The sequence below is a fragment of the Numida meleagris genome, chromosome 2 (genome assembly GCF_002078875.1).
Source record: "Numida meleagris isolate 19003 breed g44 Domestic line chromosome 2, NumMel1.0, whole genome shotgun sequence".
In the NCBI taxonomy this organism is placed as follows: domain Eukaryota; kingdom Metazoa; phylum Chordata; class Aves; order Galliformes; family Numididae; genus Numida; species Numida meleagris.
The window spans coordinates 100,640,408-100,888,019 of NC_034410.1; the positions used below are offsets into that span (position 1 = coordinate 100,640,408).

General features: G+C 41.0%; 4 protein-coding genes and 1 long non-coding RNA gene across 11 annotated transcripts; 3 read left to right on the top strand and 2 right to left on the bottom strand.

The window, feature by feature from the left end:
* Nucleotides 2,758-99,466, top strand: COLEC12 (collectin subfamily member 12). Of its 2 annotated transcripts, XM_021386038.1 has the most exons (10): nt 2,758-2,905; nt 14,051-14,101; nt 80,189-80,311; nt 87,532-87,630; nt 90,157-91,203; nt 92,615-93,103; nt 93,543-93,679; nt 94,474-94,583; nt 96,251-96,396; nt 97,808-99,466. In XM_021386038.1, the coding sequence occupies exons 1-10, from the start codon at nt 2,899-2,901 to the stop codon at nt 97,825-97,827; spliced, it is 2,229 nt and encodes a 742-aa protein (XP_021241713.1). In that variant the 5' UTR covers nt 2,758-2,898; the 3' UTR covers nt 97,828-99,466. The 2 variants fall into 2 exon arrangements, with proteins under 2 accessions (XP_021241713.1, XP_021241715.1); XM_021386040.1 differs by lacking the exons at nt 2,758-2,905; nt 14,051-14,101 and adding an exon at nt 21,574-21,660.
* Nucleotides 57,768-63,388, top strand: LOC110393313. Its single transcript, XR_002434950.1, has 3 exons — nt 57,768-57,947; nt 60,150-60,253; nt 62,805-63,388. It is a non-coding gene; the product is annotated as an uncharacterized LOC110393313 (long non-coding RNA).
* THOC1 (THO complex 1) lies at nt 116,438-142,653 on the top strand. Of its 4 annotated transcripts, XM_021386653.1 has the most exons (23): nt 116,439-116,713; nt 116,981-117,054; nt 117,149-117,209; nt 118,385-118,451; nt 119,340-119,458; nt 120,550-120,598; nt 121,113-121,208; nt 121,465-121,547; nt 121,900-121,973; nt 122,540-122,648; nt 123,896-124,027; nt 125,349-125,449; nt 126,671-126,737; nt 126,938-126,988; nt 127,568-127,638; nt 128,493-128,516; nt 128,958-129,053; nt 129,328-129,393; nt 131,911-131,994; nt 132,220-132,367; nt 133,832-133,910; nt 135,829-136,151; nt 141,820-142,653. In XM_021386653.1, exons 1-22 carry the CDS (start codon nt 116,621-116,623, stop codon nt 136,122-136,124), a joined length of 2,040 nt encoding a protein of 679 aa, XP_021242328.1. In that variant the 5' UTR covers nt 116,439-116,620; the 3' UTR covers nt 136,125-136,151; nt 141,820-142,653. The 4 variants fall into 4 exon arrangements, with proteins under 4 accessions (XP_021242329.1, XP_021242328.1, XP_021242330.1 ...); XM_021386652.1 differs by lacking the exon at nt 141,820-142,653 and having other exon boundaries at nt 116,440-116,713; nt 135,829-136,246; XM_021386654.1 differs by lacking the exons at nt 128,493-128,516; nt 141,820-142,653 and having other exon boundaries at nt 116,438-116,713; nt 135,829-136,246.
* Nucleotides 137,283-155,018, bottom strand: USP14 (ubiquitin specific peptidase 14). Of its 2 annotated transcripts, none has more exons than XM_021386656.1 (16): nt 154,809-155,016; nt 152,956-153,101; nt 152,327-152,359; nt 150,738-150,842; nt 149,094-149,197; nt 147,472-147,530; nt 145,449-145,579; nt 145,069-145,149; nt 144,215-144,294; nt 142,790-142,904; nt 141,537-141,602; nt 141,115-141,207; nt 140,135-140,263; nt 138,876-138,936; nt 138,127-138,234; nt 137,283-138,003 (listed from the first exon to the last, which is right to left on the bottom strand). In XM_021386656.1, the coding sequence occupies exons 1-16, from the start codon at nt 154,822-154,824 to the stop codon at nt 137,852-137,854; spliced, it is 1,479 nt and encodes a 492-aa protein (XP_021242331.1). In that variant the 5' UTR covers nt 154,825-155,016; the 3' UTR covers nt 137,283-137,851. The 2 variants fall into 2 exon arrangements, with proteins under 2 accessions (XP_021242331.1, XP_021242332.1); XM_021386657.1 differs by having other exon boundaries at nt 137,862-138,003; nt 138,127-138,196; nt 154,809-155,018.
* Nucleotides 159,987-243,289, bottom strand: ROCK1 (Rho associated coiled-coil containing protein kinase 1). Of its 2 annotated transcripts, none has more exons than XM_021386114.1 (33): nt 242,374-243,288; nt 214,350-214,431; nt 210,959-211,059; nt 209,964-210,101; nt 208,565-208,740; nt 205,617-205,701; nt 203,803-203,947; nt 203,374-203,512; nt 202,071-202,162; nt 201,698-201,857; nt 199,037-199,103; nt 195,016-195,104; nt 193,414-193,462; nt 192,729-192,864; nt 192,283-192,374; nt 191,904-192,150; nt 190,090-190,196; nt 188,848-188,998; nt 187,769-187,929; nt 187,331-187,515; nt 186,613-186,682; nt 185,223-185,317; nt 184,484-184,649; nt 182,889-182,982; nt 181,381-181,469; nt 180,573-180,761; nt 179,940-180,105; nt 172,814-172,884; nt 167,841-167,929; nt 166,326-166,404; nt 165,946-166,207; nt 165,174-165,381; nt 159,987-161,498 (listed from the first exon to the last, which is right to left on the bottom strand). In XM_021386114.1, the coding sequence occupies exons 1-33, from the start codon at nt 242,464-242,466 to the stop codon at nt 161,495-161,497; spliced, it is 4,077 nt and encodes a 1,358-aa protein (XP_021241789.1). In that variant the 5' UTR covers nt 242,467-243,288; the 3' UTR covers nt 159,987-161,494. The 2 variants fall into 2 exon arrangements, with proteins under 2 accessions (XP_021241789.1, XP_021241790.1); XM_021386115.1 differs by lacking the exon at nt 159,987-161,498 and adding an exon at nt 161,508-163,341 and having other exon boundaries at nt 242,374-243,289.

Sequence of the window (247,612 nt, forward strand, 5' to 3'; positions counted from 1 at the left end):
GCCGCCATGCTTTCCATTTTGATAAAGGAATTTGAGAATTAGTTTCGAGATTTTCAAAAAATATATCAATTTTTTTTGGTAGATTTGCAACTCCATTTTCATGCTACATAAATACATTGCCTGTGTATTTTCAAATGGAATGTACAGAGTTGCAATCAAACATTGAACATTGAAAAATGTGACCACGTCTCTCTACTAGACTTCTATAAGCCCTCTCTTACCAGAGAGAAATACCACTCACTTCACAGCCACGCCTCACTCATGTCACCACTTTTTGGCAGTACGTACATTTGTGAACAACTTGTCAAGGGTGAAGCACAGGAAGAGTAAAATTCCATCAAAAATCTGACAAACACCTTGAGAGCTCACTGCAAATGGTAGCCAGTGCCATCGAATCAGAGTGATGCGTTAGTTCCAAAAAACAAGGTCAAATATCCTTTTTGTTGCCCTCTTTTTTTTGTTTTAATAATAATAATAAACATAAAAAAGAAGTTCTATTACTTATAAACATTAACTATCTTACATATTTTAAATGTGGCCCAAGACAATTCCTCTTCATTCAGTGCAGCCCAGGCAAGCCAAGAGGTTGGACACCCATGGAGTAGAGGAAAGATCTGACACACAAACAACAGCAAAATGTGTCAAAGAAACAATGAAAAGAATAGAACAGTTCACTAGTTTTCTGAATTTATTTATTAACACAGATTTACAAAATTGTATTAGTAGAAGATCATCAGCTATTTAAATATGTAAAGGATATATAAGAATTCTGATGTGGAATACAAGTTATATGACTAAAAGAGAATATAGAGGCATCTTTTAGAAATATGAAGTCTCTCGCTATCTCCACAATTTATTAAATGTTTTTAAAATCACAAGAATCGAGGTTAGGTTCGGGGCCTAATTATTAATCATACTTTTTTATGGATTCTAAATGTTCATTATTTTTCTTTAAACAAATAAGGAGCATGTTTCCCTCAGATACAGCAATTCCTAAGTCACAGACCCATAGGTCTCCAAACTGGTTGCTACCCTTCAGTTCACTAAGGTTACTCTCTGAAGAGTTGAAAGAGTTATCAGCAACTCCTTCTGGTGAATTTTCTAAATTCCTTCCCACTCCTGCTCCTTGTGCATTTTGTGATACCACAGTTTTTGTTAATTCTTTCTTTCTTAGTGTTCCTTCAGCACTGTGCTCTCAAATAGAAGTAGTTTTCCTTTGGAATAATGGGGTTTCATTATTGTTTTTCATTCAGCCCATGATAATTAATGGAAAGATTTCTTCGTGGAAACATACCCATGGGCTTTGGATAAGAGTCAGGATAGTTTTTTTTAGATTGGGAAACTAAACAATATCAATTCTTCAAAATGAAAACTGTAAGCTGACTTAGGATCCAAAATGAATGGTAGAACTGACCAAATATTAATCGGTCCTACAAACATTGTGAGTGCTGTTGGTTTAATCCAACACTCTATTGCAGGACTTCCTTAATTACCTGATGACTGTACTCAGATTTAACGGTTTTATTCATGATTTGCAACAAAAATGGAGATTCCAGTCAACTACCAGAGTGTCAATGAAAAGCTGAGTCACATCTCTTTGATACCTGAGCCCAGCTTTAAAGTCGCAAATAACTCCTGCAGCTGGTGTGCAGGCATCTTTGGTGGTACTAAGCTGGAAGAGAATGAGTATTGCTTCTGAGACAGCAAAACTTGCTCAAGAGGTTGCCAAAGCAATCAGAAAGAAATGAAGGAATTTTGATTTCTAAATCCTGGCTTTAATTTTTGTTTTACGCTGGTTACTTTTGATGAATTTACTCCTCCATTCCTTGCTCAGGAGAGACCCTACCTGATAGGTTTTATACTGCTTTTTGACCAGGTGTTAAAGCAATGCTGCGGTATCACACCACAACTCTGCTGGGACGCTGTGATCCCATCAGAGCCACAGAATGGCTGGAAAGACCGTATAGCACGATCCCTTCTTTCAGCATGGCCCCATGCAGCAGGCTGGGTTACCTCCAGCTGCACCGCAGAGGCCAGATCGCGCGCGTCTCCTTTCTGCAGTGGGAAAGCCTCTCTGGCGCCTGCACTGCTTTGCTCATCCCCAGAACGAAGCGGTGTACGGTGCACGAGCTCCGCTTCATCAGCACTGATGTTAGTGCTTGGAGCGGGATCACAAATCCATATCGCTGCCTTTAATCGCCAAACTAAGAGCAGGTTTGCGGCAAATCCCTGTGCGCCTTTCAAGAAAACGGGAGCCTGGAAACACTCCATTATTCCTGGCAACATCCAGAACGAGAGAAATAAAAGACAACCAGCCTGCACATCCCTCATCCCACAAATATTTACACAAATTCTTCAGGCCACGCACTGAGCGCGATCCCATTGAATCCAGGAGGACTCTTTGGGGCTGAGCGCCGCACGTCCCAGCTGATGGGTACGCACCCGCGGTTCGGGATTTCTCACTTGGGTACCAGCGAGGTGCTCGGACACTCAGGAGGCCAAAACCCCGTGTGCCTGCCACACGGGCAGGGAGGTCAGGGAGGGACACCGCATCCCATCCAGGATGCCCGCTCATCACCGACGGGGGGCCGGCGAACCCCACCCCGTGCCACCGCCATCCCGGCCTCCGGCGGGGCCCCGAGCCCGCCCCCACGGCCCGGCCCCGGCCGCGGCCCCTTCCCCGGGGCGGAGGGAGGGAGGCGGGGCCGGGCCGCTGCTCGGCGGGGCCGGGCCGGGCCGCTCGGGGCTGGCGGCGAGAGGAGCCGCGGCGGGCGGCAGCGGCAAGCGGCAGGGGCAGCGGCAGCGGGCAGGGCGCGGCCGGCCCCGGCATGGCCCGGTAGTAGGCAGCCAGCCCCCGCCGCGCCCCGTGCGTCCTATGCGAGCCGCCCCGGCGCCAAGATGAAAGGTAGGGACGGGAGCGGGGCGAGCGCTTCGCCGCCGGCACACGTGCAGCGGGCACCGGCGGCGGGCAGGGCAGCGCGGGCAAAGCAGCGCAGCGCGGGGCGGGCAGGGCGCATCCCCGGCTCCGCGCCGGGCAGGGCGGCAGCGCCGGAGCGGGTCCCGCCGTCCCCCCGCGCCGTCCCGTTGCGCCGGCTCTCGGCACCCACTCTGCGTTCCCCCCATCCCCGTCTCCTCTGTCCCGAGGACGAGTCTTGGAGTTCTCCCCCAGTGGTTTGTTTATTCCTTGCCAGCGCTGTGCGATGTTCGCGGTGTTGCTTCTAGACATCTGGCAGTGATTAGGTGCCAGCGGAGGCTTAGCTGGCTTGTGAAATGTATCTGGCATATTGCTCCTCAGCATCCACCGACTGGAAAATATTTGGGCTTTGCTTTGCATCTGTTAAAGCTGAAACTTTGTTTCTTTTCCTCTTTCTCTCGGTTTTCTCTCTCCCTGTCTTCTCCTTGGGTGAAACTCCCCTTCTGCCGGCTGACCCCATCCCAACAAGCTGTCTCTGAGATCATGCCGTTTCAAAGTCATATAAGCAGATTGCCAAGTCGATGTGAGATATGTTGGGGGGCTGCAAGAAAGCCTCTGTTTAGGAAATCGATAGCCTTGCAGTGAGAGGCAGACCCATACGCACGAGGGAGCAGATACAATGGAAACATCAAAGGACGTTATGGAAAGCGTAGGAAGTATTGGGTGTTTGCAAGAGTCGGGTCTTGGTTTTCTTCAGAGACAAAAATACACTTGAAGGGTGGAAGGGAAAAAGCACATATGAAAATTGCTTTTGGGCAGCGGTGTGGCTGTGCTTGGATTGCAGGGGCTGGTGCCAGATGCCAGATGCCAGTAAACACCGCGACACTGACACGGAGTTTCCAGGGCCGGGGACACTGAGTGATGCGATACTGACTCGCTTTGTCTGAAGGGAGGAAAGGTTTTGGGGGATTCTGGTTCTGGTTCCAGTGCCTGAAGGGGGCCTACAGGAAAGCTGGGGAGGGACTTTTTATAAGGGCAGGTAGCGACAGGATGAGGGGAAATGGCTTTAAACTGGAAGAGGGAAGATTTAGACTAGATGTTAGGAAGAAATCCTTTACTGTGAGGGTAGTGAGACACTGGAACAGGTTGCCCAGTGAGGCTGTGAATGCCCCCTCCCTGGAAGCATTCAGGGCCAGGCTGGATGGGGCTGTGAGCAACCTGGTCTAGAGGGAGGTGTCCCTGCCTATAGCAGGGGGTTGGAACTAAGTGATCTTAAAGGTCCCTTCCAACCCAAACCATTCCATGGGAAAAAAAAAAAAAAAAAAAAAAAGATTTCTATTCTGTGGTTCCGCAAGCCCACCCACACTATTTGAGTTACTGCTGGCGTTGTGACATAATCTCCCCACAGGGCCCTGCAATGTATTAAATATAATATATTTATAGTGTACTTATAGGCTATTCATGCCAAAAGCTTTGTCATCAGCTTGTCACTACTGGCTTAAGTGTCATGGCAGGAACAAACCAAAGCAATGAGAGCCCAATAATGTCAAGCCATGGGTATTACCACCGTAGCCTTGCTTTGGGACTGGGGCTGTGCTGTTGTGTGGGGCAGGCGGGATGCCGAGGGCAGAGCACAGCAGTAACATGGTGGGGCAGCCACGCACTGCGCTGCATGGCACCTGGAACCAGGCATTGAGCCCACTGACACCAACAGGTGCTTTGCTGTAGCAATAGGTGGGTACAAGACGTGAGGGGGGCTGGAACTAAATGATCGTTGAGGTGCCTTCCGACCCAAGCCATTCTGTGAGTCTATGATTCTATGATTACTGCCTCCTTCCACTCTGCTGTGCTTTGCTGAGTGGAGAAGTGGCACTTGGAGGGCCATGAGCACTCACTGTGCTCACAGCTTGGCAGGGGAGATGCTCTGTTCTGCTTGCCAGCCCCTGCCATCACCTTCCCCAAGAGCAACCACAGCCATCTCATTTCTACCTCCCCCAGAAATCAGTTCTAAAACATGTAAAGAACCCCTAAATGACGGTGCTAATAACTGGAGAAGTCTTCCAGCCTATCATCAAGTGCCATTGCCTGTATCATGGAAGCTGTAGAGCCAAAGCAAACTTTGACTCTGTGTCTTTTTTTCCTGGTGCATATTTGTTTTTTCTTTACAGTTTCTCTTTAAACTTGATAGGGGTGATAAGTGGAGGACCTTAGAAGTCAGCGCCGTGACACATTTTTCTCAATAGCAAAACGATCTGTTGATTGCAGCTGTCTCTGCATCTACCCTCTCTGGAGGATGGAGGAATATCTAAATAATTACATCACTGAGTATCTGTACGGAATAAATTATATTTTCCACTGCTGGTGTTTGTAACATGCTATGCTTTGGATCTGTAAAATAAATGGAAGTTTATATTTAATGTGCTTGCAGTTGGATTTGCAGCAAACTATACCGAGCTCACAAACTTCACGATACTTTTAAGTAATAATTCATGTAATTTTCAAAGGGCCTCAGCTGGTTCAGGGTTACATGTATCTGTATCAAACAATAAGTTTTCTTCTAAGTTTTAGTTATGTATTGGGACATGAAACATTGTTTGTTGCCTGGGAAACAAATGAAAACAGCTTCCCCACAGTTAACACCACATGGTCAAAACATCGGCCTAAGTTAAGAGAGAGGAACGTGTTGTTAAAACTTTTCTATCTATCTGTGATACCTTTTGTGATGATCATTTTAAGCCATATCTGTAACTGGTGCAGTCATGGCTGCTGTGGTTTTGCTGTTTGCAGTGTGGCTTCTGTTTGGACAACGACCGAACACCGATGCCCTGGATCGGGCACTGCCACAGCCCGAGTGGTTCTGTAGGACAGTGGCTCTGGGGCAGCAGAGGAGCTCTGGATCCTTCCATGGATCCTCCTCCTCCCCTGATCTCTTCCTCCCGCCCCAGTGGTGGTGGTGCTGGGAGAGTGATGCTCACGGTGGAGGAAAAGTCAGCTGTGCTGTAACAGGAGGGAGCATCTGGCAGAATGCCCTGTCCTGTGCAGTGCCTCTCACATAATAATAATAATTATTATTATTAATAATTATCACCTCAGCATTTTAACTTAGAGCCCAGATGCAATCTGCAAGTGAAGCTTCCAGCTTCAAAACCTGAATGTGCAGGCACCATTCAGTTGCTCTTTCACAAGAAGCCTTGTAATAAATGGTCTGTTTATATGGTGTCCGCCTCCTTGGCAGATTTTGTCTTTCCCTTGAACCATTTTGATGCCACTGCTATGTTTATAGAATAAAGTTAATTCGCTAATGGTGGAGAAATGTGTCTCTCTCCCTCTGTAATCTTGCTGTGCACAAAATCAGATGAGTGGTTGTCTGCAAAAAGGCCTTCCCAGGATAGAAACAACAGTTTCAAACAACCCAGCCCAAAGCATTTTGCAGGAGCCAGACAGCATCTGAAAACCAAGGATGGGAAGCGGAGTGATCCAGTAACCTTCACTCAGTGCAGTTATAGCACAGCTCGTATGAATATAGTGACATAAACATGAAACATATGCAAAGCTCCGAGTGGTGTGTGTTGGACATGTCACAGGACCCTACCGCAGAAGTTCAAAGGCATGAGCGCCTATAATAAATGTGTGATACAACGCAGAGCAAATCCCAGGCAGTGCTACTCTACAGCCGGCATATCCCGGACTGGCTGGTAGCAATGGGGGATTTTAAACATATGTATGAGGGAGATGATCATGCAGGTGTGTGTCAGAGGATATTCTCCTTAACGCCAAAGAGGAAAGAAAGCAGAGTTTTAGGAGCTGTGAAAATAAGAGGGAAATCTGTTATTGCACAGATAGAGCTATTACTCTGCAGGTGTGGCTGTTGAGCAGAAGTAGCAAGTAAGCTATTTGGTGCAGGGTTATTACTGATAAGAAGTAGTAACCATGCATCTTGACTTTCCCTGTTCTGCTTTTCCTGGCCACACAGGACCCAGCAGCACGAACTGGGCGGTGTGAGGAAGGCTCTTCCTTCTGCTGCTTTGAAGAACAGGAATTTATTCTGGATGGGTCTCGCTACAGCTGAGAGCTGAACAGAGCCCCTTTTTGTCATGATCACTTAATGTGTCATTGAGATCCGTGCTCAAAGGCCGTTGTACTCACAAGTCCAAACACTTCTGTTGGCTTGGCTGGCAGGGAGGGAGGGAAACACGGTCCTGCACAGGAGTACAGCTGGTATGGGCTGGTGGGGCTAAGCCAGAGTCAAAGAAAAAGACAGTGCAAGAAATGTCAGGGATGAAGGCAATTCAGCACTGCGAAGGATGTGTGCCCAGTTATCTCCAGCTGCACAAAACACTTCTTATCCTGAGGTTCTCTTGTGTCAAAACAGAGATATCCCCTGTGGAAAGCAAAATAAAGACACCTTTTAGCAGGCACTGAAGGTGAACATGATCCCCCTAATAGTGTGAGTGTGGTCTGTGCATGTGAGGGATCGGGGCAAGATGAATTGTATTTGGAATCTGACTGCTTCCACCTAATGCTGCAATCCCTTTTGGAGCATAAATTTGAGGTGAAGACTGGGATGTCGCTAGGAAACAAAGTGGATGACTTATGGGAGGCAATATAGGAGTGTAGTGTTCAGGAATGCTGCGCTGTTTATTGCTGTTGTTAATTGCCTCCTCTAACATGCGGACAGAGAGGCAAGATTTTTCAGCGCACTAATGAGAACAGATCTGTTTGCCCTTAAATCATTACGCTGAAATATGATATGATTTAAACCTTTAACTTCTAAGGTCGACCCTCTGCACCGCGCAGCTGGTGCTGGCCCCAGCGCTGCAGCCTTGCTCTGAGGCTGTGCAGGTTTTGTTCAAGAAACACCGCTGTCTGCTCTTGTCATTTCATCCCCAAAATCAAAACTAGAGCTTCTTAATCTTCAGTCTCTTTTTGAGCATTCTCTCCATTTTTGGGCTGTAGGAGTGGGGCTGTAGACCAGGACCTTAACACTGAAAACCCATTTGTCATGACTGTTTTTTTTGGTATGTTTTATGCATGTGTTAACTGATGAGAGACACAATCCTACTCTTGGATTATAAGTCTCATGAGAGAATCGATGACCTGGGACTTTACCCCTTTCTTTCTTGTGATACTGAAAGCAGACCAATTCCTGGTTCTGAAGGACAAGGATAGGGAGAAGCCTCAGTTTCTGCCTGGATCTAGGCTAAGACAACATGCCACAGGATGCTGGGGGATGTGAGGAGGTGGACTTTCTTCTAGAGCTGCTAGTGATGAGGCAAAGGACTGCATGGAAAAGCTGCACTCAGAGCAGCCACAGTGACATGTTGGCTGGGGACTGTGTCAGTAGGGAAGGGTTTTCAGCATGGGGTGTGTTCTTACGAGGGAGGGCTTGTCAAAGCAGAAGCAAAGAAAGACATGGATATGGAAAAGATTTGTATGGAAAAAGTGAGTGGAGAAAGTCGGGGAAGGAAAGTGAAATGAAGCATCTGTGAAGACAGAGGGGTCAAGCAGTTAGTGCAAGCAGGAGACTGTCCAGAGTAACAGCCATGAAAATCAGTGGAAACCAATTAGACTGATGAAGTCATCAACATCTAAGGCTGCAGCTGCTCACTATGCTTCTGCTGGCTCAGTTTCACCACTAGGTCAGCACTTTGAAAGTAGACCCTCTTAATAGTGACAAGAAACACATATAAATCTGGTCACTCCTCAGAAAGCTTTTGTAATCTGAGATGAGAAAGATATTGGTGCTCACTGTTCTCTTCTGTCTGAATAGTTGATAATATTACAGAAATCTCACAAGTGGACAAGTTTTGTCTTTTGGAGAGAGGGCTGATGTGGAGAGGGCAGCCTTGGGACACCTCGGACAGTTCCTCCCAGAGGCACCCATCTGCATCAATGCTGGTTTATGGGTTCATGAGAGGGTTACCATCATTTTTGACTAATGGGCACACTGTCTTTCCAAATGATTAAAAAATAATAATAAAATGTGTTCTTGGTAATATTATGAGGGCTGCTGCAAAAGCAATACCTCCTGTCTTATGATGTTGGCCCACAACGTCAGAGGTGGATGCTGGTGGTATGGCAGTAGAGGTTGAACCTTCCCAATATCCCATTACATTTTGTTGCCGTGTGACAGATGGCAGCAGAGGGGCAGTGTGACAGAATGGCATCTAACACGGAAGTGCATATGAAGCAAAAGCGTGTCACTGAGGCACCTACTGACATTCATCAGCACTTGCTGAATGTTTTATGGAGTCCAGCCAGTGGATGTGAGCAGTGTGAGGGGTGGGTGATGCATTTCAGCAGCTGTGAAATAATGGATCACCACTGCTGGTACATATTTTTATGAGCACAGCATGCAGACTCTTGTTCATAGCTGGCAAAAATGCAGTAATGTTAAAATGTTAAAAAATAATGTTTCGTAGGAGAGAATTTGCTCTATCAAATAATGTTATTGTACTCTTTGTATCTGTTGTTGTTTCCATGGGAAAAAAAAAATAAGAGGCATTACTTTTACATCAACCTACATATAATTAATTTTACAGAGTAGTGCTGAGATACAACCATATAGGTCCCATTAAACTGGTGGGAAATGCAGGCCCTTAATGATTAAAGCTCTTGGAGAACACTTATTATGTAGAGATTTATTTTAAAGGAAACTCTAATACTGGATGTCATTGTTGCTGCAAATTACTGTTATAGTCCCAAGTTCCCAGTGTGGTACTTAGGAGTAAATTCTAATGTGCTGTAAATCCAGTTTTCAGGGGGCTATAAATTAGTACCTAAAATCTGAGGTGAAACTTGGCATGACGATTTTCAGCCCAGATGCCTCTCTCTCCTGAACTGTATTTCCACAGTTTGAAATTTTGTGCAGAACGTTTGTACCTTTCCTTAATTGAAGACTTCAAACAAATATTACTTTTTAAACCCATGTTTCCCACATGGAAAATTACTAGGAATGGTTGGATACTATGTGTCTGTAGCCAGCATATGACCCAGCATCTTTACGGTTCTGAGGTCTACTTTGCTTCGTTAGTTCATTATACTGAAATGACCAAGTAGGGTGTACTGTTAAAAGATGATAACTGGACATGTGCATTAGTAGCTTTCTGATACACCTCCCATATGCCAACAACAACACCCATTAAAGGGAAGGGATAAAATGGAAACAGTTGCCCTGTTCCAGAGAAGGAACCGAGTAGTGCAGTGGTTATAGCCCTGTGAAGTCTGAGGGCAGATTTAGCATCCTTGTTGGCTCTAGGCCAGCTCTCTCTTACTTGACCTCAGTACAGATTCCAAAGTGGCCCGTGATTAATTTATTTAAGATTTAAGAACAAGAACCAGAAATTATATGGTTCTACTCAACATATTTTTGCTTTGCCCCTAGCAAATTAATCAAATGAGAACCCAATTTGTTTTAGATTAAATGAATTCCCTCTGTTCACTGAGATAATCCCCAGTTGAACCTCCTTCCACTCCCTTGAAGCATTGTACTGTAACTTATTTAACTCTACAACTGTATTTATTAGAGGTGTTGCAGTAATAATTTATAACTGGAAGGCAAGCAGAATTTGGCATTTCTAATCAGTGGGGTGGAGATATTGCCAAAATATCAGAGCTTTTGCTTTGTGCTAACTCCTTAAAATATTTGATGTACTCCTGCTAAGCTACAGATAGCCGTTTGCTGTTACCGTCAGCAGTTTGCTGCGAGCTCTGAGTGCTGATCTGCTGTTGGCCTCCAAGGGGACTCTTGTAAACCTGATGCAACAGGTCTCCAATAGTCCTTCTCCTGCGCAGTTAAATACAGTCAGTTGTACATGTATTTTGCTCAGAGTTCACTTTTATTAACGGACCTTCAATCTGCCAGAGCTCAGTAGAAGTCAATGGAATAAGAAATTGCATTTTAACCAGCTCTTCTCTTTTCTTTGTCTTTCTTATTCTAGATTCTCTCTCTTTCAGCTGACAGCTCTGTAGAACAGCCTATAACTAAGCTAGGGTTAGTCTTTGCAGCACTAAGGAGTAAATTCTCCTACTGAGGATGTAAAAAAGGATTCTGCTTTGTTATCTGCTTCAAGGAGAGTACACTCTTTGGGTTTTGCACCTAGGAAAATATTCCTTGCCTCTATGTAAGTATATGCTTATGTAGCAGAAATACTGCATTCATTCCAATTGTCTTTGGAACCAAGGGCTGAATTTAAACTGAAGTAAAATATTTCAAACTTACAGCTTTCACAACATCAAACAAAGCTCTCTTATAGCAGTTGCAGCCACCTTCAACTGTATGGGCAGCACTGCCGTAAAAAATCATATATTTTTTTCTTAGAGTCAGCCTCAGATGCTCAAAAGTCATGTATTTCTTCCACTCTGATTTTTGATACTGCCTTTAAAACCATGAGGCATAAAAACATCCTGGAGGTTTTCTTACTATTTACTTTCCTAATTGGTGTGTATTTTTTTAACCTTTGTAATTTATCACAGATCACGTTTTCTCTAGAAACCTACATATTCCCTTTTCAATGAAAGATTAGGTTCTCCTGTATTTCCCTGATTCAAAGATATCACAGAGCTTTGAGATTTCTGTACACCTTGAACAAAACGAGAAGGTTTTCAGCACTGGAACTTGTGGCAGAGATCTGAGCATGAGTATTTGTCAGCTCCAGTCGGCGCAGTGCTGCGAGGAGCAGGCTGGGGCAAACTGCTTTGCCTCGGGACTTACATTTATGGGCTTGTTTGCCAGCTTTATTTTTAATATTTCAAACATAGGTTTCTCATGAAGAACCAGTAAAACTTTCAACACCTCCTAGTCTCTTTTTTTCCAAAGGATGCAGCACTGCTTATTTCTGAAAACTTAGAATAATCTCATTTTATTCATTTCTGCCTCCCATCTTTATTTCCCTTAAACTTGTTACATTGCAGTTAATATTATTAAAGATTATTTATATTACATTTGAAATATGTAAACATTGCATTTGTAAAATATAATTTGGGCAAAGGCCTAATGGCGGTTGTGACTGAAAGACCTCTGAGCTTAGTCTGTTAAGTAATTCTGATAGACTTCCCCTAAACTACTTTGTTGCCTGTTTCTAGACCAGCCCCTGGGATTAAAGTAGGTCTTATCTGATGCTTTAGATTTTAGAAACAGGAGGTCAGCTCACTTGCTGACAAAACTGGCCTTGCCCATCCCCACTTCATTTCAAATGCCACCATTGCTCTTCAAAATGAGATTTATTTAGAAAAACTGATCCCTAGCAGGCATGTAACGTTGAAAGTATTAAGAAGTATGTGTGAGGGCCCAAGATGGTGGGCAGAGAGAAGGTGAGCCCTTGGCGTGAGGGGTGATGGGGGCCCTAGGGTGGAGGTGGATAGGCCTTGGAGATGTGGTGCAGGGTTAGGCCACAGGGCTTCAGCACAGCCTGGCTGCACAAGGCAGATATGGATCAGGTAAGGCAGGTTGTACTCCCAAGAAACAGGAGGCAATTGTGTTAGCAAGAGAAGGCAGGAAGCTGAGGGCTCTGGTACTGATAACTTTTCTGTGCAGCTTTTATCTTTTGTGCAAGAGGGGAAGACTTTTCCAGAGTAATTTACTGCTGGCATGAGAGGTTTGGCTGTTGACTCTTTGTGGTCACGTGGTTTGTTAGTACTTGTCGTTTTCTTGTCAAGTGTCATTGTCTTCAGATAATATCTGGTACAATGGTGAGGTATTCTTTGTTTTGATTTTTTGATTCTTGCTGCCTTCAAAATCAGGAACTGGTTCTTACATTTCTTAAATGCACAACTGAAACGAGGGTGAAGATAGACAGGAGTGCCTCTGGCAGTGAGCAAAACGTGTAATACCTGGTGAAGAATACAAGTTTTGAGTTGTTTTGTCAAAAGTGCTGTCTGAGCAAAGGGTGAAGTTCTGCAAAAATGACGCATTTCAGGGACTTCCATACTGCATCAGGCAACATGTTCCTCAGACCTCAGCGGGTGGCAATTCAGAAGGTGCAGGTGAGATTTATTCCTGCTCATACACCCAAACGATTTAGACTTTGCTGAGCCTGGATGAGGACAATATCTTTCCTTCACTTTTGAGTCCATCCTCTCATGGCCATGCTGTGTCCCACATCATCTGCAGCACCAGCCCAGTCTCATGATGCCAGCAGCTTGTTCATACACAATAAGGCTGTGGATACCAAAGGGCTACCCAAGCCCAGACTCACTCCTATTATATGTGCTTATCTGTTTGGAACTACTTTTTCATTGCAGGTCATTAAATGTTCCATTCTGGTGAATTCCTTGGCTGGCCTCTGAGCTTCTGTTTCTTTCTGCCCTTGTGCTGGGGGAAGATCTGGATGGGATCTTTGCAAGTGAGGAGTCTTTCTTGGCACCCAGTGCTGCAAGGGTGGTGCGAGGGCTCAGCAAGCTGAGGCTCCACAGGGTGAAGCATCTGTGCTCAATGTGATGCAGACTTCTGCCGTGCCTCTACTGCAATGCAAGCAAAAGCACAAGAGCAGGCATATTTTTTAGGGTAGGGGTTGCTGTCAGACCCTGGTGTTTTCTATATGGTAGGCTGGCAGCTCTTGGGAAATGATGCTCTACGTGCTGACTTTAAAAGAGCCTGGAGGCTTCCCCAGTACCTGAAATGGTGTGTGCAGAAGAGGAAACGATCTCCTCTGTTTCCTTCTAGAAATCAGGAAGCAGGAGTTTTGCAGTGGGGCTGTACTGCTCTTCCTGGGAGCCAGTCTGGGTAAAACCTGGTTCCAGCAGCAGGCAGGGCTCTTGCCTTCCCCCATCTCAGCAGAAGGAAGGGCTGGTAGTAGGAGGCTGAAAAAAAAAAAAAAAAAAAAAAAGAAGAAGTAGTGAGTGCATTTCTTCTGCTGATGCCAGCCTTTTCTTTTGAGTAATTGCTGCTGGAAGGAAGTAGAAAGAAATTAAGCTTCTGACAAAATAAATTTGTTATTACTAGCATTTTGCTGCTTGCTGGCTGAAAATGAGAACAAAGGAGCTGAAATGTTTTTTGTCATCTGTTTGCATTTGTCAGTTCAGTGTCCCACTGTTAATCGGGTCTTTGGGTAAAGCTAATACACCTGTAACAAATTCTTCCCATATTTTTCCAGTGGTAGTAGTAACCTGGTGCTGTGTCTTTCTTTCTGTCTCCAGACGATTTTGCAGAAGAGGAGGAGGTGCAGTCCTTTGGCTACAAGAGGTTTGGTAAGTGGCAGCAGGTCTTTCACCTCTCTGTTGCTGAGTGCTTATCTTAAGAAAAGCAGCTGCTATTAAAGCCTCCTTTGCTGGCCTGGCAGCATGAAAACATGTAGGTACAGTCCCATCAACCCATTCAGTCTAATGTCTGGCCAGCAGCAGGTGTGATAAGAAGTCATCAGATTAATTACTGGATCTTTGCATGAAGCAGCGTTATGAAAACCAAGCCCACACTTCAATACATGAGTGTGCCAGATATAAAAAAAGGGTCCACGCCTCTGAAACTTGTTCTGCCCCTGCTGTGCTCTTCATAGACCCTAAATGATGTATAACATGGTCAGTTGTGGTCATGTGGGACCTCCTTCAGCCTCTCCAAAGTTAGAACAGCTGAGCCAGGAACAATTCTGTGAGCTCCTCTCAAAAAAAAAAAAGGAGCAAAAGCTTATGGGATGCTTGTGTTCTGATGTCAAAAAGCAGTCCTGGTGACAAAAATCCCTTACCACAGCTTTATCTGCTCCTGATCTGGGATGTGGTGATAGCTTCAAAACCTGGTTAAACTCTCCTGTGTGGTGTTCGAGACTTGAGTGTGTTCTTGTACTTCTGTATACATAGGAGAGCTCTTGCTTGTGTTTACTCTTGAATGAACCCAAAGGGTTGACTGAATACCTTGCAATGTAACCTTTTATAAACCACACCTTAAGCTAAGAATTCCAAATAGATAAATTCTTAAAACCATATTGGTCGCTTATTTTCTTTTTTTGATGGTGGTTCATTGAAAATGACGTCATGTGAAAGAAGTAGTGCCGTGCATCTCTGAACAGGGGTCAGCAGCCCTTGAGGCTGGAACAAGAGTCACTTTCAATGACTCCACTTGGCAAATGAATAGGAAAAGCAGGCTGAATTAAAAAGAAAAAATAAAAATGTCAAAAATTCACCCCAAAAGAAGCAGGGGGAGGCACGCTCGTGGCAGTAGGAGACACAGTGGCTGGGAGGTGGGATCACATTCGCATGACCTCTTCTACCCCCTGAACTGCTGCACCGCTCCCTGCTGTTGAGCTTTATTTTGGGTAGGTCAGCCAACCACAGAGCCAGCATCTGTGGCTTGGAAAGTCCTGCCTTAAGGCTGCACGTAGGTTTGTTCTGCTTTTTGTTTTTTTCCTCTGGCCTGGGCCCTGGAATAGCAAAAAAAAAAAAAAAAATCTCAAGAACTGGGAAGAAATTCTAACTTTTCTGCACTTTTCCAGGAGTGCTTGTGCTTGTGTCGTGTTTGTAAGAGCAGAGGGGAAGAGGAGGAGATAAGCAGAGTGGCAGGGGCAGGAGAAGGATGCCAACATTTGTGGAAGTCCCTACAGGGCACAACCAGCTGTTTCTTCTTCTTCAGAAAGACTGCCTTAATGTGTTCCCATTTCTACAGTGACCACAGCATCTCTAGGTAGCCTCTGAGCAACATCACAACCTTCAGAAGCATTGGCTCCTCCATTCAGGAAGGTGATGTGGACATCTTTTAAAAACCCTAAGTCCTCTGGCCAGCCAAATTGGTACTTCCAGTGAAGCACCACAGGTGCAAAAATACAGCCAAGTAGTTCAGGACCCATAGGAAATGTTATACTTGTTGTCCCAGCTTGTGTTCCTTCTTGGTCTTGCCTCCTCACTGATAGTAGCAGGTTAAATTGTGAGCATTTGGATAATGAAATTAAGGATGAAAAGATAAAGAAGAAAATAAACATACTATTATTATTGGTAGTAAAGAGAAAGAATGAAATACTCCTTTTACATCACTGGGAGATTTTACATATGGCAATAAGGGACATGGTTTAGTGATGGGACTCAGTAGGTCATATTGATGGTTGGACTTGAAGGTCTTTTCCCACCTATGTGATTCCATGATTCTGTGGTTCTATGGCAGCGTGATTGGAGAAGCCCAAGGCACGAACCAACCTTTGTTATACAAGCCCTTGATAAAATATAAAAGGGCAACTTGGATGGAGCCTATCCTGTCTGCAGGCTGGTGCTGTGGAAATCTCAGCACTTCCTGTGTACAACTGCTGGAGCAGGCAGCAGTAACAGCAGTAGTTGGTTGGTTGGTTCAGGAGCTATAGTGTAAGAGCAGCTGTGTGAATATTTTGTGACCAGAGTAGTCCCTGTGTGCCCTGCTCACATGACACAGGATAGAAGGACCATGACTCAGGTGCCTTCAGCTCCATATTTTGGAAAGAGGAAGCCTTGTTTGGAGCAAAATGTGCTCCGAGAGGGAGATGGCTAAACCACAACTGCTTCGTAAAGAACACGTATTGCGATGAATCACTGCTGGCGGCTGGGAACATGTGTTGGTCAGCACTTGGCTCACAAATCCTTGACTGACTACTTTCCTAGAGTTCAGCTGGGGAGTTTATTATTAGCTGTCTTGTTGCTGGAGCCTGCTATTTGCTTCAAGAAAGCAAGAGATCTGCTAAAGGGTGGAAGGCACTCCCGGGCAATTCTCGTTTTGGAGAAGAAGTATTTGAAAAGAAGACTGAGCAGTCGCCATCCTGCCAGCGTGCACTGCTCCCCTTTTTCTTGAACATTTCTCTCCTTCCTCTTCAGATAAGCTAACTTCAGGGAATGTATTGTGCTACTCTTTAGTCCACTAAACTCTAACTGGTTATATTAATCCAAACACACTGACCATATCACAGTAACATTTAAAAATACTCAGCACAGATGCAGACAGGAAGGTCCACACCAGCATGTGTTTGCTTTTGAGTGTAGGACAAATTCACCGCAGGGGGTCAGGGAGGCTGAGGAAGACGCTCTTTCCAGCTGGCTGGTGCCGTTTGCTTCTTCTCAATGGGTGCTCCAGATGTGCAGGGATGCTGCCAGAAGGGCGCTGTCTGGTGTCTCAGCTGCCCATGGCTCTGGGTTGCGGTGGTGAGAACATGATGAAGCATGTTTCTTATTGCCGTTACTTCATCATCAGTCACTGCCAGGCTGCTTTGATCTGCTCCATATAATAAGCTGTGCCCATCCATCAATTTTCTTCTACCAGATTGTCATCAATGTTAACCCTTTCCTCTGGCAATGCTTTTGGATTGTATATCCCCCACTCCCTCTTCGGGAAAGAAGGAATGAGAGGTCAAAACTTGCTTTTCAGAATTACAGCATTTTTGAGATGCTAAATCTCAGTCTTGAGAGCTCAAACTAATTTCTAAATCACAGAATCATAGAATAATAGAATCATTTGAGTTGGAAGGGACCCTTAAAGGCCATCTAGTCCAACTCCCCTACAATGAACAGGGACACCTACAGACGCATCAGGTTGCTCAGAGCCCTGTCCAGCCTGACCTTGAGTGCCTCCAAGGACAGGGCATCCATCACCTCTCTGGGCAACCTGTTCCAGTGCCTCATTACATTTAACATAAAAAACTTTTCCCTTCTATCCAGTCTAAATCTCCCCTCTTTTAGTTTGAAACTGTTTCCCCTTGTCATATCACAACAGACCCTACTGAAGAGTCTGTCCCTTTTGTTCTTATAGCCCCCTTTTAGATACTGAAAGGCTGCTATCAGATCTCTCTGGAGCCTTCTCTTCCCCAGTATGAGCAGCCTGGTAGATATTAGGATAAGATCTGTTTACGGCGAGGTTTTGACTCTCTTCTCTGGCTCTGGACATCAATGAAGGCAAAGGAATTAAAGGAAACTAATGGACTTTGAGATAGCAGGTCTGATCTGCTCAACTTGTGGCATTCCCAGGCAGTAGATACATAGAGGATTGCAAATTTTGATTCTTTATGTTAATGCTTTAGAACTTAAAGCCTCCACTTAAAAGAGCAACTAGTGTACAAATTTCAATGTGAAGTTACTTAGTGAATAGTTTGAAGCTTTATCACAGCATGAAATAACAGGAAAAAAAAAGGGAGTGGTCTTTGAACTGACATGAAGTCCAGTTTTAATGTTTCTGAAAGCAGGCTTCCAAGAAAAGAGCTGAAAGCCCTGCTGATAATGAGAAACCTCAGAAGGAATAAAAAGATAGGGCTAGTACACTGCAGATAAGCAGAAGACTAAACAGTTTGTGTGAGATAAGAACGCTTTCTTTGCCCTCAAGAAACACAGCCAGAGTTGGAGGCTATCAGCCTGTCCTCCATAGTAGGGCCCAGCTTGTCCCCTGTACTCCAGACCATGAGCCAGGATCCTTCACCTCCCATGAGGTATGCAAGACATGACTAAGTCACGATGTCCATTCTGCACAGCAACAGTAACTTAGCTCCTGAGCATCATTCCAGTTCTAAGAATTAATTCTAGGTATTTCTAGGCCAGAAATGGACAAATCGTCTTGCCAAACAATAATGATATCTGCTACACTAGAAAGAGTTGGGAAAAAATGCCACTGGTTTTAAATCATTCTTGGAAAATATGACTTTTTTTTTTTTGCTGATGATTTGCTTAGGGGCAGCTGAACTTGATCCATGTCATAACTGTTTTCTCACTTTACATTGTTTTGAATATTTTACGCAGAGAGAAGCTATATATCACTTGGTGTGTGTATATACAGGTGTATATATATACCTTTGGTAGAATACAACTGGAGAATTTTAGGAGTTTAACTTGATAAAAGCCTTAGCAATAGTTTTCAGAAAAAAAAGAATGAAAACTTTGATATAGAAGACTTTTAGAAAGAGCTTAATATGATATATTTTCCTACCTATAAGTAACAATTTAAACATGATCACGGTAATCATTTTTAATACTCGTGGACTGGATTTTTGTGATACTTCAGGAATAGCTTTAACTGATTAACATTGCGCAGAAAGCGTAACTTCAGCCTTTATTCCTGGATAAACCCAGGCCATTGTTCACATCTCTAATAACAAACATGGAAAAATGCCTGGGATCAGCTTGATGGTGAGCTATATCCACACAAACTTTAAGCCTCTAAGGAAAAAAAAAATAAATAAAAATCTAATCTTAAGGAATTTGTCAACTTTTCTTTATGGTTTGTAAATGACCAGCAAGGGATTTCAGGTGCCACAAGCCACATAGCTCTCTGGGCATTCTTTCACATGCGTGCTTGCGACATGCAATAGTACAGCTCAGTAATAAGTCAGGAGTCACTGTTACTCACAAAGCCAGAGGAAAGTCTGGCACATTGCTTCCAGGCTGGTGATCTTGCTGCATTTATTGGATGGGGATTTTGTCTGTGTGTGTCCTGGGGTAATTAAACCTACACTGCATGGTAGCGTCAGTGTGTCTGTTCATTATAGGCCAAGAAGTGCCACTTGGAGGTGCCCCTTCCACTGCAATGGCCAGCGGGGTGAAAGGGGACATGCAGGTGAGCCCAGTGTGGTCAGCTTGTCCTGGGGCTGGGGCCTCGGGGGCACACACTGGGAGCTGCATGTGCATGCAAGAGTTCCTTTGTTCTTCTTTTCTTTTCCAGGGTACATCCAGAGTACTGGGGCCACTATCTGGGAATTGAGCTCTTGATAAAAAATTAAGAGGAACATGTGCGAGGAGCTGCAGTCAAGGTGCCTGCATGCTTCTGGTTTTGTCCTCACTCTGTCAGCAGCTTCTGGATTATCACTGATACCTTCCATCTGAAGATTTAAAACTGCCAAATCTTTCGATGCTGGTAAAGATGGAAAATAGTTGAGGCACCCTGACCGATCCATCAGCATCAGACAGTAATGGCACGATCCAAGAAACTGACAGAGCTGTGTGTTCCATGCCAACATAGCCCAGAGATGTCAGAGCTGTTGGGGTTGATGGGCTTGGGGCTGCCTCTCTCCAATCTCATCTGCTGTGCCTGCATACAGGCCCCATAAGGAGGCCTCTTAGCAGTGGGTGACCGGAGTCATTCCAGCTGTTTGCTGGTCTGCAGGCAATCTATTTTTTATTAGTTACGTTTTTTTTGGTTTTTTTTCAATTCAAGTACGATTAAAATTCATGATATGTTTCTTCCTACATTGCATCTGCGTGCCTGGAAGCATACCTTCTCGATCAATCTCTGTCTTTCAGAGATGTGTTGAAAGGTGGCATGGTCACCACTACGTGTAAAGTTTGCCCTCTGTTTTTCATTAGGGTTGTAAAACAGGTGTGTGGGCTGACTAGAGTGTTATATTTACAAATGGAATGAAAAATATTTGCTGCGCTGTAAGCAACACCTGGGGATTTTGTATTCATTTCCCTGTAAACTAGCTGGACAAATAATGAAGCACTTCGCTTCAGGTTGCTGCCAGAACACCTAGGCTGCATGTTGGGTTGTTCTGCATCATAAGCCATTACCTGTGAGAGAGATTAATGCATTAGAATGAAACTAAGAATTGTGTTTTCAGTACTTGATGCTGTTTCCATGGAAAGGAGCACAGGAAAACTGTGGAAGAAGTGAAAATTTAAGATAAGAAGCTATCCCAAGATGGAAGGAGAAGATAAAATAGTTAGAGATACCTGGTAGTGGGCTCTCCCAGTGCTGCTGTTGTAGCATTACTGATGTCCCTGGTGAACCCTTCCTGAGCTTTATCCAAAGCAGAGCTCTGCCTCTGCAGCCAGCATCTGCCATACGCTGCTCTTTACAGCCTGCTGTAAGCTATAAAGCTGCAAGTGCTCAGATGTGTCTGACTGATCCCCGACTATTCTCTGTCTGCTTCTGTCATCCCACACCAGAAAGTTGCTGCGCTGTGCTTACTGCTGGCGACACAGTTTTGGAAGAGGCACATTGGTGCACAGTGAGGCAGAGGATGCCTTTTCTTTTGGGGGATTTTCCTCAAACCATCCAGGCAGCCTGCCATTGGTGTTAATGGACATCCCAAGAGTGACATCCCGCACCCAGATCTGCAGGCTGTTTGAAGCAGTGCTGCTGCCATCACTCTGACAGCAATTTATGAGCAGCAAGCATGCTAACACCAAAGAGAGAGATGTTTTAATTAGCGAACAAATAGTTGGTACAACTCAACTTGACAAATGTGTTGCTAGACAGGTGCACTGCCTGATGCAACAAGCCCCAAGCTGTCAGATTAGGAACAAAGGTGTCACAGCATTATCACAGAATCACATAATGGCTTAGGCTGTCACCCACCAGCTCAGCTGCCCAGAGCCCCATCCAACCCGGCCTTGAGCACCTCCAGGGATGGGGCATCACAGCTTCTCACCACCCTCTGAGTAAAGAATTTCCTGCTAGCACCTGAAACCTCCCCACTTTTATTTTAAATTCATTTCCCCTTGTACTATCACGATCAGATGGTGTTAAGAAGTTGGTCTCCCTTCTGATTATAAGCTCCTTATATAAGTACTGGAAGGCCGCAATGCGGTCTCCTGGGAGCCTTCTATTCTCCCAGCTGAACAAGTCCAACTCCCTCCACCTTTAATCACAGGAGAGGTGCTCCAGCTCTCTGATCATCTTTGTGGCCTTCTTCTGGATCTGCTCCAACAGCTCCACGTTCTCCCTGTGGTGAGGGCCCCAGGCCTGGACACAGTATTCCAAATGGGGCGTCACAAGGGCAGAGTCATCTAGTATTACATCAAGCTTCTCCTAGATCCAGACCTGATGGTCTCTGCCCTCTCCCACTCTCGACAGCCCCATCCCTGCCAACATCTTGGAACTGGTGAGACCACCAAAGTAGTGCATTGCGTTGTTGTACTTACCCAATTTTGTGATGATTTTCAGGGAGAAAATTTTAGGTGTGAGGATTGACTGCCATGTGAAATCTGAATTTAGGGCTCAGCATGGATTTCATTTTGCCTGTTTTTAGGGAGCTTATAAAATGGCAGTAGCAAGGAGAGGCAAATGCTTTGTGAAGGGATGATGATGCTGAATGGAGAGCTTCATGTTCCCAGTCACTTTGAGTCACTCAACAGGTCTTCAAGTTTCCAGATTGTATGGGGAAAGCACATAAATGCTTAGGGAAATGAACCTGTGACAGCTAAAGGGTATAGTGCAAATAAGGAATTACAAAATATTTTGCCATTCAGAGAGGTGTAGACAGGCTCAGGCAGTGAGCACAGGTGAACCTCATGAGGTTCAACAAAGCCAAGTGCAAGGTCTTGCACTTGGGTCATGGCAACCCCCACTATCAGTACAAGCTGGGGAGTGTAAGGATGGATCACAGCCCTTCTGAAAAGGACCTGGGGTTAAAGGTGGATGGAAAGCTGGACACGAGCCAGCAATGTGCTCTCACAGCCCAGAAAGACAAGCATATCCTGGGCTGCATCAAAAGAAGCGTGGCCAGCAGGGCAAGGGAGGTGATCCTCCCCCTCTGCTCTGCACTGGTGAGGCCTCACCTGGAGTACTGCATCCAGATGTGGAGGCCTCAGTCCAGGAGAGATGTGGTCCTGTTGGAGCGCCAGAGGAGGGCCACAAAAATGATCCAAGGGATGGCACATCTCTCCTATGAAGATAGGCTGAGAGAGCTGGGGCTGTCCAGCCTGGAGAAGGATCCAGGGAGATCTGATAGCGGCCTTTCAGTATCTAAAAGGTGGCTATAAGAACAAAAGAGACAGACTCTTCAGCAGGGTCTGTTGTGATATGACAAAGGGAAACAGTTTCAAACTAAAAGAGGGGAGATTTAGACTGGATAGAAGGGAAAAGTTTTTTATGTTAAATGTAATGAGGCACTGGAACAGGTTGCCCAGAGAGGTGATGGATGCCCTGTCCTTGGAGGCACTCAAGGTCAGGCTGGACAGGGCTCTGAGCAACCTGATGCGTCTGTAGGTGTCCCTGTTCACTGCAGGGGAGTTGGACTAGATGGCCTTTAAGGGTCCCTTCCAGCCAAGCAATTCTGTGATTCTATAATTCTGTGATTCTATTTTAGGCTGTTTTTGCCTATTGCAGACACTGACAAGGGGCAGCATGTTGCTTCACTAAACTAAAATTAAACCAAACTGCAGCACAACAGTTTAGCCAAAGGAAAGCTGGAATAAAATTTTATCCAGTCTCAATTAATCTTCTGCATATGGCTAAACCTAGGCAGAGCAGGAGGAGAGCCCAGACTTTTCCACTGATTCTGCTTCAGCTGGGGTGGAGTGGGCGGGTTAGGGGTCTGGGAAAAGGTGGGTGGCCCGGGAGCATGAGCGGGAAAGGGCTTCGTGGACACCTGGAGCTGATGGGGCTGTGCATTATGCAACAGGGAGCTTGGAGGTTTGTGTCCTGCAGACGCTCTTTGGCTCAGTTAGGAATGTATCTAGAAAATGCACCCTGCCAGCACAAGGGATGGGTGCCTCACATAAATAAAGTGTGCATGTGTTTTCCGGGCTGCAGCTAGTGGCTGCTAATGGAGGCAGCTGGAAGTTTTGTGGGCAACAGAGTACAGGACCCAAGGGATCCACTTTTCAGCCCAGCTCATTGGGAGGTTTGCATTAGTGGGCCTGTGCAGATGTTCAGTGTGTTGGTAGCCATTCCATAATGCCATAAAAAGGCAGGCAGGTAGGCTTTGTTTTAAGGATACCAGGGCACTAGGATACCATAAAATCACAGAATGGCTTAGGTTGGGAGGGGCCTTAAAGCCCACACAGTCCCACCCCCCTTCCGTGGGCAGGGCTGCCCCCACCAGCTCAGCTGCCCAGGGCCCCATCCAACCTGGCCTTGAGCACCTCCAGGGATGGGGCACCACAGCTTTTCTGGGCAGCTGTGCTAGTGCCTCACCAGTGCCCTCTGAGTGAAGAATTTCTTCCTAACATCTAAGCTATGCTTAACAAGGCTTCACTGCATATGTTTCAAAACAAGAAATTTTAAAATTTTGGAAAACACTAATCGATTTTCTTGATGTAACATATTTCTGTGTTAGCGTGGTTTTGGCCAGGAACATGGAAAATTCCACCCAGTTTTATATTCTGAATTTGCCCAGGAATAGGCATGCAAGCTTTTTCTTGCCAGACTTGTAAGGTCATTGGAGCCTACTCAGTCGTGTCCAAAGGCAGAAAAAACACTGTCCTTGTATATTTTATTAAGAGGCTAGGGCATGATTTCAGAGCATCTGTGTGTGTAGGGAAAACCACTAACTGGAAGATTTTCTACATATATTTCTGCTTTATTGTATAGAGGAGAACAATCTGATTACAAAAACAAACAAACAACAACAACAAAAAAAAACACCAACCATAGAGCCAAGGAATTTTTCCTTTCTCATTCTACTCTAGAAGTTAATTGCTTCAGATGGAAATATGGCACATAATGCCCAGCGTAACTGATGGTTTCATTGTAAGTCTGGCCTGTAGGATTTGAATTTAGAGTGGGAGAGTTCTTGTCCCTAATTAACATTTTGCACAATCTGAAGCCAGAGTAATTTGAATCCGTTCTGTGAAGTTTCAACGCAGCATCTGTGCACAGCTAAATTCACTTCTCCCCAGCAATGATTGCATACCGCTGTTTGTTTATATTTCAGTGTATGTGCTCATTTTCATTTAAATACATCCAATGTGAATTTGGGTCAGTGTGTTGGACTACCTAACAGCTTGACTTCAAATATACAAAACCCAGACGTGTGGACATTTAGGTAATCCTCTAGGTTCCATCTTGAAATCCAAGTGTGTTCCTGGATGTGCTATTCCCAAGTTCAGGAAAGCCAAAAACCTGTGAGTTTGGTTCTGCTTCTCACCCTGTTCCAAGACCCCAGTCGAGAGTTCAGAAGTCATCTTGTTACCCCGAACACTGACACTGTGTATACACTTTCCTAAAACAGGCCATCCAATCATTGCTCCATAACTTGTCTCCTTAGGAACACAGGTTTCTGCTTGATGGATGATACTACGTGCTTAACCTCTTTCACAGATTTAGAAAATGACCACATGCATATTTCAGCACTAAGCGAAGTTTCTTTATTAAATGTACTGGACAATACTCAGCATGGCTCACTTCTAAGGGGAAGCAAACAAAGCAACATCTGGTTCTCCTGCTTATTGCAGAGTATGTGAAAGAGCTTTCCAAAAACTCTAAAACTGGTGCATTTTTTAAAATAGTTTAGTTTAGCTAAAATTAGGAGAAAGCTTTAAGGTGTATGTGAGGGGCTGAACCAATCCAAATACTGGAGGAAGCAGAGGAGGAACAGATGTGTCCATGTGGGTCATCAAGGAGAATTAAAGTATACAAAGTATTTTTCAGAGGTCCTTAATTCAGCCCCTCTTTGCTCCATCCCTGCTGGATTTTCCCCTGTCACCGATCAGCCTTTCTGCAGGTTCCAGAATGGCACATGGCACCTCCTCAGTGGAAGATCACTTTGTTTTCTGTGGTGTTCACAGCTCATGTTTTAGGGACATGGGCTAGTGGGCACGGTGGGAATGGGCAGATGGTTGGACTAGATGATCTTAGTGGTCTTTTCCAACCCTAATGATTCTATGATGATCTGATTTGGGGGGGTGCAGCTCTGCAGTGCCATATGGAAACCACACATTCTGCTGTATCTTTCCCAGTGACAGCAGGAGTAAGGCAGAGGTGAATCCCATCCTTCTGCTCTACTCATGGTATGGAATAGGTCAGCACAAGGTAAAAAGCAGATCTCAGCCCCAGGCTCACTACTGAGCCCCCTAAGGCAGGGAAATGTGGTAGCTGGAGGAAAACCTGCCAGTGTCAGAGTGCAGCCTGTAAAAACTGTAAGCTTCAGAGCTGGCCTGTTGCTGCAGCTTTGCATCCTGGCCCCTGAACAGCTCATATTTGTGGCAAGTGGCTTTGGGGAATGTGGAATTGTGGGGCTGTGTTTTTGTTCTCAGCCATCTATGCAAGAGCTTAGCATGAGTGGTTCTGTGATTTAGTAGTGAGAAATGGAGCTGTGTTCTCCACAACAAACCCTTCCTATTGCACTTGAACAGCAGTTGAATCTCATATCTCCAATGGAAAGAGAACTCCTCATTTATTGCACATGCATGAAACCAGATGCCCTAATAAAAACCCCACAAAATAACCATAAGAGCTACAAGAACGTGTATTTGTCCAGCGGATGATCAAGGTGGTCTAGAAGAGAATGAGGAGAAGTCTCTTTGCAAAAGGAAGTAGAAGAGCTGACAGTGAAATTAGAAGTCATTTTATGTCAAAGCAGGATTTACGTCACTGTAGTTCTCTTGATTTTGAGCTTGCTGGTTGCGCTGATGTGGCACTATAATTTAATCACTTTATTTTCTTTTTCTCCCTTCTGGGAGGTTTCTAAAACACTCTTTTAGAAAGAAAAATAAATAATCTCTAATGTCTTTTCAGTTGTTCTTCTGGGAAGACTTGTGGTGAGTTAAAAGAAAATAGTCAGTGAAGCTGTGAATGGGAGACGTTTCCAGGGTGGGTGTGTTTGAGGTTTGTTTGGGTTTTTATAATACTCTACTCCTATGTCTTTTTTTTTTTTTAATAGTTTTCAGATGCTTTTAATACAGTGGAAATGGGATTAAGAAACTGCTCCAAATTCCACTAGTGATGGGAGCTTTGTGGAGTGATGTGTTGTAGGACCAGCTCCACCATTGCACATAATGCCCTGAGGACAGTTCTGTGGGAGAGGAGCTGGGATCCTGGTCTGGTCCTGCAGCCTTTGCTTGGGCAAATACACAGCAAAGAGTTTTTGCAGTCACTTTTCTCTCTTTTTGCTTACAGATCCATACCTAAAGCGGATTTGTAACCTCTTAGCTTTTGTGGGCACACTGTTGTTGGTACTGGAGTTAGTGAAGCCGAATGAGGTTAGCATGGGTCTTTCTCCTGCCTGTGCTGAAGTGCAATGCTGAGAGCAGCACAGAATGGAGGGAGGTGCTGCAATGCACGTGAGATGCTCTGGGGTTGCAGCTTCCACCATGAGGGTTAATCTACTGTTTTGTGGAGGCTTCTCAGCACAGTTCCTATCACTAAGGAAAAATTTCTTCTCTGAAAGAATGGGGAGGCACTGGCACAGGCTGCCCAGGGAGGTGGTGGAGTCACTGTCCCCGGAGGTGTTCAAGAAAAAGGTAGATGGGGCACTGATGGACGTGGTTAGTGGGCATGGTGGGGATGGGCTGGTGGTTGGATTGGATGATCTTAGAGGTCTTTCCAACCTCAATGATTCTGTGATTCTAAGCCTGTTCACAGAAGGCAGTGCAAAGCCCTGCTCCGATAACTCCCATGCTGCTGGGAGTTGCTTTTATTTTCTATGCAGCATGGGGTAGGCAGACTGTAGTATGGGGTTAAAACATCTGTAGTTTGGAAACCAGTGGTGTCCCGTCCTGGGAGAAGGCATGAAGCTGGGCAGTGCTGACCTGTTTCCTGCCCTTATTATGATTTCTGTGCTACAACTGAATCTTGGCCAGAGCCAGTGTGGATGGGCACCATCCCGACACAGCTGTGTCAGCAGGGCAAGGGCCACCACTGCTCACATCTGTATGGCCAGCTGCCCAAATCCCAGTGGAGAGCTTGCTGATTGACAGGTCGTGCCAGGCAGTACTGCCTGCCCAGGTGCATCAGCAGTGCTGCTCTGCTGCCCTCCGCCCTTTCTCCCTATTGCCACAGCTTGCAAGGGCCACAAAATCTCATCCTCTCCTGTTTGTTTTTCCTTCTTCCCTGTGATTCTGATGTGCGCTGGGCCTGCTGTCGGGCCGGTGTTTGATCTTATCCATGCGCGGGCTGTGTGTTTTTCAAAGCACTTCACTGCCAGAGCTGACCACTACTAAGGGAGAGGAAAAGCAGTCAGCAAACTTCCTCACTTACAAGTGTGCTGCTTTAAAGCTCTGCAGATCACGTTGCTTGTTTTTCAAACCAGCTCACAAAGATGTTGCCAACAGATTTCCAGTAAACATGACATTTAAGTGAAAGTGGCTTCTTAGAAATATTTAAACAGTGGCCTATGGAAAGTTTTGGTGAAAAACCAGGGGGGAGGATCTGTAATCTATATGCAGCTCTTCCTGGAGTAGATGCGATACCCAAAGCCTTCTTTTTAGGTTGTGGCTTGTTAAGAGGATTTTGCATTTTCCACACAGATTTGAAGTAGTGATTATGCAGTTCAGATGTATGCAGAGAAATGGTTCTTTTGGGGAGTTCTGCATCAAAATCTTTTTGAAATTCATGGGAGCTGTCTATAACACATTTTTCTCATAATAACCTTAAACAGCTTTTAGGAATCTGAGTGGAGAATCTTCTGACTAGTTCTCACGAGTTACATGCTTAGCTCACAGGTAGATCTGCTGTAAACAGGTTGTCAGCAGTTTACGGGCAGGTTCGGCCCGGTTCCGTGACGAATGGGGCGGGGGACCCATGGACCCACGCCCCGGAAAAGGGAAAAAGGCAAAAGGGTAGGGAGATGGCCCTAAAAACAAAACAGCAGCAACGATCTGAGGAGAAACAAACTAATTTACTAAATAAGGTACTGGAATGCAAAATAACACAATATAAATACAATATAATTACAATTTAAGCTGATAAATCCAATACAGTGAGAGAGAGTGTCCAAAACTAAGGTAGGCCTTACTCTAATACTGACAGTGAGACGGGTGGGGAGCGAGATGCTGCTGGGACAAGAGACAGGACAAGAAGAAGAAGGGATGTCTTGTGATATGCGAACAGTTTTATCTTTCCCTCTGACTGGAAAACGGTAATAGGGCAGCAAAGTCCTCTGGGGAATGTAGTTGTTCTTCTGTTCTGAGAACCAGGTACATACACTACATGATGTTATGATGTGGAATACCAATAACCAAAAATCATAAAACCATGACACACATGTAGCTCCATTTTCTGAAGTTGTGTGGCCCCCACTGGTGTCTAAGTGTGAAATGATTTGGCTGGATTTGATGCAGGGAGTTAAATGATGCTCATGCAGCCAGCTTAAAGGTTTAAATAAAAGCATTGTTTTAAATCACAGTTCCTTTTAATGCATAAAATGGCCCTGAAGACTTCTAAAGGAGAGGCTGGATCAGGCCCTGGGCAACCTGGTCTAGCTGTGGTATCCCTGTTCATTGCAGAGGAGTTGGACTAGAAGATCTTTAAAGGTCCCTTCCAACTATAAGGATTCTATGATTCTATGATTCTGTGATTCTATGACTCAATATATTGTCACTGTATTTAGTGAGTTGGAGTCAGGCTCTCAGTGAACAGGACTTATTTCTTCTGTGATGGCACATGCTGTGCAACCCAATAACACCTGTCAAAGGTGCCTCCCGCAGAAAGTTAGCAATTAATCATGGTTTAAGATCTTAAATACCCTTGTGGACCTCTACCTGGGCATGACAGAGCACTGGCACAGGTTGCCCAGAGGCCTTGGGGATCTTCAGAAGCCACCTGGACATGGGCCTGGGCACCCTGCTCTGAGTGGCCCTGCTGGAGTGGGAGTGGTCCAGAGGGACACAGAATGCCCTGCCTGCCTCAGCCATTCTGAGATTTTAATTTTGCATCCTTCTATTTTGTTATACATATTATAAAAATGAGGATAGCTTACATTATTATGATAATATATCTGGCAAATAACATAGGGTTCTCTCTCCTCACTCCCAGTTGAGGAGCATGATATAAATACATAAACAAGATTTTGCAAAGACTGGCGCAGTCAAAGTATTATTGCATCTCACTGTGAACGTTTTATAGTTTTGCAATAGTAAAGTTAATCCCACTGGGGTGTTTGGCATAAGGTTAGAGTAGGAATTACTAAAAATAAATAATATTTTGTTTAAAATCCAGTTCCTGATCTTCTCATTAAGCGATAGTAATAAGAGAGTCTGTGTTCCTTTATTTACCTAATAATTTGGTATTTACTATAAGGTGATTCAGATGGACACTTCTACATCCTCACTGTTGTATTAATAATTTTAAATGAATAAAGGAGATGTTGAATGTGGTCCCAGATGACTGAGGATGATAAAATGGCCAACAGTTCAACTTGATTTTAGGATAGTTTATGCATCAAAGCAATATCCAAATATCCCTATTTGATAATATATATTATCCCACTGATATTTTCTAATGCTTTTATTGGGGAAAAACATAGAATCACAGAATGGCTTGGGTTGGAAGGGACCTTAAAGCCCACCCAATTCCCACCCCAACTGTTCCAAATGCAGTTTGTTGATGCATTTACGTAACCATCCCTCTGCATCATGTACACATGCCTGCTCAGCCTGTGACCTGGGACAGCACCATCCATGTGGACAGGCTGCATACACCCAAATGTGGGGTTTCTCTTGTGAGACTACCTGGAATGCTGCCCAAAACACAGAGGTAAAAATGAAGAGCTGAGCAAAGCAGGAACGCTACCCCTTGCTTTTAACACAAAATATGATAATGAGCATCAGCAGCATCATGATCTCATTGGGATCTCATGTTGCCAGCCATTCACTATATGGCATTTCCATCACAACCACTGGGACTATACTGGGGAGAGATCATAGGAGAGAGCACCTGCTTTGTTCCCGTTGCTGCTCGTTGCAGGATCGGCAGGGTCTGGGCTAATCAGAACTGACAGCAATTAGAAATAATTGAGGTAGCCCTTCTAACTCAGCAATTTTCCTGTAGCTTTTAATAAGGAGAAATCAGAAGGAAAAACAAATGCTGTTGTTTGCTGAGCTCTCACGAGCTGTTTCTGGTTGTCTCAGGATTCGACAACTCATTAGATGGAGAACTGGCAGTGTTTGGACTGAGTAACACCAGTTTTCCGCATGTCTTTATAATGACATTTTTGTTTACATTCTTTCAACATGTGGAATGTTAATTTTTCAGTATTTTTTTTTTCTTGGTACAGGGCTCTTGGGTTATTTTGAGTCCAAACTTGTTTTCCTCCATTATGTAAGAAGTCGAGGTAATAGGAAGTGTGATATGCTTTTCTCTTGTGATACTGCAACTAAGGGAACCGCTGGCCAAGCAAGGTCCTAGTCATAGACCTCTGGTCATGAAAAATCACTGGCTTTGGAAAACATGGTAATAATAAGATTATTTTACTTTTCTTTTGTTTTTGAATATTATCTGTGTTTAGCATGGTGAGGTCAAATAAATACCATGTAGGCTGCAAAGGGGAAACATGTTTGTGGTGGTGACAGCCCTGGCGGCCTCACCTGCAGCCTATGCACTGGGCGGTCTCCACTGGGATTGTGTCTGACATACCAAGCCCATGAGCAGTGGCCCATGGCTGCCAATGAAAAGAAAAAATGTCTACAGAAATATTTCTGTCTTATCCCCCTGTCCCAAAATGTGTTGCCTTTTATTTTTTCTTCCCATTTATTTTGGCCTAAATTCAAGAACCCAGATCATGGATTGCAAATGGGGAGATGTGGCAAAGAAGGATCCATGTCAACTGCTCATCCTGCTACTCATGCAGGAGAAACCCCTCGTGCCCACCTGGGCAGGAGATACTCTTGCCACCCCATACCCCTCATATTCATGTGTACCTGAGAATGTGTATCTTCAATAGTTTCTCTATGAAGAGAACAACTGAAACAGTAAATTCTCTGCCATGTTGTCCTGTAAATTCAAGATTCTTTTTACAATCAAGCCATTCTATCATTGCTTAGTGTCAATGATAAGCTATGGTGGAGAGCAGACTCACAGAATCATAGAATCATTAAGGTTGGAAAAGACCACTAAGATCATCTAGTCCAACCATCCATACATCACCTACCATGCCCACCAACCCATGTCCCACAGTGCCACAAAGGGGAAAATTGCTTGGAAAGTTGTACTTGTAAATGCATAAGCTTTTTCAGATAAAAGGAGGAGGTGGATGCTGATAAATTCTTCTTGTTTACCTGTTTCCCCTAGAAGATTTGCATTTTTCACTTCCTTGAAATCACAGCTTCCAGAATAAAGGCTTATAGCCTCATGCCTTCATTGAGCACCTCAGGCTAACTCAGATATTATTTTGCAGTCTATATACTTTCAGTCTGTCTGTAAACAAAATACATATGTATATATCACATCACATAGAAGAAGCAAATAGAATGAAAGGTCTTTATCTGTGTTTACCTACAACTTTGAAAATCCTTTCTCTAAATACAGTTTTCATGTTTAAATAATAAACTGTTGTGTTCTTCTTTCTTATGTACCACCTTCTTCACCCAGATGTTGACATACATTATTTCTGTCATCTATGCAGAAGCACTTGTCTTCAAGTTTTATTTTCCAAAACCTGACTAAACTAGGCACGTGGCTCCCTGTAACGCTGGGAAAATCAGAGAGTCTCCAAGGCTGCTGACATCCTTATATATTAAAAAACAAAAAAAAAGCAAAACAAAACAAAAAACACGAGGAAAGCTTTAACTGGAAATAAATCGTTGGTTAAAAGAAAATCTGTGCCCAAAACCAAATCACGTAGCCACAATGGCACACATCATCCAAGCAACTGGAGCACTCCAGCTGGATCTGTAGTCTCAGTGTTTGGGTACCTTTCTGGATATATGTACATCTTTCACGTCAGAACCTTTGCCATTGAGGGCATCATCCCTTCACTGGTTGCAAATGTCACCAGTGCTCTGCACAAATGTGTAAGGAGCTTTGCACTGGCAAAACATGAAATAACTTGCCCCTTGTCTGGGCTCCCTTGACTCAGAGACCAGCCTCAGTACAAAAGGATGAAGATTCACAGCTTCATACTGGTTATTACAATTGACTTTTTTTTTTGTAGGTCACCACTTTTAGCAGTGAATTCAGGAGCTTAGTGAAAGACTGGGTGCAAAACACATTCTTTTCTATTTTCAGCATCGTTAATATTTGTGATGAAGTTTCTAAGCACAAGCTACTTCTACCACTTAGGTCTCATTTTAGAGGTTAAATATAGCAAATGTGATTTCATTGCATTAGGCTGAATTTCATCTTGAATTCCAACACTATGCATTTGTTTCTATAGGGAAATGCTGCTATTCAAAGAGAATGCAGTGTTGACATACTGCTCCAATACTAGATGCTGTCAAAATCTTTGACCCCTTTGTCCTAGAGAAAACTGTGGTTATTTAACTTTTTTTTGTTGATGCCCCAAATAAAGACATGATTTGCCCCCTCCTCCCTTGCCAACAAGTTGCAGAAAGGTTCATCTTGGAAAAGCCAAGAATGCTTCATTTTGAAGTCTTCACTTGAATTGAAATCTTCAGAATTCCTGAACTACTAAGTTATTCCACATTCTGCTTTAGTATTAAACTGTTTCTTTATTTCATGGGAAAAATTAGATAACGTATGTCTCCTTTTTCACCATGAGGATGGGCTCTTCAGCCAGAGATGCATGGAGTCTCACTCACAGTGATTTATTTAGAAATCCTGACCAATTTTCCCCTTTTCACTGCCTAAAAATAAATACATTTAAATGGAGTGAGCCAGTTTTCAGTTTAATAGAATGTTTTGATGCTTGTTAATTGCATCCAGAATCTAAACATGTACAGGTTATTACAGCTTTCCTAAAAGAAGGTCTGAAAATGTTTGTAAAGGTAAATCTTTCAAAACAGCACTGCCTTATTCCATAGACATAATATTCTAGAGCAAATTTCCACTGGGTTTAATTTTCAAAAGAGGTGTCACATTCTTCACTGTGGTTGAATCAGTGGTGTAGTGCTCTAAAAATATTAGACTGCTGAAACTATATATTTCATATGTACAGTGAAACTGAAAAGTGACTGAAACACTTCATGCTTGCAGAGAACAACTGTTCCTTTTCCAGTGTCTATATGTTGCTGTTGCTGTTACTAACGGTGCAGGAATAGAGGACAAAAGGGTGCAGTGCGTTCTCAGGCAGTATTTTGTGAGCATCCGAGATTTCAGGAGAGCCGCCCCACAGAATGACTGACTCTGGCCTGAATAAGTAGTAAATAAGTGAGTTTTTCTGTTAGCTCTCAAAGACAGTGGCTCCCAGTGGCAGGACAGGAGGCAATGGGCACAACTGGAGCACAGCAGGTTCCCTCTGACCATCAGGAAGCACTTTGTTACTGCACAAGTGACGGAGCACTGGCACGGGCTGGCGGGAGTCTGTGGGGTCTCCTCCTTGGGGACCTTCAGAAGCTGCCTGGAGATGGGCCTGGGCTCAATGCTTTGGGTGGCCCTGCTGGAGGAGGGAGGGATGGGCCAGAGGGACACAGAGGACCCTGCCTGCCTCAGTCATTCTGTGATTCTATTATATGTCCATCTATCCTGTTTTCTACAAACATTATTGTGAACAGACAACTGTTTCTAGATCTGTTTGTAAACATCTAGTAAACAGACGGTTGAAGTATTATCCTATCAAATTCATAAAGGGTTTTTTCACATGTTGAGGTTCTGTTTCATGTAATGCATCTACATCTATCGGCATAGGCCAAGGATGGTCTTTATGTGTCGGTCATCTTCATCTCATATAAACATCATAATCTGGAACCCATACAGGGATATTCACCTGAGAGGCTGCTGGTCATTACATTTCTTTATTTAGGCACTTCTGAGAGCACCAGAGGATAACGTGAATCTGTTGTGCACAGTCAAAAATTCTCTGCAAGAATACACGGTAGAGTTCAAAGTATATTTTTTGGTTGTATCCAAGTTATGCCTTGTAAAATAAATAACTCTCTAGAATTATTTAGAGAGTTAGACCATTTTCATTAAAAAATAAGCAAAATGATATTCTTCCTGACAAAAAAACCCCATGGTATTCAATTACATCTTTGTCTGGGGATGGTGTAGGAAGGCAAAGGTGCCTGCTGAACCTGATGAAAGTCTTCCTTAGATTATTCAGGCAGCCAAGTCCATCAGCTCTGCTGAGTTTTTATCTGAATTGAGTTGAATGTGATAGAGCCAGGGATAGTAAAACATGCTTCTATACGATGCATAGTTTATTGCACTGACATCGGCAGTTTCTTGAAGGCTTGCAGCCCATCCTGCTGGATATTTGTAGGTGAATGCTGACCGGGTTTGCTTTCTCTAAGTGGCTACTGTAAAAGATTCAGCTCCAAAAAGGGAGGTCAGCATTGCAGACACCATGGCCTTGTATGGAACAGCCAGGAACTGGCTGAAAATATGTGAGCTACAGCATTACAGCTGATGTCTTGTGCACCCCAGCTCCCAAAACACACCATGTGAACAGGATGTGTATGCTGCTTTTTCTGGAGAGGTCTGGAAGGAGTTCTTCTGACCTACTGTGTTTCTCTCCAAAACCTTCTGGACAACTCACAGGAGCTAGCAAGCGGCCAGGGGGTTGAGGTATTAAGTTGCAAGGAGGGTTTTTATGAGTCAGTTTAGGATGTGCTCACTGTTGAGGGCTAATGAAGTTTAGCTGTCTTTGAATAAGCATGCAGTAGTAAAGGAGGGGCTGGCTTCCCTGTGAATCACTCTGGATGGGATGGTGTAGCTTTTCAGAGGACAAGAGCTATCCTGGGCTGACTGGGGCCGCTTGGGCCTGTGCACCATTTTCTGCCAGCACATGTGCTGCAGGCTGGTAGTGGTGGGGAAGAAACCTCCATACCCAACATGAGCACTCGCAGCTCGCTCTCAACTCTCACTCCCATCTCCTTACCAAGCTACAGTAAGCTTTTTTTTTGTGGAAACTCCCAGCACCAGTGCTCCTTGCATGACCCTGTGATGACTCCCTCTATTCTTGAGGGACAATACTGAGACATTAAGCCTGTGGGCCAGTTTCACATAAATTAAAGCCCTGGCACCTTCCCATGGGAGGGAGTTGAGATTGTGCCATTCCTTCTTCTATTCAGAGCACTTTTGGGGCAGTCCTCACAATTCTGGAATTTGCACAGCTGTACAAATCTTATATCCCAGGCAGCACTCAGCACAGGAACCTGTTCTTCCATCCATGGTCTCCCTCTCCCAAGATGAAATACCAACAGGGTGGGGGGGGCCCTGGAGCCATGCTTCTGGGTCTGCCCCTTTCTTTGTGACTGTGAAGGGTTGGTTAGACCAAAACCTCAGGAGATGTTCAGCAGACATGTTTCTTGAGAGACATCAGACACATCTCCTGGGAGTGCTGACCCCTCACACCGCCAAACTGTGGAAATGGCACTTGGTCTTTCTCAAAATTTAACTTGTCCAGTCTTGAGCTTTTTTGCCCATTAAATACTTTTCATTGTGGCTAAATGAATTAAGGAGGCACTGATGTAAGAGAATTTTGTGTCCTGGATCGTCCATTAACTATTGCTAACACGTGAGCTGCAGGCTTTTTCCACTTTGCCTCTGTCTTTACAAAGCTATCTGCACAAGATTAAATAGCCTTCCCCAGGATGCAAGAAATGGGATGAAGGAAACGGTCTTTTGGAAGAAGGATATTGCTGTGTGGAAAGACATGTTAACCTGGGCACTGAAATAAATTCTGGATTCTTGAAAATGTTTTGCAGAGGCCATCCCGAAGCCCATGTAGCTTTAGTAATCCATGATCTCTTCCAGCTGTTAGTATGAGCACCACAGCATAATAATCACCTCAGCGTGCATTACTCATTCCCCATTTTATGGTATGTCTCTTTACTTATTAGATCATTGACAGAGAGAACAAGCCATCCGTTGAAGGAGACCTGGATGTAATTATGCATAGTTCAACTGGATTCTATTTGTGCTAAACAGCAAAAGATGTTATATGTAACGCAAGTTAGTAAGCTACATGGAGGAGTATAGCAGAGTCAGGAAGACAAGTAGTGACGCTCAGCAGAAACTGCTGCTTAGAGATGCAGTCCTGATGACATATTAGCCGTGATGCATGTTAGCCACGGGTCATTAATTTTGGCTTAAAATTCTCTCCAGAAATGAGAAACCCTGAGGTTACACAGGAGGAGTTGACTAATGCAACTAAAACCCAGCCTACCTTGAGAGAACAGCAGGTTTTTGCTGTCTGCACTGAGCATATGTCCAGATCTGTGAAGACAGTAAACATTTCAGGCTGGTGCCTCTGCTTTGTCACGGGAATGGGTGTGAAATTCCTTGGGAATCCTCTGGCCCTCTGTAACAAAATAGCAAGAGGCCAGCCAGACTGCTATCGGCAGTCCCCAGCACAGACATACCATGTGGTGCAAGGCAGGGACGTGCAAATACACTTCCATTAGTACCACAACACTCAGGTGCAGGGCTGCTCAATCCCCGTGGAAGGGCCCAAGCAGGCTAATTAATCCCCAGCCCTGCAAAGCACCTACACTGTTTTCTGACTAACTTGCATCCACTGTGCTGTTTGCACTCGGGCTCAGATCACTAATAGATTTAAGGGATCAGCTTTCTGCTCTGCTAGATGCTAATCCTGCAAATACAGCTATGCTCAAGTACTTAATTTTGGACAGCTTTCCTCTTAGCACTTGGAGACCTATAAATATATAAATGGAAAAGCTAGGGAAAAAATCCCTCAGAAGTGAAACACTTGATTTCCCACTTAATGTTCTTGATATCAGTGTAATACTGTCAGCCAACTGTAGAACTGTTAGTCCGTCATGAAAATGACAAAAAGAATACAATTCTCAGTCAGTTGTACAGGCTTTCCGTGTCAGTATGGCTGCTGCAAGAAGCTTCCTGATTTTTTAATAAACGTAAAATAGCTCTGGAGTTTGGTTGGTGCCTCAAGTGTTCCAACACAGAGAAACACCACAAAAGTGAGGGCCAACAGGCAAACGTACTGAATGCAACAATGATGAAAATAATGCTAGCAGAATTACAGAAATATCATTATTATGTTATTATTATTTCATCAGAGGCCATTATCCTACATTTTTCCTTTCAGAACTAGATTTCAAAGCCCATGAAAGGATTTTCTTTACCCAGTCATACTTCAGGAAAAGTCATTCGCACGGCATATACTTGCAGAGGAAGATGCTCAGTTACATCCTGCACATCCGTTTGACCTATTAAAGACATCTGAAACAAAGATGTTTGCTAACCACTCCTCTTGTATTAGAGAAATTACTCTGTCTCCAGCACAGATCTTCTGGTTTCTCAGTATCATGCCATAGAGAACTGCATATTCATCAGCGAGGTGAGGAGAGATGAAGAGTTTTTATGAAAATATTTTTATCAATAGCAGTAAGAATTCACTGCTCATCTCCCGACGATCGCTGATCTTTCCAACAAGGGAAATACGCTATCATCCAATTAGTATAGAAGGAGATACTAAAACCCTGAGGCAGGGAATCTGGTTGCAGTCATAGCAGATCAGTGATCCTGAGGAACCTGGGAAACAGTCAGAAAATTATTTAAGCTCTCATATGGGGCAGGAGGAGAGTCAGGACATCTTGGTGGTATTCTAGCTCTAGTAGGAATGCCTGCATCATGTTGGGAAAGTCACTTAATCTCCAACTGGAAAGGCAAGGAGGAGAAAACACTTTATCACCTTCACGTGGTAACAAAAGCAGACCACAGAGCTCAGGAGATAGCAAGGGAGCTGAAGACAAATTAAGGCCAGAGAAGGGGATCTAGTTAACTTGCCTAAGACGTCACATGCTTTTATTCAAATGTATTTCAGATCTGTGACCCCAGAATAAAACAAAAAACGCATTTAACAAACATTTTGTACCCCAAGAGACATACCAGAAATTTTATGATGCTTGTTGAAAGCTTAGCGTTACTTCAGGAAATTCTTCAATTGCAGCAATGGTGGGGAATGACATTGTTAGGGAAGTTTATAGGTATTTCTAAATCTCGTAAAATCCTTGGATGAAAAGTTGCATAGCAGTACAAATGACCTTTTCTATAAGTTATCTTTAAGTAACTATATGACTGCTTTGCACTGCGGCTAAGAAATTTTATAGGACTGAACATAATATACAGATCTTCTCACTGCATGATCTTAAGTAAAACTCCCCAGAACACCCTAGGCCCCAGAGCAGTTTCTCAGTTGAGCTTTAACTACATGATACAAAACAAAGTATTTTAATTAAATATATAACAGCTTCTTTAGAATGCATCTGTTCTGCTCAGGAAGAAGCAAAATTACTTCTGACAGGTTATTGAAGATACCAGGTGAAGTATTTGTGGGCAGGCTAATAATCATATACAGGAAGAAGAGGGGAATTCACCCCCCTGGAGGAGGGTCTCTCTAGCTAGACAGAACCCCTTCTCAGGAAGCAGCCTAGTCACAAGAGATGCTCTCCCTTCAGTGGCTGGCCCCTATATGAGCCGAGCATGGCTCCACCCTGGGCCCACCCCTTCTGGGCATGTGGGGAGCACAGATGCAAATAATTTGCCTGTGCTCCCTGGGCCAGGCACATGCCTTCACCAGGTGCTCCATCAGCAGCTCAAGCCCTGACCTAACAGTTCTGTACAACATCCATTAGGAATTCCTTTCTCTTCCTGATCTGGTATTCAGTCCATAAACTCAGTCCAGTGTCTCAGCTGATAGCACATTCAGAAGTCACACCAGCATTCAAGATGAGTTGCATTAATCCAGAACTGGTAGAAATTCAAGCTCTGTTGTGTTTCAGTAAGGAGAAGTCAAATCTCAATTTTAGATCAAATTTGACTTTGTGATCTTGATTGTGAAGTGGTTTCATATCTGAGACAGACTTGTAGTTTGCAGATAGTTCAAACCTTAAGATGTTAATTTTTCTGAAGAGGTTTCTGCCATTCAAAATAAGGGACAATATTTTGTTATGTTTAAACAAGAACCTGATTTATTTGTCCGTGTACCAACCTCTCTGGTTTTCTCTGGTAGTTGTGTTTGTCTGAGGTGAAGGATTTTTTTCAACTGCAGGAATTGAACATTGCCCGGTTTGCGTTTTGTTTTTAAATGAAACTGCAAAAGAATTACACATTCTGTCCTGACTGAAAAAGTCATTAAAGAAATCACCTGAGAGAAGTTTGCTATTATTTTCAGAAAGTCTGTGCTGTTATTTTCAGGTAAGACATTAGACTGTAGGAAATAAATACACACCTCCCAGGCCCTATATTTGAAAGACATCATCTAGATTGTATGCCCATCTGTGAAAAGACAGACATTTGGACTCACAGATTTTGTCCTGTACCTGTGCATTACTTCAGTTGCGGATTGAGATGACTGGTGGTCCACTAAGACATTCTGCTTGGTTTCTGAGATACGTCCTAGTAGGCAGGTGCTTGTGGGGCATGAGTTAGGAGCAGCTCTCAGCTGGCATTGGTATCTGCTGACCACCACAAAATTACATTCACATATGCTTTATCAATAATATTTTTATGCAGAACTTTTGGTAACAGTAGAAGTTGTATATCTTCCTGCTTACTGCAATGCCGAGTTTTTAATACACCACTCTCCCTCACAGACACCAAGCACCACAGGGGTTTAGAAAGGCTGCTGAGTTCAGTGGGGTCAGGCAGGCTTTTCTGAACCATACGCTCACTGTAGCTATTGGAGAGGCAAAAATAAAGTTTGGCAACTGACCTCTGAGATCATCAGTTTCTGCTGTTCCCCAGTGTATGGGAACTGCTGAGTCATGGCCTGAACCACTGATTGAGCACCTGGAGGAAAGACCCAGTCAGCCCTGGGTGCACAGGTGAAGGCAATTCACTGTGTGACCTGTGACCAGAAGGGGTGGAGCCAGGTTTTTAGGCCTCATTGAAGAGCTGCCACTGCAGAAGGATCTCTTGCTGGAGATCCCTTCTTTGGGGAGCTTTTCCTCAAAGATTTTTCAGAATCTTCTGATACAAGTGAACAATCTATTTCCCTTCCTTTGTAGCACCTTGCTATTGTGCTGGTCCTTCCACCTCTTTTGTAACGCCTTTTCATTGTGTTGGTCTTTCCAATTGCTACACCCAGCCTCTGGGATAGCTGGAGCTTCTGCATCTGTAAGGTGAAGATGGTCTTGGCCTTCGGTCTCAAAATTGGGAAATAACCCCCCAGCCTGATGTAGAATCATAGAATCATTAAGGTTGGAAAAGACCTTTACGATGACCTAGCCCAACTGTCCACCTACCGCCAATACTGCCCACTAAGCCATGTCTTTCAGTACCACATTTACATGTTTCTTGAACACAAGTGTATACTAGCAGTAGTATAAAAAAGCTATCACTTGAGGCAGAAAAGAAAATGAGACTCGTCTGCTGCTGGTTGCTGAGAGAAAGAAGAGTAAAATCTGTCTTTAGACTGGCAAGGATGCAGTCCAAGCTCCTTGGCTCCCCTTTGACAAGGGCAGTCCCTCTGTTTGTTAGCATGCATGACTCTCCTTGAGCTTGGAGAAATGAAGAGAAACTTTGGAGGAGCACTTAATCAGATGCTTGATGAGCCCCATTTCTCATTTTTTTGAGATCAAGATCTTAGCATTTCATGAATTGCTGAAAAAATTCCATACTGACATTCAGCCAGGGTGGTCATAGAAAGGCAACTTGGCTTGAATGGCTGTTGTAATTCCTAAAATTGCATTGAACACCCTGTGCTACTGTGGGAGAAGTAACTTTTGAAACAATGCAGTTCTTTCGTGGTCATGTAACCTGGGCAGTCTGTGCTGCAAGATGCTTCGGAAGCTGCGCTTCTGCAGGAGAGGACCCTGCGCTCTGCTGAGGGTTGGAGCTGCAGTTAGCTAAATGGTAATGTCATTGCATGCGATGCCAGCAGTGAGCTGAAGTTCTCTGTTGTCTTCTTTGAACTGAGGACCCCAGAGCAGAGTTTCTTGGTTACACAATAAAATAATAAAAATGCTAGTTTAAATTTCAAATTAGTAAAGGACTATTTTTGGCTTTCTCAGAGACAACATCTGTAAATAATCAGGCAGAAGCCTTTCCATAAAACAACACAGAAAAACCTCAAAGAGCATTTAGATTTTGCAACATTTAAACAAGATTTTTAACCCATGAGGAAGCCAAAATCAACACAATGCTTCCTGCACATAAAAGCATGGAATTTCTTAGCAGTGTGGGGGCAATAAATGACTATCACATTTCCCTCCTTTCTAAAAACCAAATATTTTTCAATGGAAATAGTAATATTGATGGAAAAAGAAAAGAGGACGGTGAGTTATGTAAGAATTGATTTAAGCTCTGAACCCCCATACACTGCAGTCTGGAGGCTAATTAAAGAAAAACTCAGGCTCCTCCGTTTTACTTTAATTGTCCTCCAAGCTCAAGAGATCAAATATGCTAGCTGAGATCCTTCTTGTAATCATCCAGATTCATGACCCAAGTTCAAGTTCATTCCTGCTGGTTCCAGCCAAGTCCATCTATAATGCAAACAAAAGAAGGGAATAATATACTCTTAATTATGTTCTCTACAAAGACAGGGGAACATGATGACTAACAGCTATACATATATATTCTCCTAGCAATCTCTGACCACAACGTTTGCCCACAGCGTGTGTGAAATCAGAAATCTGCCTGTAGCCAAGTACATATGGATGGGTTATTTGCTAAGGAAAAATGTAAACATTGTCCAGTGTAAAAAAAAAAAACAAAAACAAAAAATTAAAAAAAACATATAAATATGCTTTATGTAAGATGCTGATACCTTGATTTCCTGTTTTTTGCAGGAAGAGTGCAGTTGGCTTAAGGGGTACTGAATCAGGCTCTTGTGCATTAGAGTAGAAAACCGTTCATGAAGGAAGGACTGGCTACATTTCTGGTCATTAGGTTGACCTGATTGAAACACATAGATTTCCAAGTTGTGGATAAATGAACATGTAAATATGATATTCAGGGGTTCTAGCAGTGCAGACAAACAGAACTGGGAAATATTATGATTTAATACAGCTTCGTGAGCAAGCTGTGTGGTTCCATGAACCACCCCTGGTTTGTGAACCACTGCTGGAGAAGGGCTGAATTAAGCATTTATTTCAGCTGTGTGAAACTCTGGGTAAAGAGGTAAAAATCACAGTCTTGCAATTCCTGTTTACCAGTCTGGTTAGTTTTTAGCTCTAGTTCATAAGTTGTCATTTAGACTGACTAATTGTCTCACTTCCCACAAGCAGCGGATTTGTGTCTTTTCCCGGATGAGGCACAGTTATGAGAAGTTGTATAGTAAAAGAGACAAGCTAATGGCATGGCCAAACCTCACCTAAATCTGTTTTTCTCTACTAAACGACTTACTCATTTTGATATTCCAAGAGATGCCAAGGCAATTTCAAAAAACCTAGTGTTTTGCTTCATCAGCAGCTTTCAGGGGAAAAAAAAAATTGATGTCTCTCCAACATAGGAAAAGATTGTCACAGACATACTGAGTTTAACAAAGTACACCCATTGTAATAAACTCCCATAGCTTGCCGTCACACATCAGAACTGGTGGGACCTGGGCGCCTGGCATGGCCATAGCTCCCTGCAGAGCCATGTTCTTGGCCACCTCCTGCTTTGTGGCTCCTCCAGGCAGGTAGGTAGCACTGGAGGCACAGTGCCCCTTCTCAGCCCATGGGTGGTCTCTGGAGCTGAGCACAGATGTTTCCAAAGTGACAAGAGGCATCTAAGCTGGTTTGTCTCTTTGGAAATCCCGATGGACTAGTTGGGTCTACCACAACACGAAAAATGCTTTGATTAAATCACAAGATGAATGGAGGCTTCATCTTCTGGGACTGGGGAGGCTTTACTCTGTCCCATAGTAAGAATTTTCTTTTTCATACCTTTTTAACTCTGACAAAGTTAGAAGGACTGCAGATTGGCACACTGTCATCACGGCACCACATGGAAACTAAAAGTTTGTGCTGTAATCACCTTCTAAATGTAGTTTTCTCTCCAAACCAATCTCAGCTGCCATCAGAAGAACAAAAGGCCAGACAGGAGTCTGTTATCATGAAACTAGAAGATTCGCAAGAATGAAAGTGTACATCATACCCTATATGTTGTCTGCACATTAGTTTGTTTACTGGTTAATGTAAGTTGTGGCTTTTTGCATTTTTCTTTGACTATAGCACTTAGGATTTAAGGAATATATGCCATCGGTAGGAAGGATATCAAACAGGAATTTGCACAGGAGTTAAGTCTCAAAGTAGGGCAAAACTGCAGCTCTTCAACATGGAATAAGAAATTATCACCTGCAGTATGGGTGATGGACGTGGTTAATACAAATGTCTTTGGTAGACAATTACTGAGGTTGTATAAACCAGTGAGAATAGATTTTTAGCACCAAAGCTGAGGACATAAAAAGCAGACATATTTCTCTATTGTGTGACCACAACTGTCTTCTGCTGCTACATTTTCATACAGGCACTCAAAATTTTTCACAATAGATGCAGAGCCCATTCAAGTCACAACTTACAGAAAGTCAAGGTAGGAACAGAGTTAATGTAATCTTGTAGCTTAAAAAAAAGTTAACAATATCCATACTATTCAGGTATTAGGAAACATTTTCTACTGTCTTAATTCAGCAGTTAGTAAGTGCAGCATGGTAGACAGGGAAGTAAAGTGTACAGTATGGTTTTGAGTTTTTTGTTCCTATCTCATCCATTCAGATTCTTCATACCATGTGGGTAGCGAACAGATGTATTACATTACACTACATTAAATCCTGTGGAGGCAATAGTCTTAAGTGCTGCGTCAAATATTTATAATGTGGAATTATTTTAGGACAGGAGCCAAGTGCAATATGGCATCCTTCATAGCGTCTCTCTTGTTTTTCTAAGAGCCGGAAGCTTAGCTACTGCCTTGCAATCATGCTTCTCTAACCATCAACATCTCTTTTCATTTGTCACCATCTGAATATGTTTTAATTATTATCATTTACTAGTGCCTCTATTGTTTCATAAGCTTTCTCTCTTAAGCTGGGAAGAGCCAAGTTTTCAGGAGCCTCCTTCTAGCCCGACCACTCAACTGAGTGTACAAGACCTCACTTTCTCGTGCCTGTAAGGCGCATCATGGAGCACACATAACACCTCCATGCACTCTAGCAAGCCCATGGCTTGTGTCATGTCAATGGTATGGGCTGTGTGCAGGGTGACACACACCATAGCCCTGGCCACAGTGCAGTTCTTCAGCTACTTTAAGAGCTTCTGGCCCAGGGGTGAGAGTGCAGGATGGGTGGCCCAAGAGAGACAGGTCAGAGCAAATAAGCTTGGCACACAGCCAGCTTGGTGTGCTGCAGGGAGGCTATGTGATGGCTTTTCAAGACTGTATTCTCTTTCATGTGTGAGACAATAATTTCAACAGCAAAAGTATTTCCACCATTAAATCTACTTTATCTGCATAATGTTGTGCTTTGAGGTGTCATCTTGTTTTTCTTTTACTTTGTAAAAATGAAGCTCCTAACCATAGCAGCCTATCCTGAAAACATTCAAAATATCTGCAGCTATTTTTTCGTTAGAAAATTGGCATGCTAAAGGAGTTTGTTCATCTACAGCCATGTGTCTTCTATTTATGAGTCTATTTAAATGCCAAACTTCTGCATGCTTTTTTCACCTCCTTTTGACTTCCAAGCTTAGCCAAAACACCTTTTTATGGAATTAATTTACATGTCAAGTTCATCCTTAAAAATTCTTTACTCAAAAATATTGGCAATATTTTTGTTCTTTACGCAAATGTATTTGTATCTGAATGCTTTTGTATCTCACTTATCTGTAGGACTCACTACATAATTGAATTTGATTGTTTTAATAGTTTACTGACATAGTTTCTCACTTCCCAGCTTTGCAGTTTGACATTCAACAGGAGAACATCCTTGTTTGTAGACGACTTTCTGAAGACTTTGAATATACTTTTGTCATGCAGATGAAAGTTTTGGAACATCATCTGTGCCTGCAGTAATTCATGGGGCGTGAGTTTGGTTGAGGACAGAGTTTGTTGCAGTGTTTCAGTTTGTGGAGCCAGTGGAGCTGCGCAGCTGGCCTAGGCTGGGCTCAAGCAGCTATGAGGTGAGGGTGCACCCCAGGTAGGTCCCCCAGGCCCAGATGCTCAGGATTAGGTGCTGATCAGCATGCTCCACAGCCTTCACATAGAGCGTACAGCAGGTCCACAGATTGTCCAAAAGCTTGTGCAGGGCCAAGCGCAGCCTGCCTTGCTCATACACAGTTTTCTTTGCCATAAAGATACAGCCTTGTGTAACCTAAGCTACACAGGACTGGTTTGTCTCCCTGTTACCTCCTCTTTGTGGTTAGGTATTTGAATATTTAGCATATTGGCAGATGCATGAGAGCTTGCAGGTCAGAGCTGCCAGAACAAGAACATTGCCCTTCATAGTGTGTTGCCTGAGCCTGATGGACAGATTGATCTTTCTTTGTGTGTGTGGCTGATGGAGGATGCCCACACATTTCCACCGGGTTGTAGTCAGTCACCTTGGTCTCACAAGGGGCTTCATAAAAAGGACCGTTATGTGTCACTAGAAGAAGGCATTTACACTGCTCAGCATTGGTACAACTGCTGTTGAAATACAGGGCACTTGCTCTCCAGGGAAGATGCAGTCAGATGGAGAACATGCAGAGCTGAGTGAAGAGATAAGTTTTGTTTTCTGTGACAAACATTTGCCCTCTGTTAGCCATTTTCTTACCAGCACCAGTTCTTACCTCTGCAGAAGAGGACATGCATTCATTTCAATGCTGTCAATCTACTGGACATTTTTCTCTACATTTAAGAATGTGGAGAATGTATGCAACTGCATAGTGGGGTTTTACTGATTTTTGCTTGCCTTAGAGCTGATTTCCAAACTCAAATCAACACCTTCTTTATTCTCATGCTTAGCGTGGTATGAAGAAGGGCAGCTATGAGCAGTATGTAGCAGGGAAAATGAGGACAGCCTCCAAGTTTCTCTCTCAGGGCCCTCTTCCAATATTTCCAATCCCAAATCCTAATGTGAAAATACCGTAATTCTTATCATAGTGTCTTGACAACCTTAATCCTTTCTGCTGGCACAGGCTGTAACTCAAATGCTTCAACCCTTTTCTCCTGTTTGAAAATGTCTCCAAGGAAAATGGAAACTACTATCTGCTGTTACTTTAAAAAAAGCAATTGAAACATAAATATCTTGCTGCAGAAATCCAAGTCAGTCTGTTTCTTTAGCTTCCCAAATTCAGCATGGCATTTTCTCATTCTATAAGAAACATGGCCTGAGGTTTCCAGTTCCTCTGGGTGGGCTCATGAGCCAGTGAAATGGAGGGGTAGTTCCTACCAAATGTGGCTCAGGCTTGTGTAGCAGCTCATAAGTAGTCATTTGCATAACCTCTCCAGTGTCTGAGGGAAAGACTGTCAGGCAACACTTCTGGCATGTCAGGGCCATCTTAGCACGTCTGATCTGAAGGACCACCACCAGGGTGAGCCTCATCTCCTTCCACTGATGTGACCCACATACCATCTGAGATGGGGAATGATAATTTCAATCAAGTCAAAATGAAGATGACTACAAGTCGAGGCCATTCAATCTCTGAGCCTTTTATCAGCTAAACTCCTATGTGATATTCTTGAAACTATCTAAGTGTGCAGGTCTCATCAAGACATACAACACTCAGGCCGTCAGTCTGGTTTTCCTTTGCAGTCCTTCCGGCACAAAAGTAATTGAGAGCAGGTCTAATACAGTGTATCTGTAGCTTCCATAAACCTCTTTTAGGCCTGTTAGATTCCTGCTTTCACACAAGGTCTGTGAGAATGGCAATGTAAAACAACTTTGGGAAAAGAACAGAAAGTGTAGAGAATATATTTTGCATTGACAATTTGACCAGATGATCCTGAAGAAAAGTTTACATTTCTAATTCATGCTTACCTTCAGTGTAGTATGGTGATGTTTTTTGATGCTTCTTTGCTTTCAGGAGGATTAAGTTGTTAAGGGACTTTTGAAAGTCGTGGAAGATAAGTATCTGCATCTTTAGATATTATAAGTTCTTTTAAGATGTTATACCTGCATGACTTGCTCTGAGGCCTAATGGAAGCCAATGGAAGGACATTCCAAGTCAATATGATGGCTCCTGGGCTCATTTTCCTAAGCTGCCCTACCCCACAATATGTGAGGTACAACAGACCAATGAGGAAAATTTTAAAATTTTACTGCAGCAAATGACATTGTGAAAATTGTCTCATTTGTCAATACTCCCTTAAGCGATCTGGAATTTCCAGGGGCACTTGGAAGAGGCATTACAGTCCCTGAGTATCTGGAACTGCTTTCGTGTTATGCTTGTTGTTAAATGCTATTCCTCTCCATCTCCCAGCAGGCTTGGAAGAGGGAATTCTGTTAGTTAGGCCTTTTGAGGGTTTATCCACTGCCTTGTCAATGCCTGTTATGGCGAACTAATTAGCTGCATTCTTTACATAGCTCCTCAATATTTGTTTATGGTTGTTCATTTGGATTTTTTTCTGGTTCACTTTAGTTTTAAAGAGTTGTTGGATGCTCTGTTATGTTGTGGCATGTGTTATCCCTGAAGTCCATTTATTGCCTAATATTTTTCTGAAGTGATTATTTTCGAAAGCATTCAGGCTTGGTATATCTGTGAAGGACTTAAATCATTCACATCCAAGTATGATGACAAATATAATATCTGAGTTGGAGATTTGTACTTTAGTCTTTTGGCATTAGTTGTTTGCTGACCACACATTGCTTGAAGTGGTAAATGGTAGCTGTTGTCTTGCCAGTTTATGGCCTCATCTCCTTTTCTCTATGTCTAGGAAGACAGTTTTGTTCCCAATGTATGAAAAACAATTTTGTGTATTCATTTTTCTGTCCAAGTGATATTTGCACTGTCACAGAGGTTCTCACTAGAATGAATAGTAATTTGTTTTTGTGATGTGAATGCTACTTAGATAATTGCACATTGGCTGGGCTGTCACTTAAAAGAGCAGGGCTATCAGCAAAATGTAGCTTACTGTTGATAAATGCTGCTATAACTGCATTGTAGACCACCACGCTTTTCTTTACAATAGCACAGTGCAAGTCAACTAATAGAGATGGGTATGGGGACAATGCTCTGGAAAGTCCCAAGTATAGGCCCCAAGTTGCTATTGTTATGAGGAAGAGAATCTGGGAAGAAAAAGAGAAAGCCATAGAGATAAGAAATTGATAAGTAGGAGACGGTAAAAGGTAATTCTCTTTTCTGAATTGAGTTTTAAAAATTTGGGGTCACGCTGTCAGAGAACAAATCTGCTACAATTCTTCTGTGAAATGATTAGGGGCAAAACCATGGTAATAGCATCAGGGAATTGTGAAAATTGTCTCTACTTCTTTGGAAATTTTCAAAATTCGATGGACTGGTGAATTCAGACTATAAAAGTCTTTGGAATTTTTCTAGACTTTTTTTTTTGTAATCATGGGCAAAAATATCCCAAGAATATATGAGCTGGGAACTTTCAAACTTATTCAGAACGATGACACCTATAATTAGCTTCCTTTATGTGGAGAGGCTAACAAGCAAATGTTTTCCCACTCAGTTTCCACAAACAAGGGTTTGCATTTTACTACCAAAATGAAAAGTCGATAAACCCTGTCAACAAATACAGAAACTTGCCTGGTTCAAAGTTAAAAATCAACTTTATTCTCATGGGCTGAGCACATCGGAGAACAGCCATGCTTTCTGCTTCACTTCTCAGCTGTTGGCTCTGAGGAGCCAAAGAAATTGAAGAACATGGAGGAGCTTCTCCTTGATAAGCTGGTGGTGTGCTGGTCCATTGTAGTTTCTCTGAGGTGTTGGATGTGTCCTAGCACTGGCCTTGGGAAAGTTAGGGAGACCATGCACCCTTAAGGGAGTGCCCTGTGTTCCTGCACAAACTCATCAAAACATTTGGTACAACTAATAACAAGCATTGTATTGGATGTGAGGAGAAGAAGGTAAAATTATAGCCAAGTCCACCTTAGGATCAGTGTATGATAATGCCTGCCTTCTGCAGACCTGATTGTATTGTTCATCTTAAGATGGGACTGAAATATCATAATGAACATTATTTAAAGAGAAACAGTTAAAGTAGGAGGGAACTCAAATGGAGATTCTTCTTCTTCATTTGAAAGAACTTATTTTGAATATGGTCCAAATGACAAAATCAGATTCATTTTCTGGTACTTTCTGTCAGTTGATTTTACCTCTTTTTGACAGCTGTATCTCTATGCAAATGTCAAATTTGGATTTCTTACGGAGCCTTGAATTTGAAATAATTCAAACCTCATCTGAAACTCTTTTTCCAAGTGTCAGATTCTCTGTATATATATGAAGTGCAAGGCTTTTTATTACATGAAAATGATTGAAAAAAAAATTTTCTTAACTGAAGACTGGCTGAGTAATGTTTAACATACTTAATTCTAAACAGTCCATTCTGTGTGTGATTATAACATGCTTTGCTTTTGCAAAAAAAGTGAGCAATTCTTTACTGTAATGTTATAATGCCAATACATCTTTCTCATGAGTCTTCAACATTATATGTTGCCAGTAAGAGTGTTAAAAAAGATCCAGGTGTACAATGTGCCTACATGTTTGTGTGTACAACATACACATGAAACATAGACTAATGTCACACAAGTGTATGAAGTAGCATCACATGGAGTTCTAGGTTTATCTTTTGCCACAATTATGTTGTTTAAGATGATGTTAGGCTTCCAATCATATTTTGCATGTGTTACACTGAGAAACAATGAGAGCTTTCCAAAATAGTTTAGATGCTTTATAATTATTTTAGCAGCTGTGGTTTCAGTTACCTTTAATTAGTTCCCCCTACAGCTCTAAATAAAGAGAGGCTTCTGTTAAATGCAGTTACTTTCTTCCGCAGATGGTGTGGTAAAGTATGGCTACCCATAAAAGGAGGCTACTGAGCGTTACAAGGCAAACTCGGGGGCTTTGAGCAAATGTAATTATTAATTTAGGACCATTTCTACATGGATTATTCACAATTTCCAGTAATCACAGCTTCACACCAGAATGGTCAGCCCTAGGTTTTATGCCAGCTGACACTGCTGGGACAGTTAGCTTAGCTCATTTCAGAGATGGTGAGACAACCCTCCACCATGGAAGCAAATGGTGTTTTGACACCCTGTATTTTTCCTAAATCATTTATTTGGTTCACTGACCCTGACATTCCTAGAGTGTGTGGCTCTGTCTCTGAGAACACATGTTAAGCAGATGAAAAATCATCCTATAGAGTATTTCTCTTGTGTGTAGGACAAATTGTCAGACCCTGATGTATATAGCCAATATAGTTTTAAAATGCTTTGGATGGAAACTGTAAGGCCACATTGTTTCCATGGGTTGCAATGGCACATGCCAGCTGGCAGCCATAGGAGCAAATGTAGGCACTGCTTCTTTACAATAAAGATTTCATATAATCATTTCTTGTAGTATCCTTCAAAGGAATCAAGTCTGTTGACTGTGATTTTTTTTCTGTCAGATATAAACAAGACCAACATGAGACACAACAAAGGTTGATGAGAACACAACCTGCATTTTAAAAGTTAAATTTTTCAATTTTATTTTTTAGTTTAGAAGGATCAGACCACTTTGATAAATATATCTGACTCTTATTACTCCTGACTGACTGCACATCAGTAAAGGAGTATCTATCACATAATTATCAATTCACATCACTGAGCAATACTAGGTAGATCCAGCCAGGAATTCGCTGAAGGTTGAATTATAAGAATACATAAATATTTCAATTAAAATATTATCATTCTCTAGGAAGATGCAGATGTGGGATGAGTATTCCTGTTAGGTGTATAGTGCTGAGCACAACCACGGCAGCTCATGGGGGCACATCCTAAAGAAATTTTTGTATCGCATTAGCAGCATCAGTGTTATTTTGCTAATAAAAATAATCACTGTCAACAGGAAACTAATCGTTTTGGTGGTTACAGCTCTCAGCGTGCTTGAGTGAGAAACTTGACCAGAACGGGTAAGAGTCCTATGAATTCTCTGGTTTTCCCAAAGAGACTGACTGTGTTATAGTCCTTTGGCATCCATAAAAGTGAAATGCAGAGAAACAGCAGGATGGTGCCAGAGTCGTGACTTTATTCCTTGAGCTTCAGCCAGGAAGGCACTGTAGGATTTAGTGCAGTAGGTCTCAGTAGGCAGAGGAGCTCTGCTGGCTTCTTTCCGTCATTTCTGGATCATTTAATTAATTAAAGAATCATTTCTGTTGCAATCACAAACGTTCCAGTTTGCACTATTACCCAGGGTCAGAACTTGCCTGACCTCTCTGGCAGAGGAAGAGAAGAGTAAGGAAATCGGAAAAAAAAGGAGTAAGTAAATCACTTCAAGGAAGCTTTGTTTCCTTTACTCTCAAACTCAGAAGAGCAGAAAAGGCTGAATTGAAGGAAAAAAGGGCTAAGACTGAGGCTGATTAAGAGAGGTCCAGCTTGGAGAAAAGGCAAAGAATGAAACAAGTAAGACAGAGAAAAATAAACTACATTAAGAGAGAGCTTGGATGAGAGAGTCGGCTTGCAGCCAGGAGGGAGCAGCTGCGGCAGGAAGGCCCGGATCCCATTGAAACTGAAAAGGGGCCATCTCTCTGCTGGAATGAAAGGGGAACAAAAAATAATTCACCTTTAAAGACACAGAAATGGGGTTTGAGGTGAGGGGAAGGGCAGAGAGGAATGAAAACTCGTGAATGAGATATTTTTTCTAAGAGCAATGCGATGACTGTTAAAATCCTTCCAAAGAGCTATGTGATGGTGCAGATAAATCAGAGTGGCCAGAACGGATACGCCATTCTGAGCAGTTTCACGTTGCATTAGGACTTTTGAATAATGCTGAACATCAAGCAAATTTCCTCATTTTTACCAGGGGAGATGAGGCAGATGACATACCGTACTGATGACATCATGCCTCACTCCAGATGTGAACAAAGAGGGAAGAAAGTGTAAGATGGATATTTTACCACAAACCAGAGCAGTTCTCAATATTGAGGTGCAACATGAGGTTGCAAATCTCGGCACGTCATGGTTCAACAAAATAAAGGACAAAAAGAAGCAAGGTGAAACCCTGGGCAATCCTGAGAGAAAAACTTATGTTCAGGCAGCAGGGAACATACATCTTGAGTTAAATACTTACACCTTCGGTACAAGAAAGACAGTCGACTGGAGCGATTTGAGCAGAGGGCCATCAGGATGGTGAGGGGCCTGTAAGGAGAGGCAGTGGAACCAGGGCTGATTCAGCCTAGAGACAAGATGGCGTTGGGGGTTCCTAACAGCAGCCCTCGTGCCTGCAGGGAGGTTATGCAGAAGAAGGAGCTGCGCTCTTCCCATTGGTGCATGGTGGTAGGAGGAGGGATAACGGGAATGAGCTTAAACAAAAGAAGTTCAGACAGGATACAAGAAGAAACAATTTCACTCCAAAGACAGGCAGTGGCACAGGTTGCGTAAGGATGACATACAGTCTCCAACCTTGGAAGTTTTCAAGAATCAGCTAGGTAAAGCCCTGAGCAACCCAGTCTGATCTCATGGCTAGCCCTGCTTGGAGCAGGGTGCTGAGCCAGAGATGACCTGACAACCCAAATGATGCTGTGTTACATTTTTGAGTGATGTTTGAAGATAGCTGTCAACGGTTTACGGGCGTTCAGCCCGGTTCCGTGACGAAGGGGACGGGGGATCCACGGGTCCACGCCCCGGGAAAAGGGAAAAGGGAAAAAGGGTAAGGAGATGGCCCTGAGAGCAAAGAACAGTGGCAACAATCTGAAGAGAAACAAACTAATTTACTAAATAAAATATCGGAATGCAAAACAACACACTATAATACAATATAATTACAATTTAAGCTGATAAATCCAATACAGAGAGAGAGAATGTCCCAAAATCAAGGTAGGCCTTACTCTACTACCGACGATAAGACGGCTGGAGAGTGAGGTGCTGCCAAGATGAGAGACAGGCGGAAAAAGGGACGAGGTCTCGTGATCTGCAAGTTTTTATACTGCGAGCTTTTATCTTTTCCTTCCGGCTGGAAAATGGTAACAGAGGAGCAAAGTACCGTGGGGACTGTAGTAGTCCTTCTCTTCTGAGAGCCAGGTATATCCACTACATGATGTTATGATGTGGAATACCAATAACCAAAAATCACAAAACCATGACAATAGCTTAAGAGAAATAAACTGTGACAGATGATTTCATGTGGAATTGACGAGAAGGAATTTCTGCTCCTACTAAGAAGCTACACTTCTTAGTAAGGAACTAATTAAATTAGATGCTAATACAGCTATTCAGCCAAAACTTTATGTCGAGATAAGAGGAGGACTGAAAGAATATGTTAAACAACCTGTTTCCCGTGGTTTCTCTCCTTTTTGTTCTACTTTCTTTCCTTTCCACTTTACGAAAATTGGACTTTTTGAAGGGTTCTACAGTAAAACAACAAAACGAAAAAGCCCATTTCATTCTGGGAAGGAGGGAAAATAATTCATACAGTTGTTTTATTTTTCACTCCCTTTTCTTGATATCAGAATTTTTGTTTTTCATGATGGTAGATGTTAATTAATAATGAACTGGTGTGAATCTCTTGGTAGTGGGGTCATCGTCTTTGACTAAGTAATTTATCTTGTGTGCCTGATACTACAAGATCTCACAACTGTACCAGAAATAATTGTTTCTTAGCAGTGCATGCTTTGTCCCAAGATTTATACTGACAAACTATGCAAAGACAGTCTGAAGTTTTACAGTATTGTAATGCACATTAAAACTCTCCTATTAACTATAACATTAGGTTAAAGAATGACCACCATTTTAGCTATTTGAATCTTTTGCAACATTTTCCCAAACTCCCAAGTACTATTGTAAACAAACAAACAAAGCCACAGGAATGACTACAATTAGGCAGTATAAACAGGCTGCACCCAGATCAAAACAGTCATGGTTGCATTCTTATGCAAAAGAAGTTGGTTTGTTGTCCCAAAGACCCTACCCTTGCTTATTTATGTTTGTCTTTCCATTATGGTGTTTACTGCAAGGATCTGCAGTTAGATGCACTGGAGGTTAGAGCAAAGCCCTGAGGGGCTGTTTCTCAGCTGTGGCTCTCCAGAGTCTGGCCCATCTTCCAGATAACCATTCCCTGGTACATACCTTCCACTTTTTAAGGCTTTGAGGGGTAGTGCAGAACAATCATACCTGTGCCCCTGCTCAGCCTGGTGGCTTCTCTGAGTTGCATCCTGATTTCCCAAGGCGAGCAATGTACTCATGGCCTGAGTTATGCATCACCCGTTCCTGCTTGGTGCAATGATGCACAACACTGAGAGCCCACCCCAGATAGCCAGCTCTGCAGAGATAGTGGTTTGCATTTCATCCTTGCCTGTCAGAGGTCCAGCAAGGAGAGATGGTGGGATGATGAGGTCTTTGCAGGAAAGACAAGGAAGACTCTGGGTTAAAGAAGGAGCATGAGAGGTGTAGAGAGGGCAGGAGCAGTGAGGTCAGCTCTAAAAGTCTTGAGATTCGCTATATGGAGCAGTGTACCCAAAAGTGAGATGCTGCCTCGTTTTTGTGTGGATCAAGCCCTCAGTTTTCCATCGCAAGCGAGCTAGCATAAAGACAGCAGCTTCCATGTGTCTCAGCCAGTCTAGATTAATGTGATGTTGAACATGAGAGATGCGAATCTGTACAGTGTGTTGAGTTGTTCTGACATGTTGCCTGCGGTGAGCAATTCCTAGCAAGTGGGAAGCCACAGTGTGTGGCAGCTGTTGCCTATGAGTGATCTTCAGGGGTAGCTCCAAGCTTGACTGCATTGTAGTAGTTCTGTCCTGAAGAAAGATTAAGTTATTAAGTAGAAAGCGTTGATTAACTGTGGCAGAGCCCAGGCGTGAAGAAGAGGTTGCAAAAAGTCTTCAGTGATTTTTTAATGATGCAAACACTCTGTGGGGATGTAACCAGCAGGGTGGTGCCACATCCAAATCATGAGCATCTTATGCAGGATAAGTATGAAATTCTTCAACAGAAGTAGAAACAAACCCTTCCAGTCCATCACTGTCTTTCTCTCTTGTTTGTCAGTCAGGTGCCCTTCTAAAGTTTCATTCTAGGTCAAGCTGAACTTCAGCAAAAAGCCAGAAAGTGGGAAACTAAGAAAACCATACTGCACTGCTTTACTGATGAGAGATTTGACAAAGACATTTTGCCTCTGAGTAATGCAGCAGCCCCGTAGCACTTGCCAAACTAGACCATTGGCACTAGGATGGGCAAAATAAACTGCATACACAACTATAATTTCTAATTTGATTTCTGCAAAGTCTGTGCCATCAAACCAGTGTGGAATGTTAACTAAGCTTTTACTATTAATTCACATGGCAAAACAAATATTTTGTATATTGTTATTGTCTCTAGATGAAGCTTTTTTTAATCTAATCCCAAGTTTTCATAGTTTTCTATAGATAAAGCCAGAAATGTTAACTGTAGTCAAGTGTTTTACACTAGCTTGGTAATAGGAACATGAGAATTTGGGCACAGTTAGACTTAGCTCTGGTTTTGACCTATCTGTACCCAAGTGCTTTCTCTATAAACTCTTCCAGTTGTCTGTGTTATGCTTTGGAGAACATACTTCTTGTGAGAGGATATATAAACATCCCCCCCACAGTGTGAAATGAGGCGGCATGCAGGCCGTGTGGTTGAAGTTGTCAGCTACAGATATTTCTCGACATGAAGAAATGGAAATCTCAGTGATATTCAGCTGTTTTCAATCTGCTGAAGTATTTGGTTTTTTTTTAATCCAAATTCTTTTAGGTTTTTGGTTAAATTAAAATGATGACGGACACCTTATAACTTCTCTATTGAATTTATAGTGGATGTTTCTCTCTGTAATTGCTACATCACTCAGATATGCTATACTAAGCAGCTACAGACAAGTTCTTGTGTGCTTGCTGTAAGTCTTGGAGACTGGCAATGTAGGTCCTTTCAGTCTATACCCCCTCACTGAAAGCTGTGAGAGCTACACCACCTCACCCTGATGCTGTTCCGTTTTCAGAAGATTCTCTAGTAGAACAAGACAAAGAGGCAGTCTTAGTGTTCTCAATGTTTCTTGATGATTCTTAAAATCTTGCTGAGACTTATGAAGAACTTTGACGTGTTAAAATGCTCTTGGATTAAAAAAAAGCCAGAGGTAGATCACTATCAAAGGTAATGATTACACAGTTAAAAACATAAGGATTTAACTTACATTTCAAACTCATAAAAAATGGTATGTGTGGCCAGCCATGCACAGATTTTCAAGAGAGTTAAGAAACATAATATGAAGAGATTTCCCCTCTTTGTGCAAGGAGAAACCAATATCCTTAGACTTTTGCTCCAGAATGGCAATAGCCTGGATTCAGTGCTGGGAATTTTCTCTTTGGTATAAGGAGCAGTTGCAAGTTGAGTACTGGCTGTAAGATCAGACCTCTAAATGGCTCTTCTGAGCATCAGAAATACCGCGTGAAGCTGCTGACTGCACCGTTATCACATCACCTGAGCGGGTCATGAGGCTGTATCAGTGGAAAGTTTGCCCTGTACCAAAACTTGTGTCCCACAACAAGTTGGCTCGTTTTGAGCATCCCATGGTGATGTAGTTGTTTTCCTTGTGCAGAGGAAGGCTCTGGCTATCTGAGCTCAAAAGGCCTGGAGTAGTGTTTTCTGAGAAGCAGTCTTCGGTCTCAAGAGGACATCTTGTCCTTCCACAGTACTAATCATTCAGCATTTTTCATTTCTGGATACAAATGCTGTTGCACAAGAACACTGGCATCTCTTCCTGGCTCCTCACTGCTTTTCACTATGCATCACAGTCGTAAAATGCCTCAGCTTTGAAGCTGGAAAGTGAAAGCCTTTTCATTCTCCTGGATAAGAGCAACCACATGAGGACCTAACTTGCTTTAATTCACATGCAACACGCTTCATATGTCTAATTGATTTATCTTAACTTTCCCACATGTCTCCACATAGGCATGCCTCAGTGCGTGCGGCTTGAAAGGAGGGAGTACAGCCTTACAGCTGAAAAGCTGGTGGTAAGTAATTAAACCTAGCAGCAGCAAGAACTCCTGAGACAAAATCTTTGGCAGTTTTCTACACCATGTAGTGAGCTTGGGTCACCAAGGGCCTGTAAATAGCATCATAATGACTGGTTCCTCAGCAGGGATAAACATGTGCTTTGAGTTTTCTAAATGATTCAGAGGCATGCTGTGAGATAACTACTGATAACAAGCAGATGTGAAGTTTGCTTTTCAAGACAAGGAGGCAGAGGGGGAAAGTCAAGTTGATTTTTGGCTTATGGTCTTCTCAGAAAGCCTGATATTTGAAGATCATTGAAGCTTGGAACTCAGTCTTACCTAATGAAGGTAATGTTTCAGTTCTTGTGAGGGCTAGTGAGATAATGCAGACAAAACTTCCTGAGTGTTTGTACCTGAGGGCAAGACTAGGACCTATTTTACAAGATTAGGAATGCTGTATAATTTCTAAGTGCATCTTACATTATGCCAGTGTCTTCATGAAGGCTTTCTCAGAAGTTGTATATGCAGAAGTTTTGTTTTTAATGATACCTAAGCATTGAAGGATGTGTTTTGTCACACCAGGCAGCAGGACCCAAACCTGCTGCCCAGTAGGAGCAACATGTCCATACTGGTGTGGCAGTGGTGCTCAGCTGCATTTAATGCTGTCATGCTGTGAGCCCAGGGCTGGGTGGGTGTTAGTTTGGGGCTCCCAGTACTGTGTTTTGCATTAGCAGGATGGACATGTGAGCAGTCCTGTAGGATGGCATGTTTGCCCAGTCTTGGAGGAAGCCTGTTACAGCCTCCCAAGGCAAAGGCTCTTACCAGCAGATCACCTGCTCTTTCTCAGGGAGATCTGAAGTTTTGCTAATAATGTACAGGTGGAGTAAAAGAAAGAAATAGCTTTTTTGGGGCATTATTTAAAAAGCCAAAGTACGTGTCGATATTTCTCTCAGTAGAAAGGATTCCTGGCAAACTGAAAACGGGGATAAAAGCTGTTACGGTGTTCAAGCAGAGAGTGGACCGCTCACTAAGTAAAGAGTCATTTATCCACAGTGACTTTTCTGAAATGCCCTGGAATAGTGTTGGGATGGATTTTTAAATAAGCAGTTTTGCATGTATTGTTGAGGATTTCCCTTTTAAGTGGCACAACCTGATGCCTTATGGCACATTTAAAAAAGCAAATCATAAGAACTTCCCTAAAATAGCAAAGGAAAAGTCTCCTCTTGCCTGTTTTTGTAGGGAGGGTTTAGAAATGAAAAGATGTCACGGAACCATATTGAGGCTCATCAGTTGCATTATACCCGTATGTGTCTGCCTCTTCAGTTCCTGCTTTGTCCTAGGTTTCCCATCAGGATTGCTCTTACCTGTAGGGTATGGGTTTCCTGCCCAGCAATGCCTGCCTGTGTACAGTGATTTGAATGCTGAACTTTGCAGTGCCCTCATGAGATACACTGCCTGCACAGGAGCTTTAAATGCACAAATGGGAGAAGCAAAATACAGTATTAATAGTTTCCTTTCTGATCTCCTTCTTCCCAAAGAAGAACCTAATATGGCTCAAGCAACCTCATGGAGTCTTTTGCACAAATGTCCACGTGGCATCTGTACATTCACTGTTTGCATTTGAGTCCATTTCCTATAAGCATCACAGATGTTGTGAGATATTCTTTTCAGCCTCTCTATCTAGACAGTGACTCATTTTTATAATCATATAGTTTCTTGCAATTAACTTCAAGAGCTTTGAGTTCTTTAAAAATGCATCAGCTTATAACTTTACAACTGGAGGGGACCATTATGCCCATGTCATCTGACCTTTTGCATAATACAAGGCAGAGTAATTGCTGAATGATGCCTATAAATTTTTTTTCTGGGTGCAAGGCATGACTTTTAAAAGACATCCAGTCTTAATTTTAAAACTTCATGTAACAGAATCTATTAAATGTCTTTTCCACTGCTTCCTGTCATTAATCATCTTATTTGATAGAAGTCATCAGCTTGAGTCTGCTAGGAACATATTTAGTGTCTTCCCCCCACATCTGCTGCTCTTGTGACTTCATTTACTAGAAAGCCCTTTATTGTTAGAAGGGGTTTTGTCTATGAGCAAAACATGAATGTCAGCTTAGCCTTGTCTTTGATTAAACATGTAAAATGAGATTCTTCAGCCCTTCATTTAAGGCAGCTTTGTATCATCTTTTCTCCTGTACTGTCCAAGCCATTGCTGCATTTTGGGTTTTCAATGAGTGGGTGCAAAAATGATGTATGTTATTCCAGTAGCATCACCAGCCACAATTATGCCACATATCTAAATCTTGTTTATACGCCCAGCTGTTGCCTTTGTTCTCTCTTCAGGTAGGTTTCCCACTGCCAGGCTCTGGTGGTTACCCACACTGCCTCATCCTGTTGCTGAAACAGTCACCTCCCTCTCCAATATGACTGGGCGTTTGGTTTTTACGTTTAGTTAGAAATATTAAAACAAAAAAACAAACAAACAAACAAAAAACTCCAACACAATAACAGCCAAGCTGTTTGTTCCACAACCCAATTGCTTTGCAGATCTGATTCACCTGTATTTTCCTAAGCTGCATCCTCTGGTGAAGCTTTCAGCCCCGACCCCCAGGCTGTGGTGAGCCCTGCTAAGTATCCACGGCAGCTGTCAGGTATTTTACACTGCACAGACATACTCTCTGCTTCCTCACAAGTCCTGCTAGTGACTATATTGCCGTTTGAAGGGATGTGGTGCTGAAAATTGGTTTTGCATCAGGCTGTTTCTGGCTCAGCACCTCTTTGATGTGTCCTCTGTCAGCGACCAGGTGGGCTGCCAGTTTAGCACAAAAGCCTTTCTGAAATGGATAGCGAGTTTATCAGTGGAATGATTACTGTCTTTTGATATAACATCAGCATCTGTCACAGATGTCTTACATGACATGAGCACTGGGTCTGTGATTTTGGGAATGCAGGTATTCCTCTGAGTCTTTGTTGAAGTGGTGTTACCATGGAAATGGATGGATTATTTGTATCCTATTCTTCTGGTGCTGGGGGGGATTTTAGAGGGTTCAGGGTTTTTGTTTGTTTGGGATTTTTCTACAAATTTTGTTCTGCAATATTTCTAAGGCCCTCACTGTCAAAACTCCAGGTGGAGAAGCTTTAATTCTGTGTTCATCAAGTCATTCATAATATACTTGAGGTTGCACTGCTCAAACTGGAACATTCCAACCTGACAAGAGAGGTCCTGCACATAGATGTATGTGAGACAAGAGAAGGCCCTCACTGTCAAGACTCAATGTACGTTACACGAGAGTATGTATGTGTATGACACAAGAGAAGGCCAGGCCACTGACGTGTGCAGTGCAGCCACTGTGTCTCGATGGCACCAGTGGGCTTCTGCAGAGGAGTATAGAGCAGGAGGCAGTAGAGCAGGGCTGGGGCTCAGTGCTCAAGGACCTGGTGTGGGAGGCAGAAGGCAGGCTCAGCTCCCCACTGCATGTCAGCAGTATTTCAAGGGAATCATAGCATCGTTAAGAGTAGAAAAGATCTCTAAGATTGTCTAGTCCAAACCATCCACCTGCCACCAATACTGCCACTAAACCATGTTCCTAATTACTAAATCTACCCTTTCCTTAAACGCTCCCAGGGACAGTGACTCCACCACCTTCCTGGGCAGTCTGTTCCAGTGCCTCACCGCTCTTTCTGAAAAGAAATTCTTCCTAATACCAAACCTGAACTTCCCCTGGCACAACTAAAGGCCATTCTCTTTTGTCCTATTGCTGTTATCTGGGAGCAGAGGCCAATCCCCACCATGCTACAACTTCCTTTCATCAATAAAGATGTTGAGCAGAATAGGCCCCAATACCAACCCCTGGGGAACACCAGTCATGACCAGTTGGATTTAATTCCATTTGCCACCACTCTCTGGGCCTGGCTGTCCAGCCAATTTTCTACCCAGCAAAAACTGTACTTGTCCAAGCCATGGAAGTGACGGGGTGTGGGAAGAGAGACTTGAGGATTCAGAAGGTGGCTATAAACAGACCTCTGGAGTGAGCAGTAGGTCCACTTATGCGTTACAGAGATGGAGAATCAAAGGCAAAGAGTGGAGACGTAGCAGAGGAATGTGGGAAATGTGAAAGAGTCAGATGGAGGAAAGGGAGGTAGCAGCAGCCACAGGGCTCTGCTGGAGGAGGTCAGAAAACAATGTAAAGAATCTGGTGTCAAGGGGATTTTAATCATGGAGTCAAGAGGTGGCCAACCTAGGGTCCACAAGTTTAGAAGAAAGAATGCGGAGAAAGCTCATTGCAGAAACTTCTAAAGAAAGAACCTGTAAGACTTAATGACAGCTTCAGCCTGAGTTAAAAATCTCTGATTTTTTCATAAACCAGCAAGGAATGAACTGTTGATACGCTCCACTTTGAAATGACATGGAAAATTAACACATTGTTGTGGATGCCTATAGGAAGGATTTCTGGCAGTTTTGATCTCACATTGCACAAAGCTTTAGCTGTCACACACAGAGCCCAAATTCTTGAGCAGAGGAGAAACATCCTGGAGAAGCAGGCAGGATGCCAAGAGAAGTGTTGTGTGATATCTAGCCTTATTTATGTTTGTACAGGGGGAATTAGCTGTGCATCAGGTATTGTCAGTGAGGTGTTGGAAGCCTGCAGAGCTCTCAGAATGTTTATCAGGGGAAAGATACAGATGTGTGAAGAAGACTGAAGATAACTCAGTAAATAATGAGTTTTCACACCATGTGTGAGCCACCACACCACATGGAAGTCACTCAATTTTTCCTTCATCTGGCTTATATTCAAAGCCTGGTTACAAAGGACTAAATTACCCCAGTCTTGTTGCCATTTCCCCAGTACTTAGCAAACTCGCTGGCATAGAAGAGAGGCCTCAGACTGGGACACCAGGGAAGCTGGGTAAGGATGGAGGCATGTGAGTTGGGATCACACAATTCCTCAGTCTTCATAAATGCTCACTTGACTAAATGATATACTGTTAACTATGCAGCATTCTGAATGCAGTTCATTTGATAAAGTTCTTAAGTGAGCCTTCATCTTTTTCTCATGTACAACATGCATAAAGAGGGAGTAATTCAGATACAGAAGGTGTTACAGCCTTGTGCAGTGATCAAGCAGAGAGGCCCTACTTTGCATTAATTTCTCCTAATTATGTTATTCCTTATGGCCCAGACTGTGTCTTGTGTATTTTCAGAGTCACCAGTGGTATTTATGGAAGCACTGCCTTGGCATGGAAGCACTAACGGCTAAAGAAAGATTTGGTCCAGAAAGAGAGAAGCTGATTGCAAGCCTTCTTTGCTTTTCAAGTCCTTCTGGATATTCCAGAAGATAATCTCAAAACACGTAACCAGAGCTACTGGACAAGGCCTCTACAGTTTTTTTCAAAAAGAAATATCTTAAATAGTTCAGGTGCTGTTCAGTTTTCAGTTTTACCAGTTTAGATCTGGAGTTAGAACATTTGAGTGATTCTGGATTTGCATCGATGTGGAAGAGTTAAGAATTTGGTTCAGAAGGAACAGTTTGCACAAAAAGGCAGCAAATTCTATGGAAAACCTGTGATTATGGCTTAGCTTGGTGTATTTCTGCTGTAGAGTGGCCAGATCTTTTAAAATCTACCTGCTGAGGGTCTGTTTTTGTTCCTCTGCTATTTGGCGAGGACAGTGGGACAGTCTGTATTTCAAGGTCAAAGGTGTAAATAAAGAAAAATGCACTTAAAATTTGTCTAACAAATGTGGCAGGATTCTGTAGATCTAGTCAATGCAGCATATTTTAGGGCTGAAGATTGGGTTATGCTTAAAATCTAAATTTGGGGCAACGTTTTTGTAACTAAAGGATTTTCTAAATTTTCTAAAAGTTTAGAACAAATAATTTCTTCTGTCTTCAAGTTCTGCAGTTGTTGAATCATAGATTTTTCCCATGTATTCAGTGTCTGTCCCAAGCATGTAGTTTTCTTTTTCTAGAGCTGTCGTTTCATTGTGTCTACTCAGCCAAAATCAGGAAGTCCAGTCCCTTTTTGATTGACAAAAATGAATAGGGAAGTGGAATTAGTCCACATCCTTAAAAATGGGAGCCTTGGCTCTTAAGAAACTTGCTAAAATAGTAGTAATAGAACAGATTTCAAAAGTGCTGAACCACCAACAATTTCAGTTAAGCGCCTACTCATGTAGTTAAACTGTTTCTTTGATGAAAGATCTCAATTTCAATAGGAATTGCCAGGTAATTTTTAAATGTAATCTCTTTCTTAAGTAATTCCCATGAACCTGAAAGTGCTTTATATTCTCATGGCACATAATGCATGTAGATGCCAATATTGAAGAAATGCTTGCTCTGCTGACTAGCACATCAGAAGCAGAGGAAGATATGTTTGAAAAACTGCGGTGATAGCAGAGCTAGAAAACCCACTAATTTCCACTTTCTCCTCATTTTTACTAACAAATGTTTTGTGCTAGGTATTCTGAAATGCTGCATTACAAAACATCTTGAAGTAGTCTTTTCACTTGAAAGTCACAATACTATAACTGTGTAATCAAACAATTGCAGATTTAGGGACAAACTCTACAGATTTTGGAGTGTCTACACCTGCAAGCGAGCTGGCACATCTGCAAGGTCATCTGAATACCAGACTTGATTTACAGTACAGAAAATTATCCTAATTCATTATACTAACCTTTCAGAACTGAGTTTCTGCTTGCAGAAGCTGCTAAACAAATTCAATCTGTTTAAATAAATGTACGTGCACCAAAAAGAGTGCTGATCAGGCAAAGTGAAAATGCAAATTTTAGAAGCAGTGTGTTTTCCAGCATTCTTTGTCCCTTACAACTGAAAGATGGACCATCCTTTTTTTTTGTTGTTTGTCTGTTTTTGAAAAAGGTGAAAGTGAGTGGGCAGCAACTGGCAATTTTGGTCTGAATTTGACTTCACTAATGTAAGAAAGTAAAGTAGATTAGTCTGTGACTTAGCTTAGATGGAGTAAATCAGCGGGAACTGGCACTGAATCCAAACAGTAAGAGTTAATGAAAGGCAATGTTTTCTACTTTGTAAGGTTGCCAGGTACAGTTCAGATAAGTCAAGAAGATGCAAGCCCTCAGTCTGTCTTTTTGCAACACAATTAAGAGCCCTTGTTGAAAGGCACCTTCAGTTCTACTACAACATTTTATCTATCAATAGGTGTCAGGCAAACTATACAATCCGTTAGTCTGCAGGGGGCAGCCAGCTTTCCATGTTCTGCTGCCTACTAGGCAAAGAAGCTGCAAAAAAATAGCGATGCATCTACAGACTGCTGAAAAACTCAGCTGGAAGGTGAACTCCTTGACTGTGGTGAATACAGTGGCTAAAGAAAGTTGCAGCTCACAGGGAGGCAAGTTTCTTGGCTGTGTAAGGTGCACTAAGAATGTGGTACACAGTGAAAAGCTGACAAGAAACCTCTTCAGTCTGTTCTCCTTACAAGCTGAGGGAGCCATCCCAACAGATGCGGATAAAGAAAGTCTTGCAGCTGAACAGGCTTTAATGCTTAAGCCTCCTTGCACAGTTACCCAGTACTTCTCAAGAGCTTCCAGTACTTGATCTGTTAGATCCTTCTTTCTACCTTTTTGGTAGTAATCAAATTATCCTGAAAGGCAGCATTTACCTTTGTTGCTGTAACTAAGGGGTGCGATTTGAACAGAAACTGTGCACAAGGAGGAGACTGTGCAGACTGGCTGAATCTCAGTAGTTTTTCATGAATGTCAGTCTTAAATAGTAGTACTTCAGTAAGTAATTTCACAGAGTTAGCACTTCCCAGTTTTTTAGAGGATGCTACTGTTTCCCAACCTGATCCTAAATCCTTACTTCTTATACTGTGACTTTTAGTAGGTACCAGCATTATCAGCAATTGATTTGTGTACTCATGGTGTGTGTGCTGTAGTACTATAATCTTTTCTAGTACTGTATTAATTGACCGAAACATTGCTTTTCCCTCCTAATTTTCCATATATTTTGAGTGCACTTCAAAGAAGCTGCACTTCAACAAAGAGAGCTTCCCACCAGAATTTGGTGAGCAGTGTTGAAGAAGCTCCTACAGAGTCAGCTTTAGGACTTTGATCCAGTACATTTATTAAAATAAAATTAGAAAAAGGAAAGGGCCAAGATCAGAATGGTATCTTTTCATCTGCAAGTAAGTGACACATACCTGCCATGGTTTGCAGCTCTCCAGATGCCTGCATGCTGGGAGACCCTTGCTGAAAAGGGCCAGGTCGCTCACTGCAGAGGGTGTCCACTCTCAGGGAAAAACAACAGAGTGAATGTGTTTAGCTAACAGGATGAAAGATATCTCACCAAAGCTCTCAGCATTTTCTGGCAGTATCCCAGGGCCATGATTCAACATAATGGACTGTCTCTGAGCAGTTTCTCCCATTGTATTAATACAAATGGGTTTTAATTACCCTCCAGCCTTTATTCCTTTTGATTCGCGTTATTTTGTTCCTTGAACAAACAGACTTACCACATGCTTTATAAGAAAAAAATTGCTATAGTGTTCCAACATGCAGAGCTATGCTGACCCTTACCATCTGTATACAGCGCCATGAAACATCTGAGAGGGTTATCTGCTCACTCTCTGTTTTCATTCTGGGCTCAGCTGGATCTGAAAGGCACATCCTCCTCAGGGCAGTGAGACACTTCGTTAGCACTGCAGATTTTCTCCTAAATACATATGCAGCAGGACAGAGAAGAGACACACCTTTTTCCATGTGTAGAGACTGGAGCCAAAACACTTAACTGCTCTGACCTCTGTGCGATAGGCCGTAGTCATATCCAGTTACTCCTGTACTAACTCCAATGACTTGTTTTTTGGCTAAAGCATATCTTTTAAATGAGGAGTCAAGCTTGATCTAAAGACATTAAAATAAGGGAATCCCCCATGATGGTAATTTGTTCCAGTTGTAATCACCTCCACTGCGGGAATTTTCGCTTCATTTCCAACAGGCATCTTTCTTCTTTCTACCTCCAGCTTGTAGCCAGGGACTCATGTTAGAATCATAGAATCATTAAGTTTGGAAAAGACCTCTAAGATCATTTAGTCCAATTGTCCACTTACCGCCAATGTTGCCCACTAAGCCTTGTTCCTTAGTATCACATCTACACATTTCTTGAATACCTCCAGGACAGTGATTCCACCACCACACCGCGCAGCCCATTCCAATTCCTGACCACCCTTTTGGAGTTGTTTCCTAATATTCAACCTGAACCTCCCCGGAACAACTTGAGGCCATTCCCTGACATTTGCAATCTCTATCCTATAGATGTAGGAATTGAAGGCAGCCCCCTCCCACATGTGCTGCCTCGAAGCTAGCAGCCTTGGAGGCCTTTGGCCACTGACTCCAGCAGACGATTTCTCATGGTCTTTGCCTGACCAGCCTGGCCCAGAGACACAAGGTTGTCCAGGCTGTGGGTGTTGTCTCCAGCCACAACAATGGGTGAGACATTTGGGGTCCCTGTGACAAGCTGGGTATCTGCACCATGTTTTCCAAGGCCTGTCGGGCTTCCAGCTCCTTGCACCAAGCTGGATCATCTCTCTTTGCCCTAAAATCATGGTGGAAACTCTTTGGTAGCTTCCTTGTCATCTCACCCATGTTATCCTTCTTGGAGCCGCTGCTCTCCTAGCACAGCACACAGTTTTATTCTTTTTGTTCCCACCATATTCTTAGCGGAGTTAGCAGTCATTTTCTGTAAGTGGTCCCAGCTTATACTGCGATTCATCTTGCTTGAATGGCTGCCCTGCATGCCTCATTAGTTAAGCGTTAAGTTTTGTGGTCCTTTGGAAACCTTACAAAGATTGTGTCCACAGCTGAAAAAGGCCCAAGAAGGATCTCCCACAAAGCTGGATGCCGTTTTCAGACAGCACAAAATATTATGGAGCAGCTAAGCAGTTTAGTAACTAATGAAATAGTGATTAAAAATAAAGTGCTCTTCTGTCCTCTGGCTTCTGTCCATGTACAGCAAAATTTTGACCTGAATTTGCTCATGCACCTTGGCAAAAGACCTAGAGGAAATTTCCATAAGTGCCTTTAACTTTTTCTTAATAGAGCTCTCAATAAAAGAAGGAGTGAAAGAGAGAAGAACCTGTGTAACAAATCAACCCGGAGAAGAGAAGGCTCTGGGGAGACCTGTTAGCAGCCTTTCAGTATCTAAAGGGGGGCTATAAGAAGGAAGGGGACAGACTCTTTAGCAGGGTCTGTTGTGACAGGACAAGTGGAAATGGTTTCAAACAGAAAGAGGGGAGATTTAGACTGGATGCAAGGAAGAAGTTTTTTACAATAAGGGTGGTGAGGAACTAGAACAGTTTGCCCAGAGAGGTTGTGGATGCGTAACAAACAAAATATATCTTTCATCAGATTCATCCTAATGGTTCTGGTCATGCTGAAAGCTCTGATTTTCACAGTTTTGTTTGTGATGTGAGTCTTTAGCTATAGTTCATGGCTTTCAACATTTCCTGCTCTGCTTTTCAGGAGCATACAGTTAAGCCATGGAAAAGATCATGCTAGGCTGAAACTTGACATACAAGGAACCAGCCAAGAAATAAATGTTCGAAGTCAAATAAAACTGCTGAGAAACAGGTATTTTTTGAAAATATTTTTAAAATGTGAAAATTATTTTTCAGCCTATTATTTAGAAGACTTCGAACAGTACAGGGACTTAGTGCCTGTGGACTCTGAAAACGCAAGGGAGAGTTATTTTGCAACTCATTAGACTTTCTTTAAATAAGTTATAGTGCTATGTGTTATTTTTTTTAATCCAAACTTTCCACCGAGCTGCCAGTTTGGCTGCTTTCCTGCTCTTCTTCTTCTATGCTTTTAGTCTGGCATGGAAGAAAAGCCATTTCCAGCTCCTTGGTTTGAGTGATGCACCTGCAGTTGTGTGCAAGTCTGTGGAAGCCAGAGAGGTTACACTTGTGTGACTGAAACTGAGGAAGAATGAGAGTGTTTAGTGCAGTGATCTACTGAAAACATTTGACACTTGCATTGGGCAAATAAATTGTAGTGTGTCCACAACTATGTTGAAAGGCAATGGGTCAAGGGTGCAATGTATTTCTCTGTTGGAGTTCCAAAGAGCAGCTGCAGAGTATGGCATAAATAACAGCAGATATTGACTTGTTTTGAAGTGAAAAAGTAGGATATATTGACCCTGAAGTTAAATATTGACTCCAAATTTGTTTCAGTCATTTTTTGCTTGAAGCAACATAAATCTTGGAGTTAGGCGAAAAATAAGAGTTGAAAAACAAATTCAGGCTTGACAGTTGTGTGCGGTTCTATTAACATTCTGAGTCACCTTTTTCTGTCGCCTTTTACAATAAGTATCAAAAGGGACCATTTTCCTTGTGTTTTCAAGTGGTATAACATCTAAAAATAAGGAAACTTTTAATGTAGATATTTAGGTTTGCAGTCTAAAAGACTTTGGCACCAGCTTCAGGAAGAATAACTTTTCAAAATTAAAAAAAAAATGTACATGTATCATCAAAGTTCACTCAGGTCCGTTCTTCCCTCTTGCCTGTACTGTTTCCCTCCAAAGCAAGCGTTATTTTCTATTAAGATTGCTTTCACTGAGAACCAAGTTAAGATTTAGGGTTTTCATTGCTTTTTTTTTTCCCTTTGATTTATAGAATTGTACCTTTCTTGAGAACTTCTAATAACATATTTGCAAATTGAGGGAAAAAAACCAACAAGTCTCACGCGCAATTTCTGGTCTAAAATATTTTCTTCCAAATTCCCGCATGTAGCAGTAGATTTGTGTTATGCCTTTTGTCTTCTAATTAAAATACCATTAAAGCACATAAAGCTTGTAGCAAAATCTACTTTCTTTCTTTATTCTTCAGAATAAGAAAACTGTTACGTTCAATTTAAGACTCGTAGCAGTGAGCTTGAAACACCCAGTTAATGCTTGAGAATTCCATCTGCAGATGTGGGAGCCACTGGATCCATGACCTCAAAGCAGACCCCTCCCCTGAGTGCTGTTCTGGAGCCAGAGACCCTTAAATTCCCTGGCTCCATTAAAAACCGTTTGCAAATACTTGGCTTTCTGTAAAGTGAGTTCATAAAGTACTCATCAAAGGATTGTAGATTTCTCTCTATGCAAGTTCAGCAAGGGGTATGTGTTTCAGGAAGGTTATTATCATTACTGCAGGTATTATTATTTCTATTATTATTGTTACTGTAGCAACACAACTAGTGGTTTGTTAGGAGTGGTCTAAGAAATTGGGTGGTTGTTACAAGGCAGGTTGTTATAAGCCTTTTAAAGGATTTGTCAACTTTCATATTTCCATATTTTCAGTAGTTTTCATCTATTTAATGTGATGATTGTACTGACAGTAGGAAGGCAATAGATAGGTACTGCGTAGGTAGGTAGTGTGTTACTTGTCCTCCTGGCCAGCTGCTTATCTTATCTATGACTACTGTGCTCTGGATGCCATTCAGCATAGCTTTTCCTCACTTGCCATGAGCAGATTTAATTAATCTGTTTCCAGTGTTTGTCAAGACAGTATGTATTTGCTTATTTATTAGGAGGGAAAACAGGAATTGCATTTATTGGTCACAATTCTATCTTTGTGCAGAAAGTTGTAGTAATTTATGGAATAAATTTTCTTCTCTAGATACAGATGAACACTAAGCAGGGGGAAATCATGGCAACTGTCATGGTATTAGGTGGAAATACTCCATTTATCAGGGCTGTTGCTCCTGACATTGCGCAGCACATTGGCACAACTGTGTGAAAATGTTCCGATTGCTTGAGGAATGCACACTTAGTCTGCTTTTTATCCAGGAAATTGGATGCTGATGAGATGTGTATGAGTCAGGATGTGGGGAGAGCTCAGGAGCTGGAGAAACTGCAGGACATGGAGAAGACAGGAGGAGCAGAGAAAGGGAGAAGAGAATGACAACACTGAAAGGTGGTAACTGCAGTGGGTCACTGTCCTTTGTTTTAGCCCAGAAATCTAGCTTAACAGAGGAAGAAGCCTCTATTGAAAAGATAACATTCAGGAGAAGGAAGTGGAGACTGAGGTTGTTTGCAGGAGGTTGTTTAGGTCAGAGATGGAAACAGGATTTATTGTCCCTGCTTCCAGGCCTGCAATATTTCTGAAGAAAAAGCTATACCTTCAGTGGCTTTATAAGAGCAGCGAGGTGAAAAATAAATCCTACCCCTGTCAGCCCCATGCCTTTGGAGGTGATTTAATGCGGTGTTCTTGATTCTCCTTGTGGCACCATTCCAGAGAAGCACTGTTTGTACCTAGACATAATTTCTCTCCTGTAGTTGAACATGTAGCCACAAGAGATGAAGAATGAATTTACAGTCAGTGGAGTTGTGTCTGCAAACTGTGTTCAACACAGTGCCTACAGGCATCCTTTCTTCCCCACTCAGCAATGGTACCTCAGCCAGGCAGCCTTGGTGTTCTCATGGAAAAGGTCAGTCACAAGTGGCTATTTACATTCACAGCCATAATTAAATAAACAAGTGGAGCATGTCTCCATGTGTCTATGCCTCTCTAGATGTGCTGTGTTTTTTGCACCCACTTTCCTCCATGAGTGTTCTTCCTCATGGCCTCTGTTTTTGAGACCCAATCCAATCACTTGATCAAATTCCAAATAGGGAAATCCAGCACTGATAGAAACACCTTCGCCTCCTTTTTTATCTGAAAGTAAGTCTTCTAAATTTCCTCAGATAGACTTTTCAGCTGGAAAGAGGCAATTCTTGTATTAGAGGATGCTTCCTAATGAAAGCAAAAGAAGCCTACCAATAGGCCCAGCAAAGGGTGGATAAAGGTCTGCATCTCAACTTGAGTCATCAAATCTTTATTAACTTTCTTCAACTCTCTTAATGTCAGTTGTTCATCACAACATTCCAGCTGGGAAGTGTAACAAGGCCTGTAGATACAGATATTTGTGAATTTTAATGATAACTAATCACAATCTTTATAACTTTCTCAAACTTTTGCTTTCCCACATTAAGTTGGAAATACTTGCTCACAGCACACAGGTAATTATTTTTCCATCCTGAAAACCTCATCAAAAGTAGCACTCTGTATTTTTCCATAATGGAAAAAGAGAAATACTTTTTTGACATCAAATACAGTTGAAACTTTATTTTGTTCTGCCCCACTAGGTAATGGAGGTGAGGAAAAAAAAAACATGATGAATGAGAAGGACATCCAGTGGGCTTCTTCCAACACAGTGAAAACTGGTTTAGATTCATATTTGTTGCAAGAATTTGAAAGCACACTTTGCAGAGACATGTGGAATTTTATAATGTACTTAAGTGAACAACCTGCTACGACAGCATTAGAAATGCAAGTGTGCACACTTAGATGCTTCCTCAGAACAGATGTGTATTCCGTTTGACTTGTGCTGCCACATAAAGGGTTTAATTTTTGTAGATAGCCAAAATAGTATATGTGGCAGCATCAGTGAAGCGCTTCTTTGGTCTGTAAAAAAGTGATCCAACCTATCACATTTTAGCATTGTCCTCAAAATGATGTTAAAAGTTGCAGAAGAAGTTAATAAAACCAGTGGTGGAAGCTCCCTGCAAAGAGAATGGGTTTCACACCTGTGCCCTGGCTGACCTCACCATTTCCCCAGTGAGTCCTTCTGCAGTGCAGGTGTCACTGCTGGCAGTACTGGGACAAACCACATTTACAGCCTCAACCAAGACCGTGATGCCCTCTTAAAGAATTGCACTGTAGAGCCACAAATCACGGAGTTATTATTTTTTCTACCTACCAGTTAATGTAACATCTTTACTAGGTCACTAATGCCGAAGTACTGCATTGTAAAAATATAGAATATTAGGGAAAATATATACTTAGTCTATTACCTTTTTCCTCCTTCAAGCCTAATGTAATTTGAATTAAAGCTGAATATGTGCATTAATCATCAAATTATATCACCTTAATTAGGAGCTACATTTCACAAAGTAGCTTGATTTTTTAAGAACAGAGGGACAAAGAAGAAGTGGCATTATTTCACCATCTAGCTAAATGCCTTAGATCTTAAGGACAGATCCCTTCTGTGACTTTGCTATGGCTTTGTTCAGTGTAGTTTTAATTAACTCATTTAATGAAATATCCTCAGATTTTCTTAGGAGGTGTTGCACAAACCAAAGATCTGTCTTTGATCTCCCTCTAGATCTGGCTGAACATCTTCTTGCGAGTCAATCTCAGATTCTCCTGTTTGGGCTATAATTGGAGAAAGGCTTTTTTTCTGTGATGTATTGTGACTGTTTTGCCTGTCAATGAACAGGTCTTTAATTCATACATGATTTTTATTGTCTTTTAACTGGTCTAGTTTTTCTATCATCTTCTGAACTGCTTAATTAGATCTCTGGGTTTAGTTCCAGAGACATGCACTGAGTGATCCCCCTCTTGACTTTCATTAACTGAGGGCAGACGCATCTCTCTAGTTCCAGACAGTAGTTTAAAAGCAGGAGTACTTACTGTTTTTTTTTTGTTCTGGTTTGAGTTAAGCTCTAGACATATCTTTAAATCTAATGGTCGATGGGATGTCGGACCCTCTGGTAGTGTGATATCCTTATACCACACTGCTATGGCTGAACCTGAAACTACTGCAGATCTGTGATTTCTGTTAAAAGCAACCATTCTAGTTCTTCAGTTCTGCTCATATTTGCATAACATACAGTTCAGATACTCAGCAGTCTTTGCTCATCCTGTGTTGTGGCTGGGCTTTTTGTATCCTTTCAATTAAGATATTTGGTGTTTAATCACAGTAGGACATTGTTTGGTAATAGTATATAATTAAATGGTGATGGTTGTTGAAGTGTATAATTAGGATTTTTGACAATTCATTGTGAATCTCTGGTCTGCTGTGAAGAAGAACAAAGCCAGAGAGAAAATGCTGGCTGGGTTATATAAATAAGTGAGAGATGATGGTCGGGCTGAAAATGAGGGTTCTTCCCTCCTATAATGAAAGGCTTTGTGTACATTACGTAGAATATAGTATTTCTTAGGCTGAAAGCTTTCCAGAGATAATAGCACTGGTCCTCTGAGACTCTTCATTATGTCAGATGTAGAATTATGGATTTATGGGAAGCGGACGCTGCCTCTAACAGACTCAGTCTAGTAGAGGAAACTCTTCCTCTCCTGCCTGAAGAATTTCAGGCTGCAATCTGCATACTGTCACTGGTGAGGGTTTTCTGAGGTGTCCAAGAGGAGAACTCCCCCACATTTCCAGTGAAATACGCTGGTTTTTTTTGGACAAAATGCCTCCTCGTGTCTGCCTCCAGCTTCAGGGGACAAGGGACATGGTGAACCCTGCTGGTCTCAGCCCAAGCATCCCTCTCCCAGCAGTGACAATGGCTTTCAAGGGGCAGGATTATGAAAACCTTGTCAGTGATGGATTCTTCTGTTGTTTTCCGACTTCAGCCTTACAGAATGACTTATTTTCATTTTTAAGAGTCTAAGAATATGCTGTTCTCCTAAAATGCAAGCTGAAAATCTCTCATCACTATATAGCTGCAAGAAAGGAGCATCCAGGTGAAAAAGACAATCCCCCAGTGTGCAGCTCTTTCAAGGCATAATTTCCCATACACAGAGCGGGCTTTGGGGTGTGCTTTTTTCCTCTCCAGAGGTCCTTCAGACAAGCTGTCAGCTGTGTGACGGGGAGATCAGGTTGTTCAGGACCCTGCAGAAACCTGTGAGGACAGAGTGGTTTGGGGTTGGTCTGTTTATTTATTAATTTATGAAGAAAGAGGCACTGTGTCTTGCAGTGTTTACGTGAAATATCGAGTGCCTTGCTGCCATGTTTCATGATTTTCCACCTGGTGCAGGAAAGCTGGCACAAGCGAGGTGAGTACATAACCACCGCTTAGATTTCAGGCTTAGTTGCTTTGATTGCTTCCTTGTAAATAACCAGAAACTTTTCCAAAATAAACAAAGCTTGCATTTAAAAAAAAAAAAAAAAAAAAAAAAAAACAGAAGCAAAACTACTGAACTCCAGAACTAATGACAACATGTTTGTGCTGAGGACTTTTACCAATGGCAGAGTAAAAACCTGAGCGTGGAGTTAAGCAGGCTGCCCCCACCTCCTTAGCCAGAAGCCAGCATTGCATCCCCTGACCTAGCAGGACCATTGCCATCACCACGTCTGTGGATGCTGAAGAAAGGCTGGTACCCAGGGCCCCAGCCAGGGCTGAGCATGAACCACTCTGAGTTTTTGCCATTTATAACCATTATAAAGAATGATTGCTTTCTGAGGTAGCTCAGTCATACGGAGCCATCAACTCATCAGTTTTGCTGACTGCAGCTAAGCCATTCATGGAGGATCACAGGAATTGTTTCCGTGAGGGGTGGGTTAATAATCTACAAAACCACATAGAAAAAAAATGCAAAAACTTCGGTTTTGTGGCTGGCTGGATCCAGTAATCTCAAAGCTGCATGAGGTGTGTTTTTGGCAACGATGTGTCTGTTTTGATTTGAGTGTGCTTTTTGTGTCGGTACAAGAGCTTCTTTTTAAAATACATATACACATGTGTGTGTATGTATATGAACACACATATATATGTATGTATATGTGTTCACTCATGCATGCTAGAATTTGAAAATTCTCATGGTCCTCTAAGACAGGTTTAGTTTTCTATTGCCTAATCATGCTAATTTTACATATATATGCACACATACATATACATACATACATTTTGCACTTGGGTGTGTGTATTTCAGCACTTACAGATGTTTTTTTAAGGGGTTTAGTTATTTAAGTCTAGAGATAGGTTCCTCATGGGATCACCTGCTTTTGCTGGTGAGCTTGGCACCCACTGGGAGGCTCTTACGTGATTCAGTACTTCTCAGGATTTGATTCCTACCTACATGTTGTATTTGCTCAATAGTTTTTTCAGGCCCCTTTAAATATAGCTACTAGATCTATTGCTCATCAGTTTCAAAAACATTATCCTGGAAAAATGTGTCATTTGAAGGATGCAAACCAGACTTGTTGTCTTCCTTCCGAACTGCAAGGGATGTTATCTCTTCACAATGAATCATGCTGGGGAGAACCCCTCCTAACTAATGTACGCATTTTTGTTTCCTGCACTTCATTTCTTCAGTCATCAGCACAGTTTTTATCGGGGTTACAAAAGGAACCTTGCATCTTTGTCAAAACTGATCTGCTAGTAGAAATATGGTGGGGCCACCTAAGATCCGGCAGTGAGAGCCAGGAAAAGGACACAGAGAAAAATACTTCTAAAAGAATTATTCAGCAAGAAAATATGTGCGCATATCATCCTCAAGTGTTAAAAGACATGCTCTTGACACGCAGTATCGTTGAGAAGTTAGGCATTTTGTAAGGTAGCTGCTCTGTGTCAAAGAGCAAAGATCTCCCCTTAAAAAGCACAGAACAAAAAAAAAAAAAAAAAGAAAAAAAGGAAAAAAAAAAAAAGAAAGAAAAAGCAGCCCCTCCTCCAGCAAAACCTCTGCTTATCTGGAGCACAAAAGGCATCTGCAGATGTCTACCCCCTGCATGAGAACAAAGTCTTCAGCCGCTGGAATGCGATGCTATAAAAACAAATACTACAAAGCCTGGTAACAGGGGGATGTCTCACTTGCATATTTTTTTGTGACCATCTTAGTTTGCAGAGAAGGGAGTCCCCAAAGCAAGTAAGCCAGCAGGATCTCTTTGTACTGGGTCGCTGTCTGTTTGGCCAGATGTCTTCCCAACAGGGAGATAGAAAAACCAGAGCTCTTATTTTAATAAGTCGGGAAAGGGAATGGAAAAAAAGCATGTGTCCAGCAAAACGAGGCACATCGTGTCCCATCTGATTTTTATTAAACGTTGATCAAATCCATGGTGAGAAATGCACATCATGCGGAAGTGACCTTGGCTCCCTGGTTTTTGAAGTTAGTGACAAATGTCTGGGAGCAGACCAGCATTAAAACCATGTGTATAGGACACTGAGAGGAGCATGCTACACTAGGAGCAACAACAACAAACCGAGAAGAACAGACTGGAGCTGAGAACTCTCAGCTTTGCAGGTTTTACTACATATGTTGTAGCAATGGAATGGGCATGTAGGGTTTTTCTCTGTACATTTTACTATAAGGCGTGCTGGATGAGATGTAAACTGGAAGAGTATAACATTATGTGTGAGCCATGAAAGCAAGCAGTCATGTGAGTAAAACTGTGATCGATTCTTGGAAGTAGAAGTTTTGTTTAAGTAAAGCCCAGGCATTTGACTGTGAGCTTTTGTGGTAAGCCTGTATACTTTTGTGCCAACCTGATGGGTTTTGTGTAATCACAGTGAGCATCTGAAATCATCTCCCGTCTGTTCTTGTGAAGTACTTTGGCTATCATGTTTTTCAGACCAACCCTTCAATAAAGAGCATGGACTAGATGTTTCTCCTCTATCAAAACAGTCTTTGGGACAGGTCATAAAACAGAGAGCAGGGAAGAACAACAGGGCAAGTTGAAGCCAGAGAGAGGAGTTGAAGCTTGGAGAGGTTATAGACCACTGATTACATTATAATTCATCCCTATAAAGAGAGGGCTGTATTCCTGGCTTTTAGCTTTGCTCATAGCCTCTATTGATGAACTGCACAAAAAGACATCAAAATGAGTCTTCTAAATCTTTCCTTCAAAGTACCTCTGTCTTTAGTAATTTTTTTTATGCTTAGTAAGCTAGAAAGCCAGCTGGTACTAGCAGAGTTAAGGGCTATGTATTTGCAATAAAGAGCACATTTCATGATTCTGAAAGACTTTACTGTGTCCATCTCCAGTGAAAGGAGAACAACAGAGTCTGTTAGCTCTCCCTGGTGTTTCACTGCAGCCGTGGACCTGGGACACACTCTGTGAGGGTGCTGGGTGTTTGGCGACAGTCAAATGCAGGTTTAAGCTGACAGACAAGAAGCACCAGGAGGCAATGCTATGCACAGCTCCAGCCCAGATTAGTTAATGCAATCGCTCTTTTCTGTGTGATCGTGTTAGTACGCTATGTTTATGTTATTGATACCAGCAGTGCTGGATTGTTGAGGGATGGAAAGCTCTGGCTTTTGTTCGGGTGTTCTGACGTCTGTTTGAAATATGCTGAAAGTAAAAGTTCTTAAAGCCAAAGTGCTGTTTTATTGAATCAGCGATAGAGAGGACTGAGACAAGTGAAACAAGATCTTTGTGATGTACTGGAGCATACATGTTACACGATGCTGGACTGCAGTACATTCAATGATATCAGCAGCATTTCAGCTCATTGCACAACCCAGGAAGTTGGAGTACAGTGACAGAAAGCAGTTCATGTCATAAAATGAGCAATCTTAATACGAGACTCCAATCAAGTCATACTTTTCTATGTGCAGTCGCTGTCAAATGTTTTGTTTATACTGCTGCCTTTCTCTAGGCTTTGTACCTCTGCAGTCTATCAGTCTTCCCAGCTATGGATTTGATCCTGCTTCCATTAACATTAAAATAGTGGGGAGCAAGCTTTCTGTTATCTGTACAGCTTAGAAGGTGAAAGTGATATGCTTTGTGCCCCAGACTTCCCGTGTTTTTTTGGTATGTGGAATGTTCAAAGTCTTAGAGTTCTAGAGCCTAAGTTTTCAACTCTTCTGAGGAGGAAGCTTATGTTCAGCACACAGTACAGAGCCCTCAGTGAGTCCATTAATACCAGCTAGCAGCAGCAAAATGGTGCTCCAGACACTACGAGCTTCCACTGTGAAATAATTCAAGTCTCCAAACAAATACTGCAAAACTTCAGAAAATTGCTCTTTCCTCCTTCAGCTTTTTCAGCATGCAGAACTTCCCCACTTGTAAACTCCTTGCAGCTGTCAACCAGAGAAAGAAAACCAACCTACATACCAGGATCCAGAAGCAAACTTGGCTATCAGATTATGAACTCTTCACTTTTGTGGTGTGGGTGTTACTGGTCTTCCAAGTCCAAGCGCCAATAAACAGGCTCTCCAGATGCCCACCTCTATACCAGCTCCTTTCCTTTCACTTCCAGGGCTTACACTTGCAAATCTTTGTCTTCTTTTCCCTTGCTGTTCCTGAAAAAAGAACTGGTTGTTCCCAACGGATCTCATGCCTAAACATAAAGTAACCCAAATCTATGGCATCATATGCATCATGTGGCGATAGGCATCACAGCAGAAAAGTCTAGGGAACATTAAGACAGTGTAATGTTGAAAGAAGGTTGACCTGTTGACCTGTGAGAGAGACATTTCTGCCTTGTGCATAGCTAGTATATGTGCTAGCCATAAACTTTGTATAAATCCTCTTCCTGAGTTGCTCCAGTTTGGTAATCCCTCCTTCTCGTACAATGGGCCTGAGGAAGTCGCTAGACTGCAGTTCTTTGAGAGAGAAATACAGTTGACTTAATGTGCTGCATCGGTCACCAGGCCTTGGTGACCCCAGGGGAAGAGGCCTGTGTTTTTCTCTTATAAAATAAAAACGAAAAACGACTCTACAGAAGGTCATGAGCTGGGAAAAGTAAAATCAGCTGTGGGCTAGGACTCAGGGGAAATACAAGTTACTCATAAAAAGATACAGAGCAAGTCTTGATTAGTTAAGTAATCTGGTACATAGAATTTATTAGAGCTTAAAGCTTTCCTGTGGGACTCCCCTAATAGTACACAAATACAGTAAAATATCAAAGAAGTGCATATTTTGTCAGACACTGAAGGCTGCATTTATCCTGACCTACTAATGCAAATCGGAAGGAGGGGTAAATCCAGCCCATTCGGTTCAGTGCAGTGGCCCAGTTTGCATATTTTTACATGATCACTTTTCTCCTGAATTTCTTTGCATCTTAGTCAACACTTCCAACACTCTCAAGCTGTTCCTGAGGAGCACATCAAGAAAAGAGGAGTATTGGTTTCATAACAAAGACATCAAAACATTCTGCAAAAAAGCTTGAATTAAAAATAATAAGGGTTTGTTTTCTGTTATTGAGGCCCTTTGTCTTAAGCGTGTCTACAAGGGAAAGTTCACCAGCATTTTTCTGCTGGTGTGTATCTGCCACTAGCTTTACTAGCACTGCAGCCCTTGTTCTGTTTGGAAATGGTGCTCTCCAAATCAAAAATTAAAAAATCTCTCATTGTGGAAAGAAAGTGTTCACACAGTAGGCATTTGTGTTAATGCTTGCAAGGCAGGTTCCATCCTCCTATCACACTTTCATGATGTTATTTTATTTCTGTATTTTCTTTCTGCTGGTGCAATTACTGTTGCCTCTTGCCTCTGTAGGTTGCCTGAGAAAGAGCTGCTGTGGCATAATGCCTGACAGAGGATATACTGATAAATATCTGACTTCCAAAGCTCACCACAGACTTTGTAGCAGAGTAAGAAAATGGTCCTGTCTCCCAGGAAAGCCTCCATTTTTCCAGCGAAGCAGAACCTTCTTCTCTTCCACAGCCTAAAACCCCAAAGGGACTGTATCAATAAGCTGATGCTTTAAGCACAGTGGAGACTATCCTGGCAGAACAGGCAGAGAGGCACCCATTTCTCATCTGATTATGTAAATATTTCGTTTGTTAGAACATGGAGGAAAGGAAACGTGGAGATGAAACCAGCAATGTGTCCTTTGTCCTTGTTTTAAAATTCTTCATCTCTTCTTTTGCAGGTATTCAGGAGGGGACTCAATGTACCAAGTGTAAAAATAACTGGGCACTGAAGTTTTCCATCATCTTATTATACATTTTATGTGCCCTGTTAACAATTACTGTAGCCATTCTGGGATACAAAGGTAAGTATGTGTCATGTGCAACATTCCTCTTTCAGTCCAGCATCCAAGGGGATGTCTGTGTATTACAAAGGCAATTTATCACGTTTTCATCTTGAATATGAATACTTTTGTCAGTGTTGTTTGTGGTACACATATAGCAACAAAACCTCAGGTTTCACTTCCAAGCAGTTATGGAGTTTTGAAATTAGATTAGAAATTTGAAAAGGAGAAAAAAGTTAAAACGAAATGATTTTTTTCCACTGTGAAAGGGTACTAACTGGAAGACTCAAAGCTCTGCAATATGTTAAGCCATGATTTCATTGAGCCCTTTCACATATCAACACCCTTCCAAAATAAATGTCTTTCTTAATGGGAGAGATAGGAATAGTCTTAATAAGATAATTATTATATCTATCACAGGAAAAAAAGTGTGGAATCAATATTGCTTTGAAATACATGGAAGAAAGACTGAACTAGGAGGTGCCAGTTTATTGAGTTATCTACAATTATTTTGATGAACAAAGATGCTTAGAAGCTTTCAAATATTCTGGCAGTTGGGCAACCCAGTAATGGAGGAAGTTTCATTTTTGTGAATCCACAGGAGGGTATATTGGAAAGTACAGCTTAAAATTCCCATACCTAATGGATACTAATTAAGTGTAGCCATTTAGGTATTGTTATGAATAAATGAATGATGTATGACGTATGAAATAAATGGGATGTGAGGTTCTAGTAAGATAATGAAAATGAATAATGTTATTCTGAGCATTATAGTAGAACACTGCAGCATCTTGTGGAGAAAAACAGCCAAGCTTTAAAATATCTATTTGAGCACAGCTTTCAGTTGTAGCTTCATAAACCCTCCAAGAAGCTGAGTAAATCTTCATGTGATTAGCATGCAGTGCATCCTGTGCCACCAACAGCTGTGCTAGTAGCAGAACTGACATCATCTCTGGTCCTTTGCCACTGAAAAAAAAAGGAAATTGTAGAAATAGAAAGGGATAAATACTTACTTGAGAGGATTCACTAGAGTTTTAAGTAGGAAGAAAATTAAAACTGCTTGCTTTAGATGGAAAATTTAACAAGGGAGAAGAGAGAATGGGAAGGGTATTCTATCAGAATAGAGATACTCTTTTTTCACTATAAAGCAGGCAGAATATCGTAAATTAAAAACAACTGTGAAAAAAAAAAGCCGTACATACATACTTACTCAGATGTTCTCCTGAAGAATGTGTAAGTGGTTTCTGAAAGTAAGATGTGGAGAAAAAAAGACTTTGCAGGATTCTTGATCTACAAAGATGTTTGGTTATACTGACTAGGGGAGGACAAACTTAGGCCTTTTGCAGGTATAAATCTGCAGATGTCTGCTTATGATGAGTAAGGATGTGATCTTTCCGGGCTACAACCCAGACTCTTAATGCCTGAGATTTAGTAGAATTTTCCTCAAGAGCTTTTTATTACATGGTTGTCAGTTCTGGGGCTTACCAGAAGAATCAGACCTCACTTAGCATCAGAAAGAGCACATCAAGTTGGAGGGACCACTGCTCTGTATCTTGCTTTGGCAAACATTTGCTTGTATATGTGCAGGAAGCAATAGCAATAAGGAAACTGTCCAAAATATCTTTTTGGGAGTTTCTCTTCCTCATTTCAGTCCACAGTTTTCCAGCTTCATTCTCTATGGGCCTCCAGCACAGTCTCTTCCCCAAGCTTCACTCCCATCTTGAGGCCCCTTCTTTCCTATACTCAGTTCTAAACCTGTACTTGCGCTGACCAGTCACTGCTGCCTGAGGAGGGACTAGCCTTTCTGTCACATCCATATTTATCCAGGGTAGGGGCAAAAGAATTTCCTTGCCCACAGAAATTGGGAAAAAATGCGCATCTTCACTGACCTTAAGACATCTTGGTGATGGCTTCACCTGAATTCCAAGCGAAAGAGATACACATTGGAGAAAAGTCCTTTTTGGTCCAAGGTATCTTCTCGGTAACTCCACGCAGTAAGTGGTCATATGCCAAGTAGTAATTTCACCCTTCGTACCCTGCGGTTTAAGAGCTTTGCCTCCTCAGTGCCTAAAGAGCTAATTTGCTGGGAAAATTTGCAATTGAACATACCCCCAGCTGATGGTACATATTCAAAGGAATTGCTGCAATATTTTTCTTAGTGGAGAAGGAATTAGGCCTTAAAGGAAAAACAAAATTTAAAATAAAATTTTATAAAGCTCTTGAACTCTCCCCTCTGCATCAGAGTTTGGCTTGTCTTTTTTATTGCAATATTACACTGAAAGAAGGAATTCTGCTGGCATCAGGGATTCTTTCAGTCTCTTAGCTAAGTTTCCATTAAATTTGCCTCCCACGCTTATGTTTATAAAGCCCAAAACTACTTTTAAAACTTTCATTTCCTACCTAGTATTTAGATATCCTTTGTGATTTAAAACGTTAAAACTACTAATCAGTGAATTAAATATGGCAGGCAAAAAAACAACTCAATGGGAGGCAAAGTCAACACAGAACAAACCTCTAAATTGGTGGTAAAAATTACAAAGTAGGTCGGAGAAACCTGAAACCAAAACATGAATTAAATATCCAGGTCGTGAAGGAATAACAAGCTGAGTTTACTACTAGTTTGCTTTTGGAATAAATATGAAATGGTTGTTTAAAAACATTAATAAAGCAAATTGTGATTTTAAAACATGCTTTCTTAAATAAAATGCAAAAATACAAAGCTATAGAATTTCTGGCACTGGGCAGTGCCAAATTAGCCTGTATAAGGGGAATGATCATTCTGCAGCTCTCCGTTAAGGGAAGCTCATGCTCTCAGTTTGAACTTCTGATAGTTCTCAGTTGCTGATCAGTCCTTGTTTTATATATTCTTGAATAATGACCACCATGACTTTCATCTGCTTGCTTTTCCCGTCTCCCAGCTTTTCCCTGCCGTTACCCAAGACCAACACACCATGGTGAGAAGGCACATTTTCTCCCTGCTTCTTGACTGAGGCTGAAACAGAGAGTAGGTCATGTACAGACACTCCTCACTGTTCTGGTCAACAACCACTTGACCATTTGCCTTCTTTTGAAGGACCTTTACTAAATTTTTCACAGTGACCTTGTCAGAAATTTAAGATCACAATGCAGAGATATCTCGCCAAGCTGAGAGTTAAGATGAACCTGTCTGAAAGCAAGCTCAGGGCACAGACAGACTTTGCATTTTTTGAGAGCGGGAGTCTGTTGGAAGCAGCAGAATGACCTTCATAGGGAACATCAGGGTCAGTCTGCCTCTTTAGCCTTGGCCTTTCTGCCTTTCTCCACACTTCACACTGCTGTGAAGGGAAACAGAGCAAATATTCCTGTGAGGGGATTCAGAGCAAAAATCAAGGAAATGTTTTGCCTGATAAAACTAATTCTGCAGTTGACATCAGTTTATCTGAGTAAGACATCAGCAGTTTAGTATCATATGGACAAAACCACTACCTTGTGTATTTGAAAGCAGCATGCTCTTTCCAGCCTCCCTAAACCAGCATCTTCTTGCTAAGTATCATGTCAGCCCCTCCTGGTCCAGGGCTGCACCACAGAACTAAATGCTGCTACTTTGTGTAGGAGACAAGCTGCTGGGGACTGGAAGACCTCTTAGGAGTGACCACACTCAGCAAGTTTTATGATGATACGAAGCCGGGAAGAGTGGCTGCCACACCAGAAGTCTGTGCTGCCATTCAGCAAGACCTGGAGAGACTAGAGAGTTGGGCGGAGAAGAACCTTATGAGGTTCATCTAGGGCAAGTGCAGAATCCTACACCTGAGGAGGAATAACCACATGCATCAGCACAGGGTGGTGGCTGACCTGCTGGAAAGGAACTCTGCAGTGGAGGTCTTGGGTGTGCTGATGGGCAACAAGTTGACCATGAGCCGGCAGTGTGCCCTTGTGACCAAGAAGGCCAATGGTGTCCTGGGGCGCACTGACAAGAACGTGGTCAGCAGATCGATGGAGGTGATCCTCCTCCTTTGCTCTGCCCTGCTGAGGCCACATCTGGAGCACTGTGTCCAGTTCTGGACTCCTCAGTTCAAGAAAGACAGGGATCTACTGGAGGGAGCCCAGTGGAGGGCTCCAAAGATGATGAGGGGCCTGGACCATCTCCCATATAGGGAAAGGCTGAGAGACCTGGGGCTGTTCAGCCTGGGGAAAAGAAGACTGAGAGAAGATCTTATCACTGCTTATAAGTATCTAATGGGTGGGACTCACATAGATGGGGCCAGGCTCTTTCCTGGTGCCCAGCAACAGAACAAGGGGCAATGGGCACAAACTGGAACACAGGAAGTTCCATACGAACATGAGGAAAAGCTTTCTTTGAGGTGACAGAGCACTGGATACAGGCTGCCCAGAGAGGTTGTGGAGTCTCCTTCTCTAGAGGTATTCAAAACCTGCCTGGATGCCTTCCTGTGCAACCTGCTGTAGGGAACCTTCTTTAGCAGAGGGTTGGACTGCATGATCTACAGAGGTCCCTTCCAGTCCTTACAATTCTGTGATTCTGTGATTTGCCATCCTTCAGACACAGCACAGGCATGGTCTTCCCTGCATACTACAGCCAGTTGTCGATAATACCAGTAAAGCCTCTGATTAAACTGCTGCTTCAAAAAATGTTTGGAGTGTTCTACATGAATATTCATAGCTACAGACCTCCTTCAGTCTTTTTAGTATGGGCTTTTTTTTTTGTTTTGGTTTTTTTTTTTGGAGTTTATGGTAATGAAAATACCATATGTTGTTGTATCTGCAATTCCATCCAATCTCAGCAGCTGCCAGTACAGGCTACTACATATTGATACTATTCTATTATTTTCAATTGCTTTAAACTCTTCAGGGGAATACTGTAATATTGGTTTCCAGTATTAGATTTCATTCACTCAACATTCTTGCTGTTACAGAGCAGCATAAAGCCTGAGGTTTACAAACTTTAGATCTGAAATACAGACTGTCATTCACTCAAACTGCAAAAGGAATAAGCTATGTTTTCCTTTCATTATTGTTAATATATATTCATTTTCCAACTCCAAGTGTACTGCATAACTGGAGCAAGCAGGTGAATATTATGCAGAATTTGTGTTAACATAGATGATGTGACATTGCTAGGCAAAGGTTCAGCAAAAACACTTGGAGTGGGCCTGCTTTTTAAATCCAGATGCTTTTGCTGGGTACTTTCTAAGGGCCCGGAGTGAGGCATGTCCTTCATGGTGATTATTCGTAAACAAAGCAGAGCGTCGTGGAATGAACAAGGAACTGCCTAGAGCTGGCCAGAAAGAAATACCAAGTATGGTCCCCATGCTCACTGTGTGTGATGCATAGATGTATACATGCATCAGTAGAGTATGAGAAGTTATAGAAGGACCTGGGCTGGTCTGGGCTCCATCCTGGAAGACAATCAGTGAGAACTAACTGAGGATCAGCTTGGCTTCATTTGGGAAAAAATGGTGTACAACATTTTGACAGGTACCGTTAGCAGGCAGAAGAACCAGTGAATATTAGTGTTATACTTGGGTAGAAAATCCTTTCTAAAGCAAGCAGTATTGAGTAATGGTCCCCCTGAAAGAACAAATCCATTCTTGTAGCTGGGGTCATTATTGTAGCCTGGCTTTTAGCAAGCCAGCTGCCATCATCCCAAATACTGAAATCTGTACTCTGACTCTATCTTTACACACTCATTAGAGCCTCTTTTTTATTGCACTGTTAGCAGTTAGAAGGGAGCAGGAAGATGATTCACACAAGGGTGTCCAGTCACTTTGTAAATCTTGAGAATTCTGCTGTTGCAACTCCACTCGCCTCAGTGTAGTCACATCAGAGATAATTTTGGTCTGTTGTTTATCAGCTGGATTTTTGGAAAGCATTAAAACCTTTCTGTGTATCTGTGGCACCCACAGACAGAAAAACAAGAGCAAAAGTTACTGAAGAAGGAGCACCTGGTGGACTGCATTTCAAAGGTCTGGTTGTGATTGCTCAAAATAGCAAAATATCCCCTAAATTTCCACTCCTAGTAAAAAGACAATTCTTTACATAGCAATGACTTCTATGAGGCTACTTTGTGGCTGCAGATTATCTCACAGACAGAAAGAGTTGGTTGGTATCTTCAACCCAGCAAAGGCCTAGAGAGTTGGGTTTCCTTTCTAAAGGGATGGGAAACACATTATTTCTTCTGTCTGAATAGGAGACTGGCAGAATGCCTCTTGAAGCCTCTCCCAGAGTTCATGCAGATCTATTCTGCTCCCAGTGCAACCTGAGGACCAAATAATCAGGTGAGGAGAAGAAATTTCTGCCCCTGGTTGCGGTTTGAATGCCAAGGGTGTTCAAGTAGATTTGCCATGGAAGCTGAAGACAGTTCCTCACCTTGCAAACATTTCCCTGGTTGTTTCATCAAGTACAGACTTCTGTCACTAGAAGCCACTCCAGGCTCTTTATTTGTTGCTTTTTCCATTTCCATGCCAACTCAATCAAATCACCAAATTGTCTCAGTGACAAGAAAATGACTCAGACATTACCAAATAAAAAGTACATCAGAGGAAGCCATAAAGCTGCACTTGCTGACTGGCTGCCATTTCAATCTTAACAAGTCAGAATAATTTTGAGAATGTTTTGAGTGATCTCTACCCTTATTAACACATTTAAATGTTGATTTCAGAAATGTTGATTTCTGAAGTGTTTAATATGTGCATCTTCAAACTGCTGTGTCAGACCAGAGCTTGCTAGCCAGGAGACATTTTTTTAATGATTAAAAGGCTAAGGGGAAAAAAAGAGAAGAAAAAAAAAGGTCTCTTCAAGGACAAATGGCTCAGTGGATCATGGCAAAATAAAAGGAAGTCTTCTCTCACATGTATGAGCCGTATGAGCTTTTAGCAACAGTCTACCACAAAGCACTGCACTTGTAGCATGGAAGTACTGTGAAAAGACAAGGACTTGGTTCATGAGGAAAACTCACAAAGAGGGATTTCTTTATTCATAAGGGAGGTTGCTTCTGAGTAAAGAAATGTGTGGGAACTGTTGGCAGAGTGAAGAACTGGAAGTGTGCTGGGCACCACCAGCAGATGGGAGTTCATCCTGCCATCGTTTCGCAGTACAACAGGAGAGTGTAGTGGCAAGCAAGGCAGATTTAATGCTTTTTGTCAAGTTTGATGCTAGTAGTGTTCTTTTGGTTTGTTTTGTAGTTTACTAGACTTCATAATTTCACTTTTTCTTCTTTCTATAACATACTGTTTTCTTTTCCCTAGTTGTAGAAAAAATGGATAATGTGACAGGTGGCCTGGAAACATCCCATAGAAGATATACAGAAAAGCTCACAGAGGTGGAGAGTGATCTGAAGAAATTAGGTAATCTGCATGCAAGCAAAGCCCCTTTTTATTATGACTTTTCGGTGTTCTCCTGGAAGATAGTGGCCAGAAATTTGTCTGAAAACTGTCTGTCTCTGACAAGATACAGCACTTCTATTTCAATTTCTCGAGTACTTGGGAAAACACTTGTTAAGGCTGTCTCTACCTGGGACAGCATTTTAAGCATACTTTAATATTTACGGTTCCTGCTACAGTCACTCTGAAATTATTTATACTTAAATGAGCACTTAAAAGTTGTCCTCAGGAGTCTTACTCTGAGTTACAGATGTAAAATATAGCAGAAGCTCTTCCACAAAACAAGAGATTCTACATAAAATAAATATAATAAATATCTGTCACCTAACCATCTTGATGCCATTGTAGTAACTTAATGTTCAAAACCGATGGCCATTATAAGGGATGCAAAGATTATCAGCAGTTCAGGACTGTCATGTCTGAGGCAAGTTGATAACTTCCATAGAATGTTTCTTAATCATCTCAGAGAATATAAAACACAAGGTTATTATGAGTTCAGGTCTCCCAAGTGTTGTCACAGTTCTCAATTATCAAGAAAATAGAAAAAAAAATCACAGGTAAGGATTCCCAACTCACTCTGTTTACATTTCTACCTTTCGTCCTTGTCTGGAAAGGCAGTAAAACTGTTTATTATCAGCTTATAGATACATAGATTTAGAGTTTATGCAATTAGTTTTTATTTAAGTATAAAAATGTGCATACGTGCATGTGCTTCTTAAAATATATTTTGTTTCACTTCACAAACGATGCATTGAGATTTGTATTTCTTTGGAAAGGGACTAGCTTGCAGTTTGATCATAAATGTTTACAGCTTTTTTCCACTAAAAAAAACAAGCTGTATTCTGAAGTATTTGCACACTGCATTTAGTTCAACAACATGGGATAATTCAGTGGCAAGTGCTTATGCTGATACATATGTAGGCATAAATGCTACACCTTAAAGCACATGCAATCTTTCATGTTACTCTGCTGATTAAATTGATCACAGCTTGGAGCACCTTTGATTTGGTTCATGCCCACATATTTTTACACACTACTGGGTGGATGGCCAATGGGATGCTCAGACCATCAGTTCCCATTTAAATGGACTTGCCATGGAGGAAGTTAAAAAGTTACAGGGCAGTGTGTGTGAGAGGAGTAAAGGTAAGAGAATTGTTGTAGGGTTAGAGGGATACCAGCATGTGGTAAGTGAAAGACAGGCCTTCAGGGATTAGCTTTTTTGAACTTGAAAGTTGTCAGAACTCTGTGAGGAACACAATATAATTTGAGCTATAGCTGAGAGGTAAACATACAGACAGCTGAGAAGGTCCTGAAGTGAGAGAAATGCTGGGGAGAGGAACTGTGCTCAGGACGGTGTCCATCTACGGAATGTTCCATAAACACTTCGGGCTGAAGTTTCTTTCTCAAATCACCCTTGCTGATTGCCATCATGACTCATTCAAACACATCAGAAGAAAGCTCCCTACAGAGCCATATTCAGTATAGCTTATGAAAACCATCCTACCCTCTCTTTGAGTCATCTGAAGTGATGGACTTCAGGCTGCATAATTCACAAACATAGTTATACTTTGATGGGACAAAAACATATGGACTGTGTATAGCACAGGGAAGCGATTGAGGTCAAGAAAGGGAATCTTCCCTCAAAGTGAGTGTTGACTGCTTACTTCTTCAGTTTCTTTGTCCTGGATGATGAACTGTGCAGCCTCAAAAGCTTAACTACATTCAAACAAGGTCTCAGAAGTATACTGTAGAGCAGTGCAAGCAAAAGCTGAGATGTTCCTTGATGGTTATGGTTTTGCTTTCCTGGAACTCAGAACATGAGGAAACAATAACAGCAAAAGAAATGTCATTAGAAGCAACAGTGGTATGTTCAAGAGAAAAAAAGAATTATATCCTGTCATGTCTAGAATAGCCTGATGGCAAAGCTTTTCTCTTTACCCAGATTGTTTTAAAATAGGTATTTTAACCATTTTAAAACTAGAACCAAGATTTAAAAGCACAGAACTGTTTGTACTAAATCACAATGAAGATCTTCTACCTGCCAGAAACAGGAGGAAGAAAATATGAACTGCTAGAATCTACTTCTGAGCTTTCAGCAAAAGCCAGCTGTAGCTTCAAAGCATAAACTTTCTGTTACCTTTTCAGTATTTTGAATACTTTTTACCATTCAGTTTTCATTCAAAATAGAAGCACTACTTGACAGTGTATATTTATCATAGTTTCTAATGGTAGGTTTTCCTATATATGACAACAGAATCACCATTTTGTTCTCCTTAGCAAGATATAAAGTCTTCATCTTTCAGATTTCTACTCTGTCTGCGAACAAAATTTTACTTAGTGATTTCTCGTCTGGAAAATATATTGAAGAAATTCTATTGACAAAACATTTTGACAGCCATACTGTACTTAAAATATACTGTAATTTTTTATGGTGTGTTTTAAAAAACCTCATGTTAAACTCTTCCATTAATATTTTTGTCGGTACAACAGATGACCAAGCTGGACAAAAAGCCTTGAATACTAACACTGAACTGTCTAGCTTCAGATCTGACATTCTGGCTCTTCGTCAGCAGCTTCATGACATTGCAGAGAAAACTACCAGAAACAAAGATACACTGGAGAAGCTCCAAGAATCTGGAAATGTACTAGATGATAGACAGAGCCAAATGAGAAGTGCCTTAGATAGTAACTCTTTCATGATCATCAGTGTCAATAAGACTCTTCAGGCATATACTGGCTATATAAACAATCTTCAACAAGACACAAGTAATATCCAAACAAATTTGCAAAACCAAGTGCATTCTCATAACGTGGTCATCATGAACCTTAACAACTTAAACTTGACACAAATACAGCAAAGAAATCTTATCAGTGTCCTTCAGAAGTCTATGGAAGATACAAGTTTGGCTATTCTAAGAATCAAGAATGACTTTCAAAACCTGCAGCAGGTTGTCCTTCAAGCCCGGAAGGACACTGATTGGCTTAAGGAAAAAGTACAAAATTTACAGACTTTGGCTGCCAACAACTCAGCTTTGGCAAAAGCTAATAATGATACACTTGAAGACATGAACAATCAGCTCAGTTCCTTCAGTGGGCAAATGGAGAATATCACCACAATTGCCCAAGCCAACGAACAAAATCTGAAGGATCTCCAGGAACAGCATAAAGAATACGAAAACAGAACTTCTGCCAAATTCAACCAGCTAGAAGAAAGGTTCCAGGTCTTTGAGACTGATATAGTCAATATAATTAGCAACATCAGCTACACTGCTCATCATCTACGAACATTGACTAGCAATCTCAATGAGGTCAGGACAACTTGTACAGACACCTTAAGTAAACATTCAGATGAGCTGATTTTTATGAACAGCACACTAGCCAATATTCGTTTAGACTCTGCATCACTCAAGATGCAACAGGATTTGATGAGGTCAAGGTTAGATGTTGAAGTTGCCAATTTGTCAGTAATCATGGAAGAAATGAAGCTGGTAGATTCCAAACATGGCCAGCTCATCAAGAACTTCACTATCCTACAAGGTATGTAGATTCTCTAGTAAAGCCCGTAATGAATTGTGATGAATTCCTATTTGCCATACTTTATTTCTGTGTGAGTTAGTGCATGCTGGTACACAGTTCTGGGGTTTTCCATTATATAATCCTAAACTTTGGAAATGTAAATGTAGCTTGAATTTTCCTTATTAATTTTCTTATGTCTTCTTTACATACCTAGAATGGGGATGTTATGAAAGAAGGTTCTGACTTAGCAGATTTTATCCTGAGTGACTGCCTGGATCTGCTTTTGATTTAGTTTCTAAAATAAGTTAGTGAAGGTGTGGAACCTCAAGAAACCAATCCCTGCTAAGGAGGAAATGGCTAAAAAATATATGTTGGACTATTCCCAGAAAGGTCCACCCTAACTGAAAAACAAGTTACTATTTTACTTTAAGCCAGTTGCTAGTCCGCCAGAATACATCCTACTTTTGCTTAGTTTTTAATCCTGGAATATTTTATTTTCTCCAGGAATAAATAGCATCAAGTTTAGGAGGCTTCTCCCAGTCACATGAAAAGAACGCTCATATTGCCAACCTGATGGGAACCAGCCAGGGCCTAAAACTCTAATCACAAGTAAAACTTAAATGTTCCAAATAGACTAAGTCTGAATTAGAGCCAAGATTACAAGTCAGTAACCTTAAGCTTTTTTATTTCACACAGACCTAAATCACTCTAGCTAAGTAATTTATGTCTGAAGGAGTTTAAATGATGTTGAAAAAAATATATGTAGGCAAAATATTTGATCACCCATGATCAAATACTTTGAATCCAAAATTATTTTGCTGTTTATGTATGGAAAACTGCCTCAGCATTACTATTTCCTATCATGTGTATTGTTCTGTTTCCTGTTATAACCTACTAGCTAGTGAATGTAACTGGCCTTTCCCATTGTTGGCCTATTGCACATTGTCCATCTTTTTTGTCTCTTTGACAACCCATTATTGACAGAATAAGAAACAGCATTGCAGGAAGAGCAGTCCAGTAGACTAAGAGAGGAGAGATGTTGCTGGAAAGAAAAGGAAGTGTAGCAGAATGGGAGAATGGGCACATCAACGTGCAGTACTGCATGCGTATCCAGCACAGAGCATGTCTTGTTGGGCACCTCGACTGGTCACCTGTGGCATCATAGTACTGTCCAGTTCATAGGACAAGGTGCATCAGATGATTTTCTGCTGAATTTTATATTTCATGGACGCTCAGAAAAGAGAAATGATGTGTAGAGCCTGAGAAGCAGACCTACTTTTACAAGCACAACTGCAAGTAGCTGTTAGCCTGGTTTTCACAGTGCTGCATATCCAGTGTCACTGGTCTGAGCTATATTTAAAGAAGGACCCCAGGTGGGCTTTTTGTTTGTTTTCTGTCTGTATTCCTACTTTGAATGCTTACATTGTTTCAGGCCCTCCTGGTCCAAGGGGACCTAAAGGTGACAGAGGTCCTCAAGGTCCTCTTGGCCCTGCTGGCCTAAAAGGACAAAAAGGAGAGAAAGGAGAGCCTGGACCACCAGGACCTGCAGGTGAAAAGGGCCCACCTGGGCCAACTGGGCCACCAGGAGAAAAAGGAGGGAAAGGCTCAAGAGGATCACCAGGCTCCAAAGGTCAGAGAGGTTCTCCTGGCAAAACAGGTCTTCCTGGACCAAGTGGAGACCCAGGCCCACCAGGGCCACAAGGCAAAGATGGACCACAAGGCCCACAAGGCCCACCAGGATTTCAAGGCCTGCAAGGAACTGTGGGAGAGCCAGGCGTACCAGGACCTCGAGGACTACCTGGGCTACCTGGAGTCCCTGGACTGCCTGGTCCAAAGGGCCCACCTGGCCCACCAGGGCCACCAGGTCCAGGGATGCCAATGGCACTACAGAGCGAACCTACATCGGTGCCTGAAGCTAACGGTAAGCTATCAAAACGTGTGCATCTTTTGCTGAGATACAAATATACCTAGTGAAGGGTGTTCACCAGAGTTACTGGTTCACATAACCTCTGCTACATCTCAGTCTCTGAGATTCATAATAAAGATCCCTGTCAAGTGAAGCTATACCTCTCGGTCTTCCTACTCAGGATCTGAAACTAATTCCATTTATTGTTTACAGCTACAGAAAAATCCTAAGTTGTCTGAGGAATAAATTGTCCCCTTGGCCTCAAAGTTTAACCTTGATTTCACAGTCAGGATTTTTGTAAATAAATTCTTAAAATGTATCTAAATATGTTAAATGGCAGTGCATTGTAGATAGGCGAGGGATACTCCACTGACTATTGGCCCTATGCAGAAAGCTACTGTTGGCTCATTGATTTATGAGTAGTTGGTTTCATGCAAAAAAATTCACATCATAGGTTGTTCTCCTCATTGGAAGAACTATACAGAAAAATGCTACTACTTTTCAATTGAAAGAGAAATCTTTGAAGAGGCAAAGCTATTCTGTGAAGAGAAGGCATCACGCTTGGTTATCATAAACAACAAAGAAGAACAGGTAACTAGCTTTTCTTTCTGTTTTTCAAGGAGGGAGTCTGAGCTTATTTAACTTGTGGAAGCCACAAGGCAAGTGGGAAGCTGCGAGCATCATGAATTCATATAGTGAAAGTACACACAGTGGTTGATTTACTCCAGTTAGCATTCTGTCCACCTTCTTCTGCTCAGCAGTTATTCCTTGTGAGAAGCATCTCGCCTTGAAGGTGTGGTCACAGAGCACAGGAAGAATGGTCAGAATTGGAGGAGTTTTGAACCTCTGAAGACACAATCCAGTATGCTTTGCATATAATCCAAAATGTGGACTTTTTTGCAGTGTTGAAAATAATTTATTTTTAAATTTGTTTTAATATATGCAACCTAAGACTACTGTGACCCACAGATATTTTTAATATAACTATAAATCTAGCTGTACTTTTAGTACTGTTCAACATAATTACTCAGTGGCTATGTGGCAGTGGGAACATCAAGATGCAAGTGCTTCCTATCTGTTGGTGGTTTTTTGGTGTGGGGTTTTTTTTTCCCATTTGTATCTAAAAGATGTTAGCTGTGACTTTATGTCCACCTTACTTTGATGACTAGCTCTCTCTGCCTAACCTGCAGTTAGTACTATGCATTCTAGGCAGGGTGTCGCAAGGCAAACTCGTGAAACCTGTCTTCAGCTTTAAAAAGTTTCTCCAGGCATTCCTATTCTGATAGCAAAGATGTTCTTGAAGACATGAATAGAGCATTAATTCAGAGCTTAATAGCTCCAAAGACTGTGTTTTCTTGTTATGGACTAAGATCTTTCTTCCACAGCAATGGATAAAGAGGCAGATTTCGGGGAAAGGCAGCTTCTGGATTGGACTTACAGATTCAGAGAAGGAAAATGAATGGAGATGGCTGGATGGATCCTTACCACTTTACACGTATGTAAATAAAAACAATAGCATTTATTTTCAGCAGATTCTACCATTCTTGCCAACACTTCTATAAACAGCATCTAGAAATTATCCCATGGATCCAGAGGTTTGTAGATGCCAATGAAATAATTCTTTACTGAGGTTGCTGTTGAACTTTTTTTCCTCCTCTCCCTTCTCTGTGCACACAGCTTTATTTCCTTGCCAGAAGGAAAGCTGAACATTGAATGAAAGAATCACGTAACTACACAGCAAAGCATTCCTTGCCAAAACATTTCCTCCTGACTTTTATTACAAAGTTGAGATGGAAAGCACGGACAGTTTTTCTGTCTTGGTTTGAATTTTCCTTATTTGCATTACAAGTGGCTATAAATAGAGGGTTCTTTCTGATAAAAAAATGGCCAGTCTTTAGATGAAGTCCAAATCCAAGTGGAAAGCATTAAACATAAGGAAAATGCTTGAAACAAGGGTGTCCAAGCTTTGGCCAGCCAAGAACTGAATTGGCAGCTCTCCAGGAATTGTAGGGCTACACCTAATTTGTCCTAAATGGAGCAGATTTCAACCACCCAAATTTTTAATACTGAAGAGTTTACAGAGCTGAGCATGCTGTGCTCCAGAAAAAGTCTCAGTCAGTCACTTGTTACAAAATAATCAGCTGTGATCTCATTGGTGCTCATTTTAATGGAAAACATGGAAAAAAATCAGATGCATTTCAAATGAGCCATAATATTTTTCCCTTTTTCTCCTTCCCTGCTTTCATTTTTCTTCCTCTTTATGGCAGCACTGTGCCCGAGTCCTGCTCCAGCCACTGCTTTCAATAGATTTCCACCACACCATGGGTTTAGGTGCCCTGTAATAACCTCAGAGCTGTCAGTTTCTTATTTTTGAAGTATTTCATTACCCAGAGAACCATGTGTCCTCCCAGGTGCCTGCTCAGATGCTCCGTGTCAGACAGGCATATTTTCTATCTGACTGTGGCTCATATCAGCCAGCAGTCACAAGCTCTGGTCAACAACCTGTTCCTTCAGGAAAACTGAGCTTTTAAGCCTCAAGGCTGGAAGTGTTTCTCACTTGTTAAACAAAAACAGGATGAGGAAACACTTGCTGCAAGCCCTCCACTTACTGCGTTAACTGTCACCACTAAGACTACTGATCTCAAAATATATGTAGATATATACTTTGTACATTCTTTATAAGCCCAAAATTTCACCTTCTGTTGAAACACTGATCTGTAAAATAGATAAACCCTTGCTGTGCCTCCCAAGAGGTCCATCTCGGTGAAGTCACTGACCAAGTCACCACACTGCCATCCTTTCCAGCAGTGTGAGCTGCCGGCTCCTTGCAGTACCGTCTGCTGGCAGGAATGAAGCGTGCACACTGTGCAGGTTCAGAATGATGCACATGGAGCGCTCCCGCTGTATGTGCATGTACATTCAGAAACTAAAATAAAGTTCATCGGTCTAATTTTAGGTCTTGGAGTCTTGGCAGCCTGAGGCCGAATAGATTCCCTTCTTTGTTATACATCTGTTTTCCATTTTCAGCAAGAGTCATGTTTGTCTCAACGTGTATTTCCCTTTCAGAACAGATCTCATGATGTTTTTGTTAATTTTTTGTGGTTGAAAAACTGTCATGTGTGCCGTGTTATGCAATAATATCTATTGCTTTTTTGTTGAAAGAAACTGGAAAACCGGGCAACCTGATAACTGGAGTCATGGGCACGGGCCAGGAGAAGATTGTGCTGGGTTAATCTACGCTGGGTTCTGGAATGACTTCTACTGTGAAGATGTTAACAATTTCATTTGTGAAAAAGACATGGATAAAGGTAAGCAAGGCAGTTTATTTGATTATTTCACTCTACATGTGGCAGGTGAAATTCAAGTACACTTTGTACAGATAGAATCACAGAATCATTTGAGTTGGAAGGAACCCTTAAAGGTCATCTGATCTGATCCAACTCCCCTGCAATGACCAGGGACACCTACAGCTACGTCAGGTTGCTCAGAGCCTCCTCCAGCCTGACCTCGAGTGTCTCCAGGGATGGAGCATCCACCACTTCTCTGGGCAACCTGTTCCAGTGCCTCACCACCCTTATGGTAAAAAACTTTTTCCTTATATCCAGTCTAAATCTAGGTAATGGGTAGGCAGTGAGGAGATGAGCCAGGCATAACATTGGTTGCAGTGGCAGTGCTAATACCCTACATGATGTGGATGCTGGATTGATCACTCTCTGGAAAAGCAGCCTTCAGACTGACTGCAGGCATTGCGTACTCTGCATCTTGGCCACTTGTAGCATGCCTAAAATTTCAGACACGATTTGGCACATGTGCTCCAGACCCTGGCCACACTGCAAGCTGTTTTTATAAATTCAGTGGCCAAGCAGGTGGGAAAATTGGCCTTTAGGCTGGCTCAGGGACCAGCCTTCAAAAAACAAACAGACTGTTCTGAGAGTTTGTGCAACAGGAAGCACTTGGTGACTGCTAAGAAGGCATTAAAATTCCCACAAGGATTGATGCCAGGAGATGTCCTGTTGGGCTGAGGAGCCAGGTCCCCATGCCACAAGCAACTGCTCTGCTGCAAATAATGGCCAATGCAGTGGAGGGCTTGTAAATGGCCAGTGTGGCCAAACAGTCACCCAGGCAGTTGCCATAGGGCTTCTCTTTCTAGATACATCGGCAGAGTGCAGAGTGGTTTGCGTGGCTTCTTGGAACCCAGCCCCACCATCACAGAGTGAGGCAGTAATGGTGTTCAGGGCCTTGTTCCACCTAAATGTTAACACCTACGTACAACCTGGTGTGACATTGCTTTGCTGAGAGTGCCCAGCTGCTCCAGTTGCAAATATGTAGGCTGAATTTCAGCAAAGGCAGATGGATATGTCACTAGAGCCAAAAATACTTCCCATCCACAAAAACATCCCCCTACAGCAAAACAAAACAAAGTGCTGAACAAGCTTTGTGTGTGTGTAATACTGTTTGGGTGTCCAGAGTGAAGGACTATATGCAAGTAACAACACAGCGTGTCCTCCTTTCCCTGCATACATTTGTTATTTTAGAAAAGCATAATGGTTTACAAATATTTATCCTCCAGGACTTACAGAATCTGAATATGAGTCCAGTTAGAGTTTTAACATACCTTGATCTCAGTAAGTTTTCTTTTTAGAAATGTGTTTAATTCTCACAAGCTTTTTATGTGATGTTTTTCTTTTTCTGTTTTTATTTTATTCTCTCATACTGTAGGGCAAATATTTGGAGCGTAACAGGCTGTGACTTTACAGATACCTACATGTTGTGAAAATTCACTTCAAGAAAAAGAAAATCCTAGGGGAGAGCAACATGGCCTACAAAAAAAAATTGAAAAGAAAGAAAAAAAAATCAAAACCAAAAGCAAGCACTGAAAACTGGTTACATTGCATAAGGGAATTCAGCAGCAACTCTTCTTCAGCATCCAATTGTTTGAGGCCTTTCACCCCACAGCATCAGGAAATACCATTGGACTAATTCTGCTATAGATTTTCTTCCCCACCAGTAACCACAGACATCAGCAACTTGCGCCTTCTGAAAAAAGACATTCTCTCAATCTGAGTAAGACTGTTGGTCAGTCATCTATAGAAAAAACATATAAAGCAACTGTGTAAACAGGATGTTTCGTTTGCTAAAATCCCAAATGTAGGAAAATTATACAGATACACAAATATATAGATTTTATATAAATATATATATATAGTCCAACTCTTATCAATAATATGGAATATACTTTTAAGAGCTTTTAAAACTTTGTATTTTTGTACAAAATATTTGCTTTTTACAATTGTTCTCTTTTTTAGTGACTTTTTTTTTACAAATATAGTGCACAGGGGCCAAAGAAAACAATAAAGGTACTAATAATTCACTAAGGTTTGCTACCAGGCCTAGCTCAGCTATAGAGAAGTATTTTTCCAGTTAGAAATATTTGTACTTTCCCAGATGATTTGCTCTGGTTAAATAACTTTTAAAGCAAATTTTAGGTAGTGTTTTCCTTATTTTACGCAATCTAGTCTGTGTGTGTAACAATGAAGTTGACTAAGGACTAGACACTCATTGTAGCTCTGATCTCAGCCGTGTTCCATCAGGGTACTCTGCAAGGACCATGCTAATAAAAGTTTTTCCTTCCTTCCTTCTTCCGTGCCTTCCTGCCTGCCTTCCAGCCTTCTTCCTCTGGTGAGGAAATGCCTCAGAACTTGAACTGTTTTCATTCCTTCTCCCTGTTTGTGAGGAATCCTGCCCTAATAGGTGCTGCCCACATTGCCCAGAGGAAGGATTTTACGAAAACAGAAACAAAAGAGCTGCACTTGCAGAAATAAGTTTCTTTTCAAGATAGATTTCAACATTTGGTAAAAAAAAAACATGCCGTACTCAGAAAGTCTAATCAACTTGCATTTCTCCAAAGTACTTTGTAAATTGATCTCTCTGTTTTCTTGGACCAGTACTTCTCTTCCAAACAAACTGGAAAATAAAATAAGCTACAAAACAGAAAGCAGTGTGGCTAAGTGAGATGATATCATCAACCAGACAGCTTCCTCCACAGTCCCTTGAGCCATTGTCTAGGCAGCAGTGCTGCTTATCAGGAATTTAAACAATTAGCAACCTGTTGAAGCTCGTTAGCACAACCCCTGGTTTTGGTTCACGGTTTTTATACTCTTCATATGGCCACACGGTATATCACAAGGGAAGCTGTTTTGGCTTCTTCTGAAGAAGAGTTGTTTTTCCTTTGCCTTCTGACCTGCCATTTGCCTTGGCCGAATGTAGATAAGTTTGTTGAAATACTCCAGCTCTGTTGGAAGGAGACATGGTTTTGTACTTCAGATTTTCAAATATTGCTCCTAAGAACATCCAATTAAAGACTGCTGCTTTCCTGAATCCCACACTCCCTCCAGTGTTCATTCTTTGAGGGGTGGGGGAGGGAGGGAGAGATACTTTAACTTACGTATAGAAAATACAGAAAATGTTGCGTTTGGGAACCTGTTCTGTGGCACGTACTAGATGTGAGACAGGAACAAAAGGAAAATTGCACATATTTAATTGAAAGTGAAAGGTCTGTGTACTGCAGCCACATAGACTGTGTGTCACCATCTTGGAGGCAGTGCTTCTCTTGAGACACACTGCATTTCCAAGACTTTCTTTTGGCTTTTTCATCAGGTTTCGAATACAACATGGTTCTACCATGCACCCTGTCTTGTTGCACCTAGGGGCTGTGTGTGGATGCATGCTGTAGTCTTCACATATATATTACACAATGTTTTGTTTTAACAAGATAGTGTTAAGCTGCTATTTTTGGATAATGAGGTACAATACTATTATTTTGAAGGAACCATGGTGAATGAAGCCTTGCAGTGCCAGACTGAGTTAGAGAAGCACTGTTATCTGTCTGGCATATTTTGATAAATTAAGCCCGTTCTGAATGTCTACTCAGTTAAATGAAGCTCTTTATGATTTTTAGTGATGTGATGATCGTGTGTCAACACAAGAAGCTCATGAAAAGCCTCTGTGTATGCCCCAGACACACTCTTTGCTCACCCTAATATCATTTTTCTCTTCCTTCAGCAGTAGGGGTGATGCTACATTTCAGGTTGAGATAATCCAAGACTCACTTAGTGCCCTCCATTCCCTCAACAGAGGTTTTCTGTCCAGTGATGAGAAACAGCTACAGCTACACTTATGCCTGCATAAGTGTATTAAGCCACAGATATGACTGTTCATCAGCAAGAGCTGCTTAGCTTATTGAAATCTGGCATAGCAGCTATGCTAAATCAAGCATGGAAATAACCATTGAACTAGGACAGTTTAAAGATGCAACATTTTTATAAATGAAATACTTATTTCAAGGTGATTTTCAATGCTGGGTTGTAATTCTTGTTCTAATTAACCACCTTTAACTGAGTAACAAAGTGTGTCTGGTCTAAACTCTCTGTTCATGTATTTGAAGCGAAGACCATAGCTGTTAGACAAAGCTGCCTGGAGATGGATGCTGCATTTGCATGCCTAGTGTGTTCAGTCATCCTTAAAATCTGGCTTCAATAGCCAGGCGAGCTGAGACAGACAACGTTCCAACCCAGTATTCCTTCAAGAAGGAAATGGAGATGTCAAATGGCCACAGAGAAGGAAATAGCTGGGAGAACTGCGAGGGTATTAGGACGGCTCAAAGACCTGTCACAGAAAGAAGAGATTGGCAAGGATGCAAGCAGGACACTAGAAAGGGCCAAAAAATTGTCAAGAAAGCCAGAGCTGCCACATGGGTTCTGGAAAACATCCTTGTTAAATCTGCTCTCTGTATGGTTTGAGTGACAGCACAGGTTGCATGGAAAGTTCTAAGTGATAGGAAATTATTTTGTCCCAGCTAGAGTTTTGGCTTTCCTTCTTATGCACAAGTAGTGTAACTTGGCATACTGAGTTCACATTTCCATCATTCTTTTTTCTTGGTTTATATCAAATTAAATGCAAGTTTCTATCCCCTGGCAAGCATGCAGGGAGGGGAGAGAAAGGCAGAGAGGGTGCAAAGTCATTGTGATTTACATCAGTGCTGGATTTCTTAAATCCATGTCTGACTCATGTAATTAATTTATTTTGAATCATCTTCAGCTGATTAGAGTTTATAAATCTCAAACTTTCATCCCCTGTGATGTCTATAAATAATACTTGAGTTGTTCCAATAAAGGAAGCACTAAGCAGAGATGTAGTTGTTTACTTGTGCATGTTTGTGTAACCAAGAGACATGTGGAGATCAGTGTCTACAGACAACCAGAAACATTCGTAGGCATTGAGAATAATTTTTTATTTTAATTAAATAAAATTTTAATTAAAGCCTTTTCACTTACACCATCCTAGTGCCAAGCATGGCTGTGGCTATCTTATCTCTTAATTGCAGTTTTAGTTCATTACTCTTGCAGTGTGCTAGATGCTAGAAACTTGGTTTTAAAGGCCGGAGCTGAGCAAGACAAAATACAACTGAGGTCCCTCTTGCAGTTCCCCATCTTGATGGAAGAATGCAAAGCACCTCAGACAGGCCTCTACGTGAATGATGCCTTGACCTCAGCCATAGAACCATAGGACCACAGAATGGCTTGGGTTGGAAGGAGGAGTTTGTGTGCTCCCATACATGAGCAGCTCACTCCAAATGTGATGGTGAGGGACTGGCAGCGGGACACAGCTCTCCTCACCTGGCACTGCCTCCAGCTTGGGGCATTGAACAGCCCAGGTGGGAAAGGACCTCTAAAGATCACCAGGTCCATCCTTTGGTGGGGAATGGAGGCCTAGGTGAGGTCATCTAGCTGCCTGTCCAACTGTGTCTTGAAGACCTCCAGTGATGGGGACTCCACCACATCCCTGGGGAGGTTGCTCCAGTGACTGGTGGTTCTGATTGCAAGAAAATTCTTTCTTGTATCAAGAACAAACCTCTCCTGTTGAAATTCATACTCTCCGTGTAGCTCCTTGGGAAAAGAGAGCCTCCAAGCTCTTCATACTGAAAGTACATGATGGGGTCAGCCCTGAGCCTTCACAGAATTAGAATCCTAGTTCTCCCATGGCCTGAGATGAGGAGGTAGCTACACAACTTTCAGTGCATACTCATGTTCACTCAAAGTTAATTCAGATATCTATAGGCAGAAAAGCAACGTGCCTTATGGAAAATACCTCTGTTCTCCAGAAGCCAGGCCTTCCTCAACCCAGAGTCTATTTGTTCGTTCACCATTTCCACCTCACTTTTTCCATGCTGTTTAAAAAAAAATAATAAAAAAAAACTTGGCAAAAATATTTTTAAAAGTTCTCATGTGTTTCCTTTCTTAAGATGGAATACGTTTGTTTTTTTCTTTCCATCTGGCTCAGAGTTGAAAAAAAACATTCTTTGATTTCTTTTTCAAAATAAACTCTGTGTAGTGCTCCAAAATTTGTGTAGAGATTTTTTTTCTTTTTTTAATACCAGAACAATAAGAGCGAATCACCAGGCAAATAATGCTCTTCTTAGAGAATATTTTACATGTGGTTAGGATTTGCTTAGCCAAAGGGCTTCCCAGAGGCATGGAAGTATTGCCACCCCCACTTTGTGACTGGGGAAAAAAGCATTTTCAAGTGTATGATTCATTTTGATGTCCGAGTTTGGGGCATCTGTTTTCACATGTTAGAGAGGTGATTTATAGAGGTGATTTCCTCCAATAATACTGACATTTGTGTAGAGCTCATTCATGCACCTCAGTTTGAGAGGAAGGGGTTCTTTTCAATGCTAAATTAAAGAGAGAGGTGTCTCCCCCACATCACCATGCATATGGTGTGGATTTGGAAAGCAGACCTCAGTGTGATCACAGCAGAGCAGCATCAGCCCAGCAGAGAGCTGTGTCTTGTAGGGATAAGAAGTAACAAATGACTTGGAATTACCAGGAGACCCCTTGATCATGGGAAAGCAGGTTAAAGGGCTGCTGAGACTTCTGCGGCCCAGTATAAGTAAGTCATCCAGAAAATGTGACAAGCCCTATTTTAAAACTAATTAGGGTTTTCTACCCCTTTAATATTTCTGGCTGCTCTTCAAAAACTTTATTAAGAACCTTCTTTTAATAACCAGTGTGAAAACAATTATGTCCAGTTTAGACACATTTGTTCCTGTAGCAGTGTTGTCCCTTAGCTTAAATCACTTCTCTCCAGGGACTGCCATGCAATTGTAGTGGTCAGTCTGGAGCCATTCATCCTGGATGCAGCGAGGAGTGGCTGGGAACAAACATGTCCCTCTGACGAACCGGGGAGCCCCAGTGACACGGCCTGGCGCTGGTTCCAGACCCACGAGGGACTCTCTGAGAACACACCATGCCTCTCATTGAACGGTGAAAGCTTTCATGCCCTTAATACTGCTAGAGAGCAACAAAATGGGAACAGGGGATGGCTTTCTGCTGAATGGGAGTAGAGTAGAAGGTGCTTGGGTTTTTATGAGGCAGTGCCACATTTTATAAAGAAATTAATCTGTAAGTTTGAGCTTCAGTACACTTACTCTGGTTTTACACCAGAATTTATCTTCAGGTCAGACTCTGGCCCCTGATCTTCAAGAGATGAAAATCCCCAATTCAGAATCACAGAATCATGGAATCACCAAGGTGGGAAAAGATCTCTAAGATCATCCAGTCCAACAGTCCACTTATCACCAACAGTTCCCACTAAACCATGTCCCTCCGTACAACATCTAAATGTTTCTTGAACACCTCCATGGACAGTGATTCCACCACCTCCCTGGACAGCCCATTCCAGCTCCTGACCTCTCTCTCAGAGAAGAACTACTTCCAAACATCCAACCTGAATCTCCCCTGGTGCAACTTCAGGCAATTCCCTCTCGTCCTATTGCTAGTTACATGGGAGAGGAGGCCAACCTCCACCTCGTCACAGCCTCCTTTCAGGTAGTTGCAGAAAGCCCTTATGGTCTCCCCTGAGCCTCTTCTTCTCCAGACTGAACAATCCCAGTTCCCTCAGCCGCTCCCCATAAGACTTGTACTTCAGTCCCCTCACCAGCTTCGTTGCCCTTCTCTGAACACACTCCAGGGCCTCAATGTCTTTCTTGCAGTGAGAAGCCCAAAACTGAACACAGTGCTCAAGGTGCAGCCTCACCAGGGCTGAGTACAGAGGGATGATCACTTCCCTGCTCCTGCTGGCAACACTATTTCTGATACAAGCCAGGATGCCATTGGCCTTCTTGGCCACCTAAGAAGTTAACTTGTGATTTCTCCTGGTTACATTTTCTAGTCTATCTGTCTTGCTGAGGCACAAATCCAAGGCTCAGACATCCACGTGCTTCCGGGTAGTGGGGATTGCTTCCAAACTCCCTACAGTTGCAGCCACGCTCTCGCCAGCCTTGCCAGAGGTCCTGATGGTGGAAGCTGCATGTCTGAAATGTGACTTTGGAAGATGTCTGTTTGGGAATCTCTCTCATTCAGAAGTCTGGGCATATTGCAAAGATGACATTTCCGTAATTCCAGCTCTATTATCCACATTCATATAAAACAGATGATGAATTATTTTTTTCTGAATGGTAGCAATGTATTTTTGTCCACTCTTTTTCTAATGTCAGAATAAAAGTCTGGAGGTGGAAATTGGACAAAACGTTGTTTGGCACTGCAGAATCCTACTGTAGCAAGCAAATAATGTTCCTGGATTAATGCCTGTGAGAACGGCTTGAACTGAGATTTCAACAGCAGATAGCTTAGTGCTATCTGCTCATGGAAGAAAACTTAGTGCAGGTACAGATGTATTGCTGGTCCGTCTTCTGAGGGGCACGGGCAGCCCTGCAGTGTTCCAAAGCTAAAGAGGGTAGAGTTGAAGACAGAAAGGGACCAGAGAAGAAGAGAAAGGGACAGACAGAAAAGAGAAGAGAAATAGGTAGAGAATGACTGAGGAGTAAAATGAACTTTGATGTTCTCATCGTGGTTTCTAGTAAGATCAACCACAGAGGAGCTCTCTTCTCAGAAACAAAGTAAGAGGCCATTGTCATGGTTCTCATAATTCCCACTCTCAGCTGGGAAAAGAATATACGCTTGACTTGTGAGAGCAGCATGCTGGAGCCTGAAGTCATGTCCGACTTTCCCAGCACAAACAAAAATTCCTGGTGGCTCCAAGTCTCCAGGGAGCTGGGTTTGGGTTTTTTGGTTTGGTGGTTGGTTGTTTTTTTTTTCCTACACGTCCTTTCCCTCCTACACAAGTTTGGAAACACAGAATATTTTCTAGTTTTCCAGCTGTATTAGAAGCACAGAGCTAGACTTTGGAAGAAAGATTAAAGCAAGAATATGCAGCAGTCTCCAAGCAACAAAACAATGTGTGCTCTGGGAAATAGGTCCACAATAGTATTTGGACTCAGAACTCCAATTTTAGTACCAAATTCTCATTGGTGTTTGCATTTGATCAGGTGCACTTTATGAACAGTCAAATATGCATCTTTAATAATAGCAATAAACAGCAGCAAAAATGTACAGATGTTGAAAAAGATAAATTACTGAAACAAAAAGAAAGTAGTTTGAAAAACAGATGATTGTTGAATTTGAAAATCAAGGACAGTTCAAGCAGAAATATCCAAGAGATTTTCATGGGTAGGAATTTTAAGGGTGGCATTTTTAAATGAGTGATCTATCAGTGAGTGATCACCAGCTTTTCCCAATTTTTAATTTTAAGGGGCAGAATGTGGTGCCCTCAAGGGACTCTCAGTAGTCATCAGGTGGTGATTTCAAGCAAAAAGCTAATTTCAAAGGCTAACTGGACCTCTGCATCCCATTTTTATCCAGCATAGCTATATTAGGAGTAGAAAGGTGATCAAAAGGCCTGACTAGAACTTTTTACTAACTGAAACCAACTCTCTCATTCTGTATGTTGTGCAATGTTAAATAAGGGAGAAAACATTTCAAACATAGTTTCACTCCAGTGTCATTGGGAGCACTTTATTTATTTAGCAGACATCACCACAAGGTATCCTGGTCTGCATCCATCTCCTGGCATTTTACATATGAGAGAAGTCTAAAAATAAAATAAAACAAGAAATAACACAGGCAGAACAGCTGTTGTTCTATCCAGACAAAGCTCTGTATGAAAGCCATTATGATGGAGCAGACTCTGCAATTGAAAATCCATTTGCATTTTCAAGTCTGATTCCAACTGTAAATCTCTGGTTATATTTACAACAGATTAAAAGACTCTGGCCCCACTACACTTCTCCCTGGCAAGAGGAAAACCACCTGCACAGCATCAGTCATTGCTTCAACTCTGTAGGTGCACATTTTTCAATGACAAGGTGGTATATTTTTTCATTTCCCATCTCTTCGTTTTCACATGTAGTAAAACCATGTGCACTGCATTTTCCCCAGCCCTGTGGTAGCTGGCAGTCTGGCTAAGGAGACTGATGTGTGTTTTGATTTGCTCCTTTCCCTCAGTTTGATGGACTACTGCACTATTTCCTTTGTTACAGAATTTACAGAATCCCTTCAAACACAGTCTCTAGAGTTCCTATTTATGGGAGTGAACTAGATTGAGCCTCATTCTGTAATGCTATCATGGAAGCCTTCCCTGTATAACAATCCACCACAGAAACAGTCTATTTTAATTCCCAATTTATCAGAATTTTTTACTGAATTAAACAGTATTTTGCTACTACTTGAGCCTTGGCAGAGATACATGCCAATCAATACAATACCATCAATTTTCTGGATGAGAGCCTGATGCGGTAAACTTTATGTAAACTTGTGTTTGGCTTTAAACATATCTCTGGTCCTGTAGATCGCTGTCTAAATGACTCCATCTTATTTTCGCTTTCTATTCACTTCAGATGCTGATGATATTTGCAGCAAGTATTCCTGCAAGAACACCTGAAAGTGGCCTTGAGAAAGTCAGCTGAAAGACGGACTAGAAATAAAAACACCCAGAAAATCCTACTAGTTCACCAGATATTTGTAATCAACTGACTCAAAAGATCTTTTGCCTCATTTACCAAACAGATAGTAACTGACTAAAGAAATTATTTGCTTTTCCTCAAATAAGGTAATGAATGGCAAGGAATGAAGAGCCTAAGCAGGCAAACTGAAGTTTGGGCTGTATTTAGTCAACAGATAGCTGGGAATCTTCAAGTGAATAGCTTGATAAGTTATTACTGTTCCCTTGGGCGCCACAGAGAAATCACTTGCATGTGAAATTTAAGTAGATAAATCATATATAACGGGAAAATATGTGACTGACAGAAGGCTCAAGTCAGATTTTAGTTTTTGTCGTGGACATTTTATCTTTGAGTTAGATACTACAGTGTTATCTGAGCATCACTGTTGCTGTGAACCACAGAGACACACCACTTAACTAATCCTACTTTAAAGAAATTAGAGAAACATATTTTTCACTTTATTCAGTGGAATTGCTCACATGTCAGCTCTTTGCTAGTTTTTCTCTACATAACAGTTTCCCCATTTTCTTCTACTACCTGCCTCACTGTGAAGTGAGAAAAAAACAAGTTGAACCCAAGGATAAAATATGTCACAAAGTCATTTAAATTGGCAGTTAGAGTCAAGAGCAAGCAAAGAAATTCAAACTACTTGCCCTAATTTTGTGCATTTTCCCCCTTGTCCTCCCTCCCCCTACTTTTGTACATTTTAACTTCCTCATCTCCCAGGAGCAAGGGGAGTTCTTTCAGGTGCTAGCAAATGCTCCCTTTCAGCTGCTTACTCAGCTCCCAGCTGCAGTGAAGCATAGAATTGTCCAGGAATGTTTCTTTGGCACTACCAGCAGAGTTCAAATGGTGTTTAAATGTTTGCTGGTTTGAGAGCTTCAGGCTCTTACCTAGGGGCTTTCACTTTTCAGCTTCCTCAGTATGTTTCCAAGTTAAGCAAAAAACCTAGTAGAGTTCATAGTATTGACAGTGACCTAGCAAAACCTTGTTTCTGAATAGCTTTTAGGTATCTGCTGCTATAGCACAAGCTCAAACAACAGGTATAAAATCCAAAAACGTAGCTCAGTGGCTCAGAGTTTATAATGCCACTATGCAAATACCCTCATTTTAATTACACAATTGTCAAATTCCTCAATAACAACAAATCCTGTGGTTGGTAACCATGCTATAGTAGAATTGTTGGAGAATTTGCGTCATCATGAGGAAAAATTCAGTGAATTCAATACCTAATGTTGTGAAGAAATTGAAATTCTGAGTAATATGGTAATGAATACAGAAAGAATCAAACTTGTGAGAGAGTTTGGGAAACCCTTTAAGCAAGGAGAGGAATCACAATGACTCTCCAAGTACTACAGAGCTAGATATATCTCTCTTTACCTGCAGCTTGCTATCAGTTTTCCTAAGAAATTCTCTATTTATCTCAAGACCATGACCAAGACTCAGAAGAAGTGAGTAACAATCAGTTTTTGTTTTTTTTTTAATTCTGTAGGAAGCATCTAAAGCAACCAGCGATCTGGAAAAGAGGCAGATATGATAGTATCTTGAGCAACTCAACTTAGCTGCTATTCCGAAGCTGCAGCCTGAAGGAAGGGTAGGTGTGTGCAATGAATGGAAATTGTCCATCCCTTGGAAAGGCCTTGGGTTGCATCACCACTGTGGATTGCACCACTGCAGTAATACTTGTTCTTTTAGGCCTGTCACATCTCCCTACATCTAAACAGTTCACCTTGGTGAAGGTAAGAAAACAATGTGAGAATGCACACACTGTGGGCCCATGAGAAAGAGTAAGTAGCTTTAGGTTTGCTACCATTTTTGGTGTTTAAGGACAGTAGGTTTCCATGAGCTTTCTCTGTGTGGCATGTAAGGCTGCCTGGAAAAAGACTTTGCAAGCACTTTGAGATTACTGATGAAAGTGAAAACGCTGTCCTGATTCTAAGTTTGTTCAGACACTCCTTTATTGAACAGGCTATACTCCCAAATGCACTCCAGACTTCAGTAGGTGAACTGTGCTTTAGTAGCTGGTTAGACAGTTGCATTCAGGCGGTGCAACTGACATTTCATGGAGAGGCTTATTGATGTTGCAGGGATTTTTAAGTGATTGGATACTCTAAAGCAATAAGAGTGACTAATTTCCCTTTCAGTGAATCCACATATGCTCAGCTTTCATGTTTTGAAAGGCAGCCAAAGCAGCATTCCTTCAGGCTTTAAGTTGATATAAATAAAGTGTAACAGAGAGCCCCAACAGCAAAGTTTATCAACTATACATCTCTTATTAGAATTTACACATGGCTGGATTTTTCACTTTGTCTTCAACTGGCTCTTAGACAATGTCATCAGCTGCCATAAGCTGGCAGTTTCCAGCTACGAGGGTGAAATGAGACCTCCATGCACAGACATTCTAGAATGACATTTGGACAGCAGCAGGCTGAGGTGATGTGCTGCTCCACAAAGTGCAAGGTACTATACAAACTTCTGTTTCAGCACGGAGACTTTATGGTCTTTGCAATACAAAAAGCAAAAAATATGGTAGAAAGGGACACTGTAGTGAAGTAAGCCATTAGATGTAACACACACAGTTTGATCATTCCCCTTCTGGTCTTCCCTATGGAGTTTTTAGTGTAGCTTAATAAAATTGTTTGCTATAGACCTTACTTATTTTAACATATTTATCCAAATCTCATTACAATTTTTTAATATCGTGGGTTTTTTTTCCATTCTTTCTTCTCTTCATTCTTCACTGGGGTAAGTCTTCACACATGAGCAGTACATAGTGATGATGCAGAATTCAAGCAAGAGTATCCCTTCTCAACGGTAGAGGGAAGGGATTGATTGGCCTGCTCTGCTCTACACTGGTGCGATCTCACCTCAAGTATTATGCGCAGTTTTGGGCACAATATAAGGAGGGCATAAAACTATTAGAGAGCATCTAAAGGAGGTGAAGAGGATGAAGGGTGTGGAGGGCAAGGTGTATCAGGAACATCTGAGGTCCCCAGGTTTGTTCAGCCCGGAGCAGAAGAGGCTGGGGGGAGGCATCATGGTGTCCTACAGCTCCTCAATGGGAGTGGAGGGGCAGGGCTGAGCTCTGCTCTCTCTGACAGCGACAGGGCCCGAGGGAATGGCGTGGAGCTGTGTCAGGGGAGGGGCAGCTGGGAGTTAGGGAAAGGTTCTGCACCAGAGGGCAGTGGGCATAGAACAGGCTGCCCAGGGCAGTGGGCATGATCCCAAGCAGGCGGAGTTCAAGGAGCATTGGACAATGTTCTCAGTCATAGGGTCTGGATATTTGGGTGGTCCTGCGTGGAGCCAGGAGCTGGACTTGATCATCCTTGTGGGTCTCTTCCAACTCGGGGTATTCTGTTTCTATTCTGTCCTTTGCTGAAGCAAGGGAGAGAAGCAACAGCTTACGAAGAGCAACAGCTTCTTCTGATCTCAAGACTTTTCCCAGATAGTTTGTCTTGGTTTGGGGAGGTTTTTGGATGAATTCCTGCCCTAAACCCTGAGAAAATCTTTTTTGCAGTGTATTTCTGTAGTTTGAACTACAGTGGCTGATTCCTTCTTTTTCTTTAGCTTATGCATGTGAGAGGTTATTTGGACTGGACTGAACTCTGGTTAAGGACCATTTCCTCATTAAGCAGGCTCCCCAAGGACATAGTTATTGGGCTACCAAAGGACAAACATTTTGCAGTGCAGCATGATGGAATTCTTCTATTTCTGGTTTGTAATAAGATACCTTCTCACTGCCTTTAGCTTCTTCTCTATTCCTTCAAGGGTTTCTTTCCCCTTTCATTACCTGGGCCAAGCTCTTCCTCCAGACCTTCAAGACTCTGACTCTGCCTCCTTACGTCTTAACTCCCACTTTCTTCCTCAGAGACTGTCTGGGATTCTCACTTTCCTGTCTTCTTCCATCCCCACTCAGAGCCCGTATTGCCAAGCTTTGTTCTCTCACAACAAATTCATTCTCAAAGAAAAGTCCATTTGTAAAATCTTACAATCAGTGTTAGTTGCTTATCTCTCCCACATTTTGTTTTGTTTTTAATGTTTGTGTTTGAACTAGACTTCTGGCTGTTTGGGGGCAGAGCTGTATTTTACCCAAATATTAACAAGGAAGGCTAAAAAGAAGATGACAAGGAGGAAGGAAAGAGTTTTAGTAGTCCAGTCTGCAGGAACTGAATCAGCAAAAATCGTATGATTTTTCAGCTACATAATCACAAAACAATGTGGTATTTCAAATTCGTACCAACAGCAAATGTACAAGAAGTAACCTCAGGCACTTGTGGAATAGAAACATAGGTAAGTGGCCCAGAAAGTATCTTCCAGCATTCTTTCATAACAAAGGCTGAAATTATGAGGCACTTGTGATTAAAATTAAAGAGGTCCATATCGGAGAATGCTAAAAATGGGAGGCATTTTGCAAGGAAGTCCTAGATAAAACTGTCAAGCTAGTCCAAGTTTTCTGCTCAACTCACAGTAGTTTTATTAGGTTATAATCCAAAAGATTATATTGACTGTGGGAAGGAGCTGTTGATACTGTGATTATTGTGAATAGCAGCCAGATGTGTGACATTGTGCTTCTGAAAAAGGCCAGATTTCTGCAGTAACAGTGACACAGAGATATAAAGTTTAGTAAATTCTTTTGGCAATGAAAACGACATGTTCTCCGCATTGAGATATAACAAGCAATACACAGTAACCACTTTCAGAAAGTGAGACTTGGAATATGCAGATGATGATAAATTAGCCAAATTCAAAGGATATTTTTAAAGATAGCAAATAATACTATTTGAAAATATTTAATGGACTTTTATTTATTCAAAATAGTAATATTTATGTAAAAGTATGTTAATAATTATGATAATGAAAATAATAAAATAATAAAGTTTTAGAAACATGTCCTCTCACAAAAAAAAATTCCCAATGAGAACAATTTTTTCTCTCTTTTCCTACCTTACCATGCAGAAGCAATGACAAACAAGAGTCCTTCAATTACGGCTTTTTTTGCAAATATCTAGTTACAGTGAGCTGTCTGTTCATCACCTTCAGATAGAATAGCACAGTTTAGTTGGGTCAGTGTTGATGCAGATGATAGACTCTAGTTTTGGGCAGAATCCACCCACAAGCATCTTTGCTGCTTCAAGAACACCTCTCCATGATCCCAGCGTCTACTGACTCCCATTTTTATTCTACTGCAAGGTCAAAACTCTGGTCTTGATCATTAAGGTCATTAATAGGCCAGAGTCATTTCCATTTGGGACCATATTCCATCTACAACCAGAGCGGCAGTATTGTAGTACAACTGTTCTATTAAGTCCCATGTCCCAGATGAAAGACAAGAATAGAAAATCAGCCATTTTCAGTAAAACAGAAGATGTGTCTTTGGACTAGACTTCTATCTAAGTCCAAGTAAATTAAGCCTTTCTAGGTACCCTAAACAAATTATTTGAACAATGCCATCAAAATTTATTGGTGAAGAATTTCTGTTGTAATGAGCATGATAGAATGGAATCATATGGAATATATTCCCCAGCAATTTATCCAGGAAACTGAGTAGAAAAACAGAAAGTATTAAATGCAGCAGAATATTATAATGAGATTTAACATATATAAAACTTGTATGCACACTCTGGATGAAATTATTATATACTAATAAAAGGTAGAATTCACTGCTAAACTCTTTTTAAAAATGTAACTTAAATTTTCCCGAGGGGCTTCTTTTTGTGGCAGTCTAGTTTCTCACTCATCCGTCCATGCACTGTTAATTGCATCTCACAGTCTGTAACAAACAAAAGTGGCTGGACAGGATGCCACCTAAAAACTAAGTACCGAATGTCGTATAGCTTGTGCTTTGGTGTACATAAAGATGAAAGGCTCTGTCTTGTGCAACATCTCATTACTGGTTCAGAAATACTAAGTAAGCTACTTAACCTAGGCTAATAAGGCAATTTACCCACTTTTCAGGCCAGTCCAGGGAAGGAAAAGCATGGAATAGAAGAGCCCTTTGAGCACAAGGGAGGGCAACCAAGGAAGGAGAGCAAAGCACCAAACACTAGTGCCATCAGAGACAGAGGCTTCAGAGGCTCTGTTCCACAAGAATGTTAGCAGAATTTAAAATGAAAACTCAGCTTGGTCTTGGGAAGGATTTTATCCAAAAAGAAAGCATCTGGTTTAGGTGAAGCTTTTTGTAATTCAAACTACACATCCTACTGACATAAGGTAATACAATCTCTGTTGCATCAGTTGCCCTCAGAGCACAGCAATGTTCCAAGATACTGGTTTTGTTAATTGCTCTCATCCATCTGGACTTTCAGCTGGCTATAGTTTTTAATTCTGGGCTGAAAACTGATTTAGTTTGCACTACCCTTAAAGAAAGCAATATTAACTATTTTCTTCCCCTCTTACCTTCTCACCTAGCATATACTAGAAATCAGACTGATCAATGCTGTACTTTTCTAACATATTGTTAGTCAATGTAGGACATTGACTTCCCTTCACATTTTCATTTGTTACCACACTCCACTGAGTTTCTGATCCCTAAAGCAGAGCAATTTTGTCTGACAGTCCAGTTCATTGTTTGGCATCCCATGCCAACCTCATGAAGTTCAGTAAGGCCAAGTGCAAGGTCCTGCACCTGGGTTGGGGCAATCTCAAGCACAAATACAGGCTAGGCGGAGAATGGCTTGAGAGCAGCCCTGAGAAGGATTTGGGAGTATCAGTTGATGAAAGACTCAACATGAGCCGGCAATGTGTGCTTGCAGCCCAGAAGGCCAACTGTACCTTGGGTTGCATCAAGAGAAGCGTAACCAGAAGGTCGAGGGAGGTGATTCTGCCCCTCTACTGTGTTCTCGTGAGACCCCACCTGGAGTACTGCATCTAGTTCTGGGGCCCCCAACACAAGAAGGACATTGAGCTGTTGGAGAGGGTCCAGAGGAGGGCCACAAAGACTATAATAGGAATGGAGCACCTCCCCTAGGAGAACAGGCTGAGAGGGCTAGGGCTCTTCAGCCCAGAGATTAGAAAGATCTGGAGGGACGTTATAGCAGCCTTCCACTACCGGAAGGGGACCTACAGGAAAGCTGGAGAGGAACTTTTTATAAGGGCATGTAGCAACAGGACGAGAAATGGTTTTAAACTGGAAGAGGGTAGATTTAGACTAGATATTAGGAAGAAATTCTTTACTGTGAGGATGGTAAGACACTGGAACAGGTTGCCCAGCAAGGTTGTGGATGCCCCATTCCTGGAAGCATTCAAGGCCAGGCTGGATGGGACTTTGAGCAACCTGGTCTAGAGGGAGGTGTCCCTGCCTATAGCAGGGGGGTTGGAACTAAATGATCTTAAAGGTCCCTTCCAACCCAAACCATTCTATGATTCTACGATCCATGCGTAAATACCTGAAGATGAATTAAAGCCTGTTGTTCAGTTTGCACTGTGGCAAAGCCAAGAGGCAAGCAGAAACATCATGCTGCTGGCTTTGCTGCAGGAGGAGTAGTCTCTGTCAGTGGTGCACAGCAACTGCTGGGATGCTAACACCTTCATTTACTGCAACCAACTTGCTGGATGCACTTGTCGATATACCAACATTGGTAGTAACAGCTCAGCACTGATGCCGAGATTTATGGGAAAGTGACAAACAGCATCCTAAACAGAGGAAAAACAGAGGCTATTAAGTCACAACGGTATCATTTTTTCTTCCTGTTAATATGTTCTACCCCAGAAAAATAATATATATATATATACGCATATATATGTTTTCTTCTACGTTGCACTCACTAACAAGTTGTATTGCGTTGCTTTTCAGTGTGCTGACAGCCTGTTCTGTTCACATATAACATCAGTCCTGGCCTAAGGAATATTTGTATTCCAAAAAAGACTCAATTTACATTGGCAGTATTTCCTTAGGGCACTTGTAATTGTCTTTTTACTGTCTTTGTAAAAGTTTAAATGCTTTGTTTTATCTTCTTTGGAGAGCTCTGCTCTGTTCTTTCATACAGCTCTGGAGGGGGATGATGACACTAGAACAATCTCAAACAATTTCTTCGGTGCAGTGCTTTATTCATCTGATAATATCCTTTAATTTATCAAAGTAAGAGATGAGAAATAGTGAAAAGACCTCACAGAGAGCTGAACAAACTTTCTTCCATGCCTGAATGGGTGATTTTCAGCATGCCTCACAGTGTATGCAGGTGACACATTCAAAATGGTAACTCACGCCTATTTTCAGTGTTATGAAGCCCCTTTCTCCCATGGTTTGAAACGAAATGGCACGGCTCTGGCACACTCTGCATTTTTCAGGCGGTGCCAAACGATGATTTCGTCACTAGACAAGGACCGACCTGGGGCTGGCAGTGCCACTGCGCCTGCTGCCTGGGCGAACACTTCCCTCTGCCGGCAGGAACACTCACCAGCACACAGTAAAACGCTTTCGCTGTTCCTCGAGCACTTGTACTCGGCACGTGTGAGGCCGCACCTTGAGTACTGTGTGCAGTTTTATCCCCTCATTACAAGAAAGATATTGAGGCTCTGGAGCGCGTCCAGAGAAGGTGTGAGGGGTCTGGAGCACAAGTCTTAGGGGGAGCGGCTGACGGAGCTGGGATGGTTCAGTTTGGAGGAGAGAAGGCTCAGGGGAGACCTTATCACTCTCTAATACTTCCAGAGAGGAGGTTGTGGGGAGGTGGGGGTCGGCCTCTTCTGCTGTGTAACAGCGATAGGACGAGAGGGAATGGCCTCAATTTGTGTAAGGGGATTTTCAGGTTGGACATTAGGAGAAATTTCTTCTTAGAAAGAGTTGTTGGGCGCTGGCACAGGCTGCCCAGAGAGGTGGTGGAGTCACTGTCCATAGAAGTGTTCAAGAAACGTGTGGATGTGGCACTGAGGGACATGGCCCCTGGGCCTGGTGGGGGTGGGGGTTGGACTAGATGACCTTAGCGGTCTCTTCCGACCTTAATGATTCTATGATTGTTAATATTTACTTTTTCTAATAATAGTAGATGTAATTCATTATGGCTAATAAAATATTATTAGTAATTATTTGCCTTTTCCTATAGGAACAGGATTGGATGTTTAGTTTTTCTTCCCTATGCCACAGGAATTGGGCAGCCCTGGTGATATGGATTATAAAAATGGTAAGTGACTAGTAAAGAGGGAAAGCTGTGAGGAGGAAAAAGAACAAATGAAGAGGTGTGCTTCAGTGCAGTGCAGACCAATTCAGTATGAAAACTGACCACACAAAAAAAAGAAAGGACGAATTCGCGTAACCCAACTGGCACCAGCGCTCTCGCTCAGAACGCGGCCACGGGAAACGATCGTACATAGAAACGAAGCTCCTAGCGCGACAAGACGGCCCGCAGCGCGACATGGCTCATCAGCGCTCGGCCCGCCGCGCCCGCCCACCCTGCCCGCACGAAGTCGCGCATGCGCGCAGCCGAGAGCGACGCGCCGGCCCCGCTCGGCCGCGGGGGCCCTCGGAGCCACGGCGGCGGCGGCGACGGCGGCGGCGGCAGCAGCCCTCCTGGGGCCTTACACCCGCGTGGCGCTCTCACGGTGCCCGGAGGGAGGCGCCCCCCTGCGACGGAGCTCCGCCCGCTGCCCGCCCGCGGAGGCGGGAAGAAAAGGGCGCGCCGCGCAGCCAGGACGGCGCTATGGCGTCATCAGCGCGCGTCGTGGAGCGCCGCTCGGCCGGAGCGATGTCGCCGCCGCTTTTCAGCCTGCCCGAGGCGCGGCACCGCTTCACGGTGAGCCCGGCGGGAGGGCGGCGGTTCTTCTCTGCGGCGTCCGCTCGGAGCCGGGCCGCGCCGGTGTGGCGCTCGGCCCTTCGCTGCCTCTGCCCGCGCCGGGGTCGGGCCCGGTTCCGGGCCGCCGTGAAGGGAGAGCTGTGTGAGAAGCGATGTGCGGCCGCGCGTTCCCCAGACGGAGGAAGGAGGCGATCCCTCAGAGCAGCGTTGGCGGCCTCCTAGTTTTGTGCTGGGTTTGGTAACTTCTGTTTGTTTGCGTCTCGATAGATCTCCACCAGAGAAGCTCTGCACCACAAAACCCTCAAACCGCTGTTGAACGCCTTTAATCAGATTCCCGGGAGGTGAGTGGCTATCGCTCTCTGTTCGGGTCGGTGTTGGTGATCTTGTTCCCGGTAGTCTGTGCTGTTAACTGATGGGAGGCGTTTGTGTTTGCAGTGAAAATGAAAAGAAGTGTACCCTGGATCAAGCTTTCAGAGTTATTGTGGAAGAGGAAATAGTAAGTACTAGAGCTTATCTGCTGATGTAAAACAAACTTGCATCTCCAGGTTCACAGAGTCGTAGGGGCTGGAAGGGACCTCTGGAGATCATTCAGTCCATCCCCCAGCTAAAGCAGTGCTCTGTCACCATCACGGTCAAGTTCTTCCTCGTGTTCACGTGGGACTTCCTGTGTTGTAGTTTGTGCCCATTGCCCCTTGTTCTGTTGCTGGGCACCACCAAAAAGAGCCTGGCCCTATCTCCGTGACTCCCATTCATTAGAAATTTTTAAGTAGTGATAAGATGCTGCTTTAGCCTTCTCTCCTCCAGGCTGAACAGCCCCAGATCTCTCAGCCTTTCCTCCTAAGGGAGATGCTCCAGGCCTGTTGTCATCTTTGTCGCCCTCTGCTGGGCTCTCTTTAGAAATTCCCTGTCTTTCTTGAACTGAGGAGCCCAGAGCTGGACACAGTGCTCCAGATGTGGCCTGAGCAGAGCGGGAGGATCACCTCCCTCCACCTGCTGGCCACGCTCTTGTCAGTGCACCCCAGGATCTCACCGGCCTCCTTGGCCACAAGGGCACACTGCTGGCTCAGGTTCAAAAAAAATTAACACGCGTTAATTGAGCAGCTTCATATAGGATCAGGAAATACTGCTTATTAAAAACATGAATGATATGGAAGTTATATGATTAAGATTGAACATGGACGACTAAGGGAGACCATCCCCAGTGCCATCCTGTGCTGAGAGATGTTGGCGTGGCCTTTTCCAGCAGTTCTTTGTAACGCTCATGGAATTCTGCCTAGAATTCAAACCACAGTTCATTATTCTAAATCAGGAGTGGGGTGGATTGGGCCACCTGTTTGTAGCGTGTAACAAAGCTGCTAGACAGTGGGTGAGGGGGGTAAACAAGTGTTTTTGCTGTTATTACTTGATTGTAGGTAGAATGTGGGATGCTTACATTCCGAGGTGAATGGCTCAGTCTGCAGAATAAGTGTGGCAGGGACGGAAGTGATCAAGAAATGTTGTGCATTCAGTACAATCTCTGTATACATAACTGATGCGTCTGGCTTTCTAGACCAAAAATTTGGGAACTTAATGTATATGCTATAGCTGTGCCAGCTTGGAAAGAAGAATTCTGATGTCATTAAGTGTGTTGGTGTCTGAATAGAAAAGTTTAATGCTGCTCCTTTTGTTTAGATAAACAAAGCTCCGTGTGAAAACCTGCTGGCAATTATTTCTCTTGCTATTAATGGAGTCACTGAAGGTGAGCGTTTTTTTTTCTCTAATCTGTTGACAGTTTTAGGGGCCGCTGGGTTGCTTTTAATGTTAATTCCTTGATTTTGATAAGTTGTGTTCAGCAGTTGTCTTTGATAATACGTGGTCCTTAAGCTAGCGGTTAAATCCATTTCCTGAAAGGGGTGAAATGTAATGTAATTGAATTTGGTTATATGCATGACATTTGAGGCAGAACCTTTATTTCAGTTCTGCTGACTCTCTGGCCTCATCTCTCATGTACTGACCTGTCAGTACACAAATGTTTATAGATGGTCATTGAATCTGTTTTGATAGCTTTGTGTGTATGTCGGAAACCATCGTGCTAATCTCTTCCAAAATCCCTTGCACCTTTGCATTTGTTCATTTGTTCACGTTACCTATCAAATACTCATTTGGTTTATTAAGTATAGCTCAACTACGTACACGTTTCATCAATTGTAGAACGAAGCGGCCTCTGATTGTGGTGAATGCAGGCATTACCAAGGTACAGGCGTGAGCATACAGACTTGGAGCGCTGCTTCAGCAGTGCTTAGCTTGAGAAAAAGATTCTCAGACATCTTAGATGCGTGCGTGAGAACAAACTGTGGATTTAGAAGTCTAAACGAGTTCACCCACAGTCTGCAATGAGATGCTGAAAACTTTTGAGATTTTGAAAATAGATACTGTTTATTATCTGTTATACATCAGTGCAAAGCTCCCACCTGCATACGTATACATAGAAAAATAGCTTCAGAGCAAGTTCGTACTCGAGCCCAAGCTTTTTGTTAAGCATTGTAGGAACTTTTCTTCCTTCTGAACATAATGTCCATCAAATGGTATGCGTTTTATAGCATTTCTGTTCAGATCTGCTGAGCAAAATATTCCCTGTCCCTCATAGGTATCTGCACTGCATCAACACCTTTTGTGCTCCTGGGAGATGTTCTGGATTGCTTACCTTTGGATCAGTGTGATAAAATTTTCACTTTTGTGGAGAAGAATGTTGCTACGTGGAAATCAGTAGGTGTTTTTCCATATTATGATGTTACACCAAAGCTTTTGCGTACCTGAAACATTTTTAGAGGGAGACTTTAATCGTCTTTGCGTCCATTTATGTTAAAATAGTAGCGTTAAGCATTTTATGTCTTGAGGCTTATAAATGTCAGATGACAGAAGTCAGAAAAGTAATAATAATAAAAGAGATTATAATTTTGATGGTTCTGTTTCCAACTCCTTTCTCGCTCGTCTGTGGCTTGTGTCACTTGCAGAAAGTGAAAAATGAACTTGAGATACGCAGTTTCTATGAATGCCTTCCCTTGACTTACGCAGCTGCTTCCTCACAGCTGCAGGAGATTGCTACCTCTTCAACTTGCAGGGGAAGAAGTCTTGGGCATTTATTTAATGAATTTTCCAGAACAAGACTGGAGCAGTTGTGAATATGTTGCCCTGAAATACTTGTGCTCTTGAACAAGCTGAGTTTTAAGGCTTGTGTGAGGGTTCTGCGTTCTTGCTGTGCAGTTGTGCTGTGGCAGGAGAAGAGCTGTGGTGACAGGCTGCTCAGCTTCTTGTGCTGCGGGCACTGTTAATTGGAGAGGGAATCCAGGCTCAGGCAGAAGTCCTAGCCTGCCTGTGTTCCTTGACCACTTCCATAGGCATGCAGGCTGTTGTATTTCAGATAACATTATCCTCCCCAATATACTCACAAACTGTATCTTATCATTATTTAAAGTACCTCCTATTTTCTTTCTCCCACTGCCAAATTACTACTGCCATGAACGCTCAAGATCTTTTATGCAGTGCTCTTCATATATGCATAGAAATAATGCATGAAAGAATAAAAGCAATGAGTGTAAAAACTAGTGTGTTTGAGGAGAAACAAGTGGATCCTACTCTTGCAATTCATTGTCACGTGTGCAGTTTTTGTTGTTTGGTTGTGGTTTTGGGTTTGTTTTATATAGAGACTGAAATGCAACATTTAAATGCATGCTTTCTTGAGATTGGTGGGACTGTTTATGTTGGCCTTACAAACTCATGGCTTGTATCTGAATTAAAATCTGCTCCAGAAAGTTTTGCTGTCTCTTGCTGACCTAAATACCTTCTCTTTGTTTCAGAACATGTTTTATTCTGCAGGGAAAAACTACTTGCTACGAATGTGCAATGGTGAGTTTTAGTTTTTTGTGGATGATAGTGGAGAACTACAGAACTCCCTGAGAGTGAGTTCAGTAATGTAATCTACACACAAATTTGTTCAGTAATAATGAAGGTAAAAGGCACTCATCTGAGCAGTTGTTCATGAATGTTGTCAATTAATGTAAAAGTCATTCTGACCTGAGGGAAATCTCAGGTGGGGATTCTCATCAGTGGAGACAGTTACAGAAGAACATCAGATAAATATTTATTCTTCAGCAAAGACAAGGCCTGTATCAGAGGAAATACACGAGCAGAATTTGTTTGAACTAATCTTTCTTCACTACTGTAGGAATTTGCAGAATAGCTGGAATGCATTTAGGAAAACTGTGGCTAATCTGAGGAAGTTAGCAATACTTAAATTTACAAATCTTAGCTTCTTTTCATTAGTGAAGTGGGACATGTAATTAACAAGTCTGATGTTCTATCGTGTGAGAAATTGGAAGCGGGACACATAGTAATATTCTTTACTTTTTACAATATTTAGACCTTCTAAGGAGATTGTCCAAATCACAAAACACAGTTTTTTGTGGAAGAATTCAACTGTTCTTGGCTAGGTTGTTTCCGCTGTCTGAAAAGTCAGGTGAGTACTTAGTCTTTGTCATATGATAAGCCTATCATAGCTGCAGACCAAATCCAGTTGGCGAAAATGGCTTTGCATTTGTATTTTTTCCTGTCTCTACCCTTAGTACTGTAAGTGGCTTTCATTTGTTGTCATTTCAGACACACGTTATGAATGGTCTTTCTGAGAATTCAGTAAAAGTATCTCACAGCCAACCAACTGAAAGAACAGACTTAAAAATTCACAGCTTCTAAAATTGAGCCTCTGTTTTCTACAGGACTTAACTTGCAGAGTCAGTTTAACCTGGAAAATGTGACTGTTTTCAATACCAATGAACATGAGAGCACTCTAGGGCAGAAGGTGAGAGTTCCTACATCATTTTTTACTCGCTCTGCAGAAAGCAGTTCTGTGATCATGTAAGTTTGTTTGCATAGAAATATACTACTCTGCATAGTATTCAGAACTGTATGCTTCTAATTTAGTTGTTCCTCTTCCAGACCAAGCTGCTGATTCTCAAAATGGGCATGTTTTTTTGGTACAGTAAGCTGTGCAGACTTTGAGGGGGAAAGATGTTGATTGGAACTGTTTCTTACAATAAGTTTTCCCTACAGCCTACAGAGGAGAGAGATTTCCCTGCAACCTTTTTTCTGTGGAAAATACATACAAATTATAGTGGCACTTATATTGAGTTGTAATTATCTTTTCCTGTTAGCACTCAGAGGAGAGAGATGAAGGGATGGATGTAGAAGAAGGTGAAATGGGAGATGATGAAGCACCAACAAGTTGGTGAGTTCATAGCAATTCTGAAAGTTGAAACAGTTTTATGAAGTGAAAGGAAAGAGTTCTTATTTCTTGTCCTCCTTAGATACAAACGAGCAGTGTTTCCATTTCTTTAAGTGGGAATTGCCTGGGGTTGGAAAAAAACCTACATGCTTTTTGCAACTGTTACATACTCTAAGTGGTGTTCTTTTACAGTGAACCTTGGCAAAACTTGTTCTGGTAAAATGCGTTCAGAGATAATGAGTAAACCCTGTATATGCTTTTAGAAAACAAGACTGTGCTTCTCTTCATTCCCCAGATGGTGTAAAACACCTAAGATGACTTTTGCTTCCCTGTTTGTGCTTTTTTTTTTTGTGAAAAAGTAACAGTAGTCTGCATGGAAGGTTCTCTTAGGGACAAATCTGGAATTACAGACTTCTCCTTAAGGACTTGATATTGACTTCATTATTTCACTTACAAAATGAACAGTATTTTCTAGGATTGTACGTTCCTGAGTGGACTTGAATTTAATATAATGTTTTCAGTATAGATTTTCATTACCATTGGGATTTTTTTGTTGGTTTTTTTTCCAGTTCCATTCCGATAGATTATAACCTGTATAGAAAATTCTGGTCGCTTCAAGATTACTTTAGAAATCCTGTGCAGTGCTATGAGAAGGTCTCATGGAAAACTTTCCTTAAGGTAATCCATCTGCATGCTTTCAACCGCACAGCCTAAGTGAAAATCACTGTTTATGTGATTGAAAGTGAGCATAATAGCAGAAGTTAGTGGAAATGATAGTGCATAAGGAAGTAAGTGCGTTTTGCTGGGTTCTAAAGTGAGCCTTGGACAGTAAACAGCATATTGAGATGCAGAGTAAATCCTCTAATAAAACTTTCATAAGTCAATTACAGAAGCACTTGGTATGCAGTAATGCCAGAAGGGCCTTTTTTTGTGTGTGTGTGATTAAGTTGCAAAAAGCAGAAATTCTTTTGTCTCATAAGAAAAATAACTCTACCTCATCCCAAGTCTTAACATTTGAATATTGATTACTTTTGAATATTAATCCCACTGGAATCCTAAAACTGACAAGATTCTAATGAAACAGATCTCTATAGAAGCAATGACCTGAAGGTCCCCTTCAGCCAGCTGTTTCAGTTTTGCTTACGATGAAGACTGAGGATGGTTTATTGCAAAGATAACATATTTCTTCACGCTTGGTCAGTCAGTTTCCATTTAATAGTAAGAAGCTCAATTTTTTTTCTTTTTCTCCTAATCTTCATTCTCTGTATTCTGGATATTGGATATTGCTAGCAGTACTTTCCTTCACAATGGACAAACAGTCTCACATTCACACTTTATCACAATTACTACAATGAACAAACATAAACATTCCCACATTTTATCACAATCCCTCCTTTTTCTTTATCCCTACTCATTTTGTTCATTGAATCGCTGAAGTGCCCTTCTACTTAGAGCGAATTAGAGGTAACATCTGCACAGACATCCTAATATAAATCTGGTTAATAAAGTCTACCTTCTCAGCTTTAACAAAAAAAACCAAAATAACAAAAAAACCATGATTGAGAGAATGAAGGTAAGGTTCATGTCTTTCACATGACTTTTATTGACAGATTTTCTTCAGTTTTGAGGCTCTGAATTGATTTTAAGCGCAGGAGTGCAAACTTAACTCTAACTTATTTACCTTTGTGTATATTCTGAACATCTTTAATGGTGTTTGGATATAAGCACTATCATCATGTAAACCTTTTTTTCTTTGTAACGTCTATCAAGAAAGCATTTGTGCATTGTTTGCAGCCCATACGTTTTAAAGGTGTTATTTTGGCAGTCTTATAGCAGGTTTGCAAATGATTTTATTTGCTCGGTGCTATGACTGCTATAATTTCCTAATGAAATTCTTTTTCGTCTGGTGAATGACCATTTTACAGTACTCAGAAGAAGTTTTGGCTGTTTTCAAAAGTTACAAATTGGATGACACGCAGGCTTCCCGAAAGAAGCTGGAGGAGCTGAAAACAGGTGGAGAACACGTGTACTTTGCCAAGTTCCTGACTAGTGAGAAGGTACGGCGTCTCTTTGCTCCCAGTCAAGCTGGGTGAGCTTGAAGGGAACCTGGAGAGACAATCTAGTTCAACCTCCCTGCTCACAGCTCTCAGCTGGAGCAGGTTTTGATCTGTGCCGTGTCTAGCTGGGTCATAAAGGTCTCCACAGTTTCTCAGGGGATCTCGTTGCGTTATTTCACCGCATTGTTAATTAAGGTAAATTTCTTCTGGGTTTTTCAAATTAATTTTATTTTCTCTGTGGATTCCCTCTCTTAGTTTATGAGTCGGGGACTAATGTTTCTGGAATAAGAGTCTGCAGTAAAGCTCTTATTTATGTATTGCATTTGAGGTGCTTTGTTGCCTTTTAAAAAAAGGATGTTGAAAGAAGGTGAATATTTTAAGAGCTGAGTGGTGATTTTAATTGCCTTTACTATTACATTTTCTAAACTTGACCCATGATGCGTTAACTATTTCCTGCCTCTTAAGAGTCTTCTTTAAAACTCCTTTGAAAAAGATATTGAGAGTTTTGAACTCTGTCAGAGGTAACTCGAAAATACAACACAACCAGATTTAATCCTAAAATGCTTGTCTTTGTTTTGGAATAATTTGGAGCTTTAACTTCTACACACGTATATTAGTAGATGACAGAAAGCAAGTTTCAGTGCAAAGTGAGTTTTCTCTTTCTGGAATAGAAAAGAGGAAAAGAGGCTCATAAGCCTTTGGCTTGTGTTTTATCATAACATAGTATAGAACCGGTGGCTTAATAAGCACATAAGTCAAAGGTCTTCAAGGAAAAGGAACCTTCTGTGTTCTCTTTGTATGAGCTATCAAGTTGCAGGCCCATGGGGCAGAAACAAAGGGTGTGTCAGTGTGCAGATGATGATGAGTGAACCCTTTGGTGGTAGCCAAGTCTTTATGTTGTAGCCAGTAGTTCACAGGAAAAGGAAGCAAGCTCTCCTTAAGCTACTGAAAACACGGAATATTTGTTTTTCTGAATTCTTGTTCATTTCAAGGTGGTCGATACATTAGGTAGAATAGGCAGTGTAAAATGATTTTCAAAAGATTTAGGAATATGCTGTCTATTTTACGAGCAGTTCCTCAAGGTTCTAAGAAGCTGATTAAAAGCTTTGCTAACTGGCTTTCCTAAATTGTGGTAGGTGACAGTTGCACTGATCTTAGTACTTCGTGGAGCGCTGTCTTTAAAGTACAGGGGAAACTGAATAGTTTTTATTGGGAAAACAGTCCCCGTCTGACTTCCCTGAAAATCTTTGTTGGATTTTTGCATTTTTTTTTCAGTTATGCATGTCTTTAAAATATGTGTAATTCTTCTGTTTTTGTCCAGCTGATGGATTTGCAGCTGAGTGACAGCAACTTCCGCCGTCACATCTTGTTGCAGTATCTAATACTGTTTCAGTATCTGAAGGGACAGGTCAAATTTAAAAGGTAATACGGAAATATTTGTGTTTTGAGATGGGGGAGCTAAGATGGGGTCTCAGAAAAGCAGAAATCACCAGGGCTTTTTAAGGTGACTGTTAACCACGAGATTCTTTGGTACCAGTAAGCTATTAGGTAGTAGTGCAAGCTGCTTACAGGTTCAAAATGGGTGCCATATGTATAACCAGCTCTGCAGTCTTCATGTGACGTTGGTTACTGACTTGTTTTTTCCTAATGCACTGCAGAATTCTGTCTAAAATAGCAATAATAATAATTATTGCTTTTATAAGCTGGCAGCTCAGAACAAAGCCCTGTGGTTTTTCTACTCCATACTCTAATGGATGCTGAAGAAAAAAGTGCCTGTTGGTTCGTGCTGTGTGCCATTGGCCATATGTGTGCATAAAGATGAACGCTGAAGGAAGTTGTCTTTCACCTGTGATACACTGCCCTTTAGAAACAGATCTCAGAGAACTCTGCCAACTAGATCAGTCTCACTGTTTTATAAATTATTTACAAACGCAAGCCAGTGGTGGAGAAGGAATAGGATTCAGGTGTCCTGAATTGCAGTTGGGTGCAGTAGAGGTGATAGTTGGTCATTTCAGTGACGACTCATTAAACAGGGCATTAAAGGACTCACTTGTCAGCAATCAAGGATAATGCGATACGTAAATGGCATAGTGTAACACTTGTTGCAGGTGTTGTAAGATAATACAAATTATTCCCTTCCTTAAAAAAGATGATTTTCTTAAAAAGGAATCCTATTAACAAAGGGAAACTAGTTCTATAGGCCTTTCTCATGTTACTGGTTTAGCAATCATCATGTTTGTATTCGCCATTTAAGGTACCTAGAGCTTTGTAAAAATCTGGTTTGCTTTGAAAGCATGTAAATGGCATGGATTATTCTTGAATCAAAATCATCTGATGTTCAGTTAGTTTAAAAAAAATCCATCTAGGAAACGAAATGAGCCATATCCTAGATGTTGTATTTATCTCTCTGTATTGCTTTCACTTTCACTTACTAATCGTTACCATCAGTCACACAAATTGACTTTTTTTGCATGAACTTAAACCTGTCAGTACAAGCCCCTCTAATGAACTCCACAAACCAAAAGGTGGTGAGCTCATGGGACTAGATTTTAGCATATTCAAAAGCCTTTCTTCAGCACCGCCCCCCCCCCCATACACCTCTCAGGAAGGATCTGGTGTAAATGGTTTATATTTTTTTTCCAGTTCAAACTATGTTCTAACAGATGAGCAGTCTCTTTGGATTGAAGATACTACAAAAGCAGTTTACCAGGTTGGTGCACTAGGTACTTCTATAAAAATTTGCATGGACAAAGTAATTACCTCATGTAATATTGTGTCAATGACCCTTAAGGCAAAAAAACACCATTTTCTTTGTTTCGTTGTTTTTGTTTTTTCCTAAGTATTCTGCTACAAATAGCAATGTAATCAGTTAACTCTTTTTTTTTTTTTTTTTTCCCCTCCCAACTGCAGCTTCTTTCAGAAAATCCTCCAGATGGGGAAAGATTCTCAAAAATGGTAGAGGTCAGTGCTTTGGTGCATGTCTGAACCTAACTGTCTAGCAGGTGTAAGGAGTGAAAAGGCTGTAGTGGTTTAAACTGGCTTTTGGTACACAGGTGTAATGTCTGGGAGACTTTTATCTCACTAAAGATGATCTCATCGCATCTTTCTATTTTGTAGCCACATTTTCCCTATGTTTTCATTAATGTGCACTTCTTTCTCCTGGGGAGAAATGGAAATGAGTATTGTACGTGCTTGTATACACGCGTGAGGTGCTGATGGGATCTTTACAAAAAGGAATGCTATATGTCCAAAGACATGGGAATAAGACACAAGTTGAATTTTTTTTTTAACTTCTTGTTTTCTCTTTTTTCTTCTACTTCGGCTACATCTGTTTGTCCACAGAAGAAAGCCTTTTCCGTAGTCATTGAAGAGTGGAAGTGCACTATTTTTGAATAAATGAAAGTAGCTGATTATACTGTCAGTTGTGACCGAAGTACACTGAATCAGTTTTTCCTTTAGTTATAATAGCTAAATTAAAACTCGTGGGTCCAAACTTTGAGGTAATCGTGATCCTAATAACGTGGAATATTCTTTCTCCAGCATATATTAAATACTGAAGAAAACTGGAACTCGTGGAAAAACGAAGGCTGCCCGAGCTTTGTGAAAGAAAGGTACCTCTCTTGCTAAGTAGAAACTTGCTGCTTACTTGAAATGGTGGCTCAGCTGTAGAGTATTTATCCACAGTGTCTATGAACCTTGGATGTTTTTATAGTTGGGTGTCCATTCTGTGTGTGCAGAATGCTCTTAGATGTCTGTCAAAAGTCGTAAGGCTTCATTATGCAAGTGAAGAGTCTGGCATATGCGGGTCTCAGGAAAGCATTCCTCACTATCTCGTGGCAGCATTTTGTTCTCTCAGTACCGAGGGTCCAGTGACTGGGGAGACTGGATCGTGTTCTCTCCCTTCCTGCTTTTGGCAGGCACTAGGATGAACGAGTTAATGCCTGACTTGTACAAATACCAGCATGGATTGCCTCTACGGGAGCTGCTGGCACTATGGCTTTAATAGGGTTGCAAACCTGGAATTTGCGTTACAGTTTTCCTCTTATATACCTTTATTGATTAGGTTTTCCACTTAGTGCTGATTACTTAGCTGAAAGGAAACTATGGTTAGGTGGCTATAGCCATCAAAAGGTTTCCTGTGTAGTTAGTTACTAGCTAGTGCCAAAAGAACTTAGTCTCTGTATGTCTACTTAACTGTTTTGAGTTGGTGACCGAAACATTTCCTTTACATCCCTATTCATTGCACCCACTGCCCCTTTCTGGTGAGGAGCAGCCTGGTCACTACTTCTTTGCAAATTTCCTTTTGTGGAGGGATCGGGTAGAGCCATCTCCTCCTGACTTCAGCCATTTGCAAAAACAGGGCGGGGGGTGGTGAGAAAAGAGAAGTTGCTATTGGAGGGGGGAGGGAAGAAAAGTAAAGTTTTGAAATTTGACTTATTTATAAATGTTCTGTCTCCTTCTTTAGATCTCAGCCAGAGTTTCAGCTTGGGTAGGTCTTACCCTAACCTCAGTGATTTGGGATCTCCATTCTCTGATCCCATGAAATCAGGTGCAGCTGGGGAAGGAGAACTTGCAATCATAGTGCAGATGATCCCAGCAGCAGGGTAGATCACACTTAGTATGTGCTGCTGAAGTAAATGTGATTTGTTTCTTTCTCTGTATCGGGACTCTGACAAGCCTTTACTTTTGTGAGTTAACTGATTTTGGTGTATGGCCAATCTCTGTCCTTACCCCTGCTTTATGTTGTCCTTCCTCCTTCCCCCTCTCTCTTTCCACCCTGGTAATCCCCATCCTTCTGATTACTTTCATTGTGATTTAACTTGAAGCTATTTGAAATGAAATAACGTAATTTTCTTTTCTTAAATATTACTGGCTTGGTTTTAAAGAGCACCTTTTTTTTTTAATTTTTTTCAATTTTCTTTTGCTGTAGGCCTCCTGATTCTAAGCCAATGAGGCCTGCAAGAAAGAGGCCAGCTCCAGAGGACTTCTTAGGAAAAGGACCAAACAAAAAAATCCTCATGGGGAAGTACGTTGGTTGTTTTTTTCTTTACTCTTATTTTGTTTTGGTGTGTTTTATTCTGTTTCTTTTTTTTTCTTGGAGGATTTCTGTGGTGTCTCTTCTGCTAATTCCTAGAGGTGTTTGTAATACAAACCTTCTATCGTGTGCTTCGGTGTAAAGGCTGTGGGATGAGAGTTTCTGTGGCGCTGTTTTGTGTGTCTTTCTTTGGTGACCAATGGAATGGGGAATGATAGAATGATGAATGTGGAGTTTAATATGTGTCTGTGTTTCACTTTTTCAGTGAGGAACTGACCCGACTTTGGAATTTATGTCCTGATAACATGGAAGCTTGTAAATCTGAGAGCAGGTAGGTGAGAAATGGCACACCATTGTCTAAAGCTAACCTCCAGCCCTTGGGTAGATATACAAAATTATTATTATTTCAAAGCTACATAAGGAAAGTGTTTCAGATATACATAGCATGCCACTTCACTGTATGTTCTGAGAGAAACTGCTTGTATGCATCTGTCTTGAAATCTTCCTACAGAACATTAGTTTTCTTGACTAACGTTTATGTTGTCAGTAATTTTCATTGCTTAGTAAAAATCTGAGCTGAAAAAAACAGGTGGAAAATCTCATTTTTATAGCAGGTGATTGTATAATTAAGCACCTTACAGGAGAAAGGAAGGTTGCCACGTCTGACTCTAACAAAAATAGCAGATTTTGAGGTAGGCATGTGCTTTGAGCAATACCAGATAAGATGAAATCAGTTAGCACGCATCGTTTCAACACGCATCACATCTACTAGTGGTGCAGGTGTAGCAAAATGCAATTATTGGTTATCCTTTCTGCATGCACAATTGTAGGAAATACTGAAAATATCCGTTTCTACATAACTGTCTACTTGTTAGAGAGCACATAATTCCCTTTTGTGGTGATGTGGAAGTTTGGGAACCGTCCCATTTCTTTTCCAAAGAGGGCTTTGGTGGTAGCATCTGAAAAGGCTGTGGGTGCCTGTGGAGAGATGCTAGCTGGCAGGCATCCTGAGCACAGGAACTGCTTCTCCAGAGGGTGGGAGTTTTGCTGAGAAAGCACCTTCCCTTCTTGATAAGATATGCAGCTCAGAGACTGAAGGTGGAGTTGAGCTTGGAACCTAAACTTCTGAATCCTTGTGTATGAAGACAAGGGAGGAAAACAAAGCGAAACAACAACAAAACCACGCACAAATGCATGCTGTGGTCAACAGGAAAGAACAAGTTCCAAGGAGTCTGGATTCAGTTCCAAGTTTTGTTATAGGCTCTGTGACTTTACATTGTCAAGACACTGTAGCTTTTTGCTTTGGCTCCTCTTGTCTTCATCAAAATGGCATAGTACTGCTTTACTTGCCTTCCTTTTAGATAGCTGTTCTTGGTATAAAATCTGTGTTTTAAGTTTCTTCATAGTGCCAAATACGGTAGGATTCAAATCATTTGGGTTTTTGAGGTGCTAGCTTTGGTTCCAGTAGTCAGTAGTACCCTTAAGCATGCCAGTGCTCTTTCTTCTCCCTTTTGTTTTTCTGTTCTTCCCTGACCACTCTCACGGAAATGTTTCTTCATTTCTGGGGATTTTTTTGGTTAGGATTTCTTTTTTTCAGCTCCTTATGCTTACATGGAATTTCCTGTTCCCTAGGCCTCCCCTTGCATGTCAGATGTTCCCATCTGTGCACAGCTTTTTGTGTGGGCCAGCATCTCTTGTACTGGTGAGCCCAGAACTGGACCCAGCGCTCCAGATGCATATCAGCAGTGCTGAACAGAAGGGAAGCATCACCTCCCCTGGCCTGTTGGCAGCCTGAGGTGCTGCCACCCTTCTTGGCCAGAAGCTCGTGCTACAGGCTCACATTTACTTTCCAAAAAACCTTTTCTGCAGAGCTGCTTTCCAGCTGGGCATCCCGCAGCATGTCCTGGTGCCCGGGGTTGTTCCTCTCCAGAGGCAGGGCTTTGTATTTCCCTTTATTGATCTTCATGAGGTTCCTGTCAGCCGGTCCTGCCAGCCTGTCAAGGTCCTTCTGAGTACAGCGCGGTGACCATAAATAACTGAAATTGGGTAGAGAGAGTATTTCAGCTTTCTCTGGTTGCAAGTGAAACTGGAGTGACTGCATGATTATTAGGGGAGGAGTCCATGCTCGCTTATCCCATCCTATCAAATCACACAAAATGAAGCAGCCATTTGAGATTCCTGAGTATCTGTGAGCTGTGCATGTGAGAGCACGTCTCAAATAAAGCCAGCCAGTTGTTACAGATGCTTTTACCAAAGTCTGTTTGCTGGAAGTCATGTCTTGTCCTGTATTCCTTTGTCATCAAACGTGCTTTAAGATATCGGTGTGAAGGGAGATTGTAAGCAGGACAGAGACCGACTTTTTACAGAGGTAGATAGTGGGGAGGGCAAGGGGGGATGACTTTAAAAGAGGGGAGATTTAGGTGAGATGTTAGGAAGAAATTCTTCACTCAGGAGGGCAGTGAAGTGCTGGCACAGCTGCCCAGAGAAGCTGTGGTGCCCCATCCCTGGAGGTGCTCAAGGCCAGGTTGGATGGGGCCCTGGGCAGCTGAGCTGGTGGGGGGCAGCCCTGCCCACAGCAGGGTGATGCTGGATGGGCTTTAAGGTCTCTTTCAGCCCAAACCACTGAGCAATTGTATGATATGATTCACCCTTCTATATGGCAAAAGGGCTAAATACAAATAATGGGCAGTGCTAGTGACTGCTGATACCTAACCAACTCTTTGCTTACTTGCAGTTTTTGAATTTGAGGGACTTTTTTTTTCTTTCTGTTTCTGCGGACAAGTGTGAGGTGTTTATGAAGAAACTGAAATACGCAAGTAATAGTAAGCTCCATGTTTTGTTTTTTTAGGGAATATATGCCAACACTGGAAGAATTCTTTGAAGAAGCCATTGAACAAGCAGATCCTGAAAACATGGTTGAAAATAAGTACAAGTACGTGAGCCTCTGTTTTGTTTCACTTCGTTTTCGTGTCTGTCGTGTTTGGATTGCTAAAGAAAACAACAGTACTCTCTGTAGTACTTTATATCTTTGTCAGAATCTACTGATGCGCAAGTCTGCACAGGTTTGGACAGAACAATTATTATTAGGAAATTAGTCAGATCTTTCTGTCTTTTACATGTGACAGACTGTTACCAGCTGGATTTGTGCTCATTGCAGGGCTGTGAACAATTCTAACTATGGATGGAGAGCGCTAAGACTACTGGCACGCAGAAGCCCGCATTTCTTCCAGCCAACAAATCAGCAGTTCAAGAGCTTACCAGAATATCTAGAAAACATGGTAATCAAATTAGCCAAGGAGTTGCCTGTAAGTGGTATTATCCTATAATAATAATAAATGAATTAATTTGACTTCCTGCTTGTCTCTTTCTGCAGTCCATTTGGTACGTGGGGAAAAACACAAGAAAAATGTTTGCACGTTAAAGGAAAAATTGCAGGGAAAATTGGTTTAATCTATGAGGATAACATTAAGTTTCAGATGACATTGACTAACAAATCAACTGCTGAGCTCTGCCTTCTGTTCTGTGAACAAACAGCTGTGGCAATCCAAGCATTTCTGCACCCATTGCAAAGTTGCTAGACAGGAATGTGTTTGTGCTGGGCTGCTTGGGCTCAGTGTCGCGGTGCAAACGGCTGCCGTGGAGGATACGAGCTGTGTTACAGCTCCCAGTGTGAGTAGCTGTGGTCACTGGGGCAGCTGCCTGCAGCGAAGGGCAGAGGATGCAGCCGAGGATAGTGTGGGAGATGGCTGTAACAAAGCTTACCCAGAGGTATTCTGGCTGCCCCCTGGCTTTTCATATATGTAAAGAAAAGTAGAACTGGTGGAGCTGTAAACCCAAAGGCATTGTCTCTTTGCATGTTCAACAGTACAGGTTTGAGGCAAGGGCCCTTAGGGTTCCTTCATGTTTCTCTGTATGCAGTGGTAAGGGAGGCTAACGCTGGGGAGGGGGACGTTTCTAAGCCTTTGAGTTAGCACAACTGAGCTATTCTTTATGGGTATGAACCTATGGTTCCATACGTGAGACCTTCCTTGTCTGCAAAGTAAAATGACAGAGTTGTAATGGTTGGTTTGTTATTCATAGCTTTCTTGCTTGTTTGGCCATCAGAGCTAACTGGATGCTAAAAGTGATTTTGGAAAAAGTACTGGGAAGGGAGAGCTGTTAAGCAGACACTTGATGCAGCGTTTCTGATGCTCCTCCTGTCATGTAGCAGGTGTTACGGCAGGGAACAAATACATGGATAAGGCCTGTGACTGAAATGTAGAAAACAGGAACCTTTTGTTCATCTTGTCCGATCTATAGCTTACTCAGAGAGTGAGAAATCTGCTGTTTGCTTATGTGTTTGCCACCTGTAATTGTCTGCTGGGGACTTTGACAGTACCGAGAACTCGAGGAACTCTCTCTTAAGAGAGGAAGGAATTAAGTTTCCTGGTAGTGTAGGCTTAAAGAAGGTTCTGGGATTTGAAGTTCTGGCTTGTTTGTTTGCTTTAAAGAAAGTAAAAAAGCAATAGATGCTATGCCCTAGTTGTAGTTGGTACAGAAAGAACCGGAGAGAATCCCATGAAGTCAGTGGGACCTTTGTTAGGTTTTTTTTATTAATAAATGTTGTATTATCACTGCTGGATCCAAAGGGCTGTGGGAGAGTTTTAGTCCTCATTGTGGGATCGTGTCAGATTTTGCGTTCTAACACACGTGCCAGGCACCACCATAGAGCTGTAAAAATTTCTTTAAACACGAAATTCATCCAATGATGTTTAGTTCTCTCATTGTAGCCTCCTTCTGAAGAAATAAAAACAGGCGAAGATGAAGATGAGGAAGATAATGATGCTTTATTAAAGGAAAACAATGAAAGTAAGATTTGCATGTTCTTAGTATTTTCACAGTTCTCTTGATGCATAGAGTAGAAGCTGTGTTGAAATGGTAGTTTCTTCTGAGGGTTACCACTCTTGGTTGCCCTGGCACTCCTCACGTGTGCCCACATTCATACCAAAAACCGTGGCCTCCTCAGCTCACGCAGCTGCAACTCCCCTCGGTCTCGTGCTCAGCAGTGCTGACAGTGTCCGACTTCTCCAAGTGGGAGAGGTGTATTTGTTAGGGGCCTGTTCTGCCGTTTGTGCTGCAAGGTGTATGCTTACAGAATTGCTGGGCAGTTGTAGCTGAAAGGTCCGTGCTGCTGTGTACAAACCTCCCCGAGCGTTCCTCTGCACCTTTCCTCTTCTTTCTGCCCTTTAGATGCCATGGGTGAGGGCCTCCCTAGAGCTGGGTATGTAGCTATGAGACTTTGAGAAACAGATCTATTCCTCTTCAACTTCTCTTTATTATCTTTACTTCATCTTCATTTGAAATACCTTAAAGGCAAAAACATCTCTGACGGAGGAGACAGGAACCTTCCTGGCAGATGTCATCTCTTGTTCCTCTCCATGAGCCAGCCCCTTCCTTTTTGCCTCTTGCCCATAACCTTGGTCATGCTCTCACGTTTCCTCCTATCTCCCGTGTCTGTGAACTGCCTTCCTCCATCCTCATTCACACCTTCATCTCGTAGCACCTTCCCCCTTGTGCTCTGTACCCCTGTCCATGAGCTCTTGTCCCCGGCGCAGGCAGGAGGGGTGTGCAGGGTGGGGAGCTCCCACCCGAGGGCCTCAGGATTTGGTTGAGAGATTTTTGTTGCTGGAGAGCTGCCGGCGGGCCCGCGTGCATCTCGCTTCTGTTGCCTCCTCCATCAGCCCCTCACCTCTTCATTTCCAGTCTCCATGCTGCTAGTGGAGTTCTCTTGAATCTCGCGCTGCCTGAATCCCCCTTCTGGGTTTCACTGTGTTGAATTTACATCTCTCTTTAAATGTTGTCTTAAAGCGAAGACTGCGGTGTGCATGGCGTGTTTAGAACTAATGGAAGTGATCTGGATGCTTGTTGTTCTTCTGTCACTCGTGCTCCTCGGTTCTTTCCCCTGAGTGTAGTGGGCTTAGCTCAGATCAGTGGGTGTAGCACTGCGAGGAGCTGGAACTCAGTCCATGCTTGCTCACTGGGTGTCACGAGGGTGAGCTGCTCATGAACATCGGGAATATGCTGACTCCCTGTGCGTAAATAATTCAGGCATGACGTGGTTTTTCTTGGAAAGCGCGTGAAATAACCGTCAGTGGCAAACCATAGGTTATAACCCACGATGAGCTGTAGATTTGTAACCTGCTCCTGTGCTCGCTTGGCTTCTCGGCAGAGCAGGGAGTCGGGATTGTTGCTGTGGTGCCAGAATGAGAGAAGTCCTTCAAGGACTGACTGCACATTGAAGCTCAGCCCCTGTTCATGCCCTGTCCCCACTCTGCTCTGAGGCTCCTTAGCTGCTCTTCACGAATCAACGCAACGTTGGCTGGGTTAAGTCTGTAAAGTGACTAAAAGTGTGAAAGACAGTCAGCTGCTGAACTAAGTTCACTGTGCTGTGCCGCTGCAGCTGCCTCACGTACTGCCAACTGCAGGCTCCCTGCTTTCACTTGGCAGAGGCAGCTCTGACGTACGTGAGGCTTGAGCAGTTCTCTCAGTCAAGCAGGCACCGCTTCAATGCGATGACTAATAAGGGATGTTCTGCTTGAAACCCAAGTGATACAGCTGTACAGAGCCAGAGCCACCGAGGGGCTCGTAAATGCTCACTGTTGAGGTTTTCAGAGTGTTGGTGACTAAGTCAGAGGTTCCAAGTGGGGCAGCTGAGGGAGGGATAGCAGCATCTGCTTGAGGCACTCCCTGAGTCTCGCTGTGATTCTTTTGTTTTCTTTTGCTCCAGGTCCGGAGTCGCAACGGGACAAACCCTTGACAGGGGAACAAATGGAGGCATTCGCCATCAGGCTGGGGGAGCACTGGAGGGCTTTGGCCCCCTACTTGGAAATGAAGGATTCCGATATCCGTCAGATCGAGGCGGATAGCGAAGACGTGAAGATGAGAGCCAAGCAGCTGCTGGTTGCCTGGCAGGACCAGGAGGGTGCGCACGCCACACCCGAGCACCTGATCGCCGCGCTGAGCAAAGCGGGGCTGGGGGACCTTGCCGAGAGCCTGACCAACGACACCGACAGCGGCAGCTAGCGTGCTGCCTCCCTGCTTCCTCGTGAGGTAAGGGTGAGACCGTTGGTGCTAGGAGCGGGTCTTTGATAGGTATCTTATGTCAAAAAAAAAAAAAAACAATAAACCCTTTTTGTAATACTGTTCAGTTTCCCCCCGTTTCTGAGAGAATAATTATTCGTCCTTTGCATGCTTCATCAGAGATAGGGGAAATGGAAAAAGGGGGCTGGAAACTGGCACGGCAGCGTGGGGTTGCTCAGAGGAGGGTTCAAGAGGAATGACTCCTACATCCTCATGGGGGTGGTGGCAGCTGTAGAGCACGCTGCTATACCTGCTGGCAAATGAGTCAGTGAGGAAATGGGGCTGGGTGGGAGACCTGAGGCACTGAGTCCATCCTCGGAGATGCTGCAGGCTTTGTTCGGCCTGGAGGGTTCTGCCTCTATAGGAACTCCCTCATGGTGTGAACTGGGACAGAAAAATTCCTCATTTGTGAGGCAGCAATGTGTTCTGGACCAGGGAGCAGCTTGTCGGATGGTACCAGCTGTTCCTGGAGCTGTGTTTGTTCTTTAAAAAAAAATAAAATCAAGTGTTTTGTGCGTTACGTTGTAGCCTGCTACAGCTTTGGTGCCTGTTGTAGCATCACTACTCTCAGTGAAGTAACTCCAATGGCTATTTGGAAAACAGCTTATTGGAACATCTCTCTGTGGAATAGGTAGTAACACCTGTGAATTCCCCTGCTGTTCAGTAGCTGAAGTGATGCAGCCACCTTGACAGGGGGAAAGCTGGGGCTAAGGAAGGCCCCAAGGGCTGGTGAATGAAGCAGCTGTGTTTGGTGCTTTATTACCAATTCCTGCAGCATGAACTGTCATCTCAGTGCCTGTGTTCAAGGCCAGAGGCTGGCGTGGAGCTGCCCCCCAGTGTGGATGTGATCCTTCTGAGCTCTGTCACTTTGTGCATAGTGGAGCGCAGATTTCTTCTGCTCCTGACAAACTCATTGTCACCGATGCCCCCAGCAGTGCTCTGCCCCTTGGGGGAAGATGCTGAACAGGAGGAGTCCAAGCACTGATCCGTGCCCTTCTCTACAGCTTAAAAATAAATGAAGTGCCTTTCCTCCTTGCCTGCTAGAAGACATTCAGCAGCGATGGCCCAAGAAGTGAAAACAGACGCATACTAACTACGCTGTCAAGCCACCAACTTCTTTTTTTTTTAATGGAGACACAGTGTCGATCACAATTTATTGTAAAGCCATGAAATGGCAGCAACAGCACAGACTGATCAGCAGGTCAGGCTGGGCAAAACCCTTGATTGTAGCCACGGCTGTTGGCTATGGGCAGCAGCACTGAGTTACGCGAGGAGGAAACAGTTTGTCTTCTACCTGCCCGCCCGAAGCACCGCAGGAGGCAGAGCCACTGCACTGTGGTATGAACCATGCAAGAGTAACAAATGTGAGAGTAGGTGTGTAATAAATACTTGATGACATTAGAGAGGAAGAGGGGAGAGAGGCTCATTTAAAAAAAAAAAAATTATCTTCTGCAAGACATTAAAGCTATTTTAAGTATGGTCACTACCGTGGTGGGCAGTCCAGTCCCGTAGTGACTAATTGGTACATGGATCAGTTTTTAAACAATGTCCCTCTTCACATGAAAAGGTCTGAACGAATTATGGATCCACCTGCTAAAGCTCTGGGGTTAAAGAAGTGATCAGTAATCAACATTTATTTCACACCTAGGCAGAATGACCAGAACCAAAGACTACTGTTCAGCTTCGTCTTCAATTACTTCAATTCTGCGCGGGCCGTAGAGTAGAACGTAGGCTATATGCCAGTCTCCTCCCCCAGATAACCTCAGGATGTCTTCAGGTGTGACAATGCTGACTTTGTCATCATCAAACTTAATCCACTCATCTGCAAGAGAAACAAACACAGAGATTGCTTGTGACAGAGGGACAGCGCCGCCAAGAGAGCTGGCAGCCCCTCAGCCCCCTCGACGCTCCCTCCATTCCCAGCGCTGTTTTACTTTCTTCTCACCTTGTTTCCTCTTAACCCAGGACACGTAATGCCCAGAGGAACTTGATCTGCCCTGATGCGTTAGCACTGCCTGCAGGTCGTAATAGCCACAGTTATTAGAACCGATATCTGAAGGGAAGAAAGAAAGAAATAAAAGAAGAGTTGCTTAAGCTTTTCCTAAAGGACAACAGCAGACAAGTTTACCACAGCGAAGCATCGCAGATGTGTAAAACCCTCCTTACAGTAGGGCTCTAAATCAGTAAAGCAGCAGCTTTCAGCCAGGACACCCCAAGGAAGCTGCAGAACATTGGCCACGTTGTGACACATGGACGAGGTGCAGCAAAGCCTGCATCATTAGTGATGGATGGTAAAGAACACAGTACCAGGGGATGGGTTCAGCCAATACTTCCCTCCAACATCAGCCGCTCTCTGCACTCAGGGTGGGTTTTAAAAGCCCTCTTCACCGTTTTTGCTTCAGTTTCAAGCCCTCCCCCCAGCCTCTGGTAGGGGAACTTACAAAACGCGTGCGTGTTCCATGCAAATGGCTCCTGATGCAGGAATTTTTCATATATTAGCTTGTCAGCTGTATGACAGTTACGCTGACTACCTGACCAGCATTTTAACTTGCCTAAACTTTCAATTCCTTATATTTCTATCGCTTGCTGAAGGTTAATATCCAAAGGCACTGAAAGGAGGGTTCTCGAGCATTCCTTCTATCTGATCCACTTCAGCATGAGCAAATGGAAAATTACTTAAAACCCCATACTCACCGTCAGGAAAAGAAAAGGGCTCATATTTAACTTCTTTCTGTGCACCGTCGCTTTTACTCAACTGGAAAACAGAACGAGCTGAATTAATGGGGACACATTTTGAAAAAGCTTTAGCACAATCTCACCCAATACCAACTCTGCACTTGATTAAATGTGTTTCTACAACTGAACTTTTTTTATTCCAACTGGAAAAAGAATCTACTACAGTCACTTCTAGCTAGACCTCCAGGAACCTCACCTAGATAGCACCACTTTTCAAAGCAACGTGCTGCAGGGAGATGCTTTAGCAGGGGGTTGGACTTGACCCCCAGGAGTCCCTTCCAACCCCTACGATGCTGTGTTGCCACTGTAGCACACGCTGCCCAGACCATGCCCGCCAAAGCCACTCTGCAACTGAAGGCTCCATTCCTTGCCAGGGACTTGCTGGCAGAAGAAGTGGCAATGAGAAAATTGCAGGCAGATCAAGTGCCAACGCACACTGCTTTACAATAGCTCTCTTCTCACTCTTAACTGTGTAAAAAGGGGTGCAAGCCTTATTCACATATTTACATGGAACTGCCAAGAAATATGATGGGAAAAGACAAGCAGAACACTAATTTTAGTTCACTCTTCATCAAAGGAAAACAAAAAAAGGAAGTTGGTTTTAGAATACGTAAGACAGGGTAGGAAATGAAACTCTTTACTGGGCATTTGGAGCGCAGCCTTTTAGCTCACTGGTACGTATGTTCTGAACACAACTCATAAGCCCTCTGCGGCTGCTGGGCAGGGGACAGGCAGCAGTTGTACGGCTCTGGACCCTGCTCCTTCTGACTGCAGCCCCAAAGTGCATCCACGAGGAACAGTCAGGGTTTCCCTGATCTCCAGAAAAAAGCGTTTTAAAAGGAGAAGCAGTCCAACTCACTGTGTTTCCAGCAGGACTCTTGGAACACTGACTGCAAACAACAGATTCGTTGATTTGCTTGGCGAATATCAACAAAAGAGTCAAGGTACTACACTCAAATACACGACCATGCAAAACTAAAGAGCTTTCTATACCAGCAGTAAACTGATGCAATTCACTAACATGCAACTCTGATGAGAACACAAAGGGCTTGCATGATCCTTCCATGAATAGGATTGAAGAGTCTCATTAGATAAGAGACACTGGAAGAAGCATGTAGTGCTGCAGCCTGTAGCATCAATACTCAGACTTGTCTGAAAGCATTTCAGGTGTGTGCTGCATTTAATCAAATTGTCCATGAAACTGCCACAAGACTCACATTCTTTGGCTGTTGATTTACTTTTTTGTCTTCGAGATCTTTGAATTTTGATCGGTAGGAAACCATTTTTTCCTGAAGATCTGGCGTACACAGCTCATACACATCCAGCATAAGAGGAAATTTCACATCCTAGGAAGTAAACAGCAGAAAAATAATCTGCACAATACTCTACGTGGAAGTGCTCTCCATAAGTCACCAAGTCCAATTACATGAGACTCAATGTATTTATGACAACTTCATCTGCTGAAGTGTGTACAGCAATATATATATATATATATATTACTGTCCCTTACTTCCCCCCTCCTGTCTACTTTGGTAGCACAGTTTGCCATGTAGCACCATTGGGTCTCTCACTACAAGAAAGACATTGAGGCCCTGGAGTGTGTTCAGAGAAGGGCAACGAAGCTGGTGAGGGGACTGAAGTACAAGTCTTATGGGGAGCGGCTGAGGGAACTGGGATTGTTCAGTCTGGAGAAGAGGAAGCTCAGGGGAGACCTTATTGCTCTCTACAACTCCCTGGAAGGAGGTTGTGGTGAGGTGGGGGTCAGCCTCTTCTCCCAGATAACATCAACAGGACAAGAGGGAATGGCCTCAAATTGCGCCAGGGAAGGTTCAGGTTGGATATTAGGAGAAATTTCTTCTCAGAAAGAGTTATGAGGCACTGCACAGGCTGCCCAGGGAGGTGGTGGAGTCATGTCCCTGGCTGTGGCACTAAGGGCCACGGTCACTGGGCATGGCAGGGATGGGCTGGTGGCTGGAGTAGGTGATCCTAGTGGCTTTTCCAACCTTAATGGATCTGTGATTCTATGGTAACAAGGAACAAAGCTGCTTCACACTCAGGCAATGAAGTTGTACTGTTAGTATTTTTTTTTAAAGTGATTTTAAAGAAAACAGTTTAGTCAACGACCTGCAAGTATTAATCATCTACCCATAATGAAAAGCAGAAAGAAGAACTAAACTTTGCCATGCAGAAAACTTACCTTAAGAACTTTGGCGTTCACAGACTCTTTCTCTTTGTAAAAAAATCTAACCATCTGAATGGTCAGGTACGCCGGCAAGCGGCTAATTTTAGACTAGAAGAAAGTTTAGAAGATGCTGTTACTCCAGATATATTCACGGATCATTTGTATCTTAAACACCATTCATCCTAATTTATAGGGTATTGCAGGAACGTTTTTGTACGTAAACAGAGGAATAAAAGAAGGCCTCCCCTCTTGTAATTCTACATAGTATTGTCCTCAAAGAAATAATTTACCACCTGGATTTAAATTTCTTGATAGTGGATATTCAGGTGCTTTATAAACATAAGTCACATGCAGCAATAAATTTGTGTTTTAGAATAGAAAATTGGCAGCACTTAAAAAAAAAAAATCAGAAAGGGAGCAGCAAAAGTACCACTCACAGATTTGATATAGAGCGCGTTTCTCTGCAAAGTCGGAGAGAGTTTGGTGATTTCCTCTTGAAGACGCTGTTCAAAAAAGCACAACAGACACGGCCGTCAGAAAGCTTCAAGCACAGCATGGATAAACAAACTAAACACTGTTCTGCTGATCCACAATGCTGCTATCAGCCATTTTCTCATAACACATTTTGAAATCCCTTGGCACAACCACCAGGGCCATTCATTTGCCCAGCTCCACGTCCACCATTTGTGAGACCTCACAAGACTCTGTTTCTCTCCGCAGAAAATATTACTCTACCAGAAAACCACAGTTTAGAACTGAAGAATCCGGATTTGGTTACGAGTGTGTCGTGCTGTGTCATGCTTGGAACACAACTAAAATGTCAAGTTTCTTGCGGCACAAATATTTGCACGTTTCTCAGCTGTTGGTCTGAAGTGGACAGAGCTGCGTGTGAGGAGACAGGCGGCCAAGCTCCGTTCCTGAGGACCTTCCCAAATTCAGGGAAGGGCTGACCTGGTTGTTAGTACTGTGACACCCTGCTGCTACTGGCAATCCAGCATCAGAATTCTAGACGACCTTTCTTTGGCCTGAAAGTGAGGTTTCTTTTTTCATAATATTCATAACCTGTGGGCATTAACTATTTTATCGTACTTTTCCTTCCCAATTCTGTAAAAAGGAAAAGCAGATGCATGGTTCTCAAACAGTCTTTGTAAGCTGATCTAATCCTGTACAAACCGCAACACCACTGGTCCTACCAAAATACTCTGTAGGAGCAGTTAGCACAAAGTTTGCAGATGGAAGGGATTATTTTTAGTTGTTCCCTTAACCTGCTGCTTCCCCTTCAAACACAGCAATGAAAAAGCAGCCCAATTAAAAACTGACTCTTGGAGAACCATTTTCAGCATGCTTAATTCATGATAGCGTTATTCACTCAGTCTGTAGTGCAAGACAGAGGGAAAAATACCTTTTGTTAAAACTACAAGTAGCACACTGGTTTGCATTTGGATACCTGCTTGAGAAAGACCATAGCAGAGTTTAAAAGAAAAAAAGCTCTGCTGAAATCTGCTTTGTAGTAACACAATTCATTCTCACTTCCATCTACAACACCCCCAAAAATCTTGGAACTCGAGACTGAAGTTTGGACAGCAGACGTGAATTCCAAGTCAGGGGTAAATTAAAATAAAAATAAAACCCCCACCACAAAACCCAGATCACATGGAACTTCAATTAAATAAAAATTGTAACGACTTACCAGTTTTAGTCCTGTAAACAGATATTTCACTTCCTGATTGATAAAGCAGCTGAGCTGAAGCTGATTCTCCTTTCCTTTAGTTACCTCCTCTTCTTCAGCTTCTGTACATTTCATGCTTCACAAAATTAAGGAAAACCATTGTGCACCAAGGAGCTGAACTACTGCTCTAGTGAAAATAGCACGCTGAACGGCACAGTAATTTAAGTCAGACAGCCCTGTGCTTGAGCATCAACAGCACCTTTACTTCTCAGGGAATAAAAACAAAGGTTTGAAACAGACCTTCTTTGTGACCAATCTGTCCCTTCGTTTCTAATGACGAGCAGTAGCTAAGTTTTCGTTCACTACCTAAGCTTACAGGGCTTTCTTTTTTCTTTTCCTCCTCCAGCAAGACTCAAATCTTACCAACTCCCTGCCACTATGGACTCTTAAGCCCTTATGTCGGACTGTTATTTATAAACAAGTGAACACAAACTACTTCTACACCTGCTGCTGGCAGACTTCCCATTTAAATATGCACAAGCTCCCTTCCCTACCTTGTAACTGTCCTCTTCACTGAAATGAAGTCTAGTTCTTCAGTACTTTACTACATTACACATTCTTCTAATCAATCCATCCAAGTTCTTGTGCTTTTTTTTTTTTTTTAAATCAACTTTCTTCTAACAGGGTATTTTTTTGACTGCTTGGAATGCACTCATTCTACAAATGCTACCATAACAACAAAACATGAGGTCTTTCCCCTTCATTACTACCAAGCTCTGAGGTACAGTACCTCATCTTAGGGGATGCCTCCTTATTTCAAAAGAGCAAAGCCCACAGCAGAATTCTTTCAGGAAAGTGGTGGTCAGTTTAACGGTCTCGTGATGGAAGAGAGGAAGAGAGTAATTGGTGTGACACACACGCCCCATCTGGTTATCTGCTTTTTGTTTTCACTGTAAAAAAGCCACTAGAAAGTTGGGAGCTGAATACATTTCTTACATATTGTTTGATAAGCATCTAATTTATTTCTTGAGAAATCAATCTCATTTCGAGCCATCATTTGTCCACATTTAGTACACCAAGGTTATCAGCAACACCCAGGGGAAAAAAAGGCTATTTAGGAAGGTAATTACTTTTATTGGGATAAAATACCTCAGTACCCTCACAGCAGATAACTGGAAGTCTTTTCTGGGAAGGAAATACGGTATTTAAATTCAGTGAGGTTTTTCCTGTAAATTTCCAATACTTTCCTTCCTCTCCTTCTCGAAGTATATGCAAATGTACCTTTAATTGCTGTGCACTCCTGCAATACATCATTCCCTTTATTCCCCAACAAGCCTCCTTATTTTCTATGCCACTCTAGATGATGTTTTTTATCCTCCCTGCATTCAACCAAAGAAGCACAAAATGATTAACACCCTGTAGGCCTTGCCTTAGTCCTTAGGATACGCAGTTTCAAATTCAATGCTGAAGAACTGATCGATGAGACTCTTCTTCTTAGAAGCTGTTGCTGTAGCTCCAGAGTCTGTCTGTAAAGCAAATTTTCTTATGACGTAACTTCAAATAGCATGTAAAGGCAGTCTTCTTTGTAGACAAAATAACCCCATTTATTTCAATTCTTTGAAGCCTGTTCCTTCACCTTTGTTCGGGTGCATTTTCTCAAGTCCATCCCCTTATGCAGTGTAAAACTTTTTAGAAGAAAAGCATTTATTACAGCACCCCTGTTAAGGCCACCTCAAGGCATATCAGCAAGCAAGACTTCAATCAAAATGTGCCACATCTCAAGCTTAATCTGTCTTTAAATTTTAGAGTAGTTATCCATTTTTTCTGCTGCCAAGATTCTGCAGAAAACCATTTGTAGAGAAAGAAGAGAGTTGCTTTTTCCCCAGGATTTTAATCATACAAACTTATTTCTTATCAGGTTGTTAGTTGTCTGTTTAGAACAGCAATTGTATAGCTAAGAATAATGGTTTTTTTTCAGACACAAAGGTGTTCTTTCATCAGTTTTCAGTTCCTGTATGCTAGATTCATAGGCTATCAGTGCCAGCTGCTACATGCTCACATCCATCCTGGTCCAAAGCACTCCGTAAAAGGTCCAAATGAAAAGTACTCCAAAAAAATTCACTATAGCACAGCTTACAAAATAGACAGTACTACCCTGATCAGTCACCAGAAAGCAGTTTCACTTACAGGACTATAGACACGTGTTAAAGAACTCACAGAGCAGATGATTTAAAAAATTGTGTGAATTGTAAGTACAATATTATTAATCCTAACTCCAGGTAGAGCGAGCCCACAATTACCTCCATCACTGTATCGCCTTCTATGCCTTCCAGCTTCTGCTGTAGTACCCTCATCATCTGCACCCAGCACTCATTGGCATCCTAGGACAGGAACAGAACACTACATATGACTAACAGCAGAATGATTTCATGAACAGCATTACAAGCATCCATCTTCACATTCTAAAACCAAATGTAACAGTTCCCTAACTAATAACTTATCTCCGTATCCTTTTAGGAATAGAGCTTGAAGTTAGTTAACTTTTCTACACCATACAAAAGCCAACTTACTGGGTTACATTATTCTCACAGAAGAAGGAAAACATGAGCATATTTGTGTCATGTTAGACTTCCAAGATAATAGAGAACTTCCAAGCAGTGAGTTAATAATCGCTCTTTACCTGTTGGAGGTATTGTCCTTGATCACCTTTCTCTGCAAACTGTGGGAAGGCCATGTGTAAAAACTGCAGGAGAATGATAGGTGGGATACTGGAGGAAGTTTTATCCATGGAATCAAACAAGTCTCTAAGAGCTTGAAAAAAAAGTGAACGTTTTGAGAAGTGGAAAAACATTTATAACACGTCAGGAGGTTTAAAAAGAATAGTAAAACGACAGCAATATTTAAAGATTGGTCATTTAACAGTGTCCAACTTGATCTTTCCCAAACAGGGCCAAATTCTCCAGGTAGCATAACAGGTGCACCTAATATCTCATTTGTCAGTGTGACTTTGCAGATGTAAAGACAACAATTCTGAGAGTGTGCTGCAAAGTGCTTTGTCTTTCCTGGCTGCTAACAGAAGAACATTTCTGAGCAGTAAAGATTTCCTTCGAAACACATCTGAGGAACAATGTTTCCACAGTAAGACAACACCTAGAGAGACCAGAAGGCATTCACAATCTATACTCTAGAGCAGCTCAAGTTTCACCAACTACTTGTAAAAAACAACAAAAAATCATTTTTTCCAACTAAAATATCTAGAACACGCTCATGCTTGGTTTAATACCTGGGAAAACAAGTATGTGGATACATGTGTGCAGACAGTTCAATGACTATGTGCAATTCAGTGACTGATATGACCACATGACAATACATGTGGCTTTCTTTTTGGCTCTGGATGCACTACCATGTAGGCCTTAACTGACCATGTTACAGCATTTCACATGGACTAATCACTTCAGACATGTGTTAACCCTCACAACAACCCTGTGAGGTAGGCAATGGTAGCACGGTCACTAACTCACAATTGGAAAGACTGTTGAATAGAACTCTTGAAGTAGAGAATATAGGCCACATTGTATGGAACCAAGGTCAATTTCTGCCCCTCTTTAAAGAATACGTTCACTGATCTTAGAGAGAGGATCAACTGATATAACACAGCAATTTAAAAAAAACGCCCTACGTCATGCAGGAGTTCTTGACCAGCTCATCACCAGATAATTAACTAAGAATTACTCAGATCTTTAACCATTACAACTCCTAAAAAGCAGAGCCATCACCTTAAAAAGAAAATAAGGGACACAAAGTAAAGGCAGTGGAAAGGGGAGGGGCAGGCATGGTTGTATAGAGTAACCATTGAACTTACCACCCCAAAATTCGATCAGCAGGCATACCCACAAACTTGACCTTTCCTTCCTTATATTGTTTTGTTTTTCCTTAAATGGACTGGTAGAAATCCCAGTGTCCTGGCCCAGCATCATAGTGGGGCAATGAAATAGAGTAGAAAAAGAAAGAGCGGACAAGTAGTATCCTTGTTCAAGTCTAAGGGGTCTAACTAGAATTCTAGTTAGAGCTTGGAGATAAGGGGCCACCGTGAGCTCCCACACTGTGAGCACCCAGACCACCATGACAAAGAGTAACTTTCCTTTCGAAGACGTTACTTTATGTCGGTAGGGTTCTTCAGGGTGAAGGCTAAGACCACTGATAAAGCATCAGCGACCACCCAAACAATAAAGCTCAGACAGTAAGGCATTTGAAAAATAAGTAAACAAAATATGTACGCTATGGGTGTGGCATTAGCCTACCATTAAGTGCATCAAAGAACTGCTCACGAAAATATTTCTACGCAAAATGATCCAATCAGCAGATGGATGGAGTCTGCCTTACAGAGTTCTAATTCCATTTGCCTACGTGCAACATGGTATGACATGAATGCTTTACATCTAAGCCTAGCTAACTTTGGAGTGTATTATTTTTCCTAGCGTGCGGCTACGTAACATGCAGTGATGTATGCTTTGCAGCCATGGTCAGTCTAACCTTTAAAGACATTAACCAAGTAAAATGTGTTCTCCAATGCTAGCAGATCTGAAATTCCTAAGGTGTATGCACTGAAGAAACACACACTGAGCTCTAACTGCCATTTTCACCTCCATTTAACAGGAAATCACACTCTAGCCTAGAAGTCTGTGTTTTCTCTAAACACCAACCTGCAGTAATGTACTGAGCAGAGGCCATTTCTCCTGAAGCTCTTAAGGCACCACCATACCTAAAAGAGAAGAAGAATTAGTATCATTTACATTCAAATCATGAAGAGCAGTCAAGTTGGCAACTGAATTTAAACAAATGTATCAGAAGAAGTCACTCAAAAATTGAAGTAACTGAAGAAGACTCTGATATATGAAAGTCTCAGTTATTCCGCAAGCATGTGGAAGCACAGAAAAACTGGCATCCTTGAGACCACACAAATGCTGCCTCCCTAATCCATTCTCCTCAAAGACACAATCCTTTCCTAAAGAAACTAAGAAACGTTTGAGTAGAAGCTACCCTATTTCTGAAACGTACGCCATAGCTGCTTCAGATGCAGGCAAAATAACACATTCACAGACAGACAGGAGATAAAATGCACACAGATGGAGGGCAGTCTTCCTGCCTTCATAGCAGAAGAAAAACAGAGAGAGGTGACGCATTTTGGAGCAGAGGGAAGCATTTCCCACGTTGGAAATGTGCGGGAGTCCACCCACATTATGAGAACTTAGCATTCCCCTTTGAATGATTTCTTAATTTACCACCTGCACGAGGAACATATGGCTTCCTCAAAGGACATAAGCCTTCCAGCCAAAGGCCTCGTGCATTCTTATGCAATCTCAGACTGGACTTCAAAAATTCTGTTCATTGTCAGGTGATAACAGGAGACTTGCTTCCTGTCACATCTCAAAAAGGGGAATACCCTTGCAGGGATCAACCAAACATCTGAAACAAAGCCATACAGTCAGTTTTCCCATTCAAGACCATTCACCTCTCTCCCACTGCCATACACCCTTCCATGTCATCATCAAGCAGAGGAGGCCAAACAGAGGCCAACTCTTCAGTGGAAAACTCCATGCTGATGGTTCTTTTTGTTGTAACTCATCCAGAGGACAAATTCAGGCTCATGCTGCTACACACTCTTATTCCTCTGATCTCGATGATTTCTTCTAGTAGATTCCTCACAAAGTAGTTTGGTCATATCAATATTTTAGTCCAGAATCACAGATATTCTACAATCAGAACTAACAAAACAGGTTCTGATGGACATGGCTTCCCTTCCCATCACCAAAACTCTAGTTTCTTCCTGTAATATCCATGGCTTTCCCAAAAAGCCTCATTGTTTTACCTCCATGTACCAAAAGGTTAATAAGAACTTCAGAATTTCATAGCTGAAAGCATATTATGCTACAAAGTCATTAAAAAAAAAGACATTCTTCAAAGGAAGAAGAGTCACTTATAATTCTTTTGTGCAGAGCAAGACCATACAAATAACACAAAGAAGAGGGTTCAGAGTTCAGCAGGCGTGCTGAAGCATTCTAAACAAGTCTTCCTTTTAGTTAAGCAAAACTCATTCTCTCCATTAAAAGCTAATTCCAATAAATACTTGGTTTAAATCTTTTTTTAAAAAGTTTAGACTAGCAAAGCCATAGTGCACATTTCAATTAATCGTTGTATTAATCCCCAACAGATTTAAAGAACGTCGCATTAATCCATAGTATTAAAAGACTGTTCCGCAAAGTGCATGCCATTTCATAAGCTAAAGGAAGCATTCTAGTCATGATATTCTTATACCAAGTCCTACCTTTTAAGGGCCTCTTTCACTTCTGGCACTGAGCGGATACACTGAACCGTAGCATTCATGTAGCAAGTGTTGCCAAGGTTTGTCAATCCACATGGTAACTCCATCTACCAAAAATTTACAAGGGTGCTTGAATAGAGAGATGTGGAACCATTTTTTTCATAAAAGCTATAATTGGACATAAACTTGCAAGAAAAGGAATCATCAGAGATGAGTAAAATCTAGAATGTTCCATCACGCTATTTTGTTGAGTTTTCCAGAGCCATTTTCTGACTGTATGAATCTATTTCACAATTCATTGCTTTCAGAGGACATCCAAGAACACTTTGCTCTTTTTTGCTCTGCATGTTTAATTTAACGAGCATATTCTTCAAGTAGGCAGTCAGTCAGAAAGTCCACTTATGATTCAATTCAAGTTTTGACCTTAAAATTCTATTTGTGAAATTTCCACATGAATTCACTTGTAAGTAACACTGGTGTTTTAACTACAAACAGTTTTCAGCAGAACTCTGAATGGGATAAAGTTCAGAGTCAGAAACAAAAGCATTATTTAAGTTCTTCTCTGGAATTCTGTGACAGACAGTTGGATCTGGTCTTTTTACACAACTTCTGACAAATGTGAAGGCCAAGCAATAATTGCGCTAACAGGTTTCAGCAACTGCCATAAATCACAGCATAACAGCTCTTTTTTTGTATCACTGTTTTGCAGATATCCTGCGTATTTGAGTAGCTGTCAGGGAAGAGCATGCAGCTTAATGATTCTAATATTTGCAGGAAAACATATAATCCAATCCCAATCCAATCATGTCAAACCTATTTTAATTTTAGAAAGAAAAGTTTACGTAACATAATACTTCCAACGAGAACAAACAAGAACACAACCTCTGGTTTCCCTTCGGAAATACGAATCACAGATTGGCCTGGGTTGAAAAGGACCTCAAAGATCATCGAGTTTCAACCCCCCTGCTGAGTGCAGGGTCGCCAACCACTAGACCAGGCTGCCCAGAGCCCCATCCTGCCTGGCCTTGAATGCCTCCAGGGACGGGGCATCCACAACCTCCCTAGGCAACCTGTTCCAGTGCATTGTCACCCTCTGTGTGAAAAACTTTCTCCTAATATCTAACCTAAATCTCCCCTGTCTCAGTTTAAAACTATTCCCCCTTGTCCTATTGCTATCCACCCATGTAAACAGCCATTCCGCCTCCTGTTTATACGCTCCCCTCAAATATTGGAAGGCCACAATGAGGTCTACCTGGAGCCTTCTCTTTTCCAAGCTAAACAAGCCCAGTTCCCTCAATCTTTCTTCATAGGAGAGGTGCTCCAGCCCTCTGATCATCTTAAGAAGGCAGGAAACAATTTTGTGCATCTCTTATTCAGGCAGAGCTCAGGATAGCAGTACAATGGTAGTACAAATCATTTCTAAAAGCATCAGTAATGCTCTTTTTACAGCATTTACTCAACTTCCTGCTTAAAGATAGCATTAGTGATCTGGCTTTTAAAGTACGTCCCGTACTTTAACCGAGTTATCAATACAAATTTTGAGTTTAAGAAGATACAAATCCTAAACACTTTCAAGCAAGTGCAAGTACTTAAAAATTTGCCACTGTTCAGAAGTTTGCAAGGAACTGAAGCTGGGAATATGCTTACAGCAGAAGCCAGCTGCTCCTCTGTCATGTCTTCCACAAAGACGGGCCGAGCAATGGGCTCTTCCGGGAGCGCATCTGCAGAACCCATCATTAATAAGGTCATCCCCTTGGAACACAGTAAAAACAGCAATAAATTTTTAAGCTCAGTTATTTCCTTAAAAACAACAACAAAACATAAAGCCCTTAACATACTTCAGGTATTTCCCCAGAGATAAGATAGATCTTTCTCTTAGATTACAGGATTGATCTCCTGCCAGTAGCTGACAACTTGAGATTCCAATCAGGACTAAATTTAACAACCACAGAGTAACCCAAACGTGAAGTGTTCAAAAAAGCTCCCTTCCTGACAGACACTGGGGATTGCGCATCTTGAAGGCTTAAGTGCAAATATTCTCCTTTCCCTTAATTCTCAGAAAGAACCTTTGAACCAAGGATAACCAAGCAGCTGACTTCCAATTGGAGAGCAGCTGCAATATCTGAGATCCTCGATCAAAAAAGCCCAGAAGATCTCACACTCAGAATTCTCAAAACTAAAAAAGATCTGCGTCTTTAGCCAAGAGTCTTGGGAAACACGTCAGACAGACATCGGCCAAAACTGGGACCACGGCTCTGAGTTCAGAAATTTTTTTCCACCTGAAAAGCAAGCGGGACAGGAAGTAACACCCTTTGGCCTGGCACGTTCCAAGGATGTTAAACTCATCAAGAAGTCAGTTTAGGCATGAGGACAAGTTCAGGGGAAAAAAAAGAAATCATGTTACCACGCCTCCAAGACTGTTACAAGGATAAGGAGTTTGTCAGCATTCAAGAGGAAAACATCTATACAGAGCAAGGTCCATCAAAGGGGAAAAAAGGGCTACCCAAAGGCCATGAATAATAATGCCTTAAGGAAAAGGATGGGCTGAAGAGAAAGAAACCACTTTGACAGCATAAATAAATCCCTACAAGTTGTACAAATCATTACTAAAACGAATAAAGGCAGCTATAAGCCTAAGAGTACACAGAAAAGGACAAGAATATGACATACTGGAGTTTTTGCTGAGCAACTTTGCTACAATAGCTGCAACTTATTGCTACAGGCTGCTAGGAGATGCTCAGAACTACTGACAAGGGCAAGAATCACACTAACTTACTCAATCAACAGATGTTACAAGATACCTACAGAAATGAAAACGATGGAAAACATACAAAAATCTTTGTGGTTGCCCGTTTCAGCATTATAGAGGTAAGAAATACAAATATGTTCACTTTTGAATTTTTTCAATGAGAAAATAAAAAGTGCAAATAAGCATGATCGATGGCTTTGCTTTTAACAACAGCCAGCTAGTACAGGAGAACAAGTTTCAGAAGGCTGACGAAAAAGGCAGCAGGCAGAGCGGCAGCTTCAGCATCCCCAGCACAAAGATGAGCAGTGAGGAGTTGGTAAGAACGCTGAGGTGCAACAACTCTACAAGTGTTTTTCATCAAGGCCGTATCTTCAGAAAAGGAACTACCCGCTCCAACAGAATTCACACAGAAACAAAAGCTTTACGTTCTTCTTTAAAGGCCAAAATAAAACAAGGCGGTAAAATATAGGTATTGCTTAGAACTTACATTTTTTATTTTTATGTTCCCCCAGTCATCATCCTGTATTTGAAGTGAAATAAAAGAGAGGTTATTTACTTTCCACCAAAAGACAAGTGAGCATTCTCATCAATATTAATCATCTATTTCTAAATATACAACCGTGTCTCATCCAAAATTCGCAATTATGATGGATTTACACATCATTAGTCTTGCCTAAGGAAAATAAAAAGCAACCAAGCCACCTTTTCAGTAAGGTGCTTAGATGTAAACCAATTTGCTAGGAAAGCTGTCCACATCGCATCGCACTGAGGTAAGTCTCCGGCAAAGCACCAGAGAAACTTCTCTTCAGCTAAAAAGCAAAAAATTGCATCCAGATTCTGAATGTTAAGAAAGAACAGCAAAACAACTGAACAAGCACAGCAGAGTTTGGTGAAAAACAGTGAGGAAGCGATTTAAAACTGCAGTACACTCCCAGTCATTTAGCAACGAACGTTCAGCAACCATTTCTAGCAGTAGGCAACAAATCACGCGAGTTATTTCTGAGAAGTACAGACAGCTTAATTCTAGACCAGCTCTCAAATATGGCTGTTGTTAATTATTCCGCAGCGTAACTAAGTCAGAAATAACTAAGTCAGAAAAAAAAAATGGATTTCTACCTTCAGGGTTCCTCCTTTAATCATGACCTTCTGTCGAGCCGGCTGAACTCCGGTCAGGGCGAACAGCTGGGCCTTGAAGACCATTGGAGGCTCATCCGTGTTCAGCTCCACACCATCGAATTTCTCTTTTCCCCATTTCACATTAACTGCAAACAAAAGTATTTCAAAACAAGATTATTTCCTAAAATGAAAGAATATAATTACCAAGATGGAACCAATATTTCAAGTTCTGGACTTTATACCATCTCACAAACATTAGTTTGACACCCCTGACATTAGGGAACACCCTTACAAAGCCTACAGGAGATTCTATTGTAGGCAACACGTGTACTGAGAACTTCTGCACACAGTGAGTGCACAGGACAGAATCAGAAATTCTTTCAGCAAGTCTTCACCAAAGCAGATATCAAGTGAACTCTTCCAATCTCACAGCGCTGTCCATGGCAAACACGTTTCTGTAGGAAATCAGGACATGCTACTTTCAGGTAAGCTTTCCATTCTCCTTCAGCGACAAACAAGTTACAGTTTGGGCTCTAAATGTTATTGAGTGACACAAGGTGGTGTGTACTGACACAAACCCCACAGCACAGCACACCTCCCGCTTCCTTTAATGCAATACTAACCTGACAGTGCTGCGTTAGCAGGGGAGTTAGACTCGATGGTCCCCAAAGTCCCTTCCAAACCAACAACTCTGCGATTTGGCAACTCGAACTACACTGCTGCCTTCCTTAGTTCTGGCAGCACTTACCATACCTGCGTGCAAAAACAGCTCCTGGAGCCCTGCTCCCAGTACAGGTGCAGGCCTGGAACCAAGGAGTCACACACACGGTATTTGGTCATGCAAGTGGGAGCAGGATCACAGAACTGTAGGGGTTAGAGAGAACCTCTGGAGATCATCCACTCCAACCCTCTGCTAAAGCAGGTTCCCCACAGCATGGTGCACAGGAAAGCACCCAGGTGGGTTCTGAGTATCTCCAGAAGAGGCTCTGCAGCCCCTCTGGGCAGCCTGTTCCAACGCTCTGTCACCCTCACAGTGAAGAAGTGTGAGAGAACTCCCTGTGCTGCAGTTTGTGCCCATTCCCCTCCTTCTGTTGCTGCACAGCAGCGAGGAGAGCCTGTGTCACCAGTGAAACACCCAGCACAGAGACACAGGGGCAACGCTACCTGCATCCTGCAAGGCTAACCCGGACGGGGCAGAGAGGCACACAACACACAGTGTGTTTTTAAAGAACACTGGTTCGACTGCTTCCCATCAGTTGCTCTCACGTGTACATAAGGCTGCAGTTGTGCTGAAGGCCTGCAAAATACAGCATACAGCAATACCCCATGTGTGTGGTAAGCGGTTAGCAGACCCTGACTGGAGGCAGCCCTCTCCTTACATCCCACCTGTACTTCTCTTTAAAGTAAATCTGCTCTGGCAGCTGTGCAAACCTACTCCGAAAGCCACAATTTAACAATCTTCATAAAAGGGTAAGATTCCAGATATCGGCAGCGCTCGTGACAGTATTAAGGACGAACGAACAGGGCGCAGGACCGCAGAACAACCCGGTTTGGGAGAACCCCAGAAGGAGTCCCTCTCCTGAACGACGCGCGTTACTCGGCGCCCGGGAGCCCCACCAGGCTCAGGCCTTCTCCACGTGCCCCAGGACAGCCGCCCACCGCTGCGATCAACCGGGCGGCCGTCCCTGCCGGGGACCGCCCCGTCACGGGGCCGGGTAGCTCGGAGCGGGGTGCAGAGCTCGCTCGCTCGCTCGCTCCCTCCCTCCCGCAGCTCCCAGCCCCCGCGGTGCCCCGTTCCGCCGCCCCTCAGCGAGCACCGCCCGGCCCGCCGCGCCCCGCACGCGCTGCCTCACCTGAGAAGAGCGGCATGGCGGAGAGCGCGGAGCTGGCGGCGGGAGCGGCGTTACCGGAGGGGAGCGGCTGGCGGGAGGGGCGGGCGGAGACGACGGCGGCTCGGGCGCGGCCCCCTCCCTCGGGCTCTCATTCAAACCGGCCCCTCAGGATGACGCTGCAACGCGGCCGCTGCCGGAAGCGGGGCGGGGTGCGCGCGCAGCACCGGAAGGGCAGGGCGGCCGCGGCGGGCGGGCGGGAAGGAGTGGGAGGGAGCGCGCGTGTGGTGCTGCTATCTCACAGGAGGGCGGGAGCGCGCACATCGCGCGCCTGCAGTCCGGCTCTGCGGCCAATAAAATAACCAGTGCTTAAACATGTAGAAAGGAGGAGAATGCCACAATGAAACATCCCCGAACTGTGCTGCTGGCTTTCTCACACCCCTCCTGGATGCCACTTCTGAAAACCCCAGTGCTTATTCCACTGTTTTGCGACCTTTCTGGTCTTGGTATCATTAAACTAGCTAATGCTAAGCAAAATACGCTTGGTCTGATGATAAGCAAAAAGTCCTTTGTCTACTCAAGAGGCCCAGTACATCACCATTATCTAAGTCAATGTGGGGCCCTCTTCAGGACATCACTCTGAAACTACCAACCTGGAAAAAAAACAAGAGGAGGGTAATTTGCAGTCATGAAGAGGAAGACTGCTTACTTCATCTCTGAGGGTCTTGAGACCCCCACACAAAATCACTGAGCACGTGCAAGGAGGGGGAACCCTATGTTAATGATTCTGGGGGGACTATTGAATTTGTATGTACTGACCGGGAAAGCTTTTGCATATGTAACACAAGTAGTGTACATAAGCTGAAGGACTTTTGTTCAAGGTATGCACGGTTAGGGTGGAAGTAGCCCCTCACACATCCAACATTGTAAATAAAGAATGTCTACTTACTAACACCACAGTGCTGTTAATGAGTTTATTCCCAAACTTTGGATGGCAGTCATTCCTTTGTGAACACTGCTCTCAGAATACAGTTCTCACTTCCAAACAGTTGACACGTTCACAAAACAGCCATAAAAATTATCCAGGGCTTGAAAATGGGCCTTCAGATGGGAAGTTTAGAAATGTCAGTCCTTTCAGTTTGTCACGGAGAGTGGGTTGTGTGGTTCAGCATAGGCTCCTACACACAAAAAGGGAGCAAAGTTCCGGGAAGCAAGGATTGTTTTAAGGGAAAGCTGCAGTGGCTGGAATGCTGATGTGAAGCTGTATCGTGATGGACCTTCCAACGACTAAGGCAAATTTAAGCACTGAAAACGCTTATCAGCAAGGGTGCTCAATCTTCTGTGGGTTGGGGTTGCTTAGAGATGAGCTTGCCTCCTAGGTAAGCTTTGGCCCAGTTCTCTGGTGGGAGACTGTGGATGCAATGTTAGCAGGGCTTGGACCTGATGGTCCCCAGAGGTCCCTTCCAACCCCTACCGTTCTGTGATTCTATGACCACCTGTTCAAGTCAGAGCAGATCCCAGCTGCCTGCTCACGAATGTAACTACAGGATATTTCCAATCCAGCCATTCATTCGTTCTTAACACTAACAGAGACCTGTATAGAGACTGTTTATTCATAAATGAACATGGAATGGTCTACAGTAAAGCTGAACTAAAGACGTCCTCCCCCATAGTGTAACCTTTGGAGGATCGAGTCTCATCCTAAGCAAATGCAAATTGCTTTTGGAGTTTGGGAAAGACACTAGAGGGTGCTGTGCTGAAAGAGAAGAAGTGGGGTTTGTATCTGCCGGAAAACTTTGCCAGAGTGGACAACTGCTATCTCCCTTTTCCTTTTCTTTCCTTTACTGTCTGTTAGGCCTCCCATGACAGCTTTGTGCTTCTTTCCTTAAAGTGAGCATCAGCTGACAGATGCTGCTGGTCTCTTTGAATCTTACACGAACTGACACAAGGAGTATAACAGTAGAGTGCAATGCAATGTGTAAATAGGAACTGAAGTATAGATTACCTTGACTACGTGACAGTATTCCACTTTCCTGCACTGCAAAACACTATCTATCTCCAGATGAGCACCAAGAAAACAAAGAACATATTACCCGAAATACACCTCCAGCATGCAGGATGTTTCCAGCACAGGGCTGAGCAAGGCCCAGAAGGGATCGCCATGGCTGCCGTGTGCAGTAGCATCTCCTGGGGTTGCCGGGGGCCTGAGGCAGGGCACTCCCATCCTGAAATCCACTGTTCTGTTTGCTTCCCATGTCACAACAACAACAAACTGAAGAATGCGGTGGTAAAATGGTGTGTCTTCTAACAGCATGAGACAGAAAACATAAAGGTGGGCTGAAGAAAAAACATAGCCATCTGGGAGGTGTTTAAAGTTGCATACAGAGCAGTGGTTCACACTTCTTGCATTGTGTATCCCTAGGAGTGCGTGTCTGGGGGATGGAGAAAGAGAAAAAACTGTTTCAAGAACATAGCAGAACCATTCCTATGTGTGATCCACATAGATGTTGATACTCTTCTCACTAACATAAATAAATAGCTTCTTGGAAAGTAACCTCATTTGTAAAATGCTTTCATCTGCTATTTTTTGTTCTTTAAACATTTGGGATAACTAGCAATTAAGTAAAGGGTAAACAGGTATAATGGTATTAAACTAAGAGAGGGTAGATTTAGATGAGGTATTAGGAAGAAATTCTTCACTCAGAGGGCGGTGAGGCACTGGCACAGCTGCCCAGAGAAGCTGTGGTGCCCCATCCCTGAAGGCGCTCAAGGCCAGGTTGGATGGGGCCCTGGGCAGCTGAGCTGGTGGGGGGCAGCCCTGCCCATGGCACAGGGTGGGACTGGGTGGGCTTTAAGGTCCCTTCCAGCCTCAAGCTGTTCTGTGGTTCTGTAAGTAGGGATTATGGCACCAAAATGTAGAGAACTTGTTTAGTAGTAAGTAACAATTCTGGAAAATGAGGGAAAAAATTGAAAAGCAAAAAATTAAGCACACATGAAATATTAGAATTGGACTTTTTTTTTTTCCTAAGAACGCCAAAAATGTTTCAGGCCAAATAATTCTATCTGTGAACAGCAAATGTCTTTGTTGATGCATCTCCAGTGCGGCATTACTTTCTCCTTGCATCTATCTCTACATACTCCATCCGCAGATGCCAAAGTAACACGGGGGGAAGTAGCAGAGACACAGAAAAGGATTTCTAATTCTCTTAGTGGAGTTTTTCTGCACTCATTCAAGAATGTTTTAGGGTTGTACCACACCAGAAATACTACAGTTCCCTACTGATACCCTGGTGATAACAGGGAAACAGGAGGATAAAGGAAATGGAAAACAAACATAAAAAATGATGTTAAGAGAAGGAAAAAGCCTTTTTTTTTTTTTTCCCATAGTTGCCTCTTTCTTAACTTTATTTTTCCTGTATTTGCTCAGCAGGAAAAAGGAGGCTTGAAGAGGGAATGAAAAAGTAGATTTTGGCTTGGGATCAACGTTAATGAGCTTTCAAGGTAATTCAGTAATGGAAAATGGAAAAAAAAAGCGAGAATGGATAAAAAATAATCACAGAAGAATCTAGGCATCCGATTTTCTCCCACAGTGTGTAAACCTACACACCTTCACCTGCATGAACAGAGCCACGCTGATTTATGCCAGCTCTTCTGAGCTTACACATTCTCTTGATGACTCTGGCACTGAATTTGATGAGGGCAGGCAGAGCGCTTCCGTGGGAATCAGCAATGGCACAGGTAAAAGCAAAACCAAAGGCAGCAGGAGCCAGAAAAACAGAGCTGTAATGAAAGGAGGAGGGAACTGTTTTTTCTCTGGATGGCAACACTGAGGTTCATTTAGTAAAGAATTTTGTCCCCAAAAATATATCCGTGCACAGTTGAGATGATAGGCACTGCTTTTCTTAGCACTAGAAAGCTGTGGTGGAATTTGTTATGCAAAATATTCCCACAGATAGGCACCTTGCTTAGAGTAAGCAAGTGCAAACATCAGTACAGCAGAGCACGCAAACCGTGATTTGCATGTCTAGACTTCTTTATTACAGTATTTTAGTCGCAACCTATCCTAGATAGACAAGTCAACTTCATTTTACACTTCATTACGTCTGCTTCTTTCTCAAGCAAAATCAGCATTTAAAAAGAGTTGCAGAATTCAACAGTGGCACATATTATCACTTTCATAGCTTTTTTAGCAACCTGTAGAATAAATCCATTTTTTCCTACAACCCTTCCTTTTTCCTCTAGTCATCATCTATTCATAACAGGTTTTATGCAATTTCTTTCATATTCATAAAACATGGAATTACGAGATACGACTTCTTTTAAGAAAGGTTAAGAGATTATTCAAGAAAGTAGCAGCCAGTTACAGGAAGTGGAAAAGCAATATAAAAACTAGCCTAGCCTGGTGAATGACCTGGCTACAGGTCTTCTCTATTGCTCTAGATATTGCTCTATACTAGTATAGGAATATAATTGCGTAAGATATATATACAAAACCTTACTATATTATTTCCCCTCTAGGTAGACAACAGGAGTTTAAGGCAGGTCACAGTGGCCCCTTGTACTGTTTTGCAATCTAACAATGCCGAAAGCGACTCGAGATCGGGAAGGCCCTCTTAAGCGTGCTTTGTTCACAGCTTTGGAAACCGCTGACATTGCTAATATAGCAAGCTCGATACAGAGGAACTTTCTGAAGCTGTGTCACCTACTTCTGCTTATCTGTGTTTCCCATCACTGAGACCTTCAAAGGGCATACAGTTGCATGTCCCTACTAGCCCACTCTTCTGCAGACCTCAGTGGATTACCCAGGGAGATTCCCAGACAGCTTCATGTGATGCACACGTTGTTTTGTCGTTTTTTTTCCTTCTGAACATGGTTCCTTTTTCTGGGTTCCTTCCCCTGAAGTAAGTGGGATTTCTACACCAGAAAGGACAAAGCATCTTTACACCAGAATGGAAACAATCACAAGGGTAAGCTGGAATAATAAATATAATTAAGCTACGGCAGGCCAGGAGAACAAGGATATGAAAAACTTGGAATGGTGTTTACAATTTTACATCAAATAGTAAATAAATGTTCCCCGGTCTCACAGGCACTATGATGCAAATGTACTTTGTGCTAGAACCTGTTGCAGTGTCTGAATACTCAGAAAGATGTATGAGCTGCAGTCAGGAGAAAACACCATGCCAGCCATTTTCAGAAGAGTCCTTCCATAAATTACTTTATTTCTCATTAAATGAGCACAGAGTCATTACCATATTAATAACAGATATGTTTATTATTACATATCCATCAGTGCGGCTTTCAATACCACTTGAAACATGCAAATCGTCCTAAGGACGAATCAGTTTTCCAGTGCTTCTTATTTAATACACAACTGCAAAGCCATTATAAATTACTGAGGAGGTATTCGGTTAAGAAATAATATAAAATAAAACCATACTGCCCATATAACCATGAATGCATTCCTGCTACAAAGCAAGAGTCCGACAGCATTTACTGACATTCCTGAATTACCTGAAGCTTCCGTGTTATACGCTTTTTTTGTTTTTCCCATTGCCTGCACATTTCTTGCCTTATAAACCAGAACCAGTCTTTCTTTGTAAGAGGAATTCTCATTCAAAGATCGTATTTAATTTAGAAAATGCATCTAGCATCTACAATACTTCAACCAATCAAAGTTCAGTAAAAACCACTGATCCGCAACAGGTTTTTTTTAGAGGTTTCCTTTGTTTAGTTTTTATATTTCTGCATTTATTGACATGGCAATCATACAATTAACTCAAATTAAGGCACGAAAATGACAACGTAAAACCCAGTAAAAGTGTTCTAAGAATAATTTACATTTCAAACAGTGCATACATGTTTGTTAACTTAATGTATGTTATCTCTTAAAATTGTAAAGCAATACGTTATTCAGTTATAGAAATGATGTACCCCAAAATATGCTTCCAAACTTGGTTCCTTTTACTGTTAGTTTCTAATGCCTCTAATAGTAAAATAATTCAGTATGGCTTGGCAAAAAATGCATAGATTAAAGGCAATTGCTTGTTTCCCCCCCCCCTTTACAAACCTGCTGAATCAGTATTTTGAAAAGCACAATGTAAAATATTTAACACTTGGATCCATTCCATAGTGGGTGATTAGCATTAAGGCTGTTAAGAACTCTGCAGTGAAGGCACTGAAGTTCAAGTGATAAGGCTTCATTTGTAAGCTAGTTCTGCAGTCTTCCAGAGCACAACTGTCTTGAAAGCAATTGCAGTCCTTCTCATTGAGAAACCTTCCTCCTCTACTCAGTTTCATATGCTCATCTTGACATAAATATCCCCTTCCGAGGGCAAACAAGTCTTTTTCTTTCACTGATATGAAGAAAGTTGGCTGCATTTCTTCGTCATTTACAGGCTTTTTTCTTTTTAAATCCAAAAAGGCAGCACCTTTTTTTTTTTAATTACACCTAGCTAAGCTTTATTTGCTTTAACTTGCATTACATAGTAATAATTAATCTAATCTACCTTTAGGCAAACCCGCAATTAAACACCCTCAGTGTGCTTTTGTGCCAAAGCAAGGAGGAGACAGTAATAGCAATCTTAACCCTGAAGCCTGTGATAGTTATGTTGAAAGGAACAACAGCCTGTCCGCACTGCTCTGTGTGGTTAAAAGCCCTGTTTTTCAGACCGCATCCCATCAGATTCCATTAAGCGCCGTACACGTGGTTAGCTGGAACAAAGAAAAAGGACAGGCAATTAATAACAAACATTGAACAATTTGCTTGGTAACATTTCTGCGTGTTTGTTCAGAACTGCAGTGAAGAACACTTGTTCATTTTTTACAGTTGACATGGGCGACGCTAAGAACATACCTACGCAATCTTCCAAACTGTTCATCTCTGACAACATGAGATGACCACAGAAATCAGGCAGATGATAACATTACTGCAGCTTTACCAGGAAACGATTAGGAGCGGACAAGCGTGAGTATATTCGTGGCAAATATAAGGTGACCTTCTTCCACTTACAGGACTAGCAAAGGCTTCTGGAGGGCTAAGAGCACGCACATGCAGTTGCCAAAGCTCATCTGATGCACAGGAGTTCCATTTGATACATGCATTAACTTGGTCGGGTGCCCAAGTCCAAGTACATGAAAATAAAACTCCTCAACTGTGCTGGCAAAATGTGTATAGATTAGCGTGCTATAAACTAGGAAGCGTAGTTTCAGATCTAGAACAGTACTGCAACTGCTGGCAAGTTCATCGTGGAGTTATAATCCACATTTCTTAGTGATTAAGTTATTAAAATAAAGAATAAGACTAAAAATTAACTTATATTTGAAGTTCCTTTTAAAGGGTCTGGACAACTCTCCACAATATCACTGGATATAACCACAAGGAAAGCCAGATCAGACCTGAATGAAATATACTGAGCTGTTTTAAAGGATGTACTAAAGTCTGTATCCATCGACGAGACCAGGCTGTGCTATACTGTCTGCCAAGACAATGATTTCCACATATTTAGTACAAGCTAAGATGCACATGTATCCCACAGAAATCATCACTGCTTCCCCTGTCTCTTCCTCTTATTCCCTAAGTAAAGAGATCGGGGTAAGAACTGCAGGGTGCAGCATCTTGATTTCAGGGAAGCTGATCTAACTCACTGCTACCTGAAAGGAAAAGGGTTCTTCCGCTTTCATCTTCCTGACTCTAGAGGAGCACCCGACCCTCCTACCCACTCTTCCTCAGCTTTGGCAGTCACTGCACTTCCCAGGGGGCTGATTCCACTCACCAGCTCAAAGAACTGTCTATGGTTTTTTTGACAGTCAGGACACTGAACTGTGTATCTTTCTAAAGGGGACCAAAAAGGATCATTTCAAGCACCGACCCAGAAGCAATGAGAGAAGAACAGGGAAGGAAGACTGAAAAAGGAAAATCCTCCTCTTACAGCAGAAACAGGCTGCTGGATTAGCTCAGCTACTGCCTGATCTCCAGGTTAAGTGCTCAGTACGTAAGGCCTTCTATATGTTTATTTAATTATGTCAACATCTGGTACACTAGAAGCAGACTTTACTCAAGCAGGGAATTCTCTCTTCCTAAACATACAGAATATAATGCGTAGTGCTATCTGGGCACAACACATCACAGCAGTCATTAACAAGTTCACAGTCAGCACTAGCACCAAATTCGTTTGAGGGTTAGAGAACCATCCACACCAGAATAGCTCAAAACAAGCTCCTACCTCATCTTTTCCTAATACTTATGTACTAGGTATCTCTTCACCATCTGCTCATGTTGTCTGCAAGTGCCACGCAAGCCCCAATTTGTTGCAGTTAACCCAGTGTCAGCTGTCTCCCCTCTGTGCTGGGGATGGAGCGTGCCGTGCTGCAAAGCCGCCCGAGCAGCTCCTCAAGCACTAGTGAGTTGGGCGGGCTCCCCGCCTGCCTCCTGCACACATCTCACATGCAGCACAGCAGGCTGGCAGCACGCACCTACCTAGCACTCTTGCTGGCCAACAGTTGTGCCTCTCTAAATTGCTTACGCTCAATATTCTTCTTTCTCCATACTTGGTGCCTACAATATGCAGCAGTAAAACAGAGCTTGCTGTCAATTGATCACATGTTCTAAGAAACTACTTCAATGTTAAACATAAGAAACAAAATTTGTAAGGTCAAATATCAATTACATCAACAAGTTCGCTGAGGGATTCAGGCAAACTCTAGGAGAGTCATACAATTGTTAACTGTTAGATTCACATTGCAGCCTGCGCTCCAAGAAGTTGAAAAGACAAGATGCAAGATACCACGTGATCATTTATTTCTGAATTGCCAGAATGTGAAACAAAAGAAATGAACTTTACGAGGGAGAGGTTTGGCAGGACAGGGGAAGAACAAGTATACTCAAATAACAGAGAATGATTTCTTAAATGTACAATCAGGATCACTTAAGTGTTGTAGATTACTTCAATTAATACAGCTTAAAGATGCATATAAATGGTATATCAAAATAATTATTTCCAATCCCATTTCAGCCTTTAAAGGGAAACCCGTTGTATGTTCCAGGAAGATAGTAAAAATGCACTTTTCTTTTACTGTCATTGTTCCTTACATTAAAGGTTGGAAAATGTCCCTTTGAGATAGAAATGAAGCATAACCTGCAAGCAGGTATTTCAAGGTGATTTTGTCCTGAAAATTTCACATCAGTTGATCATGTAAGAGCCCCTTTGTAGGAAGTCTCTCACGGCAATTGCCGGGTGGCAGCAGAAGGAGCAGCTTAAGTTCTGCTCCAGAGCTTCTGCTCATCCCAGAATGTACAGGAAGACAGACAAGACAGGAATAGGGTAGCAACACACATTTGAGAAAAGAAAAACTAACAGCTATTAAATGAAAACATTTTCATAGCTTTTCTCCAGTTTTCTGATAGTTGAAGGCCTGAAGTAATATCCCTGGATAATGTTATCTTAAGGACCTCCACTGAGCATATCTGTATCTCAAACTATAATCACTTATGTATTAGTGTTAATTATAGGGACAAGAAAATCAGCACTCTTTGTCTCTTTTCTACTACTTGCCTCTGAAGGTGGATGTTCCATAATATACTCAATGCCTCTTTGTGCACAGAAGTTTGCATTTAACACACTTCGTGCAAGGAATGTTTGGCAGTGCTTCCAAATTAATATCCTTCAATATAGAAGGACTCTTACCTCAGTTTCCACTTCAAACTGTCCACCTACTCAGTTATTCTTGGAGAAAGGAACATGCATACTGTGTGAGGATGCAGGTTAAAAATAAATTTACCATGTCCTAGCATTAAAAAAAAGTGTATTTTAAATCTGTCTCTGGTTAACACATAGGGCCACAAACAGCTTTAGTAACAACTCAAAGGACAGGAGAAGACAGGAAATGAGAGAGCAAGGAGAAACAACGGAATCACTACTTAAACTGTACGACACTAAAAAATAGCAAAACAGACAGATGTTTCATGGTGGCACAAATCCATGAATCAGCGATGGAGAAGTTTCTCATATCCCCATTTGCAGAAGACCGAATCAATCCATGAACGCAGATCATCATCCCTGCATTTAAATGGTCTTGCTGATATACTAATTGAACCTTGCTTTCAAACAGGGAAAAAATGCAGAAATGCAGCCAGCTCCCTCACGTGTACTGGCAGGCCAGGCACTGCCATCTTTACTGCACTTTTCCAAATCTGACGAACTAGTAAATTAGACCAAAAAGCAAGAGAATTGCATCTATTCCTGCTTTCAGGACTTGAGCACAGGTTTAGAGCACCTGTTCCACAGTCTTCGCTATGGAATTATTTCACAATTTCCTCTTAAATAAGATTTTACAAACAGATATGTATGTTTTTAGTTAAAAAGATCCACAGCCTTTGTAGTTTCTCACCTCGTTTTTCCAGAAGTATTTTTAACAACTTTTCGGAATGACTGGTTCGCTGAGGATCTTGTAGACACAGTTCTAGGAGAAGCACGAACAAAAGCAGCTGGTGGGTTCTTAGGGATCTTCTTTACTAAATGATTCACCCACTTCTTCTGTTCATCTTGACAGGATGCCAGTAACAACATATCTCTTGCTGAAGTTACATCGTAACTCACTGTAAGTAAAAGGTAAAAGATGACTGGTTATCAGAATGAGAATCATGACCTACCAGTTCCACTGGAAAGAACAAGGGCACCAACGTACGTACCCGGAATGGTTCATATTTTTAGAAGACAACAAACAGCAGGGGAAATTATTATTTCAATATTTGTCTCTCTTCATTAATATTCTTGACTCTAATACTCAAGTAATGAGACAGCTTGTACTGACTTCAGGCTTATTCTAGAAAGCCACGTGGATACCTTATGACTGACTTCCAGAGTATGTATCGCAAAAACTCCCAATTCACAGGAGCACAGAGAGCAAACCTTTCCCCCAATCGATGAAGTGGCTGAAGAACCACTCTTCAATGATCTTAGCACAGCTTGGTGATGTGGTCACTGCGTTGTCCCCAACATAGCCAAATATAAGGTGACAGAAAGAACTGTTCAGGAACCAAGTAATGGACCAGTACCTGGGCAAAAACCCTTGTGCCCTCATAGCTGAGTCACATTAGTTACTCCAAAGGCCTCCCTGCAGAGGCTTCTCAAAGCTGCCTGTTCATAAGCAGTATTAATACCTTTGCACGGTGCAATTAACTCCTCCTTTTTGTCCAAGTGGTCCCTATGGCACTTCACGTGGCATCTTCGACATTCCAGGGCAGCAGGGGGTTTAAAGACGTGCCAAAGAGGTTTGGCACAGGCCTCACAGTTGGCTGGAAAGTGGTATATTGTTGGAATAAATTCATGGCCTTTATGACTTAGAAAGTTTGTCTTCTCTGTAGGCTGTACTGGTTCTACCTCCACATCCTTCCTGCATTCCCCCTCATTAGCATACAGAATCTGAAAAAGGAATATTGCATGTTACTGTTGAAGCACTAAATATTTTTATACAATTTCTAAAAACATCAAATGTTTTGAAATGAGCTGGAACAGGAATGGCAATTCACTTCCTTTTTACCTGGAATATTTTAGGAATTTCTTCAGTTTCTGCTCTATATACATCTCCTTGAGTTACGGGTCGGACATGGAACAGCTTACTAGATTAAAAGAAACACGAATCAGAAAATGCACCTATAATCAAATTGCTTTCAAGTTCTTAAAAATCTTGTTTATGTAAGCAAAATTACATACTTCAAGGCTGCAACATAGTTTTAGGAATTCACTAAAACCTTATAGATCTTGTCTACCCAAGTGAAACCGAGACATTTCATAGCATGGAAAGAGGATGCTGTTACAACGGGTTGAAGATCCACCATGGCAAACTTCCCTGTGAAAAAGGTTTTCAAATTCTTCCTTACAACACCGAGAACTCTATATTATTACTAAAACTGTTTATTTATAACCCTGGATGGAAGTACCCACATGAAGTACAGTGATTTTTTTCTTCTTCCTAAATCATGTTATCAATTGAGAAGCAGTCAATGCCAGAAGATCATAAAGGGCAATCTGGAGCCCAAAGCGTTGAAAATGCTGTCAAAATTGAAACAAACATCATCCCACACTGGGTGAAGATCTTAAGCCTATCCAGCCCAACACTCTCTTTTCAACAGTAGCCATAACAGATGTTTATGAAAAGAGAATAAGAAACAGCTCAAAGAGAAAATAATGCTTTTCCTGTTTACAAGCGAACAGCAGCTTAAGCACTTCCTGATTTTGTGATTCCTTCCAGACCTCTGTATTTCTTAGTCACTGGCAGACTGCTTCATGCATTTTAAAGCCTTTTTTCAATTACTACTCGATGAGGTCCCCTAGCACTCAGCTGTCTAAACATCACACCCAATCACGTAACAGCGATGGGCTTCAGTCATATTTGAAATATTTTTCCTTATGTACAACCAACATACAGGGAACACTATTTATTTATTTTTCTTCTTTAACAGAAACTGCCTGGAAAATTTAGAAATGCTTTGGGCTTGGTCAACACCAATCCCTTCTCAGACTGCAAAGAACAAGATATGAGGCAAGGGGATGAGACCTAGAAGCAGAGAGCCTATGCCTTACTTTTGTGTGCCCCACAGATATCACAACCTGCTTTAGAAAACAGCTGTTGAAGTAATAGGACAAACCAGCCATTAGAGTATCAGAGGGGCTGAACCACAACTTACCATCCATCCCATACTTTAACCAGCAGAGATCAAAGGTAACACCAAATCACAAAAAGAGAGAGAACAGGTAGGTTCCACTGTTTCTGTCCCTGTCATAATAAGCCTCATCTCTTCTACAAAATCAGACAAGTGACTACAGAAAGACCCACACTATCCTGTAATTCAGTTTCTCTCTTTTAGCCATAGCAATACAAAAAAAATTCCAAAAACATAGGATCTTCCATGAAAGATAACAGCATCCTGAAATACAGGTAAAGAGACATTTTCCAATTGGTACAGGAAATTACTTATGGAATTTTGATTCCAAGCTTACAGATTTCTTATCAGCTTGAACACACTGCTCTTTTGCCAATACAAACAGTACTTACTCTATGTCTAGTACCATGGATGGATTAGACTGGTCCTTGTCCTTTTCATCATTATAGAACAGTATCTTTTTACTGCTCACCACAACGTACTGGGAAAAGAAAAGGTAAAAACAAGTTAAAACTGAACATTAAAAAGCAACGTTTATCCAGCTGTATTTTCCTGAGAACATTAGAAACCTTTTTTTTTTTTTTTTTAAACTCAGGCTTTTTAACTAGTATCAAGAGATATTTAAATCATCATCCAGAGATACCACTGACAGGTGTGCAACACTACAGCCACAGTGATTGTGTTCTGTCAGTGCAGAACTCTGAAGTGTCCACAATGACTTTGGAAGTCTATCCATACAGAACTCAAATTTCATTTGCTACTGGGAAATTAATATGAAAAATTACTCCATCCCTGAGCAGCTCCCAGAGCGCAGAGTATCACTTGTTGATAATCTGCAAATGCCTCCTGTAGACTAGAGACCTGCAGGACTCACTGGTGCTTTGCACCTGGTAGCCTGAAGGAGTTAGCAAGAGCTCAAAATCTATTTCCTATTTAATGGACTAATACAACAAAGAGAAAAAGTAAATTAGCAGTAAGAGTGAACAAGTGATTGTCTGGTATACATTCCAAACCAAGGAATAAACTGAAACAGTAAAGGAAATATTTGCAGAGGAAGAAAAAGGGAAGAGAAAAGAAACGGACATCCTTTTGCGACATTCCACTTTAAAGGTCAAATCACAGAGTACTTTCCAGAGTGATAAAGATGTTAAGAAATAGAAATATTAGGTAATGTGCTGATCAGGGTTGGTTTCTTTCTTGAATATTTTAAAAGCTCTTGTTCAAAATAATTATTATAATTATGCTATGCCACTGAAAAAGTATGTATGTGAGAAAGCATGAGATTCTAAGGAATATGGAAGAGCTATTGGGAAGGCACTGAAAGCTTTAGAGCAGGAGTGGACTGCAGGTGCCATTTCAGAGAGAATTCCCAAATGTTCAGTGTGCCTGCAGCATCTGCCCTCCCATCCCCAAAAGTCCATTCGTATTGTCCTCAACTTAAGGCACACAGACACCTCCCCAGTGCTGCTCCTAATCACAAAGAATTATAAAAACTTGTTCATGACAGGAATTACAAAGCAAGCTGCTCAGAGAAAGAAAAGTTTTGGAACCAGCAAGACAGTTAAGATCAAACACCTCTACCCTAAGCACTTCTCAGTGAGCTCAGACCTGTAGCATTCACTGCTTGTAGCTCTTCACTAGGTCCTGCTAGTCCAATGTCTTTGCTACAACTGCCCATAAGCAAAAGCTCAGCCATAGCTGTGGCAGTTCCCTCCCCTGTAGTTCAAGCATGTTAGAAACAATATATTAAATGTATACATATAAAAAAGGACTAAAAAGACTGGTCTGTCCATATTCAGCTCTGTATTCTGGTATACTACAACTCAAAAGTAAGGGAAATAAGAGAATACACAAACAATTCATCTTGAATTCCAGTTACTGGTAGGTAATTGAATGAGTTTCTGCATGACACCAGTACTGACTATTCAGTAAACGGTGGTTACTCCTCCTACAAGAGCAGGCTGAGTTTCCTCATTACACGGGACTGAGTCTGACTTCACAATCTGAATATGAAAGTGACGTTAACAAGTTTATAGAAAAGTGATTTAAAAGTGTGTTGCTCAAGCTGCATGCTTCAGCTGAGCACATCTCAACTACTGATCTCAGTTCCTAAGTCAGGACTCTTTAATACAAAGCCCAATCGAGTTGAGTAACTACAAAGTCTTAATGGTGCAATCCTCTTGCAATTTTCCCCACCGTAGAAAACATCTGTGCTTGTATTCTTTTCATCTACTTCAACAGAAAGCTGATGCCTTCTTTGCCTTTGAAGTATACACCTCTGCCTTTCACGGTAAGAGTAAAGCCTTGATATGACTACCGCTAACAAATGCAAATTCTAACTACGAAAGAATTCAGTTATCACACTGCATACACTGTTTCTGATGCAGTGTAGTTCAGCCAACAAAATACATACGCAAGTCAACATGGCCCCTCAGTCAATGGCTTGGAACTCAGCTTGCTTAACAAATCTTGTCAGCATGATTCGTTTTACAGAGGCAACCACTTACAGCTCAAATTCCTTCAAGGCGCAGGAACTATTATTTAAACTAGAAGAGTATGAATGGAGTAACTGCCTGCAATATCTTGCATGCCTGAAGAAGCTCAAGTCTTCTAGTGGAGAAGCTGAATTTATATGAAGTTTACAAATTTAATCATCCAAGGGTGAATGAATATTCTAGAAGACAAGCACAGATGCCTGCAAAATGTATTCTGACAGAAAAAGGATATAATATTTTAGATCATTAAGAGCAGAATAAAGTGATGTGTTTTGTGCCTAAGCACTGCCAAAAGTCTGACAGCAAGCTGGATAAATCAATTCTAGAACAACAGGAGTCAAACAGCCTTGGATATCATGAAAAAATTCTGATACATGTTGCACATCTGTCCTTCTGTTACATCAGTCATGGAATACATTTACAAATAAAGAAACCTGAAGAGTATTCAAACACTATTGGCATTTGACTCAAACATGGCACTGAGAACATATTCGATCTTGCCCTGTAGATTTCAAGCAGATCTACTAACAGGGAGACAGCATTAAAGGCAAAGAGACTGGAAACCAACTGAAAAGCATTCCAAGTATCTGTAACAAAGCCAAGGTTCCAAACTGTGGTAAGCAAGCAATTTCAATTTGGCACTAGACTGCATTGCCTCTTATCTGAAGGTCTGGGGGTAATACTCTAAGTAGAAATTGATTGAAATAGAGTAGAGCTTAACACTCACTCTCTGCAAAACAGAATTGGTAGTGCTTTTAATTGACAGACACACCACCTTCATCCCGAGGTCTGATACTGATATGAAAACAGGCACACCTGGAATTTAAAACACTGATAGTATAAAGTAAGTTATGCTAACCAAACGGAAAACTCACTATTTCAAAAGAGTTCTATCTCTTAAGTTCCAGTAAAAACATCTCAGTGCTTCTCTGAAAGCCACTACATCTTTCTCCTTCATATTTTGAAAGAACCAATTCTAATGCTTGTGATAGAATGTGAACGTAAACAAGAGCATTTGAGAGGAATCTTTCAGTAAAAATTAGAAAGATATGTTGAAAGTGTCCTGAATAAACTGTTTGAGTAATTTCAAATACTGGTCTTTGAACATAAGAAAGGGAAAATAAACTATATCACACAAATTCAGGGGTCGGTGCTGGGGCCTGTCCTCTTCAGTATCTTTATTGATGACCTGGATGAGGGCACTGAGAGCACCCTCAGTAAGTTTGCAGACGACACCAAGCTGGCAGGAAGTGTCGATCTGCCCAGGGGTAGAAAAGCCCTACAGAGAGATCTGGACAGGCTGGATCTCTGGGCTGAAGCCAACGGGATGAGGTTCAACAAGACCAAGTGCTGGGTCCTGCACTTTGGCCGCAACAACCCCAGGCAATGCTACAGGCTTGGGGCAGAATGGCTGGAAGACTGTGTAGAGGAAATGGACCTGGGGGTACTGGTCGACGCTCAGCTGAGCATGAGCCAGCAGTGTGCCCAGGTGGCCAAGAAGGCCAATGGCATCCTGGCTTGTATCAGAAATAGTGTTGCCAGTAGGAGTAGGGAAGTCATTGTCCTTCTGTACTCAGCACTGGTGAGGCCACACCTCGAGTACTGTGTCCAGTTTTGGGCCCCTCACTGCAAGAAAGACATTGAGGCCCTGGAGCGTGTTCAGAGGAGGGCGACGAAGCTGGTGAGGGGTCTGGAGCACAGGCCTTATGAGGAGCGGCTGAGGGAGCTGGGATTGTTCAGTCTGGAGAAGAGGAGGCTCAGGGGAGACCTTATTGCTCTCTGTAACTACCTGAAGGGAAGTTGTAGTGAGCTGGGGGTCAGCCTCTTCTCCCTTGTAACTAGTGACAGAATGAGGGGGAATGGCCTCAAGTAGCACCGGGGAGATTTAGGCTGGACATTAGGAAGTACTACTTTTCTGAAAGAGTGGTCAGGCGCTGGAACGGGCTGCCCAGGGAGGTGGTTGAGTCACTGTCCCTGGAGGTGTTCAAGAAACATTTAGATGTGGCGTTGAGAGACATGGTTTAGTGGGGTTATTGGTGGTAGGTGGATGGTTGGACTGGATGATCTTGTAGGTCTTTTCCAACCTAGCTAATTCTATGATTCTATGAAATTGGTTGCAAAACGTACAAAATTCTGTTAGACCATATTCACTTTTTCATTTGTTATACTAAATGATGTTCCAAAGAGAGGGAAAATGGAAAGCCAGAAAACAAACAGAAATCTGTTCTAAACTTCAAGGTATCTTAAGACATCTGAAGTATCAAAGAGCCAGATCATAACATCTGTGGAGGAAAAGCAACGCTACTTTCTTTAGAGCAGGAATGGCACCACAGATGTCTTGTTTCTAAGAATAAACACCAGTTCTTTTCAAGATACTAACCACTGTAAAATAAGGGAGAACAAAATGTCTTAGAAAATCACCCTTGGTAATTTATAATGAAAATAAAAACCAATCTAAAATAAGAGGCCCTAAAAAATGTTCACATTAAGAGTTCCCTGGAAGCTGCTTCATAGACTGCTTTTTTTACGGCAGAAAAAGTATCTCCATAGTGAATTTTACAAAAGACCAGAAGTATTCTGTTAAACACACACTTCCAAAACAATCATTACAACTGCAAATATTTTGTGCACAGTTACCAAGTCAGAGCAACCCCACAGAAACCACCTGTGCTTCTCATTCTGAAGACTATCACACTGTCAGCTGAAGAACAAATACATATGCACTAAATTACTCTCACTACATTTTTGTCTCTTAAATACGAGCTGTAAAACCAATTCTGTCATTACTACATGCCTAAAAACAAAACAACAACAAAAACAACAACACTTTTCAAGGAAGTTAGGGAAGAAAAAGAAAAATCCATCTGTACCTGTTTCTTCCAGCCATGCCGCTTTATGTTTCCCTTGTTTGGTATTGAAAGCCAACCTTCAAGCCTTGATTCTAGTTTAAAGAAATCGAACCAGTAAGTAATTTTATATATTTACATTATTATTTTTATTAAGTAATTACACATATATAGTGAAGCAGAATAACACAAAGCAAACTACTACTAGAAAGGAAAACGTACTACATGCAGTAATAGGCAATTACCTATTCAGCAAAGCAGAATAAAAAGCACAGCTGAATAAAATGAAGATATAAGCATTTATTTCATGCTCCATCACAAGCTCACACTTTATTATACAGCTACTGCAGAATAAAGTGAAGCCACTTTCCTTGATGTCAACATTTAAACACAGTGTAAATTGTTTGCAAAGGGTCAGGCCACAGAAAAGAACTGGCTTTGGAAGTGTGTTACAGCTTAAATGGAGGATGATTAAGAAATTTTCAATGTAAATACCACTTAACACTCATGGGGACTACATGAAAATATTGAGCAGGAAGATGCAGCAAGTAAATCAGATCCGCATTTCCCAAGGGAAACAAAAAGAAGAGAGCACAAGAGCAAGCAAAGCTACACAGGTGTTCCATTACTCACAGAAGATAAGTATAGGAGATAAATAAATAAGGAATGCAGGAAGAATCAACTAGATATAAGGAATAAGAGACAAGCATTTTATTCAGATTTTCAGTGGACAGTTTTTCAAAAATTACTTTAAACTCATTTATTTTGCTATCATGAAATTACTGATCTAACAATTATACAAAGAAGGGTCACAAGAAATATAATTCTGCCTAATGTGAATCATGGACTCCCTCCAGCTAACTGATATCACGATTTTATTTTTTTGACAGATATTTATTAAATTATGCAGCCAGGTAATAGAAGTGAGAAGACACCTTGACGCCAGTAATCTAAAATTACTTAATAAGAAGACTCACAGTTTTGTAAATGGGAGAACAAAGTAATCTAAGTTTTACTCCATAATTATAAATTAGCTTCAACAGCAGCGCAGAAGTTAAAAATTGCAGAAACTCTGTGCACAAATATTTACGTATGGAACTAGTGGTTCCCCTTATAATCCTATGCTAACTCTACATGAGGTTCATCCCAGAAAGCTCTGAAAAATACACCCAAATATATAAAAGATATTGTCCGTGCGCTTTTGTTATGTAAAATTACAGCAAGACTGAGCCCCACCTGGCATTAAAACTAGGTATGAAACAAACACAGCTTTCCAACATTATTCCTATAGCACATAATATTTAAAAGCGGGCTACAATTTAAAAAGTAATAAAAAGATAGAATTACCTCCTAACATTTCTCCACAGACTCCAGAAAATTCTCAAAATACAGGGTGGGGACAGGGAACTACTCAAATCCTAGCTGGAGAAAAGCAGAACTCTTTCCAACAAGAAATCTGCCTGGAATAATTAAGGAATACCATACTTCCCTGCCTCTTCTACCTGTGTAAGACTTGCAGAGGACTGAGAGGCCGCCTCAACTCCCCCTAGCTCTTGATATTCAGTGGCTTTAGAAATGGAAACACATTGTCTGCAGGCCTCACAGCTAATGTTCACCCTATTTCAAACACTTGTTCCCTGATAATTAAGAATAGATTATGCAATTTTTCAGAATTTTAGAAATATTCTAAAGCTGAAGTGCTCTTTTGGAAAAAAAAAAATCAAACTGATTACCTACTACTAATGAACACACTACAATGATTCTAAAAGAAGACTACACATCTTGGGAAATTGTGCCATATGAAACTTTGGAAAGAGCCAATAATGATAGATGCTAAAGAAGCATCAGGTACTACATTGCTTATACAGACAGCATGACGAGGAGTATTTTCCTAACTTCACTTCTATTTCAGTATGTCCTGGAAGAAATCTCAAAGGAAGTAGAAAGTGAATAAGTTATTAAAAGTAAATTGGTTTACATTCTTTTCTGTCTACTATAAATCTATTTTAGTGAGCAAATACTATCTGAATGAGAGAGAATTTCTGAACCGTGAATAATGTATTGCAGTTGAAAATATTTTCTCAATGTGCCCCTTTTCAGCAACAACTAACATCAGTCTGGAACTAAATGTACTCGTGAAAGGGTAGATGAGCTATTTTGTTCCAGCCTCGCCACAAACGTTCATCCTGAGTAATATTTACAGCACATTTTAATTTTCCTTGACAGAGTTAGCTAACAACTGCAAATACTCATCTGGACATTTCACAAATATCTGATCCAGAGGAATAATATTTATGAGCGTTCCCATTAAGTAATTAAGAAAATATGAGCTATCCAGACCATGAAAAAGATTTTTCCAACTTTGTCTCTAAAAATAAGCTCAAAACTATTGCCTAACAACTTCCCTATAGTTTGGAAACAATCCCAGAATTGATACTTTGTATTTCCAATTCAGAGAAGAAACAAAATGCAAGAAGAAGGAGATAGGCCTTGAAAATATCTGAAGGCTAGCTGGATCCAAACAGAATATGAAGAAAAAATATCTGTGAAAGCTACAACTCTTGTAATTCTCTCTCAATGTATATCAGAAGATGGATTTGCACTTTAAATATCTTTGTGGCTAATATTCACATTGTCACAGTAATGATTCAGGATGATAAACAGGAGTTCTAACACTGAGTTAGAATTTGAGAAGACAACCACTGCTGTACTGATTCGTGAGCTTTTGTTGCTTTTGAGCTAAGTAATACTGGTGCCTTCATGAGCAATACAGTATCTTTTCCACATTAAGGAATTCCTGCCCTTCAGACTCTTCCCATAACAACAAAAAGAGTGATTACTACCTCACTAACTCCTTTCAGTCAACCCTTCTCCTTTGATTTCTTACTATATTTTCAATTAAACCTCACTGAGACTGCTGAATCATACTTTGATAGCGACGTGACAGCTACCTGCTGGAATATTTCAAGAAGCCATATCTGTGTCCTGTATTTCAAAAAACTGTTGTCCAAGGTGGCTCACATTCATCGTTCTACCCTGTCTGTGTAAAATATGATGTCATAACACGCATTAATATATTCTTCCCATTAAAATTGCCAGACATATCAACTGTTTAAATTATCTGAACCTCTGAACAAGTTGCCCAGAGATGTAGTAGACACTCTGTCCTTGGAGACAGTCAAGATCAGGCTGGACAGGAATCTGCACAACCTGACTGAGCTGTAGGTGTCCTTGTTCACTGCAGGGGAGTTGGGCTAGATTGACCTTTAAGGGTCCCTTCCAATTCAGATAGTTCTACAATTCTATGATCTTGCAAATGAGATGAAAACAACCAATTCACAACAGGTTAAGTGTCCTCTAATAGGAAAAAACCCTTGAAGTTCATGATTAAATTTTGTCTTCACAAAGAACAACTCTTTTTACAAGTATTAAGACTTGGTAAGTCAAGCCAGCAGGAAAAGGCATTCTAAAGGCGTAACTGAAAGGCACATTATTCCAACTGCTTCAGCAAGGATTCTAACACTGGAGACCTCAACTGTCTAGCTGAAGGCCAGTAACAAGCAGAATATCTCAGCTCCAGTCCCGCTTAACATCTTTACTCCACTGTACAGACTGTATGTAGAGTGCGCCTTCAGTAAATATGCCAAGAACACAAATCTGTGGGGACTGGCTGACTTACCAGATGGCCACGAAGCCATCCAGGGGGACCCTGACAGACTGGGGAGATGGGCTGACAAGAATCTCATGAAGTTAAAAAGGGAGGGCAGGACCTGGGGATCCACACAGACACCAAGGTGAACATGAGCATCTTGTGCAAAGAAGGCTGATGGTATTCTCAAAGCATAGCCAACAAGTTAAGAAAGGTGATTCCTCCTATTTACATAGCATTAGTGAAGCCACACCTGAAGTACAGAGTCCAGTTCTGTGCCCCTCAGTATAAGACAGACATGGACATACTCAGAAGAGTTCATCAGCTGGAAGGGTAACAAGACCATTAAGAGACTGGAGGCACATCTCCCACGAGAAGAGGCTGAGGGAGCTGTGCCTGTTCAGCCTAGAGAACAGGAGTCTCAGGAGGATCTCATCAATGTCTATAAACACTTGAAGGGAAAGAGCAAAGAGGACAGAGCCAGGCTCTTTGAAGTGGTGTCCAATGCCAGGGCAGGAGGCAACAGGCACAAACTAGAACACAACAGGTCAAAGTATCAGGAAACAATTCTTTACTGCATGGGTGACTGAGCACTGGCACAGGCTGTCCAGAGGCTGTAGAGTTCCCTCCCTGGATATCTTCAAAAGTCACCTGGACATGGTGATGGGCAACTTGCTCCGGGTGTCCTCATTTGAGCAGGGGGTTGACCACATGACCACCACAGGTCACTTCCAACCTTAGCCCTTCTATGATTCTGTTAATTTCCTCTTTTGTGGCATGGGGTATGTACACTTTAAAGACTGGCTTTTCTTTTCGTTGCTTACAATGCTAGTGTAGTCCTCCTGTGCTGTCTACTTGACTAACAAAAGTGCTAAATACGATCATACTAATGTCACAATCTCCTTAAATTACCTATATTGCTTCTTATTTGGACTCTGATCAATTCAGAGCCTCGCTGGAACAAAAAAAAAAAAAAACCCAACACATTTTAAGGACAAAATCTAAACATATTTTAAAAACATATATGAGATGTCCTAATAACACATCTTAGAGGTCCTACCTGTATGAAATACTAACATCAGAAGCACAACTGAAGTAAAAGAGGCATGTGGAAAGAAGAGGGCAAAAATGAAGAAAAATGAAAGGTTGGTAAAGTAGAAATAGAGACGTCATGAGTATAGAAGACAAAGGGAAAGACTGTAAGAAGTTCCAGTAATAATGACAGTTTAATTAACAGTGATAAAGTTACAGTTGACTTGCCAAGACTTGTGTATGGGAACTGCTGACTCACGGCCTGAACCACTGATTGAACACCTGGAGGAAAGAACCAGTCAGCCCTGGTAGCACAGGTGAAGGCAATTCTCTGTGTGACCAGAAGGCCTCATTTAAGGCCTCATTTAAGGGCTGACTGCCACTGGGGAAGGATCTCTTGCTGGAGATCCCTCCTTAGTAGAAGTCTTTTCCTATGAACCCAAAATCTTCTGATCCAGGTGAGCAATCTATTTCCCTTCCCTTGCAGCACCTTGCTATCGTGCTGGTCCTTCCATCTCTTTTGTAACACCTTTTCTGTTGTGTTGGTCCTTCTGGTCACTACAACTTGGAAAATTTCTGCCCCCCAAATCAAAGTGGCAGTTTGGATAAACAGAACTTAAAAATGCATTATTGCAAAGGGAAAACTGGAAATAACATACCATATGAGGCAGACAAAGAAGGAGCACACTCCTATATTTCCAAGATCTAGCAGACAGTGTTACATTGACTTTAATATTAAAGGAAATAAGGAAGATGTTACCAGATAGAGGCAAGCAGTGAGGGCTTTTCCAGTATGTTACACAACCGCCATTTTGCTGAAAATGGTGGAGAAGGAAAGCGAGGAAGTTCAGTAATACCCTCTTAAGTTGAATAAGCCTAGTCTGCTTTCTTGTAGAAAAATGTAAGCTTTCTATTTACAGGAAATCAGTATTTCTCAACAGAAATTAGAATCTATCGACTTCTTCATTGAGGAGATGCTACCAAGCATCTTGATTCCAAATAGTAATTTGAGGTGGGGAAAAAAAAACAGAAGTAAAGATGTCCAATTTCTCTTTTTTTGACCTTACTTATATTAACCATTTATAAGATAAAAGCTCCCAGGAGGTACTGACAGTTCAGGAGCACCAACTGGAGATCCTAGCAGGTAACAGCTAAGAAAAATATTACTTCATTGATCTAATAGCTCTAAGAATATTGAGTTTCAGAGGAAGTTTTAGACCATATGATGCTTCTAAAACTCGTAAAATTATATTTACACTGCATTATGGCAATACCGTGAGGGCTTTACAGATTAAACTGTCAGAATGCTGAAGGCTTCTTGGAAAGAGCAGAAGTTGGAAAAAAGAGATTGTATGATTATCTGAATAGAAATATGTTCTAGAACAAAACAGATTTAAAAAATGAATTAAATATACTAGGGGAAGACAGAAAATTGACACAGAAAGGACTAACTACATAAAAACATACAGTAGGTCCCATAACCCATCTGGGATTTAAATCATTCTAACTCTATAATGTGGTGATCTGGACTGCATGAAGTACATTAACAGGAGAAGAGACATCTGAAGTGTTTCTGTCTACTTTCGTCTAATTACTCATCCACTGAAGTCTTAAAATACCTTAAGTAGTATTTTCTTTTCATATTTTTGAATGTTTTGTTTTACAATGCAATTGGAATACAGATTTGTAAGACAAGTGTGTAAGAAAAGCATTTATTAAGGATTTAAAATGCTATCCAACCAATCCTAGCTCTAGCATACAGAAAGTGTTAAGCACTGCTGATTATTACTATCCCTACCTGGGATATAGAAACATGAACATACTGACTACACTTTACAAATATTGAGGGGTGGGCAATCACTAACCAGTGTTAACAGTGGGCCTCAAAATACAATGTCTAACTGAAACTGTATGGGAATTGTTAGCTTAGATTTGTTATTCTTCTCAACTGTTGCATCAGAATACTGTACTCTGGTATGCATTAAGAGAAATTTCTACAGTTTTTTTCCTTCCACACAGACAATTGTTGCCACTTTTCATAAAAATCCTACATTACTATGACTAACAAACAAGATCAAGGCAATTTTGCATTCAACGTATAAAACACGCTCAAGACATTATGGAAATGCTAGCCCCTTACAGTATTCACTCTACACTGCAAATTGTAGTTACTATATTCAAACAACAGCAGTGACAGCTATAAAGATATTCTTCCCATAAAAGTGGAAAGTTATGATAATACTGTGCCATAAAGTAAGAGGCATGATGCAAAAAGGAATTAGACTAAGTATGAGCAGCTGAGCTATGAAACTGAAATAAATTTAAAAAACAGAAGTAGAAATGTGACACAAAGATAGTTGGAAGATATTTTCAAGAAGGTAGTAACCTATTTGAAAGACCGGAGGAATGGACCTTCCAAAACTATGTGTGTGCACAGAAACAACTACTTCAAGTGTGCTTTCCTCTTACCTGAAAGATTTCCATCAATTTCGTCTGGCTGTAGACTAGAAACACTGGTGGAATCCATTCCTTGCTGGAGATCCAGAATTTTCCTTCGTAGTTGTTCTATGTCACTCTCTTTACTATCCAGCTGCATCTGTAGCTCATTCCTGTATGTTGATTCTTCTGCTAGTTGCTGTATTTGTATACACATACACTGTTACCATGGTATCAAAAATATGGTAGCAAAATATTTTAAAAACCTTACTACTTTTTTCCCCCAAATCTCTAAACACTTTTGATAGCTTTGACATTAATTATTATTGTAAAAGTGTTCCTGAAGTCTAGGAAAAAAAGTTAAATATCAAAGATACAGCAATGCATTAAAGTAGAAAATATTAATAAAACTTTTGACAAAAATTTAATCTTCCAAGGAAAAACAATACAAATAGTGCACTATGCAATATTCGGTTTTCATAATGTACCAGTTACTTCCACAGTTACCAATTTAGAAAGGGGAAATGAATGAGAACAAACAGCTGCACTAAAATTCTATAGCCTAGTACATCTGGAACAGAACTCCTTTCCTCAAGTGCACTACGAGCTTCACATTTTCCCTGCACAGAGAACTTCATAATGTGACAAAAATGAAGATAATTTTACCGCTTGCATTTCATTAAGCTCCTTTTGGTATTTCACTACCATCTGATTGAATTTCTCTTTTTCTTGATTAAGCTCTAATTGTAGCTTTCGGTTTTCCTTCTCTTTCTTCCTCAAATCTTGCGTACTTGCTTTCTTTCTATCTATTTTAAAATCTTTTCTATTCATTATCTCAGCCAGTTTGTTGACAGCCTGTAACAAGAAACAGAAGATTAATCAGAAAAGTTATATATGAAAGGAAGTTTTGCATAAAGCTCCCAAGTTTATCTAGTTAGGATGAGCAAAAATGTGTCTTTATGATCTTAGAACAAAATGGCAGAAGGGTACTTCAATAAATCACTGTAATTAATTCCCAATCTGAAAACATGTCCTTGTGGGTACATTAGAATGTGTACCTCAGTTACTGTATTTATCACACTGACACCCAATTCAAAATAGCAAAAATGCAGATAAGAGCTTGAAAAAAGACAAACCCCTGCCCCATTCAAACTTCTCCAGTCATCTCCATCTGTCTTTAAAAAGTGTAGATTTCCTAAAATCACAGAAATGTAGATGATACAGAAGAACTTCTCTAGCCCCTGAAAAATATTTCATCAATATAAATGGTCCTTCCTCGTACTAGTAATAATACTGAAAAGCACTCACAATCGATTTTATTTAAATTCTAAATATCAGTAGTATGTATTATACATCATGATTGCATTAACAAATCTCAAGCACTAAGAGCTAGTTTCACAAAAAAAACCAAGCTGAAATATATCTGATATGCAACACTGTTATTAGTTTATTCAATTACATTAAAAAGTTATACCTGTGTCTTCAGAGTTCTCTCAGTGCTGATACTCTTCTCATACTGCATTCTAATATTGTTGATTTCTTCCTCTTTTTTCAGTTTATATTCTGTTAAAGTAAGATTGAACTTTGAGATTTTAGGACAAGGTAAGTATACCTAAGCTTATTCACTTTTGAAACTGTACCATTCTATTTATCCGTATTCCTACTTTGTCACCTAAAGTGCAAAATACAGTTTCCAACAAGAAATGTTACTGGTCTACTGCTACTATTACTGTTTACTGATGGCACCAAGATGAAATAATGTAAACAACTTGAGTGTGTGTTTCCTGATGAGGACTACAAGTTTGTTGCCCTACTTCCTTGGTGTTTGCAATAACAAATGTTTCTGCTGTACCAAAACTATTAGGACAACAGCTACACAGAATAGGACTGGCGCCACATTAAGCACAGATTCTCAGGTGAGGCACAGAGAAAATATGGAGGAAGAGGTTTCTTTAAGCAAGGAATGACTTAGTTACACATCAGTTACTCAGTTCTACCAATCTTTCTGCGACACCTGTAGTCTCCTCATTTTTCTCAAGGTTGCTAAAGCCATGCACTTTATTGATAAGGATTCCCTCATCCAAACTACAAGCACTTAATGAATAATCTACAAATACTTAAAAACAAACAAACTTCATAAAACTAATATATATATATACTGAAAACATTCTCACCCAGTCCCTTCCAAATCCATGCTCTTACAGAAATGCGGAACAAAAGGAAAATATTCCTGTATGCCTTCCTGCTTACGTACTGTTTGCAACAACACTGGCATCTCAGCTGATAAGGTCTTTCCTCTCATAGTTAACGGATACTAAAATACACATTCTGATTATACATCCCTTGAGCAAATGCAGAATCACAAGCAACTTGAACAATGCATTTTCCATGTAGCCTGAATACAAGAACTTAGAACGCAAATCCACTGATATGCACAAGACGATAATTCTGAATTAAAGGACATCTTAAGGAAGATGAAATATTGCTGCTGACTTACTGTACGTTCCAGAGACAGAAACAATGTATTAAGTACACTGCGAGCAATATGAAATGAGTGAAATTCCACCTTTCCATAACAATTTTCATGCACTCAAGGTATGGCTGGCAGAACGGTGTTAGACACACAATGTAAGTAAGAGCTGTACTAGGCAGGCATTCCTGGATAATGCCTGCAGGAACTTACATTCTAACTTGCTTTAAAAACTGAGGGAAGCAGGTGCAGCAGCTCACTTATTTCTGCCTGCTGAAGCTGAGGTTTTAATTGTTCTCAACAATAAAAAGGCAGTGTATGGGAACTGAACGAATACTGTAGAGAGTGGCAATTTACATGGAATTTCAAGATGACACATTTTCCATCAAGTCACTTCACCACTATGGAAGACATACAGGAAGGCTTTTCCAGTTTCCCATTTCATTTTGACACATGCTTCAAATTCATTTGTGCTTCATAACAAGTGATGTAAAACTCCAAAGATGACATACCTTCCTCCTGTTTCTTAATTTTTTCACTGATTTCTGAATTTTCTTTTGTTATTAAATCGACATCTTTGGTTAAGGTGTTGTTAGTTTCCTCCAGCTAAATGAAAACAAATATATTTTAAGAGAAAGATCTTGCCATATTTATAAGATTATTATTTTAAATATTCTTAATCTGTAACAGCTTTTTACCTGGAATGTCTTTAAGTGTGCATTAAAAAAACTGCTTACCTTTCAAAACTGACTAGTACCATTTTTTACATTTCTTCTAAGCTGCCTTGACATACCAGAAGGTTCTAGGATACAGCTGGTTTCACAAAGCATTTTTTTAAAAGTCATCTTTACAAAACTGAAAATACTCTAGTATATAATTAAAAATCCAATCAAAAATTGATTGCGGTTATTGAATATGGTGGTTCACAATTAATTTTGTGGCACTTCAGACAAAATAGTACCCAGGGGCCAGATCCAATAGATCCAGAAAGAAAAGGAGCTGATAGATGCTAGAACCACAGCATTCAAGGCTAGAGTAGATTCAATGAATCAGTTCCTGAATAACTGATGTTTGCAATGAGAAACAGGTATAAATCAGTACAAAAACAAAACTAAATTTTGTCTAAGTATATAGAGGTAAATTTTTAAACAGGTTTACAAAAACAAAACTGTAAAGGAAAACCATTATGCTTTGAACATATTAACTGCCAGGAGGCACAATCAAGATCACTGTGCTAGCTACTTAACAAGTACACATTAAAAAAATTATCAGAGTATTTGAAACCAATAGGTATACTGACAAGAAGGTACTCTTTCTATGCCCTATTGACATAGGCTGAATATTTTTTAAGAAACTGTTCCATATTGGAAAGTCAGAGGTTTTAAGAGGGCACAGACTGTTGGTGCAATTAACATTACTTTCACTGTCTTTCTACAGAGATCTACCATGTGGCAGAGCTAACAGAAAACTTTCAGTAAGCGATCCAAGATGAGCCGTTACGATCAGTTTTCCACTCCCAGGATTCTTAAGAGCATCTGCATACATGATGCTAAATGGGAAAATGATGATAAAATAGCAATGCCATATATATATGGATTGCTATTTGAAAACTCTCAGATAAAGACATTTATAAGCATGATATTAATACTCAATAGCCATGCTATAAAGTATCTTCAAAAACTGCAAGGGGAGGAGGGGTTCTTTTTAAATAAGTAGTTTAGCAGAGGGAAAAATTTCAAGATTTCCAAGTACATATATTTTTAAGATTAAGTAATTTTATAGTTAAGATTCTACAGTACACCATCTAAACAATTTTTTAAAAAAATTTAAATACACTGAGCAATGACAGGAAGTGGCTGGAGAAGGCTTAATAACTGAATTATAGACACTGGCTTAATTTTCAGTATGAGCTCATCTCAGATTCTCACCGTCTACACTTCTTTGTTAGTTCAGATGATGCGATTAAAATGTTTTAATTGTCTGAGCTCAAAACTCAGATACTTAAATCATCATTAATTATGCCCACAAGACTCTACAAATTAAAATAAGGAGGTTTTTCATTCCAGTTGGAGGATATATTTAAGTATTATTTAGTCATGTAATTTACCCTTCTTATGATGCTGTCCTTATCAGTCATTTCTTGCCTATGTCTTGATGCTGCCTTTTTGCTCTCCTGACTCAATTCAAAATACTGCTCTTCAAGAAGTGCTCGTGCCAACTGTTCCGACTCAGCTTTGGTTTCAGCTAAATCCAGCTGCGTAGTGAGTGTTTCTCTGTAAAAAGGAACATCAAGATTTTGCTTTTCTATGCAAAACATTCCATATTTTCAGGAAAAATCATAGAATCATAGAATTAGCTAGGTTGGAAAAGACCTACAAGATCATCCAGTCCAACCATCCACCTACCACCAATAACCCCACTAAACCATGTCTCTCAATGCTATATCTATACGTTTCTTGAGCACCTCCAGGGATGGTGACTCAACCATCTCCCTGGGCAGCCCGTTCCAGCGCCTGACCACTCTTTCAGAAAAGTAGTGTTTCCTAATGTCCAGGCATAGACAGGCACATGAAATGAACAGACCCAAATGATCCCATTCAGTTAGTTATCGTTACCTTAGTTTCATAAAAAAAAAGATTTTACAACCATACTCTGTATGCTTGTTATATTTTGATGAACAGAAAGCTACAGCAGTCAGCTTACTATAATTGAACTACAATTTCAACTACAGTTTTGAAGCTCATCTGGTTTTGAAAGAATGAAGTATTTTCTATCTGATTCAAATATTCATAAGAGAAAAACCTATGGAAAAATTTATGCCTATTTGACAAAAACAATGGGCATACTTCTCATTTTGCAAGTCCTGCATTTTTCTTTGAGTTTCTTTATTCTTTTCATCAATTTCTTCCTTCAGTTCCTTAACCTGAGTTTTGTAAAGTGTCTGTAAAAGAAAGCATAAAAAAAAAGAAGAATCATTATTCAAATTCCATACTATAATTCTTCATGGTTTTGGTAGCTGGTTGGTTTTAATCTGTCAAACCAACAAATAACAGTACTGCTTTTAACAATAATTTTCTCCTCCATGCCTGCCCAGTATGCTCTTTTTCAGTTACTATCACATTGGGAACTGCTATGACTGGGTTAGTTTTCACTTTTCTAGTCTGGCTTTCTCCATAATTGTACAAACACATCCACTGACAAAATGGAAGGCTGGTGCTGGGGCAAGCAGGCTTCTTGGAGACAACGGGACCAAACTGCATCCTCTTTTAGCATCACTGCCTCAAAACATTAGTCAAACTGAAGCTTAATCCTGTCCTACACTTATTCTGTAAGTTAAAATTTGATGTTCTACAGCAAAGTACTTTGGCCAATTTTTCAAACTGAATTAAGAGTATCTTGTTTAGACTGTATGCTTGTGGAAAAAAAAAAACAATAAACCAGAACACATTGGATCTCCTTATTGGCAGTACATTATGGAGAAATGCACAAAAACCTGGAATATATGACAAAATCACAGTGACATACAGTATAATAAATGCCAAATTTTTTTTACTGCTCCTCCAAGGAAGAACCGCATTGGAAGAGTACTTCCAAAAGTGAAATGCATCTGTGTGTAACCACAAATTACTACAAGCTCTGGCATTACAGAAGTTCTCATCCTACTGTTTCTGTTCACAGACATAGAACACACCAGACTCAATCCACGAAACACACATCTTGGCCCCATGGGCTGTACAATAAGGCTATTCCGTACTCTTTGGGGACTCAGGAGCAGAGATGCTATCTTTTTAGAAAGATGAGGGAAAAGTTCCGAATGCTACCAGATCTATGGTTTTTAAATGTATTTATAGTAGATCAATCACACAGAATATATTCCAGTAAATATTAAGATTTTGAGCTGTCTGCGAAATTTGCAGTTATGTCAGAAAAGTACCTCTCAAGAGAAAGAAAGCCACTACTCCATTGAATAATTAAGATAATTGAGTTATTCATTACAATGTAACACAGAAAATTTGACAAGCGAGCAATTAAAAGGAAACATATCAAACAGACTGTAACAACATATCAGTGTTCACTGATATATTATTCTTTTTTTGCATTTAAAGCAGATTTTGTGAACTGCTGATTTATGTCAGGTTATTGCTGTTTACACTTTAAAAACTTAAATATGCCAAACTATTCAGCTATTCAATTTCACACAGAAATGTAGCATTCAAAATTCCTTGCAAGTCTTACCGAAAAATACTGCTCCGCTTCAAGCTGATCCTGAAGCTCACGCATTTGACCTTCATTTCCTCTGTACTGTCTTTGAATGAAAAAAAAAAGGAAATTGTGTAAGAAGTCAGGTAATAACAAAGGCTAGTTCTAACTACAACAGTAGCCTACAATAATTTTGTATTTGTACACACGTTATTTGAAAGACAAAGAGTTTGCTTCATCCTATTATTCATTCTTCTAACCCAATGATGATGGTTTATTTAAGCTAGAAGAAAAGTAGTACGCTAAATGTTGAGTGCTGAGTTTCATTTTCAGCTGAAGGAAGCTATGACAGAAGCATGATTAACGAGAAGAGTCTTCAGTCAGATTAAGCATCACGAAAAACAGGAAATCAGGTAGATAAAAAGATGTTGACTTCCGTTTAATAAGACAAGCCCCATATAGTTAACTAAGTAGCATCATATTTGATCCTTAAAGAAATCAAATCTCAAAAATAGCAACTATGTCCTGATGTATGTAGAACAATAAGCCAAGAATTATTCTGTATCACAGCTCATAACAAAAATATTCCGACACTGAAGGCTACATATAGAAATGATAACATGCAGCTAAAAATACTTCTTGTTTAGGAAAAAATGCCTATGCACTGCAGAACATTTTTCATTAATAGGAACAGGCAAAATAGTACATGTATAATTGAACAATTTTTTCCACTTTACCTCAGATTCTCACTTACTTAGCAAGTTGAGCCAACTCAACTTCCAGTAATCTCTTTGCTTCCAATAACGTGTTGATTTCTTGTTTCAGTTGCTTCTCAGAACCCTTCAAGTTATCTGCTTCAAAAGCTTGCGCCTTTAATTCATTCTGCGCCATTATTCGCTTATTTGTCTCTTGCTCTAGCTGATGTGACAGATTCTTTACCTAAATGAGAAATTATTTTAGTTTAGGAGCATTTGCCTAGTAGCCAGTTGCATATGGTTGGAAGTTTAATTTATGGACTACCTGTCAAACAGAACTGCCTAAATGGTACAATTTGGTACAAAATGGTATAATATATGAAAATATCCCTAAATCTCCAAGCATTTCAGCCCAACTATCTTATTTCTCACTGTAACTATCCCTTCTTAGTTTCCTATTAATACAGAAAATTCTTAGCAATGAACATTCTACTTACTTCATCTTCCAGTCTTTCCTTTTGCTGAAGAAGGTGTTCCAGTTTCTGCTGAGATTGCTTCAGGTCGAAGTCTAGCATGGAACACTGTTTTTCAGCCTGCACTATTCGATTCTCTGCCTTTTCTCTTGCTGCCCTTTCTTCCTTCACTTTTTTTTCCATTTCTAAACAAGATTAAGAAAAGAAAAACAATGGAAATGAATATGTAGCATCTGCAAGAATCTTTTTGTAAACACAGTCTTAAATACCCTAATATTTTTCAGACCTTTCTGTTCAACTATTCAGGCTCTTCTGACATTAGATGAACTGATTAGTGCATAAGAACTCCCTGGCTTTGTTGCAAGCAATATTTTTAAAGAAATATTAATTCCAGTTTGCATTCAAAGCATTGGAATATTATCATGACAACTGAAAGTAAATAATGAAAAAGAAATCCAAAATGCAAGCTCCTGAAGTAATAACTATGAAATGTTATAAACAAAGTCTAGTTTCCATGAATGGCTAGTACAGAGAAATAAAGGATGTGCTACCATTCCGATAGGCTTTATGAAAAGTTACAAACTACATGTGCAGATCCCAACAATCTTCATTAAGATCCTACAGTCAACTGTGATAACATGAAACCTCTTTGATTCATGGACATGTGTGTATACAAAAAACTTAAACACTTTAGACAACCCTAACAGAACATTAGTACTTATAATAACATTACACAGGAATGAACATTCCAGGAGATCGGTCTTGATAATAAATTCTTTCCATTCCATTTAACATTAGCCAGAATTATAGGAGTCAGTGGCATTTTAGAAGCCAAAGAAGGTTCTGAATTGCAAAAGCAGTAAGTTATTCAAAACATCAAAAAGCAGTACACTATCTTATTGTGCAGGTATCACATTAAAGAAAATCTTTTAAAATTCATAGTTGTCATTATGTTTTATAATTATGATATGTTTTTGTTTTTTTTTTTTACATCAGGGATTAAACACTTGTGTAAGAATACCACATTATAAGACCGTGCATTTTAAGGTATCGTAATTAAAATACTATTACTTATTCATCCCAAACTTGCAAAATAGACTCACCACACATTGCAACTGATTTTGCCTCCTCTATTGACTGATGTTTGTCAGTTAATCGAGCTTTGGTCACTTTGTGTTCATTTACTTCCTGTTCTAAGCGGTCTTGCAAAGACTTGAGTTTGTAGTTCAAATCTATCTCCAAGTTATTCTTTTCCTAAAGATAAGGGAAAAAAAGAGCTACAGCATCTGAGGGAATATTTCCTCCCTTCTCTTTTTTAATGTTATCTTCTTGTTATGAAGGAATTATCAATGTTCCATGCTTATAAAGAAAGCCAATGGACTAAAACTGTACTCTGTGCCCTGGAGAAAACGTCATTAGTTTTATTTAGTACTGTGTAAATACATAAAATAATGAAAATTCTCTATTTGTGTGATTAGTAGTCACCTAAATTGGAAACATTTAACTACCCCACCAACAACAGCAGAGCACAAATGAATTCTTATTACTCTCACCTGCATGCAATTATGTTATTTCACTACAGCCCCAGCTCCTAACAGTAACTCACAAAACAAGCACAGCAGATGGGCACTGAGAGGCAGGACTTGCCTTTCCATCACTACTTCATGTGTTTCCAAGGGAGAAGGATCACTGCTTACACCTTCCCACATAGGTAATTATCTCTCTGGTTTATTTGGATAGGCCACACAGTACTGCAAGTCTTTATCTGACATCAAACCAGAGAACTAACTATGCAGCCTAACTGAAAAAGTGGTGCAGGATTTACTTTTATTCTTTTTTACTAGTTACTCTATCTCGGGGCAAGGACCAGAGATGCTAGGGAAACGCGCTGCTGCCGTTCTCTGGGAAGGAAGGAAAAACTCAAATGGCCCAGCTCTAAGTTGACTAAAAAGGTCCAGCACTGATCCTGCCAAATTAAAATCCAGTAAAAACCAGACTGTAAAATCTCAGGTTTTACAAAATTTCAATTCATAGATTTTTAGGAGGCAAGTTTCTGCAGTGGTGGTTAGGCGAACAGAACAAAAATTACTTGCTATTGGCAGACGCTCTGGATCCTTGACTGATTCATGACAAACATGACTTATACTCCCAAAGCTACAAGTGAGAACCATTTAAGGACCTGTGAGACTTACCACCCTGATGAGACTGTAAGTTAGTTAGTACTAATTAGTCCATCTTTTTAACACAGACTGATTTACAGCAAGGACATAAGAACAGATGTTGCTAATCTGAAAATATAATCAAAGCTATCAAAGAACATTAGCCTCAACATCATTTTACCATACCTTTTCTGAATGATTAAGCCTATCCTGTGCTTGTTTTCTTTCTGCTTCCACTCTTTCAAGATTATTTTTAAGGTTTTTTAATTCTTCTTGTAAAGTCGTAATCCGAACTGTCAAAAAATAAGTATTATTCAGTATTTGTTACTAGACTTAAACTGATAATCTTTTCAACTTTCTTTGATTTCTGGGACCATAAAATACTTCCAGCTTTTTCATATATACAAACACTATACATAATAAAGGAAACTGATCTTTTTAGTTACACCATTAGAAGCAGTTCAAAGAAAAAAAAAACACATGCAAAACTTGCTGACTTCCATCACTCCCAATAGCTATTATGCAAAATTTCTTTCCAATAATGCTAATTCTGCTTGTGCCAAGCAACAAACACCTTTTCTGATTTTTCCTCCAGTAATGCATAAATAAGGCATGTTAACAAAGACAAGCTCATATGGATATACAGGTGTTAATGCAGTACGTATTCACCTAACTGATTAGAGCGATCTTCCATGAATAGATTAACTATTTCTTCTCCTCAGCATCTACCACAAGACCCTGCGCCATCAGAAGTTTACATACTAAATACCAATTAATAGCATGCATTTCTAGACTGAAGATTTTGCACTAGCTCCTTTACAAGAAACACATACATGCAAAAAATATTATTACTTTATATTACACTTAATACCTTAGTTACAGTAAATACAGTATAAAGCCTATTATACCCCATTCCATCTGGCTACAGTGCAGAACGTTTCACTTAATTTTTAAGTATAATAATGTCATAGCGACAAATAAGAAATGGATGAGATAGAAGAAAAGAATGTCTTCCTGAAGTTTATTTTTCTGCATCCATTTGAAATGTACTTTTAAAACAGCTGCATCAGTGTTTGAAAGTTACGTGCATACATACCAGCAAACATCGTATATATATACCTTATGCCTACACCTTTCAGAATCAAGACCCTTCCCCTGCAAACTCTTGGATTGGATGAAGCCAAAAAAGACATTTACAAGCGCACAGAAGTCTTCAACCATTTTGTACTTCCTGCTTCCAATTAACAACAGGCCGCACCAAACTACACTTCATAATTTCAGAGGAAATGCACACTAATTAAACTGAAATTGTTTTTTTATACTTGCAGCATAGTAACTAGGCAACATGATTCTCGATATTTCTTAACCTGTGCCAGAGAAAGTAAATTTGACCTTAAAAAACTAGAACACCCAAAACCCCTCAACACCTCTCTCCTGTCTATACAAGTAAACAAAGGATTTTGCCTCATGGGAAATGATTCTCAGCACTGCCAACAAACAGATGGATTAAAATGGCAAGTTAGGAAGCAGGCTCTGTTAGAATAGTCACAGTCATGAAACAACACCAGCTGAATATTCTAGTACTAAGAATTACAATTATAAACAGTAAAAAGTTCTAAGCATCCAGACCTATATTCTTAACTACGCTTTTCATCTTACTTAGGAAGTAATATAGAAGCCTAAGAAAAATGTAATTTAACAACAAATTAAAAAGGTATGCCAACTTGGCTGCTGCGGCAAGATGGTAAAATGCAGTGTTGGGTCTTCTCTAGCACTACCAGCTTGTCATATTCTTTTACTGGTCATGTACTTTTAGCCCCGCAATCAGCGTCTTCCCACAGAATCTTCTTCTTGATATTCTCCCTTACAAGAGCCACTCAGACACAATCAAATCTTCATGAATTATTCTATTAAATCACACTGTTCGCAGATTGGCTTTCCAATTGTACTTTATAAGTAGGCTTACAACTTCTATTTAATTACAAGTAGAGAAGGTTTACCCTGTAGTTCTCCAATCATTTCAGATCCATGACTTCTGTCCCTTCGTTCTGATTCCAAAGCTGCTTGCAGTTGATAATAATCTTTCTCCACCTGCAGTTTTGCGCTTTCTAGAACTCTGCACCTTTCCTGCAGTTCTCTATTCAGTGATTCTACTTGACTTAATGACTTGCTCATTTCCGTGTTACCCTTTCTCAGTCTTACTGCTGTTTCCGATTCTGTCCGTAGCAAATCATTGGCTTCTTCTAGCTGTTTGAGAAAAAAAAAAGAAGATTCTCAAACATAAACATTTATTGATTGGGAAAAATTTTGTTTTATCTGAATGCACAATACCGCTCCTCAGATCCAAGAAATGATGATGACAGCAAACAAACAACGTACTTGTTTTTGTAACTGTGTTATCTTCTCATTTGTAATTTGTGAATGCTGGCTGATTTTTTTCAAGTCTTCCATTTGATCTTTTAGCGTAGACACTAAAGAGAAATTACATCATTAATACAGCAAATTAAAAAAATTCTTTAGTTTTTACACAAACACATATGAACATGTAAGTCTACTGACATTTAAGTCTTTTGTTGGCCCTTTCTTATGTACATTTTTACATCAAATTCCATGCCTGCAGAATAACAACATACTGTAGGGAACAGAATTTGAAAATAAGACAAAAATAACTTCTTGTTAAGACTCAAGAAAAAGCACTCCAAATTTGTGTTCCTTATTTTAAAAGATTGCTTTTAAAGTTCTGTAGCACTTGAGATGTTAACATAGTAAATTATTAAACACACCATCTACCTCATCTGTTTCAATGTTTGGACAATGTGACATACCTTCGTTTTCCACGTTCCGTCTCTTTTCACTCTCTTGTTCAATTTTTCTTTGGTAGTCATTTATCTTATGCTGCAGTGCCATCTTTTCCTTCTCAATCTGGGACACTGTTAATTCTAGGTTCTTTCTTTGATTTCCCTAGAATTAAATGCATTGGTGTTTTCTATTTACATTTTAATGAATGATACCTAAACCAGTATCTCTGCAAATAATTAGTCAAGGAATGCATCATTTTCAGTTGACTCATTTTGGGCTCCCTTAGAAAAGTTTTCAGAAATGACAGTTTTTTGTAACTCCCACATCACAAATTTTCCAAATTACTAGAAAAGTTTTTGTTAACACACTTGCATTTAAGTAACCATTAAGCTGAATATTAAGATACAACATAAGGACTCAAGAGAAAATCTCCTGTACGTTATTTTTTAGAATAATTGATATTGATAAATGTCAAAAAACTGCAATGAGCAGGCCTAAGTAAAACATTTAGCAGAGGAAACAATTCAAATCAGTGCATAAAAAAAAAAGGTTTTGAAAGTGGGAATAAATAAAAAATACATATCACCCAATGCTATGGATTGAAATGGGATCATCTGCTCTCAAATTTAAACTGAGAAAAATCTTAAATCGTCGAAGCACTATCCATACTCTTTATCCACCTAAGAAAGCTTCAGGGAGGAAATACCTTACCTCCTCATCCAGTTCTTTCATTATCTTGTCTAGCGTTATGTTTGAAGATCTATAAATGAAGTGATTAATGAGGACATGTTACTTTTTTCTAGTTAAAAAAATTTCAATCATCACTATAGTGCTGCATCTTAGCTAATTCTATTTTGTAGTAAGTAATTAAAAAGCAAAGAAAGCATTCAATCATTGGAAATAGTTTGTAAAATACCTTAAGTATTATTTATCAATAATATATTATATTTATTGTATAATATAGTATATTTATCAACTTTGCTGCAGATCATATGTGGAAAACTTTAAGTGTCATATTTTTTCCCCTAAATCTGCAATGTAAAAACACTAAACACAGAGAGTATCACTAAAACTGGAATATTCTGATGAACTGCTAAAACTACCTCTAGTTTTCAGCTTCCCAGCTAACTAAAATGTTTATTTCAATGGTAAACAGCTCACTACCATGTATAAGACGTTTAAATAGTATTATTCAAAAGCCTCGCTTGAAATAACTTATTTGAAAAAAGTCAGCAAAATTAATTGCACAGTAAAACTTTCTGTTAACTGCCTAAAATCTTAACAATTACATTTTGGCAGCTACTTATCCCTCTGTAGAGAGATAACAAGGAGGACTCAGACAATGTCATCCACCAGGTACAGTAAGGAGCAGTCACAGCAACGTGTTCGACCTACTAACTCTACAGCAAACACAGTGTGTCAGAAAACACATTGCTGCACTCTGAAAACTTCAGTAGTGCTGCAGGAACTACTGCAATTACTGAAAATATTTCAAGCAATATATGTCCTACTTGTGCAAAGCAATCAGAATACGTGAACAGTGAAGTGGTGTTTAAGTAAGAGACAAAGTCATACAGCATAGATTCACACAGGACCATTCTGGTTACCTGTTTCTACGTAAGTAGCTTGTAGAGTTACAGACTTGGGTCCTAAACCTCAAACATTAATTCTTCCTATATTCTATACATAGTGTAGCTTCCTAGCTTTATTCAGGCCTTCAGGAAAGGACTTTAAAAGAAAAAGCTAACTGAAAGAAGTAGGTGGAATGACTCTGAGTAAAAATTTCTAGCAATTAGAAAAGAATATTCCCACTTGTTTCATCTTAAGGGTAAATTTACACAGAGCTACTTCAACATGGCACAAAGAAAGACCTTTAGAAAGAAAATCATGGGTCTTATCCATCAGTCACAGGAATTAAAATAAATGGGGTTCTGTAAAAATTACTGTGTGTTTAGATACCAGAGACAACATTAATAGTCCAATATATGCAGTATATAGAGTATTTTACTTTTCTCAAAAAATGTTCTTCATTTCATTAAAACATCTTAATTCAGAAGAACAAGGTAAATTCAAATATACGAGCGTTCAGAAAACGTCTTACATGACTGCCAAAGAAAACAAAGGACTTTCTTCACACTATGTTCAAGAAAACAATTTCAATGTTTTGGAATGATTTATATCTGCGCCTGGAACTCCATTGTAGAAATACAGCACAATTCTTTATGTTATTCTGGTAATCCCTCAAGTAGTAATACAGAACTGAAGTGTTAGATACATTTAAATTACATAAAGAAATCAAATTCAAAGTCTCACCTGCACTTCTGCTCCATTTCATCTTTCAACTGCATTTCATTATGTAGCTGCTCTTCCAAATCATAGATCATCTTCTGCATATTTTCCATCTTTAAATATATATATATTTGTACATGAAAGAACATGCATTAAATTCAAAAACTTTGAAAAAGAATTTCAGTATATTAAGAGCTAATTAACACCATCGCGGCCTACTCACTTTGAATTAAATACTATGTTTTTAAGCTGATTTACACCCCACCAACGCCTTTCCCCCCCAAAACCTAAGTTATTTACAAGAAAGAGCATAATATGCAATTTTATCATTATCATAAATTTTACGGTTGTGTACAGTTCCACTGAAATTCATGGGACAAAGTTAGGTCAAGTCCTCCTCTTCTTCAGTATTTTCAGAATCAGAAGTGCTTTGTTAACCTCAATTTCTTTTTCAGGCATAACCTACTAAACATATTTTGCAATGCATCTTCAGTTCTCAGTTCAGGAAGCAGAATCAGGCTCATCATTTATTAGCAGTGGGGGAAAATGCTCTTAAATATCAAGTCAAGAGATTTTTTTTAATAGATAGCCTTGCACTAAGGTTTGAAAATAGTAACAACATTCATATGTTAATACAGAACCATAATTTACATTTACTGTTTGCCAGCAAAACGAATTCTTAAATCCATTCTTTCCATGCAGTCTCAAAATATCTACCTTCTATTGGATGTCTGTACACAATAATCTCACTCCAACATCAGCAAAATCCTCAATTAACAAGATGGGATCAGCTTTGAGGAAGCTCATTAAGTCAAGTCTGTGCTGATTCACTCCAAACTTTTCCGCTGATCTGGTAAGGATTTCAGCCTTATTTAAGCTTTCCTACATTTCTCTCCGCATTTTTGAACAGCACAGAGAAGAACTACAGTCCTAATCTGAAGTCTCTTCAGAGCAACACACGAAAGCAGTTCTGACGCTTGGCTTATTTCTTCTACTAACTTCAAGAACTCTGACTATGACAATTGCCCAACTCCTTTTTGCACAATCATCCCAGAAAAAGAAGCAACAGAACAGTTCCTCCGATGTCCACCTCTTCCACTTCTCCCCTTCAAAATACACTTCGAAAAAACAGAACTGCACGTTAAGACCATAAATAGAAGTTCTCTCTTCATTCTTGTTTTATAGCAATAGTAAATGCCCTCAAAAAGGACAGTCCTCTGTTCAGTCCAAAACTGGAGACACGGCATGCATTAACCATAATAAATGGGAAAGTTATAGCTGAGATTGTTTTTGTCTACTTCCATTCCAGGCAAGTGTTACTCTTAATTCCTGCTTTCAATCTTTACTCCTTTTTATTTCAGTAAGAAAAAAGCAAGGAGCACACACTGGTGTTCCCAAGAACCAGACACACTTTCTCACTTCCTCATTTTTCTTCCATCCATGCTCTTAAGCTGAAGTTTTCAGAGAAACACAAATATGGAAACAAGAGACTAACCATAAACCACATTTCTTACCTATTCACTACTCCATATTCAGTATATTTACCTCTACCCACCAGAAAGCCTTGAGAGAACAAGGAAACGCTGGAAGAAAGAGGCTTCTCAGCACTTACAGAGCAGCTCTGGTAAACTAACAACTGTTGTTATATACAACGTAGCACCATTTGGAAGAGAAAATGGTTGTAGGCAAAAACCACTGTCAACTCAGAGGAAGAGGGAAGGAGAACTAGTGCACAACACATTTATTCCATTGGTATTAACCACCGAGAAACAAAGCAAGACTATTTAAACACAAGCTCTCAAGTAAAAAGGATCCATAGATAATATACAAAAATAAAGGATCAAGAAATTTTAAGATAATTGCTCATCCACTTCTTGGTTACTCATTTTACAGCCCTTTTAGACTGACCACATAAAGGAATTAAACTCGATGGATGAGGAACAGTTCTAAAGACATCTGGCAATTGAAGCATTTCTGTACTGGATTCTGCAAGTTTGGATCTCTATTGTTTCCTCTTACTTCTTTCTATCTCTGGATACTTTTTATAGGGGCCTATCTCATCTTACTGTGCAGTCACATTACATTAGTGCAAGACAACAGGCCTCAATAGCACTTTTGCACAGTTTGATTTCAATAACCTAAATAATACCTTAAGAAAATCCTGAGTTAATTGCAACTTAATATAAAAGCATTCCCTTATGTCTTACTCTCTGCTTACAGCAGAGATGCCAAGAAAAATCTCTGAAAGCTAGCATATTTTATTTATTTTTTAAACCAAAGCATTGTGTATCTGCTTCTGCATCCTGGGCGATGAAGAAAATTGAAGATCCAGTGCAAAAATATCTGTTCATCTCCTTAATACCTGCACTGTTGACAGGAGTTTAGGGTAGCACTAAATGAAAGTAAATAATAAGATCTTAAATGAGGTTTGAAATTCAGCTAAAGGATTTTGAACTCCATTTTTCTCTTACGTCATGGACTGATTTTGTGAAATTTTACACTCCTGAAATTTCTGGCGTTCAGTCCCTCAGAGAAGATGCTCAGTGCTATGTCATAAATACAAATAGTTTACATTGTGTTATATTTCCAGAACTAGTTATTTTGCTAACCATGTGTTAACATTACCGTTTTCATTGCAGCATGTAATGAAAGGAAAAACAGCTGAGAGAAAACCGTAGGATAAAAATACCCCGTAGTAAAGATTTAACATTGATTTCAACCTCTCTATCACCCATATCCTTCCAGAGCTTTCCCTCCCAGAACTGTTAAAATTCCAAGACATTCCAATAGCCCTGACAGTTCAGACAGTGCTCTAGGAATCTTGAGCTAAATGGAAGCGTCACACCACTAAGATTGCAAAGTCCATTTAGCAACTATCTTTAAAGTCAACCCAAGCTCAGAGTACATCTTTAAGTATCTACAAATATGTGAAAGTCTGGCTCTGTTTTTAATTTTGCCACACTAACATACGCTGATGAGAAAAACAAAATTTAGGGAAGATAAATCATACGTAAAGAAATCAGAACAGTTTAGTGCTTTATAAATTCTCACTTAGTCCAATAAAATAAACTACTAGTTCCCTTGCCCTTCACAAATTGTTAGGGGGGTAATGCCATATATCACTAACACATTTAATATTACAAGTCCAAGAGAAAAGGGAATGTGCATCAATATCTGCTTCTCTGACTCTAAATTGAAGTCATAATAGAACAAAGCACTAACAAAGTAAATCAATCAAAGCCAAAAAGAGTTATTTAGAGTCAGTTATCATTTTTTGTCAGCATTTTATATTGGAAAGAAAACCAAACTGAAAAACATCACAGGGAATAGCTTACTTTACACCAAAACATACAGAATCCAAGCATGCCTTGTTCCTAAGACATCAGCTTGCCTTCCTGGTAACCTGACTGCCAAGATGCTTAGGAAGCAGTAACCAAAAGAGCACCTGAACTTTTCTGCTCTTTTCTTCAGCTAGGTGAGCTGCTATATAAATAAATGCAGCTTCTTGGTGCCCTGAATCAGAAAGCTTGTGAGGTGCCCTTGGGAAGGAGCAGAATACCCAAGCCTGGAAATTTTATTCAAAAAAAGAGAAAAACTCCTGCATTGCTACCTCGTCTGCCACCTCTCACTTATCCCACAGGAAGTTCCAGTGTTACAGCAGTGAGCTGCTGGAAAGCTCAAACTTCCTACTGCACTCACGTCTAGATGATCCCCATAAGGCCAGTGTACAGCTGGGACAGATACCGCACTCTAAAAATACTGCACAAACACTTCAATACTTCAAAAGACAAAATCAGCAAATCTCATTTCACAAGAAGAGTATGCAGTTTCAACCATTTTTTTTGCATTTCATAAAAATTAATGTTTTAGGAAGAACTGAAATTCAGTTTTCCCAACAAATTCAGCAGGCGCAGTTCAATGCCATGTATTGCTCTCCTCTATTTCAAAGCACTAAAACAATTTGAGACATTCAGAAATCAGTTTATACTCAGGCATGCAACAGACTCTCTGGGATACAACAACATTTTAAATCAGTGAGACATACCACACTTTTATCCATACTGGAGCCTGTTCTGTTATCATTGGAATTTTCTGCAGAGACAGATAAATACCTGTAACAACATTTAAAAAGTTATTTTAAGAATTGTTTAAAAGGAAAACGGAAATATAATCGCACTAAAAATAGAACCCTGATTTTTTTTTGTCCCAAAATCTGGATAACCAAGTAGTAACATAATTAGATTATTTAATATACTTCAAGATTTAAGCACATTTAATTGAGCAAAAAATAAACAAAATAACCCCCACACAATTAATTGTAAAAACTGGCTTCAAGTAGAAAGAAGAAAGTTGCAGCAGATGACCTCTTGAAGAAAGGACTTCTGCCAACAACCTTTTTTTTTTAAATAATAACTATTAAAAAAATCTTTGCTCTCCATGGTTACAATACTCCCTCTGGCTTGCATCCCATAAATATTTATTCCAGCACTTATGAAACAAGTAGTAATGAAGCAAACTGCAGAGACTTATGTGTGTAACTTCCAACAAAGCCATTAGAAGTTCCACACACAAAGTTGTCCTGGAGTGCTATTTCACAGAACTCTTTTCTGAAAGTACCACAAATGTCTATTTGTTGTGATTCTAAGAAGTCAGGTAAATAAATACAAGTGACTGTCTGAGAATTACTTCAGTATTTGGTGTAATATTCTTGGCCTGATAAGTGCTCTAGAGACACATGAAGCATTCTTAACTATATCAGATTATGTGAGGAAGAAATCTCCAACACATGAACTGAGGAAGATGGATACATCCTCTATTTTCATTTCACATGAATCAAAACCTCTCCAAAACATCAAGGAGGGTAACCTCAAAGACACCTGAAAACCAGTCAAATTAAACATCAGGACTGCTTACAAATAATCAAATGACAAAGAGAAAACATTATAGTTCCCCTCAAAAATGGATTAAATGTCTCAAGCTCAAGAAGCTATCATATTCTGTACACCAGGACTACTGAGCAGCAAAAATATCATACTGAAGCAGTCACAGCACCAGAGAAGATAAGAGTAGGAATAACCTCAATCCAGAAGAGAACACAAAAGCTACACAGAGCAGTAAACTGTTCTCATCTAGTATTCCAAAATCTGTGTTATAGGTGAAGTTCAATAATAAAGAACCATACTTTCTAGTTTGCAATCAATGAGATTACAGCTGTAGAAAGTATCTTTTTTACTAAATACCATATGACTTCCTTTAATGACAGAAGTCACATCATGTTCTTATATCCCCATTTATTTTAACTCTAAGCATATGTCAAGTATAACAAAACAAAGAAAGTGGAAGATGGATGCAATAAATATGCAATTTAATGTTTGAGCTACTTTCAAAATAAACAGGGAAATAAAATTAGGATCACAGGTTTAGCAAGTATGAATGATCATTTCAGACTTTTCAAAACCGTCATAACAGAGTATTATGGGATTAATATCAATTCCAGAACACCATTTTAGTTCCAGTAAGTGTTAACTTAATGATAGCACTTAGTAGAAGAGTTCTACCATGATAGTAAAATAGTCTTTCAGTTTTCTGAATTCCTGGTACTGTCCCCACTCCAACAAGAAAAAGGGAAGAAAAGAACTTCTGTTATTAACAACTTTCAGTATGCTATTTCACCTCCTTGATAATATATTCCAAAGTCTTCCTGCAAGGCAAAAATTAAGACACTTTTTTCTCATTATAGACTAAAGTCAAAACAATAGGTAAAATTATTGGACTGTTGAACACAATCTGTCTGCAAAGCTTGTTTTTACTATGTAGAAAGCATCAATAAATCCAACTCATTGCTGAGACGGAAAGAATTTCAAGCTTGGAAAAGTGGTTCCTCTTCTATCCAAGGCTGGATAACAGATTTATTTTTCTTTAAAGCTTTCCTATCTTGAAATGCTATTAAAACTAACAGTTAGTTTTCTGACATGTTCTACTAGAAGATTTAGTCCATTTAAAATGTGACTGACACCCATCACAATAAAAAGCAGCATTCAAAGTAAGAAAGAGTTTTCATATTTTTTTACTGTAGATATAGCTACCCATAGTGCCTACAATAATAATGAATGTTAAAGTATCAGTCAATGTAATTTCAACTGATGTCATTTAAAGTTTTGTAAGGAGCAGCAAAAACTGAAGCATTACAATCTCACACTGTAGTTGAATACTTTGAAAAACTGTATCACAGGTAACAGGGAAAAGAAAAATATTTTATTTCTAGTGACCCACAGAGAAGTTAAGACAGGTTTTAATTTATCACAAGACTACAAAACTGACGTGAAGTGTGCAATCCTTGTATAAAACTTAGGAACTTTTCAACAGAAGTGACATTCATATCCCTGATTCATGACTACACAGACATTTCAGTGCCCTGCAGGCAGCTTTGCCTTGTAGCAGCAACAGTCGATGACTATTCTTGCTCAGTTTCTGCTGCACCACAATGTAATATTCTTAACAGAGAGTAAGACAGTCACAAAATCAGCATGATATTTTAAGATACTGATGACTAGAAGTATTGGCTATCAAAGTGTCAAGAAAGTGTAATTTATTAGGATTCTGACTCATTAGTGAGTACCTTTTTGGCTTGTATTTACATATTGGCAAGAGTTAGACAGGTGTCTTGACAAGAGAATACACCACCAGACTGCTTGTTTGTACGTACCGACGGTTGCTGTAATACGTAAATCCAACAAAAGGAAGCTGGTTGCCCACAAATGCTTTTGGAATGGGAAATGTTTCCTCCTCTCCTTTGTCTTCATCCAGATCATCAAAATTACTAGTGTCTATGTCACTACTTAAGTCAGGCACAACTGGTGCTACAGCTAGGAAAAAAGAGGAATAATTATACTATAATAATCATTTTATCATTCAAGTAACAGTAAAGAGTTTGGGGGAATGTTTCTTTGGTGTCTAAGAAACCTCATTCCTTGTTACAGAGTAAGACTAAATTCTGTTAAAAAAATATGGCAGTTGTTTTGTTAACATGATACATTAGTAAGCCAAACCACCGTCTCTGAGAAAAGCTTTACACTTACTGTCTCTGAGAGTCTCCCAAGCCCACTGATCATCTTTGAAGAAAAGATGGCGTTTAATTTCTTCTACACCATTTCGTCCTAGTCTCACTTCCCTGTAAAGAGGTGTTTTTTTCAGTATAGCATATACGATGACATAAATCATTCCAAAGGAAAGAAGATGCACTCTACGGCACATCTGACAACGAAGTGAAAATAATTACCTCTCAAACTAAGGCAAGAAACAGACATACCTCAAAGCTTTCAGATATGAAGAAAACTACAAAACACCCCACAAGTACATTTCAGAACAAAATACGGTTTTAACTCTTGTCTACAAGAACTCCTGCTGCTACCATTTCCATCCTCATGGACTGGTGAGACAGCTGTCAAGGAGTTCATGCTGTTGCTTGAATCCCATGCAGCTCAGCAAATGCAACAGTCCCCTTCCTTTGTAGCACCAGGTCCCAAGCAAAGGTTATGCTTGTATCAGTAAGTAGTGTGGGTACAATTGGAGTCCACTCACAAAATTAAAAAAAATCTAACATCCACATTTCACCCAGGGGGCTTCCTCTGGGATGACTCCACCCTGATCCTGTGGACTGAATGCCCACTAGCAGCTGGAATTGTATTAGGGACACTCCCAAAAAGCACCTTTTGCTTCAGCTTCATCCCAAAGGACCTTATGAAACCCCGCAACACAGAAGCTGTTACTAAGAAGTAACACTTCATATTCAAACCAAGAAGGTAGAAGCATCCATAGCAGCAGCATTTCCCTTCTGCCACTGTACATAATAACTACCACAAAGGACAGCAGCACGCACTGGTGATTCCTCTCCCAGGCACTGGGACCGGACAACATAAAACTGATGATACTGCTTGTCCAGTTTGCAGCAACATCAGTTAGTAACTGCTACTTCAGGTTAAACAAAACATTGTTTCAGGGTAGACAAAGCAACTTAAAAGATTTAAGTGACTTAAGTTCTAAAAGCTTCTTGGCTAAATGTAAGACAGTCTTCCCATACTTTAAGCAAGAGGCCAATACTTTCTTACATTGTTGAGACACAAATAAAATCCAACTCCTGTAAAGGAGAACATTCAACTAAAAAAACTGCATTCAGAGTGCATACATCTAAGTATGGCAGCATCTAAATTGGAACAGCGTTACACTGCATTCATGCCGAGGCGATGAAAATTCCACTTCTGTTGAGCAGTTTAGAAACCCACACCAACAAATATACAAAGATACACATACGAACGTTCTTTCAACATGAGAATATTTCTTAATGAAAATTTACATTCACTTTGAATAAAGTTTAAATCTCACCTATCAGTTAAAAAGGCACAAATAAGGTTTTTTGCCTCTTTAGAGATCTCGTTGTCATCAGGGAAGGTAAGGGAGTTCTTGTGGTTCATAATCTTACTGTATGTTCCAACCAAAGAATCTGCATAAAAAGGTGTGTCACCTGAAAAAGCAGCAACACAAAAATTAGAAAGCAGATAAATATTGTGGATTTGATGTATAGCATTTGAATTATATATGCAATAAATGTAAGCAACTAACTGAACAACAAGCAAGGACAAACGTTTGAGAACTGTGCCAGAATATTTCTAAAATATATTTTATGAACGCCACAATCAGTAAATCACAACTTATGGCAGGAAAGTAATAAATCAAACAGTTAAAGCAACGGTGCTATCTTAACTTAGAGTGCAGTTAAGTACTACAGCTGATTTTCATTATCCTACTACTCACCTACAAGCATCTCATACAAAAAGACTCCAACTGACCACCAGTCACATTCTCGTCCATAGTAACCGTCACCACCCTGGGATTTCAACACTTCAGGGGAGATATAGTCTGGTGTTCCTACAGCTGTATCGCATCGTACCATACCTTCCTACAAAGAGAAAGAAAATAGCCAGGCCCAAATGTAACAGCCAAAATTGCAAGCCATTTTCAAGAGTTTATGCAGCCTAAACAACATTGACAAATCAACATCAACTTTCATTAACAAATGTTCTTCTCTGAATGGGCATTTAAACATTTCTAATCACTAAACTACTAAATCCACAGCAAAGCACTGGATTACTCGCTCATGCCAGTATAAATGTCCAACATACTGACAGGATTTAGGGTAAACAAGGAAAGCACCTCCGTTAGGGTGAAAGAGTCAAACATTTGGGATTTTGCTGTCAAGATCAGCTAAATTAACTTTTTCACTTCCAATCCAATATCCTTAATACCAGGAAGAATGAAACTTGAAGCAGAGACGTCAAATTGAGTAACAGATGAGAAGAACGTTTTACATTCCTCACAGTCCTGGGAAAGGACTGGCAGAAGAACAGAGCGATCACACTGGAGATGGCAACTAGAATGCTGGAGCAGAAATCACAGGACCCTTTCCAGAATTCAGACACTTCCAGAATAACTCTATACTACTGTTAGAAACGGATCGGTAGAGAAACTTGTATAAAAAAAAAAAAACTAAGAAATGTAACAAAACAAGTGTTGCATGCACAGTAAACCCAGAAGGTACCTGTATCAACCTTCTGTCTACACGGAGCAGTTTCTCTCCCACAGAGCTACTTTACTTTTGCTCTTCAATACACAGCTATCTTTGTTTAACACAGCACAGAAGGTAAAGCATGACTGACACAAGTTTACTTCTGCGACACTAATATACGAAGTTTTGTATTTTTACTTCTTTTTGGCACTTAAAGCTTAAGCACTAGGATATTTTTCTATAGTTCAGAAGCTCCCATTGTTAAGAGCAAAATCAGTCCCAAAAAATCTGTATTAAGTCAAAATTAAGTCAAATTATGTGTCTGCTACTCCACTGAAGTGGACTGGTTGCAACTTAAGACAGATTTTTGAATTTGTGCACATAACCTACACTTGATTTTTACTGGTGCCTTTTACTTACAGGAAAGCAGCTAAATGAATTGATTTATTCAAAGCTCCCAGAATAAGCTGAGAACATGACGTTCATCTTACACAGACTCTATAAAGTACCATCTCTTTCAGATGACTTTCCTAGTACACAGGTACATGCTGACAAACTAATCAGAATTTTGTATAGGGAACAGCAATGCTCCACAGTTCTTGAAATACTGTTTAATTTTATTTTCAAAAATAAATAATTTCATTATATTCTTCAATGTGTTTCCTTCAGATTCACCTTTTTGCAAGGTCAGCATATGGAAGTAAGTATAATCAGGATTCACCAACTTAGACATCAGCTTTGATTCTTTCATCACTTGACAAACTATCTAGACATAATCTCATTTTTTCCATTAACTTTGAAAACAAAAACTTTAAGAAATAGTCCAGAGGGATCTAGAGACAATTGCTGGTCTGTCTGAAATGGTACAGAAGTTGACGCAGTCCCTATTTCCAGAACCACTTTCACATTCTATATTGTAATTTAATGCATAAGGAACAGTAACAGGAATAGAGGGGTATCTTGGACATCTCACATCTAAAAAGTTTTCCGTTTATTTTATTTTCACTTGTAGATATGCTTTCCTTTCACAAACAGAAAAGCAAAGTTAAAAACTTATGCCTACCTTGTTCATCTTCATACAAGTACCAAAATCTGCTAGTTTTAAATGACCAGCTTTATCTAGCAGCATATTATCAGGCTTCACATCTCTGAAAAGAGAAAAATATTTGTGTCAATCGGTCAATTTAACTGATGAAGACAGTAGAAGTCACCCATTTTTAAATGTAGCATGGCAAGGAAAAACAACATGAAAGCACAACCATTTCCTCCATTTTTTCCTTCTTAAAGTATCATGAACTACATGCTGACTGTGGAACGACAAGATTTTAAAAAGTGGTAATGAATGTAGGAAAGCAGTCTCAAGTCACTGAATTTAACAAATCTGAATGTTACTCTTGTTCCAAAATAAAATAAAAAATAACAAAAAAAAAATCACTCAGTGGTTTAAGCCCATCTCCATTAAGATCCAGTTCAGCCACATAAAAAGAATCCATCTTGATTTCCAGCTAATCATCTCAAGCAGACCTTGAAAACACCTCTCTTTTTTTTCCTCCTGCATCACTTCTATTTTCAGGGAACAAGTGCATGTCATTTTCTGAAATATATAAATGTGAACAAAATATTTTTCTACGGCTCAAAAGGAGTGTTGTTGTGTGCCCTTTTCCACACAGCAATTCCCGTAAAGAAAGGAAGCTTCCATAAGCTAACTGGTGAAGTTCAAAGTTAATGATATTAAATATACTGTAGCAGAATAAAAGTAAGAAGCAACGATCAAAAATATAAAATGAGTTTCAGAAGAAAGTACATTTCTGGGACTTCAAAGGAAGAACTCAGGCCACTACTGTGAAATGAAGCTCTAGCATTACCTCACCTCAGGGCACGCAGTGGAAATGTATCAGTATACACAGAATAATTTTAGTTGGGAGGAGTTTTTGTAAGACGCTTAGGCCAACTGCCTGATTAAAGCACAACTAAGGAAATCAGATTAAACTTCAAAGTCACATTCAGGTTCCTCAGGGTTGAACCCAGTCAAGTTTTGAATTTTTTCAAGGATGGGGATTTCACAAACTCTCAAGAACTCTCTTCCATTGTTCAGCCATACTCAAAATATTTCTTAACAAGTAACTGGATATTCACAGAATCACAGAATGGCTGAGTTTGGCAGGGCCCTCTGGCCCTACCCTGGTTCCAGCAGGAACACCCGGAACAGGGTGCCCAGGAGGCTTCTGAAGATCTCTAAGGAAGAGATTTCACAGCCTCTGGGCAACCTGTGCCAGCACTCTGTTACCCTTGCTGCAACTTCTGTCATCACTGCCTCTAACCCTTTCACTGTGCAACTTCAAGTCTGGCTTTACCTTCTATAAGAGTCCCACTGGGCAGCTGAAGACTGGTGCATTCTGTCTCATCAGAACATTACTCATGTTGTGAATAGAAACAGTGCTGACCTCATCAACCTTCTGAGAAATCCCTAGCAACTGGCTGGACTTCATTCTACTGAGCATAACCCTTTGAGGCCAGTTTTCCACTCATATTTTAGTATTCCTATTCCTGCTATCTCTCTGTTCCAGCTACATCGAAAGCCTTCAGGTTAGACAGGCATTCTTTACCCTTGGTAAATTAATGCAGGCTGTTCCCAGTCACCTTCTTGTCTACATGCTTGGAAAGCTGTTTCCTGAAAACATACTCCATACTATTCCCAGAGACTGCTACTGGGCTGATCAGCCTGCACTTCCCTGATCCTCTCCTCCTCTCCTCTCCAATGACAGACTCCAGACAGCAGTATCGTGATACTGACCACCTTCTTCATAAATTTTGGTGCATCCTACTGGCCTGCAACTTGTATATGCCCAAATTGCTTAAGAGGGACCCAGCTTGATCCTCCTCTGCCACAGTAATGCTTCAGTCCCCCAAACTGTGCCACTAGGCACAGGGACCCAGGAGGCCTGAGAGCAGACCGTATAAATGAAGGGTGAGGTAAAGGTAGCAGCCTCAGCCCTTTCCACATCCTTTGTCTCTACATCTCCAATCCATTAAGCAGTCGGCCCACATTTTCATCAGTTTCCCTTCACTCCTCAAATTCAAAAAAAAATCTGTCAGCCTCAAAATATTCTAAAACTTCAGGAAAAGATTTGCAGTGCTGCTGGCAGCTTCAATTGTCCGCTTTCTAAAGATTACAATACACATGCACAAATGGTTCCGCTAGACAACTCATTCATTAAATGTAGTATAGTTACATCATTAATGACGTATCTAGATCCTGTTCAAGCAATGGATTAACAGTTTTCTGCATTGCTTTTTTCGTAAAAACTTCAGTGATAACACTGATATCACCAAAGCCCAAATTGAGATTATATACCACGTCTTTCTCAAACTGTTCCCATATTTTCAGATGATAAATTTGTTCTTCTGCTTCTAGTTAATATAGTTAAAAGATAAAAAGACAAAAGTTCAAATATCAGCAGAAAACATCTCAACCTATCTGACAAGTGACTACACTTAAGGATAAGAAGATAATATGAAACCAAGCTAAGTCCTTTTTACTCTGTTTTCCGTCTTGCCTCTGACAAGAAAACAGGTGGCTGGGAGATTTTCCTTATCTTGTTCACATTCTTGTTTAATGAATGGGTCACTGATGCCAGGTGAGGTTCTAAATGCAGAGCTGAGAGTTAATAATTACTAATAGTGTATAGTACTGCTAAAAAAATTCTCAAAACAACTTTTTCTAATCAAGTTAAATGAATTAATTTGGGGTCAACTTACTCGTGTCACTTCAGGTCTGCATCTCTTGGTAAAGTGAGACAATTTTATTATTCTCCAAACTGAGAAACTGAAAAATTTTATTTTATCACCTCAGATCTGTAATTTCTGATGGCAAGAATTTTTCGAAGTTGTAATATGGAATAACATTGAAACAATAGAGAAGAAGGAACGTTAGCATTTTTTAAACTACCTTAAACAATCAAATTCTGACAGAATTAAAACACTATGAATCAATACTTCCTTATTTTTCACCTGTGTATAAAGCCCATTGAGTGAATTGCATCTAATGCAAGAACAACTTCAGCAGTATAAAATCTTGCCCATTTCTCAGGAACGTCGTAGTTACTCATTAAATTCACAAGGTCTCCACCAGGCATGTACTCCATGACCATGTAAAGGTAACGATCATCTTGGAATGCGTAAAATAACTGTAAAAAGAAAACAAACAAAAGAACAAGTCACAGAACATTCCAGATATCTCTCATCTTTTGCATGTTGGAAAACCATGGAATTCCTGTGCCACCTGACTTACAAAGTAACAGAACTGCTACAACTACCGCAGCAGCTTTGCATCATCCAGTAGACCTTCTAAAAAGGACTTAATCTCAAGTTGGTTTCTGCCAGATTTTCCATTTTTTTTAATATTAGTACATTAGCAGTAAAGTTCTGCTTCCAGATTACAATTTGGTGCAATAAATACTGAGATAATTTCAAAGAGAGTTCATTGCATAATAGGACATAATGCTTCCTTACTCCCTGGAATGACAACTGACAAATATGTAAACATGAAACTACTGTACTGCAAGCATCTGCCTGATTCTATTTGTGTTACCACTAAATATTTATTATACCATTGTCAGTGTATCAATTGTTTAGAAAGTGAAGCTAAATTTAAAACAACTAAAAAAAAAGTAGTATTTCCCTTACAGTAGTCAATGCTCTGTTCAACACAATTAGTTTTTTAAGGATTTTTTTTAAGGATGATTTCTTAAGCATTTTATAAAATCATAAAGCATACTGTTGGACAACCACTCCCAGACAGACAGTGACATAGTTACTTGATTGACTGCGGTAAAACTTTCACGATTATTAGGTCACTCTTGAATGATTTTGTTTAATTCTAACTTAACAAAAGAATTTACATGCTTAAGGGTAAGAACAGTTTAAATGAATGTGTTAACATGTGCACACAAACGTATGATGATAGCTTCAGGCATCCTCCATATGAACTTCAAAGGCAGCAATGCCTCTCCAAGAATTGTAATAACACTGAAATGAGGAAAACATAACCAGAGCAGGCATAATTTGTAGTCAAATACATACAAAAATTGGAATATGCAGAAGCTACATCTTAAGCATATTTCTGTTACATGGGCTGCTTCAAAGAATTGCTATGGAGCAGGGTCACCAGTTTCTAATAATAAACAGAATAGCTTATCTTGCAATTGTTAAGGCAAAACAGTTCTGAAGCAAGCACAATGTAAGCTACTTGTTGCAAATAGCATTCCTGTTTTAAGTCATGTATATCTCCAAGAGATCAATGTAACGAAAAAGGGAATTGAAAAAGCTAAACCATGAAAATACAACTCATGCAGCATTACGATGGAACTGTTCTACATCGGTAATATTTTTTAAAGGAATCTCACTATACCTGAACAACCCAGGGACTATTAGCAAAAGCCATAATATCCCTTTCTTCCCAGAAGAACGCAGAATCTGATCTTTTTATCATCTCAAATTTGCTCAGAAGTTTCATAGCATACACTCTTCTTGACGATTTATGCCTTACCTATAATGACAAGAGTTACATACAAAATACATTAGTTTCCCACGTTAATATGGGAAGAACATAACTTAATACATTTTTCCTGCTTCATTCTATTTACTAAGTTTCACAAGACTCTTCACGCTTTTACAGAATTACATATTACAAAACTACAAAATAATGAGATTTTCTGACATTGCTCTTAAAATACTTGCTAGAACTATCCAACGGCATCCATAGGCATAATGATCATTTTATGACTTGCAGGTGAATACCTCTAAACGGACAGCTGAAGGCACCTTTTAAATACTATTAAGGCTGTAAGCATTTTCTAGAGATCATTAGCAAACATCTAAGATTGCTTCTTATGTGTAGCTTCTCCCACCAATTCTCAGTTTAGTAATGCAGCACGAACAAGTCTAGTTGCTCATGTATCATCAACAGTACACATCTCCTTTCATCTGTGAGAAACGTCCACAAAACTCCAGTGTAGGCTCTGAACTGCCAAAGTTCTTCAAGTCCTGAAGAACTGTTTGAGTGTCCATAAATACAGCAGCAAAGGTTGATTTTGCAGATTACGAGTAGTATATATTCCACTTCATTTCAATAGAAGTATGACTTACAGTGCAAAACAGGTGCAGATTGAGAGTACAGAAATTCTCAAAAACATTTCCAAGGGATAAAAAGAAATAAATTTCCACATACAATACATAATATGTAGTGCATATTCTATACTGTATAATGCAGATATGTAATATATAATATATAACATAACATATATACATAATACGTAAGACTTCGTCTTCTGAACACTGTATTCGGAAAGAGACACATCAGCAAATGCTACAGAAGACGTTCAAACAGACAGAGACAGAACTTACCAACTGAACCTCCCCAAATGCCCCTCTGCCAATCACCTTCACCACTTCATAATCTTCAGCTTTCATGCGCAGATCTCTCATTTTATTTACTGTGTCTTTATCTGCATGAAAGAAGATTCACGTTTCATATGTACATCAAATTGATTCAACTCATTCATCTCTTATTTTAATTTTTCAACATTATTTGAAGATAAACTCCTTAAAGAGGGCATCTGGTTTTTAACCTACTTCCCTATTGGAAACTTCCCTGCAGAATCCGTGACCTCACGCTCATTACTGTAGTAACCAAACCCGACATAAACATAATACAAGAACGACTGTACAATCAAGTTACTGGACATCTTCACTTGGCATTTTTTTTCTAAATAATTTCTCTAAATAATTACCTTAAAAAAAAAAAAAGAAAAAGCTGTGCAAAAATTTCATATCCAGTATGATCTCACTTGTAAGCAGATCTTAAAAGACTATTTCTGGATAACTATGCAATACGTTTGAGAAAATGTTATTAAGTATACATAAGAGACACTTAAACTACTTTTTAAAAAAAGCTTTCAGTATTCTGCACTTTCATTATTCCTTTTACTGTAAAAAGTAGATTTTAATTTAAAACGCGCAGTGGGAATCATCGTAATTATTTATATAAACCTGCCATTCTATAAACTCCAATAATTTACCAACTCCCAGTGGGCAGATATTCTAATTCCAAATTTGGTCAAAGATTAAAACGGTCTATTTTAATCCATGTGGGTCAATGCTGGCATGAGATTACATGGAAAAGCTTCAAGTTTCAGTATTTCTAAAAAGATGGAAGAGCTACCAAAATACTTCTAATAAAACAAGTTATACAACAGTATTTTATTTTCAAAAATAATATTCTAGGCCTAATGGCAAACTTTCGAAAGGGAAGAGAAAGGAGAAATGTCAATTCAATAGTTCATGTTAAAAAAAGACTTGGCAGACAAAAGAAAACTACCATTCAATTGCAGCATACACTAGCCCTTATCTAAAACAAAAGTGGCATGTGTGCAATTAAAACTCATTAGGATTTTATTATACTACAGGAACAAATACAGTTTTGGTTGAATAAATACTCTGTCACACCACTAACGCGGAACCATCCCTTTACAATGCAACATGCTACTAGCTGATTTCAACAAACTAGGTCAAACTGTAAATTCTGACAGAGTATTTCACAAAAGGATCAAAATATTCAGTGATTTAAAATAAAATGCATTGCCTTATTTGCCCATTGCAAAAACTGGCCTATAGCAGCAGATGGGTAGGACTGCAGGGAATCGAAACGCAGCAATTCTCATAGAATCAAAGAATCACTGAGGTTGGAAAAGACCTCCAAGATCATCCAGTCCATGACAATGATCTTCCAATTACTGTTAACTTACTGCCTAACCTTCTCCTCACAGCAAGTCCTCCATAAAATAAAGCAAGGTCTGATTTTATTTGTAATGTAAAAGATCATTCTGAAATTGTACAATAACAATGTGAACTGTTCGGACAGCTAATACTGAAAAAAGATATTTGTAAATGGTTTTCTATTAATCAGTAAAACGTTCCCATATGTTTTAGGTTACATAAAGAAGTTTGTTTATTTATTTAACTCTGAAGTTTGAGACAAACTCGATTTCACCATTCCCTCTCAGGTCACTGCTCATAGGCCCACAGCTTGTTTTCATATTTCAGCAAAGACAGCAAAATTGCATCTCTAAAAGCAGTCTGAAGCTGAAATAATTTGGTCCGTTCTCTACCTTTAAACTCCTTCAGGTTACATTTTATACAGAATAATTTACACCTACAAGATACTCAGACGATGAGCAAACATTTTCCTTTCCTTCACTCATGCTAAAGTGATGAAGTCTTCTGAAACTTACTGACAACTTCACTATTCTTAAAAATTACATTCACATTGTTTTGAAATAAGCATTTCCTTTGCCTAATGCAACTTCTTCTTTCACCAGCAGTTTCACCACACCTTCTCTGCAAATAACTGAGTATACAAAATGTGTGTATAACAATGTGTACGAACTCAAACACAGCTTGAACTGTGAGAAGTTTAACATTAGATATTAGGCACTCCAGCGACCAGCTTACATGCACGCTGAGCCACCGACCACATCTAGTGGGCTTACAATGGCACAGACAGGGAATAAAATGAAATCCACCAATTCATTATTGTGACTTAAACCAATTTCAATGAAGCAAAGACAAAAATTAGGTTATTTTAATGAAATCACTTTGTATTTGCCACAACAGCCATTTATTACAACATTTAATTACAATGTTTAAGCTTGTAAAAATCTAATCAAAGTTAATTTAATTCTAAGGTTTGCCCATTCTATTCACAGGCAGCTGTAAGTCTAGAATCAGCAAACACCCCTGTCATCGTTTCCAGAATTTGTCCGTTTGGTAATCTGGAAAAGACTTTGCTCATAAATGATGCTTTGCTTTGGTTTTGTTTATTTTGCTTTTAAATATGAAAAGCACACAACTTACTTCTATCGACAGCATCAACATTATTCATTAAGAACGTTATTACTGATAAGGAGATCTAGTTGTAGAAAAATAGAGAGCGATATGATGAAAATATATTGACTCCCTAATTTTAAAATGAGTTGTGCTTGAAGAGTAAAATTAGCCTGAAGGAATGCAAATTTTGAAATTCTTTCCAAAAAGCAGCAGGGAACAGAACTAACAAGAAAGTGAAACTGGGCAGTGATATCTTCCAGTTGCAAAATCAGAAAAAATAAAAATAATGTTCATCATTTTTTCTTTCCATATTCTTTTCATTCTTTTCCATCAGATTATTTTGTACCTGTTGATTTCTTTAAAAATCAAGGAAGCTGCCACGGTGACCTAGTAATTGTGTATATATAAAAAAAATAATTAAAAACTGCCTGAATATGTAAATACAGCAGCTATACGGTATAGGGCTCTCACTGGATACAGAAGAGAGACCTTTCGTAATACAAAACACATGCTCCAGTCTGTCAGTGAACACTTTAACGATTTCTTGACACTGCACACGTTACGTCATTTTACTGTTAACTGCTTTAAATACATTAGTACATGACATTACACAGCAAGCTACAGGAATCCAAACGGTTGCCAAGAACAAAGAGACAGGCCTTTCTCTTTAAAGGATCTGTGACGCTGCAAACAACCTCACTTACATTAGCAAACTTGAATGTTCATTTGCTGGGGATTAGATTTCTACCAGTAACTGCGTCAGCACTGACTGGTAAATACACAAATATGACTCTTAAACAGCTTGCACCCAAAATCCCTAATGACCTTTCAAAATGCAGCAACAAATTATTTTATTTTAGTCAGTATTTCTAGTCCCAGTTAGTTAGTAACCACAACATTAAATACTTACACCTGTTTAAGAAGTTATCAATGTTTTTGTTTTTTCGTAAGGCAGGAAAATCCAAGTCATATACCAAAGCATCTAATCCATCCTGCAGAAAAGCAATAAAAGCAAAATTAAATGCTTGGGAAAATACACATTCTGCTAGGCAGAGAGATAGAAACGGTGTCTTTATCGATTTTCCATGCAAACAAAAATTATTCACATTTACTTGATGATTCAATTAGCAATTGCATATCTCTAAGGGACAGGCGAAACAGCTGTCACTCCTCTTCCACTGGACATTTTGAAACTCAATCTTTGTCCATCTCTACACAAATACACTTCTATGAATTAGTTATCTTCATTAGCTCCACATTTACATTAATACTATTATTTTTTCTAAACATGAGAACCTTAAATAACAGTTCTGATGAACTTAATTAATGTTAAGAAGAAGTCGCAACATACCACGCAGTAGGCACCTGATCATTGAATGGCAATGGGCAGAAAGGTTAATTCCAAGAATCAAGCCCCCCACCACACCCCCTTTTTTTTTAATCACGGCAATGAAGATAATAATAAACTTAGTTTTGTGAACAAAGGTAATTTCACTGATTTTTCACCGAATACATTTCTATGAACAACAACGACCCCAAGAAAAAAAAACCATATTTTTAAGGTCTTGTTAAGTGCCATAAACTTTAAGAGAAAGTTTATGGCCTTCACTTTACAACAGGCATGTATTACGCTTTGGTGGTTTACATCTCCTCAGAGGAAAACTAAACAAAATGTATTGGCTGAAAACCACAGATACAGCATCTAATGAAAAACAATCAAGTATTCTGGGGGTCCTTGTGAATTATGCAAATAGCGCTTGTCAGCAAGTAAACGATCCAGTGACAGCTAGGCAGATGGATAGGAAAGCCCTGGAATACAAACCGCTGGGTGCCAGCAAATCATGCCAGGAAAATACTGCTACTTACTCGTCCTACCCCCACCGATGTGTCCACACCACCTACTTCTGACCTGCTGGAGTGAGGTAGCAGAACAGACTTCTTGATCAGTTCAGATCTGACCAGACCTGGGTTTGACTGTTGTTTACTTTTATGAAGTTATGCAATATATGACGGAAAGTTGATCCATCAGTCCTAACTGCTACATCCCTCAGGTAACTCTGCTTGAAGAAATGCTACAGTACAAGCTTTCTGAAAGCTTACTTTACAGGAATATATATTAGAAGAACATATTTGATCTGCATTAAAAAATTGCCCTTGATCCCTCACATTAAATTCCAACCTGTTTATTCCCCTCGGTCTACGAGAGTTTATAAGCTATGCAAACCAAGTACTATCAATATCTAAACTATTTGTAGGCTTGCAGCCCTCACTTTAAACTTTGTGAGATAGAAATATCTCAGATGCAATGAGAACAAGCAGTAAAATCATGATAGAATTCAAAACCATGGGTTAGGAAGTAAAAATACAAGGCTAATCAGAACTACTTTAAAGGCTGGATGCTATTCATTTTCATTTCATTAAAACATCGCTAGTTTAAGTTAGCTTCCACAGAGTGGCTTAGCTGGAACTCTAAGAAGCATCACAATGAAAACGATACTAAAGGAAAGTATCACAATATTTTCACAGCACTTAAAGTCAGCTTTTGCATCTTGAGCATATTAAAGGCCCATCATTTTGAACGTATACTGATGACAAAGGAAAACAAACAACAACAAAGACATAGTAATGGATCAGAAATATAAACAAGAGAGTAGAAGGTCGATAACAACTTGGACTCCAACCAGATTGGGAAATAGCGCTATATCAAATGCAACTTGGTGAGAAATACTTTGTATCCTACTACAAGATGTCTTTTCCAAAGATACACAGTAAATACCCAGAAAAACCACCAGAGAATTTCACCTTTTTGGTAGTTTCAGGAGAGAAACCCTGTGTCAGTGCACTTCATTTTTTTCCTACTGGGGCAGGAAAACTTTAAAAATTGACTACAAGAGCTAAGACTAACGGAAGTATTTACACATTTTTAACATCAATCTTAATTTGAATCATGATTTTTTCATTCTAAATTAAAATATAACTTTACCCAGAAAAAAATCACTAAGTATCGAAAGCATCACAACTTCTTAATCTGTCAGGTGTGTGTGTGCCTTTTAATAAAGCTCTAAAGCCAAGACAAGAGAGGAGAAATTCACATTTAACAAGACAAAGCAAGTTTTCAGAACTGCTTAACTCAGAGCAAACCACAGAAATACTCCCTTTCAGATCTTCGATGTGAACTCTCTCAAGTAAGACACTTAAGAAAAATAAACTCCGCAAGACAAATTCTAACTACTTGATGGTCTCACGTTCACATCAAATCACACTTCAAAATCGCACAAAGGACATCCACGGGTGCTGCAGACTAGCAGCTTCTTACTCGCAACAGTCTCTTCAACAATAACCTCCCCTTTGCTACAATATCCTGAGAAGAAACAGCTATTTCAAGCGCAATAGCTGGAGAAGGAAAAGGGAGGAGCACACAGCAAGAAGGCAATGCCCAACAAAAGTGGCACAGGTCACAGAGATAGGAATACATGACAGAGCTTTAGTGATAACAGTTAGGAGAAACAAGGTCAAGTGAAAGGAGAAACAACCATTATTGCTGATAACTGCAAAGAGAACTTGGCTCTCTTGTTTCCATCTTGCTCAATGTGCCACCTGACCCCTGCCTGATACAGACAGGAAGGAATATCTTTCCTTCAAGACCTATGGGAGCCATATCTCCTCCTCTTCAATTACAGTAATCAGACACTGTTTACTAAAATAAACGAGATGTTTTCATGACATTGAAACCACATAAATGGGAAAAACCTGGCTTCAATATATCTTTAAACACAGCACAGCCAGACCATTTTACCAACACTTCTAGCTTAGAGGTATTTTAACTAATGCTAAGCTCTAAGAGAGTGAAATAGAAGGCCGCTCTGGACTCACATGCTGTCTCCAAAGAGGAGCATAAGGATGTCTAGGATAGAGTACATCAACAAGTCCAGCATACGGCCATGCTGCTTTGGTATATGTCAGAAACTGCATAGCTGTATTTAACAGCGCACTACAATTTTCTTCAGTAATTTTCCCTCATTTGCTCTACTTGTCAAAGTGTTTTGTAGTTACAGCATCACAAACAACTCCACAGCCCAGGGGCTATGTGGAAGTATACCTCATTTTCAGCTCGCCGCGCCTCAGCCACAGAACTAATGATGGCTATCCAGCTGCTCTGTGACAATTTTACACACTTCCATCATTTCTCCTTTGGCCTTTTCTTTTCCAATTACCCTTGCATGAAATGTATTTCAAATCCCACTGTCACCCAGTGCTTTGTTTTTACATTCTCCTTTATACTTTTTGAACTAGAGGGAAAACTGCAAGCAGCATTTCAGTTGTGTTCACTCCAAAACATAACCTACAGCACAGTATCTCCTGTTTCTGCTCTTCGTTAAGTTAATAACTGAATTGAGTAGTTTTGACTGTCACTGTGCACTGCGTTGATTCTTACACACAACTAGGTACTTTAAGCCAAATCTAGTTCAACACTCAACAAAGATCAGAGTTTATCCTCCCATGCTGAATTTTACCTACTACTTTTAAGCACCCAGGCACCAACAAATACTGATTTTTTTCTGTTCTGCTTTAAATTTTCACTACCCTTTTAGCATAAAATCCCCTCATTATTCACCACTTTAGATCACTTGTTTCTGAGAAATACCACAAGCCTGTTAAACTTCATTACCAGTCTCTCAGTTTTGAGTGAGCTGATCGTCAACTCTTACTTTATTCACTCATCTACAAACAACACCATCCGAGAGCAACTTATTTTTGATAAAAAGCTGAAATGAAGAGCTTTATCAAATGCTTTTTGTTTTCCTCACGCTCAGTAATTACCTCAAGGACCTATGCTAGGTTTGCAAAATATGACTTTCTTCCACAAATAGGAGTTAAGGTCTTCCCCATCTTAACATGCATGGGCTCACTTGTTTGGCTGCTGGTGCTGGGTGCTCCTGCATTCCCTGCCCCGTTTTTCTCTTCAAGGAAAGAAGAAAAGATGTTATACGTTTAACATCTTCCTTACTGCTGTCAAAACAGTTTTAAGTAGCAATGCAGAAAAAAAGAAAGGTTACACACACACACTCCATGCCTTAATGAGTTACCATCAAGCAAAAAAAAAAGAAAAAGAAAAAAGGATGGATAAATATTAACCAGTCTCAGTAATCTTCCTATTTTTTTGTCAATTTGTACAAAAATCTTTTCTAGAACACTGTAGGGAAGGACTCCAGTGTGAAAAATCCTGTATGGAAAATCCTGTAAGCATTTTCATTAAGAGGCACGCAGACAGATTTCTCTACTTCCCCTTCAGTTTTTCTATATACACACAGAAAACAATAACATGTATCATTAGCATACATATTTAATTACATATTTTATTAGCTCTGAATTTCATAGGCTGTTACATTAATGTGTTATGAATCTCTTTTCATTAAGATTCCTTAAAAATGTGTTTGTTTTCTGCAGTGTGACTTCAGCAGTTCCACATCAGCTGGTACTGCCGTACTCACAAAGTTTTGACCTCTTCCCAAAGTATCAAGCTATCACTCCTACCATGACTGCAGTAGACTGTCTCATTCTGTAAATATACTCCTTATTCCCAAAACTCATTACAATATATGTAATACTGTTTTTATTCAGAGGTAAGAAATGAACTTTAATGCAAATTTTATAGCAAAATTTAGTGTTAAAATAATTCAAAATAAACTCTATCAAGCAACTCCAATGTGGCAAAATATATTATCACGAGATTGAAGTGATATCGAGTCAAACATACATGACCTACGTTATCAGGGTACAGTCACAGGATATTTCTATTTTTTTATTATTATTTAACTCCATACACATTTCATTACAATGTACCTAATGGAAGCATATGATAAAAAAACATACTAAACCCAGATGGAGCACGGCTACGGAGACAATTGTTAATTTTACTGTTTATCTATCATTCAGACAACTAAGAAACCTAGCGAGTGTTATCAGCACACAAAAGTCGCATTCCTTGGGCTGACTGGCAGTTACCCAAATTTAGAGTCTTTGCTACTTTTCCTTTTTTGGAGAGAGCACAGTAAGTCTTAAGAGCAAACAACTCTCACCATCCATATTTTAGTTCCCTGCATTGTAACTATTTTCCTGTTTATTTCTATAGTACTAGAGCTTCCTCCCATACTTTAAACCAACAAATCTGACTGAACTTTATCCTCATGGGTCCATCATAACTTGTCACAATGTCCTGTCATACATACATCATCTGTGCTGAATTATCAACAGAGACAGCAGTATGAGAAGTTAGTTTTTATATCCTATATGCAAACTTGAATGAAAAGTATTGACTCCACAGGGAAAGAAAAAAGTATGTTACTTTGAACTGCATCATTAGATCTTTGTATCGTTAAAGGGAGCTGGCAAGGCTGGATAAAGTGGCAGAGTCTTGTGAACTTCAGCACAGGCAAATGCTAAGTCCCACACCTGGGGAGGAAACTCCTGCCACCGGGAACATGCTGAGCGCTGACCAGCAAAGGCAGCCATGAGCACCCTGCGCTGTGACAGGTAGAGCTTCGCCACTGGGACAGGAGAGGTGACCCCTGCCTGCCACTCAGCTCTGGTGAGGCTGCACCTTCACTGCTGGATCCAGTTCCGGGGCCCCCCAGAGAGAGCAAATCCAGCCAAAGGCCATACAGATGATTAAGGGGCTAGCACAGAATCATAGAATACTCTGAGTTGGAAGAGATCTCCGAAGGCCATCTAGTCCAACTCCCCTCATGAGAGGCTGAGATTGAGGGCCAGGGAAATAAAGGCTCATGGAAGATCTTATCCATGTGTATGAAACAGAAGGGGATGAAAAAGAGAAAGACCAACAGCGGTGTCTACAGATAGGGCAGGAGGCAACAGAAATTAAAACATGAGATTTCATCTGAAAACAAGAAAAATTCATAATTAAAGAACACACCTGTAAGCGTGGTCAAATACTGGAACAGGTTGCCCAATACCTCCAGAGATCCTGAAAACCTAACCGGGCAGGATCCTGGGCAGCCTGCTCCAGTTGACTCCGCTGGAGAAGGGAGGCCGGACTAGAGAAGACGCAGAGGCCTCTTTCAACCTAAATGATCCCATTTTATCCGTAATACAGAAATTTCCCTGTTTTTTCAAGGCTACAGCTATGCTTTTGCTTTGCATGAAAGTAGTATAGGAATGAGTTACCTTGTCAAAAACATCCTTAATGCCCCACTGTAAGCAGGCAGACCCCGTTACAAGGCTTACCTCTGCATGCTTGCTGTTTCTTCAGCTCTTAAGAGAAAGCCTTGGAGCCATCTTTGAGCTCCCTTACCGTTTTGTGAAAAATCCACTGCCAACTCCATTGGTAAGGAAAGACACACAGCTTCCCTCTCTTGCCCAGCATTATTTCCTCTCCGCTATTTTTTTAGTATATTTTTCCTATTGACCTATATAACCTACTAGTTTCAGACACGAATATTCTTTGAAAGCCAACTTTCATGCCAATAGGACTACATTTACCCATCCCTAATTAGGTACGTAAAAGATTATACAGTTTTAAGTAAATCACATTCATTTATGTTGCTGCCCAGAGAATACAAGACTGCAATTTAGTGCTTCATCTTTAAAGTAGACAAGTGAATGTACACAGAGTTAAGACACTTCACTTAAGAATTTTCATTACATTGTTAGCCTAGGCAAAGTATACAAACTGACATGAGCCTGAGTACAAGGCACTTGATTCATGGCACTTTCTTGTTGCTGGCATCTACAATACTACAGAGCTCATTACTTCTTTGTGTCTTTTAACATTCACAGAGCTTTCACAAACCTAAGTTAAAGACAGTCTCACAATCAGTAAGGAGTGAAGATTTAAAATCTCAGTAGTAAGATCTTGAAACCTCAAGTCAAGGGTATTGAAAGCAATAATAGTCATTGTTTTCATTACAGTATTTTAAAGATTTTTTCCATATGAAGTTGCAAGTTTCACCTCTATCACAACTCTGCATAGTTATATGTAAATACATGTACTTAATTTGCAACAGTCTTGTTAGCACCCATATTCATACAGAAGAAAATCTTTGTCAAAAGTCTACAGACGGGCAGACAGAAGTTGTATTGCTCTTTCAAAAGCATGCAGTACTTTGGAATCTTTCCATTTCAGACATATTTTGGGTTCTACACATCTCAGAGGTTTTGTTGGCCCCTGCCAACCTCTAACACTATTACAATGCTAATTTCACTACACTAGGGAATTATAGTGCGGTTAATATTTATTAAATCCAAGCTTAATTTTAGTACGCTGGTATTTTACTACTTCAGTATATCACCTAAATTAATTCCATGTGATATTATATCTTTAAGAACAGCTATAAAACCAGAGAACAGTGTTTTCAGTGAAGGTGAAGAATATAAATAAACCAAAATATCACCAGGAACATATTTCAGTAAAGTTTATGCAGAAATAGGTACAACTTGTGTTTGGAAGCAGATCAGGGAGATGAGTAAAAGCAGTAAAAACTGATGGCTATAAAGTCAAATTATATTATTTCATTTTGTAACAAGACAGATCTCTAGATAGTTGTAGCTGATTTCCCTTAAAGAAGTTCATCTGCATGAGTTGATACGCTGTGATATGCTCTTTTACAATCTACGAAGCTTCAACACCAAGCACGGTATGTTCTATCATCAAAAGGACACCTTACGCACAGAAGAAAACAGCTGTGTAACTACCTGGAGGGCTACATTGGTTTCTTGACATCTCAGTGTGTAGAAAATAAAAAGAGCTGGCATACACTAGGTTTATATGATTTTTCAAGCTATATTTGAACTCACACTAGGATTAAATAAAGCATAAGTAGTAGAGCTTCTTAAAACTGCCCTTTCCAATAAAATTACATTAAAAGTGATGAACACTAATATACTTAAAGCACATTATAGTTAAAGGACTGACTGGCATTCACACTACCATGGAAGCAGTACTGTGCAGCAGCTCCAGCACTTGGCAATGGAAGTGCCTCACAGGTCCAGAGCTCCCTGAGACCACACCAGGGCAACGCTAGCCACAGAAATACCTTGAGGGGGAAGTGACCTCACATCCTTTTGAGTTACGCAAGTTAGCATGTTTGCTGAAAATATACCGCAAGCCCTGTTCCCACATCTCAAATGTAAAGTAACTTGGGGTGGGGGGATGGAGCTAAATCTCACATGCAAATTACATCAGCAAAAGTTGAGATGCCTAGAGTATTGTTAGTTATCTTCAGAGGACACTTATCCACACGCAGCACTCAAATCTACTGCTTCTGCTTGAACAGTCCATTTGAACACACGCACAGTTACCGGTAACAAGGTCAACAGTCTAAGAAACACTCACTAGAAAGCAAAAGTAGGATGGATAAAAATTAACGTTGCAGATAGAAACAGTGGTGCACAACTGTCCTTCAACAGAACAGTAAGGATGACTGACAAATTAGATACGGAAGGATAAACTGCCAGTATCAGTTCAGAAGTCCAAAGGTAACAAAAGACTTCAGTCAAAGGAAAGCAACTGTACAACTCTACTATGAAACAGTGCAAACATCCCGCTCTGCATCTGTTGCTTAGGAAACCACAGTTTGCCTCTCCAAGCTTTTTCCAGGCTAGTATCCATGAAGCCAGCCTTCAGAAGCTAACTTCAGCCAGCTGGACAATGTGAGAGCTAGCAGGGTACCAACATGTCCGTAAGAAGAAATGTAACACATGTAAGAGGTATTTAACATGCAAAACAACCCCAGATCTTTTAGCTCAGCATTTTACAAAAATTCTTTCCTAAAACTCTGTAAGTCAAAACAGTTTTCCAAATAGAGGTGAAAAGTAGCCATGACAGAAGTCTGAAAATGACGGTAATGAGAGAATTATGCTAAAAATACTTTCTAGAAACTGAAATAGCAATTTGTAAAACTATATGGCGTCCTTTACTGTCACACACAACCCGTGGACTGCAAAAATGTAGAAAGTTGAGCACAACTCCCTAAAAGCACCAACTTTAGGAACCTTCTGCTGCTGTGCGACCCTTGTCAGAGCTCTAGCTCCGTTTCTGCAGTAAACATTCCATCACAAGCAACCGTACGTCAACCAGATATTTGAAATATGCAACTAAACAAGAACTGAGCACTACTCAAGAATTTGTGCATCATTACACAGTTTTATAATGCAAACACTTGCAAAGCCCATGGGCTTTTTTTTCACCTATCAATTAGGTAGAAAAACTGCAGCTTCAGTAAAAACAGAAGATTTATGCATACATAAAACCAACATTTTTCTATATTCACTTTTTTCCATGATGAATATAGCTACAAGAAAAGGGTCTTGACATATTAGGTTTGCAAGTTTGTTTAGGGACTTGTAAATAAGTTTTTCTACACTCCTTTCAAACCTTGAGATTCATGCTCAGGAGAACTAAAGCCAAGCTTCATATATCAAGAAAGAAAGCGTGTCCCAAAATTTCCAGTACAGTTGCTCAAGCCAGAGAGACATTTCAGCACGGTTGCTCAACCATGAGACAGACAGCAAAACATTGTAAGATACTGGTATCCAACTGTTACTATGTAGGGTATTTACACCAAGTTTAAGCACTGCTATTGGAGGGAAATAAAATACTAAAATTCTAAGAAACAGATGAAAAACAGCTCTTCTAACATGTTTCTCCAGATGCACTGATATCATAGACTAGATACATCATCAACTCCTCCTTAGCACTACTCTCCCCACACATACAGAGCACTTCAAAACTTGGGAAAAGCACTCCCCCTGCCAAGAGGATGCAACAGATTGATATATATCCTCCAAAGGCATGATTTTCTTTTAGGTTTAGAAAACAAATCTTAGCCCAAGAGGAGAGAGAGCCAGGGCTGCCTGGACCACTGCCACTACCATGGAATCTTGTCAAAGTCTCTCCTGCCTGTCCTTACAAGGGAGCGAGGCTGAGCTTGGGCTGATTATGTTAATCTCAACAGGAGATGAGGACAGACCATACTTGAGTCACACCATATAAGCCTGTCATGAAATACATCAGGGCACACTAACATTACGTTTTCTGCTCCTCCATCTCACAGTCTGTTTGGAGTAGCTGTCATTTAGTTTCTCATTAAGCACAGAGCAAAACTGACGAAAGCACGTTTTCTAAACAAACAAACAAAATAAAAGCTAACTGAGAGGCTATGTTTGACTTGTGTCAAACTGCTAGATGATTTCTTTCCTACACATTGTCTTACAAAAGCTCTTATCCAGCAGCCAGTTCAGAAAAGGCAATGAAAAACGTACTACTCGCTTGACTATCTACATGAAAGGGGGCACTGCGTTATCTACTGGCTGGAAGCAGCAATTCAAAAGCCACATCCAGCCAGTTCAGGTAGTATCAGCTCCTTCTGATTCATGTAGAATCTGCACTTTCATAGGACACCAAGCAAAGCAGGTTCCCGATTTCCCGAGTACTAGGAAATATCAACAAGTGATATCATTATAATAGAACATCATTACCTGAGCAGTATCTCCTTGAATTCAGAATTAACTTTCCCTCAGGCCTCATCCACTTCTCTTGGCAGAAGTCCCTGCTGGCCTGCAAAGCCAATTTCTGAACAACTACATGAAAACACGTACATGTACACAGTCATTTTAGAAGCAGATGCTTGTTGTCAGCCATGGCCATTTTATAATTGAACGTAATTACCTAACCTCAGAATCCATAGACTTAAGTGGAAATTAAGAACACAGTTAAATCTTCTGTGGTATTCAAACAAAATGCACTGGCATAGAAGTAACTGTCATTCAAAGTTAACTAGATTCTGAAATGCAACTAAGCAATTCAGTTTAGAAGAGGGGAAAAAAAAACAAACAAGAATTACCACTCAAGCTTTAGGAAAGGTCTGAAAATGTGCACATACACGCAGACATACACACATTCCAAACAGCACTTAAAAACACCCCAAAAAACCTGACGTATAATTTTCATTCACATTGCATTCAAATTTTTAGAGCTTCCTCCCTTGCTCCTTCCAACTTGGACATAATGTACACAAGCATGTGAACTGATCTTTTTTTTTTTTCTTATTTATGATTTCATCTCCCTCTCAACCTATGAAACTATGGCAGGACAAACCTCACTTGTCAAAGTTAATCTTACTTCACTGAAAAACCTCCTACTCCAGCTACATCCTGGAAGATAACACTTAGTCCAGTTTATAAAAAATTGGTTTTTAAATGAATCTTAAAAGAAAATGCAGGTTCAAAAATGACTACATCACTTATGACACCCCTGACTATAACTCATTTGAACATATTGCTGTAAGGAAATAAGAGAATGCCAGAAAATTAACATAAATCATAGAGTGGTCTGGGTTGAAAAGAACCTCAAAGATCATCGAGTTTCAACTCCCCTGCTGAGTGCAGGGTCACCAACCACTAGACCAGGCTGCCCAGAGCCACGTTCAGCCTGGCCTTGAATGCCTCCAGGGATGGGGCATCCACAACCTCCTTGGGCAACCTGTTCCAGTGCGTCACCACCCTGTGTGAAAAACTTCCTCCTAATATCTAACCTACATCTCCCCTGTCTCAGTCTAAAACCATTCCCCCCTTGTCCTATCACTATCCACCCTTGTAAACAATTGTTCCCCTTCCTGTTTATATGCTCCTTTCAAGTATTGGAAGGCCACAATGAGGTCTCCCTGGAGCGTTCTCTTCTCCAAGATATAGATAGGAAGGACAGATATAGATAGATAGAATAAAGAGTCAAACCAAACCCATCTGTAAATTAGGTAACTTCTGAAAAACCGAAAGAAAAGTTCACTGTTGCCCAGAAGACAAGAGGAAGAGACTAGAAAAAGAGCTGAGTGGAATAGTTTCCAATTCTCACATGCTGTTTCTTCACATAAAGGTTAATCTTAACAACTGAAAACAGTCTTCTTAAGATCCCACAGTGACTCACTCTGGTTCCAAATATCTTTCAATAATGTGAATGTGTCAGAGACATGTGATTTTTAATAGTCAAAATGCCAAAGACACTAACAACATTGACAGCAGTCATTCCAGTACTAGCTGGAATTTGATATGCACTTTCCAATGAGTATACTTTGTTGCTAATCATGATACTGTTCCCTGAAAAATAAATATGTATATATAAAGTACATATAAAAGGTACATTTTAAAAAGCATGCATCTAAATACTACAGTGACTAGGTGTAGCACAAGGGCAGTAGCAATGTTAGGCACTGATTTATAATAGAGACTCAAGAAGCTGTTGCAGCAAGACTGTGTTGGCCTCACTCTTGATGCTCCAGATCCATAACATCCGATAGCAACAACAAAATTTTTACAAAGTGAACCTCTCAGATCTTCAAGAATAAAGATCTGCTGGGAAAAATTATACTTGAAACTAATCTGGTTTTGATATGTGTACTTAAGTCATGATCCTAATTATTTATATTATTACCATGCTTAAAAAAGGAAGAGGATTACAACCTAGTTACTGAAAACTTTGCTCTACGGTAATTCTTAATTTGGAAAGTCCTATACCAATTGAGCAACTTCTCACCTAAAGTCATCTATCCGATGGAAGAAAGCCATCATGAGATAAAACTACTGAGAATGTAAGAAATCCTGCTAGCTCCTTATCAGTTTGCTGACTTCTCCAGCTTAGGAGAGTTCCCTTCCCAACCCAAATGGAAAATCTGAACTTGCTGGTTGAAGTCTTTGGAATGTCCTTCCAGACAATCTTCATTGAAATGCATTAAACGTAACAAAGAAAACAGCTAACTCTACAGGACCTTTCTCTTACATTTTATTTGTGAATTCAGAGAATTTCAATTTACAGTTGCCAGTTAGGTATTTCCTTAAACGTTTTTCATCTTAATAGTTGCAGCAGTTCATCTTTTTATTCATTTAGGAACTAGATTTGTAGTGTAAGCATTCTGCGGTTTAGTTTCCTCCATTCATTCGTGCCACTAGATTTATCAACTGTTTTCCTTAAGTTTTGGTGGTTTTTTTGTTATTAAGTTTGTTGGGGGGGGGGGGGGGACAGCGAGTTGTTTGGGTTTTTTTTCCGCCCATTGACCCAATCTGATGTTGTAAGATGAATGATATGAAAATGGTGCTGATGAGCGTATTATATCCTGCACTCTGCTGCTGCCTCAAACAATGATACACAGACACACAGCAACTACACAGACCAACTAGCACTGCTGAGAACAGACTGTCACGCTGATATTCAAGAACTTTTTTCCTAGCTGTGGTTAAAAGCATCAAGAGAAAGGGAAGACCAAACAGTGAAAACGCTGTATGCATGTTTTCCCTAAAGCTTGACATTTTTTAAAACAGTGCATTTGATGCCTCTTCAAAATTAAACCAACTACACATTGGCAGAAGGAATTATCTGCATCAAGTTTGCAATTTTGTGGACGGCGTCACAGTATAGAGAAGGAACTATGACAGGAATGTTTCCAACAAAATCTCAAGTAGGAAATTCCAATTTCACAGCATTGAGAACTAAGACTCCTAAAAAGCATTCTGAAGATTCAATTGAATTTGCAGGATTTTTTTGTTATTGTTATTTTAAAAGAAAATGCACGGCCTCCCATCATGTAGATACAGAAAAGCTAATCAAAAACATACCAAACATTTTTAAGTCAGTTTGCATTTAAACATCTCAAGTGATTAATGAAGCTTTCCACAGAAAGACTTTCCTGGAAACCTGTGAATTACACCTTAAAAAGTAAAGAAGAAGTCAAGCAGTAACTGCAGACGACCTCGGTTAAGGCAGAAAAACACTATGCACTCAAAATATGATGCTAAGAGGTATGCTTTCAGAAAAAGAATGAATTTTACTTATTACAGCATTTATTACAACCCTCAGCAACTACTCAGGTGAATAATACATTTCACTGATCCTTACCCACCTCCTCCAGTGAGGGATTACACTGCTGGTAACCATAGCAAACAGGAACGGCCTCCCACTGTACTACTGAGCATTACCAACTGAGCACAGGATGCTATGGTTTATCAGTTTAACAGCAGATGAAAATGCATACAACTTCATTTTAACAGTGTCAGGCACACCACCCAACTCAGACAAGTGGTACTGAACTTTTTCCATAGAAAGTATCACATTTCTTGAAGCTCTTGCTTAGTGTCTCCAATTTCCCTTCCCAGAAAATACAATAAATCCCTACCACAACCTTTGCGAAGTTTGAGTCCAGTGTCAGCCAGGCTATGAAAGTTTCCATGCTAGCAAAAACCTTAAGGCATCATGAGCTTTTATAATAATGCTGCAAAAGAAATTTTAAGCTCATGTATAATATACATTAGCACATAAAAATACCGGTTTTCTTTACTTAAAGCAATGGCTGGCAGTCACAATCACATTCAAATTAATTAGCTTTCCCTATTTATCTGGGCTAACTGAAGGAAGCAATGCTAACTCAAAATACTACATCTAAAAGCAGTGGCTTCAAATTAGTTAAAACTTCACGAGTGAAACGGTGAAGTTTAATACTGCATCCTCATTAGTATGTCATAAATCAAAAGCAAGGTGTGAATCTGTTTAAAAAGTTTCCAGATTTCTTTTTTCTTTGACATGGGTGCTTGAAACTTGATGTCTATTTTTCAAACATACCACGGTACTAACAGTGTAATTCCCCTGCCTCTTTTAAGAGCACAACCAATAGCTTGCCCCTGCACCATCAAACCTACAGCTGGGAAAAATTAGTACTTCCTTAATTTAGAAGCATGACATAGAAACGAAACAGTGTCTCACTAAAAGCCCAAAGAAACCAGAAAACCCTGACTTAAGTCACCACAGGCCAACCAAATGACTCTAATTATCTTCCTAATTTCTCTGCCTGATGTCCAAACGTTGTATTCATATTTGCATCTTATGGACAAGGTTTCTTTCTAAACAAAGGGTATTTTATTTTGTTCTCACCCCTTACCACCACCTCTGTTAGTGAAAACTGATTATTCCTAACTGCAGAACACAAGGTGAAAGCACAAAGACAAAAGCAGAGTCTGATATTGCAACAATGCTCTCCACTGGCTGATCCTTCATTTACTAAGTAGGAGGATAAAAAAAAGAAAGGATAATATGGCACTCCAGCTTTGATTTCAACTTTTGGCTTGTTAGGCTTGACATTTGATTGCTACTCAAAGTAGTGAAGTGGAATGACTGACTTTGCACAATCTCAAAGCCAAATGAATAGGCAGTTATTTTTTCAAAACCAGTAAGAATGAGGAAATGTACAGTAGGCAAATATGCCTGCTGCAAGAGGAGAAGAATTACGTTAACTTGAAAGCCTAAGAATTATCAGTAATGTCCATTTTGCCTAAATGAGTTTGTCACCTACCCAATTATTTTCCCCTTCTCTTATCAAAATATGATTTCTAGTTGAAGAATATCATATCTTGATAACCCATCTCCTTTCCACATTAAGAAACTCTGCAATTCCAGAAGTAATGTTTTGTAGAGCAGAGGACATAAGCATCTTGCCCAACTGAAGCAGGAGCTCTTTTGGCTTATATGTATTAGAGTTTTTTTCTAGAGGAAGAAAAGAGGGTTAACTAATAAAATAGCTTGTTTCTAGAACACCAGGATGGAAAAAACTGTACTTCATTATACCTAAAAACCATTTATGGTTTATCATGATGCAATTCCAAGGCAACCAAGACCAAAGGAGATTGAGCTAAAGCTCACAATTTAGTTAGACAAAGTTGCAAGTTACTTATAAAAGAAGAGTGTCATTTAACACGGTTACGAAAAAGGTTATGTTGATTTCAAGTTCTTTGAGAAAACAGTTAAATATACTGTGAAGACATCAGAGGACTTCTGAAAGTAATTCTTCAGAAACTGCCAGTCACGTTTCACTTCCCCACCCCCACTCTTCCTAACTCACCACTTCATAAGACTAATTTTTTAAATTATATGTAAAGATTTAACTCTCCTTGCAGAAGAAGGCTTACCATTTTACCAGCTTGTTTCTAACACACACCCATCTCAGAAAATACGAGTAACGCAACACAACTGGCAAGCAAGTTTTCTTTGTGATTTAACCTCAGCAAGACAAGACATATTTCATCTCTTTTGGTACTAGCCAAAACTAGCCAGCCTCTCACAAGACAGCCTGATCTGAAGGGAAAACCTTCAGCTGCCTATCCTGGTCAAATTTTAAATTAAAAAATCAAGTTTCTCTTCCCAGGGGAACTGTGATCAGAAATCTAGGGGAAAAAAAAAAATACTTCCCAACCTGCAAATACAAAGTTCTAATTAATCTTTTCATTTATTCCTGTAACGTGTTTGTAAACTGCAATGAAAAAGAGTATTTTAAAAAAAAATTCCTCTTTTTCCCTGGAATTTATGGTTCTCCTATTTCCCATGAACTTAGCAAGAACTTTTATTTCTATGAAGGTGAACTTAGTAGGTCTGACACCACTCCTTGCCATGTGCTTAAGGAAGCGATTGCCATGCCCAAATGGGAAGGTGAATTTAAGAACAACACAGCCATCCAGAGTCTTCCCTGATGGTAACAGTTCACCTGCACTGTATCAGAAGGCAGAAATTTACACAGGAGTCAATTACAGTTGCAGTCTCAGAACTGAAGCAGTATGACTGCAGCACTGCAATACTCCTCATTTTCTTTTATTCTGACATCTCTGATTACATCTCAAGCCCAAACTACTGATTAAAATATTTTTTTCGTATATATTGCATTAAAAAGGATAAAAAGCTTTGTTTTGAAAACCTGAAGACATGTGAGACATTTTGGTTTTACAAACCAACAGCATGACCCTGAACTGCTTGGAGATGCTACGTTCAGAATTTGTATGAACAGTTTGTGGAGTATGAGCAGGGCTGAAAATAGGCAAGAGCATTTTAGACAAAGACAAAAGCTCTTCCAGGAAGCATCCTAATTCATTCTCTTCAGAGGAAGCCTCACTTCTTAATGATATCTCCAGTTCCAAATTCAGTGTACTTTATGGGGGAGGGAGAAAAAAAAAAAAAAACCCACAAAACACACATACCTTGTATCAATAGCTAAACTTTCACTCCATAGCCCTTAATGGGCATTTCACCATTTCTACTGCTACCTACTAGTGCCAGCAATGATAGTCCCAGTTTTCAAAAGTTGTTATGACTGCTGCCAATACTAGCAAAGCAAAAGTTTCAGGCCCTAATAAGTCTGTAATTTGGCTGGCACCATTTCCAGCATTGTACATCTACAAGCTGTTTAGGGGATTGTCTATTCTGGAAAAGAGGAGGCTCAGAGGAGATTCTGTCGCTCTTTTAACTACCTCAAAGGTAAGCAGTGATAGGACAAGAGGGAACAGCCTTAAGTTGCTCCAGGGAAGGTTCATTTTTTTCCTCAGAAAAAAAAATTCTGAGAAATTTCTTCTCAGAAAGAGCGGTGAGGCACCGGCACAGGCTGCCCAGGGATGTGGTGGAGTCACTGTCCCTGGAGGTGTTCAAGAACTGTGTGGATGTGGCACTGAGGGATATGGTTACTGGGCATGGTGGAGATGAGTTCACTGTTGGACTAGATGACCTTAGAGGTCTTTTCCAACCTTAATGATTCTATACAAAAAGGATATAAAGTACACAGTAATAAGTTACACTCTTCACACTAGAACTGCTGTTATTCAGAATGTTTGAGTGGACCCCAAGCCAGCGCAAACCATGTCACTGGGTTGCTGACAATTGTTTGTTCAACTACCAATGAACTTAGCAGTAAGTGGAGCAAAAGGACGAAGACAACAGCCCACAGAAGATGTATTAGAGAGCAACAAGGTAACAACTAGGTAGACTGAAGCAGCAGAAAAGCTTTTCTCTTTGCAATGTGAGAATAAATTCCATCAGCTTCATACTGAGAGGATCCTTTGTGCATCTACAACTCGACTGAAACAATTTTCTAAGAATTGGTAAAACAAAATATCAGTATAGTAAGATTTCATAATAAATAAAGGCTCGTGAAGAAATTTCATGCTCTTCCACTTCTAGCATCAACAGCAACATCTAACATAAAGACAAAGATGCAAGGCAGTAGCGCTACTTCTATTTTCAACATCACCTCCACATCCTGCCTTGTGTGTTCTGTGCACCGTGCTATCTGTGATAAAGGAATGGGGCAAACTCTTTGTGCTACCTTACGTCCCTCTCCTTCCTGAAGAATCTTCCCCATCCACTCCTATTCTACCATCACCTGGCCGGAGAGGCTTCCCCCCCTTCAGAACACGGAGTCAAACGTGCTCTAAATATCAAGAGTGGAATAAGCACACTGGACTCTGTCACCCACGCTGCAGAAAACAGCACTTGTTGCACTGACAGCTCACGACAGTCAGCCTCTCCCCACTCTGCCTATTCCCCAGAGGCAGGTTTCTGCCCCACCAGTATTGAAGTCCTACCTAACCTCCCTCACTGCTTGGCAGAAGGAGAGTGATTTATGTACTGAGATACTGGAAGCACACAACTGCGCAGTACCAGAATCATGAACAACCAGAGTGGCACTACTGGAGTATAAGTATGCTATCAGAACAGCCGTGTCCAACCTGTGGCCCAGCCCAGCTAGCAGTGCGACCACCCCCAACCCCACACCATCATGGCAGTGGCTCTTCCTGCCAAGCGGCCTGGCCCTCAGCACCAAACGAACCTTGGCACGCTGTGAGCCCCATCTGGGCTGAAACCAGGCTATGGGGTGCAGCGCGGTGCCAGCTCAACTCATGGCCAATAAGGTTATGTGTTTTGATACATTGGCTAAACACAGTCCTATGAACAGTAAACAATATGCCACCGTATTTTCCCTTTTGATTAAGGAATTTGAGAATAGGTTTTAAGACTGCCAAAAAAATCATCAATTTTTTTTATTTGTGGCTCCATTTTCAGTCGGCATAAATATATTACCTATGAATTTTCAAATGGAATGTATAGAACTGCAATCAAAAGTGTGACCATGTCACTCTAACAGACTTCCATAAGCCCCCTCTTACCAGAGAGAAATACCCATCACTTCACAGCCATGCCTCATTCATGTCACCACTTTTTGGCAATATATACATTTGTGAATTGTTTTCAAAGATTAATTACAGGAAGAGTAAAATTTTATCAAAAATCTGACAAACACCTTGAGAGCGGACTGTGAATGGCAGCCACTGCCATCTAACCAGAGTGATGTGTTAGTTTCACAAAAACAAGGATGCACATCTCACTAATTTTATGGTTTTGTTGCTCTTTTTTCAATGTTTTAATGAAAAAAACATTAACAATTAAAATGTTCTGTTACTTTCTATACATTAACTACATTAATTATTTAATGAGGGCTGCTTTGAAAATAAAACCTGGTATTTTATGATGATGATGGTAGGGCAGTAGAGGTACTTTCCCACCAGCATCCAGTTACATGTTGTTACCGTGTGACAGATGGCAGCAGAGGGGCAATCTGACAGAATGGCATCTGATGTGCAAGTGCATGTGAAGCAAAGGTGTGTCACTGGATTCCTCTATGCAGAAAAACAGCACCCACTGACATTCACTGACTCGCTGGATGTTTGTAGAGACCATCCAATAGATGTGAGCACAGTGAGGCATTGGTTGCTGCTTTTCCATCAGCAGCAACAGCGGGTCATCAACGCTGGCGCAGACTGTTACAAGCGTGGCATGCAGGCTCTTGCTCATCACTGGTGGAAATGTAGAGCTAATGGTAGCGATTGCACTGAAAAAGAATGTTTTGTAGCTGAGAATGTGCTCTATCAAACAGTGCTATTGTGCTCTTTGTATTGGTTGTTGTTTCCATGGAAATAATTAGGAAGCACTACTTTTGGAGCAACCTCCATATATGCAGCCCAAGACAATTCCTCTTTATTCAGCGCAGCCCAGGCTAGCCAAAAGGTTGGACACCCATGCATCAGAGCAAGTCACCAATTTTCTTCTTCCCTCTCCAACAGGAAAATTCTACATCTAATCTATTTCATCTGCCATCACAAATTAAACTCAACAAGCTTACCAGCTGTCCTAGTTCCAGCCCAAACAGCGCTAGCAGCACGCCAATGTCTGCTCGTTGCTGTGTGATGGAGGCACACCCAGGGTCGGGCCGCTCTGCAGGGCAGAGCTGCCACCTCCACAGCACAACAACAGGGGTGGGGCAGAGCCAGCACAGGTGCCAGAATAAGACCAGGGTCATTCCATACCACACAGCACCACGCACAACTCTACAGGTGTGGGCAGGTGGCTGGGGCCAGCTGCTGCTCACCAGGCAGGCTGTGCATATCAGTCAGCAGGTGGCAAGTAATTGCACTGCAGCTATATATATTGGTATCAGTGCATTTCTGTTTTCTTTTTTTCTTAGTAAGTAGTTTTTAATCTCCAGTCACTAGCTCTTGTTTCCCATTCTCTCCCCAGTCCCACCCAGCAGCAGCGAGCTTGTGGCTGTGTGGTGCTGAGCTGCAGCCAGGTTAAGAGCAACCTGCACCTCAGGTAACTTAGTTGCCTTTATGCATAAAACCTCCAAATCTGCAACTGATAGTATGCAGGAAGTTTCTTTTGCTCTTTTGCAGCGGATCACTTTGAAAGGTAAAAATTCAGGCTGCAGAGGCTTACTGACCACGTTAACAAGGCCAAAGCACTTAGAGAACTACACATCAATTCCAATAAATGATGACTTCCTTGTCTCAGTGAATTTTATTCTCCGCCACAGAGCATCAACCGAGTAATGATATTGCTGAGAAACAGCAAATTGCGGATTGCCCAGAGATGTCACAGAGTCCCCATCCCTGCAGAGAGTCAAAAGCCACCTGGCTGTTGTGCTGGGCAGGTGGCGGGCACCGGGGGTGAGCAACAGAGGTCACCTGCAACCCCAACCCTTCTGTGAAATCATGTAACTGGTCCTCAGTGGAATAACACTTCCACTGTGTACACAGCATTAAATACTGAAAAGACTGACTTAGAAATCACATTCCAAAATAACTGGGAAAACGCAAACATGCTAGTTCATTTAGAAACTTCTAAAAGAAATTTAAAAATAAAACAGAGACATGGAAAATCACCTTGAGGTCTTCCTCTTCTTGGAAAACTTAAGCCTAGTGTCTATCCCTGACCACCACATAACAAGCATCCCAATCATCTTTCCTTCCCTCACACTTTCCCATTTCAAACAGCTACTGTGGCTATCGTACAAATCCTGCTTAGCTGCCTCCAAGCACACAGCTTCCTCTAACACTAAGATAGGGAAATACTGCCACACTTGAAATCCCAAGCTGAAAAGAGAAGCTTCTAACCTTACCTTCTTTGGACAGTAAAAGGTAGATGTGAGGGGCTTAGATTTGTGTAGTCAGGTCTTTCTTTTGCCATTATTTATTTGCTCAAGAAGAATCCCAACCTCTAGAGAAACAGTTTCACAGCAGTCAGTGACTACACAGGAAAACAGCCTTTGTTATTAGTTCAGCGTATGCTTGGATATCTAACATCAATAGACATTATCAGGAAGTATTAGTTTTCCTCTGAATATACTTGTACCTTGCCGTTTAACTCACCTGAATACTATGCAGCACTACCTGAACAGCTCGCAGCTTTTACAAGGAAAAAAAGGAAAGACATTATTACTCAAAATCTGTTCAAGTATTAGAATTCAAGGACTTCTTAACTGTTTTTTGTTAGTGCTACAATTCATGAATATGTTGGGGGGGGGGGAGCACCTGTTCCACTTGTGCTTCCAGATCACTTATAAGTTCTGTAGACCAGACACGTAACCTAGAAAGACATCCAGGTAGTTCCAACCACCAGTCCAACATAAAGCCTTAACTTCTCCAGCGTCTCCTACAGAGGTTTCCAGACATCATATCTTTACATTATCTCAGCCCACACAGATGAAAAAAGAAAACTTGACGTCTTCTTTTACAGAGACTGGAGAAATGGGAAGCCCTAAGAAATGTAAGAGGGAAAGCTGAAACACAGAAATCAACAGCTGGATTTAAGTTAGAGCCTGGAATAAAAAGATTTTAAGTATTGTCCCCATGACATTGCATTGTATAAATATTTACAGGGAGTGGCAATCTTTCAGTAAGCTAAAAACAATGAGTTACAAGATTTTGAGTATCAGAATAGACTTTGACCTGAGCTTTAACGAGAATGCGGTACTGATCCTGCAGCAATTCTCCTTCAGCAACATAGGAGGGAAACTGGACTAAGCAACTGCTGCTAGCCCAGATCATCTCTAAACTCCTGCAACTAAGCATAGTCCTCAACACGATGCCACACCACAGCTGAGGCTGTTTGCATATCCATTCACACCAAAAAGCTGACAAAAAAAATTAACAACCAACCTGACCAAAGACACACTATAGGAGAACAAATAGCCTCAGCAGAGCAAGACACCAAGATCTCCACACTACTTCTCCTTTTCACAAAGATCGCGTTTCAGCTCTTGTTCAACTTCTCTTTATCAGGGTGTATGTTTCAGCAGATTACCAAGGAAGAAGATAGTACTATTTGTACTTGTTTTATACCAGCTATAACTGGGTGTTGTCTGGATAGTGCTTACAGTTGTACCAATATTGTCTCATCAGCCTTCTGGCTTTACTTCCTCTTGAATGACTGCACAAATTAAGGCAGAGGCAGAATAGTTTTCAACCATTCTCTAATTTTATTCTCAAAGAAGGAAGTTCAGTTTTCCACTGTCTCCACTGACAACTGCAATTTCTTGATGACAAAGGAGTTTTGATAAATAGCATCAAGTTCAGAACAAATAGAATTTTTTAAATACATGTTTTGGAACCTCTCAAATTCAAGAGAAACATCCTGCATTGAGATAAACATCTCAGTACTCCTCAGTGAGAGACCCGAAAACAACCATTTTATTTTCACACAGATATGAAGTACGTCCTAGGAAATCCTGGTAACAGCAATTATGAGGCTACCAATATCATCCGGTCGTAGAGCTTCTAAATCTTTATTACATTCTCAATGAGTGGCTCCCAAAGCTATCATCCTCCTCCAAGAAGTCAAAAACTTACACACCGGCAGGCTGATTTTCAGTTTGTCCAATGAACAAATTCCAAGTGTTTCCCTCTTCCTTTCTGCCACCTCCAAGAAATGACAATACTCCACAGCTGCCAGGGAAATAATCTTGTTTACAAATATTTTTACTCGAGAAGAGCATTTACAATCTATTAAAAGTTTAGTGGCGCTTCTTCTTTCCCACTCCTCTTGCTGAAACGTATCTTAACACCATCCTTCCATTATCATTCTTGATTAAAACTTTTAATAGGAAAAAAAACCACATGCCTACAGCCTCTAGTTTTACAAGCAGATAAACTGGCTCAGTGAATGATTCTTGTATAAAACGTACCATACACTGTGAACAAAATGCTAACATTTTGACAGTCCCACTGTTTTCACCATTACTCTCTAGAGGTTTGCAGAACAGTAAAAAGGCTCCTAGAAGGTGCAACCTGAAATGCAGATCCACCAAGTTACTGTTTTTCCAAAGCCAACTTACAGTCGCACTCTACCTTAACAAATGTAAAATATATTTATCATTTGATTTCGCATCAATCTGTGTACGTTATAATTCACAGAGGTAAGAAGGCAGTATTAACCCACAATTACAGTTAGTTTTAGACATAAAGCTTGGACATTTTGCAGACCCAGAGTTCTACTCCTATGTCAGCCAGAAGTGTCATTTTAGATCTTACTGAACAATAAAACTACCAGATGAAAACAGCTGTAGAGACACACCCTAGGAGATTTTGTCAGTTCTGACATTTCACTTTACCCTGAACTACCTGCAGACTACTTGCAGCATCCTGAAGTTGATGGAAAGCGTCCAAGTCCCGCTTCTGAGCAAGAGCTTCATCAGCAACAGGGAAAGCTTCTCAGCATTTTACCGCTCAGATTCTAACAGCAGGGTTTCAGAAGTTATTTTCAACAGTTGTTTTAAAAGCTAAGACCTTCTGAAGTAAAGGTACTTTGACTTGCATTCTTTTTGTCATAATTTAACAAACCTCTAATACAACATCTCCAGAAGGGCTTTCTAACAAGCTTTAAGCAGTGGAGAAAAGGAAGGTCTAGTGACAATAGAGATTTACAACCCCCAAATCTCAGAGTGGACAAGACTTTCTCACTTCTTCCTACATACGGCAGATGGATACGACTTCACCTGGCCAAATATTAGTTAGACACAGGAAAAGGAGAAGAATCAATCTGCACTTGTGTATTTTTGGTGTAACAAAAATGGAAAGCTCTTGAGACTAAATAAACCAAGTCTGTCATACAGTTTTCACCGTTATCAGTTAATTTGAAGCCACACTGTTGAACAGCTGATTGACTTGATGTCTTTAAGACTGAGATCATCTAAAGTCTTAATCACCTACTCAAGTAATCGACTGAATATCAGAGTTACTCAAGTGTCTAAATAAAACATCGGAAGATTCTTTGGGGGTTATTGTCAGAGCAAAGACAGCTCCAAAGAGCATTTTCATGAATATTTACTTTTCAAAACAACCACAAGCATGGGCAGTCTCAGGTCAACGAGCCCTCCATCCATACACAAATTATACCTCTACCACCCTGCTCTCCAAAAACTGGAAACACGTGAACTCCAAGGATTTAATTGGGAACACAGAGATGAAAGAAACCTGGTTTTATTCCAATGTTGTTGGAAAGCCATGCTCAGTGAATATTACATTTTACTGCTTAATAACGTTAATGGAATAATGAGCTCAAGATAAAGAACAGTTACTTACACTGCCCTTAACTCTATTTAGCACAGCTATGACGCTCCCACGACCTGGTTATCACACACCCTTGTGTGAGGACTTCACAATCTTACTAGATCTTTTCAAGACTAAAAATCCTAGGACCCGATTTTGAGAAAAACTCTACATGATGCTGTAGCACATACTTCACAAAGAACGCAGGTTCTAGCCTCCTCATGGCTTACTGGAAAAGACCTTGTCTATCATTTCCCAGCCCAGTACTAACTCAAGTACATGGAAACTGCAAAGATGCAAATTCAGTTATGGACAGTTGCAACCTGGAGTCAGTTTTCTAACTCTGCTTTTATTACAACTGCTTATTTTTCCCTATTTGCTCTTATGCCCTTCTCCCTCCTATGCCTCAGCTTTCTGAATTTCCTTCCTGTGTCATGTAAACTGAAGTTACATAGTCTGTCTTTTCTGCCAGCTGTTGTCACAACTCTTCTCCCACACCTTCCTGAACCCATAACATACCTTCCTTTGTATCAGACCTCCCCTCCACCCCTTCCTCCAGTCACATTATTGTTCTCATACTAGTTCATGTATAAATTTAGGATACTTCTAACACACAAAAACTAGCTTGGGACATTCACACACACACACAAAAAAATCTCACAAAACTGCTGTTAAGGTTACTCCATATCTACCTTCTACTCTACAAGGACTACAAGCTGATCAGGGACCAAGAAGGGCAACGGAAAGTTTATTCAAACTAATGAAATTCCAGCATTTTTAAGCATGGCTAGAATATTGGAAGCTGAATTTAAAGCATCTGTGCAATAGATGATGAAGAGGTAGCTAACACCATGGATAAGAAAAGGTGAAAACACTAAATGACACCAATTCATGTCTTTTCTCCAAAGAAAGTAAGATTTTTATAATATAAAAGGTATCATAAAAAATGGATAAACTTTTTTGTATCAAGTCTGATCATAACAACATTTTTATTTACGTACCAGGTCCAGAGACCTGGTACAAGTTCCTCTAGCCTAAGGATGAGGGCTCATCTCACAGAAATAGAATCATAGAAACATAGAATTAGCTAGGTTGGAAAAGACCTACAAGATCACCTAGTCCAACCACGATATACTGAAATACTTCTGAAACCTGAAATACTTCAGGTGCAGACCACATACACTTAAGCATTTCTTCCTTTAAAACATAACCACATAGATTATGAATTTAAATATATACCTAGAGCTAAGAACAATGCTTGCAGTGTGAATCACACTACAAACAAATGTGAAGTATTTCAACTCTTTAAGAAAGGGTTACGCACATCAATTCTGTGGAAAGAAGCCCTAGAATGGAGGAAAGAAAAGGAGCGATACAGTAACCAAACTAAAAGTCAACCTACCAGATGATTTCCTCAGAAGCACTTCTTTAAATTGGCATTATTGTAAGACAACATTATCTGCAATGAGGGCTAGCAATAATAATTCTGATGGCTATAACATATGAACCTGCCTTTAAAAGAATACTCAAAGGTATGCCAAAAATCTCAGAAAACTGATTAAGAAAAACTAACTTGAAAGGTCATTCTTAAGACCTTAAACTTAACAGAAGCACGACAGGAAGCATCCCAACAAGTTCATTCCCAACCTGACTACAGCTTAGCTCCAAATAGCTATTAACGTAACTAAAAAGGAGATAATCATTTAACAGCTGAGATCAAGGAATAGTTATACTGTATACTATACATACTATATCAACTGCATATTTGCTACCTGCAGCCTCTTTAGTACTACTGTGGGAAAGCCTCCATAGGACGGTCAGCATCAATGAACACACTAGCAGACTGAGTCAGTTACTCTACAACTCCAGACATGGCTGTGTACCCTTGACTTCTATCAGCAGGTGCAGGGTGTAAAAACGTAGGATTTGACAGTGCTAGCGTAAGTCAGAATGGAGAAAGTATATCCTAAGCATCACCTCTGTTCTCATCAGCTGGGGTTTAGAGATTAGAGATGTGTAAACTAGATCCAAAGCAGTAAGTTGCCTGGAAGCACACAGTGCTGTTTTCCTTTGTGGCAACAACATCCACAAGGCCCTGCTTCGGTCCAGGGAGGCAGGTCTGACCTGACAGCACCTCAACATCACCCATCAGCTGCACAGAGAGCATGTTGCCATGAACTTGGTCACAGTCTTTCATGAGGTTTTCATCTCTCCGCTGCTTTATGCTCAAGTGAACTACATGGCAAAATCCATGCTGCAGAGGATGAAGAATGGCTATTAAGAACTACACCCTCCTCCAATCCCCTCCCCCAAATGTCAGAGTTCACACTAGGAACAAACCCCATTGACTTGCTCTCTTTGTGACAGGAGAAGAGGGAGATGGGGACCCACCTACACACTTCCGAACTTTTATCACTTCCTACAGAGAAATTCACTAGCTTGGCATGAAAGGAAAAACCGCACTACTTGAGGATATCTTTAGGCATATCCAAGAATCCATCCACATCCCAAATTGGCTGGATCTGGCGCACGTCTTGGTACTTTTTATATCCAGAGCTGAAGCACCATCCAGTTTTGTGCAAGCAACTGTCAAATACCATTGAGTTTATGTCAGGAAACGTTATGTTCGCTTGCTCATGATGCAGTTACAACACTGCCAGCACCAGAGAGCCACTGAGCCACCAGGTGTGAGAAACAGGGAAACAACCAGCAGGCAGCTGTGAACCTCAGACCTAGCACAGTAACCAGTTTAGCATGCTTATAGCCCCTCTGCTGTAAGTGCTGCCCCACCTGCAAGGGCACCTTAATCCTTCAGATATGTTTTTCACAGCATTTTTCACAGCAAATGTCAAGAGGGAGAATTCACGTTGTGGCTAAGCACTATAGCACTTTGTGAACCACAGAAACACAGAATAGATTTTTCGGAAAGGACCTTAAAGCCCACCCTGTCCCACCCCGTGCCATGGGCAGGGCTGCCCCTCCACCAGCTCAGCTGCCCAGGGCCCCATCCAACCTGGCCTTGAGCACCTCCGGGGATGGGGCACCACAGCTTCTGTGGGCAGCTGTGCCAGCACCTCACTCGAAGAGGACCTCGCTCAGCAGTCAGTGGGTCACACCAAAGCCATCAGTCTGCACACAGGACAGGCACAGGGCAGCAACTCAGGCAGGAGGGCGCGATGCGGTGTCAGGCATGGAAACAAGGGAGAGAGCCCCAGGGCCCATCGTTGCCCCTCACTTACCAGCAAACAGTCCACGTTCACTTCGGATTTGGGATCCTTTAAAGTCCCGTCGATTTTTTCAAATCGAGACTCAAAACTTTCTCCCGTCGACATGTTTCCGACGGTTACAAAGCTTCCCTTATTCCAGATCAAACGTTAAAAATAACGAAAAAGGAAAACACATAAAAATTTAAAAAAAAAAAAAAAACAACCAACAAAAAAAACAGGAACCAGCACGCACAAAAAGAGAAAAACCGCAGAGCCTACGCTGCGGAGCGCTTCCTGCGCAGTCCCTTCAATCACAGCGGTCTCCGGGCGAGTCCCCGCGCCGAGAGACAGAGGGCCGCGGGCGCTCCCGCCGCTCACAGCCCCGCCGTGGCTCTCCGCGCCCTCCCGCCTCCGCGCGGGCCCCCGCGCCGCAGCGGCCTCATTCCCGCGGCCGGGCAGCAGCGCTGGCAGCAGCGTAGCGGTTCGTCTTTCTCGCCCTGCAGCACCGGCCGGGTCCGGGAAGCCCGAAGAAGCAGCGACGAGACGAGGAGGGGGATCGAAGAGGCACGGCGCGAAGGAAAACAACCCACAACGCAGGACAGCCCTCCCGGCGCCGCGCCTCAGTGCCTCGGGCTCGCTCCGTCCATGGGCGCAGGCGGCGCGGGGCACGCTGCCCCTCTCCTGGGCCGTGCCAGCAGCGCCCCGCGGGAGCGCTTCAGCGGCGGAGAGGCGATAACGGCATCTTCCTTCCTCTTCTTCGCTGCCCACCGCCGCTCGTCAGCCTGCCGCAGCCCAGGCCACCCCGGGACCGAGCGGTGTGAGAGGCAGTAAGGAAGGAGGTGGCTCAAGGGGAGGACAGAGCGCGAGGTCCGCCTGCGAGGGGAGCTGCGAACGGCACCAACATGTCCGCCTTTCCTGTTTGAACAGTGAGGGTGGTGGTGGGGGGGGGGGGGGCGCCTCCAACTGATGCTCAGCACGCATGCGCGGGAGGAAGGAGGCAGAAGGTATGCGCGCGCGAGGCGGGGGCGGCGTTCCTTCGCCGCCGCCCAACGGTCGGAGGGGGCGCGCGCGCGCCGTGCCCGCGGGGCCCGGGAAGGAGATGGGCGGAACTTGGGGAGGCGGCGCGCGGAGGGTGGGGAGGGCGCGTGTGAAACGGCGGTTAGGGGCGGTGCTCTGTCAGCGAGGCGTTGGTGAGGGCTGGTGCAGGTGGCCGTGCGCGATGCCTCCGCCCACGGGGACGGAGCCCACGGGTCTGGCTCTGCGAGGGCGCTGTGTGAGGGCTCTTTCAACCGCTAGCACTATGTGTTGTTTCCGCAGCCGTGGCTAAGAAACAAAGCGATCCATAGCCAAGCGCTTGGGCGTGTGAGCTGTTCCAACCATGGATATTCACTGCCTGTTATCTTTATTTATGCTTAGAAAAAGAAGTGCTCCTTGCAGCCTTGATATTAAACGGGTAAAAATCGCCATGGAAGGATGTAGAGCTTGCCATGGTGCAATTAGGCACCCAGCAGAGTGCAGGCCCAACTCTCCACTGCATGTCAGCAGTTTTGCAAGGAAATGATAGAATCATTAAGATTGGAAAAGACCTCTAAGATCATCTCATTCAACTGTCCACCTACCACCGATGTCACCCACAAAATCATTTCTCTCAGTGCCACATCCATGTGGTTCTTAAACAACTCTGGGGACTGTGGCTGCACCACCTCCCTGGGCAGCCTGTGCCAGTGCCTCACTGCTTTTTTGGAGAAGAAATCGCTCCTAATATCCAACCTGAATCTCCCCTGGTGCAACTTGAGGCCATTCCCTCTCATTCTATCACTACTTCTTCAGAAGAGGCCGACCCCCATCTCGCCACAACCTCTTTTCAGGGAGTTGCAGAGAGTGATGAGGTCTCCCCTGAGCCTCCTCCTCTCCAGACTGAACACTCCCAGTTCCCTCAGCTGCTCCCCATTAGACTTGTGCTCCAGACCTCCCAAAGCTTTGTTGTCTTTCTCTGGACGCGCTCCAGGGCCTCAATATCTTTCTTGTAGTGAGGGGCCTGAAACTGAACACAGTTGACAAGGCAAGTAGTCACTTGCCCAGTGCGCCTTGCATTACTTTTTTCAATGACCCAGCTCCAACTCAACACTCAGAGAGGAGCACCGTCCCCTTGGCTTGGCACCTTGAGGAATTCTCAGATTGGAGACCTGGGCACTGGGAAGGCCTGAGCTTACGCGTTGTGAATGATTTTGCCACAATACCAGCATAGCCCAGTACCTCCTGCAGTGTTCCTCATGATGGAAGCTGCTGTGTGCATGCTCAGCTGCATGCAAACGGAGTATATTTTGAACATGTCCATCAGCTTGAGCTTTTCTTGTGAGGATGGTAGACTAAAAATGCCTGTCTGTCTCAAAATGCCACAGAGTTTGCGTGGGAAGTGCTTCAGCTAGCTGTCTGGGAGACTGTGAGCCCTGCTTTGAAAACATCAAGGGAAGCAAAAAGGAAAATAGAAGCTAATTTTAAAAATAGTTATGGGTTTAATGTGTCTGCTGTGATAAAATGCTCACGTTGTAACTCACGAGTGTAATGTAATAGCTTCTAATCCAGTGAATACTCCTTCACATGCTTGGCTCTTCAAACGTATTTTCATGAACTGCACTCAGACTACATCTGTATGATAAGGAACTTACATGTTTCTAGCACTGCCCACTTAGAAACCATATGAAGTTTGATCCTAGATAAGCAGCTATAATGCAGTGAACACGTCTTAGTTTGTTTTTGCTTCCCAATAACAAACAAACGAAAACTGGACAATTTCTTCTTCCTGCATTTGTTGTGTCCTATATTTTTGAATGTAGCTAGCTTTTGTTGAGTGAAAGGAAATTACTCAACACGTGTATGACCCAGAAACACTGAGCTGATGAAGTCTGCAAGCCTGAAAAATCTTTTTTTCTCTCTTGCAAAGCATGCAGTCTCTAATACTGGAATATGTTTCCATGCTGGCCCATGTCCATGCTTTGTAAACAGGCAAACTATATCCTCAGTAAAACAGGAACCGTAGTCCTCACATCCCTGTTGTATGGCCTATTTTATAGGATATTTAAATGCATTTGCTGTTCGTGTGACACGAGTATAACAAATTCACTCTGACTTAGGGGCTGATTGCTTGACAGAGATTGCCATTTCCTTTTAAATAGAGAAATCAGTAAAACAGTTACTGTACTGACTTCCTGTAAATCATGCTACTATGTAAGTATATTTAATAGCATTATCATGTAAATGGTATTCTTGTACATTACGGTGACAGGGGTGTAAATCATGACAGGTTTCAGTAGTGTCCATTTCAGGATATTAGCAAAAATCAAGAACAAACCAGCAATGGAGTACTTGCCAAGTATTAGCTTGGCCCTCTCTGGGCAGGCAGTGTTCTCCTCATCCTCACATGAAGAAACTAAGAAAAACTGAATGAAATGCCTTGTCATAAAACCAAAGGCTGTCTCAATTTCTTAAGTCATGAAGTGTGCACCTTTAAGAATGCTCATAGAAAGACAGTAGAAGACTCACTAACTAATGATGTAACTCTTGACTTAGAGGAATTACGCAAGGCAATAATGAGGCTAAATCTTGTTCACCCAAGTCGGTAATGTGGGGTCTACCTTCACATTCAGTTTCCTACTTAGTCAACATGAAACCTACAGCAGTTAAATCACGTTACATGTAGCCAAACTTTGGTCCACCACCCTTTTTCCTTGTTTGCTGTATGGTACTGAGTCAGGTTCACCACAGCTCCAGCCTTCAGGGCGCTTAGCAGCACAGGCCAGTATTTCTTAAAGCTCTGAGATGAAAGCTGTGGTCAACAAACACAGTCCTTAGGCAAAACATTTTGCCATAGCTAAAGCTCATCTCTGCACCAGAAAGGCCTTTTGCAGGAGCTCTCAGCATTTCAGGCGAGGACCAATGGTACATCAGCATAACTGGACTGAGTTTAGGTAATGGAAAACTCACACCAACGCTGGGCTCAGTTGCAAAATCTGAAAAAGGCTGTGTTGAGGGGTGGATGCTGGTAGCTACAGGTAGCTCCAAGTGATCCACAGAGTCTTCTCTTGCAGGCTGGATGCTGGGAAAACTCCTGAAGGAATTGCACACTGTAGGTTAAAATAGTGAACATGCTATGAAATTGTACCAAGGGGAGAGAGAAAACAAAGAAAGGTGATGGATATCATATATATTGCTTAGTACAGGGGAAAAAAAAGGCATTTTGGTTCTTGCAAGATGAGGGATAATGTAGGAACGAAAACAGAGTAAAAACAGAAGAGAATGAAAGTTGCCTAGAGAATAAAAATTATTAGCAAGTGAAGACAAATTTGGATATAATCAATAAAAAAAGAATTTGGCATGGATATGCTCAGTGAAAGTAGTATCTTTCAAACGTTTGTAGGCGGTCAGACATTGCAACATACACATATAAAAATGTGTATGTGTCACTGGCGTTAATAGATGTGGAGGGCTCCAGCTACATGACCGTGCAGCCTGTGTGGGGCAAGTGATAAATGAGAAACAGAGCACCTGGATCTTTGTTGTTCTCTTGAATGAGCACGCAATTGACAAAAAAAAAAAGTCACCTTTCAGAAATGTTGCAGTGGCCAGGTTTGGTAAGGATTTGGATAAGGCCAGGTTTGAGAAGAAACTGTTGCACGCCAGGAAGCAAACTGAATGGGATCGTCTGCTCCAGCGCAAACTCAGATGTGTCTGCTGCCAGCAGACACGGACAGAGTTGCATAAACAGCTCACCGTAGGCCCTCACAGAACAACTTTTGCTCTATCTGGAAAGGAGAGGAGCTGCGAGTCCAGAGATAGCAATCCACTGGGTAAATATCTGGTCACCAGATGGCTCAGGCCATTGTAGACCACGACTGCAGTTATAGCATGGGCTCCCTTTGCTCTTATGCTTTAAAAGAGTAGAAAAAGCCTGTGACCAATGTATGGCAAAAGCTCACAAAGTGATTTTAAATCAAATGAAAACAAAATTTCACTGGCATGCTGAAAGCTTCATACCTCAAGAAGGACTGTTTCCGTGGCAAATACTGTTTTCCCACTGAAGCCACTTGAAGGGTACAGAAAATGTTAAGATGCCAGAAATTCTTCTCTTACCCTGGGAAAAGGCTTTTTATTTTCACTGTCCTGGAGCTTAAAAGTACTTTTTGCTTGAAGTCTTCAAAAACTGAAATTCAACTCTCAGTCAAAAGAAAAAAGAAAAGAAAAGGAAAGGAAAGGAAAGGAAAGGAAAGGAAAG

Bases quoted from the DNA above. Each gene is read 5' to 3' on its own strand.
- USP14 (XM_021386656.1), bottom strand. The intron at 144,295-145,068 runs GTAATTGTGGGC...TTTGCTTTACAG, and splicing joins AAGGCGATACAGTGATGGAG to ACAGACTCTGGAGCTACAGC. The intron at 138,235-138,875 runs GTGAGTATGGGG...TCTTCCCTTCAG, and splicing joins GCCCTTTTCTTTTCCTGACG to ATATCGGTTCTAATAACTGT.
- COLEC12 (XM_021386038.1), top strand. The intron at 80,312-87,531 runs GTAAGTATGTGT...TCTTTTCCCTAG, and splicing joins AGCCATTCTGGGATACAAAG to TTGTAGAAAAAATGGATAAT. The intron at 87,631-90,156 runs GTAATCTGCATG...TCGGTACAACAG, and splicing joins GAGTGATCTGAAGAAATTAG to ATGACCAAGCTGGACAAAAA.
- THOC1 (XM_021386653.1), top strand. From the start codon at position 116,621: ATGGCGTCATCAGCGCGCGTCGTGGAGCGCCGCTCGGCCGGAGCGATG. The intron at 121,209-121,464 runs GTGAGTACTTAG...TGTTTTCTACAG, and splicing joins TCCGCTGTCTGAAAAGTCAG to GACTTAACTTGCAGAGTCAG. The intron at 133,911-135,828 runs GTAAGATTTGCA...CTTTTGCTCCAG, and splicing joins ATTAAAGGAAAACAATGAAA to GTCCGGAGTCGCAACGGGAC.
- ROCK1 (XM_021386115.1), bottom strand. From the start codon at position 242,466: ATGTCGACGGGAGAAAGTTTTGAGTCTCGATTTGAAAAAATCGACGGG. The intron at 185,318-186,612 runs GTAAGACTTGCA...TTTCTTTTACAG, and splicing joins AAGCGGAGCAGTATTTTTCG to ACACTTTACAAAACTCAGGT. The intron at 166,405-167,840 runs GTAAGTACTGTT...CTTTTAATCTAG, and splicing joins TCCATGGTACTAGACATAGA to TAAGCTGTTCCATGTCCGAC.